This window comes from Aedes albopictus, chromosome 3, assembly GCF_035046485.1.
Source record: "Aedes albopictus strain Foshan chromosome 3, AalbF5, whole genome shotgun sequence".
Lineage (NCBI taxonomy): Eukaryota > Metazoa > Arthropoda > Insecta > Diptera > Culicidae > Aedes > Aedes albopictus.
This window is the reverse complement of record NC_085138.1, coordinates 88,069,619-88,355,237: the sequence shown is the minus strand read 5'-3', so window position 1 is coordinate 88,355,237 and position 285,619 is coordinate 88,069,619. Positions and strand designations below refer to the sequence as shown.

At 40.2% G+C, this 285,619-nt stretch overlaps 7 protein-coding genes and 1 pseudogene across 12 annotated transcripts; 3 read left to right on the top strand and 5 right to left on the bottom strand.

Moving 5' to 3' along the window:
- Nucleotides 1–758: 758 nt before the first annotated feature.
- LOC115266517 (segment polarity protein dishevelled) lies at nucleotides 759–35,488 on the bottom strand. 6 transcript variants are annotated; one of them, XM_062861227.1, is made up of 4 exons: nucleotides 34,958–35,488; nucleotides 9,039–10,103; nucleotides 7,964–8,819; nucleotides 759–6,877 (listed from the first exon to the last, which is right to left on the bottom strand). In XM_062861227.1, the coding sequence occupies exons 2-4, from the start codon at nucleotides 9,861–9,863 to the stop codon at nucleotides 6,648–6,650; spliced, it is 1,911 nt and encodes a 636-aa protein (XP_062717211.1). In that variant the 5' UTR covers nucleotides 9,864–10,103; nucleotides 34,958–35,488; the 3' UTR covers nucleotides 759–6,647. The 6 variants fall into 6 exon arrangements, with proteins under 6 accessions (XP_062717211.1, XP_029728629.2, XP_029728636.2 ...); XM_029872769.2 differs by having other exon boundaries at nucleotides 35,071–35,488; XM_029872776.2 differs by having other exon boundaries at nucleotides 7,985–8,819; nucleotides 35,071–35,488.
- A 2,790-nt stretch (nucleotides 35,489–38,278) lies between these two features.
- On the bottom strand, nucleotides 38,279–40,031 carry LOC109415812 (pancreatic lipase-related protein 2). The gene is given in 3 exon segments (XM_062857062.1): nucleotides 38,279–38,774; nucleotides 38,842–39,582; nucleotides 39,877–40,031. Coding segments are annotated over 3 exon segments (1,119 nt in total). The 5' UTR covers nucleotides 39,944–40,031; the 3' UTR covers nucleotides 38,279–38,463.
- Nucleotides 40,032–50,058: 10,027 nt separating this feature from the next.
- Nucleotides 50,059–66,409, top strand: LOC115259606 (small ribosomal subunit protein eS17-like; annotated as a pseudogene).
- Nucleotides 66,410–66,563: 154 nt separating this feature from the next.
- LOC109401336 (uncharacterized) lies at nucleotides 66,564–249,873 on the top strand. Its single transcript, XM_062856856.1, has 5 exons — nucleotides 66,564–66,692; nucleotides 67,895–68,100; nucleotides 248,278–248,473; nucleotides 248,539–249,106; nucleotides 249,165–249,873. Exons 3-5 carry the CDS (start codon nucleotides 248,300–248,302, stop codon nucleotides 249,398–249,400), a joined length of 978 nt encoding a protein of 325 aa, XP_062712840.1. The 5' UTR covers nucleotides 66,564–66,692; nucleotides 67,895–68,100; nucleotides 248,278–248,299; the 3' UTR covers nucleotides 249,401–249,873.
- A 10,705-nt stretch (nucleotides 249,874–260,578) lies between these two features.
- On the top strand, nucleotides 260,579–261,164 carry LOC115254174 (N-alpha-acetyltransferase 38, NatC auxiliary subunit). The gene is made up of 2 exons (XM_029872824.2): nucleotides 260,579–260,731; nucleotides 260,793–261,164. The coding sequence occupies exons 1-2, from the start codon at nucleotides 260,681–260,683 to the stop codon at nucleotides 261,075–261,077; spliced, it is 336 nt and encodes a 111-aa protein (XP_029728684.1). The 5' UTR covers nucleotides 260,579–260,680; the 3' UTR covers nucleotides 261,078–261,164.
- Nucleotides 261,074–261,619, bottom strand: LOC109415814 (cytochrome c oxidase assembly factor 6 homolog). Its single transcript, XM_019689746.3, has one exon. The coding sequence runs from the start codon at nucleotides 261,447–261,449 to the stop codon at nucleotides 261,186–261,188; it is 264 nt and encodes an 87-aa protein (XP_019545291.2). The 5' UTR covers nucleotides 261,450–261,619; the 3' UTR covers nucleotides 261,074–261,185.
- A 3,776-nt stretch (nucleotides 261,620–265,395) lies between these two features.
- On the bottom strand, nucleotides 265,396–266,501 carry LOC134290276 (uncharacterized protein DDB_G0271670-like; the record flags this gene model as incomplete). Its single annotated transcript, XM_062857375.1, has 2 exons — nucleotides 266,482–266,501; nucleotides 265,396–266,428 (listed from the first exon to the last, which is right to left on the bottom strand). Coding segments are annotated over exons 1-2 (1,053 nt in total), but the record flags the coding sequence as incomplete, so codon positions are not given.
- A 2,709-nt stretch (nucleotides 266,502–269,210) lies between these two features.
- Nucleotides 269,211–270,667, bottom strand: LOC109429967 (uncharacterized). The gene is made up of 2 exons (XM_019705966.3): nucleotides 270,338–270,667; nucleotides 269,211–270,277 (listed from the first exon to the last, which is right to left on the bottom strand). Coding segments are annotated over exons 1-2 (945 nt in total). The 5' UTR covers nucleotides 270,339–270,667; the 3' UTR covers nucleotides 269,211–269,333.
- Between the last annotated feature and the right edge of the window lie 14,952 nt (nucleotides 270,668–285,619).

The window sequence follows — 285,619 nt, the reverse complement described above, 5'->3', positions numbered from 1 at the left end:
CTGTAGCGCATCCTGCAGCGGAATGAAGCAGCACAAATTTAATTAGTCTTCTCTGGATCATATGATCAAATCCCAATTTCTACTTAACAAGCAAAGAAGTTTATAACAAGCTGGAGAAGGAGCTGAAGTAGGCAATAACGTGACACCGGGGACGCTGAGAGAGCAAGAAGAAACAAGCGTATATCTATTTTTGTTTTGTTTTGCTCGACGACGAGACGTTACGCTTTTTTGACATTTTGAAACAACGTTACTGAAGGGGTAGCACTAAGACAGCCCGTGATTTTGCCAAACCCTACTGTTGAGCAGCACTTAAGGCGTATATACGGCTAACTAGCATTAAAAGCGTTGTCGTATAGACTACTATAATGCTGAAGGAGTGCTATTTTAAATACTTGTTGGTTACTTGGGTATTTTTTCAAGCCGAAGCCGAAATGGAAAAAAAGTTCAAGTTACAGCAGCTGGAAGTTCAGTACAGAACTGCTGCTGATCAGCGAAGACCTCTGGAAGTTCGTCTCCAAGCCACGGTCGGAGGAAGTAGCTGCGACGGAAAATGCTTCGGGGAATGCTGCTGCCGTCCCAAGTAACCACAAGTTCCGCTTCCCATGACAAAATGCACTTTCAAGTTCCGCGAAGTTCAGATAAAGTTCCAAACGGAACTTTCTGGCTGCTTAAGAGGCTAATGATGAGCTTTGCTGGAACTTCGGTCATAGGTTCCGGCAAGGCTCATTGTTAGCCTCTTAAGCAGCCAGAAAGTTCCATTCGGAACTTTATCTGAACTTCGCGGAACTTTAAAGCTGCTTAAGATGCTATGTCGGAACTTTGTCGGAACTTTCAAGTTCATAGAAGTTCAGTTCAGTAGCATTGTGTTTCAATGAAGATTAAATTTATATCTTTTACAGAAAACAATTGTTTAAGCGAACACGAATAAAAGACAAATGTGAATTTATCAAATCAATGAATACTAGGCTTGAGCAAAAAAAAATTTCGCCCATCGGATTCGAACCGATAGTCGCTGCGTGAGAACCCTACACTCTACCACAGTACTACAGCTGCTATTGAGTGGACAGCAGATGAAGTCTGACTTGAATCGTTTTTCTGTCGGCAGCTAGTTTTGCACATTTGTACAGTAGTGAAGTTAGCTTGACTTTGTCAAGTGTCTTCAGCAGCGCAGCGGTAAGTCGGAAGGCTATCACGCAGGAGGATCCAGTTCAAATCTACATAGCAGCGACATGTGTGAAAATATAATTATTAGAAGCAATTTCCAGATGTGAATCACAAACCCACCAACAGGGTTGTGATTCTGACAAACACATTTTTTGTTTCTGCATGAATTTTGCCAAAGTTCAGTCAGAAGCTGCTTAGAAGGCTATGCAGCGTGCTTATGTGAACTTGCAAGTTCCAAAATTACTTAAAAATGAAGCTGCTTAGAAGGCTAATGAGCGACCTCGAACAAGCTGCTTAGCTTATAAAGTACCCTTTTATCTGAACTTTTGGTTACTTGGGGTTGATGTTCGGGATTTCGGACACCAGCGTGCGCGAACGACAATCGGTCTTTCGAGGGAGAGCAACCAATATAACCTCATCGAACAGTCAAAAACGGTACGTGTAAAGCACAGGCAGACAGGCTGAAGAACCTTTTCGAGAAGCCGACGCCGACATCTAAGGTATCGTATCTCCGGAGTTCGTTTGCCAAACGGTACTAGGTGAAGAGGACATGGAGAAGCACGTGAACGTAATGGAGGAAGTTTTCGAGCGTCTCTCCGTGATAGGGCTGAAGCTGGATGAACAGTTGCTGGTGACGCAGGGGCTAAGTAGTCTCTCGAAAACTTTCAACACCCTAACGACCGCGTTTGAGAGTTGGGCGGACGACAAGTTGACACTGGATCTCGTTAAAACCAAGCTAAACGACGAAGTGGCGATGCAAGGAAGTTTCGGTAAACACGTTCTAAAGGCTTGATCCGGAAAGAAGGTCATTGTTTATCACTACTGCAAGCCAGAGATCAAGAATCGGACACCAAGAGTGACCAGAGAAACCGGAATCATCCATTTTAAGCCTGTGCCAAACGTGCTGGTAGTTTGGTGCGTGCCTTTTGTCATTGACTTTCATGGCGTTGTGGACGTTCTTGATACAATGCAGCGCACCGGTCGGAACCACCACGGCTGCCACCTGCTTACCTTGTGAGAAGCTGTGAAATTTCGTAATGGGGGTGACCGAAGATCATTCGCTATGACAACGGTGGTGAGATCAAGAACAGGTCCCTGGAGAAGTTTCTTAAAGTTTTTCACTGCACGCTCCACAGCAGAACGGAATAGCAAATCACAGAACTATCGACGAAGTATAGGGCAGAGGCCTTAAACACAGCGAACTACCTTCAAAACCGACTACCGACTAGGTCACACCATACGAAGCGTGGTGTGGATCCCGAAGCAGAACCAAACGAAGTTGGATGCAGCCTCACAGAAGATGATTTTCGTGGGATGTTCGTCTCAGCAGAAAGCATACCGATTCCTAGATTAGGTGTATCGGGTGCACGTCCTCTCAACGGACCGAGAGGACCATCTTCAACGAGAACGCTAATACGTGTGTCAAGCCGATCGAACAAGGGAGTGCTGCAATTTCGATTCCGTGAAAACAGTACCCTGGTGAATCAGCAAACATTGGAACCACAATCGCTACCAAAAGCGGGAGCAGTGGAAGGTCGCGATGGATGAAGAGTATGCAGCTCAGCAAAGAAACTTCTTTGGAACATTGTACGATTACCGTCCAATTGGAAACCGATAGACGAGCATGAAAATGTGACAAGGTACAAGCCCCTACTCGTCGCGAAGGGATGCAGTCAAACATTTGGTACTGACTACGACGAGGCCTACGCGCCGGCTGCGAAACACACTACACTAGTTTCTGGATAGATTATTATTACTTCAACAGAATTATTGTCCCAATGATGGTTTGTATTAAAGAATAACAACGAAGTTGGGTCAAATAACAGTAAAAAATGATACGTAGAACAAAACAACTACAATATTGTTGTATTTACAATTCATTACACCATCTTAGAGGTGAGCTCTTCAATAAAATTACGACGGATGATTTGCCTGGGAAGACGGAAGTCAAAACCTGGCGCAACTCTGTTAAAACACAGAGAACAGACATCTAAGCTAGACAAAATATCTCTCGAAAGCTGTGTAAGGAATCATTTTTTTTTTGCGTTTAGAACCCTTGCGTCACCTAAGCAGCATATTGCTACAGTCAGTGCTGAATAAGCATATTTAAATATGTTTGATATTCACCACTGGCAGCAGGGTGGGAACTTTGCGATAGCAGAGCAGCGCCATCACCATGTTGCCACTTGTGTTCAGGGATGGGAACACTCTCTTTCAAAGAATCATACTCACTTGCTATTTACTCAGCTCAGAAGCGTGCAACCAAGAAACAATGTATGGACGACTTTTGCCTTGTAGTTTTGTCTAAAACTTTGCCGAATAGAGTAGGGGTCGCACACGAATCCCAAAGTCGTGACACAGCTGTGAAAGCGACTCTCCACGAGGTGAGTGTCACCTCGTGGAGAGTTGCCTTCTCAGATCCCGAACGACTTAGTTATGCGTGTGCGACTCCTACTTTATTCGGCAAACTTTTAGACAAAACCACAAGGCAAAAGTCGTTCATACATCGTTTGTTGATTGCACGCTTCTGAGCAGAGAAAACTTCAAGTGAGTGTAACTCTTTGCATGTGAGTGTTCCCATCCTTGCTTGTGTTGCCATTCCAAATAACGGTTGAATTCCTTAGCTTTGGAACTGGACTTGGATGTCTGTTCTCTGTGGTTAAAACAACGTTGCATGCCAATCATTGCATTGTTTTGCCCAAAAAGAACTCGTCGGAGCGGCAATCGTAACATGGCATTAGTCCGTAATCTTCTGCTGCCAGCACTAATGTCGATCAGTGCAAGAATAGCAGGACAATCTATTCTCCCTTGCAGCAAATCCGCGACTATAATCGCTCTATCAACATCTCTACGTGTTTGTAGCGTTTCGAGGTGTATCAATCGACATCTACTATGATAGCTCGGCAATCGGTGAGCGTCACGCCAGGGAAGCCTACGAAGTGCGAAACGGATGACGTGACGCTGAACCGATTCAATCCTTTCTATGCCGTTCTGATAGTATGGAAGCCAGACAGTGGAACAATATTCTAGAGTTGAACGAACAAGCAAGCAATAGAGTGACTTGAGGCAGAAGACGTCGGCAAAGTCCTTGGCAATACGGAAGATGAATCCCAGAGTCCTAGAAGCCTTCGCGTTAACATACGACAAATGGTGTTTGAAAGTCAGCTGAACGTCCAGAATTACACCTAAGTCTTTCACATGGTCAGCTCGTTGAAGTTCTGTCCCGTGTAACTGGTTGTTAAACATGATTGGCTGTTTTCTCCGAGAGAACGAAATACGGGGCCTTTTTCAGGGTTAACTACCATACGATTCAAACTGAACCAGTGCGGGAAGGCATTCAAACCAGCTTGAAGCATCGTAGCATCACAGATATAACGAATGCACAGGAACATTTTCAAATCGTCTGCGAAGCTTAATCGTGGACCTTTGATAACGTAGTTGACATCGTTGAAATACAGCAGGAATATTAGAGGACCCAGATGACTTCCTTGAGGTATTCCAGATGTAGCCTTGGAAGTATCCGAGAAATGTCCATCAAGTTCAACTGTCAGAAAGCGTTCTGTGAGGTAGGAGTAGAGCCAGCGTAGTGTTTGGCCGGCGATCCTCAGTTTAGCGATCGTCACAACATGATTAATCTAGTCAAATGAAGTTTCAAATCCGTGTAGACCACATCTGTTTGGGCTTGTTCCGCCGTAATATGAGATGTAATGTTCACGAGATTGATGGTAGTGGATCTACCCGAGATGTAATCATGTTGATTTTCACTAATGTACGGCTTGCAATGAGACATCGGCGGTTCCATAACAATGAGTTCGAATAGTTTCGAGATGGCGCAGAGAGATGATATTCCTCGGTAATTACTGACATCCTTTCGATCGCCTTTTTTGTGAACGGGGAACACGATTGCTTTCTTCCAGACTGACGGAAAAAAATCGCTAGTTAGGGACAAAGATAACAGTTCACCCTTAAGTAATGGTCACGGAGAAACAGCGTTCGGCGAGAGATTTGTCAATTGCAGCTCGTCGGAGATGCAAGTAAAGCTTGAAGATGTCATGACGGTATATTTGCATGACAAGGCGTTGCAACGTTTCGGAGAGTATTTACATGCGGATGCGGCAGCCGCCCGGGTATAAATCCGGGAATCCAGAAGCTGTGTGTCATTTGAGGAGGGGCTTGTATGGCCTGAAGCAAACCGAAGGGTCCGGAACTGGACCACTGCCTATGTCTTGAAAGGGCTGGGGTACGAAGCTACGGAAGCTGACAGCAGCCTTTTCGTGAAGGCTATCCTATTTTACGTAGATGACATGTTGATCGCCACCAAAGACGACACGGAGTGCCGGAGTGCACGGAAGCACCAGGAAAGAAAATTTAAGATTACTTGTCTGGGTAATGTAAAGCAGTACTTCGTCGTTTAGGTCGAGCGACAAGAGGACGGAGGATTTCTGCTTCGTCAAGAAAGCTACATAACGAAGGTTTTGGCTACATTCGAGATGGAGCAAGCAAAACCATCACAGATTCCGAGGGATGCTGGCTGCAAAAGGAGGAGAAGGTTATGGCCACCACCGAGAAACACGAGAGTCTCTATGTCGCCGCACACGTCCAGATTCAGCTATCACGACGTCCATCCTCAAACGTAAGGTCAGCAGGGCAATGGAGAGCGAGCCGAGCGCTGCTATACTTGAAGGAAACTGCTGGACTGAAGCTGCAGCTAGGATGAGCTGCTGGTCATCTCACTCGAGGGCTACGCTGACGCCGATTGGGCTGGTTGTCACATCGACCGGAAGTCAGATTCCGGTCTCTTGTTAAAGCAGGAGTGCATAACTTTGCCGTTAACCGAAGCGGATTATGTCGCACTCGTCGGAGCAAGCAAGACGCTATTCTGGCTACTGAAGCTGATGCGAGGGCTAGGCTAAGACATCAGTTACCCAGTGATTTTCCAGGAGGACAACCAGAGCTGCATCATTCTGCTGAACTCCTGAAAAACCAGACGGACAAAGCATATCGACTCACACAAAAAGATGTCGTAGAATTTCTGAATGAGGTCATATATAACATTTTCTGGGAATCCGACTGATACGTAGAAGTGTAGTCCAAGTGAGTCAAACTATCTTCGACCAGTGATCAAAAACCCTTGTGATTTTGAGACAAACCTATAAATTTTGGCTACTTACGATTGGGTATTCGGTAAACATTTTGCCGATATTGAAACGTGTTAAGCGGCGCCACCAGCTTTACAGTTTCCTAGAACCTTGCTGTCTCATTTGCAGGAGCATTGTCTGCCTGCCTTTATGCAATAAGATACCAACGTGAGATCACACTAACAGGCCTTGTTGTTGAGCCATATACTGTCAACAAGCCTCCTCCTAGGACGCCGCAGTTCAACTAGGTACCAATCTCTGCCGTCATTCAGTTTCCCCCTTCCTGCGCCACTGGTACCAGCCAAGTTTACCAAAGAAGAGGTAACCAAAGCCTCACCATCTACCCTACTTACTGCCACTGTTGTGATATATCTGTTGCTGTTGCTGTTGGTCCTTCCGAAGTGTCCTCGTCGGTTGGAAGTACAAGCTCTCCTCGTAGCCTTCGTCGTCGTTGGCGCTGCCACCGGTCAGCTGATGGACCAGCTTACCGCCACCACTGCCACATCGGATGCCACCACCACCCCCGACGATGATGCCGCCACCGCTGCCGCTGCCACCACTGCCGGTTTTAAACTCTGCCTTGGTGGGAATCGACGGCCGCGGAATGATCAGAAAGTCATCATCAGAGGAATCGATAGTTGTTGGCCATGCCATGACCATGGTTGGTTGTTGGTTGTTGGCCGGGTGCGGTGCGTGATGATCGCGTGTGGTGATGTTTGGTGATGATTCGATGATGATGATGGTGACGATAGGTAGTAAGTATGTGGTTTCGTTTGATATTGCGTTTTGTTGCGGTTGTTGTTTTGTGTGTTGTTTGTGAGTTTTAGAATTAATCGAAAGAGAATTAAAATTAAAGCAACTCATAAATAGCTCAAAACTGAAAGTAAACAAAGAAATATAAAAATTCGGTGTAAATGAAGGATGTGAGTGTGGGTCAGTGAGCAATAGTTAGAAAACAGAAGGGTCTGATTATCGCTTGATTGACAAAAAAGTGGGAAAAATTTGGTCTGCCTTGGAGGAACTGATTTACATGTAAAACATCTATCCCATCTATCTAATAGTTAACATCATTCCCAGGAAACCGTCAATGATCGACCTGAAGATCGTGTCTAATCAACTAGTTCCAAGTTTAGATCATTGAATAAACACTGATACTGCCAAAAGTGATTACATTTCTATCAGTCTCTATAGTTCAGCGAAACTTCCGAAACTGACTTCACAACGTCGATTAAGATATGGTAATGCAGATCGGTAATCTTATGAAAGGATCATTTAAAAACCTACACCGAAAAAGGGAGATATAGTTGGTAAAAACTTCTTTAATAAAAAAATAAGCAATTAATATACCACTATACCAAGGATAGCCAGCCAACAGACCCTTCTGTTAGAATGATTAATTAAAATACTAACTTAAAGCTAAGACTAATCTAATGTGAATGAATAATGATTGCAGGACAGAAAAGAAGGTAAGATGGAAGCAAGTTCATCTAGTCTAGCAGATAGACCATCGATCACTTGATCGATGGTCCACCTAAAACTATTCCACCACCAAAAAGGTATTTCGTCTCCCACCAAGCATGAGAGAAGCTCAAATCCACCACCGCCAGCCAGCCCCCGGAAGGAAGGAGGAAGGAAGCGCGAATGAATTCAAAACAATGTACCTGACATATCTTGCTCATTACCGCGGTTCGATGATCCGGAAGATTTGTTGGACGCGTTGGCGATCGTCATCTGGTTGGTCTGCTGGATGACGGCCGCGATGTCGCTTTGCGATGCTGACGTGTCCTTACTGGTCAGGATGTCCGAACTGCTCGACCCGGACGAGGGATGCCGTTCGCCGGTGCATCCGTACTGAATCGGCTGGTAGCCATGGGAGGGGTTGTAGTTGCCGGAATAGGTCATGTAGATCGGTGGGTTCGGCAACGGGGCAATATCGCTCAGCATACTCTCCGTATCGTCCAGCGACATGTTGGAGATGTCCTGCCGGATTCCGTTACCGACGACGTAATAGCACTGCTCGGAGAAGGTTAGCTTGTTGACGGTGTGTTTGATGTAGCCTCGCCTCAGCATTAGCGAAACGTACTTCCGGGCCTCCCGCCGATCCCCGATGCCGTCCACGTTCTCCAGAATCCAATTGACCACATCGGCACCGATGAACGCATTGGGGATGGTAATTTTCAGCCACATCCGATCGCGGATTTCCAGTCCGCTGTCGGGTTTGGTCATTGCACGTACGATGTCCTTCATGTCCATGTCCACGTGGAGCCGCTCCAGTACGGACTCGGGCAGTTCGGTGTTGATGGTGTCCTGGGAGCGGAGGGCGGCCGTGTGTGCGACCCACGCTCCGGGATCGATCGGCCGGACCGGTTCCGTGCGGGGGATTGTGAAGTATCCTTTCGGGTTCGGATCCCAACATTTGGCAACAACTAGTTTGATTGGACCGGGTTTTTGGACAACTTCCCGAAGAACACGAACCGCCTCATCGTTGGTCATGTTTTCGAAGTTGACGTCGTTTACCTGCGTAGGAAAAGGAAAATCGATAAAAAAAAATCAAGCTTGTTGTACACAGTGTGAGCGTGGTGTCGCTGAGGGCGGTCGTAGACGCGAATGCTTGAGGGATAATAACTGAGGAAGTGCTCTAGAAACACTAAGCTAGTAAGCAGTTTGTCTCCACCTGCTTTACCAACCCAACTAGCCCAACTATCCGAAAAGTAATGTATCAAACCCTCAACCTACCTGTAATATCATATCACCGGGCTCGATGCGGCCGTCCAGTGCCACCGCGCCGCCCTTCATTATACTGCCGACGTAGATTCCGCCGTCGCCGCCCCGGTTCGACTGGCCCACGATCGATATCCCGAGGAAGTTCACCGTGTCCATGTTGATCTGCACCGTGATGATGTTCAGCGACATGGTCGAATCGGTGATGGAACTGTAGGAGGAGGTCCGGGACATCGAGGGCGCCCGTTTTTTACGCCGCTGGGGCTTTTTACGCACCTGTAACCGCTGGACGCTGCTGCACTCGGTCATATCTCTATCTAGGGTGATTTCGCTCTCCGTCTCGAAGAGACTGGTCGAGTCCAGATCGCTGGACACGACCGAGGCCGATTGGTACGTCAGGGGGTTCATCGGGATGGTCATCATGTTGTTCATTGGCTTGTTCATGGTTCGCAGCTGGGCCAACGTTGGCCTGCCGTCGATCATCTCCGTGGGCTGCAGCTCTGAACAGTCTGACTGGTTGGATCCATCGGCCGTCACCAGCCAGGACACGACCTTCCCGTTGAAACATGGCAATATTGTGGAATCGTCGGCTATCTCCTCCTTCACCACGCCAAAGTCGGCGTCCATCGATTTGAAGAAGTATTTGTAGTTGATGTTCTGCTTGTTCAGAACCATTTTGAAGTCCTTCAGCGTGACTTGACTCGAGGGCAGTGGAATCTTGACCAGGTAGGGTGTCGTCTCGTCGTCAATGTGGTAGATGACTTTGGTTTCGCCGAGACTTCCGGTACCACTACCACCGCCACCACTCCCGGACGAGTTCTTGTCATCCATTGCGTACATCGTAGCGACGGTGATGTGCAAAGAACTCCCGAACTCACAATCTTTTCCCCCCAACAAACTTGTGCTTAGACTTTTGATTGGTATTCACACTTTCCAAACACAACACTAGATGTCACTGGATCGCACACAGTTTTTTAAACCTTCATTTTACACTTCTTCATCAATTTCCTATCACTAATTCAAACTACTTCCCCGTTTCTGCGTCCGCCTCTGCTGAACAACTCGGTGATGTGGAAGAACCTAAAACGACACACAGGAAAAAATAAAACATGATGTTAGTACACAAACAAGACTCCTCTAGGCAAAATATAAATTTCGCGTTATGTTTACATCGCGCTTCGTTCGGCCTTCACCTAACGGATCGCATCACATTCGTTCAGCTCGCGCTCGCGTTCGCACTCGTTCTTCTTTCTCCACGATGCGATAGATAGACAGACCAACCGACCGACGGACAGCGCCGCATGCATGGATCTGTGCGTGGCACAGATAATAGCAAAACGCGGTGGAGAACTCGACAACGGGCAGAGCCAACCAGCAGCAGGCAGCGGGTTGGAGTCTATCAGCAACAACAGCAACCGCGCAGCGTTGACTTTGCTTGGGTGCTGTTGAAAAATTACAGCTTTTTGAACTTTATTAGGATGATTTTTAGCGCAGATGGCTCACCATGCAGGTCACCATGGATAGTTCATCCATAAACTAAGTAGACTCAAATTTGACAATCTCAGACCCCCCTCGTAGACTCATATTGGGTACAGACACACAGAAAGCGCTCAGCCGAGTTGTCTGTGTTGCATATGAGACATGAGACATGTCCAGTGAAAGAGGATACCTTCAATACTGAGTGGAAGGCGTGTATGGCCAGTCCGCAAACAGGATCAACCCGCTGGTCTCTCAGCGAGCTCAATTCGGTTAATAGTCCGATATCCTTTTATCTTGCGTAGGCAAACGTGTTGTTCATCAGGGAAGCCTAAGTTTCCAACTGTTAGCGAAAGATCTAGGTAATTCATCTTTTGATGTCATTAAGGGGGACTTTCGCTGGTATAACTCGTTATGACCTGTCCTATCGAGTTGTGTTGGGCGAGGCAAACCGAAGAATTGCCAGAATCCATGGATGCACGCAGGAGACTCGACCTGAAGAGCCGAAGCTGCGCTAGCTGAATCAGTGAGTATGATCATTATTGGCTGATTTTCGGGAATGGTAATCGGCGGCAGCTTCGGCCGAGAAGTTGGAGCACAACTGGCACATCATGCTAAGGATGTGAGACAGCGATGCTAACGTCTCGATTCGACAGTGAACCGTCTGTGTACCCGTGGAGATGATTTGGGTATTTGTTTCGAAGCCAGTGGAGTACAGATGTATGCAGTATAACTAAAGTCGATTAATCGTGCTATCAAATCTTAGTGTTCTTGAATGCCAACTTCTGTCTTCATAACATTGGGGGATTTTGGCCACTGCGGAGAGATCTACGCGTTAACTACTGTGCGGAGTATTCTGCACCCCTCTGAAATGAGGAAGATTCCTTCACTTCCTGAGCCTTTCTCGGATTGTTTATAGATGGGTGCGTATACATTTTTTTTCCTTCTAAACCATAGGGGGAAAATCTGCTCATCAAACACCCTAACAGGAAGGTTAGGGTAGTGTGAGGTTAAGGTCGTCTTCTACAACAGTAGTAAAAGCCAGGACTACTCTCTTCTCGACTCACTAAAACACATTCCTATGGTCGCCAAACCCTTCATCTCTCCGGAACCACCAAAAAGGCATTGCTTCAGAGAGGGGCTAGTGCACATCCCACCCTCACGGTTAGCTGCGTAGCCTGCAGCAACGAACATCGATGACTCGCTTTGGAGAGTCCATCACGGTAGCATGCTGGCGCTTAGCCAGTTTCCCGAGTGGTCCTCACCACTTCTTTTGTCCTCGGAAGGCGGACAGGGCCGACCCCGCCCGCGCCCAACTGCTTGGCAGACATCAAGAACTGATGCCCACGTGCAACCAGATCTGACCTGCTGAAGGCAAGGATATCACTTCCCTCCATGCCGTATCAGCTGCACCAGAAGGTTGCTGACAGCAGGGTCTCCACCTGCCCCGACCCTTGTCGGGGACCCCTTTCCAACCACGGGCTCGGATCCTACCCAGTAGACCGATGCCACGACAGCGCCACTACCGGGACTTCCTCTCCGCGGCCACTTAATCGCTGTAAGGGTCAGTCTCGACCGCAGGGCACCGGTATGACCTACGAAGCCGACTTCGAACCCCTGGACCACCTCTTGTACTGCATCTGAACTAGCCATTCTTCGAGTCCACGCACCTGTAGCTTCTCTGTAGCTCCCAGACGATATGGGTGATAGCCGTTGAAACGGCGTTCCAACCAAACTCATCCCTACACATCCTCTGGACCAAATTGTCCGGAATTGTGTCCTACCCGCATATGGCAAGCATGCGATCACGCATTGTGCGAAAACGCGGGCACACGAACAAAACGTGTTCCGCCGTTTCCTCTAAACCATTGCACACTGGGCATTCGGGAGAATCCGCATGCCCGAAACGGTGTAGATACTGTCGGAAGCAACCATTACCTGTAAGGACCTGTGTGAGGTGGAATGTAACTTCCCCATGGCGCCTATTAATCCAACTATCTTCCCTCGGTATCAACCTATGGGTTCACCTTCCTTTGGTGGAACTGCCCCACGCGCGCTACCATTTGACCATAGAGGCCATCCTGGCAGTCCTGCGTATGCCTCTTGTGCCGCGCATTTCGAAGCACTCCATGTCCTCACTGATAAGAATGCTGATAGGCACCATACCAGTAATGACGCAGAGAGCGTCGTGTGACACGGTACGGTACGCGCTCGCAATCCTCAGGCACATAAGCCTGTAAGTACTTTCCAGCTTCCGTCGGTAGCATTTAGTACTTAGCGCGGTGCCCCACGCCGGGCCGCCATACCTAAGTATGGACGTAGCAACACTAGCCAGAAGCTTGCGCTTACTGGCGTACACCGCAGAGCTATTGGACATCATCCGGGACAGTGCCGCAATAGCTGTGGAGGCTTTTTTACAGGCATAATCGACGTGGCTACCGAAGGTAACCTTATCGTCAATCATCACGCCCAAGTGTTTGACGGAGCGCTTTGACAGGATAGTGCATTGACCTACACTGATCTCCGCTTGTTGCTCTGACTTCCGTTGGAGAGTCTACACCTCGTCGTACATGACATTCCATAACACCGGACCCAGGATGGAAACTTGCGGGACTCCTGAGGTTATGTAAAAGCACTTCCGACCCACCCCAGGTGCAAGAGCGCATCGGCAATAGCAGACCAGCTGGCGCTATTAAACGCATTTCTAACATCCAGAGTCACTACCGCACAGAAACGAATTCCCCTCCTCTGCGTGTATGGGATGGCAATATGTCTGCTTCAGAGCACGCAGAGTCTGCCGGAGTAGACGGTAGCAGACCTGATATGATTCCTACGTAGTTATCGTACACGGATATGAGGATATGATGGAGTACCTCTGTTCCAATGCCGGTCAACTCTAGTCCGTAGGTCAGACGACTGTCGATTATAGTGCGGGCTACTCGGAAACCAACGGCCCGATTGGTCGATGGCGTCGTGAGATTGTACGCACCAGGTTTAGCCGAATACAGTGACCCCACAATTTATGAATCGGCAAAAATGACCACAGTTTATGGATCACTCCATTTGATCAACATGGTGATTCATAATTAGTGTACAAAAATTAAGGTGATTCATCGGTGTGGGGTCACTGTACGTCAACTCCTTAACGGAAGCGGAAATGTTGCTCGAATGTACGCCATTTATCGATCGAAACTTGATTTCGTTAGTATCTTCGCCTTGGATCGCTTATGGAGTGTCCATTTCCCGGGCATTTACCTTGTCCCGGGATTCGTGATAAAAATTGTCGCATATCCCGGGAAATCCCGGGATCCCGGGATTTTTATGAAATACAGATTTCAGATTTTAAACCAGCTTTAGATTCTACTATAGTTGATCTAACGAGAATAAGTGATCATTCATTAACAAAATAGACAAAACTTGAGTACCGTCTACCCCCGTTGGTTTGACCTCATCTAATCTGAACACTTTTTAATTTGACCCCCTCTAATCTGCACATCGTTCAAACTAAAAATGGTTCAAACGTCATTCTGCTCATGGAACGGGGTGAAACGGAATGCAGAATCAAAACAAAACAGTAAAAACGGTTCCCATCAGTGTGTTTTTCGATGTCCACAGGGTTACTAGAAGTTCAAGTTAAAAAACGAACCCCGTTGGTTTGCATGAGGTGTCGTTCAAACCAACGGGGGTAGACGGTAACTAAATAAATAATAGACAACAAGTTGACCCATAATTGTTACACAGCCAATTTTGGCCCATTAATGTAGTTTTCATTATTCATCAACTTTTTAGTAATTTTCATCACTTAAAGTGAGTTTTACAAGCAGATTTTTATATAAAACAATAAAAAGGAGTTTCAATGATAAGAATGTAAAATAAAGTTAGTGTTGTTTCTGTATGAAAATCGATTATGAAAAGATTGCTTCTTGAGTAGGTACCTAACCCATAATTGTGCTATGAGTGTAACTTAATGAATCAATTTTGAAAAAATGAACTATCCCACCCATATTCGAAAGCTCGAAAATCGTTACCATCATCTTATATAAGAATAGTAGTTTGATTGATTGATTTGTCTTTATTAGAGAGACTTTCAGCCCTTGGCTAAGAATAGTAGTTTGAGCATGACGCTGAGGAAGGTGATTCAGTCCCAAAACAAAAATTTTTGGTCCTTTTTATACAGTAATCAAAAACATTCAATATTGAGGAAAATGAAAAATTTGATGAAAAATTAACCTAAAAATAAATGACGGGAGCGAAAATTTTCACTCTCATCAACAAGCGCGGCACACTACGAAAGTGATCCTTCTTAACCCTCGAACAGTCGCGTCTTCAGCCACCCTCAGCGACACCACGCTCACGCTGTGTACCACAAATGTGTTTTTTTTTCATGGTGCGTGTACTCAGTACACGACGCGACCGTAGTCCGTAACTGGGAATGATGAAATATACGATTTATTAAAAGAAGGTTTTCAATTCCCTAAAAGTTTGCCTACCTTAAGGCGTTATTAGTTTAGACGGTTTTAATACTACAGTGACAAAAAAGCACATAATTTGTATGACTTTGGACAGCATAGTCGAAATCAGGGATATCGATTTAGTACACCCAGCGAATAAACTAACGAAATTCATCAAAACACCTTATGAACTTTTGTTATATCTAAATATTATGGAAGCCATAAGAATAGTAATCCGGGGTCAAATTGATCACCTTAAAACAACTTTTGCGGATAGCATCAGTGACAATTCAAATATTTCACAATTCAAAGAATTTCTGTAAAACCAGTACCTAGTGGATCTCCATGGAACCATGTGACAGAATTTTGTTCAACAATTTAAACTTTAAGTTAAATAGCTCTAAAAATCAAAAAAATTGAAATGCCACTTTGGGGCGAAATTGATCAGTATACAATTAAGCATCGGTTGGAAAGGAAAATATCCTTCTTCGCTTAATTTTGCTCTTCTAAAACCGAATAACGCGTTTAAAATCTTACAACTAATTAATTTAATACTTAAATGCAAAATTAAATTTTGAAATTTACCCTTTAACGCCTAAAGGTAGGCAATTTAATTTGAAGTAAGTGATTTCTATCACAATAAATGACTATTTCATCATAAAACAAACTTTTTTTTAATTATTTAATGTTCTGATTAGCTACATAACTTCCCAACCAAGGCTCCACAAAAATGTTAAAACATAGAATTTACGAAAAGTCCTATTGGCAATCGATTGTTTAGTAGCAATGATCACAGCCAAATGAGAAATACATTGCAAATTCCTAAAAAAAATAAGGCAAAACAAACTTTTTTCTAAAAAAATAAAAGTTTACACTCATCTCTAGACATCTACGAACCAGATGACGTAAAAAGTTTAAGATCATTACGACGCTTAAGAGTTCCTAGTATGAAATTATAATGTAGTACCCGAATGATCAATTTCATTCCGCTGATCAATTTGACCCCAGTTTACGGTACCTCATGAAAATTCATTGTGTTGATTATGACAAACTTCATAAAATAAGACTTATGAAAAGTGTAAAAAACTTAAAATGAAGCATACTGGAAATGATCCATGAACATTTCATGAGGTCGGTCAAGCCAATCAATGTTACCCCGCTAATCAAAAAATCTGTTGGCAACTGGGTTCATATGAGAGGGAACAAAACGCAGACAACAAGCGTTTGTTGGACGATGATCAACTTTTTTGCCATGGTAAATTGGAATCATTTTTATGCTGGTCATTACCGCAAGCCGTCTTTCAGTTAGTTTTCACAACAAAACTAATTTCAGTGTAAAGGGTTAGTTGTGAATTGGGTCAATTATAAAATTGACAGTATTTATCTGTTGAATTGAAGCGAAACTCAGTCTGCACAAATTTAGTGGCGATGTATATATTTAAAATGATCCTGCAGAATAGTCCATTTCACGAGCCGTTTTTATGAATGAAATTTTGGCAGGAGATAGCGTCCAAACCCGTGAAAATCGATATCAACATCAACATTGTTGTCACTTCGTAAAATGGCTCATAGTAATTTCAACCGCAAGCCGTTATTCCGTGTAGGAAAACAAAACTATTTCTGAGTAAGTTCAACCCAGTGACTGAGTAGAAATTTTCCTCGGTAGGTGATAATTAGAACCTGACAAATGTACATTTATTCGTTAAATGGTAGGTAAGTTAATCGCCAAGATGTATGCAACACACGAACCATTAAATATATTAATATGTTCGAGACGTTTATAGATTACGTCACATTGAAATTTTCCATTTTAAATCACTTTTCTCCCTCTACGTCAACATTTTAACATTTTCATCTCCAAAATGTGTGCATGGATTATTACACTTTGTGAGTACCTCTTAAAGCGTGTCGTGATTCACGATTGTTCCCTTGCCTTAGCGAAGCACACGCTTAAAAATGTTACATTAATATGTGTACTATACGTAACGTGTAAACTTGCCAAAAATTTTACTCAGTTTCTGAGTTGGTCTCACTCAGAAATCGAAAAATCCTTTGTTTTCTTGCACAGTTTCCATTAATGGTGGGACAACTCATTGGCAACGGGTTGTCCCACTTTCAGCTGAAACGAGTAAGAAAAATAATCGATTTTTCGATTTCTGAGTAAAATTATCTCAGCCACTGAGTAGATCTTTTTCTTGGTGTACTAACTAGAACCAGGTAAGCGGTAAGTTAGTCGCCGAGATGTATGCAGCACACGACCCATTAAATGTACTAATGTGTTTGGGACGTTCTCAAATTACGTTACATAAAAATTGTCCTTTTTCAACCCCTTTTTCCCTTGCAATCAAACTTTTTGCATTGTATCTCCAAAACATGTATCGGGATTATCACATTTTGCACATACTGACGTGATTTATGATCGCTCCCTTACCTGTTACAACGCACACGCTTAAAAAATGCTACATCAAAAGGTGTACAATAATTCACTACTTTTCGAGCTCAAAATAGATCTTCAAAACCACTCCGTTGAATATGCAACTTAAATTTACTACATCTACTGTTGGGCTACAGTAGAAAATGGTTTTCGCTACAACTTTGTCAATCTAAAACAATCAAGTTAAATTCACAGCTCAGATGAATTATTTTAGGGTCCTCGATAAGCGTTCGTGTCTAGACTTGGATAATGGGAACGTGGGAATGAGAAGCATTTATTTTGTGGTACCTTACAAACTTTTTCAAATATCTCTGGAATGGCTTGAAATATCCAAACCAAATTCAATAGCGTTCAACTACAACCTATTCCCTATCAAATAAAACATGTTGCGGCTCAATCGATTGACATTTACTAGGAAAAACATAAGCTCATTTCTTTACTTAGCATTATTAGCACACCTATACACACATGCGGACGGACATTTGCTCAGTTCGTCGAGCTGTGTCGATTGATATAATGAGACGTGATAATCTGAGCTTTCAATCAAAAAATGATATTTGGAATGAAATGATAGCCTTTCGGTACAACTTTGTTGTACGAGAAAGGCAGAAATACCAAAAAACGCAAAAACAAGTAGGGCTTTCATACCTTACTAGGTTGTTTGTTTTTAAGATTTTGGCACATTTTTGTGGTAATTTGTTTATTCGTGTGTAACATGTACTAATTAGAACCCGGTAAGCGGTAAGTTAATCGCCGAGATGTATGCAGCACAAGACCCAGGAAATATACTAATATGTTTGGGACGTCCTCAAATTACGTTACTAAAAATTGTCTATTTTCAACCCCCTCTTTTTGCAGTCAAACTTTTTGCATTGTTTCTCTAAAACATGTGTCGGAATTATCACATTTTGCAGATATCCCCCAAAATGTCACGTAATTTATGGTCGCTCCTTTACCTTACCTTACAACGCACACGCTTAAAAAATGCTACATCAAAAGGTGTACAATTCACTACTTTTCGAGCTTGAAATATAACTTCAAAACCACTCCGTTGAATATGCAACTTAAATTTACTACATCTACTGTTCGGCTATAGCAGAAAATGGTTTTTGTTACAACTTTGTCAATCAAAAATAATATGAGTTAAATTCACAACTCAGGTAAATTATTTTAGGGTGTCCAAGAAGCGTTCGTGTCTAGGCTTCGAAAATGGGAACGTGGGAATTAAAAATATTTATTTGTGGAAGTTCGCAAAGCTTTTTAAATATCTTTGAAATGGCTTGAAATATCCAAACCAAATTCAATAGCGTTCAACTACAACCTATTGCCTATCGAATGAAACTTGTTGCGGCACAATCAATTGACATTTACTAGGAAAAACTTAGGCTCATTTCTTTGATCTATTATTAGCACACACATACACACACACATACACACACACATACACACACACATACACACACACATACGGACGGACATTTGCTCAGTTCGTCGAGCTGTGTCGATTGATATATAAGAGTTGATAATCTGAGCTTTCTATCAAAAATTGATTTTTGGAGTGAAATGATAGCCTTTCGGTACAACTTTGTTGTACGAGAAAGGCAAAAATGGTGAACAACAGATCACGTTCACAAAAGATAGTCGCACTCATTTAAACTCCACATTTTCCTCAAATCATGGTAGAAATATATATAACTTTCCTTAAAATTTCGGCTTCCTTGTACCGTTTTTCGCCATAGTGTACCAATTATGGCTAATCCCATAAGGAATGCATGCAAATAGTGCGAAAAGGAACCGAAGTTAAAAAATGTACCCATAACTGGTACAGGTTTCCTATCATTGGCACACGCTGTAATAAATAAATACTAAAAAAAGTTTTGGCTCTGTTTCTATATTTTTCCTGTAAAGTATGGAAACTAAGCTATCTTTTAATATATTGTTGACTTTCGTTGGTCTTCTCGTTATTTTTGTACAAATAGTTTTCCTTAGGTAGTGACATAATTAATACAGGCACCCTATCAAATCTCATACGGTCGATAAACTAGATAAATGTTGGAATTCCTAGCTTGTTAGTAAAAAAAACTTAGAACTGAAGGAATTTCGGTAGGAGCTTCTGAAGAAAACACCGGTGGAATTTCAGGAAAAAAAAACATTTGGGTGAATATCAGAAAGAAACCCTGGAGGAATTTCATTAAATCCAGAATGATTTTCTGAAGAAATTTCAATTGTTGGGGTAACTCCTGCAGAGACTTCTGTAGAAACTTGTAGGAGAAAATCTTAAAGAAATCCTAAAAGGAACTCTTGATGAAATTCCAGGGGTTAGAAACTGTTTTAGCCGGGTATCCAAATAAAATCTTCTATAATCCTAATAAAAACTTCACATCCAAATTACCTAGAGGATTCCTGAAAGAAATCCCTTGAAAATCCAAAGTATTTCTGGAGGATTTCGAAGAAATCACATCGAAAATAAAATCATCCGTCTAGAACTTTCCGGAGAAATATCGAAAGAAAGTTATGAAAGAATATCTAACTTCTAATTGAAATCCCGAAAGGATCCTTGAGGAATCTCTGAACTCTGGTGGAACTCCTGGAAAATTCCCGGAAGAATTCTTGATTAATTTTCTAGAACAACTCCAGAATTAAAAAAAAAACTGCGAAAACTCCAGAAGAAACTCTTGCAAGCTAGCATGCCAAAAGATTTAAAGGGAAAGGTAGACGGTTTTAACAACGTAATTATTTGTTTTATTATGAGTCTTATGTGATCAAAATTTCCTTTACAAAAGCGTAGTTTGTGAACGGCCATCACTGACTGGACCATAATCACAACATGTTCCACGAGTTGCCTGCAAACGCGGAACGGATTGCGGTCGCCTACAGCAGCTAACTTAACAACGACAGACAACGACGACCTTAATGTTTCGAACCAGCGAGGCTGATGGAGCTCACCTACTAGCATAGGCACATTTGCATACGCAGAGCATCATACTTATTTACTCATACCTCCACTAGTACCTGCTCGTAATCAACCAGCAGTGCGGTGGGTGATAAGGAAAAAGGTGCATCGAGAGACTTCAGTTTGCATCCGATACTGCTTCAGCTTTTGATGTGGTGCATCTTTTCGCAAAGAAAATTGGGACGGTCTCGGCAAGGGGTCTTAAATTTACGACCAGGGAGACGAAATGGGACTTTTATGCAAAGCTAGGAGGAGACCGCTAATTGAAATTTGAGCTGCTTAGGAGTGCTGTCGGTTCAAACCTGAATCTGGATGATCTACATGATTATATTACTTCAGTAATCGCTTGAGTGTTTTTTTTTTTTCAAAAATTGCGTAAGACATCAAGTATTTCAACGAAGTTTCCATAAGATTCCACAAACAAAAATCATAAGGGAATTTCAAGGAGTTTCTTACAATATCCTGGAGTTATCCTACAGGAATTCCACTCAAGAATTCTATCATGAACTGCTCAACTTTCAAAAAATTGCTATGCAAAATCTAATGCAATGTTCAAGAAGCATCCAACAGCATAGGGAACGTCCATAAATTACGTCACGCTTTGAGGGGGGAGGGGGGGTTCAGCAAAGTGTGACGACTCATACAAAAATTTCAGAGGTCCCATACAAAAAGTGTGACACAGGGGGGAGGGGGGGGTTGAAAATGATCGATTTTTGCGTGACGTAATTTATGGACGTTCCCATAGCTACAGATATGCATCACAGCTGGAACGATACAAACCGTGAAATTGCACACACGTACACCTAGACCTACTTTCTTCACGCTCCGAGATGCTGTGCCGGGTCTGTCTGCTTGCTGCATGCAGGCAGATATCGTAGCGTAGCACGCATGCTAGAAGCATCACATCTATCGACAGGCAATCGAACTTTACAACTTCTCGGGAAGTTTCCTCAATAAAAAAAAAGAAAGAAACAGAAGAGACAGACAAAATTGATCGTCGTCGTCCGTCGAAACCGAGCGACGATCGACCATCGGAACCATCGGAACACCCACACATGCGTGTGTGCATAGATCAGCAGGGATGGTAGAGCTGCGGAGCGCATACAAAGTATGTAGTACGACGGCTGTCGGCAGTAATAATAACAATGCAGACTACCAATGCAAAAGCAGGAGCTGCAACAACAGCAAACATCATCGGCCCAACAGGGAAGGTTGACTTCGAGATGCGGCATAAAAAATTCTAAACGAACATTTGAAAAGGGTCTATCTACTTTTTGTAAACAAACATGTTTTTGCCTCTGTAGGGCCCATCTGCATAGCTTGAAGAACACTCTTTCTGATAAGGGTGTTGATGTGCGTGGGTGGATACAGATAGGCCCTACACAGAGACAAAAACATGTTTGTTTACGCAAAGTAGATAGGCCCTTTTCAAATGTGCGTCTAGAATTGTATCAAACCTGAGCAGAATGAGAAGGAAATGTATGACGAGACGAGAGAAAGAGCGTAGTATAATTGTTCTTTTCACGCGTCTGAAATCGAGAGGTCCGATCCGGTCGAAGATTATTGAACCTATGTGAAAGGACAGTTCGCTGAACCAGTTTTAGATTGGCACTAGAACTGGGACAGTAATTTATGAATGGATAAATCTTTTGGAAGATTTGTACTGTTTCACAAAACAGTTTAACCCAAGTTATAATGATGATTAACCTGGGCTTGTTAGGGGAATATCTGTAAATAAAAGAAAATCGGGTTAAGTACGGTTCCTTTGAATTCCACTAAGAATTTGCATCCTTTGACAGATACGTATTTCGACCTCAACTGTAAGGTCGTCTTCAGTGTCTTGTACTTGACTCGACTTTATTTCCAAGTTATAAGTTCCTTAACTTAGTCGACTTCTAATACAAGAAGCGTTCAACATAGCTCTGGTCCTCATAAGTTCCTACCTCATGTTCCCACGAATCAATCGATGACAAAGGCCACCAGAATTGATTCACGGAATTATTCAAAACATACTGCAGGAATTCCTAAATATTCTTGCGTGATTAATTACAGTTTTCCTAGGGATCCCTCCAGAGATTCAGACAAAAAGTCGTACAGAGACTTCTTCAAACAAAACTACCAAGAATTCCTCCACAAATTTCCCCAGAAATTACACTGGAATTGAGTCCAAGGATCCCTCTAGAATGGGCTGCAAAATGGTGAGTCCAACATAGCTCTGATCCTCACAAGTTCCTACCTCATGCTTCCACGGGTCAAGCGATGACAAAGACCGCCAGCTAAGAGTTGTGTGCTTAGCTGGTAGTGCAGCCTGGGCACTGTTGTCCTTCTGAGTTCAGCTAGAATGAGGAGTTACGTACCGAGCGTCTGTTCATTAAGGAGGTGTGCCTCAAACAGCGTTTGTTCTGGCATCCAGCGGCTGAGTATGAGATTCTCCTCCACCAGAAGCTATAACTAAGGTGGCAGCTCAACCACGGTGGGTAGGAGACCTTAGGCTAACAAGCTACTGTTTCCGAAACCCATAAAAAACGTTACAGAAACCGAAAATGAAAGATTACGAACTGATTCAACGGCAACAACTTTTAGCGTGGAACAACGAACAAGAATTGAAACTTGGAACGTATTAACACAGGCCCAGCAGGGTAAACTGATACAACTAGCCAATGAGGCATGCCGTATGAAGCTTGCAATCCTAGGACTGAGCGTAGTGCGTTGGCCGAACTTTGGAGAACACAGATTGGCGTCGGGTCCAATTCTGCTATACTCTGGCCTACGAGGTGAACACGCTCCTCGCCACCGTGGAGCTGGTTTCCTTCTTAGGGCTCACGCACACGCAGCGCTCACGAAGTGTAAACCTATTGATGAGAGGATAATTCAGGCCAAACATGTCTAAGGTATCGGCCAGAGTGGACGCGTCACGCGGCTCGACGCGGGTTTTCGTATTCAGGCGTCCCTGCTCAACAAGCTAGGGAACCTGTAATAATTGGTTGCGATCACATTTTATGGATAACTCGCTTCCATTGCTGCTCCAAGAGAGTTTCATTATGGTTTTGTTATTACAACGCCCTTCATTGTGGTATACCATAGCTACTGCTTTGAAAGAAGCTTGTCCTCTGCGGTCTGTGCGGACCGAAAGAGGTATTCCTGAATGGAGCTTGGACCTGTTCAAGTTCTAAATGTCTTCGGATAAACCAGTCTTTTGTATAGCTACGAATCTTTAGCTTCTACCCCGAGGATTGTAGCTATAGAATCGATTTAGTGGGCACTAAAAAGCTCTGCTTACTTCAAATCTCCTGGAGAAAATGGGGCTTTGTCCTATTTTTCTCCAGAAGGATTTGGGTTTTTCAAACATGTTTTGAACTCTTGTAGTTTTCTATTGGGTATTTTCATGGCGTGAAATTACTCTGTAGTTTAATCCCGAAAGGGTGCGTGCGTGTCAAATCGTATGGGAAATCCGCGCGTCGCGTGACGCGTCCACTCTGGCCGTACCCTAAAGGTCCTATCTACAGAAGAGAGGCTCTCTTTGGTTTCTCTCTCTTTCGTTAATATCTCAGCTGTTTATTTGAATTATGATTGTCTCCTTGCATATAACGATGGTTAAAACCATCGTCTTTTGATTTGCACTGCAAAAGTAGTTGAAAAGTGTACCATTACATTGCAATAATTGAAAGAGAAAGCGAACAAAGAGAGCCTCTCAAATGCAGATAGAACCTATTGAAATGTTTGGCCTGAATTGTAGCCAGATTCAGAACACGGGTTCGAAACCTTACTATGATCCAATGTTACGTGCCAACCGAATGGCAAGACAAAGAGAACTTTTAAAGTCAACTGAATGCTGTCGTGGACAAGATTCCGAAAGGTGATATCAAGATCTTCATGGGCGATCCGACAACTCGGACTATGAGCACGTCATGGTCTCGGAGAAATGAGCGAAAACGGAGAGCTGTTCGCAGAGTTTTGTGGCAACAATGATATGGTGATCGAGCAGTGCACAAAGTCACATGGGTTTCCCGCGATGGCTCAAATCGACAACATCTGCAGCATACGAAAATGGAGACGGAGCCTTCTTGCGTCCGATCATCATCTCTGAATCGGCGAGATCCGACTGCGTATTGGTACGGTCCATCATCGTCAGGAGGAGAAAATCTGGCGCCGGTTCAACGCAGACTGGAACACGCTGCGGTGAAAATGTCCTTCGTCGAGGAGTTGGAGAACCGTTCTGTGAATATCCCAGAAGGTGAAAGCATAGAAGATCAATGGAGCGCCATCAAGACCGCCTTCATCGCCACCGGCGAGAATAATTTGGGTGAGCTACGCACCCGAAGAAAGCAGTTATCACAGGGAAGATAGAGGAGCGAAGGAAATAAAGCGATAAAGCGAGCGAAAACACGAGGAACCAAAGTCGTAGCGCTATTCTGCTCTTGAGAAGGAAGTGAAACGCTCATGTCGACGGGAGACAGGTTTCCTGTCGGAGATCTTTCCAGCAAGGATCGGTATATTCGCCTCACTCCATTCATATTCACTCCTCTTTGCTGAAGCGAATCGAGAAAGATGCAGCCAACGGATAGTCATGATCAAACATGCAACCCCATCACCAGTGGGAAGCGATGCGCAAATTGTTTGGCATGGATATTCGTCGCCGTTCGTCGCAGTTTGGATCGCACGCGAATGAATGAATGGCGAATGGTGAAGAATGCTGGTGAGCGATCGAAGCGGCTATTATCATAACTAGAAGAGAATTTTTGCATGTAATGCATACATTTTTAGTGTATTATTGTTGAAATGCAAGATTAACAAAGAAAATAATAAACATTTTTGGAAACATCAAAAATTCCTGTGCACAATATCACTCACGAATCGCATCACCGCTCGATCGCTTGCGATGCGAATGTGGACGAATGAATAATTTCGAAGTGTGGCTTCCCACCGTTCGCCGGAATTTGCTGTCGTCGCTGACAAGCAAGCACACAAACTAAAGCGACAACCGTTCGCTGCTGACTGTCTTCGCATGTGGAAGAAGATGAAAAGTGGAAATCAGAAACCCTGCTTTCCAGTTTTTTTTTCAAAGTTCTTCCAGGATTTTTTTTATGGTAGTTTCGGGATAAATTTCTAACCATTTCTCTTGTGATTTTTGCAGAAGTTCTTCCAGAGACAGTTTTTAGATATTTCTAGTGGATTTTCTTGCGGGTTTTCGCACGTATTTTCTCCCGGGATTCTTTTTAGAGGTTTTCAGAGTTTCTCCTTAAAATTCCGAAAAATTTTCCCCTGGGATTAGTCCCAGAATATGTGGTTATTTTCGAAAAACTTGACCGGGATTCCTTCAGATATTTCTCCTGGAATTTCTTACAACAAATCTTGTAAGTTAGGAAACATTCCGAGGTAAACTCTTAAAAAAAATCTTGCAAGAACTCCGGGAGCAATTTTTAAAGAAATCTTAAAAAGGAGCATCCAGAATCTTGGGATAATTTCAGGGTAGAGATTCCGAGAATAATCCCGAGAAAATCTGTAAGAAAATAATCATAGGTGGATCACAGCAAAAAATTAGATAATCAACTATAAGGAAAAGCCTTGAAAAATTAGAAATCCCAGAAAAGTCTACAGAAAATTTTAGGGGAAAGCCCAGAATAAGTTCAGAAAAACTCTGAGAGACATCTGAGAATAAACACCAGAAGGAATCTTCTGAGAGAAGTCCCGGGATAAACCGCGAGAGAAATCTCAAAAGAAATCCCGCGAGAACCTTTGGAAAATATACCAGCTGAAAGTTCTGTAGAAACCCAAGGAAAAGCTCAAGAAAAAAGCTTTCTCATATTTCTTGAAGAAATCACAAGGAACTTCGAAAGAAATCCCAGAAGGAATTCCTGCAAAACATTAGTGAAAAACTCCTTAAAATATGTGTAGAATTAGCGTTCAAATTAAAATACACGTTAATATAAACAAAAAAAAAAACTCCTTAAAACCCGTGGAGGATCTTTAGTAGAAATCCCGGGTATATCTTCTTCAAGAGGAATCCCGAGAGAAACTTTAACAGTAATTCCGGGAAAACATCTGCGATGTATCCTGAGAGAAACTCTTGTGGAGATTTCGGGATAAATCCTGGTAGAAACCCACGGGAACTCTGGGAGCAATACTGGGAAAACCTCTAGAGATATTCTGTATGATCCCCGTAAAAATTCTAGAAGCAATCGATAGGAATTCCGGAATCCTGGAAGATTCTCGTGGAAAGAAATATTAGAATTTTAGAAAGTTGCTGGTAGGAATCCGGAAGAATCTACGGGAGGAATTCAAAAAAGAATACTAACATGAATGGCGTGAAAAATACCGAAGGAATCATGTAAAAAACTTGGAGGAATTTCAACAGGTATTTCCAAAGAAATTCCAGAAAGAAAACCCTGACAGAATTCCTGGAAAAATCGTTTATAGCCGTTTTTTTCTAGAAGGATACACTAATACTACATAATTAAACATTTTTTATTGATATCCACAATGTAGTAAACTCTGTGGACTCTATTTCTACGTAGATCTACAAGTAATAAAACTCGCAACTTTTTTCATACGACCCAATATTTTTATTTTATTTTTTGTCGGTGCAAAATTTCCCTGAGTATTCACGATATTCCCTGAGTATTGAAGGTTTTTCCCTGTTAAATAAAATTCCCTGAGGATACCCGGTTTTCCAGGTTTTTCCAAGTAGTAGACACCCTGCTTCCGAAGGTAATGAGAAGCAGTGCCAAGCGTGGATCTTCGAACCGACGTACGCAGTATTCGACGTACTCGGACAGGCGAAATGAACCCCGAGCTCAAGCGACAAAACTTGCAAGGGCTACTGTTCTTTATCGTAATCGACAAGATGCTGATAGGTGCGCCAAGTGTTTCCTTTGCAAACTGCTCTGTTGTTCAGCAAAGTGCTCCTGTAGCATCTATGCCGATGAAAAAAAAAATAGATTTTTTTTGCCCGGCGTGACGCCGAATGAATTTTCGGTGGCGGCGGCGGCGGCATGAAAGGGCGTGGTCATAATTTTTAAATTTTTGTTTATTCCGTTAATCAATATCAGTGTTTTATTTTTTAGTAACTCATCATTTTTAAGATGCAATGACATGTTTATAGTTACGGTTTAGTTATTTTTTTTGAAATTTTTTTGAAATTATTATTATGGTGAATTATCAATCAGCTGCCCAAAATATTATCCAGAATGACCTTCTAAAGGAATTCATGAAGGAAATTCTAGGGGAATTCCCGAATAAGCTTGTTCGGAAGGCAGAAGAACCTTTAGAGCGTTTTGATCGTCGAAGCTTAAAGCTAAAAAAGTACCATTTATTAGAAATGTATAATTCATCATATGTGAATAAACTTACGATAGTCTTCTCGTGTGTATAATTTAAGCTGTAGTTCCAGAACAATCCCCAGAAATAGTTGACAAGGTGTTCTCAGACCCTTTTTACCTACAGATGACTACAGGATAACTCTTATAGAATATGCTGTAAAGTTCTGTGTATATTAGACTGGGTCAACAAAGTCAATTTTTTGGAACAAAGCTTTTTCGATTCATTTTAGCGTCCAAAACAACTGTGCATAATTTGGGAGCGATTGGTTGCGTCCCCGTATTCCGCATTGCGATTTAAATTTGTATGGAATTTAGTATGGGAAAACGTTCTTTTTTGCATTTTTCTCCTAAATCGTATTTTTTTGTCTAAAACGATCTAACTAATGACTTTGAAGTATAGCCTAGGATATGCCGAAAAACTTCGCCGAAGACCGCAAAGTGATCCGACACTTGTGAAAAAAGTTATAACGCACAGATTGCCCGGTGGTGCTTATCATTTAACATGTAAAGGAATAACATCAATAATAAAATCTCAGGTTTTGGCCTAAGTTACCAAGCGAATAACTTTTTTCACAAGCGTCGAATCACTTTGCGGTCTTCGGCAAAGTTTTTCGGCATATCCTAGGCTATACTTTAACGTCATTGGTTAAACGGTATTGAACAAAAGTATTCAGCTTATAAGCACAGACAAACAGACGTAACTCTTAGAGAAAATTCATCAAAAGCTTTTGCCCGGTGTCATTTTCATGAGCACACTGCCACCTGTCGGTAGAACCGCGCGCGACACTGTCGGCCATGATGGATTTCGATTTGACGTTTTGCTGACACGCACACTACTACACAAATTGCCTGTAATTTTCGTTTGCATCGTTCAGCAACGTGTACACAGACAAACGTCAAAGCGATCGAACACTAGCGCATCTGGTGGAACGATCGCGCAAATCAAATGAAATTTGAATTGATCGTTAAATGCATGGTCCAAGCTGTTTTGAAGAGTGTTACGTCTGTTTGTCTGTGTTATAAGTAAAATGCAAAAACGTACGTTTTTTCATACTAACTTCCATACAAATTTCAATCACAATGCGTAATACGGGGACGCAATCAATTGCTCCCAAATTTTGCACAGTTGTTTTTAACGCAAAAAGGAATCAAAAAAGGTTTATTCCGGATTGATGCGGTCAAATTTAAATTTTCTCCACACAACGTTGACCCACTCTAGTGTATATATATCTGTTAAGCTAAATTCAGTGATATAAATTATAGCGGAGCTTACATTTAGCGGCTAACAATCCAAACTAAGAAATACAATAAGGGATCAAATATCAATTATAACGCACTACCGATGTTTTGCATTCGTATCGATATCGCTAGTCATCCACTTGACATGAACTGCCAATCGGACCTGCCACAATCGCATTGACATCTTGTTTGACATCAACGGCGTGTTCACACTCCTGCATTGGAGCAGTGCTGCCGGAACAAAGCTCTTTAAGGAATTTCCGGAGCAACTCGTACAGGCATTCCTCTAGGTACATCTACAGGAATTCTCGGATGAACTTCTAAACGAATTTCCAAAAGAACATCTGAAAGAATTCCCTGGTGAACTCTTAGAGGAACATTTGGGGAAACTCCTGGAAGAATTCCGAAAGCAAATCTTAGAAGAACTCTTAGAGGAATTTCCGGAAGAATTCTTAGTGGAACTCATAGAAGAATTCTCGGAGGAAATTCTGGGCATTCCTTCTGAAACTCCCCGAAATATTTTAGAGCATTTAGTGAAGTAATTGCCAGAGGAACTTTCGGAGGAACTTTCCGAGGAACTCGTAGAGAAATTGCCGAAGAAATTCGAAAAGGAACGCAAGGAGGAACTCGTAGAGAAATTACCAGAGGTATTCATAGATGAGTTCTCGGATGAACTCTTAATGGATTTCCCGGAAGAATTTCTTGAGGAATTCTCAGCCGGATTTCCAGAGCAACTCCCGATGGAACTCCTACAAGAATTCCCATAAAATTCGTGAAGAAATTCCCGGAAGAACTCAGATACTTCTAGAGAAATTCCAGGGAGAACTCCTAGAGAAACGTTTGGGGAAACTCCTGAATTTATTTCCGGAACTTTAGAGGAATTTCCGGAAGAACTTCTAGAGGAACTTCCGGGGAAATTCTTAAAGGACTCCTTGGAGGAAACTCCTGGCATACTTATATAGCAACTCGTAGTGAAATTGCCTGGGGAACTTTTTCCCGGTGAAACTCGTAAAGGCGTTTCCGAAGATATTCGAATTCCCGGAAGAACTTTTAGAGAAAGTACGGTGAAACTCTTAGTGTAATTCTTGGAACAAAATGGTAAGGAATCTCGGAAGGGAAGGAATACCTGGAAGAATTTCTAGACGAAATCCTAGAGAAATTCCCACAGGTTCAGAGAAACTTCTGGAATAATTTTCAGAAGAACTCTTGAAGAAACTCCGGGAAGAACAGCTACAGAACTCGCCGAAAGAACTCTTAGAAAAATTCCCGAAAGAACTCCTAGATGAATTATTGGAGGAAACTTCAGGTATTTCTAGTGCAATTTCTATGATTTCTTAAAGGAATTCCCGTAGAAATTCGTTGAGGAATTCCCGTAGAAATTCGTTAAGGAATTCCCGGATGAACTCGTTGAAGAACTCGTTGAGGAATTCTCAGAGGTGCTCCTAGAGGAATTGCTGGATGATTTCCTGAAGGAATTCCCAGGAAAAACTTCTAGACTTCTAGATGAATTCCTGAAGGATCTCCTAAAAGAATACCCGGAGTTACTCTTAGAGGAATTTCTAGAGGAAGTACTACAAAAAGTCTCAGTGAGACTTCTGTAGCAATGCCCGAAGAAACTCCTACAGGAAGTCTCGGAGGAAACCCTCAGATTTCCCGAAGGACCTTCTAGAGTTCCCGGAGGAACTCTTAGCGGGATGGTTGGCGAAACTGCTGGAAGAATCCTCAAAAGAGTTGCTGGAGAAATTTCGTCTCTTCTGGAGATGAACACGACAAAAACACTTTTTCAGAATCACCAGCATTTTCTTCAAACTTCGGAATCCCTACATTATTTTTCCAGCCATCAGTTATCTTCAGGAACCCCCGGTATCTTTGTAAACTCATTTTAATTCGAAGGACAAACTCTTTCACTTTTTTAGAACTGTTATAAAACAGGACCAAAAAATGGACCATCGCTGAAAATGACCTTACAAATGCTATGTATGCAGATGACTCCAATGAATTGCTTGACAAATTAAATATATAAATCAAGAAAAAATATAATTTATCAATGCGTTCAAAAACTTACAAAAGATCAGCGTAGAAAATTGGAGTTCGGCGGCGTAAGCGGCGGCGCGCCGAAAAATAATCGGCGGCGGCGGCGTGAAACGAAAATCGGCGGCGGCGCCGGCGTTGCGCGGTGGCGCACACCTCTAAAATTTAGATTCAACTCAAATTGGTTTTTAAATTTATTTGAAAACTGTATTTGAAAATTACTATTTTTTTAATATTCAAGGTTCTTTTGCTAGATTTGAGCCAAAAAAAAATCTACAGGTACTTTTGCTAGAAAAAGTTACGATCTAGGGGAAAGTTGATCACTTTTCCTATATTCTTTCGAATACAATCAGGTAAAATGCACACGACTTCAAACAAATAATTGTAAAACATGTACTGAGTGGACCTGTTTCAAGTTCCTTGAACGAATTTTTTACAAGTTACTGTTGCATTTTGTAAAAAAAAATGCTCAAATGGCAAAATTTGAAAACTTTCAATCCGGAGTGAAGTTGATCAACCAAAGACATAACAGTCTAAGATTGGAAAATTATTGTACAAACTAAGCTTGATGATGCTGAATCTGCATAAATTTTTAAAATTCTGAGTAGTGGTGTATTCTGTATGTTAAATATAAAATAATGGAAGTTACAGAATGACCCACATTAAACGAGTAAAGGTAGACTGTTTCTTAAAAAATCATCGTATATTCCCAAAAATATGCTATTTTCACATAACACCTATTAGTTAACATCAGTTTTAACTGATTGTTATGTTCAATACCATGAATAGATAAAAGTTGTGAGTCATCTTATATACAAGGCATCGATGGGAGGCGATTTTTTTGAAAGACAGTCTTTTCACTGAGTTTTAATACACATACAAAAAAGTCGATAATTTTATGTAAAATCTGTCACAGTTGACATAACAACCACAGACAAACAGACGTAACACTTGCGAAATTTCCATCGACCACGCTTTCAACGATCATTTTAAATTTTCATAGTTGTGGCTTTCACAACCAGAGGCGCGCGCATCGTTTATCTATGCGATTGACGTTTCACACTAGCGCCTTCTGTTGACGATATTGCACAACACAGTGATTCGTGCAACTTTTCCACCAGGTGATGGTAGTGTGAACTGGGCGATGGATTTTCATGAAAATCGTTCAAGGTGTTACGTCTGTTTGTCTGTGTAACAACCATTAAAAAATCTTCAAATATATTTACAGAAATGATTGACGTAAAAGTTCTTCCACTGAAACAAAACTGTGGCGTCCTTAGCGGTTAAAAGACGTGGATCCCATAGTGATCAACTTCACCCCGCTGATCAACTACTCCCCGCTGATCAACTACTCCCCAGATTAAGGTATTCTAACTGAAGTTTCTCCAATGGTTTTATTTAGATTTCCTCAAGAGATATTTTCAGTGAATACTCTCAAATTGCATCCTGGCATGCCTCTCGAATTTTCTTTAGGAATGGGGCACGCTCGGTGTAGTACTAGATTTGCAGTAATGAGCTAAATTTTAGTATGGTGAGAAGGCCAATTCTCCGTTTCTGCAATGAAATGGTGCAAAAAGTGTAGGTATTATGATTCCTTGCCTAATTTGATGCTGTTTGAGCAAAACTTATAACTATGGTGTTTATGTTGTAAGAAATGGAGAAAACAACAACACTGTTGCCCAAATTTTTGCTCAAACAGCATTAAATTAGGCAAGCAATCATAATATCCACTCTTTTTGAACCATTTTATTGCAGAAACGGAGAATTGACCTTCTCACCGTACTAAAATTCAGCTCATAACTACAAATCTAGTACTTCACCGATCTGTCCTATTACTGCTGCGGTCTCTACTGCGATACCTCCTGAAATTTCTGCGGGGAATGATATTGAATTACATAATACAAAGAGTTGAGCCATGGAGTTCCTTAAGGTTCTGCCATCCAAATATTCCATTTTAAGTCACAGAGAATTAGAGCTGTCAAGGAATTCCTTTCGAGGAGCCACTCCAGGCATTCATATAAGAGCCCCAAGAGCCGCTTCAGGAAGTCATTCCGGAGCTATCTAAGTGGTTCCTCCAAGGATTCTTACCGGAACCCCTCCAGTGATTTTTCAGAGTCCATTAAGAGGTTCATCCCGAAGTACCTTGTACGGTTGAAATCCCTAGCGGAGCCCTCCAAGCATTCCATTGTAAATTCCTTCCGAATTCTACAGAAATTCCTGTCGTAAGCTCTCTAAAGAATTCCTTTCAGGAGTTCCTCACGGTGGTCCCCCAGAAACTCCAGGAAGTTATCTCCCTTCGATTTCTCCAAAAAATTGTTTCGGAGAAGTTCTCCTTGAGTCCCTCAAAGAAATCTCAGAGCCCTTCATGGATTCCTTGCAAGGTCCTTCCAGGAAATTCCCTTCTTCCTTCGATTTCCTTCAGGGATATCATCTCACACGCCCCACCAGATATCCATTTCATAGTCCTCCCAGAGATTCCTCAAGAAGTCGATCTAGATTTTTCCTCCCAATCCCAAAGTTCCTCTAGAAGTTTGCCTCGATGTTTCTATATGTAATCCTCCCGGAGCCCATTAGCCTTGACCATTCAAATCATATCGAACTGGATAATGACGTTGTTTTTTTAGCTCAATGGGCTCTGATATTAAAAGTAAGCTTGATGATCCTGCCGATCGATCCTCGGCGGCAGGTCTTACCATCGACGTTAACAAGACTAATTCGTTAGATGTAAACATAGAAGGAACTAAGTAAAGGGGCCATTAGACTGTTTGTCGTTATGACAAATATTTGCCATTGTAGTCCGACATTTATCCAAGGTTGCTATGATTCAGGCTGTGTTGGTCATTTGTTGGGCTTGTTTGACCAAACATGTCACGTCTAATGGGACCTTAAATTTTGTCAATAGGACAGATCGGTGAAGTACTAGATTTGTAGTAATGAGCTGAATTTTAGTATGGTGAGAAGGTCAATTCTCCGTTTCTGCAATAAAATGGTGCAAAAAGCGTGGGTATTATGATTCCTTGCCTAATTTAATGCTGTTTGAGCAAAACTTTGGGCAACAGTGTTGTTATTTTCTCCATTTCTTGCAACATAAACAACATAGTTATCCAAAGTTTTGCTCAAACAGCATCAAATTAGGCAAGGAATCATAATACCTACGCTTTTTGCACCATTTCATTGCAGAAACGGAGAAATGACCTTCTCACCATACTAAAATTTAGCTCATAACTACAAATCTAGTACTACACCGAACGCGCCCCATTAACGGAGTTATTATGCAGTGATGTGACCACAATTACTGTATCGGAAAATATAATAAACCAAATATATAAAATCCCCCTAATATATAATTGAACATACATTAAAAATGTTCTAAACCTTGAATTTGTCGATGCTGTGCTGTATATCATGTCTGCAGTCAAAAAAACATGCGTAATGAGTTATTTAATATATTCCTATCATAGTAATTACATTTACGTACAGACGTGAGTATGGTTAATTATTTTTATCTCTTTTTACGGTACTTGCTTTTCCCGAATGATTTGGAAGTCAACATTATAGATTGTGATAAACATATCTTTTTCCAGAAGTAGACACATTAGATTATAGCAATGTTAACATATAAAATTCCCAACCTTCCGGAGATGATTTTTCTTCTACACCTTTTGTGAGATTCGGAAGACGACTTTTCACGGCTCCATGGCAAACACACCCAAACGACACTGTGCCATGGTGGATGCATATTCCTGCTATTCATATGAAACCAACACTTTCAGCGTTCCTCCGCTCCCGATTGCTGCTGCTGCAGACCACTTCTAGATCATACCGTGAGACACGATGATTGTCAATCCGTAATCGTTTCTTGCCCGTAGTTTCTTTCAAAACCGAGTAGTTCACCAAAGTATTCTGCCATCCCCGTCTAGAATTCCGCCGGAAATTTCCGAGATTTTTGGAGTTCAAACCTCCTTCGGAATAATACACTTTGTACAATCAAACACGCACACGAACACATTCACAGAGCAGGGCATTCTCACTCGTAAATCTCGCTGTGAGGACAGCAAAACAAGCAACAGCAACAACTCCACTAGCTATCTGGCTGGCCATGTATACATCCAATCCGTCCGTCGTCCCAATCATCCATACACACCTTTCGAGAACAACGAAGGAAGACGGCGACGACTGCTGCTGCTGCGTGACGTCAGGCTGGAACATTTTTCTCACTCCGCACTGTTTCTTCACTTTTCTCGCTCGTCTACGACTGAGCTGCTGCATCCATTATTGCGGTGGAGTCGCCGAAAGGAAAATGCATTTCCCGGCGCCGGGAGCCCTCCACGGCCGGTCGAAACCTATCGCATTCGGTGGCCGACGAGTTGGAGCACTTTTTGGCACTAATTTTTCGCGGAAATTCACTGATTAAATGGGCGATTTTTGCGACACAAACGGGACACCGATTTTCACTTCAGTTTCTTCACGGGTTTACTGCTACCTACTGCTGCGCTCGGTCTCACGGACGACGGCGACGGGTTTCGGGTTGGTTCGTTTCGTTCGGGTTCGCTTCGCTCGGGCGACTGGCTGGAGTTTTTTTTTTCTTTTTTGACGTTTTCTTTTGGATTTTCGCCGCGCGCGCAGGGTTGCTCCACTGTCGAGAAGCGAAATTACGACAGGGGTGTCATGCTGGAAGTGTTGAAAACCCGTCGCGAGATGGTGCTGTTCTGTACACTGAGAACTAAACTATTGCCGTTTTTCTTTTTGATCCAGTTCCAACCTGGGTTGGAACTGGATGAGATCACAGTTTGAACCCCAACCCGATTTCGGTTTCGCTTGTACTAAAGTTAGTTTGACGTTGTTTGTTTACACATTTTCCGCCAATCCAGTTCCAACCCAGGTTAAAAAAGAAAAACGGCATATGTCAATGGCGCAGTGGCAAATTTCCAAGCTAGTGTACTTTTTTCACTTGTTTTTATTAACATTTGGTGTGTGACTCAATTGAACAGCTCTTGCTATGCCTCCGAAGGGTGATCTTCCGGATATCAGGCCGGGATTCCTCCAGGAGTTCCTTCCGGGATTCCTCCAGGAGTTCCTTCCGGGATTCCTCCAGGAGTTCCTTCCGGGATTCCTCCAGGAGTTCCTTCTGGGATTCCTCCAGGAGTTCCTTCCGGGATTCCTCCAGGAGTTCCTTCCGGGATTCCTCCAGGAGTTCCTTCCGGGATTCCTCCAGGAGTTCCTTCCGGGATTCCTCCAGGAGTTCCTTCCGGGATTCCTTCAGGAGTTCCTTCCGGGATTCCTCCAGGAGTTCCTTCCGGGATTCCTCCAGGAGTTCCTTCCGGGATTCCTCCATTAGTTCCTTCCGGGATTCCTCCAAGAGTTCCTTCCGGGATTCCTCCAGGAGTTCCTTCCGGGATTCCTCCAGGAGTTCCTTCCGGGATTCCTCCAGGAGTTCCTTCCGGGATTCCTCCAGGAGTTCCTTCCGGGATTCCTCCAGGAGTTCCTTCCGGGATTCCTCCAGGAGTTCCTTCCGGGATTCCTCCAGGAGTTCCTTCCGGGATTCCTCCAGGAGTTCCTTCCGGGATTCCTCCAGGAGTTCCTTCCGGGATTCCTCCAGGAGTTCCTTCCGGGATTCCTCCAGGAGTTCCTTCCGGGATTCCTCCAGGAGTTCCTTCCGGGATTCCTCCAGGAGTTCCTTCCGGGATTCCTCCAGGAGTTCCTTCCGGGATTCCTCCAGGAGTTCCTTCCGGGATTCCTCCAGGAGTTCCTTCCGGGATTCCTCCAGGAGTTCCTTCCGGGATTCCTCCAGGAGTTCCTTCCGGGATTCCTCCAGGAGTTCCTTCCGGGATTCCTCCAGGAGTTCCTTCCGGGATTCCTCCAGGAGTTCCTTCCGGGGTTCCTCCAGGAGTTCCTTCCAGGATTCCTCCAGGAGTTCCTTCCGGGATTCCTCCAGGAGTTCCTTCCGGGATTCCTCCAGGAGTTCAACACTCTTCTTCAATAACAATATTGACTGTCAAACGATAAACTTGTACAATTGACACGCCACCATCTCTCGAGTAGTGGATGGTCTGAGTATAGGCCAATCCAGATGACCCCCAATTGTAGAGGCGCTTGGTGAGAAAAGGAGCTAATCGTTTGTTTACATAAAAAAGTCAATTTTTTGTCGTCAAATTTTACTCATTTTTTGCTCTAGAAGTTGCTATTTTTTTTTGCAATGGCTTCCATTATCATCATTCTTGATGCCCATGCCGACAGATACGGTATTGGCCAGCTAACAAAAATTCCGGAAGATCTCCCGCCGGAGGCATAGCAAGAGCTCCTCAAATTAATCACATAAATTGTTCGTAAGTACCTACCGGATCTTAGCGCACCTGAAAGAGAATTAAATTTTCTTTCCAGAAAGTGCTCGTTTGTTTCTCTACGATGCGGAATTCGATATGAAAAAGTGAAAAAAGTGCACTTTGCCTATGCTGCGCCATGTGAAATTTTGGAGGAGTCACGTTTTTCATAGGGTTCTCATTACTGCCACCAGATGCGGAGGGATCGTTAGCTTCCGTTGGATTTACCTATACATTCTTCGCGGGGTTGTTTACGGTAAAACAACACCTCGAAAAAGGTACCAATGCCCTCCATCAGTCGAAAGATTGTGTCGCGTCGATCGTTGCACGCCAGTTATTTTGCGGTGGGGTTATGACGTTTAGGGACGAATACCTATGCCAGCAAATCTACCTCGCTCCAACACTCCAAAATCCTTCCCTTAAGGTTTGATGCTATACCTTAGCGTTCAACGTTCAACGCTACCTATATTCCAACACTCCTCCTTAGCGTCACAACCTTCGAAACACAATCACCTCCTCCTGGCTGAAAGCTCCTCCTCACTACTTGCCCTTGGCAAATGCCCTAACGCCGACGCTTGCACAAGCTCTGCCAATATTCCGAGCTTCAACCAGGCACGTCTATACTTGAGCTACTCCTCTTTATTGTCCTTCAGATCACTCCTTCTGTCGCCAACCTTTGGTCTACATAATATCTCCTCGTCCGCCGAGCTTCATCCGATGATCCAACTCCACAATACTTCCATCGAACTCCTTTCGGTGACCAGCCAGCTGGCATCCAGTTGACCCGTCCGTATCGCCTTTCGTTCCCATGAATCCTGTCCCTTCCGTGACAGCAAATCCATCCGCCCAAGAATTCCGTTCTGCGACTTCGCGCCTAATGCGACCGATCCTTCTCAAGGTCGATGCGTGCTGTGGAACTCGGTGCTGGACCCATAACCTGTTGTAATTCCAGCAAGCACAAAGGACGTTTTCACGAAATTCTACCGAATACTCGTCCCGAGATTGCGTGATACGAAAAAAACATGTATCTGCTGCGATTCAACGGACATCTATTTACAAGAAATACATAGTACGGATTTAAAATAATAACAAACATACACATTCATCAGCATAAATGCACATGTGATAAATGCCTCATCGCTCATCTGTGCAAATACACAATACACTTAGATGGCTACTTCACTCTGACAGTTATGTTGATCTCATTCAGCGGGTTATCACTGCTCAATTATTCCATATACTACCGGGGGGCTGCCGTTTGCAAACCGACTCCTCCAAACTCGCTTGCCATAATCGTCTCGCTGCAGTTTCCCTTCCGCATAGGGTGACGTTGCTTTCGTACGAACCGTTAAAATTCCCCTCTCTGTCTGCACGATGGGGTCCCCTCCCATTTTGAGTTTCGCCTTCGGACTCCGACAGCCCGCCTCACTGACCATATCCAAGCTGGAACACAACGTTGACCAGAACCCCAGCTTGGACTCGATGGACTCCGCGTAGAGCTCCCAAGCGCGTCCATGTGCGCAGGATGCTGGAAAAGGGATACGGAGACAGCTGTACAACCTTATCAACGCGGTGAACTAGTTTTGAGTACTTACCTCCGAACCACCACATTGAGCATCCAGGTTGCTGAACTCCTCCATTCGGGTAGAAGTCCGTGTGTCCAATTGGTGCATACATACCCAGCCTTTTTCCATTGGTATGTATCACCTCAACGTAGTTTGCATCAGTAATCGCCAGCCGCTCGTCGGGCTTGTTTATGTCGAAGGCCGGCTTTGCTGGATCCAATGCAACGATAGTTCCCACTTTACCGGAAGTTACCTTCTTACCCGCCAACCCGGACAAGTGCGCCCCCAAACTGTGACCCACCAAATACAGATCCTGAAGATCCATTCCACCAGCGGTGTGCAGGAAATCGATGAAATCGGCCAATATTTGCGAAGCCGGATCAATTCTCCAGCGTGCCGTCCAATAATCCAAAAGCCACTTTCCACTGGGCCAACTCATCGTGATCACGTTGTACTGTTGAGGCTGTTTGACCAGCTTTTGCCGAGTAGCTTCGCAGAATTGTGACAGGTGGCAGTTGCAAAACCCGTGAACGATTATTCACGTTGGATTTGAACTGTTGAAGCTGGAGTCCCGGAGCGACCGAATATCTCCAGTGGTCAGTACTGTACTGCCATTTTGGTCAGAACCGGTCAACAGATAGAATGTGACATTTAATGAGGATTCCTGGAGATTGGGCAGGTCGTGCGGTACTGATCCTCGCAACTCATGCCTAACCATGAGTTGATGGTAATAAGAGTCACAACCGATAAGGTTGCCGTCGATATTGTCGTCTAGAAAATACACATGGTTGAAAAAAATATATAAAAGAATAGATGTGTTAATATGTACCTGCTAAACGTATTTCGACTGTATGGTTGATACTCGAAGAGATGGCTTTCCAGTCTTGACAAAAATAAAAATACTGCTATTTTATCTTGTCCGACGTTTCGGTCCGTTTGGGACCTTCTTCTGGGACTGTACGAAATCTGTAAAAATCGAGTCCCAGAAGAAGGTCCCAAACGGACCGAAACGTCGGACAAGATAAAATAGCAGTATTTTTATTTTTGTCAAGACTTAATATGTACCTGCACCTGCATTGAATGCCACCACTAGGTATGGCAGGGATATCAAAAGGCAGTACACTGACCACATTGGAGAAGTACTCGATCTGCGTTCGGCAACGGGGTTTCGCTTTCTGATTTGCGCGAATCATGGTGCGAATGGCCTTTGCGCAAGGCTCCAATCAACGATTATGTTTCGCAAAAAAAAAAATCACATGGGGGATCCCCGGAAGATAACTGCTGCTGCAAGCTCAGAATAAGAATCGAGAGACTGCTTTTTTGAAAAAAAAAAAAAAAAAAAATTGTGCCATCTTACGCTTTAACGATGATAACGATGCGATGGTTTGGTTTTGGCTCTGCCTATGAACGTGTTGAGTAGGGTTTCGAACTACTTGGGCACCGCGTCAATTTCCGGCCCATCACAGCAAAACAAATCAATATATCACTTGCCACATATTTTTTTAAACGCACTCCCGCAACATTTCCGTAACGGGATTCACAGTGAATCAGCTACAGTTTCAGTCTGAAGCCGCACAAGTGCTCAAAACAACTATTACACGCAGAAGAGTGCACTTCGTCAGCACAAAGATGGGTGCCGAAGTGATTTCCCATTTGATTTTGCTGGATGTTCGGCACTAATGCCGAGAATTGGTGCTGGACTAGGTACAGCAGAAAATCTTCACAGCAATCACTGTTAACAACAAGTTCACGCAATAAGGTATCTGATTCAGATGAAAGAAGTGGTTGAAAACGGTCGTTTTGTTGAGAATTTACCTGTAGTGCCGGAAATGGGGTCAAAGACCCTACAGTTTGGAAATGGTCACTAAACAATGATTCACATTTTCACTTCATTCCAGATAACACGTCACATACTGTCTGTACCAGCAGATTATAAAAATCGAATGTACATCGGGTTTCTTTCCATCAAACATCAGTATTCAAGCTATATTTTCATGTGCAGAAGGTTTCAAAATATTCTATTGGTGAAATTTTTTTCATATATTTTGTATGGGAGGGAAATTCACCGATAATGGGAATTTCATGCAAATTTGTATGAAAAACAGCTAAAAAAATGAAAAAAAATCAAAATTTTCACGATGAAATATTATAAAAGTTTCCCCATATGATAATGTAGCATGAATTCTGATATTCTGTGGAAAGAAACTCGATGTACATACATTCGATTTTTATAATCGGCTGGTTCAAACATAGCGTGCACCAACTTCAACAGAACTTGATATATGGTGACCGTGACAGGGCTCGAATCTGCATTCTAGGGTAGCTTCTTGTGTCGAACAAAAAAAAAACATCCTAAGCTGATGAGCTTTCCCGAATAGTAGCACTACAATCATTGCCATAACTAGAGAGGCTCCCAAGCTTTTTTCTACAAATATAAACTTATTCTACACACATCAGCGTGGTGCTGGTAGCGTTGGCCAATTTCTGGAAGATAAGGGATATTTCTTCACTCGTGAGTTGTTTCTTCTGGAGCTTATATTTTTTGCTAATATCTGTAAAACTATCGTAACAACCCAGACATTTCTTCAAGTTTTACTACAAAATTTACTGCAGTAGAACATAATGGAAACCCGTCCGAAGATTGTTAGAAAATGCGTTCAATGACTAGGATTGGAGTTTTTTCAATAATTAACCATCCAATTTGTCTATGCTTATTAGCAACCTTGGGATAGCCTGGATATTGTAGAATTTATTGGAGGTATTTCCAAAGAACTTTCAAATGATGGAATTTTTGGAAAAATCCTGAAATTCACCTGAAGGAATTTCTGGACCAATAACTGGAATGTATTCAGAAAGAAATGTCTAGAGGGATTGCAGATCAAGTTCCTAAAGGAACTTATGGTGTATTTTCTAGAGAAATTTCTTAGGAAACCCTGAGAGAGTTCCGAAAAAAAATTCTCTGGTCGAATTCGTGAAGCATTTCTTGAAGAAATGTCTTAATTTGCTTCTAGCATGTAAGTACTTGTATGTTTGACTGTAAAAGAGTAACTGGATATATTCCTGAAAGAATCACAGGAAGAATTTAAAAAAAAAACTCCTTTGCAGAAGCTTCAGGGGTATTCTTGAAGGAATTCATGGATAAATCTGTGGATGAATTCCTTAAAGATTCCTCGGAGATAATTGTGAAAGAATTCCTGGGTGACTTCTTGGGGAATTTCCCGACTCTTGTGTCCCTCTTAAATAACTACAATACAAATCGATGTTTGAATTCCTCTAGAAATTCTTCAAGTTATTCAAAAAATCTATAGGTAATTCTGGAAGAAACTCTTGGGGTCCCTGGAAAAAATGATGGACGGATTTCTGAACTTTTTGTCCGGATTCCTGAATATATTTTTGAAAAGATCCCAAGAGAAATTTTTAAAGGAATCACTACAGGAAATCTCGCTGCAATCCCTGAAAGAACTTCCGGAGCAATCCCTGAAGGAATTCCTGGAGAATTCCCTAGAGGAATTCCTACAGGTATGCCTGAAGTAAACCCTGTAGAAATCCCTGAAGGAAATTCAGAAAGTATACCTAGAAGGGATTTCTGGAGGAATCTTTAGAGCAACTATGGGAAAATCCCTGGAGAAATTTCTGAAAAAAAAATCGCTTGAGAAATCCCTGGAGAAATTCATAGACAAATTTCTGAAGAAACCCTTGAAGGAATTTGTGGGAGAATTTCTGGAGGAATCCCTACAAGAATTCCTGGAGGAATTTCTGAACGAATTTCTGGCGGAATCCTGGGAGAAATTCCTGGCGGAATTGCCAAAGAAATTCCTGGAGGAATTTCTAAAAGTATACCTGGGGGAATAGGAAAGATTGGTGAAAAATTAGAGTTTTAGTAATGAGCTGAATTTTAGTATGGTGAGAAGGACAATTCTCCATTTCTGCAATAAAATTGTGCAAAAAGCGTGGGTATTATGTTTCCTTGCCTAATTTGATGCTGTTTGAGCAAAACTGGGCAACAGTGTTTTTGTTTTCTCCATTTCTTGCAACATGAACAACATAGTTATCCAAAGTTTTGCTCAACCAGCATCAAATTAGGCAAGGAATCATAATACCCACGCTTTTTGGACCATTTCATTGCAGAAACGGAGAATTGAACTTCTCACCATACTAAAATTTAGCTCATTACTACAAATCTAGTACTACACCGAACGTGCCCCATTCCTGGAGAAATCGTTAGAGGAATTTCTGAAGGAATAATTGGAGGATTTCCTGGAGGCATCCCTGGAGAAATTCCTGGTGGAATCTCTAGAGGAATCCTGAAAGGGACCTCTGGATGAATTCCCGGAGCAATCACTAGTTAATTTCTCAAAGAAATCCATGGATAAATCTGTGCAGGAATTTCTAAAGGAATTCCTGAGGAAAAACCTGGAGGAATCCCTAGAGAAATTCCAGGAAAAAATCCTGGAGGATTTCCTGCAGAAACTCCTGGATGAATTTCTGGAGCAAACTCTGGAAGAAATCCTGAAGAATTCCCTAGATGAATCCTTGGAGAAATTTCTGAGTTGCTGTAGGAATTTCTAAAGGAATTCCTGGAGCAATTCCTGGATCAATTTCTGGGAGAAATTCCTGGAGAAATTCCTGAACAAATACCTAGGGTAATTCCTAGAGGTATGCTTGGTGGAATTCCTGAAGGAGTCCTTGGAGAAACGCCTGGATGGAGTCCTGGAGGAATGCCTAGAGAAATACCTTGTATAGTTTTTGGATAAATACCGGGAGGAATTACTAAGGTAATTCCTGGTGGAGTTCTTTAAGGTATTCTTAGAGGAATTCCTGAATGAAATCCTGGAGAAATGCCTGGATGAATTCCTATAGAAATCTCTGGAGGAACTTTAGAAGGAATACCTGGAGCTATTCCTAATTGATCGTCCATAAATGACGTAACATTTTAGGGAAAGGGAGGTGTCTGAGATTGTGTGACGAGCCATGGATTAGGTATGGGAAAATATGTCACGAGGGGCAGCGGGTAGTAAAAAATCGTCCAAAAATGCTATATCATTTATGGACGCTCCCTAAAATAATTCCTGGAAGAATTCCTAGAGCAATTCCTAGAGGATTCCCTAAAGGAATGCCTGAAGGAATGTCTGGAGGAATCCCTGGAGACATGCCTGTAAGAATTCCTGGAGGAATCTCCAGAAAGTTCCTTGAAATATTTCTAGAGGAATTCCTGTAGGAGTCCCTGCATAATTTCCATGAGGAATCCCTGGAGAAATCCCTAAAGAAATCCCTGGAGGAATTCCTGGAGAATTTTCTTGAAGAATCATTGAATGACTTTCAGGAAGAATCCCTGGAGGAATTTCTGGAGAAAACCCTGAAAGAATTCCTGGAGGAACCCCTGGTGAAATCTCTAGAGGAATTCCTTGAGGCATCTCTAGAGAAATCCCTGATGGAATGCCTGGAAAAATCCCAAGCGGAATTCCTGCAGGTTTGCCTGGAGTCAATCCTGTAGGAATTTCTGAAGGGATTTCAGAAAGCATACCTGGAGGAATCCTTGGATGAATTGCTGGAGGAATTTCTAGAGGAATCCTTGGAGAAATTTCTGAATTCCTGGAGGAATCTGTGAAATAATCCCTAGAGCAATATCTGGAGGAATCCCTGGAGAGGAAATTCCTGGATGAATTCCTGGAGGAAGCCCTGGACGCATTCGCAGGAATATCTGGAAAAATTCCTGAACGAATTTCTGAACGACTACCTGGAGAACTTCTTGGAGAAATTCCTGGAGGAATCCCTTATGATATAGTTGGGGTAATTCCTGGAGGTATTCTTGGTGAAATTTCTGGAGGGATTTCTGGAGAAATGACTGGATGAAATTCTGGAAGAATGCCTGGAATCTGGATGAATCTCTAGAGGAATTCCTTTAAAAATCCCTGGGGGAACTCAAGGAGGAATGCCTGGAGGTATTCCCAAAAGAGTTTCTAAAGGAATTCATAGAGGAATACCTAGAGGATTCCCTAGAGGAATTCCTGAAGGAGTGCATGCCTGGAGACAACTCTCCACGAGGTGAATGTAAATTAGACTCACCTCGAGGGGAGACGCTTTGACAACTCTGTCATGACTTTGGTATGCGTATGCGACTACTACTCTATTCGGAAAAGTTTTAGACAAAACCACAATGCAAAAGTCGTCCATACATCGTTTCTTGATTGCACGCTTCTGAGCTGAGAAAATAGCAAGTGAGTGTAACTCTTTGCAAGTGAGTGTTCCCATCCTTGCTGAATAGTCAAGAACATAAGTTGAACTAAGTCTGTATTGGGGCTGAAGAAGGGATGTGAACTCTTTTCAAGTGATTGTTCCCATCCCTGCTACAGACACAACAATTATTGCTCTTGTTGTCGAGGATTTGTATACAATTGTGTATGTGTGTGTAGGTGCTACGGTGAGTGACTATAAATCTGGAGGTCCGAGTTCTATTCCCAGTTTTCTCACAGATTAATTTATACGTTCCTAAACATCTCTTCTGGAAATAGATGCAGCTAATGATAAAAATTAGACTTACGAAAGTGTTTTTATTTTATTTTTACTCAATTAATAAATTCAATTGATTACTGATTAGGTGCATATTAAGCCTTAAATCAGCCTTCCAATGATCCTCAAATCAGCTAAAGGTTGAATAAAATCACCAAAACTAGATGTTTAGGAGCTGCATAAAGGATTGTACCTCTTGTGCTCAGCTTTAGGTCAAATCGAGGCTGATTTAAAATAGTTGGAGAAACGTTTGTACAGCATCAAATTATTACCTGGAGGCGACCATGCCGCTTAAATCGTGATTTGTCGTGATTCCACTCACACATTCTTATTGAAACATAATATCATCGATTTACAGTTCACAGAGAGGAGAGGAAATATGTATCTCTGCTTCCGACTTTGAGACACGTGACGCAGCCTATTTTGTTATGTTATTAGCATTGAGCATATCGCCGCAACTTAACCGGTTCATAACCGATCGGTAAACTTCGGGCCAACATTCTTGCTCTCTCGCGCAACAGAGCATATGCGATCCGCGATCTCGCGCTTGGCATTTGCTCTGCTTATGCTGCGACTCCACGCGAAGTGGTGCTTTCTTTTGGCGGGCAAATCAAGCCGAACTGATAGAAGTCGACAACGACGATGACGAAGTACCTAGTCGCTTGAGTGCTAGGAGCTAATAATTCTCTCACAAGCAGCACTAGGTAGCAGGTCATGGACCAATGATCGCGGCTACGTGACGATCGGTTAGGTCCCGTTGATCTACCACCAGAGCACCAGCTTGACCAATGCAATGTGTCCGCCCCATTCAAATTCGTTCGATCAACATTGTACGCTGCGTATACAAAACGGGACCAGCTAACGGCTAAAATATAAACGACTCATAAGAAAGTGATCATTCTTCATAAATAATTCCAAAAGTCTCAGTGAAGAAACAGGGGTGCAAGCAGTAATAAATAACAAAAGTTCCATAAACAAATAAAAAAATGCATAAATAAATCAAATGTTTCCATAAATAATTGATTTTTGAGCAATTAAAAACGTCAAAAATGCAATGAATAATTCAACTGTTGCAATAAAAAAAGCCAATTTTCCCACCAAAAAACTTCGAATTTTCCATAAATAAATTCGATTTTTCCATAATAAATTAGAAAGTTCACAATAAAAAAATATCGAAAAAGCAATAAATAATTCAAAAAGTGCAATGAACAAAAATATAAATAATCAATAAATGTCAAAAAACGAGCAATAAACGTAAATGCATTTTGAGCCAAAAAATTATGCAGATCATGCGGCGAAGCCGCATAGAGGATTGAGGAACTGAGGCGGCAGAAGGCCGCCGAAGTTTCCGATATCCGATGCACCGCAACTGCATCGATTCGGTTCTAGGCAAACCACAGATCCAAGAATTTGCCCGGTATAATGTAAACATAGATGTTATCCCTTTTTTAGGTCCGACGAGCGATAGCGAGTTCGGACAGCAAGCAATTGCTCGGTAAATTGCAATCATAGTTTCAGTCATGTAAGTGCGATTCAGCATTTCACTGTCTCATACTTTCCTGCATTTGTTTTTCATGGGTAATTTCGTCATTTTTTATTGCATTTTTTTGATTTTTTTATTGCTTTTTCGATATTTTTATTGTGAACTTTCTAATTTATTATGGAAAAATTGGATTTATTTATGGAAAATTCGAAGTTATTTGGGGGGAAAAATGGCTTTTTTTATTGCAACAGTTGATTTATTCATTGCATTTTTGACGTTTTTAATTGCTCAAAAATCAATTATTTATGGAAACTTTTGATTTATTTATGCATTTTTTTATTTGTTTATGGAACTTTTGTTATTTATTACTGCTTGCACCCCTATTTCTTCACTGGGACTTTTCAAATTATTTATGAGAAAATTTGTATTTATTATGGAACGTTAAATTGTCTGCCCCAGCTAACTGTCAATGGTTGACGGCAATTTACTTACCGGTTGGATGGTCGGGAAAATTAGAACTGAGTTGCAAATTGGTTGATCGCGTTTTTAATAAATGGAAGTATATTCGCGATTTCTGAAGCGAAAGTGATCCGAGGTTTAGGTTTGATCATCTGCGTCGCGTTCTATAAAGTGCAATAAATTATTCCAAGATTTCCATTTTGCTTTGGTTATAGTTTTGATCACCGCCAAGAAGAAACTAGATCATTCCATATACGAATGTCAACCCACGAGATCTAGGCGCTACATATTCGATGAATGGAACACCCGTACAGCATGCCGCTCCGGTCCAACTCAATTCAGGTTCAAGTCGATTGGGCACGAAAGGTGGTACTATGACAACAAATTGCGCCAATTCAGTAAGAGTGAGTGTGGGATGTCTTCCATCGCCGAACCATAGACAGTGCGAAGCGAACAAACCAGTTAGGATTGCTTGGGCTGCTGCGGGCAGGTACAACTCGTAAATGGATTATGGGGAATGTAGGTCAACAACGCTTTGCTTGACAGCGTAAGGTAGGTCAAAGAACTTGGAATGAGTGGTGTATGCTCCTTTGGGATGTGACTAGTTTTAGATATTTGAGTGGGAACATTCGACTTTCACTGTTTGGAAGTGACAAATGAAATGGAATTTCGATGTCGTATGTCGTCGGAGCTCGAAGGCTTGTTAGGCGTTGGAACCTGTTATTTACGGCATTATGGAGGATTTGCAGTGGGTATATGGTAAAGAGCTCGATAGTTTCCAACACAGCGAACAGACATCCAGGCTTGAACAAATTTCATTCAGACAGCTGTGTAAGGATTTGAATCTTAAAGATCCAGTACACAAGGTCAAATATTTGTCCAAAAACTAACCAATGCTCAAACATCTTGTTTGGCTCGATCGAATTTTCATTAGGCAGCATCATTTGATTACGTAACGCTAAAATCGTCATTTTTTGACCCGCCTGTTGTGACCGGACGTGTACAACGTTTTCTCCAAAGCCATAGTGTTTGCGTCTTCTCTTCATAAGGTTCGTTCAAAGACTGAAATGCTTCTTTAAGGCTCAAGCATCCGTCATCATTTTTCGGAAAACGAAAAGCAGTTTTTTCACTATAAATCAAAACAAAGACCATGAAAATATATTCACTGTATTCCATTCCTCTTGTGGAATGCAGTGAATACATTTTCATGGCAAAATCTTCTGTTTTGAACGAGAAAACTGCTTTCAAATTATTGATGATGGCAATGATTTCAATGACGAATGGTTCAACGTTAAAAGAATGACAATTGCTCTTAAAGCAAGGACTACTATGTTAATTATTTTCCACAATGTGTCTGACCAGATCTGATTGCTCTATCCTTCTCAACATTACTTCCCTCTCCTACTCTAATTGATTAGTATATGTTACAAATCAATCATTTTTGTCGTAACTTGATTTATCACGGTACATAATTTGAATCGTACAAACGTTTAATTTGCGCTTTATATTCCTTTTAAACATTTTTAGTTGTTCTTCCTGATATTTACACAGCAATCATGCATCCCATTGATTTCCTAGGTATACGATTGATTGTCATATTTTTTTTTTATCTTTCCAATTGTACAAATTTTCAGACTGAAAAAATCCTCAACGCTCAACTTACTTCAAATCAATGCATTTTTTTTTGCAGTGCCTATTTTTAAAATACCATGCGCTCTACATTTGATATATGACTTTCGAAGGACCGCAATTACAGATTAAAACTAAATTAATACTTTACGATGTCATTTCATACGAGTTCTTTTTTTATCCAACATTTTTTCTTGAAAACTAATAAAATCAACCAAACCAAAGTGGAACTTTGTATTCACGCAGAGAATCAATAAGTTTTGTTTAATAATAATATTCGGCTCTACATCCAGAATGTTGAAAATTGGAACATACGATTTGAGAATCAACACCAGTAGTAAATCTTTCGTTGATCATTCAACGCAACGCAGATTCTTTCGTGAAGGACTTTTTAAAAATGGTGTTGATTGCTCCAACTGATAATGAAAATTCTATTTTTTGGAAATTCCCTATCTGTCTCACTGTTTCCTATACTTTAATGTACGTCAAACGCTCTCAAAAGCTGTATATGCATGCATATACTGTCAGCATCTTGGTTAGTATAGTACAGTACAATTGCGTTAGCTTCAAATGCTTATTTCAACAACTTCAACAACTGTTGATTTCCAAGACTGTATTTCATACACGCAAAGCTTTAATCATAAACTTATAACCTATGCTATAACTGTTCTTCTTGCATCCTATCTTTGACATTATCAGAATTCAAAAATCATTAAAACATACGAGAAAAAAAATCTCATCAAAGTAAGCTATGACTTTTGCTATTCTCAAATGCCAAAATATTTCTGCAATTTGTTCATTGAATGCCTCCCTTTAAATCGGGATTATGAGAAAATTGACTACCAAGGATCCTGCTTTTCAACTTTCAGAAGATCAATCACGGAGGTATTCCTAGTTTGACTTCAACACGTAACAATTGAGTCGTATTCATTCAGCCATAGTATAGTGAAAAAGAAATCAAATAATGCCGGGAAAGTAAATACCATGAAAGCCTCTACTCGTATACTACTTTTCATTCTTTATATTTACTGTTCAATAAAATCTGAACTTCATCTTTAGGTGTTATCTTAATATGAATTTATGGAAGGCACAAAGTTTCACGAGCTACACTCATATTCATAGCTATCTCATCAACCCTTTTTCCTCACGTTTTCGTAGTGACTACAGCAGCGAAACTTGAACCAAAATGAGTCGCGTTCGTACAAAAACCGTCAAGAAGGCCTCTAAGGTCATTATTGAGAAGTACTACACCCTGCTGACGATGGATTTCCACACAAACAAGCGCATCGTCGAGGAAGTGGCCATCATTCCCACTAATCCCTTGCGCAACAAGATCGCTGGTTTCGTGACACACCTGATGAAGCGTCTGCGCCACTCGCAGGTCCGTGGTATATCCATCAAGCTGCAGGAAGAGGAACGTTAGCACAGAGATAACTACGTACCGGAGGTGTCCGCTCTGGAGCAGGACATCATCGAAGTGGATCCGGAGACCAAGAAGATGTTGAAGAAGCTGAACTTCAACAAAATCGTTGTCCAGGTGACCAACCCGTCGGCGCAGGGCTACAGCCATCGCAACCAAGTTTGCTGCAAGTCAAGATCGCTGGGATGTTGTTATAGAATTTTTGCAATTTCTCATCGTAATAGGCTGTTTTACCTTACGCAAATCTGTTAGGAAAAGGCCTACTTTCCCACACCAAATTAGCAGTGCTGTAATGGTTCATTACAGCACTGATTTGCGTTGCGTAATGAACCATTACAGCACTGTTTTATGTTTGGATCAATTTCGTGTTCTTTTTTGAACGCATTTTTGAAAAATTGTGACAACTGCACAGTATAACCTATTATGATCAGACTTTCTTAAACATGACTATGAACATCAGTGTGCCGTTCGATGAATAAGTTTTGTTAAAAACTACCCTTATGAAATTGCAAAAAACGTTGTACGCAACTTGGTGCAGAACTCGATTTTTACAGCACTCGTCGTAATTATCCAACTCGGCAAGCCTCGTTGGATAAATGTACAACTCGTGCTGTAAAAATCTTCATTCTGCACCTTGTTGCGTAAACTACTATTCCCACATCCACGCGAGAGAGTGTATCATCGTATTTTAAGCGAAAGAATATGATGCTTTGGAAGTTAGGGAAAGAAAAACCTTGTTCGGTCATTAAATATGCATCACATGAATCATTGATCGAATTTTTATATTACCACCAGCATTACAACTGTGGCTTCATTACCTTCTCATTGCTAGTTAAACTATTCTACTCCATAGTACAGAACAGTTACCCATTTTTTCATTTCCTCATTTGAGAAATACTTTCATGGATCAATCATGTCTCGTCTATTTGTTTGTTTGAATGGAGCAAATTTCAATAAACTAAAAGATCCAGCATATACTGAATTTGGAATATCGACATTAATGAAAGTAATCTTCACTCTATGCAAGATGTATTATAGTTTGTTACGTTTTTCTCAAAAACTCAGTCACTTGATTATTTTGACAACACCATCAGTGATCATTCAATCACTATCGGAGTGTATGTAGTCTATCCCCCCTCCGTAAAGTTTTTTTGTATGAAAATCCTAAAATTTGTGTATGGACTGTAACGCTCGGCCATACTCCCCCCTCCCCCTAGAGCGTTACGTAATTTGTGGACGGCGCCTAAGTGTCAAACAGATTTCTGATGTTCAGTTTGTCAAATATTTGACCCTGTGTACTTGAGGCCTTACTTGAGTAAGGATGCAAACCATTAGACAATGAAAACACTAGCGCCGCCAAGCACCATATTGCCACAGTCAGTGGTGAATTGAAACGTTCCAAGTGGTGAATTACATTAGTATGAGAAACTAATCGATGCCAAGATGTTGCCACTTCCTTACACAAAATTCAGATTGGTGTTATAGCCACATCCAACAGACATTCAACTGTTCTCTGTAGGTAGAACTTCAGTGTTTCTTGAGAATAGCTCAACAGTTGCATTCCCTTACATTCCGCTTCTTCCAGTTATACTTTATTTTCTCTCGGAAGAGGTTGCCCGGCTGTCCACTTCGGCTTTTAAAGTTACACGTTCTGCCGGGTCCAATGCTGCAGCATGACCACCCACGCTGCGTCTTTCTGCAGTAAAACCGCTCAACATTTCTTGTCGAATCCAGTGTTTCTTCGACTCCGTTTCACTGCATTGAGTGTTATGAAACAGTTTAAGTTTACTAAGCTGACTTTAAAGTCGCGTCATGGATTTGGCAACAAAGTTGAAGAATCAGCGCTTGATCCTCAAACTGCACATTCATTCGGCGATCGGCCAACAACCGATCAACTCTGCATATTGTTCATCAGGATAGATGATCGGATAGAGGAGCGAAGGAACGCCAAAGCCACGATAGTGCGAGCGAAAACACGAGGAGCCAAAGCCGTAGCCTGTCGCTATTCGGCGCCTGTGAAAAACATATCTGGGCAACTCTTGACCGACCCGGCTGACCAGCTGGAACGCTGTTTCGAGCACTTTGCAAACCTTTTTGAATTGTCTACCACGCCACCAACACCTGAGCATTATCCGCCAAGGGTTTGACGTATTACCCGTGTCAACACCAAAGCTCCATGATTGCAGGCGATAGAAACAGCCATCCGATGCATCGAACAGAGCTCCGGGGGTCGATCGCACATCAGCCGAATAGCGCTGACGGACTATGACTATGACCAGTCGGCGTGTGTTGAATCGGTTCCCGACGTTCTCCTCCTGTCGATGGGTCCTAGCAATGCGCAGTCGGATCTCGTCGATTTGGAGATGATAGTCAGACGCAATGTCGGCGCTACGTTTGTTCCGCACATCAAGAAGGCTCCGTCTCCATTTCCGGCTGATGCAGATGTTGTGGATTTGATTTTCCGTGACGCCATCACAGGAAACCTACACACTTAAAACAGAATGCCGAGATCGGCTGTGCGAATCTCGATTAAAGTTCATTTGCTGAAATCTCGGTTAAACGCTTGACGTTTAATGTTTGATGCTAGCGGTACCCATAGGTGCTGCTACCCGAGCAGAAGGGCATACCTTACAAATACCATGCGAAGAGCAACATGTGATCTAATACCTAAAATTGTTATTGCTGCGTTATTATACGAAATTTTATGAGAACATCACAATAACTGTTGGAGGCATTTGAGGAGAGATTGGTATTGATGCGGTATTTGTTGGTTTAGCATAGAAAATAACCGAAGAACAAGATTTGCTATTACATCATAAAGTCATCGTACAAAAGAAACATTCAATAACAAGAAATGTTATTAGTTTGTTATTTAATAACTTTGAGATAACAAATACAGCACTTGAAATTTTAGGTATGCATTCATTATTGAAATAATAAGACTTGTTATTTTCTAGGTGTTATTTATACTAAACTTTGGTATTCGTTTTTGTTATTTTGCCTCTTATTACCACCTTATAGAGGGCATATCAAGATATGGTAGTATTTAAGATAAATACCTTGATATGTTATTCACTTGTAGCTTCTGCTCGGGTATAAATAAACTTGACTTTTTGCTGATATCTCAGTTAATTTGCGATTGCCGAGTGCTCGGCTGTGTGAATCTCGGCAAAAGAATGGAAATTACTCGAGCTCAACTGAGTGTGTACGCACTGATGCACTGATCGATGAAGAAAGAGCGATCCCCCGAGCAAAGGCGGATAACTAAGTGATATCACTTTGATAATAAACTCTGTCATCGGTATTATCATCTTGTTATTTTTGTTATCATCTTTTCCAATTGATGATAATCAGATGATAACAAATTTAGTTATCAATAATTTTGGTCTATCACGATAACATACAAATACTAAATAATAACAAAATATGTTATCAGTTTCAACCTCACATTTCAAAGCTTTCCCAGAACTGAGGGCCTGGCGGACCTCGAATCTAAAAATAGATTCCGCTTTCCATTCTCAATGTGACTGCAGTACGAAAGCGTAGCCTTCAACCACTCTCCCTCTCACTGAGTCCCGTTGGTATAGTGGCTATCGGCTGCGACCGATAATCACTCGATCAGGGTTCGAGACCCACTGGGCGCAATAGTTGAAAACATGGGTAATAGTTATGAGAAACTTTTTTCAACTGCTAAACTTGTCGGTAAAGTAGATTTTTACTATTTTCGTCGATAAAATAGCTCGGAATGATAACTCAGTGATAACAAAACCTGTTATCAATCAGCTGTATTTTTTCACGTTGATAACTAAATGTAATATCGAATAAAATATTGTATAACACAATTAGTTATCAACTTGAACTCAATGATAACTTAACTTCTTATCATTTTGGTATTCGTGGACTAAATTTGAGTTATCATTTTTGTTATGTTGGCTCTTAATTCAACCTAAATGATATCAAACTCAATTATCAAACGAATGATAACCAGGTAACAGAACTTGTTATCATTTTGTTATCCGCCTTTGCTCGGGCCTCCAATCACCATGTCATTGTTGCCACAAAACTATACAAACAGCTCGCTGTTTTCGCTCATTTCTCCGAGACCATGGCGTGCTCATAGTCCGAGTTGTTAGTTGTCGGAACCAACCTTCGCGTTGAACTCGCCAAGGATCTTGATATCACCTTTTGGAATCTTGTCCACGACAGCATTCAGTTGGCTGTAAAAGTTCTCTTTGTCTTGCAATTCGACAGCATCGGTTGGCGCGTAACATTGGATCATGATATAGTTTCGAACCCGTGTTTTGAATCTGACTACAATTATCCTCTCATTAGTAGGTTCCCACTTCATAAGCGCAGCGTTGGCGTGAGCGCTGAGCAGGAAACCAACTCCACGGTGGCGAGGAGCGTGTTCACATCGTTGGCCAGAATATAGCAGAACTTGACCCGACGCCATTCTGTGTCCTCCAAAGTTCGGCCAACGGACTTCGCTCAGTCCTAGGATCTCAAGCTTCATACGGCATGCCTCGTGGCTAGTAGTGCCAAGGGTTGTGCTAGTTGTGGGCTAGGGTAAATACATTCCAAGGTGCAATTCTTGTCCGTTGTTTCGCGCTAAAAGTCGTTGCCGTTGAATCAGTTCGTAATCCTTCATTTTCGGTTTCAGTAACGATTTTTTTTGGGTTTCGGAAACAGTTGATTGTTGGCCTAAGGTCTCCTATCCACAGTGGTGGGGCTGCCACCTTAGGTATAGCTTCCGGTGGAGAAGCATTCCATGCTCAGCAGCTGGATGCCGGAACAGACGCTGTTTGAGCCGCACCTCCTTGGTAAACAGACGCTCGGGTCATACCTCCTCAATCTAGCTAAAGTCAGAAGGACAACAATGCCCAGGCTGCACTACCAGCTAAGCATACAACTCTCAGCTGGCGGTCTTTGTCATCGCTTGACCCGTGGAAGCATGAGGTAGGAATTTGTGAGAACCAAAGCTATGTTGGACGCTCTTCTTTTCGACTCACCGTTTTGCAGCCCAGTCACGGTCGCCATATGATAATTTTTGTTATTGTTGATGCTGTCTGGAATGAAGTACATGTTAAGAAAGGCTATCCAAGTACGTAAGCAAAATTTTCACGATTTTTAGAAAGCGTTACCCCCACTTCCCTGGTTACTTTTTATGGTAAAAAAACACATATTTTTTATAAAACACGTAAGATTTTCCGAAACGCACAAATCTAGAATCTGTTTGAGTGTGCTAGCAGAGTTCATAAAACATGGAGAAGGCAAATTTGTGTACTCTAGATACGAAGCCAATAATCTATCTGTTTCTATTTTATAGTTCCCAAAACATGAAAGATCTGATAACTCTCATCTAGGGGTGGTCTGAGGGTTAGGGGCTGAAAACCTTTCGTCCAGCGCACGTAGTCCTAGATATGTTACCGCGCTCCCTTCGGTGCTTGCAACGTCGCCATTAAGGTGCTCATCGTAATGCTGCCGCTACCTCCTGTTACTACAAATTATTGTTCCAAAAGGTTCAACAATTTTATCAAAACACCTTGAAACACTTTTTTTTTGCATAACTCTGCTACAGCATAACGAAATCGTTCCAATTTTCATTATTGAGTAACTGACCTGATTATGTGTCGAACCCATGCAGATTTGTTTGGGTTCTTAACTCATGCGCGGAGAAAAACCCACTGCGAACTTTTTCCCCGCATTTTACTCTACATTAGACTGTCCCAAAAAAAATCGATGTTCGAAAAGTCAAGGTGCTCAACCCTTAAATGAAAGATATGCATATTTGAAGCATTTTTGTAGAACATTTCGATTTTCTAAAAAATCATTTAGAGGTTCCGCTAGGGCGATTTTTGAAAAATGGCCTTTTTTCATGAAAAGTCTCAAAAAAATCATTTTTTCGTAATATTTTTTCAACTTCTGAATTTTTTCAATATTTTTGTATTTTTCTATGGACCTCTAGGCATTCTTGAAGGGGATAAGTTTTTGAAATATTTTATTTATATTGACGGCAGAACCGTTTTTGAGCTGATAAAAGCACTATTTTTTGAGAATTTTTCATCTAAATTTGAGAAAAAAATACATGCACGATTTTTTATTTTCAATTTTGAAAGTTTGATCTGATAGTACTATTTGTATGCGTCATTTCTCTAAAAAAAGATTTAAAATATCTTGTCTAGAAGCTGAGATATCAGGATTTTAGTAAATGAACAATATTTTAAATTTTTGCAAAACTTTGTATACTTGGAATATTGTAAGGTTTTTGTGACACTCCAATGTATGTATATTAAAAGAAGTTAAAAAAAAGCTTTTCTTGTTGTATGGTCAAGCTAGTTTAAACATGGATCTTTTATTCTGGGCTGGTTGGCAGTAGATTCATGAAGAGCTTTTATCTGAATAACTACAAATATGATGGGTATCGTGGTTACTGGTAGCAACGCATTTAGTTCGAGATTACGTCGTGGATTTCCCGACTACTACGCTCATTTTTTTCTGAAATAGGAACGACCATGCAGAGATTATATAACATTGATAAAATAAAAAAAAAACATAGTTAGGACATGATTTTTACTGAAGACTTGAACTTGAAATGTAATGGACAATTTGGTATGAAACTCGGCAACGGGGGTGCATAATTAATCGGACAAACGCCGATTGTCATACAAAATTGCCAAATTTGAGATGGTTTAACTATATTTCCTTTGATGAATTAAACTCAAATTTTGATACGAAACCGACACGATGAAGAATTTTACGTATAAGAAATAGAAAACATTTCTGATCACATGTGTGGGCGTAAGTGCAAAACTGATCGAACAGCAACACACGTGTAAATCAAAAGACTGCTGTTGTCCGATCACTTTGACACATTTTGGTTGTCCTATCGTGCCTAAGCTTGTGATCAGACACGATTTTTATTTCGTATGTGCAAAATTCTGCATATTTGCAATTTCGTGTCAAAATTTTAGCTCAATTCATCAAAGGAATAAACGTTTAGCAATCATAAGATCGCGTATTTCCACAAAAGCCTATTATTGTCTATTATTTTCTAAGTTTTTTAAAATCATTCCTGACTTAACTTATTTTTTTATTGATTTCATCACTTTTATGTTATCTCTGCATGGAATGGTTTTTGCTACTTCAGAAAGGGGTATTATTGTCGAGAATTCCACGACGTAATATCGAACTAAATGCGTTGCTACCCGTCATTGTTGTAGTTATTCAAATAAAAGCTCTTCATGAATCTACTACCAATCACCCCAGAATAAAAGATCCATGTTTAAACTAGCTTGACCATCCAACAAGAAAAGCCTAATTTTTAAGCCTAACTACCCAAGTAACACAATTTGTTATATAATAGTTTAAAATTCACGTTTTAGACTCAAGCAGATGTATTTTGGTTGTATTTTTAACTTGATATCAAGCACTTATAATCTCAAAACAGCGCAAAAAATGGCGGCTTATAAAACATCTTTATAGTTATATAAGATGTATCCTAATACATATATAAAACTAATAATGACGTTCCAACTTAACGCTCATATATTGACAAGGTATTATCATGTCAACTTTTAGTAACAGATGCTTTCAAAACGCATATATAGTACAACCAAATTTTACATTGCAATATAGTTATTTTAATGACATCCAGCTAGCAGAAAACATTTATAGAACATACAACATGCATAAAGATTAAAACTGTTTTTTTGCCAATCATATGACTTGTAGAAAACATGTATAATACAGGTCAATAAAACTCCGCACTAAATGTTTGGCGTAGCAGCAGACACAAAAGCGAAATGAAAAAAAAAAAAGATATAATAAATAAAAAAAATAATTTACTTTACCAGATTATTCATTCCGATGAAGGGTTTGATGGTGATGAAGTCAATGTTCCAATACGATAATTTGCGAATAACAAATGATAGAATGACTGACACTTAGTTATGATGATGCTCACCTGCGGTTCAAGATTTGTGGTGAATGTTATGATTTTACTTGCCTATTTTTCATGCGCCATTGACCTAGACGAAATAGTATATCATGATCAATCCAATTTACGAGATTTTTTTTAGATCCACATGAATATCAATATGGCTGACTCTTCTTGAAGCTTACAGTGTCGTTCTAAAGATTTAGGACCACATTATGTTTCAATTGTGGTTAAAATTTAGTCTCTTGTTCATTACTAAATATGAATTAAGTAAGATTTGAATATTATAATCTTAACAAAATACAAATTTCTTCTGAATGAGTAACAAAGTTTAAAAAATGTACATTTATTTTTTTCCCGTAATAATACTTGTGCTTACATTTTGAGCAGGTACTGTCAGCTAGATATTTTTTCCGAGTGGATTTAGAAATAAGTGGAAATTAGGTTGAAAGAACGTAGTGAAAACGACTGTAAAATAAAACGTGGAAATACTTGTAATAAAGTTTTCGACACGTTTTTTCAACATCTTTTAGACATGTTCACACATTAGCTGTGAAGATGTGTTGCGACATACAATAAAACAACGTTAAAATAACTCAATTATAACTTGTTTCTTGGCCAGACTCAATCTGTCAAAACATCAAATCAAAACAATTATTCTAGTTTGTTTTGCAAATGGCCCCGTGGCTCGTAAATGTTTCCCGCTCGCAAATGTTAAAAGTCCCGCGTTCCACAAGAATACAAGTTCCCTGTGGCCAACCCTGCGAAAAGAATAAATCGTCGTTGAATGATTCACGAATTCGTTACTCTGAAATTAATCAGCAGCTGGGCGTGATGGATTGTGATGCACCACATCGGTCAGCTGAAGCAAGACTCCGAACTACACCCGATGGGTTGATTTAGTTTAGTATCTATTCAACAGTGCCTGCAAAATTCTTAGGTAGCATGACGATTTGCGCCGAATAGCACTGGATTGAAAGATTCAGCGAATTTGCTGTGGCACTGAAGAAGAAGTGGCGCTGTGGTAAGTGTGTGTTTTGTTGCGGATGCTTGATGATATGATGATGATGAGATCCAGCACATCAATATTGTTGAAAAGCGGCTCAATTTGTTGATTTTTCCGAGAGCTGAAGTGGGTAAAAAGCATTTCGTCCCATGGACATCAAGTGACACTCGGACATTATCGGGGCCAGTTTCTTGACGTATACTAATGTGAAAACGTTAACAGAAGATAGCAAAGTTGTTGCGTTTGCCTGTAGTGTATTTGATGCTCTAATAACGTTATACAACAGTAGAGTAATGCGGGGCAAAAGTTCGCACCTAACAGATTTCACAAAATAACTTTTAAATGAAAAGAAAATAATATCGTTTTTTTCGTTAAACGGGTCCTTATCATGTTGCCCTCAAAACGTAGTACTAGATTTTTTCGCATTCTTTTCGAAGTTTTAGTAATACAACTTTTAATACAAGTACTCCAATGCGAACTTTTGCCCCATAGTGGGGGCAAAAGTTCGCATTATGCGGGGTAAAAGTTCGCACTTTGTACAGGGTAGTTTATTGATGTCATGTTCATTTATTTCAGGTTAATTCATGTTCGTCCTTTCACTCTAGCCATGAAATCTGTTTCTTTCTGTTCTTAGCATTACGGCCCAACTGGAATACGACCTGGTGTTCAGCTTTTGTATACAGTGTGTTTTATGAAGACTTCCACAACTATTAACTAGAAGCTGTCCTTTCCAGCTTTACTGAAGTTGTCAAAATACATTGTGGGGTAATCATAGAGACACGTGTTACACAAAATACATGAAAAAAAAATCAAATATGCTGCAAAACTATTGAACGAGACCGTAATCGAGACTTATCGCCGTATCAGTATGGTGATGAACTATAACTGCTAATTTCCAAACTAAGCTATGAAAGGCCCCGGTAAAGTAGATGAACATAACATGACCTTCAGAAACATACGAAAAGACACGACGAGGATGACGAAGAAAATGTTTTAAAATGTTTTTTAGCCATTTTTCATTTCTTGATTTAAATGGGTGAACATAATGTTTGCCTTACAATCGATCTTCTTACAAAACTAAGTTCAAACCCTCTGCCGGAACGATTTCAGGGTACATACTACACATATTATACATATATAGTAGTTTCTATACGAAACCATCATTGCTTCAAAGATTCTGTAATTTTATTGATGTACTACATTCAGAAATCTAGTGCGAACTTTTGCCCCACAGCTACTGCGAACTTTTGCCCCATCGTCAAGGTTTTAACAATGTCCCTTTCTACAAGAAGCACTAGTAATTTATTGTTTATTCCAGTGCACCTCTCGAACTACTATGGAATAACGATTCTCCGACATCAAGAGGTTATTAGATTCTTCTTCTTTCTGTTGCTGCAAATTCTTATTTCAAAAAGTCCAAAAATTCTATCAAAACACCTAGAAAGACATTTTTTCGCATATCTCTGCCACACCATAACGAAATCATTTCAATTTTTGTTGACGAGTAACTGGCCTGATTATGTGTCGACCCCATACAAATTTGTTTGGGTTGTTAACTCGTGTTCAGAAAAAAACCCACTGCGAACTTTTGCCCCGTGCGAACTTTTGCCCCGCATTACTCTACAAATAACACATTTCGTACCTGGTGAAATCATTGATAGTATTTTAAGGTTATTCATCGTCCAGCCTAAATAGAGCATTATTATAGCTCAAGATGCTTTTCCATCCACTTATGTAACATTTATAAAACAACTTTTTATCTTTCAATTTTTTAAGATGTTTTCTGTGTTACTTGGGTACTTTTCATATACGTACATTGGAGTGTCACAAGGACCTTACAATATTCCAAATATACAAAGTTTTGCAAAAATTTGAAATATTGTCCATTTACTAAAATCCTAATATCTCAGCTTCTAGACAAGATATTTTAAATCTTTTTTTAGAGAAATGATGCATACAAATAGTACTATCAGATCAAACTTTCAAAATTGAAAATAAAAAATCATGCATGTATTTTTTTCTCAAATTTAGATGAAAAATTTTTAAAAAATAGTCCTTTTATCAGCACAAAAACGGTTCTGTCGTCAATATAAATACAATATTTCAAAAACTTATCCCCTTCAAGAATGCCTAGAGGTTCATAGAAAAATACAAAAATATTGAAAAAATTCAGAAGTTGAAAAAATATTACGAAAAAATGATTTTTTTGAGACTTTTCATGAAAAAAGGCCATTTTTCAAAAATCGCCCTAGCGGAACCTCTAAATAATTTTTTAGAAAATCGAAATGTTCTACAAAAATGCTTCAAATATGCATATCTTTCATTTAAGGGTTGAGCACCTTGACTTTTCGAACATCGATTTTTTTTGGGACAGCCTACTCTACATGTCAATGGTTGTTCCTCCGTGATTGATCTGATCTGATATGAATTGCACTGAGATCCAACTGAATTAGGTGTTGGTTGGGACACTCCACTTATTCTCAAAGTGCAATTTAGGCAATTCATACATTTTGATCAATACCTTGCAGTCACAGTCCTTGCAGTCACAGTCCGGTTCTTTTCTAGCGATGATGGTTATAAACTTATGAGCCCCAGTAACACACTTGTCTCATAAGAGTCACGGCAGTGTAAGTTTTTGTTGGACAGAAGTCACTGCGATTTACATCTAGTTCGAATGAGTGTAATCAGTTTTGTAGTTGTGATAAGCAAAATAGGGTGGAATTAAGAGGTTCAAAACTGATTACACTCATTCGAAAAGATTATTATGCTTAGAGGGTTCGAAAAGCCGGTACAATATCACATCTAGTGTCACAAGCAAGAAGGAGGAAAGGGACGGGCCACGAATTGAACCCAGGACCTTCAGCATACGAATCAAAACCGATTGTCACTAAACCACCAAGCCTGTCATAAGTTGAATGAAGTGCTTTTTAATGATAATTATGAATATGGGTCATTCCATATGAAGTGACCGAGAAAATGTGAAAAGATGCAATCGACCATCACGGATTTGAACCAAATTTGGTTGAAACATTTGTTCAGATGGACAAAGAAAAAATCCAAATTTTGGTGCCGATCGGATCACCCCTCGGCCCGTGGCAACACCCCTCGTTTTAGCCGATATGAAAATTATCTTCTCTTTCTTTTATTTTTATCATTGAAACGATTGCACATACACATTTTCGACCTTCGGCTTTTTTAAAGTAAATCGTTCAGGGAATCCAGAAAAAAATATTTTTTGGTACAGTGTTGCCAGATATCATATTTTTCAATTTTAAAACTAAAAATTGATTTTTCTCAAAATACGTATATTTCGATTTTTTAAATTTTGATTCCATCGTGTTTATCAGACGTTTTTCGATCGAAATAGCTTAACTCCCCAAGGTAATATGCGTCGTTCCTGAGATATAGCGTTTTTAAGAAAAAATATTCATTTTTTCATATAAAGTATCAGATAAAATCAGGTGCAGTTTATAAATTTCGCAAAAAAACATTGTTCGATGCCATATAAAGACGTTTTGTGTTGATCTGAACAATATCAAGTATAATAAGGATTAAAAATGTGACAGTGTTGCCAGTTCATCAATTATGAATCTATCGTAATGGACTAGCACAACCTGTTGAACTTAAAAAATGTATCGATTGAGATAATCAATTCTAAACAAATTTCATATATTTTAACATTATCTGAACGGAAGTGCTGCCAAATATGTAATATTTATTGTAGAAATCTTAATTTTACTAGAACTTTGGTATGAAATCTAATTAACAAGCCAAAAGTATTTTTAATTTAGTTTTAGTGCATTTGGCAACATCGACGTAAAATATATTCAGGAAATCATTTGATGAGTATATTTATAACCAACAGTGCTGAAAATATCATTTCGCTACATTCATTGACCCACAGCTAATTTCTGAAGCTGAACCTGAAAATATGAAATATGATTAAATATGAAGTATGACATCCTTTGGAATTAGATAATATTAGATACTACGCATCGTCGCGCAACTGGTAGCTCAGACTTCAGTGTTTTTAATTTATATTCGAAGGTTCAATTCCTTATAAAAATTTTTACGGCAGTGTTGCCAAGTATGCTAGTATTTCGCGGAAACGCAAACAATAGGTGCGGGGATGCTTAGTATTGCGTTTACTCTTACTGTGAATTCATCACCCCTATGAGGGGATCGCAGAATAATAGCTCATGTCCTTTATTGTCCCGGGCAGAGAAGTGAAGAACAGTGTTGAGTATTGTGTTGTCTATTGATGTGATAGCATATGGTATGAGTTTTTGTATGTTCTTCGTGGCGAAGAATGAACTAAAATTTCTGAGTGAAATGGATTAGTGGCGTTTGCTCCTTAGAGGGGCGTAACTACTTTTCTTAGGTTTTTTTGCATGGAAAAGAGATCGATTGTACGCGAAGGTTAATTCCGATAAATCATAAATTGCTTAAAACTATCAAATTCGATTTGGTAAAACGAAATATTTTGCATGAGTCGTTAGTTTAGATGTTCAAAATTGCGCATTTTTTCCTATAAATTGAGGTATAGCCCAAAATTGTGACGTGCTGGAGCAAATCTGAGCACGGATTCGGATTCAGCGGCCCAAAATCTGTCAGAGACACATAAGTTTGCTTTTGAGACAGACCAAAAGTTGGTTTTTGTTACGCTGTGTTATAAGTGACTCCCAGATCGACAATGTATAGTATCATATTAAGGATCGGTATATTCGCCTCACTCCATTCATATTCACTCCTCTTTGCTGAATCGAATCGAGAAAGATGCAGCAAACGGATTGTCGTGATAAAGCACGCAACCCCATCACCAGTGGGAAGCCATGCGCAAGTTGCTTGACATGGATATTCGTTGCCGTTCGTCGCAGTCTTGATCGCAAGCGAATGAATGAATGGCGAATGGTAAAGAATGCTTGTGGGTGATCGAAGTGGCTGATGTCGTCGCTGACAAGCAAACACACAAACTAAAGCTACAATCGTTCGCTGCGATTAACCATGGAGTAGCAATCATGAATTGTGTTGCCATCTATGCTCATAATCATGCAGTGTTGCCAAATGTGTTCGATATGTTTGGTGTTATCTATTTAAGAAAGCTTTCGTGCAAATTAGATGTTTACAATAAAAATGACGTGTGTGGCAACACTTCCATCTACAACATCGTTGAAATGAATAAAATGACAATTGAAATGAATTTCACAATAGATATATTTTATATAAACAATTTTTTTTTATTGCTTACTATCAAACTACCAATAACTGTCAATTATTGGGTTATTTTGTCAGATAGGACCATAAACAAGAAAACACAGATAAACAGACGTAACATTGGAAAAATTTCCATCGCCCACGGTTTTAACGATTTTTTGAAACCTGCAAAGTTGTAGCTTTCACAACCAGGTGCGCGTATCGTTTTTCTAAGCATTTTCCGTTTCACACTAATGCCTTCTGTTGACGATATTGCACAATGCAGTGTATCGTGAAACATTTCCACCAGGTGATGGTAGTGTGAACTGGGCGATGGATTTTCACGAAAATTATTCTAGGTGTTACGTCTGTTTGTCTGTGAAGAAAAGGCCAACAACAAAGTCGTGTGAGAAGATGTGTATTGTTTTTATCTTGCAACACACGTGATGCGATTTTTCAGAATAACCTGTACATTACCAAACACTTGAAGGTTAGGTTCCATGGTATAATAAAAAAGGTAAACTGGCAACACTGTCACAATTTTTTAAATCCTTCTTATACTCGATATTGTTCAAATCAGCACAAAGCGTCTTTATTTGGCATCGAACAATGTGTTTTTTACCAAATTTATAAACTGCACCTTATTTTATATGATACTTTATATGAAAAAAATGAATATTTTTTCTTAAAAACGCTATACATATCTCAGGAACGACGCAAATTACCTTGGGGAGTTAAGCTTTTTCGATCGAAAAACGTCTGATAAACACGATGGAATCAAAATTTAAAAAATCAAAATATACGTATTTTGAGATAAATTGATTTTTAGTTTTAAAATTGAAAAATATGATATCTGTCAACACTGTATCAAAAAAATAATATTTTTTCTGGATTCCCTGAACAATTTCCTTTAAAAAAGCCGAAGGTCGAAAATGTGTATGTGCAATCGTTTCAATGATAAAAATAAAAGAAAGAGAAGATAATTTCCATATCGGCCAAAACGAGGGGTGTTGCCACGGGCCGAGGGGTGATCCGATCGGCACCAAAATTTGGATTTTTTCTTTTTCCACCTAAACAAATGTTTCAGCCAAATTTGGTTCAAATCCGTGATGGTCGATTGCATACCCATACATACAAGATTTCATTACATCTGTTTTACTAAAACTAATAACTGTAACTGAAAACAGCTGTATAATGTAATTTATTTAAGATATGCATGTGGAGCGGACCTGGTGTGGTGCTTAGAACCCTTGACTAACATGCCGAGGACCTGGGATCGAATCCCACTCCCGACATAATCACAAAATGTGGGTTCTTCCTTCGGAAGGGAAGTAAAACGTGGGTCCCGAGATGAACTAGCCTAGGGTTAAAATACAGACAAAAAAAATAAAATAAATTAAATATGCATAATAATTTATAAGAATCGCAATCTTAGCAGTTAATAAATAAATCAGTTAATTAACTATCATTTTTCTTGAGAACCATTCAAAAAGTCCCAGCTAGTTGATGTCGTACGTACTGTAACGGAGTCGGCGGCTATGACATTTCAGGCCAAACATGTCTAAAGGTCTGCAGAAGAGAGGCTTTCTTTGGTGTCCCTCTCGTTCGTTAATATCTCAGCTGTTATTTGTATTATGATTGTCTCCGTGCATTGAACGATGGTCAAAACAATCGTCTTTTGATTTGTAGTACAAAAATAGTTGATAAGTGTACCATTACATTGCAATAATTGAAAGAGAAAGTAAACAAAGAGAGCCTCTCAAATGCAGATAGGACATATTGAAATGTTTGGCCTAAATTTTAAATTGCTTTGAAATCTTCCTAAAACTTTTCAAGCATCCCTAACGAACACCGCGCATGAATGCACTTTTCCCCATCTAGATATTTAGTGTGCATTCCAATGACCACCACATGATCTCAGCAGAATCGATCAACTGCATCATCATCATCACCGCTCACTAATATCACTCGGAGCCAATATCATAAAATTCAAATGTTAACAATGCTCGCTCGCGCGCGAGAGGCGAGCAAAGCCAAACCATCCACGAACAGCGCACGATCATCGCGTGCTCGCGCTGGTGGTCGCGATAGTTTGTTTTTGCTTACCCCAACGAAGTGCCCCGGCTTCGTCAGTAGATCTCCAACATTCGTGGCGATCAGTTCGGACCCGGTTCTATACGTGTCGTGAAGTCGTTGTCGGCCGCGTTTAGAGCGCTTGTATCGCTCCTGGCGATTTGAAACTGGTGTGAGCATAGCTGAGCTGTGGACCGAGTTGGGCCAAGGGCGGGGTCTTCCTGGTTTGGTGGGACGTGCGGCCGAGGGACCCAGGTTGACAGTGTATTGGTGCATGACGACGAGACGCAGCATAATCGAGTATCATAAATGGATGGATGGATGGATGGAGGAGACGGATTGTTTGGGCTTTGTTGGGTCTTTCGGTCCTAGCATTGTGACCTTCCGTCCTCGTTGGGGGATGGTGGAGTGACGGAACGAGGATCATGGAAACTGGTTTCTAACGAAAGCTGGCTTTGAGGCTTTGGTAGATGGTTTTGGAGTGCTTGTTGATAATTTTTCGAAGAATTTACTGAGAATTTTTTTATCTGAACTATGTTAAACTTCATTAGGATTTCAGAATTCACCAAGAAATTTCTAACAGGTTTAGCTAAATGGTTTTGAATACTATGGGATTACTTCAGATAATTTGAAATATCTGATTTACTGATCAAATAAATTTAGCAAGCAACTGTGTTGAAGTCTGTTGATATATTGAACAATAGTTTCAAGCTTAAATAATGATGAATTCAAACGAAGTTTGACTAGTATCAAAACTTTTACCTAAACCCATTGGAATTTCTGAAGCGTTCAGATCCTGTTTACCTCTGTCCGTCCGTCCTCGAGCTGTCCAAACGTCTCACGTGTGCTCCTACTCTATACGCTTCGAAGTTGCGAAATGCAGTGATGCGGTAAAGGTGGAAAATATGTAACTCGTGGAAAGCTTCACCCGGTGCGCGGTGGCTCAAGGGGCGCATGCAGCGAAGAAACGTGAAAATGATATATGTTTTGTGCGATCATAAATGAATTGTATAAATAATAAAAATGCGGTGCGTTTTACTCTCCGACCAAAACAAGGCAAAAACGTGTAACGAACCGTGTGCACCACGTGTGTGTACGTGTGCGATGTGTGTGTGGATTATGTGTGTGCGGTGTGCCGTGGAGCATAGATCACTCCTTTTCGTTCGGCTCTGGTGGTGCATTACCGGGTGCATTTGCAATTTCGGAGAGATTGAAACGCACGTGATGTACGATACTGGGGTGGTAACGATCAATGGGCGTGTATCGAAGAAAGAAGACTAGTGATGGATCGGCATTACTGTCCATTTGGAACAGATTTCCGTGGGCCACAGAATAATTGTCATAAATTTCCATTCATAACCTACACTTACACAGGTGGTGAAAGAATAACAGTGAAGTTGCAATTGTTTAGGTGCTTGTGAATAGAGGGTGAATTAGGGGTTGAAAACATATTTGCACAGTGTATGAACAGCAGCGAAATTGTTTGCGCGGGAAGGAGCTTTGGAGCTGAACAACACCGTAAATAAGCCGTGAGCAATAGTAACCGACTGAAGGATTACGGTGAATTGCTAATTGAAAAGGTAAGTTCAATGTTTCCTTTTATATTGATGACTGTGCGAACAGCAATAACTCAAAACTGATTACTTCTTCAAACAGAGTTATTTATAGCTAGTCACTTAGCTTTCTGTTTCGAATGATTTATCAGTCAATATTACTTTGTTACTGTTATTGCTTCGAACTTTTCAAAGTTAACCATTTGCTATAGTTAGACACCATGCTTCGTTATTTGAAAAAAAAACACCTAGTTTTATTTTATAAAATAAACCCATGTATAATTTAGCAGTACACCAAACGTTGCACCTATAGAGAATGCATGGTTTAATGTAGTTTAACATTTTGCCAAGCAAAATTACATTATCTTGTAAATGTACACTACCGTGATAGAATTTTACAAAACTGGTGATGGTTTTCTTGACAAAATATACACATTTATGTAAACAACTCACAGATTGAATGAAACGTGTAAATTTCTGCGACATATGATGCACATCATTGGACCATGGAATTTCACATATGTTTACATGGTAGGGTAGAAGCTTCAGTTTTGGCCAGTCCGGAGTTTTGGCAAGAGCTTTAAAATTGACTGATGTAGTGGTATTTTTTCTGAATAAGCTTAGGGTGGTTCAAGAAAAACCGGTTTTCTGGCGTTAACTTTTTCTGTTTGAATTTTTCATCAAAGTCGCCCAAAAACACTTGTAAAGCATTTGAAGATGCGTCGTTTCGTGCGCTGAGATGGTCGTTATCACTTTTGGTTCAAAAGTTACAGGCGTTTTTCTTAAAAATTCATAGTTTTTTAAAAAGGTGTTATGACGGGTTGGGGCAAACATAAAAAATATCTTTTGCCCGCATTCAAAAGAAGAAATGTTGTTATAAAACATATAAAAAAAAAAAATGGATTGGTATTATTTTTGTAACTCAAGTGAAAAAAAACTTGAAAAGTGCCTATTTATTCTAGAAAATCATTAAAATCTTTTGAACGGAATAATGTTTTTGGAGCTCTAAAAGTGGTTCTTAGGCGACTTTGACGAGAAATTTGAAACAAAAAAAAAAGCAATAAAACGACTTGTTCTACACAGATCGAAAAAGAGTGTAAAATTCTGCCACATATGATGCACATAATTGGAGCGCGGGATATCACAGAAGTTTACATGCCATATGATGTAAATGTCATAAAATGTCATGTAAACTTCCATTATATGTCATGTAATTCAGTATGACTCTGAGAGTTTACATGACATATAACACAAATTTACATGATATTTCGTGTAAACCATCATAACACTAAGTTTACATGACTAAAATTAAGTTTACATGACGTGTAAATTTCATTATTTTTATCTGTGTAGCGTCACCCTATGAAAACTATGGGAAAATGGTCCAAATTTGGTCAAAACAGTTTAAACGCTTTATCTTTTTTGTTTCAAATTTCTCATCAAAGTTGTCTAAGAATTATTTTTAGAGCGTACATTTTCGTGCGCTGTGAATATTGCTACTTCATTCCGTTCAAAAGATATTCATGATTTTCTAGAAAAAATAGGCACTTTTCAAGTATTTTTCCCTTGAGTTACAAAAGTTACACCCCTCTAATTTTTTGATATATTTTATATCAGGTATCAGGTATCAGAAGGCCGGCTCCAGAGGCACGTTATCCTCCATTTGGGACATTTGTGCCATCGCCAAAATAACAGCCTATTTCATCATCTACCTGAGGGAAAAGGAAGGAAAAAGGATTTGGATGGGGATAGGGACAGGTAGGGAAATAGGAAAAATACCCTGGAAGAGGGTACTAACGCACAAGCGTACCACAATGGGTTCAAACAGCGCCCTGAAAAGGGCACTGTAATAACGCATCAAGCGAAAGAGAGCCTATAGCTCTTTACCACAGCGGGTTAAGAACAACAGAATATCCTGAAGATTCAGGTTTCTGAAGTCAGTTTCACTTAATAAGTGTTTACCGAATACTCGGAAACGCAGTTGCGCGAAAACTGGACAGTTACATATCAAATGATACGAAGTTCCATAATCGGATTCACAGCTATCACAGGCAAATGAATCAGCTTGCTGAATATTCGCCATGTGATAGCTGAGTCGGCAGTGGCCAGTCAATGCTTTGACCAGCATGCTGCAATTCAGCTTAGACAGATTTGTAAGATACTTTGCCACCCTTGGAGATGGCTCAGTACAATACACTTTGGTTTGACGACATGACTCCAAACTATTCCAGTATTGTCTGTATTGAATGGCAGCCCAGGTGTGAATCTGAAGCTTTACCCAACACTTCGATATCGGAATAGCTGGCTCAGGACCAATGAGGTCATGTGATGCTCCAGTGCGAGGTAACTCATCAGCCAATTCATTTCCAGCGATGGAAGAATGGCCAGGTACCCATACAAGGTGAACAGCGTTTGCCGAATTCAGCTCCTCGATTTGAGTTCGACAAGCGATAACTACCTTTGACCTAGAGTTGACCGAAGCAAGTGCTTTAATAGCAGCCTGGCTATCTGAACAGAAGTATATTATTTTGCCCATTACGTGCTGCTGAAGTGCTGATTGCACTCCGCACATAAGAGCAAAGATTTCGGCCTGAAAAACGGTGCAGTGTCTACCAAGTGAGTAAGACTGATACAGCCTTAGCTCACGAGAATAAACACCAGCACCTGCTCGACCTTCGAGAAGGCAGCCATCAGTGTAACATACGATGCCGTCTGAAATACTTCTTTCCAGATAACCAGATGTCCACTCTTCCCAAGAAGGGAATTTCGTGGAAAATGTCCTATATGGAAAATTACAAGCAATTGTAAGATCACTTGGAGCAAGGACAATTTTGTCCCAATTCACCAAAAGTGAAAACAACGAGGTGTGTGTTGATGTGCGGTTCACAGGAGTTTCCTCCAGTAGACCGAGTACCCATAGACGGTAAGTGCAAGAAAGTGCTTCTTGTTTGAGATGAATGTGTAGTGGGGCAACGTCAAAGAGAACTTTTAGCGCTGCCGTGGAAGTTGAAAAAAACGCTCCAGACATCGCCATTAGGCAAATCCTTTGGAGATGGCCTAATTTAGATTGGACCGTTCTCACTTTGCCCTTTTGCCACCACACAAGACATCCATAAGCCAATATCGGCCGAACCACAGTTGTGTAAATCCATTTGATATTCTCAATTCAAGTCTCAAGTCTCCATTCTGAACTCAATGTGAGGTGTCCAGGAAAGCTTGGAATTAAGAATGACTCCAACGTACTTTACCTGTTCAGTCACATCGATTTCAGAATCAAAGAGACGCAAAGGTCGAACACCATTACGGTTTCGTCTTTCCGTAAAAAGAACAATAGATGTTTTACTCGGATTAACCAAAAGGCCATATTGGCGACACCAACCCTCAACTACCTGAAGGGCGCTTTGCATCAGGTCGAAAAGGGTGCTGATGCACATACCGACTAACAGTGTTAGGTAGTCGTCGGCAAAACCATAAGTAGGAAAACCGCTATTATTGAGTTGCCTCAATAGCGTATCTGCTACGAGATTCCACAAAAGCGGTGATAAGACTCCCTCTTGGGGGCATCCACAAACACTCAATTTCCTGATTCCTGCTAGACGCAATGTCGAGAAGAGATATCGGTTTGGTGAATCCAATATGGCATCGAAAGGCACGTTGTCAAAGGCACCCTCAATATCTAAGAAAACACCCAGACAAGACTGCTTTTGGGCGAATGCTTTTTCGATATCGTAAACAACCTTGGGTAAAAGAGTCACAGTGGACTTACCAGATCGGTAGGCATGTTGGTTCACATCAAGAGGCACGTTGGCCAGATGAACATCACGGATGTGATGATCCACAATGCGTTCTACGCATTTCCGAAGAAAAGAGGTCAAACTCATAGGTCTGAAACTCTTTGCTTCTTCATACGACGCACGACCCACTTTCGGAATAAACTTTACAGTAATATCCCGCCAGGATTTGGGAATATACCCTGTAGCAAAACTGCAAACAAGTAGTTTTTTCAAAACATGTTTGAAATAATCAAATCCCTTCTGAAGCAAAATAGGATAAATCCCATCTGCCCCAGGAGATTTGAAAGGAGCAAAGCTATTAAGAGCCCACTCAATCGATTCTATAGTTACAATACTCCGAGCCGAAGCTAAAGAATCATAACTACAAGAAAAGACATCAGGATCATCCGAAGATGTAATATCCACACATTCAGGGAAGTGTGTGCTGAATAAGCATTCCAGAACTTCCTCATCAGAGGAAGTCAGATCGCCATTTGGCAAACGAAGTTCGTTCACCCGGAAATCCTTAGATTTCGCAAGGATTTTGTTTAACCGACTGACTTCACTCAAGCTGGAAACATTTGTACAAAGGTTTTTCCAGCCGGATCGTTCAGCAGACCGGAGAGCTTTCCTGTAGGCCTTGCGAGCCGACCTGAAAGCCTCCGAACCAGCCGAACGTCGTCTGTTCCAACTCTTTCTACATTGTTTCCTGAGTTTCGCCAGATCAGAGTTCCACCAAGGGGTTCCTCTTGTGATCTTCACAGACCGTAGAGGGCATGCTTCTTCAAAAGCTTCCATGATGAAGGTCGTTGTAGTATCAACGGCATCATCTAAATCACTTGGAGTGTCAATGGATGGTGAATATCCATGAAATTTGGCTGCAACCAAATCAGTATAAAGATCCCAGTTTGTTGACCGAGGATTCCTGAAACGCAATGTTTGCGAAGTAAAAGATATAAAAAAAGATATAGCGATGGTCAGATAAAGATTCTTCATCTGACATATGCCAATTGGTCAGCTCGTGACTAATTCTGCTAGAGCAAAGCGTTATATCTAACACTTCCTCTCTAGCAGATACCATGAAGGTTGGGCGGTTGCCTATGTTAAGTAATGCAAGATCTGTACTACTTAAGTACTCCATCAAACTGGAGCCTCTCAAGTTAATGTCTGAGCTGCCCCAGATGATATGGTGAGCATTAGCATCACTGCCAACAATTAGCGGAAGGCCTTTTGGAAATTCAGTATACGATGACTTGTTTGAAAGCATCCGTAGGGGATAGTTCATCATGCGGTAAATAAACCGAACAATATACGTATTTCCTGTTGAGGTTTCCAACAGATACATCAATTGTGATAGCACATACATCTCTGGTGGTTAGTTCAGAGATGAGTATAGCAACTATTGCGTTGTTGACAAGCACACAGGCTCGAGGCATGACACGCGAGTTTGCCATTTCATGTTTACTGAAAGTAGCAAAAACCGGGTTCACAAGGTTTCCTAGATAGAAATTTCCCTTACGAAAGTAAGGTTCTTGTACCAAGGCCACTTGGGCTGTACCATTTTGCATAAGTCTGCAAAGATTGATCGTTGCTGTTCTTTTATGCTGAAGATTGATCTGAGCTATCCTAATCGTAGCCACTACCCAAACTAGGTAAGATTAAACTCTTCGCAACAACAGCACAACAAAGAACAGCAACAATAAAACCTAATCGGTATCGATTGGAAAACGCCAAAGGCGAGGATACACAGAATATACTGTGTAAATCGCATAATGCGAAACCATATAGGTGAAAATTTAAACAACATCTTCATAATCCTGCCCTTATTTAGCCTCAAGTGAGACTAAAGAAGGGCAGCTGATTATCTCGGAGAAACACAAGGTCCACTGCACTATTGCTCCGGTTAGCGCAGTAAGGGCAACATACTGTGGAGGGCGCCCTGGTACTCCACAGGCTCTGTTAGCGGTTAGGTTTTTATTAGACCCCCCTAGCTATTCATTCCTAGGCACGGTAAGTATAAAGCCGCATCACACCATGAATTAGGGGTCACCTGTTGGTGGATTCTTACCACCGGAACAGGCGGTCCGTAGTGTTATTCATAGCCAATTGAGACAATCGCTACCGACACTACACAGCTATCTAGGTTGATCGAGAAAAGAAGTTAATATTGATGATCAACTTCATACGGACTCGAACAGCCGCCACAGTTTTGATATTGTAACATTGAGTTCACTGTAACAAAATGTCCTTCATCTTATTCAACACAACTCTCGATCGGATTGTCAAACTACAGGCTGCAGTATGAAGCTGCTAAATAATTTTCTACCAAATTCCATAATCCAATCATTTGCACCACATAAAATGAAATTTATTCGTTAAATCAGATTCACGTATGATTGTAGGTTTAACCAAAAAATGATAATTTTTTCAGTCGTTTAGAAATTGTTGTAAAACTTCGCCTACATTATTTTTTTATGTTTGTTTTAGAGTGTTCAAATAAATTTTTATGTTTTTGAAAAAGTGTGGGGATTTTTATAAAAGTCGCCCTCATTCACGTTCACATATTTTACCCGTTGATTAAGTGTTCCACTTTAGGGGAATAGGGAAATAAATGTTCTTCATTTCTCAAATTTGTGTAATTCTTAAAAAAAATCATAGAGAAACTTTTGTATAAAGTACTAGAGCGATTTATGAGCGATTTTCTGGAGTAACAGGGCAATCTCTGAATAAAACGTTGGGTAAAGTTCATGCTCGTCTCCAGTCAACACACGATCGCATATGATGTTGAATAGGATGCAAAAGTGGAGGCGCTATGCGTACACTTACACGCGGTTAAATGGAAGCAGGTACGTATATGGCATCCACTTTAGCATCCTATTGAACATCATTTACGACTTTGTGTTAGCTGGGTCTTAAATTTACGAGAATCTGATAAAATGGTTTGTTCTTTAAAATCGGATTTAAGACAGACATCAAAAAAGATCTTTGTGATAGTTATAAGTTCTTCTTCTTCTTTATGGCTCTACGTCCCCACTGGGGCTTGGCCTGCATCACTTCAACTTAGTGTTCTTCGAGCACTTCCACAGTTATTAATTGAAGGGCTGTCTTTGCCTGCCATTGCATGAATTTGTTTATTGTGAGGCAAGTACAATGATACACTATACCCAGGGAGTCGAGAAAATTTTCCCGACCGGAACGGGAATCGAACCCGCCGTCTCCGGATTGGCGATCTATAGCCTTAACCACTAGGCTATCAGAAGGCCGGCTCCAGAGGCACGTTATCCTCCATTTGGGACATTTGTGCCATCAAGCACAAACCAACCACTAGGTTAACCACTAGGCTAACTGGAGACCCAAAAAAGTATGTGAGTGTCTTCAGTTTTGTCGATTACACATGTGGATCTTTGCCTAACTAGATCACGATTGACGCAAATAAATCACGCATTTCCAAGTTTTGAACCTACATAACCGCCAAAAACATCACTCAGTATTTCCCATATTTAGCGTCCAATTAGATAATTTAGCAAATCGGACTAAAAAACTCTCGCTGTACCTTAATTGGAAAATTAAGCACTTTTCCTCCCTCAGTTGTCCAACTAGCTAGACCCCCGACGGCACGCAACATTTGCCTCTCTATAGCTAAGTACGCCCCATCCAATTAGGCATAAGCGTCGCATCGTCGTCGTAGTCATAGCATCGATGCCGCTGCCGCCATGTGCCTTACCACCTCGTCCCGTTGGGGGGTTCAAAAAAGGAAATCGATTTTTAATTACGTCCCTTGGTCACCACGGTGCCATTACTGGACGCCACAACAGCCAGCCAGCGGTGCCGTCGCCACCGTCGGCATCCAACTGAAAGTGTACGCGCACGTGGTTCCTAATTAAGACTCATGCTTGCGCTCGCGCGCGCGTACCGTCGCGACTTGTTACATTATTACCTACCCCTGCCCTAGGTCGCTTGGCACGATGACGGCACGGCGACGGCGACAGTCGGACTCGGACAATTCAAAATACAAAACATTGCGCAGTTTTCGCTTTCGTTGCATTTTTGCGCACATGCGCCAGCGGTTTTTTTGTTGTTGTCTTATTGTTTGTATAAGAAATTGAAAAGGTGTACAATCTCACCGAAACACTGGTTAAAATATGTTGAATATTCACATTAGTATAAATGAATCATTTTTGTATGAGCGTAGCGAGACCTACTTAGTACTTACCCTACTTAAGGCCTGAGTGTCCTCTGTTGTACGTAGGGCTCGTCTCCATTTTATTCGATCCATGGCTCGATCCGCAGATCGTACCCCACTTGGTCGACCCACCTAGCTCGCTGCGCACCACGTCTTCTTGACCGGTACAACACTCTCGAGAACCATTTTAGTCGGGTTGCTATCCGACATCCTGATGACGTGACCCGTCCACCGTTCTCTTGGTTCTTTCAGCAGCTGATGCAGCTAGTGGTTCATTCGCCTTCTCCAAGTCCCGTCTTCCATCTGCACTCCGCCGTAGATGGTACGCAGCACCTTCCGTTCGAAAACTCCAAGAGCAAGTTGGTCCTCTGCACGTAGGGTCCATGTTTTGTGCCTATAGAGAACTAGCGGTCAAATGAGCGTTTCGTAGATAGTTAACTTCGTGTTACGGCGAACTTTATTCGATCGTAGAGTTCTGCGTTGTCCAAAGTAAGCTCGATTTCCTGCCACAATGCGCCTCTGAATTTCTCTGCTGGTGTCGTTGTCGGCGGTCACCAGTGAGCTCAAGTACACGAATTCTTCAACCGCCTCGATTTCATCACCGTCGATATGAATTTGGGGTGGCGGGCGCGGTGATTCCTCCCTGGAGCCCTTTGCCATCATATACTTTGTCTTTGACACATTAATGACGAATCCGATTCGCCTGGCTTCACTCTTTAGTCGGATGTACGTTTCCGCCATCGTCTCAAATTTACGAGCAATAATATCAATATTATCAACGAAACCAAGCAGCTGAACGGACTTCGTGAAAATAGTTCCACTCGTGTTTATGCCCGCTCTCATTATTACACCCTCTAAAGCAATGTTGAACAACAAGCATGAAAGATCATCACCTTGCCCTAACCCTCTGCGAGATTCGAAGGGACTCAAGAGTGTCCCTGATACTCGAACTACCCACATCACTCGATCCATCATCGACTTGATCAATCATATCAGTTTATCCGGGAATCCGTATTCGTGCATAATCTGCCATAGCTGTTCTCGATCGATTGTATCATACGCCGATTTGAAATCGATGAACAAGGGATGTGTGGGCACGTTGTATTCGCGGCATTTCTGCAACAGCTGGCGGATGGCGAACATCTGGTCTATTGTAGCGCGTTCACCCATAAATCCAGCCTGATATTGCCCCACGAACTCTCTTGCAATCGGTGATAGACGGCGGCATAAAAATTTGAGAGAGTATCTTGTAGGCAGCGCTCAGTAGTGTGATCGCGCGGTAGTTCCCGCAATTTAACTTGTCGTCCTTTTTGTAGATAGGACACACGATACCTTCCATCCATTCCTCCGGTAATACTTCCTCCTCCCAAATCTTGGTAATGATCCAGTGTAGTGCTCTCGCCAGTGCTTCTCCTCCGTATTTTAGAAGCTTGATTGGTGGTTGAACTGCTCCAGCGGCACTGTTGTTTTTCAACCGGCCAACCTCCTCCTTAATCTCTTGGAGGTCAGGGGCCGGAAGTCTTTCGTCCTGTGCACATACTCCTAGATCTGTTACCACGCCACCTTCGGTACTTGCAACGTCGCTATTGAGGTGCTCATCGTAATGCTGCCGCCACCTCTCGACACCTCACGCTCGCTCGTGAGAATATTCCCGTGATTATCTCGGCACATGTCGGCTTGTGGTACAAAGCCTCTGCGCGAGCGGTTCAGCTTCTCGTAAAACTTTCATGTATCCTTAGCTTTTCCATCGCTTCGCGATCTCGTTCTTCCTGCTGGCGCTTCTTCATCCGGAAGACTGAGTTCTGCCTATTCCGCGCCTGTTTGTAACGTGCTTCATTCGATTATATCATACGCCGATTTAAAATCGATGAACAAGTGATGTGTGGGCACGTTGTATTCGCGGCATTTCTGCAACACCTGGCAGATGGCGAACATTTGGTCCGTTGTGGCGCGTTCACCCATGAATCCAGCCTGATATTGTCCCACGAGCACTCTTGCAATCGTGCAATAATAGACGGCGGCTTAAAAGTTGAGAGAGTATCTTGTAGGCAGCGCTGAGTAGTGTAACCGTGCGGTAGTTCCCGCAATTTAACTTGTCGCCTTTTTTGTAGATAGGACACACCATACCTTCCGTCCTTTCCTTCGGTAATACTTCCTCTTCCTAAACCTGGGTAATTACCCAGAGTAGTGCTCTCACCATTGCTTCTCCTCCGTATTTTAGAAGCTCGCTTGGTAGTTGATCTGCTCCAGCGGCTTTGTTGTTTTCAACCGGCCAACCTCCTTCTCCATCTCTTGGAGATTGGGCGCTGGAAATCTTTCGTCCTGCGCACGTACACTCCTAGATCTGTTACCACGCCGCCTTTGATGCTTGCACCGTCGGGAATTGCAGAATCAATATGTCTTCTGAAACCGCTAGAATATTTATTGAATCCTTTTGCAATTTTCCCTCAGAAATTAACTTTTAGGAAATTCTCAATTGTAGGGACTCAACAATAAGTATGTAACTCAACCTGTATTCAAAGTTAGTGGTTGATTCATTGGTTTCATATGATGATGGTGATTGTCTACCCATCATACGTGCAAAAATTACCTATAGCTGCAGAGTCATACCAGAAGGGAATGATCTACAAGCTGGTTCGTTGTAGCAGAGTTAGCTAAATACACTGGAAACCTTCGGAATACAACATGATGGTTGTTATCTCGAGACAAACGCTTGGCCACCCCACGATCATTTGTCCGGGAACCAGTTCATTTTGTTTCCTTATGCTAGCCCTATTGACATTCTCAAGTATATGTCATGTTCCGAAAATGATAGGAGACAACAAGGAACGAGCTCACCGGACATTGCTATTCATCTACCTGCCTCCTGTTAGGTGAGAATATGCTGTTAATCAATTTTCTTATTTGGGGGATTTGGCTTTCTCAGCCTAGGAAATGCAAACGATTAAATTGGCATTGTCCGACGTTTCGGACTACTTTATTTGGCTCTTTTCAAGGGTAAAGCTGTCTTTATTTTTTTGTTATATTTTATCACTAGTGCCACAGTTTCTTTTGGAGCAACGTCCTTTCCAAATTAGCATAATGATTCACCAAAACTCTATATGTGTTCTTCTTCTTCTTTATGGCTCTACGTTCCCACTGGAACTTGGCCTGCCTCACTTCAACTTAGTGTTCTTTGAGCACTTCCACAGTTATTAATTGAAGGGCTTCCTTTGCCTGCCATTGCATGAATTTGTATATTGTGTGGAAAGTACAATGATACACTATGCCCAGGGAGTCGAGAAAATTTTCCCGACCGGAACGGGAATCGAACCCGCCGTCTCCGGATTGGCCTTAACCACTAGGCTAACTGGAGACCCATATGTGTAGAAATGCTATAAGAAGCTCCAAAAGAAACTGTGGCACTAGCGATAAAACATCACAAAAAAACTATAGACTGCTTCACCCTTGAACAAGGCCAAATGAATTAAGCCGAAATGACGGGCAGCCCAGCTAACAAACGCATGCCATAAATAAGCATGCATGCTGAATTGTTGCTTTATAATAGTACTGATAGCAGAATCAAAATAATGCTGTACACATTACTGTACAAATGAGTTTTCAATTGAAAAAGTAGCCAATTTTCAACCATTCGTATCGGTATTAACAATAATAATTTAAAACACTTTTCAGTATTTTATTCGATTTGGAGTAATTCCTTAACAAATTAGTTTAACAAGACCTTAATGATTCTGCTTTTTATTCAGTTAATGTACGAGTCAGCACACTAGTCAGAACATGTATTTGTATTATGTGTTTTTCCCAAGTCGCTTTTGTTTCACCGTACTTCGACTCAGAGTACAGGATGAAAAACACGCGTTTCTTACTGAACAGTAGCTGAACTAATATGTTGAAGAGTTGTTAACCAAAATGTTCTGTGGTTCTCTTCTAATTTACCACTGCTGGATAGAAGTCGAAGACTCTAAGAATTATCATTATTAAACCACAAGATGTTTATGTTTTGGGCATTCTTTTTAAATTATTTTACAAATTAGGCCGAAGGGTCTCTTCATGATTTTTTTTCCACAGGCTGAGCTCATAAATATATGATAAAAAAAAATTGCGAAAAATTCAGAGTCGCCTATTTTCCCGGAAAATTCAGGTGGAAATTCTTTGTTTTCCCCTGACACTACTTACTTTGAAAAATCATAACTCAAGAACGAAGCATCATAGAAACAAAGGAAATGGAAGCAAATTTTCTCAGAAATCCAAAAAAATATGAACTGGAAAAAGTGTTCCACAGTTGAGAAAATTCATAAAGAAAAGCCGGAAAAACAATGCCCGAAGTCATGGAAAATTTCCAAAAAAAAAATTTTTGAGAAGGTTATTTCATAAGCTTTAATTACTGAAATTTTTGGAATGCACTTTTTTTCGTTTTTAAGTTATGACCAGTTTTGTTGGAAAATGTCCAAATGTATCATATAAGCCTTTTCTTTAAAAATTATAACTCAAGAACGAAGCATCGTAGAAACAAAGCTTTTTAATGAAAATGAAACCAAATTTTCTCAGGATTAAAAATAAAAATATGAAGTGGAAAAAGTTTTCCATAAAATTTTCCACCGTTGAGAAAATTCAAAAAGAAAAGCCGGAAAAACTATGTCCGAACTCGCGAAAAATTTTCACTTTTTTTCTTGAGTTATGGTCAATTTTGTGAAAAATAACCATATACGCATATATTATATGTTCATATTTCACATAATTGTATTAGTTCGTTTTTGTATTAGTTTTTAATTTGTTTATATTCGAGATCCCTTAAAAGGAACTTGTTTTCACTGGGATTTCTTTTTTGTTTTTGTTACTTTACCCCGTTCAGTAGTTTTTTGAATTAGATTGTTTCTAAGCATACACATATAGTACTTGTGTTTTGTTTTCTCGTTTTGCTGTCCAGTTCTAAAAAAAAATTGGCCGTAACTCAAGAACGAAAACAAGTACATTCCAGAAATTTCAGCCATCAAAGCTTATAAAACTACCTTCTCAAAAATATTTTGAAAATTTCCCGCGAGTTCAGGCATAGTTTTTCCAGCTTTTCTTTAATAATTTTCTCAACAGTGCAATTTTTTGTGGAAAACTTTTGACTTTTTATATTTTTTTTTTATTTTCGAAAAAATTTGCTTTCATTTTCTAAAAAAAGCTTTGTTTCTATGATGTTTCGTTCTTGAGTTATAATTTTTCATAGAAAAGGCTTATATGACCCATTTGGACATTTTTCAACAAAATTGGCCATAAAACGAAAAAAAATTTCAGCGATTATAGCCTGTGGAATAAGTGGGGCCCATATAGCCGAGGCGGTAAACGCACGGGTATTCCGCATGACCATGCTGAGGGTGATGGGTTCGATTCCTGGTCGGTCCAGGATCTTTTCGTAAAGGAAATTTCCTTGACTTCCTTGGGCATAGAGTATCTTCGTGCCTGCCACACGATATACACATGCAAAATGGTCATTGGCAGAGGAAGCTCTCAGTTAATAACTGTTGAAGTGTTCATAGAACACTAAGCTGAGAAGCAGACTTTGTCCCAGTGAGGACGTTACGCCAAGAAGAGAGAGAGAAAGAGAGAGAGAGAGCCTGTGGAATAACCTTCTCAAAAAACAATTTTTTTTTACGAGTTCGGGCATTGTTTTTCCGGCTTTTCTTAACGAATTTTCTCAACTGTGGAAAATTTTGTGAAAAACTTTTTCCAGTTCATATTTTTTTTTGGATTTCTGAGAAAATTTGCTTTTATTTTCTGAAAAAAAAAACTTTGTTTCTGTAATGCTTCGTTCTTGAGTTATGATTTTTCAAAGTAAGTTTCCGGGAAAATAGGCAACCCTGAATTTTTCTCATTTTTTTGTTCATATGTCTATGAGCCCTGCCTGTGGATTACACACTTCGATTAGCGCTGCCAAAGAGAGGTCAAAACCGAACTCTGGTGCCGCTAGTAGAATTCCCACAAGGAACTCTTGAAGGAGTTTAAGAAGGAACTCCTAGAGAAGAGTTCAAGGGGGAGCTTCTGGAGGATTCCAAGAAATAACTCTTGGTAGATTTCTACACGGAACACCAGAAGGGTTTTAAGAATGAAGTTTTGGAGGATTTTCAGAAGAAACTGCTGAATGATTTGCAGAAGGAGCTCCTAGAGGTTCCCAAGGAGGTTCCCAAAAGCAACTCCTGGAGGTATCCCAGAAGCAACTCTTGGAAGAAATTTTAAAGACGGAAAAATTTACAGTCGAGAAAAACCTTTTGAAAATATTCAAAATCGAAGATCCAGAAGTTACTCCTGCTGCAAAAATATCAAAAAGAACTAAACTAGGTTCATCAACATCTGCTTTATGATTTCTGATTTCTGATTTTCGATTTCTGATTTCTGATTTCTGATTTTCGATTTTTGATTTCTGATTTCTGATTTCTGATTTCTGATTTCTGATTTCTGATTTCTGATTTCTGATTTCTGATTTCTGATTTCTGATTTCTGATTTCTGATTTCTGATTTCTGATTTCTGATTTCTGATTTCTGATTTCTGATTTCTGATTTCTGATTTCTGATTTCTGATTTCTGATTTCTGATTTCTGATTTCTGATTTCTGATTTCTGATTTCCGATTTCTAATTTCTGATTTGAGCGATTCCAAGCAACAGCATCAAAATTTAGGACTTTTTTTAATTCATGATTTTCTATTGAGCTGAAACTTTGCACAGTTTTTCAGTTCCATCTAAATCACCATTTTTCGATATCATATCTTCATGTTGAGTCACGACTAACTTTTCAAAAGGGTGTATATGAAAATGGTTGAAAAATATTCAAAAAGCTGCACAGCAAAAACGGTTCGTTCGATTGTTATGATTTTTTCAGCAAAGTTAGATAACTAAATGGTGATTATTAAAAAAATATACACTGTAAAAAAAATATTTTTTTTGCATTAAAAAATATAATTTTTGTCACAAAAACTTAAATATCTCAAAACCCTATCTTTTTACCAACGTCATTTTTTTAGGGAAAATGGTCCGTTATATTAGCTATCTACCATAAAAATTTGGTGATGGTAAACTAATAAACAAAAAAGTTATGACATTTCAAACATTTCACAATTTTTTACATTTAGTAGAAAAAAATTTTTTTACCGTGTAAATTATTTCGAGAATCACAGTTTGGTGCTGTTTTTTTTTGTTATGGGTCTTGCGGGAGTTAAACAAGTTGTTTTTACGATATTCAATATTTGTGTATTCATTTGTATTATGTATATTATATGTATAAATATTATATGTATTTATATTATATGTATGTATATACATGTAATATATATACATATAATATATACAGGGTGACTGGTAATTCGTGTTACACCCGAAAGGAGGTGAAAGTAGACCATATTTGCAGCAAAAAATTGTTCTACAGGTAGGTCCGGAAATCACTGCTAAGTGAGTTATTCAAAAATTAGTGTTATTAAATTACCCCATCTTTAAACATCTCTAACTCAGAAACTATGAACCGTATAATCAATCTTAGCGCATGGATAGAAAGCTTAAAGCTTTGTCTTTTAATGCTCTTTGGACAGGTAATTGATAAAAGTCATTTAAGTGCAGAAATTTTGACTTTTATGTAAAAAGTGCCTAAAAATGTACCCCCTTTTCACCTTTTTTGATAGTTTACTCGTGAAAAACGTGATAAATGTGAGAAATGTTCTTCTACAAAACATTCATTTTTTGATACGCTACCAAACTGTCCTTTGGTGCAACATTGTATCTTTCATAGTTTTGTCACAATCTTGAATTCAAAATTTTGTGAAATAAATCAATGTTTTTATTGCAATACTGTCTGGCAACCCTACACGTTTGCTTGCTGTTGGTCGTCGTGCGCATGGCAACGAAGTCCAGCGTCTCGGCGGCGGTCATCGTTTGACAGAGCCAACAGTGAACGGCAAATTGCGCGCAATGTTTATGAATCAATCTCAAGGCATCCTTTTCTTTGGGTGAAGATTCAATTCGCCTAGATGCCATACACCCAATCCCACTCACTGGTGGAATTTAGCGAGATCATACCGCTGGGTGGCACCGTTTTAAAGGATATTCAAACCTACGGGCCGAGACTGGGTCCGGGCCGGGGCCGCGGCCGAGACTCGATAGGGCTTTTGTCGCTTCGTTCTCACTGCACACAATGCTCACCGGGCTATAGCGCCTGCGCACCAGCAATTTATGTTGAGCGAACGCACGCACAGTATGAAGCGGTTGTCATTTATTTTTGTTTTTTTTTCTGCGCACTTTCTCCAGTGTACATCAACATTCATCCAGAACTTTCTTTTGTAATTTCTACAGGAATCTGGGATTCCTCCAGCTTTTTTTATGATTTCCCTTGGAGTGCTTTCTGGGACTCTCCCGTAGTTCTTTCTGGAAAACCTCTAATGAGATTCTTCTAGGAGTCCTTCCTGGTATTTCTCCAGCTACTCCGTCTGGGTTTTTGTCCTTGAGTTCTACTAAAATTTCTTCTGGGATACTTTCAAGAACTGGTTTTGAATTTTTCTCCAAAAATTCCTCCAGGAGTAGCTTCCCACAGTTTATTTATTTTCAGTTCAACGGGAAGCCCTCCTGAAGTTCCTGAGAGTGAGTCCAGGAGCTCCCCAGGCATTGCTCCAGGGCACCCCCAAAAAATACCAAGGGAATTTCATTAGAATTAGCCCAAGAATTCCTCCAGCATTTGTCGTAGAATCACCCTAGGATTTTACTGGGAATTTCTCCATTATAACTCTGGAAATTAATGCAGGAGTTCTCCAGCAATAATGCAGGCTTCTCTTCAGGATTTTTTCCCGAAAATTATTGAAGGACTCAAGGGATTTCCCCAGAAATTCCTGCATTAATACCACCAGGACTTCCTCAAGGGATTCCTCCAAAAAATCCTCCACGATGTCAACTAAAAATTCTTCCAGTAGTTCTTCCAGGAATAACTCCAGAAATTCATCTCGAAATTCCTACAGGAATTTCTCTTCAGGAATTGTGGAAGGGATTTCATCAGGAATTCTTCCAGGGATTTCACAAGACAATTTTTCAATAAATTGCTCCAAGACTTTCTTTTAAAATTCCTGCAAGGATTTATCTAGGAATTGCTCTGACGATTCCTCTAGAATTTTTTCCACGGTGTCCTCCAAGAATTCTTCCAGTTATTCCTCCATGAGTTCCTGCAGGAATTCATCCCGAAATTCTACCAGGAAATGCTGCAGGGATTCCTCCAGGAATCCCACCATAAATTCCTCCTGTTCTCCCAGGAAATCATCAAGAAATTCATCCCAAGAAATTCCTTTAGAAATTCCTTTAGAAATTCCTTCAGTGATTCCTCCAGGAATTCCTTCAGTAATTCCTCACAGAATTCCTCTAGGAATTTCTACAGGGATTTCTTCAAAAATTTCTCCACAAAGTACTCCAGGCATTTCTCCAAGAATTACTTCATGAATTTCTCCATAAATTATTCCAGGAATTCCTCCAGAAATTACTTCAGGTACTACTCCAGGAGTTCCTCCAAGAATTCCACCGGAAATTCCTTAAGGAATACCTCCAGAAATTCCATCAGGTATTTTTCCAGGAAGTCTTCTTGAAAATACTCCTGGCATAACTCCAAGAATTTCTCAGTGAGTTACTCCAGGTATTCCTACAGGATTCTTACAGATGTTTATCCAGGAACTACTGCAAGATGTCCTTCAATTTTTTTTTCCAGGAATTCCTCCAGTGATTCCTTCATAAATTTCTCCAGTAAATGCTCCAGAAAATTCTTTAGAGATTCCTTCAGAATTCCTTCCTGTATTTCCTCCAGGAAATCGTCCAGAAATTTCGCCAGTGATTCCTTTAATAAATCTTCTATGGATTCCTCCAGAAGTTCGTACAGAATATCTTCCAGAAATTCCTCCAGACATTCCTCCAAAAAACATTCCAGGAATTCCTCTAAGAATTTCGCCAGTGATTTCTTTCGTCCAGAAATTTCGCCAGTGATTCCTTTAATAAATCTTCTAGGGATTCCCCCAGGAATTCCTACAGAATATCCACCAGAAATTCCTCCAGGCATTCCTCCAGGAATTCCTACAGAAAATACTCCAGGAATTCCTCCAGGAATTTCACCAGGAATTCATCCACGACCTTTTCTAGAAATTCCTCCAGGAATTCCTCCGAAAATTCCTCCAAGAATTCTTTCAGGAATTTTTCCATAAAATCTTCCAGGATATACTCCATGAATCACTCCAAGAATTACTTCAGGAATAACTCGAGGAATTCCTCCAAAAAATCCTCCAAGAATTCCTTCAGGAATTCTTCCATAAAGTCTTCCAGGAAATACTCCATTAATTACTCCAAGAATTGCTTCAGGAATAACTCTAGGAATTCCTCCACGAATTGCTTCAGAAATGACTTCAGGGATTCCTACGGGAATTCTTTCAGGAACTACTTCAGGCTGTCCTCAAAAAATTCCTCCAGGAATTCTACAAGGAAATACTTACGGGATTCCTCCAAGAATTACTCCAGGAAAGCCGTCAAGAATTTCTCCCGGAAACAATCCAAGAATTCCCATAATTTCTCTTTGAATTACTCCAGGAATTCGTCAAAAAATTACTTCTGGATTTTTTCCAGAAATTTCTCCCAGAATTCCTTTTAGAAATACCTCAAGGAAATGCTTCAAGAATTTCTTCAGAAAATCCTTAAAGAACTCCTCCAGAAGTGCATCCAGCCAATCTTTTAGGAATTCCTTCCCGATTTTTTTCAGGAACTTCTCCAGATATTGCTTAGGAATATCTCCAGGGATTCGTCTTGAAGAACTATTCCAGAACGTACTCCAGGATTTCCTCAAGAAATGTCTCTAGAACGTCCTTCAAGAATTCCTTCGGTTAACTTTCCAGGAATTCCTCCCGGAATTATCTCAAGTACAGTATTCCTTAAAGAGTTACTACAGGGATTCCAGGAATAGCTCCAGAAACTCCGTTAGAATTTACTCCAAGAATTCCTCCAGGAATCACTCCAGTAATTCCTCAAGGTAGGATGTCATCCAGGAATTTCTGTAGGAATTCTTGGAGAAAATTTTGAACGGATTCTTGATTGAAATCTTGAAAGAATTCCTGGGGGAGGTCCCGTAGCAGTTTCTGGAATAATTTCTGGAGGATATTCAGGGAGAATTCTGAAGTGATTTTTGGGGAAGATCCTGTAGGAATTTCTGCAGGATTTCCTGGGGGAAATCCTAGAAAAGTTTATTTAGGAATTCCTCCCAGACTTCCACCAAGAATTGCTTCAAGAATCCCTCTATGAATTTCTCCAAAAATCCCTCGAACAGTTCTTCCTGGGATTTTTGAAGAAATTTATTCAGGAATTACTTTACAAACTCCTCCAGGAATTCCTACACAAATCCCTCCAGTAATTCCTTCAAAAATTCCTCCAAGAATTTCTCCATGAATTCCACTAGGAAATCCTCCAAAAATAACTTGTGAGATAGCTCCAGGGATTCCTCCTTGAATTCCTCCAGGTATTCCTCCAGCGACTCTTTCAAAAACTGCTTCAAGGCTTACTACAGGTATTTCTCTGAGGATTCCTAACGAAATTTCTCAAAGGAAATCCCCCAGGAATTCTTCCAAGACTCCCTCCAGGTATTTCTTCAAAAATTCCTCCAGGGATTATTTTAAGACTTCCTCCAAGGATTCCACCAGGGATTCTTTCAGGGAGTAATTCCTGAAAGAAACTCCGAAGGAAATCCTGGGATGAATTCTTAGATAAATTTCCGGATGACATCCTACCTAGAGGAATTACTGGAGTGATTCCTGGAGGAATTCTTGGAGTAAGTTCTAACGGAGTTTCTGAAGCTATTCCTGAAAAAAAAAATATGAAGCGCTTCCCAGAGAAATCTCTGGAGTAGCTCTTTAAAGAATTGCTGGAGGAATCCCTAGACGATTTATTGAACGAATCACTGGCGAAATTCTTAGAGGAATTGCTGGGGAATTCCTGGAGGAATTTCTAGACGATTTCCTGGAGGAAATTCAGAAAGGAATTCTGGAGGAATCTCTAAAGACCTTGAGGAATTACTGGAGTGATTCCTGGAGGAATCCTTGGAGTAAATTCTAACGGAGTTTCTGGAGCTATTCCTGGAATCCCTGTAGTAACTCCTTGAGTAACTCTTTAAGGAATACTGTACCTGAGATAATTCCGGGAGGAATTCCTGGAAAGTTAACCGAAGGAATTCTTGAAGGAAGTTTTAGAGACATTTCTTGAGGAAATCCTGGAGTAATTCCTGGAGTACGTTCTGGAATAGTTCTATAAGACGAATTCCTGGAGGTATTCCTAAGCAATATCTGGAGAAGTTCCTGAAAAAAATCGTGAAGGAATTCCTAAAAGATTGGCTGAGGGCACTTCTAAAGGAGTTCTTTAAGGATTTTCTGAAGAAATTCTTGAAGCATTTCCTTGAGGTATTTCTAAAAGGAATTCTGGGAGGAATTTCTGGAAAAATTCCAGAAGTAATTTTTTGACGAATTCCTGGAGTAATTCAAAGAGAAATTATGGGAATTCTTGGATTGTTTCCGGGAGGAATTCTTGACGGCTTTCCTGGAGTAATTCTTGGAGGAATCCCGTAAGTATTTCCTTGTAGAATTCCTGGAGGATTTTTTTGAGGACAGTCTGAAATAGTTCCTTAAAGAATTCCCGTAGGAATCCCTGAAGTCATTTCTGAAGCAATTCGTGGAGGAATTCCTAGAGTTATTCCTGAAGCAATTCTTGGAGTAATTAATGGAGTATTTCCTGGAAGACTTTATGGAAGAATTCCTGAAGGAATTCTTGGAGGATTTTTTGGAGGAATTCCTCGAGTTATTCCTGAAGTAATTCTTGCAGTGATTCATGGAGTATATCCTGGAAGACTTTATGGAAAAATTCCTGAAAGAATTCTTGGAGGAATTTTCGGAGGAATTCCTGGAGGAATTTCTAGAAAAGGTCGTGGATGAATTCCTGGTGAAATTCCTGGAGGAATTCCTGGAGTATTTTCTGTAGGAATTCCTGGAGGAATGCCTGGAGGAATTTCTGGTGGATATTCTGTAGGAATTCCTGGGGGAATCCCTAGAAGATTTATTAAAGGAATCACTGGCGAAATTCTTAGAGGAATTCCTGGAATGTTTTCTGGAGGAATGTCTGGAGGAATTTCTGGAGGATATTCTGTACGAACTTCTGGAGGAATCCATAGAAGATTTATTAAAGGAATCACTGGCGAAATTTCTGGACGATTTCCTGGAGGAAATACAGGAAGGAATTCTGAAGGAATCTCTAAAGAATTTTCTGGAGCATTTACTGGAGAAATTTATGAAGGAATCACTGGAGGAATTCCTGGAAAAAAAAATTGAAGGACATCTTGCAGTAGTTCCTGGATAAACATCTGTAAGAATCCTGTAGGAATACCTGGAGTAACTCACTGAGAAATTCTTGGAGTTATGCCAGGAGTATTTTCAAGAAGACTTCCTGGAAAAATACCTGATGGAATTTCTGGAGGTATTCCTTAAGGAATTTCCGGTGGAATTCTTGGAGGAACTCCTGGAGTAGTACCTGAAGTAATTTCTGGAGGAATTCCTGGAATAATTTATGGAGAAATTCATGAAGTAATTCTTGGAGAAATGCCTGGAGTAGTTTCTGGAGAAATTTTTGAAGAAATCCCTGTAGAAATTCCTAGAGGAATTCTGTGAGGAATCACTGAAGGAATTCCTGGAGGAATCACTGAAGGAATTTCTAAAGGAATTTCTAAAGGAATTTCTTGGGATGAATTTCTTGATGATTTCCTGGGAGAAATTCTGGAAGGAATTCTAGAGGAATCCTTGGAGGAACCTCTAGAGAATCTCCTGCAGCAATTACAGGAGGAATTTATGGTGGGATTCCTGGAGGAATCCCTGCAGCATTTCCTGGTAGAATTTCGGGATGAATTCCTGCAGGAACTCATGGAGGAATAACTGGAAGAATTCTTGGAGGACACCGTGGAAAAAATTCTAGAGGAATCGTCAGAGCAATTCCTAGATAAATCCTTGCAGGAATTTTAAAAGAAAGTCTTGGAGCAATTTATTGAAAAATTGTCTTGTGAAATCCCTGGAAGAATTCCTGATGAAATCCCTTCCACAATTCCTGAAGAGAAATTCCTGTAGGAATTTCGAGATGAATTTCTGGAGTTATTCCTGGAAGAACTACTGGAAGAATTTTTAGTTGACATCGTGGAGGATTTTTTGGAGGAATCCCTTGAGGAAGTCCTGGTGGTATTAATGCAGGAATTTCTGGGGAAATCCCTTGAGTCCTTCAATAATTTTCGGGAAAAAATCCTGAAGAGAAGCCTGCATTATTGCTGGAGAACTCCTGCATTAATTTCCAGAGTTATAATGGAGAAATTCCCAGTAAAATCCTAGGGTGATTCTACGACAAATGCTGGAGGAATTCTTGGGCTAATTCTAATGAAATTCCCTTGGTATTTTTTGGGGGTGCCCTGGAGCAATGCCTGGGGAGCTCCTGGACTCACTCTCAGGAACTTCAGGAGGGCTTCCCGTTGAACTGAAAATAAATAAACTGTGGGAAGCTACTCCTGGAGGAATTTCTGGAGAAAAATTCTAAACCAGTTCTTGAAAGTATCCCAGAAGAAATTTTAGTAGAACTCAAGGACAAAAACCCAGACGGAGTAGCTGGAGAAATACCAGGAAGGACTCCTAGAAGAATCTCATTAGAGGTTTTCCAGAAAGAACTACGGGAGAGTCCCAGAAAGCACTCCAAGGGAAATCATAAAAAAAGCTGGAGGAATCCCAGATTCCTGTAGAAATTACAAAAGAAAGTTCTGGATGAATGTTGATGTACACTGGAGAAAGTGCGCAGAAAAAAAAACAAAAATAAATGACAACCGCTTCATACTGTGCGTGCGTTCGCTCAACATAAATTGCTGGTGCGCAGGCGCTATAGCCCGGTGAGCATTGTGTGCAGTGAGAACGAAGCGACAAAAGCCCTATCGAGTCTCGGCCGCGGCCCCGGCCCGGACCCAGTCTCGGCCCGTAGGTTTGAATATCCTTTAAAACGGTGCCACCCAGCGGTATGATCTCGCTAAATTCCACCAGTGAGTGGGATTGGGTGTATGGCATCTAGGCGAATTGAATCTTCACCCAAAGAAAAGGATGCCTTGAGATTGATTCATAAACATTGCGCGCAATTTGCCGTTCACTGTTGGCTCTGTCAAACGATGACCGCCGCCGAGACGCTGGACTTCGTTGCCATGCGCACGACGACCAACAGCAAGCAAACGTGTAGGGTTGCCAGACAGTATTGCAATAAAAACATTGATTTATTTCGCAAAATTTTGAATTCAAGATTGTGACAAAACTATGAAAGATACAATGTTGCACCAAAGGACAGTTTGGTAGCGTATCAAAAAATGAATGTTTTGTAGAAGAACATTTCTCACATTTATCACGTTTTTCACGAGTAAACTATCAAAAAAGGTGAAAAGGGGGTACATTTTTAGGCACTTTTTACATAAAAGTCAAAATTTCTGCACTTAAATGACTTTTTATCAATTACCTGTCCAAAGAGCATTAAAAGACAAAGCTTTAAGCTTTCTATCCATGCGCTAAGATTGATTATACGGTTCATAGTTTCTGAGTTAGAGATGTTTAAAGATGGGGTAATTTAATAACACTAATTTTTGAATAACTCACTTAGCAGTGATTTCCGGACCTACCTGTAGAACAATTTTTTGCTGCAAATATGGTCTACTTTCACCTCCTTTCGGGTGTAACACGAATTACCAGTCACCCTGTATACATATAATATTTATACATATAAATGAATTCTCAAATTACACAACAATAATCATAGATTTGACACAATAGGGGTAAGAGAGGGCTAAGAGTTTTGGGTTTGGATTTTATTATGGGTTATGAGATCATGAAAACAGTTTTACTTATTTTTTATTTGATTTTATTTATTTTTTTACAATATCGAACACTTTGGCATTATTGTCAGAACAGTTTGAGTATAGTTTTGCTTTAATTTTATTTTCTGACAATGGAATGAAACAATGGAATTTTTGGGTTCCTTGGATCGTTTTCGCGTTATTATATTGATCGCTGAGCTCTGAAGCCTTTATTTCGTACTCTTCCGTAGTAGTAAAACAAAATGATAATTTGATTAAATCTTCTTCTTTTCTACGATTCGCCCATTCAAAAAGTTCTTTCGCAGTTTTAATTGGATGCTCACGTTCTTTGGCTAAACTTGCTCTTGTGGCCATGCGCTTTATTGTTCCTCCAATAGCATCACAAGGACCTTTGCCATGTGACGTAGCAAAAAAATGCCATTCTGCATCAATTCCGTACATTGATTTAAATTGACATAGGCTCGAAAAATTCTTACGGTTTTTGTACTGCGACGCTGCTCCATCAGACATAAAATATATCTTTTTGACTTCTTTATGTTTATCAACGCGTAAAAAGTTAATCATTTTGGCAATGAACAAGTTTACGGATATTGAATCGTGCCTTAAATCTTCGGAAATTACAATGAAACTAAAGTGTTCAATTTGCGAACTTCCATTAAAATAAATAACGAATGGATGAATTGTAGCTTGTTGCACGTTCCAGTGATGGGACTGAACTTCATCTTGCAATACAAAACTGTAATTTTCAGAAAAATCACAAATGACTAAAAATTCACCATTTTGTAACGTATTTTTCGTATTTTTTAAAAAGCTGGATTGCTCTGTTTTAATGAAATCGTGAGGGATTAAACTTTCTAATTTCAAGCAAAAATATGACACAAACTCATCTACAGGTTTTACAATTGTTTCTAGGTCACACCTATCCGTGGTTACCCATTGCTCAAATGATAACTGATCAATATATTTTTCTTCAAACTCACCGAATAAAGTATTTTCCAATAATGAAGAATCTGGACAATCCGAACAAGATCGTAGATAGCAATTTGATGTTGTATTTTCACACAAAAGACTACCAGTTAACATTTTAATATCCTTTGTTAAATTTATTCTTTTCAAACTATGTAAAATAAGGTTAATATTCTCATGGGTTGTGCACACACAAACATTATGTGTTCCTGAATTGGAAAGAAGCTTGCATTGCCTTGGCCGAAGGCTTGCATATGAGGAAAAACCTACTTTAATATTATTGTGAATTTCCTTGAAGCGTGTGTAAGCTTCTTTCAATGTCGTCATCATTAATCGTTTTTGGATTGCTTGACGCTTTCCATCTTGTTTTACTGATACATAATCTTTCTGGCCAGGCATAGCTCGACTTACTTCATCATCTTCAAAATATTGAACTACTATTTCTTTTGCCTCGTCTGTTAACGCATTACTAGACCTAGTATTTTTGGTTGAAAGACAGTTATTCTTAAATAGTTTTGCCTCTTTTACTGTATATATATTGGTTTCGAACTCATCAATGGCATCTTGAATAGACCACGAACTTGGCAGCATCGACAAAATCAATAATTTTTCTTTCCTTGTCGTGGCTGGATTCGAGAACCTTTCCTTCATATTCATAATTACCTCATCGTAGTCTGTATTTTCCACATCCTCAGGTCCTAATTTGAAGAGGTTTCTACGTACAGCTTCGTTTATTTCACGGTATTTTTTCTCTGGATAATAAACGTAGTCCATCTTCGTCCATTTAATCGGAGTCACTTTTATCCCAGCTATGCCCTCGTTAAAGCGTTCGATGTTTACCTTTTGAATACACTCATCTTCCGATTGATTTGTTGAAACAGATGTCGCTGATGGTACGGTGGCAAGGCTCTCTGCACTTGGAACTTCTAGTAATTCCTCAGTTGTTGTCGTTTTCGAACTTCCTGCGCCCTGCTCTTCCGATGATATACAGATTGCTCGTTTGTCAACGTTTAGACGGCAGGACGTGCAAATGCGTAAATTTGTATTCAATGTGGACATTGGAGCATAACCTGTCGCTTTCAGTTTATCTATGGTGCTTTCGGTGAGATTTCGTAACTCTTTTGAGCACTTTTTTTCTGCAAACGGCCTACAACAGTTGAGAAAGCGACTACTCATGTTGTTCGTTAGATTTTAATAAACAAAATCACTTTCAAGTTTTTACTGACTAGTTTGGTGTCGTTTACTTGACTGAAAAAAACTTTTACTTTACAATCCTTAATAACCATAGCGGTAGTAATTTTTTGCTTTTTCGTGAGCATTGTCATGGTACCTATCATGCATTTGTTGTTGTTGAAGTTACTCGCTTCCTCCCGATATTTATGATTCTATTCTCTGATAGGTAAATTTTTGCAGGTAAACTAGACGTCTAGAGCATTGTCGTGGTATGCACCTATTATGTATTTGTTGGTGTTGCAGTTACTCGCTTTCTCTCCATCATAAAATCTATTATCTAAGAGGTAAGTTTTTTGCAGGTAAACTAGACGCATTCGTCTATATAAAACTTTTGTTTTGCAGCTTTTATCTTAAAAATAATATTACTTATGTTTCTTATTATCAACAGGTTTTAACCCTATTAACAGAATTTTTCGCCAGTCACGTTCAATAAAAATAATGACACTATCAATACTTTTGATCACTACACTGGATCGCGTCTAAGTTTCTAATAGATGCTATAATAGTTATGAATAATTAAATAAAAATATCATGAAAATAACTTGTTTAATTCATGCGGTAGCCTTAACAATAAAATCAGCATCATAATGCGATTCTCTGAATAATGTACACGGTAAAAAAACATATTTTTTTTACTAAATGTAAAAATTGTGAAATGTTTGAAATATCATAACTTTTTTGTTTATTAGTTTACCATCACCAAATTTTTATGGTAGATAGCTAATATAATGGACCGTTTTCCCTGAAAAAATCACGTTGGTAAAAAGATAGGGTTTTGAGATATTTGAGTTTGTGTGACAAAAATGATATTTTTTTAATGCAAAAAAAAATTTTTTTACAGTGTATATTTTCTTAGCAATCCCCATTAAGTTATCTAACTTTGCTGAAAAAATCATAACAATCGAACGAACCGTTTTTGCTGTGCAGCTTTTTGAATATTTTTCAACCATTTTCACATACACCCTTTTGAAAAGTTAGACGTGACTCTATATGAAGATTTGATATCGAAAAATGACGTTTTAGATGAAATTGAAAAACTGTGCAAAGTTTCAGATATTTTTGAAATGGTCGCTCAGGATCGACTTGCGTGCCTCCGTGGAATCCCTCATTTCTGATTTCTGATTTCTGATTTCTGATTTCTGATTTCTGATTTCTAATTTATGATTTCTGATTTCTAATTTCTGATTTCTGATTTCTGATTTCTGGGTCTTCTAGGTTATTCTGACAAGGAACTCTGAAAGAATTTTCAGGGGCTTTCCTTGAAAAAAATCTTATCAAATTCCAAAAGATAACCAAGCAGATATCCACGAGTCAATCTGGAGAAAACCTAGAAGGATCTTCTGATCCCAAGTGATCGCACAGAAAAATTCATTGAGATTTCCTAAAACTATCCGAACACAAGGAATTTTTCTTGGGACAAGAATACCCTTCTGAGATTTCTCTAGGTTATCTCGTACAATTCCGCTTGGTTATCTTTTGGAATTTGATCAAATTTTTAGGATTTAGTGAAAATTAACAACAAGAAGAGCATTCTTGTCGATACGGGGATTAATAAAACTATTCACACCACTTGGGCATATGGTTCGTTTACTTGCCTTACCATGTTTGAACAACGCCATCAGCAATTTTTGGTTAATGTCTCTCCGATGTGGCGTGGCTCTGCCTCTAGGTACACAGAGCTAGTACATTTCTTCAATGAGAGAAAACGATGACGGACGACCACAACGCATCGGTGAGTAACTTGACGGGCGGTGCGGTGTTGTGGCGGGTGGTTAGGCACTTACCCGAATAATTGTTTCACTGTGGCAGCAGTTTTGGCTTCAATTTTACCCCGAATGTTTGTAAACAGCTCTGTGCGCGTGAACGGTGAAGACTAGGAGGCTTTCGCTAAACGAATAACAAATTTAATGATCGAGATTTAATAATGTGCTCCGCCAGAAGACGGGAAGCAGAAAATTGCTTCCGAAAAAGGTTTTGGTGTGCTCGCAAGTCGTAATGCGTTTTTGGTACGGTTTGTCGGCTATTGAAACGATGGAATGAAGGGGTTTGTTTTTGTTTGAGGGTGAGCTTAAGTGCTATGTGTTGTAGCTTTCATGTGTTAGATCACTTTGAAGTTGTAACTGTACAATATTTGTTGAGTAATTTTAATTAGATATAAAGGAACATGGCTAGGGCAATACCCACAGTGACGCAGATGTTATAGAGTTATGTATGGAATTGCAGTCGACTGCACGAGGAGGACCTTCATAAGCATTCGGGGAATTCAACCGTCAGGTGCTTTGGATCGTCTTTCATGATGTGCAGGAATATGATGTATATGGCTTAGCGAATCATAAAATTACTGAACTCTATTCAGAAAGATAGACATAATAGTAAGCAAGGCACTTTGGGAGATAGCCTGAAGACAATGTTCTGATTTGACTGGCGTTACAAGGTGTGGAGAGCATCCATTTATCCATATTAACGATAATTTATTATCAAACTTTCATTACACCCATCAAAAGATCAATGGATTGCGCAAACCAAAGCGATAGATCTTCCCTTTCCTTTTATTTGCTTGTCAGGCAGCACCGCTCTGCAGACCGTGTAATCCGCGTAATAAATTGGCTCGATTATTTGAATAAGAAAAGTTGTTGCCACACACACACTCGTTCTCCTTAGATGGTTTCAACATCAACAACATCTCTGCAAAAGCGAAAAGCCAAAGCGAGTAGAAAATGGACTTCGTTACGCCTACCATCCTCCTCCTACATTGATGTTGGAGGCTTGCGGAGAGACTAGACTAGACCATAGGGAGAAAGATATGGAGCTAAGATCGAAAGTGATGGAATGGAACCGTGCAACCGTGACACGATGAGCTATAGCTTACATGTGCATTTCTTGCGAAATGGATACCATAAGGAGTGTTCAAGTTTTCTTCTTGGAAAAACACAATCATGCTTAACGATGAATTCGATGCAGGCAGCTGTGGGCATCAGGGTAGGAGTACTTTTCCTTTCTTTCTGGCTAAACGCTTGGGGTTCCTGTCTTGCATGACGTTTGAATCTTTCAAATCAAACACCTTCTGAGCTGACTAAAATCGTTTTCTTAACCCTCGAGTGATCCGGCTGTTGTATTTTGTTAAAAAATCTTGCTTTTTGTACTCAGCATTAGCGTGGTGCTGGCAGTGGTGGCCAACCGCGCGAGTTACGGTATCTAGAATTACACCCAGATTTTTATAAATTTATTTGTCACATTTATCCGATTTCTCCCAGATTTTTGCCCAAGATTGTCAGAAGTTCTTTCTACCAAAATGTTTCAGAAGTTTTTAAAGGGTTTTCTGCAGGAGATCATCCCAATATTTCTTCCAGAGGTTTTCGCGGTTTCCTGAATCTCTGGATTTTCAGGATCTCTCACGAGATTTCTTCCGGAGCTCCTCATTCAATTTCTCCAAGAAATCATATAAAAATGAATCGTTTTGGGATTTCTACAGGAGTTACTGTTAATACTTCTCAAGGAATTCTTCCCGTGATTTCTTTCTGAGATGTTTCCAGACTTTTCCTCGTAGTTCTATCCAAGCTTGCTGACTGTAATCGTCCTCAGAATTTCTCTCAGAGATTTTTCCAGGATTATTTCTAGTTACTCTCCAAAAATTGGCCCGGGATTCTTTAAGGTGTCCCTTTAGGAACATTTCTAATAAATACTTCAGGAGTTCTTGCCCGGATTTTCCTCGAGTTTTTCTCAAAATACAGTGGAACCTCTTTTTTTTTTTTGCTCTTTATGAAGAGGTTTCCAGGAGATTTAGACCCCCGAAACCCCTTGAGATCCCATGAACCTTCTCAGAGAGCCCTGAAACCGCCCTGAATAACCTCCATCCTGAGACCAGTGTGTAACCTCCATGAGCTCCCTCGAGATTCCCTGAAATGCCCATGAGAATCCCTGAGCTCCCTAGGACAGCTAGACACTTCTTTTGAAATACTCCTGAAATCTCCATGTAACCCTCCTTAATCCTTCTGTGATCCCCCAAAACACCACTGAGACCCTGAAATTCCCCTGAGGCTCCTGAGATTCCCGGAGATGCTTCTGAGGCCTCCTAAAACCTGCTGAAACTCCCCCGAGATATACCCCGAGACTCCTCGGAATGCCTCTGAATTCACCCGAACCCATGTAAAATCCTCTCTGTGACCCATTTTTGCTTCCCCTTAAAACTCCCTTGATGACGGCCTTTCCATCCTTATAAATTCCGGAGACCAACTTATGTTCTCTTCTATAAACTTTTCAGAACAGGACATAAAAAAGATGCACGAATTAATTCTGCATTTTAAAAACCCACATAACCTTTAAGTGTACCTCCTGGAACTTTTAAGTGTACCTCCTGGAATAGCCCACAAAATTCCGTGTAAGAAATTTACGCCAGAAACTCCGAGAAGTGCCATTGCAGGAATAACGAGAAGAACTTCAGAAGATATCATGCGAAAATTTGATTCATAGGAAATCTTTAGGCAGAAGAAATATAAAGGGAAACTCGACACGATCTCTGGAAACCTTAGAGTGAAATTTCTGGAGGTACTACGAGAGAAATCTGACGTGAGAATTGAGCATGAGCATGAGCATGATTGACCGCCCGCGGTTGCTCCTCTGTTATTGCAAGGACAACTGCATTTACACAAAGAACCAACAGATGATGCTTGGGATTAGCTTTCTCTTCATTGTGTAAATGCTGGAATCCCAATACTTTTCAATAAGCAATACCAGCGCCGGCCGCGTCCGAATGCAGGTCAATTGAGGATGGGGAAGGAAGTGATGACGTGATTCTCGCTTAGGCCAATAACCGAGGAATTCTCTGCGTTACTACGAGAAATCACTAGGAGTTTGGACAGGGTAAATGGAGATGTGTTAAGGAATTCGTCGTAGTAAACGAATGTAATGTTTTGATTTTTGATGTTAAACACCGACGCACCCGTAGTTTGCGTTTCCGCCCGAGACAATGCTGAACGCCATCGATTCACAAGTATTTACAAAATTACACGTGATAAATAAATCAGAAAGACCTTACCGTATGGTTCGCCGTCTATCTTTTACCATTTATTCATTTGGACTAAAATATTACAAATGTCGACACCGAAGATGACGAACCATTCAAACTTTTGTGTACATGCAAAAAATGATAGAAACATATTTATCATCAACTAAATGTGCTTTTGGAACTAGCGCCGACACATGACGTGACGAACTTTTCAATATTTGTTAGATAAATACACAAAAAACCAGAGCAGAATTTTATACATCCTTTAGCATTAATTATTGTGATAAAATGGAACGAGCTCACCAATAAACATCCTTCGAAGTCTCCAGTGCGTATGTGCTGCAGCATCTTCCACTAACTGGCCACGAAATCACACTGAACCGCTACAACAACACACTGGTACGACGATGTGCACATTCAAATTGTCGACGACGACGCGGCCGATCCGAATGAAAAAAAAGCGGCACTTCCACTTTGCCTCCAAAACACACTAAACCGCCCCGTACGAAGATGAGCACGCACGCAGAACGACGACGCGATGCAACGACAAATCAAGACGGACTGAAATGTCATCCCAGAGAAATCTGACGTGAGAATTCAAGATAAACCAGGAAAAACCTTCGGCAGAAATCCTTGGAAGAAGTTCTGCAGAAGTGTCGCTAAAATCTCGGAAGAAACTGTTGTAAAGCTTTTTTTACGAAAACCACAAAGGTCTTCGGAAGGAATCTACCGAGAATCTGTGAATTGCTCTTGAAGGAACCCCGCGAAAAAATCCCGCAGAAACTCTACTAGGAACTCTTGTTAAAATCCAAGGAAGCAGAAGACTCTCAGAAGTCTCGGAAAAAATACCGAAAAATCCCGAATCTCTGGTAGCAAATCCGGGGAAAACCCCTGGATGGAATCTTGAGAGAAACTACTGGACAAATCTGAAAAAAAAAATCGACTAAACTGCGTAAGAATTTGAAGAAGAAATTGCGCTAGAGATCCAAGGAGAAATCCCGGAAGGAATTGAAGAAAGGATGCTGGATGGAATTTCGCCACAAGTTCTCTGCCGAATTTCGGAAAGAATTCTGGATAGATTTCCAAGCATTTCTCAAAAAATAACTGGAAGAATTTCTGAAAGAAACTTCGAGAAACGATATCCGAAAGAATCCATGGAGAAATTCCTGATGAAGAATATAGAAAGTTCTCTAGAAATATCCTTGGAAAAAAATCTGGAGGATTCTCTAGAGATACTTGTGAATGAATCTCTGGATAAATTTTAAAGAAGGTGTTGGAGAAATTTGTAAAGTAAATGCATGCAAGCTTTTCTGAAATAATTTCTGATTTTTTTTAAGGAATCCGTGGACATTTTTTTTTATTTATCCCTGGATTTTCTAAAGGAATTTCTATAAGATTTTGTAAAAAGGTTAACAAGCATTGGAAGATTTTGTGAAAGAATCTCCGGTGGAATTTCTGAAAAAATCTCTGGAAACAAAATCCGAATGAAGTTTCGAAAAACTTTTTGAAATGAACCCTGGAGGAATTTCTGAAGAAATCTCTGATGGAAATTATTTAAGAATCCACTGATGATGCAATACTTGGAGAACATTTTTTGGTTGAATCTTTAGACTAGTTTTTTTTTAAGTTATTCTTGCAAAATTATTAGAAATTCCCTCTGGAGAAATTATTGAAGATATTCATCAAAAGGTTTCCATAGGAATATTCGGAGGAATTGCTAAAAACATTTGTGGCGAATTCCTGAAAAAAAAAATGTATTTGCGAAGCAATCCATGCAAGATTCTCTAGAAAAAAAAACGCTGTGATATTTCTCCATGGAGGGATTTCTTTGACAACCCCTGAAGAAAACTTTCAAATGAATCTTTAGAAATTTTCTTTAGAAATCCGTGAAGGAATTTCTGCAACAGTATCTTGAGAAGTCCATGAAAGGATTACGGATTTTTTTTTAAAACCTCCTCTAAATCCAATTCAAGCTAATTTTAATGGATTTTAAAAGCAATCCGTAGAGGACCTTCTAAATAAATATCAAGACGAACTTCTGAGTCGATTCCCGGACGAATAAAAAAAACTTGATAAATTTCTGCAAAAATCAAAACCATTCATGCAAGCTTTTGTGAGAAATGTTTGTGAAATTTCTAGAGGAGTTTCCGCATGAATTTTTGCTAGATTTTTCAGAAGAATTCATGGGGAAATTTTTGGAGAATTCCTGAGAAAATTTCTAAAGCAATCTCTTAACAAAATTTCCAAATGAATCCTTGGAAGATCTCTTGACAAAATCCGTTATTTAAATCCTAGAACAATTTCAGCAGGAATTCCTGGAGAAATCCATGTAGGTGTTTCCGAAATAATTACTGGAGGAATTTCGGAGGGAATTCCTGGGCAAATGGCTGAAGAACATCAAAGCGAGATTCTCAAAAAAAAAATCTGTGAGAAATTTCTCCATTGAGGAATTATTCTCTGCATGAATTTCGGAAGCAATCCTTGAAGAAAGTTTCGAAATGAATCTTTTGAAAATTTATTGAAAGAATCGACGAAAGAATTCCTGTGGGAATTTCTGAAGGAATCTTTGAAGAAACCTTTGAAGCAATCTCCACATACATATCTATTGGAATTTCATTGAGAATCCCTGGAGAAATTTCTTAAGCAAATTGTGTAAGATATTAGGAAGGTAATCCTTGGAAGATTTTCTAATGGAATCTCTTGGAGATTTTTGAAAAAGAACATCTGGAACAACTCATGGAATATTTTGTAAAATAATCTCTCAAGAAATATATGATGGACCTTCAGAGAAATTCCTAGAGAAATCCTATTTTAACAAATGAATCCCTGATTGATTTTTAAAAGAATCGTTAAAAGTATCCGAGAAAGATTTTCTGATACAATTCTTGAAGAGTATTTTTGGTGGAAATTTAAGAGTATTTTTTTGTTGAAAACCCTTGGAATTCCTATCTGTAGGAATTTCAAAAGATATCAAACTAGAAGAATGCTTCGAGGAATTGCTGGAGGAGTCCCTGGACGACTTTCTGGAGAATTTAATTGAGGTTTATGAAACAATACAAGTAAGATTTTCGAAAACAAATCTATGCGAATTTTCTCCATGGATGATTTTTTAAAGCAACTTCCGGATTGATTTTGAAAATTCTCAAAATTCACAGCAGAATTTCCAAGGGAACATTGGAGCATTGGAGGGCTGGAACAATTTCTGAAAAAAATCTGAAATTTCTAAAGGTCCTTCTTGCAGAAAATTTCCGTATGAATCTCTGGAAGATTTTTTGAAAGATTTTCCTGGGAAAATTTCTAGCGAAATCCTTGAAGATTTTTCTGATGTCATCACGAAAGATTTCTGCAAAGATATATTTAGGAATTCCAGTAGGAATCCCTGTAGAAATTTCTCAAGCAACCCGTGAAACATTTTCTGAAATTAATCCCTGAAAGATTTTCTAAGAAAAGACCCTTTAGGATTATGTGATATAGAGGAACTCCTGAAACAACCTACGAACGATTTTGTTAAAGAATATTTCAAGAAATTTCTGAAAGACCCCCAGATAAATCCGATAAAAATCCCACATAAATCGGGCGTTCGATTTGAAAAGGTCGTAAGTAAGTTTGCTGTGATTCCTATGCAGATTCAACCTATTTAAATCAAACACCAGAAATGATCATTTGAAATAATCCCTAGAGAAACTGCCGAAGGAAATTCTTTAAAGATTTTAGGAAAGTCGTCCCTGGAAGATTTTCTAATGGAATCACTGGGAGATTTCTGAAAAAAATAACATCTGGAACAACTCATGGAATGTTTTGTAAAATAATCTCTCAAGAAATATACGATGGACCTTCAGATAAATTCCCAGAGAAATCTTATTTTTAACGAATGAATCCCTGATAGTTTTATAAAACAATCGTTTTAAGAATCCGAGCAAGATTTTCCAAAACAATTCTTGAAGAAATTTTTTGGTGAAAACTTTAGACTATTTTTTGAAGAAAACCCTTGGAATTCCTATCTGTAGGAATTTCAAAAGATATCAAACTGAAAGAATACTTCGAGGAATTTCTGGAGGAATCCCTGGACGACTTTCTGAAGAAATTAGTGGAGGTATTTCTGAAACAGTACAAGTAAGATTTTTCTTAAACAAATCTATGCAAATTTTCTCCATGGAGGAGCAATCACTGCAGAAAACTTCCAAATTGATATTTGAAATCCTCAAAATTCACAGCAGAATTTCCAAGGGAACATTCTGAAGCAATGTGTGCAGAAATTTCTAAATAAATATGCATATAGACGAACTCCGTAGTCCAGTTCCGGAAAGTTTTTTTTTATCTGTATTAACGAGATTTTTAGCCCTAGGCTAGTTCATCTCGGGTCCCACGCTTTACTTCCCTTCCGAAGGAAGAACCCACGTTTTGTGAGTTTGTCGGGAGTGGGATTTGATCCCAGGTCCTCGGCGTGAAAGTCAAGTGTTCTAACCATCACACCAGGACCGCTCCACGGCTTTGGAAAGTTTTCAAAAATAATCCCCGGAACAATTTCTGAAAAAAATCTGGAATTTCTGAAGGTACTTCTTGCAGAAAATTTCCATATGAATCTTTGGAAGATTTTTTTAAAAGATTTCTCGTAGGAATTCCTGGGGAAATTTCTAGAGAAATCCTTGAGAATTTTTTGATGTTATCCCTGAAGATTTTTGCAAAGACATCTTTAGGGATTTCAGTAGAAATCCCTGTAGATATTTTCCCAAGCAATCCGTGAAACATTGTCTGAAATTAATCCCTGAAAGATTTTCTAAGAAAAGACCCTTTAAAATTATGGGTTATATGAGAACTCCTGAAATAACCTACGAACGATTTTGTTAAAGAATATTTCAAAAAATTTCTGAAGGACCCCAAGATAAATCTGATAAAAACCTCATATAAATCGGGCGTTCGATTTGAAAAGGTCATAAGTAAGTTTGCTGTGATTCCTATGCAGATTCAACCTATTCAAATTGAACACCAGAAATGATCATTTGAAATAATCCATAGAGAAACTGCTGAAGGAATCCTGAAGAAAATTCTAAAAAAAAAACTATGGAAAGTTTTCGATTAGAATACGTTTAGAATATTCCTGGAGAATTTTTGGAATGAATAAATTCCTGGGGCCCATATAGCCGAGGCGGTAAACGCACGGGTATTCAGCATGACCATGCTGAGGGTGACGGGTTCGATTCCCGGTCGGTCCAGGATCTTTTCGTAAAGGAAATTTCCTTGACTTCCTTGGGCATAGAGTATCTTCGTGCCTGCCACACGATATACACATGCAAAATGGTCATTGGCAGAGGAAGCTCTCAGTTAATAACTGTGGAAGTGCTCATAGAACACTAAGCTGAGAAGCAGGCTTTGTCCCAGTGAGGACGTTACGCCAAGAAGAAGAGAGAAATTCCTGGAAATCTTCTTAAAAGCCTCTCTGCAGGAATCTGAAGGAATATTTCGAGAAATTTCTGTTGGAATTCGTGGGTGAGTTTTGAAGAAGTTCATGGAGGTATTTCTGAAGCAATCCTTTTAAGATTTTCTAATAAAATCTTTGAGAAATATCTTCATGGAGGAATTTTTGAAGCTATCCCTCAAGCACACTCCCAAAACAATAGGATATTTCTGTAAATATTTCGTAAAGAATTTTTTTTGAAAATATTTGGAGTAACCCGTGGATGAATTTCTGATGTTATTTTTGGGTTTTTTTACAGCAATTTGAGGAGTAATTTCCAAATGAATATGTTGACGAACTGCTTAGACCAGCTTTGGAAAGATTTTAAAACTAATCACTGGAGGAGAACCTGAAAAAATCAAGGAGAATTTTTTGGAAAATTTTCTGTAGATCCCCCGGAAGGATTTCTGAAGAAATGTGATGCATTTTCAAGAGGTATTCACTGAGATATTTCTGAACAAATATCTAGACAAAATTATTCTGGAATTTCTGAAGGAATCCCTTAAAGAATTTTGAAAGCACTCCTTGCAGAAAATTTCCGTGTGAATCTTTGGAAGATTTTTTGAAATTTTCCCGGTGAAATCTTTCAAGATTTTTTGATGCTATCACTAAAGATTTCTACAAAGATATCTTTAGAAATTTCAGTAGAAATCCCTTTAGAAATTTCTCAAGCAATCCGTGAAACATTTTCTGAAGATTTTCTAAAAGAATCCCCCAAAGATAATAGGGGGATTCACTTAACAGCGTAAATTGATTAAACTGATTTAACGTCGCAATCACTAAGGCAATCTTTGATTGTTTCATTCGCAAAATTATGAAACATTTCAAATAAGCAGAAAATCATGGCTTGCGCAGCAATTTAATCTGTTTAGTGAATACCCTTGATGTGATAAAGGGGAACTTCTAAAACAACCCATTAACGATCTTGTAGAAGAATCTAAATAACCCCAAGAGGAATTTCTGAAGAAATCTCTGGTGAAAATTTCCGAATAAATACATTAATTTGGCCTTCGTTTGGAATAGGTCGTAAGTTTGCTGTGATTCCTATGCAGTTTCAACCTATTCAAATCGGACACCAGAAATGAGCATATGAAATAATCCTTGGAGAAATTGCTGAAGGAATCCATGAAAGAATTAAAACATAAATCGATGGAAAGTTTTCCATTAGAATACGTTTAGAAAATTTTTGGAGAAACTTTTAGAATGAATAAATTCTTGGAAAACTTCTTAACAGTCTCTCTGGAGGAATCTGAAATAATATTTCGAGGAATTTCTGATGGAATTATTGGGTGAATTTCTTAAGAAATTTACGCAGGTATTTTTGTAGCAATCCATTCTTTAAGAAAGCAATTCTGGAAGAAAACTTTCAATCGAAATTTTAGAACGCTTTTGAAAATATTCCCTGAAGGAATTCTCGTGAGAATTTCTGGAAAATTCAACGGCACAAATATTTGAAGAAGAAATCAGAATTTGTGGAATCTCTGTGGGAAACTCTGCCGGAATTTAAAGAAGAATCCTTGCCGAAAATATCCGCATGAAATTTTGGAAGATTTTTTGAAAGAATCCCTGAACGAATTCATGCGCAATTTTCAGGAGAAATCCTTGAAGAAATATCTTAAGTGGTCTCTGGATGATTTCCTAAAAGAAAACCTGCAAAAAAGAAAATCTTCATGATTATCCCTAGAAACTTAGAAAGAATCTTATAAAAAAAATTCTAAAGCAAACCCTGGAGAAACAAATGAAATAATCATTGGAAGATTTCTTGAAAAAACCCTTCAAAGAAATTACTAAGAGAATTTTAAGAGAAATCACTAGAGAAACTTCTGGAAGAATGTCTGGAGGAATTTCTGGTATTATTTTTGGAAGATTCTCTGAAAAATTACCCTTGAAAATTTCTAAAAACATCACTGAAAGATTTTCTGAAGAAACACCTATAGAATTTTCCGAATAAATATCTTGACGAATTTCTGAAAAAATTTTTGGTAATATTTCTGAAGACATTCATAGAGACACTCCATGCTAGAATTCATAAAAGATTTTTTTAAGTTTCTGAGGAATCACAAGTTGAAATTTCGGAAAAAATCTGTGGAGGAATTTCTAAAACAATCCTAGAATAAAGTTTCCATATTTAGAATATTTTTTGAAAAAAAAAACGGAGGAACTCTTTGTGGAATTTCTGAAAAAGCTTTTGGAAGACTTTCTTTTGCAATCTATGGAAAATAAACTGAAGGAATCCCTGGAAGAAGTTTCACTAATAGAGATGTTTTGCACATACGGAGACGCAAACTGTTGTGCCTAATATCTTCTTTTTCTTCCTGATGTAACATCCCAGCTGGGACGAAGTCACGGCCTCATAAAAATAATTCGCTCTCACTTATAGTTAGTGAGCACAAACAGGAGTGTGTTGTGAATTGGCATCTAAGCCGAAAGAGAGATGAGTTTGGTGAAATATTTAGGAGTGTTCACGGTGCGGCTTTCTATTCCGCAGAATCATTACTAGTTCTGTGGCTTAGTTGACTAAAGTGCTGGTCTAGCAAATACGGAGTCGTGGGTTCGAATCCCACCAAAACACGATTTTTTTCACAAATTTCATGTCTAAATTTGTCAATTAGCAACATTTCGTGCCATCTAATTACAAGTATTTCCAGTATGTTTCAGACATACCTGCGTATCTGGTAAAATTCCAGTAAAATGGGCAATATGTGACATTGTACAAAGCTTGCATTTCAGCTTGCTGTTCTATGAGCACTTCAACGACTGTCAACTGAGAGCTACTTCTGCCAATCATCATTTTGCATGTGTATATCGTGTGGCACAGAGATGCTGTTATGCCTAAGAAAATCAAGGAAATTTCCTGGGCCTAATATCCTTTTGGCCTAAAGACTTTCGGCAAAATGGCCGGATATTTTCTCAACCCACTCAATGCTTGAAAAAGTAGGTATAACGAACACCATTAGAAAAATGACCTATTACAGCAACCACCCAGCAACTTCATTAATTCACGAACCCACTGAATCGATATGGATGACTCCACAGCTCCATTAAAAAATCAATTTTCACTTTGACCGCAGCAACAGGCCGAACCTCCTCCTTCTGATCTCCATCCACCGCAAGCAATCGCTCGATCAAGTCAATCAGCTGACGGCGCTGATGACTCCGCGATGCACCGACCCGCTTGTTGTGGCAAGGGTGAGAGGTGCGGAGAATGACCCAGATCGATTCACCTCGCGGCGGCGGCGTTTGCTCGATAAACTTTACATAAATGGTTCCATTTCGGAGGAAATCACATAATCAAGTCTAAAGCTAAACCAAATATGCAATATAACTTGCAGCTCTCACTTTTCGATAGCAGACGTTGGAGAGTGAAACTGAAATGGCGAGAAATGGTGCAATATAACTGCAACTCATCACGAGAAAAATTCTTCATGCGGAAAATCTGAATACATGAATAATCAGATTTGGGATCACATTTTTTTTTTTGGTATCAGAGCAAACGAAGCATTTTTGACTGTCGTTTGTTGAATATTTGATTCAAAAGAAATTATTAAAAAAAAAGAGATGAACCCAAAAATTCAAAGAAGATTTTTGCGACATTCGAAAATTATTCCCTAGTAAGATATATTTCAACATCATTATTGGACTCGCGCTGCCTACCAGCGATCATGTGAAGCACATGTTTTGCTGGTGTTGATTGTGAGACTGGTATGGTGAGCTGGTGTCGATTCCCCAAATTTTACAAAGAATATTTTTTTTAAATCTGGCATGGATTGTTTTAGAAGTTTCTCCATGAATTTCTTGGAAATTGCAGCAGAGATTCTATCAGAAATTTGTTAAGATATTCATTCAGGCAATTCTAGAGAATGTAGTAAATCTTTCAATGATTCTTTTAGAAGCTTTCCTGTGTATTTTCCAGAGGATCTTAGAAATTCCTCTATTCTTTTGGACATTCTTCCAGCGATTTCTTTCGAAATTTCCCTTGGAAATCTTCGCAGATTTTTTCAAGAAGTCTTCTAAAGATTCATTGGGGAATTTTCTTCAAAGAATACTTCATTAATTTCTCCAAGGGATTTCCCACCTAAAATTTCCCTATAAATTCGTTCGCTGATTTTTTTTTCAAAACGATTTATATGATGATTTTTTTTATATTCATTTTGAAATACCTTCAGAGATTTCTTCCGGAATTCGCCAGATATTTCACAGAGATTTTTTTTTACTAAATCTTCTATGGATTGATTTGGAAATTGTTCCAGAAATATTTTTGAAGTTTGTCTAGATATTAATTCAGAAATGTCTAAGCGGATCCCTTTAGAAAATCGATCACAGATTCCTTCAGAAATTCTTTCGAGGGATTTTCAGAAAATTAACTAAAAAATCTTCCATGATTTTTTTAGAAGTTTTTTCTGGTATTATTTTTTAAATTCTTTCCGAAACTGGCCTAAAACATTCGTCTAGATATTTATTCGTGCATATATTGCTTTATAAAAAAATCCCTCAAATATTCCTTCAGAAATTCTGCCATTGGATTTTAGGAATATTAAAAACAAATTTTTAATCCGAAATTTATCCACGGATTTCTCCAGTTTTCTCTCAGAAAATCCTACATGCAATATTAACTCTCTTGAGATGTTAGGTTTTTCGCACCACGAAAGAGTAGTGCACATTCAGCGTGGTTATCTGGGTCATATTCACCCCAGCATCCTACTAGGGTTAAAAAATGCAATGATAAATTGAGAAGTTTGCTTTAGAGATTGCTTTATTACTCCTCCATGGCAAAATCTCACACACTTTTTTTTCGACAGTCTTGAAGGGATTGCTTCAGAAAAATAATCTCCATGAATCACTTTACAAATTCGCCCAGGAATTTAGATACTTCTCGAAGCATTCCTTCAGAATTTAGATGGATATCTTCTGAAAGACCTCCAGATAATCTCACAGAAAATTTTCCAAGCATTCCTTCAAAAAATCTAAAGATTCCACTAGAAATTTTTACAAAGTATTCAATTGGAAAAAGCTTTGAGGATTCTTTGTGAATTTTGGAATTTCTTTCAGTAATTCCTCAAGGGATTTTTTACAAGATCTTTCTTGGATTTATTAATAAGTTTTCTCAAGAGATTTCTTCGAAAATTATTTAGAAATTATATTCAACAAAATCATCCATGGGTTACTTTAAAAGTTTCTCTTGTTCGAAAAATCTCCTAAGGATTCCTTTAGAAAATTTCCCAAGCATTACTTTTAGTATATCTTCCAAGGATTGCGGCTCTTCCAAAGATTCATGCTTAAAAGCAATTTCTTCAGAAATTCCTGCATAAATTTCAATTGATATTCGTATTGTACCTAGTTCAAAAATATCTCACTGGAGTGTTAAAAAAAAATCCGTTAGAGACAATGTTTTCTCCATCGAACAAAATCTCAAAGTAAATTCTCCACCTAACAGCTACTAGTTCCATTTGTCAGCAAATCAGCTTCACGGTCACTGCACATAATGGGAAACGGCGTTGTTTTTCTCCACACGCCATTGAGAGTTTCGTAAAATTTCTGCATGTAATTTTATTCCATGGTGTTTTAAACATCTATAAAGACACTCTCTTCATACAGTATTTTGCTATTCTGCCGGACTCTATAGACACTAATATCTGGCTTCTGACAACGTTCTTCTCTGACCCTTCTAGACCCAATCGTCTTTGAACAGCATCTATCCCTTCCCACGCTGCTATGCTCACTGATTCGTGAATAGATTCCCACAAATTGCTGAGTTTTTCGTCCACGTTGATTCCCCTGATCGACTCATCAAGCTTCTGGTGGTAGGTACGTATTCGCCTCACTTATTCAGACGGACGCTGCATTTTTTAGTTCGCCACGGTTAATGACCGTGCTCCAATCTTACTGACAACGAGATAGCAGTCAGAGTCGATGTTTGGTCCTCTGAAGGTCCAATGACATCCGAGAAGTATCAACCGTCTAGTGTCGCATTTTGGGATGCATCCAGGTGTGCTTATGGTTGGCTTTTCGTGCAAAGTAGTTGATGCTAATAGCTAATAGTTCATGCTTCTAGCTGCAGCAAAAATCTCTATTCTCCAACCGTGGCGGAAAGGCCCTCCTTCCCAAGCAGAAAAAATAGCTGTTGAATACCAAACTCAGGTATGAAAAACCAAATACCTATAACCTGAATGAGGTAAGGAGAAGCCCAGCATGAGAGGTAAAATACCAAAAATAATAACTGGTGTGTGGCTCATAACACGTGAAAATGATATCAGGTATGGCAATACCTAAATAATAATCGAAGATTTTTCCCATAATTGAATAAAACTTCAAGTAGTCCTTAACAACAAACCAATTACTCGTTGAGGTATTTTATTAACACCTACAAAATACCAAAATAAGTTATTTTCAATACCTGGTAACCGACTAATACCTTGTCTTGGTATGATACCTGCATGATGCAGTTACGTGCCAGTTATTCCTGCTCGGGTTATCAATGATTGGAATGAAAAAGTTCTATCTACCGATCTGAGCGTTGGCGTTCCCGATAAAAAATTTCACGCCATACTTTGAACACCCTCCCTTGGTTTTCTCGATTAATTTTCGTGGAACGCGTCTAGATCTGCATCTAGAGAACTGCACTTCTTGTATCGTAGCTACGCTCACTCTTACCGTCTGTAGTCCAAGAGTCAAAAGCTTCTCTCGTATATATTAATTTGCGATTCTGACATTCTTTGTACCGAATTTCCAATCGTTGTTCTTAATACATTGTTGGGTCGATTGCCGAAGGCATCTTTTATTTTTTTCTTCTTTTCTTAATTTTGGTGGTAATTCTAATGTTCAGCATGCTACTTCACTGAGGTCGCGCTACCTATTTTAAAAGACACGGACATGTTCAATGCTTCCAGTGAGCTAATGGCTCTTTGAAGGAAGCACGACACTAGACAACGGACTAGCATGCAACGCCCAGTGGCACAGTCGAAAACTTTTCCTGACAGTTGCGGCGGGAATCGAACCCACGCTCCTCAGCACGATGCGACTCAATGCTTAGTGACACTAGCCGCACGACCACGGAGCCACACACTAGTGGAGCTGCCGCCTTACATAGGTATATTCAGCTGTTGGATACCATAACAGACGCTACTGTACTCAGGGCCGGATTTACAAATGTGGGGGCCCGGGGCCACAGTGTTGTGGGGGCCCTTTATATAGAGGATGTATGTTTGCCCATTAATATAGAAAAAAAAATGAAAAAATAATCATCTCTCTTACAAACATTTATTAACCCTCTAATACCCAAATTTTTGATTTTGATCTAAATATCATTTTTCGTCATCTAAAATCGATTTAAGCATGTTTTGGAAGATGATTCTTTTTAATTCTCGATTTTGTAAATTTCGGTTTTTGATTTTTCTAATTTTTTATTTTTGAACGTCCCCTCACTTTTATATTTTTCCTGGGAACCTATTCGGGATACGGATTTTTTGAGACGAAAACATTTTGAGATTTTATGACTATTGTTGAAATATTAATATTTTATTTTTTTTCTATTGAAAGTTTTATTTTCCGTGTAATTTTAAGGAAAATAATTTTAGAATGTATTTGTCTCCCTTAAACTGTTTTACTATGATAGAATGATTTGGGAAAATTTCAAATATGTTATTTGTAGCGATCCAATACAAAATAATCAATGACTTATAAAAGGTGACTAAAACATCAATTTTTCAATGATTTTAAAAAAATGTAAATACGTTTTAAAAGACACCAAAAACTATTGTGAGATGTACAGAACAGTCCTAAACATTAGCCAAAAATATAAAAGTTTTGATTGTCCACGAAATAGAAATTACAAAATTGCTCAAACTATACCCCGTCTAAAGGCGGGATTGAGTATTAGAGCGATAATGAAGGTATTGATGCCTTTGTGGAAGAATTTCAATCTAAAGCATTATAATTATATCATTTATTATTTGTTGTTATTTTTTATTTATAAACAGCTAGGAACAATAATGAAAGTCTCCAAATTTGAAATTCTTGCGTCGAAGAAATTTATGTAAAGTAAATAATGCTTTTCACGAGCTTTTTAGCTGAAGAAGAAATTTCTAATAAAATTTGTAACGCAATCGGGGGTGTCGTTTTTGTGAAATTCAAAGAGAGTTTCTAGGGTATCTCTGCTGCAATCTTTAGAGAAATTGATGGTTGATTACCATGAAAAATGAACATTTAACAAGAACTTGTTATAACGCGACTCCTACTAGAGATTCGGGTGACCTCCCAAAGGAATTTTTCACAAAACGGAAACTGATTCAAAGAAGAAATTCTAATAGAAAATGTCGTAGAAATTTAAGCGGGAAACCATGATAAGCTCCGTTTGAAATTTTTGACTTGAAAATTAAGAATGTCCCATTAAGTTTCTTAAAAATCTTTAACAAAAACCGGACAAATTTTAAGCCGTTTTCTCCACAAATTTCTCCTGCAATATTCTTAAAAAAAGCTATGCATTTTATTAGGAGTTCGCCATGGATTAATCTTTATTTCAGTTAGCAAATTTGTCAATTCAAGAAATTCCTTTTGAAACTTTTCAAAATAATCTGCATTAAATTCTTGTTAGAATTTTTTCTAGAAATGTTTCAACAGCTCTTATGTTTTCAGATTTGAGATGTCGGAAACTGTCTAACTGAATCTAAACTCAAGAGTACTTAAAAATACTATTAAAAATCATTTAATTCTTCCAAAACTCTGGATTTTTTTTCCACAGTGTTTCCAAAAACTTTGGACAAATAATAGAAAACAAATTCAGCAGGAAATTTTTGACTCTTCAATTTATAGAGTTTCCTCTAGAATTCAGTCGAAGATTTTCTATAGGATTTCCTGTAATTTATCTTGAGCAATCGTACACATAAATAGCTCCACAAAACTTAATAATTGCAGGCTTTCTCAAAAGAATCACAACACGTACATCTTGCTACGAAGAAGTTCTTATGACAAAATTCAAATGAAGAGAAGTTTCTTGCACTACTTTTTTATTCACATATTTTTCGTGAAGTGCAATTTTGTGGGGGCCCCCAAAATGTGGGGGCCCGGGGCCCTGGCCTCCCTGGCCCCTCCCTAAATCCGGCACTGACTGTACTGTACGTACTGCCTATATCTAGCTGAAATTAGGAAACATGAGGCAACTTGTAAGGACCAGAATTATATTGCCACATTTGCACCTATTTAGACTCGGCCCAAATTCAATATCACAGTCAAATTACGCACACGATTTCACAGCGGCTAACGTACACAAGTTTGCTTGCGTTCATGACAGGGTCGTGTACTGCACAACGAAACGTGTAAAAGCGAAACGAAATAAGTTTGATAAGTATGAAATGTAGCTGGGAAATGATAATTCAGTGGATTTAAAACTATCAAAAAAGTTATAACAATCATAAGAAACCCAATATTTGACGTTCCTTCGTGATTTTTGACTCGCCATATTGCTCCAATAATGCTAAATTTATGAAACGCTACTTACAAACTGTGATACAGCACCTCACAAACTGAAGAAAGAAAGAACTTCAAAAAAAAATATTCTGCTCAGAACCGGGTAGAGGCTAACAACTTCATGGATAAGCACGAAAAAATTGCTACAAGCGGTGGAAGACGACCTGGGAACCCTAACCATTCGGGTTAACGGGTTAAGCATCGCCAAAGAACGATCGGTGCCGTTTCGTGCTGGGGTGAAGCTACGATAAATATTCTGTATAGTTTCAGAAAAAAAATCGTGGCGTGCCGTAGAATATTCAAAAGAAATGACCACGTGGTTTATGGACAGCCCCAAATTTGAGACCCTGAAACCAGTGTTGGGAATAATCACTCGCAATAAATATACTCACTTGCTTGTATCTCACTTAAGAAACGGTGTTTGAAGGACATTTACACTGTAGTTTCATTTAAAATTTTGCCGAATAAAGTAAAAGTTTCACACGCATACCAATGTCGTGAGAGATCTGTGAGTACGAGGTCAGTATACATTAATATAATCTATCCTTGCCACGTGTGCACAGCTTTCTCACGACTTTGGTATGCATGTGTTCGGCAAACTTTTGGATTAAACTACAATGTAATAGTCTTTCAAACACCGTTTTTTTATAGCATGCTTCTGAACTGAGATAGCAGCAAGTAAGTATGTTTCTTTGCAAGTAAGTATTTCCAACACTGCCTAGGACTGAGTCCGAAAACTCGAACTATGAGCACATGTGTAATGGGACGTCATAGTTTTGGAGCGAGTACAGAGAGCTGTTTGCAGAGTTTTATGGCAACTATAACATGATGATTGGGGGCTATTGGGAGATCGCTCTTTCCTCATCGACCAGTGCACAAAGTGACATGGCGTCACGGAAGATCAAATCGACCACATCTGCATCGGCCTAAAATCAAGATAAAGCCTTCTTGATGTGCGGAACAAACGTAGCGCCGACAATCATCTCCTAATCGGCGAGATCCGGTTGCGCATTGCTAGGATCCATCGACAGAAGGAGACGATCGGGCGCCGGTTCAACACACGCCGACTGGAAGATGCTGCAGTAAAAGGAGCCGTGTGCCGGATATTCCAGAGGGTGGAAGCGTAGACGATCATTTGGGTGAGCTACACATACAAAGAAAGCAGTGGATCATAGATGACACCTGGAGGAAGTTAGAGGAGCGATGGAACGCCAACACCTCGTTAGAGCGGGCGAAAACACGAGGAGCCAAAGCCGTAGCCCGTCGCCGCTTCGCTCTCAAGAAGGAAGTGAAGCGCTCATGTAGGCGGGACAAAAGAGCGTGAAAGACGCATCTGGACGGCTATTGACCGACCCGGCTGACCAGCTGAAACGCTGGTTCGAGCACTTTGGCAACTGTTGAATAAAATTGACCAGGGAGTTAGGGGGTCGATCGCATATCAGCCGAGATGCTCAAAGCATCTGCACAACAGCTGCATCAATTATTCTGCAAAGTATGGGAAATCGCGATATTTCCGGTCGACTGGATGCAAGGCGTCTTAGTAAAGGTGCCCAAAAAAGTTGAACTAACTGTTTGCGATTAATGGCGGGGTATCATGTTGCTGTGCATCGTTCTCAAAGTCCTCTACAAAGTGATCCTTAACCGTATACATGAGAAGATTGACGCAACTCTCCGACGGCGACGTCAGCAAGCAGAATTCTGAGCCGAACGATTATGTGTGAACCGTATTGTCACAAGGATGTATATATACATATACAAACGCCGCGCCGCTACTGTTCCATATCGTACCTAATCGACGAGATGTGGTAGGTGCGATTGATCGTGAACCAAATCGTGGATTGCTGTGGTAGCCCATTACCATGGAGCACCTAAATGACTTCGAATTGGCTGATGACGGTGCCCTCCTAGGCTAGGAGTCCTAGCTCGACGGCGCTCTGATATGCAGAGTAGTATGCTCTATGATCTTTCCGATCGCTTCTCAGTAGCAGGTCTTACCATCAACGTCAACAAGACCAAATCGTTGGATGTAAGCGCGGTCAACCCTTCCAGCTTAACGATATCTGGATAAGCAGTGGAGAATGTTGAAATCATCCAATATCTTGGTAGCCAAATGGCGACCGATGGCAGCACCAAGGTCCAAGATTGACATAGGTGCACGAATCAAGAAGGCGAGGGCTGGTTTTGCGAGGTTAATAAATGTGTGGAAAATCAGGTCGACGAATCAAAATCCAAATTTCCAACTCAAAGGTGAAATCTGGTGAAACCTGGTGTGTATCAGTGGAGAACACTCGACTGCTCCAGATTTTTATTAATTTGACTTGTCAGAAGGTCAAGACGATGATGGCGCGCAATCGCCCAGGATGGTGATCTTTCAGTTTGGCCCTACACAACCATGGGTGATCAGGACTGAAAGTAGTAGGTAAGCAAGCAAGGATCAAAGAAATTGAATTTGAGTCAAACTTTGGCGCGACGCTGTCCTTGTATGAGTGATAGCTGTGCTCCCCAAACCTTACCCTTTCCACTCACATGGCCTCAAATTCGGCACGTCCCACTCGTAAAATGTCGAATTTTAGAAAACAATGTCCCACAAACGACATTGCCACTTTCCGCGTGTATAAATTCAAATTTCTCAGGTAAGACGTGACCGCAAACAGCCAGCCAGCCAGCCAGCGGCGCAACCCAAAGACGCAGCGCGCAACCAATTTGCATATCCCCTGCGTCGCTGCGCTGCTGATGTTGATTTGGGATGGGATGATGACAAGACTGCACCGGGGGCAAAATGAACTTTTACGGCCTGCGGTAACAATCTGGGACACAAACCGAATGTGTTCGCGCGTCAGTAAATAAACAATCTCGTCATCCCCGACGACTGTTGTTGACTTAAGCTTGAGGGAATTTAGCTGGCCCCAGGCGCTGCTTTCTCGCTAACACTCCCGATCTAACCGTGCAAGCTGCTAGGTATGGCTATGGAGATTGCTGAACGGTAAAACAAGCGTCCGCGGTCAGTACGAATCAGCAACAAGTGCGGCACGGTGTAGTTAGCACATGATGACTTCAGAGGAAACGTCGATTTGAGGCGCATTTTGTTCGTTCGAATGTGTGTCGCCGTCGCAGCCGCCACGATTGAATGATCTTTGTCACTATGAGCGCAATAACAGTTTAGCTACCAGCTACCAGCCAACAGTGTGCGAAGGGGATCGAGGATTGGCTGTCAGGTTCGATCTGAAGGTGTAGAAGAGAGTCGATGTCGTTGTCGTAAAAGGGAAACTGTGTCAATGGCCTCTGTGGTTGTGGGTATTCCGAGCGACTTGGTAGGTAGGTCGATATCGGATTACAAACTGCCTACAGATGATTCCGATTCGAAGCGAATGCAACTTGGACATTGGCGGCCTGTTTGATGTCCGTTCCCATTAATTCAACAGATACAGTCACTATGTAGGGTGCCTGTACCAGTTATCGCACTACCTAAGAAAAACTATTTCTACAAAAATAAGAAGAAGACCGACGAATGTAAACAATAAGTCAAATGATTGATTTGTTTCAATACTTTAATGGAAAAATATAGAAATGGAGCCAAAACTACTTTTAGTATTTATTACGGCGTGTGCCAATGACAGGAACCCTGTACCAGTTATGGACACATTTGTTAATTTGGGTTCCACTTCGCACTATTTACATGCATTCCTTATGGGAGTTGCCATAACTGGTACACTATGGCGAAATAGGGTGCAAGGAGGCCGAAAAGTTAAGGAAAATTATTTATTTCTACCATAATTTGAGCAAATTGTGAAGTTTGAATGATTGCAATCATCTTTTGTGATCGTGATCTGTTGTTCACGATTTTTTTCTTGTTGATTTGTATCTTTAAAGGTTGAAAATCAACTATGGCGAATTTGCGGTACTATAGCCATAACTGGTACACTGAGCCTATTACGTTTTCAATTATTCAGGTGGGTTTAGGTTTATCTTGCGTTGAGAAATATTGATGTGTTTATTCTAAGCCTACACTCCATGTTAAACACGATACATATTGTGAATATACCAGTTGAATTCTGAAATCACAAAATTTTTAACAGCTACGCCGAGTGCACACTACCTACTTTCACAAATAATTTAAATTGACGAGCATTCTCCGGTTGGTTTCACCAAATTCCACCAATGCTGTCCGCTTTGTCGAACGCAAAACCCGCCATCCAAATAAGCAACAAAAAATCGAAACAAAAAAACTTCTTTCACGACAACGCTGCCGGCCATGGATCGGCGAGAAGATACGCGTACACTGCTGCGGCACTGGTGCTGGTGGATGTCCTTCACCGGTGAGAAACTTATTTCTTAAATGCTTCTCAATCCGAGAATAATGCTGCAATGAGTCGGATCAATTGCTGTCTGCGATCGCCACGCGTTGTATTTCGATGGAACTTGCATATCCACAGAGACGACCTTTCCTCCTGCCCTGCAGCATAACAAGTTTTATTTATGTCTTCTGGTCGTGGTCGTCTTCGTCTCGTGCAGCCAGCAGCGCCATGCACGTAAAATAATTGCAGTCACGCCAAAGGAAACGGGTGACAGGTCCCAAACCGAAAGGTAGGTGAACCGCTTTTTGCTCTTAAATACTTATTCAAAAGGTTCCAACCGCTCAACTGGAGAAAACAAAAACTTGATCCGTCACGAAGTGTGGCGGTGGACAACAGACTACCAAAAGTAATGTGGTCGAATTAAAAAAAAATGTACTACTTCTATGGATTCGACGGTGCCATGGAGGTCGTGGTTTAAGACGCGTGGAGATTGCGATACTTTATTTGACTGACAGGCTGACATACTGCAGGCTAGTGGAACGACAGGTTGAACAAAATGCGTAGGTGTAAAAGATTAGCAAGTTGCATGCCTCATTTTCATTGGAGCTTGAGACTGCTATATGCAAAATTGAGGGGACCGCGTATTACAATATTTGTTTAATATTATATTTTGTAATATTCTGAAAGTTGTTCATTTTTGATCATTGTTGTGTGCAATGTGCATGAATGTCAGAGCGGGACAGGTATCAGTAGGTCGGCTCCAGAGGCACGTTCTCCTCCATTTGGGAAATTTGTGCCATCGCCATGAACACGAGCCTATTCATCATTTACCTGACGAAGAAGGGAAGGAAAAAGGATAGGACAGGAGAAAGGACAGGTAAGGGATACACGCAAAAGCGTAACACAATGGGTTCACATAGCATCCTGAAAAGGACACTGTAATAACGCATAAGCGTACCACATTGGGTTCAAACAGCGCTCTGAGAAGGCCACTGTGATAACGCATAAAGCGTAAGAAGAGCCTATAGCTCTTTACCACAGCGGGTCAAGAACAACAGAACGTCCTGAAGATTCAGGTTTCTGAAATCAGTTTCACTAATCAAGTGTTTACCGAATACTTGGAAAAGAGACAAATGCCCCCTCTGGGTAAAGTCTCTCAAAACAAAAAAAAAAAAAAAATACTCGGAAACGCATTACATGGAAATGAATCAGCTTGCTGAATATTCGCCATGTGATAGCTGAGTCGGCAGTGGCCAGTCAATGCTTTGACCAGCATGCTGCAATTCTGCTTTGACAGATTTGGTAGATACTTCGCCACCCGTAGAGATGGCTCAGTATAATACAATTTTGTTTGACGACATGACTCCAAACTATTCCAGTATTGTTTGTGTTGAGTGGCAGCCCAGGTGTCAATCTGAAGCTTTACACAACACTTGAATACCGACTCACTTGAATAGCTGACTCAGGACCATTGAAGTCTTGTAATGCTCCAGTGTGAGCTAACTCATCAGCCAATTAATTTCCAGCGATGGAAGAATGGTCAGGTACCCATACAAGGTGAACAGCGTTTGTTGAATTCAGCTCCTCGATTTGAGTTCGACAAGCGATAACTATCTTCGATCTGGAGTTGGCCGAAGCAAGTGCTTTAATAGCAGCCTGGCTATCTGCCTAGCTTTGCCGATTACGTGCTGCTGAAGTACTGATTGCACTCCGCACATAAGAGCAAAGATTTCGGCCTGAAAAACGGTGTAGTGCCTACCAAGTGAATAAGACTGATGCAGCCTTAGCTCACGAGAGTGAAAACCAGTACCTGCTCGACCATCGAGAAGGGAGCCATCAGTGTAACATACGATGCCGTCTGCAATACTTCTCTCCAGATAATCAGATGTCCGCTCATCCCGAGAAGGGAATTTCGTGGAAAATGTCCTATATGGAAAATTACAAGCAATTGTAAGTTCACTTGAAGCAAGGACCACTTTTTCTCAATTCACCAATAATGGAAACAAAGTTATGTGTGTTGATCTGCGGTTCACAGGAGTTTCCTCTAGTAATCCGAGTGCCGATAGCCAGTAAGTGCAAGAAAGTGCTTCTTGTTTGAGATGAATGCGAAGTGGGACAACGTCATAGAGAACTTCGAGCGTTGCCGTTGGAGTTGAAAAGAACGCTTCAGACATCGCCATCAAGCTTATCCTTTGCAGATGTCCTAATTTTGATTATATCGTTCTCACTTCGCCCTTTTGCCACCCCATAAGACATCCAAAGGCCAACATTGGCCAAACAACTGTTGTGTAAATCCATTTCATATACTTAAGCTTTGGACCCCAAGTTTTTCCAAAGGTTCACCGGCATTGCCCTAATACCAAACAAGCTTTCTTGATTCTGAACTCAATGTTAGGTGTCCACGAAAGCTTGGAATCAAGAATAACTCCAACGTACTTTACCTAATCAGTCACATTGCTTTCAGAATCAAAGAGACGCAAAGGTCGAACGCCATTACAGTTTCGCCTTTCCACGAAAAGAACATTAGATGTTTTACTCGAATTTACCGGAAGGCCATATTGGCGACACCACTGAAGAGCGCTTTGTATCAGGTCGAATAGGGTGCTGATGCACATACCGACTAACAGTTGTAGGTAGTCGTCGGCAACAGCATATGTAGGAAGCCCGCTATTATTGAGTTGATTCAATAGAGTGTCTGCTAAGAGATTCCACAAATGCGGTGATAAGACTCCCCCTTGGGGGCATCCACAAACACTCAATTTCCTAATCGCTGCGTGACGCAATGTCGAGAAGAGATGTCGGTTTTTGAGCATTTGGTGAATCCAATTGGAAACCATTGGAGATATACCATGACCATGTGCGGCTTCCAATACGGCATCGAAAGGCATGTTGTAAAAGGCACCCTCGATATCTAAGAAAACACCCAAACAAGATTGCTTTTGAGCGAATGCCTTCTCGATATCGTAAACAACTTTGTGTAAACGAGTCACAGTGAACTTTCCAGATTGGTAAGCATGTTGGTTCACATGAAGAGGCACATTGGCCAGATAAACATCGCGGATGTGATGATCAACAATGCGTTCTAAGCATTTCAGAAGAAAAGAGGTCAAACTTATAGGTCTGAAATTCTTTGCACGACCCACTTTCGGAATAAGCTTTACAGTAATATTCCGCCAAGATTTGAGAATATACCCTGTAGCAAAACTGCAAACAAGTAGTTGTTTCAAAACATGTTTGAAATGGTCAAATCCCTTCTGAAGCAAAATAGGAGAAATCCCATCTGCCTCAGGAGATTTGAAAGAGGCAAAGCTATTTAGTGCCCATTCAATCGATTCTAAAGCTATGATTCTCCGAGCCGAAGCTAAAGAATCATAATTACAAGAAAAGACGTCAGGTTCATCCGAAGATGTAATACCCACACATTCGGGGAAGTGTTTACTGAATAAACATTCCAAAACTTCCTCATCAGAGGAAGTGAAATCACCATTTGGCAAACGAAGTTCGTTCACTTGAAAATCCTTAGATTTTGCTAGGATTTTGTTCAATCGACTGACTTCACTCAGACTGGTAACATTTGTACAAAGGTTTTTTCAGCCGGATCGTTCAGTAGACCGAAAAGCTTTCTGGTTCACAGACCACAGAGGGCAAGCTTCTTCAAACGCTTTCATGATGAAGGCCGTTGAAATTTAGCCGCAACCAAATCCGTTAAGAGATCCCAGTTGGTTGATCGGCGATTCCAGAAACACAATGTTTGCGAAGTAACATTCACGTGTTCAAAAAAGATGTTGCGATAGTCAGATAAAGATTCTTCATCTGATAGCTCGTGACCAATTCTACTGGAGTAAAGCGATATATCTAACACTTCCACTCTAGCAGATACCATGAAGGTTAATGTCTGAGCTGCCCCAGATGATATGGCGAGCATTAGCATCCCTGCCAACAATCAGCGGATGGCCTTATGAAGTACAGTATGCGATGACTTGTTTGAAAGCATACGTAGGGGATGGTTCATCATGTGGTAAATAAACAGAACAATAGACGTTCATATTTTCTGTTGGGGTTCAGAACAGATACATCAATTGTAACAGCACATACATCTCTGATGGTTAATTCAGAGACGAGTGTATCAACTTTATTGACAAGCATACATGTTCGAGGCATGACACGCAAGTTTGCCATTTTACTTTTGCTGAAAATAGCAATCACCGTTTGTGGGTTCACAAGGTTTCTTAGATGGGAATTTCCCTTATGAACCAGTTTTGCTGTACTATTTTGCATATGTCATCTTATATTAATCGTTACTGTTCTTTTATGTTGAAGATTGATGTGAGCCATCCTAACCGTAGCCACTATCTAAGCTAGGTAAGATTAAACTCTTTACAATCCCAGCAAAAAAAAAGAACAGCAGCAATATTACCAGATCGGTATTGATTGGAAAACGCCAAAAGCGAGGATACACAGAATACACTGTGTAAATTGCATAATACGAAACCATGTTGATCTGGTCTAGTCTAGAATCGACTTCTTCTGTCATGTTTACAATAAAGCTATAGAACGGGTAATTGCGTACCTACCGCTTAGCACAGTATGCAGTATTAATGTGAAAAGTAAATACGTTGGGAGTGACTTTGTTAGGACAGTTAAAGTCCCTCTGTAGGTGCTCTTCTTCCTGGGATGAAACTAAGGAATTTAACCTTTAGGTCCAGATTCGAAAGCCTAGGCTTAAGCGCGATTACTCGCTACATTAATACTGGACCCGTATAATGAGAAACCTTAGGGGAAGTCAGGGTAATTTGGCTAATGGGGCAATTTGAGCACCTCATCACCTAAAATCTAATATGTTTAACAAACCGACCTTACAGCTCTATTACTGGTCTGATATGGAAGCCATTGAAACGTTAGAACGAAATAGTTTAAGCCCACAGCAAATTAGAAAAATAAAATTGAAAAACGTTGGCCAAATTACCTCGAAGAGAGCTGAACAAAAACACCACATAAGACTCCTGTTGTTCAAATACATAAGATAGCTTTAAAATTAGTTTATTTTCTGTATATATCAAGTTGACACACTACAATTCAATGTCTATCGGTGCATATTGAGTTTGTGTTACATTAGGCGAAAAAAAAACTTCATTAAAAATAGGGTGCTCAAATTACACCGACGGTTTAAGGACAAGGTATTTGGAGTACATAGGATTTGGATGAAAATGCATCACGTTAATTGTTCAGTGGTTGTCAACAGCGTGATGCATTTTAATCCAAATCCGTTCAACGGTTCTAAAAAACGGTGCTCTAGAAATTTTGAGCAATGTACTCCAAATATCTTGTCATTAAAACCGACGAAAAAATCAAACTTTTTTCAAAAATCTTTTTTTATTTTTGGCATATAAACACGAATTGACGTTGATAGTTTCATGTATCTTGCGTAGTATTATCAGAATCATTATGATCATACGATAGGGGAGACTGAGGAGACTTGATCCCTGGGGAGACTTGTTCCCCCCATATTTGCTCGGAATCAAAAACATTTTTCTTCTAGCATATTTTTTCCAAAACTACTCCTGGCCAAACGACTATGTTTCGGCTACAAGTGATTTCGATTGTACATTGCATTATTTTTTAACGGCTGATGGTTTGTTTTCAGTCCTTCAGAAATCTTTTAGGCGATTCCGAAAAATCTCAATAACTTTGTGAAAATTAAACCAAATCATGTCAAAATTTCACAGCACATAGTTTAAATAGAATACTTTCAAACTTATTTATCCAAATATGGCTGTTGTTAACATATTTTAATTAATTCAGCTCAGTATACACAATAGTGACATGGGGAGACTTGATCCCTCGAGGATTACACACACATTATACTTGTGCAAAATAAAATTCCATTTGGAAACCTCTATTTACTTGGAATTCTAGTCTATTCAACGATAAAATGTGTCAGATAATTATAACTTTAGTACCAACCAAGAAAAGGGGGATCAAGTCTCCCCATTTTGAAAATACGGCATATCCTTAAAAATTTAAGGAAATCTTACAATTTGAAACACTCCAAATTCATCGAAAATACAAGAAAACTCGAAAAGAAAATGAATAGGAAGACTCTGGAATAATTTTCCCTTTAAATAAACCATGTGCTCAATGGGGGATCGAGTGTCACCCATTTTTGAAAAATACATCATAATACATGCCTCCATAAAAACACAGTTTTGAAAACTTTAACAATAATTTAAAGGTCTTCTGTTGTGTATTAACCTGCAATAGATGTTTACTTGCCATTTTGTACGGAAATCGGATCTAGTTTTGTGTTTTTTTCTTAACGTTTCAGGTAAATTAAGAAAATGGGATCAAGTCTCCCCTAAACGAGAGTTTTTTCGTTGCTTTCTGCATGTTCAAACGACTTTTGCTTAGGGTGGCCAAACTACCCCTATTTACCCTTAATGTGAACATTTAAACAAATCAATGGCATCTTCATAATCCCACCGTTACTCAGCCTAAAGTTGGAGACTAAAGCAGGACAACTGATTGTCTCGGAGAAACACCAGGGCCACTGCACTGATCTATTGCTCCGGTTAGCGCACTCCGCACCGACACCACACAGCTAGCTAGGCTGCTCGGGAAAATAAGCTAATATTAATGATCGGGTCAGAACAAGCCGTGAATGTATTTATGAAAAAAATACATTAGTAGAATTTCTTGAAAAAAAAAAAAACAAATGAATATTCAAAAGGATGTTCTGGCTATATAACTTAGCAACTTGACATTTCTTTTTTCAAAATTTTCTAACAATATATAAACGTATCCAATACACTAGAAGTTCTTGTCAGGAATTCCAATTTACGCTAAAACGGGTGGAGCGTGAAATGAGTGTGAGCGTACAATTTTGAGAGTGCTATTTGGTTTTGAACCTTTAGTTTGACTTATTTAGTTACAAGCCATAATTTAGCAGTTTTTCAAATACCAGTAGTTCCCAACCTACGCTCATGGCGAAGCTGTGAGGATGAAAAAGATTCTTTGGATTCGGCATCTCAGGGTACAGATGGTTTCCCATTTGGGATCACCCCAGACAACCAGGAATCGCATAAGGATGTAAAATTTTTCAATTTGTTTCACATTTAGAGCAAAACTGCCCGAGCAGAAGAGAATAACAACAGCATAACAAAATGCGTTATTTTGGCAAAATAACTGCATAATGGAATTAGTTATTTTTATGTTATTAACATAACATATTGAGTTATAAACTTGTCTGTCATAAGCGGCAAAATAACAAGTCACATAACAAAAATTTGTTCCTGGAAAATCAATTTAATAACATGTTTTGTTAGTGTTAATAACAACTTAATAACATTGAATTTGAGAAATATTTCAATAAAAATTTTGATATTAAAGTGTTCTTGATAACATTCCGAAAGCAATATTAGTTATGATATCAAACAATCGCACATGATGTTGAATAGGATGCTAAAGTAGAGGCGATATGCGTACGCTTTAGCCGTGGTTAAATGAAAGCATGTACGCATATGGCCTCCACATTAGCATTCTTTTCTACATCACACTCAGCGAAAAAAAACTTGCGAAATTCATCGAAATACCTTATGAAAATTTGCTATAACTAATTCTTATGGATGACATCAGAAAACCTTATGAAAATTGACCGAGCTTGCTATGGCAAATTTCATAAGATAGACTTACGAAAAGAACAAAAAAAATCTTAAAATGATGCAGACTGGATTCGATCCATGAACGTCGGGATCGCCGATCCCGTGTTTTATCCATACGGCTACCGACGCTTGAGAATACTATGTTGCTTAACATGAATAAAAGCTAAGCTGTGAGACGAATTCACGTCATAGAGTGACCTTATGAAATTCATCCAAATGATTATGAATTATTTAAAGGCAGTTTCATAAGTTGGGCCTTATGGAAATCTTAAGGTTATTTGGCTGAGTGCATATATGACTTCGTGTTGGCTGAGAATGCTATACATATTTAAACCAGCATGTGAGAATGGCGGAACAATCATTGCGAACTTTAGTTTCTCTCTTCCCTTATAGGCGTATTTTCAACTATTCATGCAATCTTTTACCAGAAATAGGTAGATCCGACTTAATCATCTGGAACGACAGGGAAAACATGTGAAAATACAAAATAAATCTGAAAAATCACATTCAAAACCATCTTCAATTTTGGATTCAGCTGTCTGTATTAGCTTCGTTCAAACAAGTTTACTCAATAAGTTTGACATTTTTATCATTGAAATTCTCATGTCAAAGGCGGAATCTGGAACGTCCCTTTCAAACCCCACCTTCAATATCGTCTGCTATGTTCTCGTTTTGATGTATGTAGGGTGCTGCGCCACTTGGGTAGTGGCTGATATTTTGGGAACATTTCAGCTACAACTCAGTCAATTTCAAACCTCGCGGTGCCCAGCATGGACTTGGTTTTGTACACATTACAGCTCCTCAATGTCACGTAATATACCACACCTCTTATCAAATGTGATATCGTAAGCATAACTCGAGAAATACTGTAAATAACGTTGTTTAATGACGTAGGATTTATTTCAAAACTTGTTTTAGTTTTGATAGTATTTGTACACTTTCAATAATACAATAATAACCAAACTTGTTCCACAACAAAATGTAATATTGAAATGTTATTTAATGGCTGTATACCAATAGCTTGGTCATAACAAAATAAGATTGTCCAACAAAACATGTTATGGAAACGTAATGCCTTGATAATACAATAATAACAAAACGAGATATAAAAACAGGTTTTGTAATTTCGTAGTTATTAATTTGATATTCCCCTCTGCTCGGGTGATACGTTTTGCAATATACATACATGGCCAATGCGAGGAATAATTTTTTTCACCCATTTTTGTCGGTGAACTGAAAATATAGATGTTTATGAAACCACCCGGACCAAAGTGCAAGCACAAAACGCTTTCAATGATCGACAAAATAAAGATTGCTGGTGTTTTGCATTTGTTTCGAAGTAATTGTACATTATTGTTTTTGTTTTAAGAAATATGAAATAGAAGTTCTTTTCGTTTATCGGTAAAGTTTAAGAAACCAAAAACTCATTAGCTCGCCCCTCGGAATTACAGATTGGTTGTCATTTTCAGTTTGACATTGAATTATGACATCCAGGTACTTTTTAGTTGGCTGACAGCTCAACTAACGGGGGCCCAACTGAAAAGCCACCCAACTATTAAACCCCCAACCAGCGGGTCATGACTGTATTGGGAACCTCTGAGATTTGCACACCGGCATTGCCCTCATTGTTCTGTTTATGAGAAATTACCAAACCACGAGAACCCAGATTTTCAAACCTTTGAGACTTACAACAATGTAATAAGTACTCAGAGACGCACAGTTGGGCATTTTTTTATTATCGTACAAATTGGGCCGAAGGGTCTCAGATTTTCATGAAAATTTTTCCACAGGCTGGGCTCATGAATATATGAACAAAAAAAATTGAGAAAAATTCAGGGTCGCCTATTTTCCCGGAAAACTCAGGTGGAAATTATTTGTTCCCCTGATACTACTTACTTTGAAAAATCATAACTCAAGAACGAAGCATCATAGAAACAAAGTTTATTTTAGGAACTAAATGCAAATTTTGTCATAAATCCAAAAAAATATGAACTAGAAAAAGTTATGCACACAATTTTCCACAGTTGAGAAAATTTGTAAAGAAAAGCCGGAAAACAATACCCCAACTCGTGGAAAATTTTCAAAAAAATAGTTTTGAGAAGGTTATTTGATAAGCTTGAATCGCTGAAATTTTTGGAATGCACTTTTTTCGTTTTTGAATAATGGCCAATTTTGTTGAAAAAATGTATCGTATAGGTACTTTCGATAAAAATTTGCTTTCGTTTTCTAAAAAAACTTTGTTTCTTCGATGCTTCGTTCTTGAGTTATGATTTTTCAAAGAAAAGGCTTATATGACACATTTAGACATTTTTCAACAAAATTGGCCATAACACAAAAACGAAAAAAAAGTGTATTCCAAAAATTTCAGCGATTAAAACTTATGGAATAACCTTCTCAAAAATATTTTGTTGATTTTTTTTACGAGTTCGGGCATTGTTTTACCAACTTTTCTTTACGAATTTTTTCAACTGTGTAAAATTTTGTGGAAAACCTATCATATTTTGTTTTTGATTCCTGAGAAAATTTGCTTTCATTACAAAAAACTTTGTTTCTATGATGCTTCGTTCTTGAGTTATGATTTTTTAAAGTAAGTAGTGTCAGGGGAAAACAAAGAATTTCCACCTGAGTTTTCCGGGAAAATAGGCGACCCTGAATATTTCTCAATTTTTTTTTGGTTCATATGTCCATGAGCCCTGCCTGTGGAAAAAGTTTCATGAAAATCTGGGACCCTTTGGCCCAATCCCGTAAAGGCTCAGTTCTAACCCAGGACTTTCGGTTTTTGTAACATCAGCATGGCTTGTGACCCCAGCTTTGGAACCACTACTGAGTTTTGCAACGCCACTATATTGTAATAAATGTTTCTTGAGACGCAGAATCTGAAAACCTTTTTCACTTTGATTTAACACTTTCGGTTCTTGAGAAATTAGCTTGGCCGGCGGCATCTGCTTGTAAACCTCTGATCTGTGCAACACCACGATATTGTAATACATGTAAGGTACTTGCTTCTTGAGACGCAGTATCCGAAACAAACTCTTCTTCTTCTAGAACTTTCTGATCTTAAGAACATCACATGGCCCATCACCCAAGATTGGGATCCAGTAAATTTTGCAAGACTGCTAGTGACAGTACTCCTTCAGACGGACAATTTGAGAAACAACTTCAAATTTCCATCATATCACATGTAAGTTGCTCGAATTTCCAGAACCCCAATTTACGCCCAAGGAGCGTGATGTGGGAGCGCTATTTGAGAAGCGCTTAAGAGGGGGGGAGGATGTATTGGTTGGCGTTGAATTGAGCTCCAGTGCCCTGAAGAGTTCCATAACGTGCTTCTTCTGAGATTCCTCCCAGAATTCCACATTTGATTCCTAATTTTTATTTTCGGATAGGGTGCGGGCACCGGTTTTGGCCAGTCTAAGGGAAATCATGTTTATAAAAATAACCAATAATATTATGAAAACAACCAATGCGTCAAATAAAAGGTTTCAATCTATATTTTGAAGGAAAAATGCAGAAATCAAGCCAATACTTGATTTTTGTATTAAAAGTGGCACTGGCCAAAGTAGAAGCTCTGCCGCAGTTTTGGCCATATTCTTAAGTTTGGTTTCTATTTTGGCCAATCACGTGTATTTCTTATGGGGGTAGCCAAATTAGAAGCACCCTGGCCAAAATAGATATATGGAAGCAGATTTTTTAAGGAAATATATTTTTTTCTTCCAGTTTTTAATGAAAATGTGTGGTTTTCACAGCTGTAATCATCATATTGCATTAGGATCTACCAGTAAAAATTAAATTTACGCCGGTTTAGATCGCAACAGGCTCAATACCGCACTATGACCAAAACTCCGGACTGGCCAAAACTGAAGCTTCTACCCTATTCCTTAAGGTATTTTTTCTAGGTTGTCCTTATAGATTTCTTCAGATAATCTCTTGAGATTACTCAAAGAATTCTTTCTAAGACTACTAAGAGGCCTCCAAGCGTATTCCTGAGATTCCTCTAGGTAATATTTTGCGATGTCCTGCTTTCTTCGAAATTTCTCCACAATTTTCTCCTGGAATTTGTTTAGGTATTCCTTGGAATTTCTTTAGAAGTTCGTTTTTTATTTCTTAAGATGTTTCTTCCCGGGTTTTCGCAGAAAATACTGTTGAAATATTCCGAAAAATCCACCAAAAATTTCAACTTGAAGCTCCGGAAGGTATCCCACCATTAGTTTCTTTTAAGATTTCTTCACGGATTTTTTAGGAGTTTTTGTATAATTATCTGAAGGAATCTCATTTTTTTAAATCTCTTGGAATTTCTGCATTTACGTTTTGCCAAAAAGGATTATGAGATTCTTCCAAGAATGTGTCCAGATTTTTTCTGAATATTTCCCTAGGTTCGCCCAGTAGCATCTTCTGAAATTCCTCTCGGAATTCCTCTGAGGTTTTCTACATTAGTTCCTACAGAAAATCTCTCAAGATTTTTTTCGGAAATTCCTCCAGATATCCTTGCTGAGATTCTTCCAGGTGTTGTATGCAGTTGTTAACAAAAAGTTAGCCTTTAAGCTTCTTAGCATCTGGACTGATATGACTAAATTTCTATTTCCAGCCACTAGCTCCCCGCAGAAAAAAAATCAAATTAGTTTCGTGTGTCCAAATTTACAATTCAAATATATCAAGCAGTTTGGCTAGATATTTGCTGATGTATTTGAATAAAATTTTCATTCAACCATTTAACACCTAGTTTCTCTGTCTTCCCCATCGGACCTCCGCCAGCAACCCGGCCCCGTCAACTTGCCTACCTTTTCCACTCATTGGCATCCAAATGGCCGTCCGTCGCCGCCGCCACGCCGCCATCCATCGTCATTCAGATGATATTGGGAAACCTGTTTGACGACATTTTTGCTCGTGCGGCCCCCACTTGCAGCTGCGCATCACTTGCCCGGTTGACTTTTAGTTTTTCATCTCCATCCACCTTGTTGATTGTCCACCACACAGCTCCACAGGAATCCCGCGCAGCACCGACCCGACGACGGGCATCTGAGCTTCTGATCTGATCGAGCAGTAGCAGATGCAGCATCACATGAGCGAAAACTTTTGGCATTTTGTTGTGGTCCCAAGGGGAACGTGGTTGTCCGTTGTTGATTAATTGGCATCAAACTTATACCTTCCGTGTGGTGTCTCGGTGCTCGGTGGTGGTTCACATGACCACAAGCTTGCTCAAATCGAATGGAATTGATCCATCCGCATGACGGCGTGGAGTTTGCGCAAGATCATATTTCCCATGGAAGTGATTTTTCAGCTGAGCACGTTGATAGAAGGGCTCTTGGACAGCTAAGACCAAAAACCAATTTAAATCAATTGCGTTGGGATCGATGATCTGGCAGATTTGTTCGATTAGCAGAAGAACAACGTAACCATAAACCGTTGAACCGTTTCGCCGCCATTACGTGAACAAAGTCCGCAAAGCAAATAAAAACACGAGTATCAATTAGATCTACAACTCGCCCGATTGCTTTTGCTGGTGCACCCGCGCTGCCCTAGATCTAGATCATTTTGCAACAGTTCGACTTCTTTGTGGTACCAATCGTGGTTTGTTTCGTTGTAGGTATCCACCCCGGCCGCCTCGGTCCACGAAGGTCCAAACAGTGAACAAAGCGAAGCCAATGACTTCGTGACAACTGAAGTGCAACACGCTGACGCCGCCGTCGCTGTCGATGGTCGTCGCTGGAGGTACCCACCAACCTATGCCCACGAGAAAGCATCAATCAGTTACTAAAACGTCGCCAAACGCCACATAAGCGACGATGGCGACGGTTTTGCCATTTGGGGCGAATGCATTCATTGCTGGTTATTTTCTATGGGCTATTGAATAATGCATGCAATCAACTTGTAAGGGATTTTTCTTTGCTTGCATGGTTTCAGTGGGTCATCGCTCTTTCTACCTCCTCGCAGTTAGATTGATGTGCTTGGGAGACGTGTCCGGTACGGTATGGTATGATGCATTTGAAAGCTTGAAGCGTGACAGTATGACATTCCTTTGGACGGTGCGGTTCATTCGAATCGAACAATGAGTGTATTTTAAGAAAGAAATAATGATAAATGGTCTCTGGACCCTAATCATAAAAATACATAATCATAAAAATACAAAAAAGCGTTTTCTTATGGAGCCTCGTAGCCGTGCGGTTAGGGTCACCAAGCTTATAATCGCACCATGCTATGGGGTGAGGGTTCGATTCCCGCTTCGGGCGTTGAAACTTTTCGTGAGAATAGTTTCTTCCCCGTTTCCACTGGTGCATGCTCCGTTGTCCGTTGTCTAATGTTAAGTTTAAAACAGTCTGTACAGCCGAAAGCTGAAGACGTTGTCCGTGTCTTTTTATGTAAAATCTAATATAAACTTCAATTCGCAAACCACAGTCAAAACCAATTAGGCTCAACTTTTGCATAGTTATGTGTGATCTTGATTGGAACCTGAAAACAGCAGATATATATTTTATCAATGATTGTGCTATATCAAACCTTCTATTACCTAATCGTATTTCGAGACAACGGGGAAGTTTGAGTAGGGCGGGTGATTAAGAAAATTCAATATGATATCATGGGAGGTTTATTTGGGGCTATCAGGGAAGTTTTGGTTTTACAGATATTCACGAGGATATCACAGGGTTTTGGGGTCTTCAGTTAGTCCGGAGACGGCGGGTTCGATTCCCGTTCCGGTCAGGAAAATTTTCTCGACTCCTTGGGCATAGTGTTTCACTGTACTTGCCTCACAATATACAAATTCATGCAATGGCAGGCAAAGGAAGCCCTTCAATTAATAACTGTGGAAGTGCTCGAAGAACACTAAATTGAAGAGAGGCAGGCCAAGTCCCAGTGGGGACATAGAAGAAGATCACAGGATTTTTTTTTTCTTTTTCCTTCTAAACCATAGGGGGATAAATCTGCTCAACAGACACCCTAACAGGAAGGTTAGGGTAGTGTGGGGTTAAGGTCGTCTTCTACAACACTAGTAAAAGCCAGGACTACTCTCTCCTCGACCCACTAAAACACATTCCTATGGTCGCCAAACCCTACGTCTCCCCGGAACCACCAAGAAGGTATTGCTTCAGCGAGGGGCTCGTGCATATCGCACCCTCATGGTTGGCTGCCGTAGGCTAGCAGCAACGAACATCGATGACTCGCTCTGGAGAGTCCATCACGGTAACATGCTGGCGCTTAGCCAGTTTCCCGAGTGGTCCTCGCCACTCCCATTGTCCTCGGAAGGCGGGCAGGGTCAACCCCGCCCGCGCCCAACTGCTTGGCAGACATCAAGAACTGATGCCTACGTGCAACCCGATCTGACCTGCCCGTAAGGAAGGGTATCACTACCCTTCAGGCCCTATCAGATGCACCCGAAGGTTGCAGACAGCAGGGTCTCACCTACCCCGACCCTTGCCGGGGACCCCCTTCCAACCGCGGGCTCAGATCCAACCCAGTAAACTGACGCCACGATAGCACCGCTACCGGGACTTCCTCTCCGCGGCCACATAATCGCTGTAAGGGTCGATCTCGACCGCAGGGCACCGGTATGACCTACGAAGCCGACTTCGAACCCCTGGACCACCTCTTGCACTGAATCTGGACTAGGCTATTCTCCGAGTCCACGCGCCACCTCCTCTGTACCTCCCAGACGATATGGGTGATAGCCGTTGAAACGGCATTCCAGTAATCTCATCCCTACACATTCTCTGGACCAAGTTGTCCGGAGTTGTGTCCTCCCCGCATGTGGCAAGCATGCGGTCACGCATTGTGCGAAAACGCGGGCACACGAACAAAACGTGTTCCGTCGTTTCCTCTAAACCATTGCACACTGGGCACTCGGGAGAATCCGCATGCCCGAAACGGTGTAGATACTGTCGGAAGCAACCATTACCTGTAAGGACCTGTGTCAGGTGGAATGTGACTTCCCCATGGCGCCTATTAATCCAACTATCTACCCTCGGTATCAACCTATAAGTCTACCTTCCTTTGGTGGAACTGTCCCACGCGCGCTGCCATTTGACCATAGAGGCCATCGTGGCAGTCCTGCGTATGCCTCTTGTGCCGCGCATTTCGAAGCACTCCATGTCCTCACTGATAAGAATGCTGATGGGCACCATACTTGTAATGACGCAGAGAGCGTCGTGTGACACGGTACGGTACGCGCTCGCAACCCTCTGACATATAAGCCTGTAAGTACTTTCCAGCTTCCGTCGGTAGCGTTCAGTACTTAGCGCGGTACCCCACGCCGGGCCGCCATACCTAAGTATGGACGTAGCAACACTAGCAAGAAGCTTGCGCTTACTGGCGTACACCGCAGAGCTATTGGACATCATCCGGGACAGTGCCGCAATAGCTGTGGAGGCTCTTTTACAGGCATAATCGACGTGGCTACCGAAGGTAAGCTTATCGTCGATCATCACGCCCAAGTGTTTGACGGAGCGCTTTGACAGGATAGTACAGTCTCCTACACTGATCTCCGTCTGCTGCTCCGACTTCAGGTTGTTAACAACCGTCACCTCTGTCTTGTGGTGAGCCAGCTCCAGTTTCCTGGACCGCATCCACGCCTCCACAAGCTTGATCGAGTGGTTGGTAGTCAACTTTACCTCCTCGATTGTTTCACCGTAGACTTCGAGCGTTATATCGTCGGCAAATGCGACAATCACCACTCCCACTGGGTACTCTAACATCAACACCCCGTTGTACATGACATTCCATAACACCGTTCCCAGGATGGAACCTTGCGGGACTCCTGAGGTTATGTGAAAGCACTTCCGACCCACCTCCGTGTCGTAAACTAGTACGCGATTCTGAAAGTAGGTTCCGAGAATCTTGTACAAGTACTCCGGTATCCCCAGACGCAAGAGCGCATCGGCAATAGCAGCCCAGCTGGCGCTATTAAATGCATTCCTTACATCCAGAGTCACTACCCCGCAGAAGCGAATTCCCCTCCTCTTAGGCTCGAGTGCTTCCTCTACAGTTTTTGTAACCGACAAGATAGCGTCTACGGTGGACCTCCCCTTCCGGAAGCCATTTACGCCCTCAGTGAACCTCAACATTCTATTAAGGATGATCTTTTCGAGCACCTTCCCCGCCGTGTCAATCAAGCATATTGGTCTATATGCCGACGGATCTCCGGGTGGTTTCCCCGCCTTTGGCAACAGTACCAGGCTCTGCCTCTTCCAAGCTTCTGGGAAAACTCACTCGTCCAGGCATTTCTGCATAGCAGACCTGAACATCTCGGGTTCCACATCGGTGACCCTTTCCTCATCGCCAGCCCCAGTCCCCGGCTGTCCTACGAAAGGAGGCCAAGGACTAGGATCATGACGCGGAAAAAGTCCTCCAATGATCCCCTCCAACATCTCTGGAGATTGCTCTGTAGGAGCACACCTCTCGTCTTGGCCATAACGATCCTGTAGGCGTCACCCCACGGGTTCGTATTGGCACTCTGACAGAGACCCTCAAAGCAGGCCTTTTTGCTTGCTCTTATCTCGGTCTTGAGCGCGGCTTTTGCAGCGGCGAGCACCACCCGCCGTTCGTTTCGCTCTACCTCTGATCGTGCTCGCTGCATCCGCCGCCTAGCCCGTAGGCAGGCGCGGCGCAGGTCCGCAATCGCGTCGGTCCACCAGTAAGCTGGTGGCCTCCCATTTCTAGGGTGGACTCGCCTAGGCATGGTCGCATCACACGCACGTGAGAGCACCGCTACCAGCTCGTCGCCGTCTAAACCAATTAAGTTTCGCTCACGGCGGAGCGCCTCCCTTAATACCTCTTCGTCGAAGTATGATGTTTTCCACCTACGAGGGCTTGGCCTTGGCCTAGCCGCCTCTTCTTCTATCCGCTGTATGCTGTTGTTGTAGTCGATACTGTAGCGAACCGCCAGGTGGTCGCTGTGAGTGTAGCCATCATCTACTCTAAAGTTCGAACTACTTGTTAGGCCAGGACTACAAAAGGTCACGTCAATAATTGACTCCGCTCCGTTTCGACTATAGGTACTCTTGGTACCGACGTTAGCCAAGTCGACATTTAAGATGGCCAGTGTTTCTAGCAGGATCTGACCCCGCTGGTTCGTGAAACGGCTTCCCCATTCCACAGCCCAGGCATTAAAGTCACCCGCTATTACCACCGGCCTTCGCCCTGTTAGCACGGACGTTATGCGGTCCAGCATTTGCGTGAACTGCTTGATCGGCCACCGCGGAGGCGCATAACAGCTACAGAAGAAGACCCCGTTTACTTTGGCGACCACAAAGCCCTCATAGGTAGTAGACACCAACTCCTGAACGGGGTATTTACCCGTCGTCCATATAGTCGCCATTTTCCTGGTCCCATCCGAGACCCAGTTGCCGTTGCCGGCGGGTACTCGGTATGAGTCCGAAATGATGGCGATATCCGTCTCCCACTCAGAAACCGCCTGACAAAGCAGTTGCTGAGCCGCATCACAGTGGTTCAGGTTCAGCTGCGTTACCTGCACTGTGATTTGTTGTTCACTGCGGCTTTCTTAGAGGCCGGGCACCCTGTACCACCCGTCGGATGTCTATTGTTCGCGGATTTCCCGGTACAGATCATGCAGATGGGCGGGCTCGTGCAGCTTTGGGCCTTATGACCTTCAGCGCCGCATCGCCTACACAGTTTGCGCCTGTCGGGGCCTTTGCAGTCCCACGACTTGTGTCCTGGTTCCAGACACCTGAAGCAAACCTCTGGTGGCTCGTGGAATGTCAGGTGACATACACACCAGCCCACCTTTATATTCCCAACTTGAACGGACTTTTTAACATCCGCCACAGGTAGCTGAACCAAAGCTATCTGTGTCCCTGCTGGCCCCTTCCGTAGCCTGACGGCTGCGGCGGCCACCTGCACATCGCACTGTTGCCGCAGTGCTGTGACGAGCTCCCCCACTTCGGTGACCTCGTCTAGGTCTTTGACCTTAGAGACGCCTCATGTGTTAGAGCCCTCACCTCTAAACCCCCACCAAGGGCCTCTTCCTTCCAGTGATCCTTCTCGCGCTTCAACTCCAGGATCATCTCGCCCGTACGAGTACGTCTAATACTGCGTACGTCAGCTCCAAGGCCCTCAAGCTTGGCGTCACTTCGCATCGCCTTCAAGACGTCCGAGTACTTGGAATGTTCCGTCTTGATGACGAGCGCGTCGCCTTTCTCGCGCTTGGCACGTACCCTCCTGCGCCTTTTCTTGGCGTCCTGCACTTCTACCAGCGGATTCGTCTTCTTCTTCCGCAATACCTTCGTCCAAGGAGGGTCCTCCGGCCCTCCCCTTGGTTCGCCATAGTCTGTGGCTGCTGAGGGCCCACCAACGATCGCAATCCCTTGTTCTCATCGTTCCGGGACGGGCCAGCCTTTTCAGGCCCACCCTTCCCAGCTTTCTGGGAACCTTGGCTGGGGTCCAACTTTCCGGCATTGTTGCCTATCTCCGGCGTAATTATGCGCCTGGCTTTGCGGGCGCCGCTAGACAGCTCCTCACCTGACTACTGCCTCGCCCGCTTCTGCGAGTGCTTGTCCCGTTTGTCGCGAGCAGTCGCATCCACTTTCCTCGGACTACCTGCGATGGAGAAGGCCTCCGTTTGAGTAAACTTTGGCACTTTCTCCATTGCAGTTTCCGCTGCTGCAGCAGTCAGCAACGCGAGCACCGCGTGCTCCTGCTTGGTCAGGTCCGTACTGGACGCAAGGTCGATGATTTTGCCAATTTGCTGCTCAGTCACCTCTATTGCGGACCGTCCTTTGTTTTCTTGGCTGGTGGAGCCACGCTTCGTCCATTATCTCCACCGGCTGGCTTGCCGGGAATTGGACTGGAGCTTCCACGCTTGAGCTGCGTACGCAGCTCTCTGCGCCTGACTCCGCATTTCTCCTTGTCGGAGACCTCATCAGCCTTTAAATCAGCAGTTAAAGATCGAGGTGTTATGCGACGAGCCGGCCTCAACAGCCGGGGTACGATCGTAACGAAATCCGGTCAATTTGACTGTTTTGCGGATGATATAGATATTATTCCTAGAACATTTGGAACGGTGGCGAACTGTACACCCACCTGAAACGTGAAACAGCAAAGATCGGACTGGTAGTGAATGCGACTAAGACAAAGTACATGCTGGTAGGTGGGACTAAACCTTGGCAGCGATGTTACGATAGACGGGGATATTTTTGAGGTGGTAGAAGAATTCGTCTATCGCGGTTCATTGCTAAGGGCTGATAATAACGTGAGCCATGAAATACGAAGGCGCATCATCAGTGGAAGTTGTGCCTACTACGAGCTCCAGAAGAAACTGCGGTCAAAAAAGATTCACCCCCGCACCAAATGTACCATGTACAAGACGTTAATGAGGGATTCCACGGAGGCACGCAAGTCGATCCTGAGCGACCATTTCAAAAATATCTGAACTTTGTACAGTTTTTCAATTTCATCTAAAACGTCGTTTTTCGATATCAAATCTTCATATAGAGTCACGTCTAACTTTTCAAAAGGGTGTATGTGAAAATGGTTGAAAAATATTCAAAAAGCTGCACAGCAAAAACGGTTCGTTCGATTGTTATGATTTTTTCAGCAAAGTTAGATAACTTAATGGGGATTGCTAAGAAAATATACACTGTAAAAAAAATTTTTTTTTTTGCATTAAAAAAATATCATTTTTGTCACACAAACTCAAATATCTCAAAACCCTATCTTTTTACCAACGTGATTTTTTCAGGGAAAACGGTCCATTATATTAGCTATCTACCATAAAAATTTGGTGATGGTAAACTAATAAACAAAAAAGTTATGATATTTCAAACATTTCACAATTTTTACATGTAGTAAAAAAAATATGTTTTTTTTACCGTGTACATTATTCAGAGAATCGCATTATGATGCTGATTTTATTGTTAAGGCTACCGCATGAATTAAACAAGTTATTTTCATGATATTTTTATTTAATTATTCATAACTATTATAGCATCTATTAGAAACTTAGACGCGATCCAGTGTAGTGATCAAAAGTATTGATAGTGTCATTATTTTTATTGTACGTGACTGGCGAAAAATTCTGTTAATAGGGTTAAAACCTGTTGATAATAAGAAACATAAGTAAGGTACCCCGGGGCAAGTGAGACCTACAACTATATTTTTTATTATTTGTTAGTTTTAAGACATACATTCTTCATAGAAAACATAGGTATCACCAGGGATGCCAGATGATTTTTCCAAAAATCTGTATCAGGATTTTAGAAAATCTGTATTTGTCTGTATTTAGAAACCATGACTGAAAGCCAAAAAACACCAAGTTTCCGTAAATCCTGTCAGACCTCGTTAGAAATCTGTGGGTTCAACATGTAAACAACATGTTTGTGTCCCGAATTTTGCATGAACCTTTTCTATTTGTAGTAAGTTTTCACTAAACGGTGTAAATAGCAGAACGTTATGGTTTTGAATAGTAAAATAAATATGTCTATTCTTTATAATTCTGAACTTTTACGTCACCGGATTTCTGGGAAAATTTCTCCAGGGATTCTTCCAAGAATTTTCCCTGGGACTTTCCTGGGAGTTTCTCAAAAATTATCCTGAAACTGATTCACGGGTTCCCGCAGAAATTCTTTTCGAAAATCCTCATGGGATTCTTTAAAGGATTAAAGAGAAAATTCCTTCAAATAAGCTATGCTTGTATTTCCTAATATTTTTTTCAATATTTTTGAGGAAATTCCTCCAAATTTTTTTCAGGAGTTTTTCTATAGCATTTCTCCGAAAATTTATCAATGAATTTCTCCAGGGGTTTCTCCATGATTTTCTTCTCACAAATATTTTTCTTTAACAAACATTCAAAGATTCTATCAGAAATTTAGAAACTTTCTGTTTGTATGAAGAATTAGCATAAGTTAAAATACACAAAAATAGAGAGATTATAAAAAATAATCTTCAAGAACCGTTCCAGAAATTTTTGCTTGAATTTCTATCTAAAGGATTACTCCATTTTTTCAAAAATTTTCTCGGGATTTTTTTGGAAATTCCTCTAGAAATCCTCGAAAGATTGTTCTGTAAAGTTCCTCCGGGATTTATCCAATAGTTCCTTGAAGTATTCCTCTAGGCATTGCTTTGGATTTGTTCAGACCTTTCTTCAGGGATTTTTTTTTTCGCTTTTTTCCAAAAGATTTTCTCAACAATTAGTTATGCAGCAATTGTTGGGAGAATCTTTTGGAACTACTAATAAGCTTTATTCAAAGATTTTTTCTAGAAATGTTTCAAAGTATATTTGTAGAGGGTTCTCCAGTTCTTGTAGGTTTCTCAAAGATTCCTTGAAAAATATATTTTTTTATTTCTTTATTGGTTCTCTAAAATATTCTTCCAAAACATCTCTTCATCAACTACACGAGTTTTTTTTTTCGATGAATCCTTCAGAAGTACCTCCAGCAGGTCTTCCAAGGATTCCTTCAGAAAATTCTCCAGGGAATCTTTAGAAACTTAATGAAGGATTTCTTAAAAAAATCCACAAATACCTATGTCTACAATGTCTGCATTTTTTTAAAGAGATTTCTTTAGAAATTCCTCCACGGATTTTCCAGGAATCACTGCAGAAATTTCTCAAGGATTCTTGCATTGATAGATTACTCCAGAAGTCTAACAAGATTTTTTTTTCATTTTTTCTAAAAAAAACATGAAGGAGTTTCTGCAGGAATCACTGAACGAATTTCTCAAAAAATCTTGGAGATCCCTGGGAAGAGTTTCCGAACAAATTCCTTTAGGATTTGTGAATAGTTTACTTGAAGAATTTCAGAATTTTTATTTTTTCAGGTATACTCCATGAAGCAACTTCTAAATTTTGAAATCTTGATGAAATCTTTGGAGATAAATATATCTTCACATACGATTTTCTAAAGAAATCTAAGCAGAAAATTCTGAAAGAAATCTAACTCTTAAGTAAAGTAAAGTTAGTGGTAAGTAAAATGAAAATCGGGTAAAGTACTGTGCCTTTGAATTCCACTAATAATTTGCATCCTTTGACAGATACGTGTTTCGACCTCAACTGTAAGGTCTTCGGTATCTCGTACTTTACTCGACTTCAGTCAAGTCCAGTCGAGTCAAGTGCGAGACACTGAAGACGACCTTACAGTTGAGGTCGAAATACGTATCTGTCAAGGGATGCAAATTCTTAGTGGAATTGAAAGGAACAGTACTTAACCCGAATTTCTTTTTTTACATCATAGAAGAAGTACCTGGAGAAACATTTCGGGAAATCCTTGGTGGAACGCATTACAAAACATTTGCAAAGATCACAGAAATAAATTCTTCAGGTATTTCTTGAAGAATTTTCGTAGAAATTCTTTGGAAATATTCCTGAATGAATTTCTCAAAGAATCCGTGGAGATATCAATGGAATTATCCGTCGACAAAAAAATTTCGATAACTTTTTAAACATATCTCCAGAAGAGTTAGTAAAGTTTTTCTTGCTGGAGTTAAGGAAGGAACCCATAGAAATCTATTCAAAAGAATTCCTGGTGAATTTAATCAAGGAATATCTTAAGAATGCCCTCTAGAAATTTCTCAAGGAATCCCTGCAAGAATTTCTTTAAAAAAAACCCTTCCCATTACCGGTGTTCCATACACTAGACGCCTCTCCGCCTTTTACCGAAATTAAAAAAAAAAAACTCCAACGCCGCTATCTCTGCGCTTCAACAAGCTAAGATGGGCAAAATTGCTAGGGCGTGATATTCACACTCAAAGGACCTGAGTTCAATTCGCGTTCGCAATTTTTTTCTTTTCATCCGCAAGGTAACGTTGAGAATGTTCAAATATGTTCATCACATATGAAGTGTTTCTTTTGCTACATTCGATGCATCATATTTTTGCAGGTTGTATTCGTACTCTGTAGTTTCCAAAAGCTCTATCGATTTTTTTCTCTTCAACACAATTTTATACTTGTTTGAAAAGGTGTGTACTGGCTATTTCTTCTCAGCTTCGATTCGATAGTATTATTTAAAAATTGTCATTATTTTCAATTTTCAACGAAAACATTATTCGTAAGTTTTCTCATTATTTTCATTCAACATATAAGAATTTAAAGCATAAAGAAAACCAGCTCTTTTGCTTAGCAAAGTTTCCAACTTTTATTTCATTTTTCATGTACTGAAGCTTAAATTTTCCAAACATCTTCATATTTCACTGAAAATTCGCGACTCTTGTAAATTGTCAAGCAAACAACAATACACATAAAAAAGAATCAGCAAAGATATAGTTTATTCGATTTTTCCTTATACTAACATAATCTTTGAAAACTTGTTAAAAAACTTCATTTTGGGCGAAGATTAAAAAGTTTCATATTACAAGATTAAGATTTCAACGTGATAAAAACATAAAAAACGCCCTTAACGTATGCTTATTACATATCTAGGACGTTTTATGTTACGTAATATTTGTTTTATTAAATTCAATTCTAAAGAAAAATTTCCTGTAATGAAATGATTGAAAATTGAAGTCAAATGTGTAAAATATAGATAATTTAATGGGTTTGTTCCCAATAATTTTTATTTATTTATTAACTCTCAATAATTTTTATTACTTTATTCTCCATCTTGCATGAATGTATGAGGAAAAAAATATGTGGAAGAAAAATCTGTATCAATATCATAAAATCTGTATTTTTTCTGTACTCTGTATCCTGTCTGTATCAACCTCTAAAAATCTGTATAATACAGAAAAATCTGTATATCTGGCATCTCTGGGTATCACACCAATGGATACTTTGAATTCAAAAATTGTTATTGTTCTCACCATAAAGAGACCATATGTGTTATTGTTGTTCATATGTAATTTTCGATTCACTAAGTGAGATTAACGTACTCTACTACATTCGTCGTTTTAAAATAGAATAACAAATAAATTAAAACTTTTTCGATTTCAGGATAATATTTGGAGTGCTTGCAAACTTTTTTAAGTGAAAAAACTGTAATTTATTGTAATTTATTTCCTTTTGTTAACTGCTCTCAGCATTTCAGCATCTGGGGCAAGTGAGACCTATGAGAGTAAACAAATAAAATTTCATAGTTTGATCTCGCTTTCTTCAGCCTAAGTCGAAATTTACACAAAAGTGAAGCAAAAATCGGTGCCTTAAGTAATCAATCGTTGAATTATACTTAACTACTTCTATTCTGATGATGAAGCCATTGTTTAAAATGGTAAAGGTTTTGATAGAATATATAATTTCGAAATCATCTATTTTTATATTTTTGTTCAAGCAAATTCTATTATTTTTTCGTTTTTCGCTGCATAATGAGCTTTTCTGAATGTTAAGGAACCGGCCATAAAGTATGAAAAAATTGGAATACGACTTATTCGAAATTCACAATTTAAAAACCTTTACTCAATGATCGTAAAATTATGTAAGGGAAAACATAACATCTGTTAATCTTGAAAAATCTTTTGGCGAGACTCATCAACTACGTACTATGAAAAGTAAGTTTGGAAATCTTTCGGCATTTAACCCTAGGGCGCTTTTTTAATAAATAAAATCAATTTGTTTTGCACGAGCTGCTATAGTTGAATCAATTTTTTTCTCAGTGATTCATTATTATATGTGTTACGTAATTTATGCACAATACCACTAAACTTTTCCAACATAAATCGCCAAACATAGTTATTCGCATAAGATATTTATAATTTCTACTACCTTACATATATGCAGCAACTATATTTAGCCATTTGTACAAAAAATCCGAATAGGTCCCACTTGCCCCGTGATACGGTGTAAATGAAGATCTGCTCCACTTTTCATTATATGCATAATATACAGAAATTAAAAATTTTGAAACAGTTTTAATGAACGTTAATAAGAAGAAATATACCAACAATGTCTTATAGAACCATTGGAATTATAAAATTATTTATGTTTAGAATTTTTTGGCTTGACAAAATCAAACTAGCATTTTTTTAGGTCCCACTTGCCCCGGGGTACCTTAATATTATTTTTAAGATAAAAGCTGCAAAACAAAAGTTTTATATAGACGAATGCGTCTAGTTTACCTGCAAAAAACTTACCTCTTAGATAATAGATTTTATGATGGAGAGAAAGCGAGTAACTCCAACACCAACAAATACATAATAGGTGCATACCACGACAATGCTCTAGACGTCTAGTTTACCTGCAAAAATTTACCTATCAGAGAATAGAATCATAAATATCGGGAGGAAGCGAGTAACTTCAACAACAACAAATGCATGATAGGTACCATGACAATGCTCACGAAAAAGCAAAAAATTACTACCGCTATGGTTATTAAGGATTGTAAAGTAAAAGTTTTCTTCAGTCAAGTAAACGACACCAAACTAGTCAGTAAAAACTTGAAAGTGATTTTGTTTATTAAAATCTAACGAACAACATGAGTAGTCGCTTTCTCAACTGTTGTAGGCCGTTTGCAGAAAAAAAGTGCTCAAAAGAGTTACGAAATCTCACCGAAAGCACCATAGATAAACTGAAAGCGACAGGTTATGCTCCAATGTCCACATTGAATACAAATTTACGCATTTGCACGTCCTGCCGTCTAAACGTTGACAAACGAGCAATCTGTATATCATCGGAAGAGCAGGGCGCAGGAAGTTCGAAAACGACAACAACTGAGGAATTACTAGAAGTTCCAAGTGCAGAGAGCCTTGCCACCGTACCATCAGCGACATCTGTTTCAACAAATCAATCGGAAGATGAGTGTATTCAAAAGGTAAACATCGAACGCTTTAACGAGGGCATAGCTGGGATAAAAGTGACTCCGATTAAATGGACGAAGATGGACTACGTTTATTATCCAGAGAAGAAATACCGTGAAATAAACGAAGCTGTACGTAGAAACCTCTTCAAATTAGGACCTGAGGATGTGGAAAATACAGACTACGATGAGGTAATTATGAATATGAAGGAAAGGTTCTCGAATCCAGCCACGACAAGGAAAGAAAAATTATTGATTTTGTCGATGCTGCCAAGTTCGTGGTCTATTCAAGATGCCATTGATGAGTTCGAAACCAATATATATACAGTAAAAGAGGCAAAACTATTTAAGAATAACTGTCTTTCAACCAAAAATACTAGGTCTAGTAATGCGTTAACAGACGAGGCAAAAGAAATAGTAGTTCAATATTTTGAAGATGATGAAGTAAGTCGAGCTATGCCTCGCCAGAAAGATTATGTATCAGTAAAACAAGATGGAAAGCGTCAAGCAATCCAAAAACGATTAATGATGACGACATTGAAAGAAGCTTACACACGCTTCAAGGAAATTCACAATAATATTAAAGTAGGTTTTTCCTCATATGCAAGCCTTCGGCCAAGGCAATGCAAGCTTCTTTCCAATTCAGGAACACATAATGTTTGTGTGTGCACAACCCATGAGAATATTAACCTTATTTTACATAGTTTGAAAAGAATAAATTTAACAAAGGATATTAAAATGTTAACTGGTAGTCTTTTGTGTGAAAATACAACATCAAATTGCTATCTACGATCTTGTTCGGATTGTCCAGATTCTTCATTATTGGAAAATACTTTATTCGGTGAGTTTGAAGAAAAATATATTGATCAGTTATCATTTGAGCAATGGGTAACCACGGATAGGTGTGACCTAGAAACAATTGTAAAACCTGTAGATGAGTTTGTGTCATATTTTTGCTTGAAATTAGAAAGTTTAATCCCTCACGATTTCATTAAAACAGAGCAATCCAGCTTTTTAAAAAATACGAAAAATACGTTACAAAATGGTGAATTTTTAGTCATTTGTGATTTTTCTGAAAATTACAGTTTTGTATTGCAAGATGAAGTTCAGTCCCATCACTGGAACGTGCAACAAGCTACAATTCATCCATTCGTTATTTATTTTAATGGAAGTTCGCAAATTGAACACTTTAGTTTCATTGTAATTTCCGAAGATTTAAGGCACGATTCAATATCCGTAAACTTGTTCATTGCCAAAATGATTAACTTTTTACGCGTTGATAAACATAAAGAAGTCAAAAAGATATATTTTATGTCTGATGGAGCAGCGTCGCAGTACAAAAACCGTAAGAATTTTTCGAGCCTATGTCAATTTAAATCAATGTACGGAATTGATGCAGAATGGCATTTTTTTGCTACGTCACATGGCAAAGGTCCTTGTGATGCTATTGGAGGAACAATAAAGCGCATGGCCACAAGAGCAAGTTTAGCCAAAGAACGTGAGCATCCAATTAAAACTGCGAAAGAACTTTTTGAATGGGCGAATCGTAGAAAAGAAGAAGATTTAACCAAATTATCATTTTGTTTTACTACTACGGAAGAGTACGAAATAAAGGCTTCAGAGCTCAGCGAGCAATATAATAACGCGAAAACGATCCAAGGAACCCAAAAATTCCATTGTTTCATTCCATTGTCAGAAAATAAAATTAAAGCAAAACTATACTCAAACTGTTCTGACAATAATGCCAAAGTGTTCGATATTGTAAAAAAATAAATAAAATCAAATAAAAAATAAGTAAAACTGTTTTCATGATCTCATAACCCATAATAAAATCCAAACCCAAAACTCTTAGCCCTCTCTTACCCCTATTGTGTCAAATCTATGATTATTGTTGTGTAATTTGAGAATTCATTTATATGTATAAATATTATATGTATATATATTATATGTATATATATTACATGTATATACATATAATATAAATACATATAATATTTATACATATAATATACATAATACAAATGAATACACAAATATTGAATATCGTAAAAACAACTTGTTTAACTCCCGCAAGACCCTTAACAAAAAAAACAGCACCAAACTGTGATTCTCGAAATAATTTACACGGTAAAAAAATTTTTTTCTACTAAATGTAAAAAATTGTGAAATGTTTGAAATGTCATAACTTTTTTGTTTATTAGTTTACCATCACCAAATTTTTATGGTAGATAGCTAATATAACGGACCATTTTCCCTAAAAAAATGACGTTGGTAAAAAGATAGGGTTTTGAGATATTTAAGTTTTTGTGACAAAAATTATATTTTTTAATGCAAAAAAAATATTTTTTTTACAGTGTATATTTTTTTAGTAATCACCATTTAGTTATCTAACTTTGCTGAAAAAATCATAACAATCGAACGAACCGTTTTTGCTGTGCAGCTTTTTGAATATTTTTCAACCATTTTCATATACACCCTTTTGAAAAGTTAGTCGTGACTCAACATGAAGATATGATATCGAAAAATGGTGATTTAGATGGAACTGAAAAACTGTGCAAAGTTTCAGCTCAATAGAAAATCATGAATTAAAAAAAGTCCTAAATTTTGATGCTGTTGCTTGGAATCGCTCTAATAAGACCGGTGGTTCTCTACGGATACGAGACATGGACGATGCTTGAGGAGGACCTGCAAGCACTCGGAGCGACGGGTGCTAAGGACGATCTTCGGCGGTGTGCAGGAGAGCGGTGTGTGGCGGAGAAGGATGAACCACGAGCTCGCTGCACTTTACGGCGAACCCAACATCCCGAAAGTGGCCAAAGCCGGAAGGATGCGATGGGCAGGGCATGTTGCAAGAATGCCGGACAACAACCCTGCAAAGTTGGTGTTTGCTAACCATCCGGTTGGTACAAGAAGGCGTGGAGCGCGTGGAGGCGTGAGAGCACGATGGGCGATCCAGGTGGAGCGTGTTGGGCGTGACCGACGTTGGAGAACTGCAGCTGCAAATCGAGTATTATGGCGGCTAATTGTTGATTCAGTATTTTCATGAATCTGATGTTAACTAAATAAATGAAATGAATGAATATTTTTATTTCATACAAACCTTTTTAAAAGTAAGGTGAAACATCTTAGATCATATTGCCTGAAAGTCAAATCAAAATCAAATCAAATCTTGTGATGGCAAAATCTCGCACAATTTTCTTATTTGTGAAACAAAAGACATACTTTATTATGTACTCACACGATGTGCTAGGGAGAACTCAATCATCTGCAAACTCTGCCCCAAGGTGACCAATAATGGGCAAAGGGTTTCCATATCTTGAAACCATACATCCATTACCAGTGTCAATTGGGTGATTTCTGCGCGTCTGGTGGTGAGGTAATTGAAGCACAACATGCTCTTGAATTCAAACGTGTGACGAGTTTTCTTTCGCAGATTTGAAATTCAGAAACCCATCGGATGTATCAGTAACTTTTCAAAAACCATTCGAACAGGAAATCCTCGTTCCACAGTGGTCAAGTGAAAACCGACCAATACTGTTGCCAACACTAGCACTAAGCTTCAATCGTATCAATTAAACACCAGCACTGCAAAGGCAAAGGAAATACGAACTGAATCGTTGCCACTGCCACGCGGTTCCACCATTCATCATCCAGTCAGTCAGTCAGTCAGTCAGTCAGTCAGTCAGTCAGTTTGCAACAGTTTGACCAAAGAAATGTAGCGTCAAAAAGGAAATCCGTTCCACACAGGTGCACATCTAACCGAGGCGAGGAGGCGTGCGTGAGCTTTCTCGTCGTCATCGTCGTCGTCGCTGTTAGTTCGTGTCTAAGCCATAACTGGTGCCTCTGTGTTTAGGATCACCACTCTGTCTGTCTATAGCTTGTATAATTACAATTCACAACTCTGTTTGCTGGCTGTTACTACAAATACCGTTCAATGTTGTTTGGAGATTTGTGTGGGAGGTGGGCATTCCTAGCCATGAGCGGTTGCAGGTAAATTGTGCTGGGGGCTTTGAATATTGGCATTTGTTGGTCAAAGAGTTAAAACTCAGTTATTGTGAACTCAACAAAAATACTTTTGTTAGGCTTTCAAGGTCTACGTGTTCAATTCGAAAACGGATTTCGCAGGACGGAAGTTGGGTTGGCTCCGAAGCTCGTATGGTAGCCCCTACAGCCGTCACTGATCAAATAAAATCGATCAGCCGTGAATGATTAATCTCGTCAAAACTTTCAAAAGGCGGAAAACTGGGACGATCATGCTCTCACTCGAAAGAAAACATGTTCTGTTCTCCATCCGGCTACTAATTAGCAGCCACTTACCAAGCTGATCTCTAGCTACTAGCTCAAGTGAAGGGAGCGCAGCCAACTGAATCCCACTTTGGCACCGCCCAAACACGTGGTTAACAAATCTGTTTCCGATCACTGCAGGCTCGGCATTTGATGGACATCACAGTTGAGTCGACGCTGAAAATGCTCAACGAAATGACGGGTTTGGATTTCTACTCATGCACCATGTCTGAGCGATTGGTTAGTCGTGGTGTGCATAATTACCATTTGTAGGTACCATTCGTTTGCTTTCCAACCTGTATCTATCTATGCGAGGATCGCCCAACCCAGCAGCACTTCCACCACTCCGTGCTTGAGCTAATAGGCCTACGTATAGGGTTATAATCAAGTGTTTACGAGTTTCCGTGACGATACACACCCCGGCATGTGACAGCTGCGTCGTGCGGCCCTTATTGTATAGGGAAGACACATTTTTGGACAAATATTTTCACGCAAGCTTGCAGTTGGTGGACTGCCTAAAAAGAGGGCATTCCGTGACTTGGTGTCGGTTCCGGCAAAATGATGTCATGCCAATTACTTTGAAGTTCGTGACCATGTAGTACTCTTCATTTACTCTTCATTTGCTCAATACAGTTATGTGCCGATTTTATTACCCCCTAGTGAATTTTGGGGTGTGTTATATCAGTGGGAAATATTATTAAATCGGGGAATATTATCATTTGTCAAATTTGAGCTTTTAGCTGTCTGTTTCTGGATTTTTGCTTTGGCTAACTAAGCCGTATGATAATTACAAAGTTTGATTGCTCTGACATTTTCTGTACAACAAACAGAAACACGTGTTTGATGAACAAATTGAGAAAGAAATCCACGTGCTCTGGTGGGAATCGAACCCACGACTCCCAATTTGCTGTAAGGGCGCTTTTTTCCTCCAAACTACGGAGCCACTTGACCATCGCCGTCCCATGAAGGCACAGAGCTGAGCTCGATTCGAGTAATGCACATGATTTGTTCCTTTTCATAATCCAAATCTCCTTCGGATGGAATTAGATGAACATCAACACGTATCTGTTGTGTGCAATGTCCATGAATATGGATGGATACCTCCTAAAACTTCTTGAAACATTTTCTTAGGAATCTACCAGGTACTTTTCTTGAATGGTTTTGAACGTTTTTCAGGATTCCTCCAAGGATCACATCTATCGTTCCTCCAGAGGTTTCACGTGGTTCATCCAGAGATCTCTCCTGAATTCTTCAGACACTTCTTCAGGGATTCCCCCAAGATTTTTTTTTAATTCTTCAAAGTTTCACCCCGAAGATTATTCAGGGGTTTTTTTTCAGAATTTGTGCAAAGGTTTCTTCTGTGGTTCTATGTGTGATTTTTCTTGATTTTTCCAAAGATTTGTCCAAAATACTTCCGGTAAACGTTCAGGTATACTTTTTCCTTTATTTTTTCGGACTTGTTCGAGGCTTTCTCCTGGCAGCCCTTCATGGGCATCACCTGAATATTTTTTAAATTTTGAATCTGGAATTTTCTACAGATATGTTTTTTTTTAAACGTAATAATATCGGAGGTGGAGTTAATCTGGGGCAGTTAAAATCGGGGCGTGCTAAAATCGGGGCGTGCTGAAATCGGGTCAACACTGTAAATCCAAAAGTAAAAAAAAAAACGATATATAATTTTTATTTTTAATTGCATTAAATCCAAACATTTTCAGAATACGGTTATATTCATGTGCACAACAAATAATATAGTTTCTATTTTTCTTTTGTTTTCAGGTAATTTCACGGACAATGAACCTCGAACTTAAGTTACACTAGTTTACAACATTTTTTACTAGGTAAGCTTTTGAACATTTTTAGTGTAGTATCATTTAGTAATGAGTCGGGCATACTTAAATGAATTCATTACGTAAATAGAATCAGTTGTTTACTTAATTAGAATTCATGCTCTTCCATTGCAGTTTACGGCGAAATGAATACAGTAATATCAAAATAAGCCATTAGATCGTCAGGCCGAAAACGCTATTAGGTCGAAAATGTCATGAGACCGAAAATGTTGATAATTGGAATACACCCAAACCTTATTTTACGTCCACTATTGGGTCAGCGAAAAAAAATTCTACTGCCAAAATAATGATCAAAATACACATTTTTATATTTTTGTTCACTTCTCCTAATCACGAAGATGTTTTAAAAAATATAAAAATGTTGAGTTTTCTCATTGTCTCAGCGGTAGAATTTTTTGTCGCTTAGGCAAGCATGGACGTAAAAAAAGGACGAGGTGTATAGCACCGGCCGATTTATCGTTTGGTCGGAAAAGGTCATTTTTGCGCAAAATATTGTTACATCAAAATGTTTATAGGATAAATACGTCTGCCCAGTGGCGTTGCCAGAAATTGTCTCTGGGAGGGGTTTTCAACTATCAATGATACCTTTTTTGGTTTGACACTTACATTTTGTAAACAGTAATGAGCAATTGTTCCACAAATTTTGGCTCTGGGGGGGGTTTAACCCTAAACCCCCCCCCCCCCCCCCCCCGTGGCTACGCCAGTGCGTCTGCCTAATGACCTCTTTGGCCTTTTAATTTTTTCAACCCAATTACCCTTTTTAGTAATGATCTTTTCGGGCTATCGACCTTTTCTGCCTAATGACCTTTTCGGCCTATAACTTTTTTAGCCCAATGACCTTTTCGGCCTCATGACTATTTCGGCCTAATGACCTGTTAAGCCTTATGACATTTTCAGAATAATGATCTTTTCGGCATTAAGAACTTTTCGGTCTAATGACGTTTTCGACATAATGAACTTTTTGGCATTATGACCTGTTCGGCCTAATGGCTCATTCAGCCTGCCTAATGACCTGTTCGGCATTATGATCTATTCTGCCTAATGACATTTTCAGCTTAATGACCTTTTCAGGCTTATGACCTATTCAGCCTAATGAACTTTGCGGCCTTATGACTTTTTCGGCCTAATGGCCTTATCAGAATAATGGCCTTTTCGACCTAATGACCTATTCGAAATAATGATCTTTTCGAGGAACAAAAGTTTTAGAAACTGTAGCCTAGCACATTTGTTTTTCTGTGAATACAGTCAAATTCCATTAAAGTTACGTTACTTAAATGGAGGGACTGCAATGGAGTTTAATGGATTCTACTTAAATGGAAGTTTGAGTGCACTTATTTTTTTTTTTAGTTTTGGTCGTTGATTTAAGTTTACGACTCACATTTAATATTGTAAACCTGTGTAATTCTTGCTCAATTTAAACGGCTGATGTAAATGCGTTATAAATACATGAGTACCACGATATTGCACCGAATTAGTTACAATAATATCAATATTTCCCTTCAAACATTTGATTGAATATTTTGTACCGCTTATGACACTAAAACTGCACAGTTCTTAAAATTAATTAAACCCTTCGGAGCTGGAGGGGTCATATGTGACCCCAACATAGTAATGGCTGTATAAATTCACCCATTCAATAAAACAGAATACTGTCTCCAGCAAAGTTGTTGCAAATTGAATCCTCTATTAGGGAAAAATGGGAATATTTGTATTTAGGCCTTCATTGATAACCTAGAACATTCTGAACACCATGAAATTTGGGAAAAAGAAATAATTGACATACCAGTTGTTCTAAAAGCTGAACTTGGGTGTGGGGGACGTTAATATGTATTCATTTAGCCTTTGTTTTATATTCTGGGATGTTCTAGGTGTTCCAAACTGTGTTATTTAGAGATACTATATGAATATTTCAGGTCAGTCAAACTACATTGGAGTTCAGAACTTTAGGTCTACACTCATAACATCAGCTATCTGACATACTGAGTAAAGTTTCATAATCAATCACGTACCAACCTGATGTCTTTGTCTATTCTATATTATTGGGACATTGAGAATCATTCAAACTATCCTGAAGTTAAGCTCTTGACAGTAATAGTAGTTATTCTCACAATGGACTGTAATCTGTAATCCCCCTGGCATATCATAAGTCATTCCAAAATAGTTTCAAGATATTCCAAATCAACAACACTACTCCGGAGACCATGGCTTCTGGTCCACACTTAGATATTAAGCAGCAGAAAAGTTTGAATGGCCCCAGCTGATCTTATGATGTCCATTGAACTTTCAGAACACTTACTAGGCATGATAGATTACAAATCGGAGCTTTTTGTAATGAAAGAAGTTACCGTTACACCCGTAGACTTTAGGATCTAAACTCAAGAACAGTTTGGATGACCTAGGATGTCCGGAAAAAATATTCAGCAGAATATTCTACCTTTTTTTTTTGCTATTCAGCACCAAAACTACAGAAATACGTAGAAAACACTCCATAATAACGCTTGAAAAAAATCGGCTTCAAAGGGTTAAAGATATTGTTGTTACGAAATTAGCTTAAATTAATCTTACCATACTTTAATTATGCATCCATGATCCAATAATGGTCAAACAATAATATAACCTTAGCTGTTAACACGACTGCCAGATGTTTTTTTCAATTTACCTAATCGAGTACATACTTCAGGGGATTCCATGGGCGTTCCAGTGATGTTCTGGGGCGTTCCAGGGGTGCTACAGAGGAGAGTTCCATGGGTTTCAGGGGCTTTCTAGGGATGTTTCCGGAAATTAAGTGGGTTTCAAGCAAGTCGGCACCAGCCTCGCTCAGAGAAAGCTTTTGTTGATCGAGCAACTGTGAGTTGCTCCTATTTACTCAAACATTTTCTGCTAGTCCAAGTAGGTAGGCAGACTTATGCCCAGCACTGGACCAGTCCTTTTCAATAGAGTTGTTGGCAGACGCGCTAACTTGGTCAAATTATTGAGGGGCAAAGCCTTGTTTTTCTGATTTTTGTATGGGAAAATCGAAAAATCGTCAAATATTGGAGGGAGGGACCATGCTTGCACACCCCCCCCCCTTAGTTGGCGCCTATGATTGTAGGTCTCGGGATTGGAACACAAATATAAGTTCTGAGTCTTAAATTGTTAATTGATCGGACTTGCGTGTAAGAAACGCAAGCACTTGACATTCTTGGCAAAGTTTACTTATTTGACAACAGTCAACTCGCGAAGAAGATGACAGCAGTTGATTGGCGCAGTATCATAACGTCTGAGGTCCCAGGACTTTATGGTGTATTTTTCCGTGGCATGACGTCCGAACATGCAGATGTGCCACAAGGTCCCTGGAAAGAAGACACATAGGGTATTCTGACGCATCGTTTTTGGACATTATATCGTAAAACGTCTTCAATACCAGGACATTTTGGTCTTGGACGTAATGATCCAACCACAGTTGATCGACTTCAATCTCTTATTGGTTTAGAGTTGCGTTTTTTCGGTGCCCGATTTGACGCAGCCTCACAGAAACATACACGATATTTAATCCTAGTTAATCACAACACTGGATGCCGCATTAGCATACTGCAGATACTCTCTTTCCCACTCCAGGTTGGGTAGGGTAAACACACTAGACTTCGCCCCCCTCAAATTCTGCGCTAATCTTCGACAATTCATACATAAAAAATGGAAATTGTATGGAGGGGGCGAAGACTAGAGCAGTGGCGTGCTTTTACCCTATTCTAACATTGATGGGGATGGGGTATTCTTTGTTACATCAACGAACCTAACCTCAAAATGACTAACAACTCTCAGGTCATTTTGACAGATGTAGCATGAGCATGAAAAGGACGGCACTAAGATCGATAAAGTAGAATATGATCCGTCTTTTTCGTGCATTGTGTGGTTTGTCAAAATGACGTGAGATGTTTCAAACATTTTCATGGCTAGCTTTGTTGGTGTAATTAAAAATACTGCAGGCGGTACGCATATTTTTCACTCCGTAAATAAATAAATCCAATGGTTGCTATGTATAGCTAACACTATGCTGAGCAAAGCGAGTTGCTCGGAGCTGTTTTAAGGGTTTTAAGGGCGTTCCATGCAGCTTCAGGAGGTTTAAAGGGCGTTCCATGGGGTTTCATGAGGTTTCTGGGAGCCTCAGGGTTGTTCCCGCAGTTTCCCACGGAGCTGTAGAGGCTTTCTACAGTGCTTCAGGGTTATGGTGGGAGGTCCCAGAGGTGTTCATGGGGTGTTCCTGGGATATAAGAGTCGCTCCATGTAGTTCAGGTGATCCCAGAAGTGTTCCAAGGTTGTTCTAAGGGATTTTAGAGGCGTTCATGGGACTTCAAGGACTTTCAGGTCACCCCAGGGGTGTTTTAACCCTTTTGTGACGAACCAGCGCAATTATGCAGTTGAGCAATAACAGGTTTGCATATTTATTTCATCTGTTAAGTATTTGTTTTCTGTGACGTAAATTGTTTTAGTAATTGAACTATTACTTATACTTGTACATGTATAAACAAACTTTTGTTTACGTTGCATGTGGGATTTGCTACAACAAGTTGAACACAACGTGGACGAATGGCATAAATTTCCCAAATGGAGGAGAACGTGCCTTCGAAGCCAACCTACTGATACCTGAAACGTAGACGAAAACCGAAAACATGAAAAAGTTTCATCTATCACACATTTTTGTTTTTGATTCATCTGAGGGGTCAAAGCTAGAAATCGAAAGATGAAGAGTGGTTCTTCCAAATGAGGGATAACATTTGTTGTTTTGCTGGGAAATCTAAGAGTGCTAGAGAGCTAAAATTGAGCAATTTATATGGAAATTTCACTTTTGTGCGCTCCGTCCCGAAAGGGCTAAGGGTGTTCTATAGGAATTTAGGGGCGTTCATGGAACTTGTAACTACCGATGGGACGCTCCACGCATCCTGTGGCATCGGCGTCCGTACGCGCAGGCGAGTTCCTCAGGGTCGGCATTGACCGGGGAAGACTGGACCACCCTATACTTACCTGCCAACTACAGGGGATGGCCAAAATGTTTGGGATAGGCAACTTTTTCTCTCCCCCAAAAATTTCAACATACTGTAACTTTTCATAGAGTGCATCAAAAAATCTCAAATTTTGACTGTTTGTCAACCTGTTATATGTGCATCATTGGTACAAATTTGGGCTCGATTGATTAATTTTTCGCGAAGTTAGAACCGTTCGGGTAAAGCACTATTATTTACACAACTAATTTTTGAACTGTCATATCTTGGAAACCAGTGAACCGAATTGAATGAATTTTTTAACGTTTATCAACGATATATTGATGCTTAATACGACGTTATAAAATGTAATATTTTCTCACGGCGAATTAAGTTATACCGGGTTGAAATTTTTACCCATATAGAGGAAAATAAGTCAAATTTACAATACCACACAAAAAATACTACAGTAGACGTTCGCTCGGTGCAAGTGGTTTAACTGCAATGCTTTTTAACTGCAAGTCCGGTAAGTGCAACAAATTTGCAGTTATCGCACCGCTATCCGTCAAAACGGTGCGCCAAGTTAGCCCAAATGAACAGTCGAATGAACTTTACGTTCATTTAACGTCAATTGATGGGTTGTTGACGTCTATCTGACGTTGCAGTTATCGAATTTTGTTCGCTAAGTAAAACGTAAACATGTTGCAGTTATCGAACGTCTACTGTAAATGTGTTCTTCCTTCAATCTAAATAGGCTCTAATATATCTGATTAGAGATAACTTGAGAACAGAAGTGGAAAATCTTTGGATATCAACACTAAAATTTATTGACATTGATGTAAAAAAATTACATTTTTTCGAGAAAAATCAAAAAGTGTCAATCCATGATAACTTTTTTCAACGTTTAAAAAGCACCTATGTTTAAATAGTTTGTGAAGCATTTACATATTGTTAGTGTACGTTCAAAATTTCATTCAATTCGGTTCACTGGTTTCCGAGATATGACAGCTCAAAAATGAGTTGTCTAAAAAATAGTGTTTTACCCGAACGGTTCTAACTTTGCGAAACATTGATCAATCGAGCCCAAATTTGTACCAATGATGCACATATAATAGGTTGACAAACAGTAAAAATTTGAGATTTTTTGATGCACTCTATGAAAAGATATAGCATGTTGAACTTTTTTGTGAGAAAAAAAAAGTTGCCTATCCCAAACATTATGGCCATCCCCTGTATATTCACCAAGCGAACAAGGGAAGGCCAGAACCCTGCTAGGGAGTTTGCTCTCTCGCTTTAAAGTTTTAAAAGATATGAGTTGAGTCTTATCTACTGTAGATATTCTATAAATTTTGTGTGTATATGTGTGGGTTAGTTTGGTGGTTACAAATTCTCATTTGGTTTCGTTGGGGCCCATGGATGGAGAGTCGGACGTACCTGATGAACCATGCGGTGTTCGTGTCATGCTGCTTCGGAACGTTGAGCGACCGGCGCTTCGCTGGCCGAAGAGGGGGGGGATCGGTACCTGGCGTCCGATATCGACGGCTGGCATTGGCGAAGCCGTAGCGTTGAGAGACCGACGCGTCCCTGGATGCTGCCTGGTTGATCGGCGCTTGCTGGCCACGGGTATCAAAGGGGTTGAATACCGACGGTGGAATCATCGGATGCCATCACACCGCCTGGCGGATGGTACCGCATGGAGATGTGTGTCGTGTTTCGTTGGGTAGAGGCCAGGGATAAGGTGCGACTCAAAACTCTTTGCGTGCCGCTCACGCTGGTACGAGACAGCACAACAAACCAGAAGGAGACGAGTACGTGCAATCGGTTGTGTGTTGCTGGCTTACTTTGCCGCGCGCTGGAGCCCCCCTGTCTCTCACGCTCTGTCGTATGCATTCTCTCGGTGCTTGTCTCCGTGCTTTGCACTTGGCTTGATACTACGCATGATTATTAAAATTTCAAATCAAACGACCCATCACTTATCAAGCCTTGACAAGCTTAACAACTTTGCCGAAAACACAAACTCTTCAATTAATTCATTAGGTGTTTTTTTTCTGTTTGCTGACAAGCACAGTCTCAAGCACCGTGCATTGCTCCCTGCACCCTAGAGCTAGTACTGCGATTAATCTCTCGCACAATTACGAAAGCTCCCACTCATATGTCTCTGTCTCTTGGCAAAACGGGAGACAAGCACTTGAGGTTGTGTGAAGCACACGCTTTTTTTCGCACAGCCGGCAATCCCTGGTAGAGGCTACGCTCCTGAACCGTCCAGGGGTTTGCTCGTTCAGGTGCCAGGAACGGTTCCACTTCCGTTTAGCGCACTCTAACTTGGGACGTATTGGTCACTTCCTGAAAGCCGGATAGAAATCACGCACTGTCTACTTATTTGCCGAGTCGAACTTGTTTTACGTGTGGTTGGCACCCGATCCCGGACTTCAATCCTCTCCCCAAAAACTCATCGTTCGATCCTCACCTCCTTTCTCTCCGAAATCCTCCTTTCCATCCTCCCCTTCCCATCGTTACTCCATTCCCTTCCTCCAGATACTCCCTGCGGATTTGGTGTTGTTACATTATAAATTTGCTCCCGTTTTCGAGGCATTTTCAGACGAGGGGCAGATAATAGGTTTAACTACATTTTTTGAATTTAACAATTCAGAGGTTCTCAACCTTTTTTTTGTTTTTTTTTTATCTTTACTCAATCTAACATTACTAACAATATTCTAAGGTTTTTATTTACATTTTTTAATACTTTTTTCTAACAATAGGTATAGGATTACTAACAAATATAAGACGTGTTTAAAAATACAAATTATCTACAAAAACAAACAACTAGCATGGCCTGACGTAACATTGCTGCCGATGTTGTGGGTAACAAAATCGAGGGGGTTTTATGGGGCAATCCAGGGGTGTTCCGAGGAGTCTAATAGAGTCTCAGGAGCGTTCCATAGGTGTTCCAAGTAGTCTCAGGAGTTCCATGGGGACTCAGGAGTTCGAAGGTCTTTCAAGGGGTTTCAGTGAATATCCTCACTACACTTAGACACTCATCTGATACATCCCTGAATCCCCCCCTTAGAAGCCCCAAGGAAACTCTTTTGAAACTTCCATGAAACTTGAAGATGACAATCTGACAAGTTTCGGCTATCGAAGTAAACCGTTCTTGAGTTAGTAAGACCTTCAGGAGTTTAAGGAAGCTTTCAGCACCATAGAATTCCAGGTTTTCGATACATTTTTTTTCTATTAGAAATCAAAATTTAGGAAAATTTAAATTCTATGGAAAGTATACGAAATGACTTGATCTAAACGTTCATTGGATATTTTTCAACTACTACAGAATTATGCAAGGAAAAAGTAATGAAAACAAAAATTTCAGTATTAATCGTTTAATATTTGTCGAATTACCCTATATGTATTATGAGCACAGAGAAACAGACGTAACACTTAGAACAAATTATATTAAAATTCATCGTCACGAAATCGAAATCGCCCAATGCTAATCATACCGTGCTTGGACAAGCCACCACTAGATGGCGGTAGTGAGAAAACGTCAAACAGGAGCAAAAACGATGCCAGCGCCATGACTGGTCAATTGAACAACTACCGAATATTTGAATCAATCGTTAAAAAGGTAATCGATGGGAAGCGAGTAGAGTGTGACGTCTGTTTCTCTGTGTTATGAGATTGGAGCGCTTAAAGAGTCAGTCCTTATGGCCTTCTTGTGATTCTTACGAGTCCAGTCTAACTGTTGTGTGCCGTTGAGTATATGAAACCGCATTTGAAACTTTGACAAAATGAAAGAAGAAACTTGTGCAGGATTATCGGAAAAAAATCCTAGGTAAGTCTTATAGAAACTATTGGTGAAAGACTAATGGAAAATACCAGAGGAAACTCCATGGAAAAGTAAATCGTAGAGAATTTTCAGAAAGATCATCTTGAACTAATGCTGGTAGTACAGAAAAAAAAACCTGGGAAATTCCTGCAGGAATTTTAAGAAAATTCCCTTGAGTATCATAGTAAAAGTTTGTAGAACCTAGAGTACATAAAAAAAATCTCGAAATTGCACAAGAAACAAGAATTCAATGAATATTCCTGGTTGGACCGAAATTTTTTGAGAGAGCCCCAGAAGGAGCTCTGTAAAAATTTCAATACTAATTCCTGGAAACAAATCAAAAAAATTTAAAAAAAAATAAATAAAAAGAATACAAGAATAAATTATTAGAGTATTCTCAGTGGGAGTAGAATCTTCTACAAGAATCATCGATGAATCAGCTATCATTCCTGCAAAAAATACAGAAGAAATTACTAAAGGAATGCCCAAGAAATTCTTGAAGAAACTTAGTGAGCATTTCCAGGTCAACGCAGCGATTCGACCTTTTTCAAAAATCAAATGAAAGCTTCTATCTCAAATTGTTTGTCATGTTATTTGTTTTGCATTATTCATCACCTAGCTTTTGAAAAGGGCACATGAAAAACAAACTTATTTCTTCTGTAAAAAATATGACTTAAAAACGGTTTGTTGGATTGAAATGATGTCTTCGAAGATGTTTGAGGATATTTGAAGGATTCAAAAAATATTTCATCTCAGATCTTTGTTAGACTCATGCAATTTCAATTTTCGAAAAATCATACCCTTCAATTTGTTTTTTTTTAACTTTTCTCTAGAAAGCTGACTTCCAGCCTCAAAATATGCCAAGTGGCCCAGAATGGTCAAATGCTTCTATTTTTTCGAATATTTATTTTTCATCGATTTATAAAACAAGCAATATGAAACAATTTTTTTGATTTTTTATATCAACATATAGATTCTACATACAAATTTCAACATTAAAATTTACTAAATACATCTAACCATACCTTAACTATAGTAAATTAAAAAAAAAAAATGTGAAAAATATTGAACCTTGTCAAATGTTTTTCAATACGGTCTAAAAACTCACATATCTGAGTAGAAATTGAACATGTTTGATAAAAACCAACAGTAAAACATTATCTCGAATAACATTTCATAAGATCCTATTCATTTTTTTAATTCACTGTTATTTAAGTTGATTAGATGAAGGACAAAAAATGTAGTTTTTTCGTTGGAATCTCTACGTAAAGTCTATTTTTGAAATAAAAAATGAATTATAAAAAAAAATAAAAGGCCGAGAAAACATAATTAGAAGCATTTGACTATTTTAAGGCTAATTGTAAAATTTTAAGGTTAGAAATCAGCTTTCTACAGAACGGCAATGCACACATGCGGGGCTTGTTGTAAGTGAAAGTGATCTCGGAATGGACGTGAGTAACCAGACATTCTGAAACGGGTCACTGGATCCCAACAGAGCTATCACCTTTCAACTCCCGGGCTAAAGATGATTTCAGTCGTGAGTGTGAAACTCAGTAAAAAAACATACAGACAACTGCAGACATCTTTCTTCCATAATACCACTGCCGGACAGTGGGAGTTGAATTGTATACACACACACACACACACACACACACACACACACACACACACACACACACACACACACACACACACACACACACACACACACACACACACACACACACACACACACACACACACACACACACACACACACACACACACACACACACACACACACACACACACACACACACACACACACACACACACACACACACACACACACACACACACACACACACACACACACACACACACACACACACACAGAAATCAGCTTTCTACAGAACAATGATATAAAAAAATCCAAGAGTATGGTTTGCAATTATATAACAACTAACATAGATCTGCGATGAATATTATTCTCAGTGTATTTATATCTAAAGGTGCTTCAAATATCCTTAACACTTAAACTACCGAGGGGGTAAAAACTCCCGCGAACTACCAAGGGTCCAAAAAAAGTCGGAAGTCCAACTTTGACAAGGCATTTCTCGGCCGTTTTTCAACCGATTTCAAAACTTTTTTTTGCGATGGAACCGGACAGGTTTCAAGATCATCTTCCATTTAAAAAAAATATAAAATAGATGCGTCTACCCAAAGTTATTAAGCAAAAGGCACTTCCTAGTTTTTTTTGAGAGCGCATTTTTTGCGCACATTGATCAATAAAACAAAATTTAAAGCGATGACATATGGTTTTTTCGACTCTAACTCATGCGTACAGCTGGAGTGAACATGTTAATGCAAAATTAGTGGTCTTTCAGTACACTGTTAATTTACCTTACTCAAAAAACTGCTAAAATACCCTATTTTTCACATAAAATAAGCAATAAATCAAAATTCAAAGCGATGACATATAGTTTTTTTGGTCTTAAATTGTTCGTAGGATTGTACTTAACATTTTTGATGAACAATGAAAATGTTCTAATTACACTCTTATTTTGTTTTACCCGGAAAACTACGAAAACTCCATACTTTTCACACAAAATAGTCAACAAAACTAAATTTAAAACGATAACATGTAGTTTTTTAGCCTGGAAATGTTCGTAGCAGTTTGGGGGACATACTTGAAAAAGAATAGTGATGTTTTCATTACACTCAAATTTTGATTCACTCAAAAATCAAAGAAAGTACCACATTTTTCACGCAAAGTGCTTAACAAAAATGATGGCTTACAATGCAAAGTAATTTTTTATCTTTAAATTATTCGTGAAAACGTACTGGACGTTCTTGATGAGTAATAGTGATGTTTTCATGACACACTTAATTTATTTTCCTCGAAAAGCTACGAAAATACCATAATTTTCATATAAAACAGTCAATAAAACAATATTTAAAGCCATAACATGTAGTTGTATGGCCTTAAATTTTCCGTGACAATGTACTGAACCTGTTTTTGATAAAATGTTGATGTTTACATTACACTAATATTTTGTTTTATAAAAAAATGTACGAAAATACCACAAAAAAGCGAATAAGCCAAAATTTAAAGCAATGATATGTAGTTTTTCAACTTTGAATATATCGTAGTAATTTAGTGGATTCATTTGAACAACCTTAGTGATGTTTTTATTACACTCATATTTTATATCAGTCAAAATACTAGGAAAACACCACATTTTGCACACAAAGTAGTCATCAAATTAAAATTGGAGTCAATGCATTATAGTTTTTTTGCCATGAAATTATTCGTAAAAAAGTACAAGACTTGTTTGATAAACAATAGTGATCTTTCAATTACACTCGTTGTTTTTTAAATTTGATTATAAAAAACAAAAACAACTCAAATAAAGAGAACTTACTATGCGCAGCATATAGTCACATGTTGATGTACCGTAAAAAAATATATTTTTACACAGATAATTATTTTTGATAGCTAAAAGCACTGAGATTTTCACTCAGGAGGAGTACTGACTCAATTTGTTATTTATAATTTTATAAAATTCTTCATGTTTTGATACAATAAATAAACCTAACATGTTTCATACGGCCTTTCCCATCATGCTGATACTCTTTGCGTTGCAATCTGTAACATTTTTTGGGATTTAATATGTTTGTCAGAGCACTATCAAAGTTTCCCCAAAATGAAAATATGATTCTCGCTCATATGAAAAAATAATATTGATCACCCAAAACAATTAAAACTGTCCAATCCTTACATTGCAATTATAACTGAGACACTAGTACTTGTTTTATAATTATTACATCGGGAAAAATACATGGAATAATACATTAGGGAAATTTGCTGGAAAACTATCAAACCTCCCCGTTTTACGGTATTGCATCAGAAACTCTTCTTTATACATTTGTTTTTCAGAAATTTCTCAAAAGGTGCAATTATATTTTATGATATCTTTCAAAATATTTTGTCGTGGATTCTTTTCAAAAATCTTTCAAAAATATTCCAGAGATTCCTTCAGGGATATTTTCAAAAACATCAAGGATTCATGCGGAATTTATTCAGGGGTTCTATTTCTCGAGGAAGTCTTTCAGAAAACTTTTGAAATGTTTCCGTGTATTATTCCTTTGGGGTTTCCTCAGACATTCCTCTAGCGATTGTTTGATAAATTTCTCCAAGGACTCATTTAGAATATTATCAATTTTTTTAAGGAATCTGGAGCATTTTCGAAGTTTTTTTCTGGCTTTCTCCAGTTCTCTCAAGTTTCCATCCTAGTTCCTATGCAACGTGTTTTTCTTTTATTTGCTCCCATTAATAGTTCCTTCCGTGGTTTTTTCGATATTTGTAGAGATTTCCGTTAATAACTTCTGGAATTTCTGCCAAAGAGTTTTCCGATATTTCTCCTGAATTTCTTCACTGTTTTTCATCCGGAGTTTCTCCCGGGATTTCTCTTAGAGATTTTCAGAGTTCTTTCATGATTTTTCTAAATATTTCCTACCAGAGCTTTTTTCCGAGATTTCCCAGTTCTTCTCAAGATTTCTTCCGAAGTTTCTCTCGCGTTCCTCATTGCATAATTTCTCACAAAAATCACGTGGATTCATTTCGACATGTCTCCGGTTATTTACAACAATAAATTTTGTAGGTTATCTCAGGCAGGAGGTTTTCCGAGAAACACTTCAGCTTCTAGAGCACAAACTCCGAGAGTAATCTCAGGTGAAACTTAAAAAAAAAACTCTCGCAAGAACCTTTATAAAATGTCTTGGATGTAACTTCTGTACAGAAGGAGAAACTCCAGAAAAAAATCATTGAAATTTCTTAAAACTTCGGGAGAAATCCCAGAAGCAATTCCTTAAGAAAACTCGTGAAAAACTCCTTTAAAATCCGGGAGGAGCCTCAGTTGAAATCCCAGCAACAGTTTCTGTAAAAACCTTAGAAATCCCGGAAAAATCTCATGGAGAAGTACCAAGAGGAATACCGGAAGAAATCGCGGAAAACCCTCAAGAGAAATTCCGAGAGAAACTCGAGAATTTTTACGACAACATCTGATGTATATTCCCGGAGAAAAGAGAATGAATTCCACGAAAATTTGTTTAGGCAAAACGCAGGAGGAAAAATCCAACGAGAGACTCTGGGAGCAAATATGGGAAAACCTCTGGAAGAAAATCTATAGGATGCTCATAAAAACCTTCAGGGGACAATATTTGGATTTCAGAAATCCTGCAATATTCTCCAGGTTTTTTTCCGGAAAGAACTGTTTGAATCTAGGGTAAAATCGTCGAAAGGAATACGAAAGAATCTCCGAGAGGAATTTGAAAAGGAATCCCAAGAAACAGGAATGAAAGAAGGCTGAAAATCTCTCTAATCAAGACACATAACCTAACCTTAACTTTGGAAACCATAACTTTTTTTTCGTTTTCACGGGATTTCCGTTTATTTGTTGGTGATTGCTACTGCATGTTCAGGAGACGCAAATGGATTCAAATAAAAACAAATAAAAAAATCCCTGATGAATTTTCGGTTTGCCTTGTATTTTTTTTTTCAGGTAGTAGATAACCTGAAACCGGTACAAAATGTCAGTTATAGAAATCTGCATGTGTTTGTTTTGAATTTTGTGTTATTGGCTATTTTGTGTGAAAAATATGGCACATATTTATGGTATGGTCATGGCTTTAAATATTGTTTTATTGACTGTTTTGTATGAAAATTATGGTATTTTTGTAGCTTTTTGAGGAAAATAAATTAAGTGTGTCATGAAAACATCACTATTACTCATCAAGAACGTCCAGTACGCTTTCACGAAAAATGTAAAGATAAAAAACTACTTTGCATTGTAAGCCATCATTTTTGTTAAGCACTTTGCGTGAAAAATGTGGTACTTTCTTTGATTTTTGAGTGAATCAAAATTTGAGTGTAATGAAAACATCACTATTCTTTTTCAAGTATGTCCCCCAAACTGCTACGAACATTTCCAGGCTAAAAAACTACATGTTATCGTTTTAAATTTAGTTTTGTTGACTATTTTGTGTGAAAAGTATGGAATTTTCGTAGTTTTCCGGGTAAAACAAAATAAGAGTGTAATTAAAACATTTTCATTGTTCATCAAAAATGTCGAGTACAATCCTACGAACAATTTAAGACCAAAAAAACTATATGTCATCGCTTTGAATTTTGATTTATTGCTTATTTTATATGAAAAATAGGGTATTTTAGCAGTTTTTTGAGTAAGGTAAATTATCAGTGTACTGAAAGACCACTAATTTTGCATTAACATGTTCACTCCAGCTGTACGCATGAGTTAGAGTCGAAAAAACCATACGTCATCGCTTTAAATTTTGTTTTATTGATCAATGTGCGCAGAAATGCGCTCTCAAAAAAAACTAGGAAGTGCCTTTTGCTTAATAACTTTGGGTAGACGCATCTATTTTATATTTTTTTAAATGGAAGATGATCTTGAAACCTGTCCGGTTCCATCGCAAAAAAAAGTTTTGAAATCGGTTGAAAAACGACCGAGAAATGCCTTGTCAAAGTTGGACTTCCGACTTTTTTTGGACCCTTGGTAGTTTAGGAGTTAAACATCTTCGAAGACATCATTTAAATCCCACGAACCGTTTTCGAATTTCCACTTCCCCAAATGATTCATGAAATCCAGCGCAAATCTCATTCAAATTATGTAATATGAAATAAATTATATAAAATATCGAGTCAAAAATGGAAATTTTCATCATATTTTGGGCTCTATGCTCTATGTAGAGAAGTAGGAGAAAATATAAATATAGAAGAGTTATTGATAGGAGGAAAGGAATTGAACTCGGGAATCAACTGTGTACAGATCAGATGCTGTAGCCACTATTGAGAGTCTGCATGAAGAAATAGCTAGTTTATAGACATTTATTCTATCCAGATCAGTCATCGTCAACTAATTTCTATGGACCACATAGGGTATTGGTTTCCTTATTAAGCATGTGGCTCCCATTTTCATCCTACAAAATTAAAGGATTGAAGCGTTGTTCGTTTTGTTTCATATATTTGTAATTTTTGTTAGAAGTGAACGCATGAATACAAAAAGAACGGAATCAATCGGTGCTGTTATCGCTTATTTTCGAATAGGATGAATATGGGAGCGTGAGATTACTGATGGCACACATACCCTATGTGAGGCAGAGATACGACAAGAATGTCCGTTACTCTTTCATCTGAACACTTGATAGCACAGTTACGAGACATAGAGCAACCGCGGTATTATCAAGCAATGTCAAAGCATTCATTCACACGTGTATGACATTGAAGTTGACAGTAAATAGCTCAACCAAGGAAAATCAACCATTTGAGTTGAGTTTGATATGAAAAAAAAAATTAACAATCTACCAACGGCCGGACAAACTCGTTAACTCAAAATGGCTTAATTCGTTCAAATTGGTACCTCCTCGGATTGCTTAAGGATAATTATTGTTTGGATTCCAGTTCTCATACCTTTGCGAAAATGAGTTGATCGTTCCCATTGCGACCACTCTACTGAATGGCTACTAGGTGGTAGCGTTAGATGTAGGAAATCAACCAACTCAAAGTAGGCAATCATATTTTTCTCAATCCATACACTGGGAGGCAATCTAAGACTCACGCAAAGACTTCCCCGTGTCTCTGACCTCTGGTGGCCGCCTGAAATTACATCATACCCTTGGTCAAATATAAATTATATCCATCTATCGTGGCTCCCCGGGGTGGAACGGTGACCGTGTGCACACGGTAAACGGACAACCACGACGACGACGGCAACGACCAAGTTGAATCGATCGAACCGGTCTTGTGTTGAACATGTACGAGCGTAGTTTTAAACTCTCCATACTATTTACCCGTCACATCCGTCTCCATATGCTGCTGTGCACCGAGCGGTTATGTTTGTGTGTAGCGCCAGGAAAAATAAATGACAAAACATGTGCCTTCGCCTTGCAGTGATATCAGGTTTGAGTTTCAGAGTGATTGCTGCTGGTGATCATGATGGGAGTCCGCGTAGTGCTTCTTCTGGTTCAAATGGAAAACAAACACGTCGATAATTATAATAACTCTATTATTGAAGAGCAGAGAACTGCACGGAATTTACAATCAACGCGACGGATCTAGGCTGAGATAGTTAAATGTTTTTGTTGAGCTTTTCTGTCCAAGCAGTTATTTTTTTGCAATAGTTTTTCTAACAGTTTTTACATTGACGCTATTGATCATTGATGACTCAATCTTCAATTTGTTTCAAAATAACGAATGGCATTGCCAAAGCAATGAAGAACTAGCACTTCCTGGCAGGTGTTGCCTTAATTGAGGTAATTATCATTACATCTTTGTCTTCACAACACTTCTACTTGATTTAAACTGTAGGTACGGCAGCATAAAGTTTGATTGAAATAAGTGGACAAATCCCGAGCAGACGGGAATACCTTCCAAATACCATGCAAAGAGCAACCTGCGCTCTAATACTAAAAATTGTAATTGCTATGTTATTCTACGAAATTTTATGAGAACATCATAATAACAATTGGAGGTATTTGAGTTTGGTATGAATGTGGTATTCATTTATTTAGCAGTAAAAATGACCAAAAAACAAGTTTTGCAAAACAAGATGTAAAACTTAGAGCTATCTAAAAATGTTCAATTTATTAGCAAGAAATGTTATTGCTTTGTTATTCAATACCCTTTGAATAACAAAAACTGGATTTAAAATTTTAGGTATGCATTCATTTTCAAGACAATAACAAGACTTGTTTTTTTCTAGGAGTTTCTCATACTACATTATGGTATTCGTTTTTGTTATTTTGCCTCTTAGTACAGCCTAATGAAGGGCATATCGAGGTATAATGGTATTTAAGATTAATACTATGATATGTTATTCAGTTTTTATTCTTTTCTGCTCGGGATGTAGCTTTGTCATCTATCTTCTCTTGGGTCTTCTATCTTCTATATTATATCTTGTATCTATTATTTTATATCTTATTGTTGATACGTTGTTGAATGCAATGGCGTGAAGTACACGGGGTCATATATTTGACAAAGAAGGAACTTAATAAACAACATTAGTTTGGCACTTATTAAAATATATAATTAATCCTGTGTACTAACAGCTAATGTTACTTTACTCTAGTACCGACCGGCTTGTTTCTTCTTTTTCTGAGCTGAACGTCCCAATCCAACTAGGAATAAGCTTGCTCTTCAACTTAATATTTTCTAAGTACTTCCACAGTTTTAACTGAGAGCTTACATTTTGCATGTGTATATCGTATCACAGGCACAATGATACTCAATGTCCAAGGAAGTCAAGAAAATATTCTTTATCAGAAGATTCTGGATCGACCGGAAATCGAACCCATCCCCCTCAGTATGGTCATGATGAATACCCACGCTTTTACAGCTGTGTCAATATGTGCCCGCTCAGCGCAGAGCATATTACACAGCGTAACAAACACAACTTTTGGTCTGTCTCAAGAGTAAAGTTATGTGTCTTTGACCAATTACGGGCCGCTTCCCAAGCAACACACATGTTATATAAAAGTTCCGACAGCGCAAGTTTTGGTTGTATTGAAATTTATTTTACGTAATTTCAACACAATGTTAGAATTACGTCAAATAAACTTCTATACAACCAAAACTTGCGCTGTCGTAACTTTATTATAACATGTGTGTTGCTTGGGTTAGTTCGAATCCGGGCTCAGATTTGCTCCAGCACGACACAATTTTGAGCTTTACCTCAATTTATAGGGTAAAATATGCGATTTTGGGCTTCTTTGACTGCAAGTCAATTAGCATGGAAATATTTTTTAGTCAATTTAAAGGTAAATTGGTCAATTAACATTTAAATTAACGACTCATGCAAAATATGTCTGTTTACCAAATTGAATTTGGTAGGTTTAAGTGATTTATGTTAGGTACGATATTTCCCTTACATATTACCCTCCAAAAGTTGCATGCAAGTTTACATAATAACATATAAGGCTTAACTCTATCAAATTTGTTTTGGTAAAACGAAATACTTTCGGCCCAAAAGCGGCCCAAAATCTGTCAGAGACGAATTGGTTTGCTCTTGAGACAAAAAAATGTTGTGAGCACCATTTTCGTCGGCCTATTGCGAAGTTCGTCCAGTTTTCCAGAATGCTAAGGTTTTCTATGTCATCCCAAACCATATAAGTCGTCCTCACTATTTGTCCAGCACGCTGAAGTTTGCGTATTTTTATCTTTTAGAATAATGCTTTGAACACTCGATACAACACGTGATTCAAGCGTCTGCGCTACACACCCCTTCAAGTTCCCCAACGAGATTTGACTACTGCATTTTGGTCTCAAAACCTCATGACTATAGTGATAGTGAGCTGTAATACACATTTTCACTTCACAGGAAACATCTTGTCACATGCATTCAAGTGATACACACACTCTTCAATAGTAACAAACACTTCTCCAAACACCTAACATCACAAAGTCTGCCTCTGTTTCTACCTGCAATCATGTGCATCAAGCATCATGTCTTGGTCGAGCGTATCGTCAAACTTCTTCTTTTCTGTGTCCCGCTTCAGAGAAGCTTAAGCATACTTCACTGCCCTATGATCGATGCCGATGAGACCGCTGTCGTCCGCAAAGCCGAGGAACTTATGCGACAATGTGATGATAGTGGCATTTCTCTGTATGACACACCTTCTAATCGTTCCATCAAGTGCACTGATAAACAGTAAATTTGGGAAAGCGTCATCCTGCTTCAATCCATCCAAGGTCACATACGAGGTAGACATTTCATCTGCGATCCAAACACTTGAAGTAGACTCTACTGATGTAGATTAGCTACTACAAGTATTGGCTAAATTAGTTTCGCTGGAATACCGTGCTCTGAAATTATCTGCAAAAACTCATTTCTATTCATCAAATCATGCGCTTCAAAAGCGATGGGCAAAAGGTAAGTCTGCAAGATATGCTCTCGAAATTGCTACGTTTCATCCAGAGTTATTCACCTAATCCACCGTTAATTGGCCTTCACAAAAACCAGCCCGGTATCTGTTGACGAGGGTCTCCTCAAGAGGCCTTTTTGAACATGATTTGCGATATTCTTGCACGCCGAATTTAGGAGTGTACCCCTTCCGTGATCGGTACACACTATTAGTATGTGCCCTTTCTTGTAGATTGGGCAATTGAGCATATTATTCCATCTATCCAGCAGTTGTGCAATTGTCTATCCTGGTCTATCCTCATATCTGGTTGAATGATTGATAAAGCTGCCCGCTTGAATGCTTAAGTAGTTCGACCGAGATCTCGTTCTTATTAGTAGTTAAAGCCCTTCTTATTCTCATTCAGTGTTAGTGGTTCCACTGCTTCATCAACTATGATAATTCTGTAGATATATCTTCGCAGTGCTCGTTTCATCTGGCTGACACCATAATTTTGTCTGTCAGCCAATAATAAACCCGGTCATTGCACACAGCAGGCATACAATCTCCGCACATCGTTCCGATCCATGCTTCCCAGCACTTCAACAATCACTCTCTCTTTGTGATGCGATGGATTCCTTTCTCTTCTGTTCTCTCCACTCTGAATCGCTCACTGTTCAGCCGGGTTCGATTTCTCGTTCGTTACTTCTTGGTACTCATCGTCAAACCACGTTACCATCGCTTAGCAGTGCCTGTCATCTCTTGCTCTATTGTTACCGCATTACCTTACTTACCGGTCAGACTAGGGCCTGAGTGTCCTCTGCTGTACGTAGGAATCGCCTCCATTCATTTTGGTCTGCTGTCCTGCACTTTGCGAAGGGTTCGAAAATCCCACTTGATCGCTGCGCACCACGTTTTCAAGTACCGGTTGGATTGCTCTCGAGAACCATTTTAATCGGGTTGCTATCCAACATCCTGATGACGTGACCCAGCCACTGTTGTTTCCACAGTTCAATGATTAAACTACCATAAACCTGTTGCTACTTCCAATCCTTTCGACCTGCTTTTGATGGTACTAGTCAGCAATCTTTTCGACTGTCCAGCGTTGGGCATTGACATGCATGGTTCTGATTTTTCTTAAGCTCGTGACGCTGGGCAATCGCGCTTGAATTTTTGCTATTACAAGATAATGATCCACGTCAATGCTTGGAACCCTGAAGGACCTCCCATTTATGACGTCAAACTGTTTGCAAGCACGTGGCCTATCTAGGACCAAGTTTGGGTTCTCAAGTGTGTTGGCTGTCACAAGTGTGTTCTGTTCATGGATCTTGATATTCTTAGGTGCGAAGAAGGTACTGCTGATGCAGACGTGCTATGTAATGAAACTCAAAATTACCCGAGTTTTTGACCTCCCAGAGAACCATACTAAATAAAAGCTGGTATTTTTTTCGGCTTTCAGTCACAGAAAAGCGTTGATTGTTTTGAATCATTGCCTACCTTTCGATTCTGTTTTTATGATCTTCATCAGGGCTCGATATGCATCAACTTGTGAAGATCGTGTTGATTGCCAAAAAAAAACAAGTTCCGGAAATCCAGTCAGTTCTCGCGTGACATACTAAATAAAATTTTGAAAAATTCTGGTGCACGGCCCATCAGTTTCAAACCAAAGTTTGTATAAGGAACTGGGGGTGTTTATGGGTTGCATATTCCTTATCGGATAATAATTTATTAAAGAAGCCCACCGGCATTTAGAATTCCTTCAGCAATTTTATTGGGCATGCCTTTGGAATTTTCATTGCGGAATCCTCCGGCAATTCCTTTGAAAAGTTGAGCAATACTTTTATAAATTCCCTTGAGAATTCTTAAGATAATTTCATCTGGAATGTATCAGCATTGTTTTTTGAAGTTGTTTCAGCAATTTCTTTTGAACTCTCTTTTATTTTTTTTAGATTGCCCGCTTCTCAAATTAACAAAAACTTTCAGGTCAGGAAATAGCTTCGGCAAATCCATTGTAAACTTCTTGGATAACTCCTATGGGAACGGTTTCAGTAACTCCACTTGGAATTTTATCGGAAATTGCTGCGTTTTTTTTTTTGCGGAAATTTCATTCGGAATTACTTCGATGAGCCTTTGCGCTTCTCTTCGCGAATTTCTACGGAAAAACAATCCTTCTGCAATTCTTTCAGCAATGTCTATGCAAATTCATTAAGCAATTATTTTTTTGGAATTCCTTCGAAATTCTTTCGAAGTATTATTTGAAAATTCCTTTGTGTATATTTGCAGCAATTTTTGGGCCAATTATTCCACAAGAGTCGAATCTTTTTTGATAATTAACTTAAGAGTTGATTCGGTATTTTTTCTCCATGTTACTCAAAGATTTCTTCAGTTGCTCCTCCGGTATTTTCATTTTTGGTCAAGCTTTGGTAACTTCTTCCGAAATGTCATAATTTCTTTCGGCATTATTATTTTGGAAATCGATTTGGTTTATTAATCTGAAAATGAGTTCGTAATTTCACCAGGAATAAAAGAATGAGTCACTCATTGTTTAATATACTTCCAAATTCATGTCGGTATCTAAAATCAATTTCAAAAAGGTTTTACTATTTCATCTTTCGACAGCTGCGTAACTGCTCATATAGTGTTTAAATTGATGTTTAAATAAGTTCCGGTCCATAAATTATAGGAATTTGGATTTCAACCCAGTTTTGTCTTTATACCACCTGAAACCCCAGGTAATTTATTGGGAAGTATCAACTTCTTTGGAAATATCCAAAAAAAAAAGAAATGAGAGTTTCTTTAGAGATTTTCTTCAGAATTCTTTTGAAAATGGATCCGGCGATTCCTGTTCAATTTCCTTCGACAGTTTCTTCTGTAATTCCATTCCAAAATCTTTCAACAGTTTCGCTTTCCCAAAAAAAAATCCGAGAAATTTTCAGAAATAGTAGGAATTTTTAAAAGGATCCGAAAAATTGTGATCGCCAGTTGGCCTAGTGGTTAAGGCTATGGATCGCCAATCCGGACACGGCGGAATCGGCCCGTTCCAGTCGGGAAAATTTTTCTGGACTCCCTGGGCATAGTGCATCATTGTACTTGCCTCAAAATATACAAATTCATGCTATGGCAGGCAAAGGAAGCCCTTCAATTAATAACTGTGGAAGTGCTCAAAGAACACTAAGTTGAAGCCAGGCAGACCAAGTCCCAGTGGGGACGTAGTCATAAAGAAGAAGAAGAAGAAGACCCGAAGAATTTGTTGAGTAATTGTTCACGGAAGTCCCAAAAGAATGGCCTGGGAAATTTCCGAATGAGTGTCCCAAAAAAAAACTTCCAGTGGACTTACTAAAGAAGTTTTAATAGAACTTTTAAATAAAATTTGAAAGGAATTACCGAAGGGTTTTCCGAAAGGAATTCTCAAACAAACTTAACGGAATTGCGAAATCAGTTTCCAAAGGAATTTTCGAAATTACAGAAGGAATTTCAATAAAATTGGTGAAGAAATTTCACATGCATTCCAAAAAATGGAATTGCCAACACAAAACTCAATGCAATAGCTGAACAAGTTTCAATTAGTCTACCGTGGCGAGCAAATGACCATCCTTTGTCTACAGGGCCATTGAATAATAACAAGTTGTATGGTAAATAAGCCATATAGGGTAATTCGTCAATTGTTAACAGACAGACTTTTTTGTTCCCGTTTGTTTTTCTGTGCATAATTTCACTCTAGTTGAAAAATATTCAGTGACTGTCTACTTGTTTCTTATTCTTCCCATTGAATTTGCATTTCCCTTGAATTCCATTTTCTAAGAGAAAATAGAACATTTGTATGGGAAGTACAAACAGAAATGTTGTGTGGTCGATATGACTTTTCTCATAGCTCTATAAATTTCAAACATATTCTTGGTATAACAGCGTCAAATGGTTATTTCACAATGATTTGATGTTTGCATCAGGCATATATTTTGTTTGAACCAACATCATCAAAGATCAAAGAATATATGTCATTACTGGAACCCTCTTGTATGCTGTCTATTCTGTCAGTAAATTTGTTCATTATGGCGGCGGCTGTTGTAAGAGACAACTTTAATTGTGTCGAATTCTTTTGAAATTTTTGGGTGTGTAGAATACAAAAGATTTAATTTTGTGTATTTTAATGAATTTCGTTTTCAGTCAACGGTAATGATATTTTATGGCTGCCATTTGAGCATGAAGAAGTTAAAGCTCTCCTACCTCCACAACGTCTAGCAAACAAAGGCATGGCAGTGCAGTGGATAACGGATTGCCTTGGACTTGGATAATTATCACAAGCCAATAAAGTACTAATATCCGTAATATTATTTAAACGATCCCCGCGTTTATATCAAATATAGTGATTATAAAAAATAAATAAAAAATCATTTGACGATGTTCAGTGTATGCTTAAACCAATCATCCGATTCAGTTAGTTCAACCCTCCAGTTGAGAGCTAAGTTAAGCATAAACATGCTTGAATCCACCATGAAAATAAATGAGCTGTCAAACCATCAACCATAAATATTGTAGATGTAAGCATAATATGGTTAAATGAACCCAAATGTTGAACGCTTTCTCAGGCTAGCTCATCCTACTGTTGGACGATTCTCGCACATTTTTGAACGTTTCATGCTTTGTTCGTGAATGATGATTGAGCTGTTTTTATTTTGGCCACTAAACCAACATAGACTCAACAGTTATCCGATGTGGCGATAATTTGTCATGCTCAGCTAGTCAGTTGAGTGACAATCCAATCAAATGACAAGGACTCGCTTCTCATTTGAAAAGAGTTCTGGTTGACTGAAATCGTTTTAAACATGACTAGAAGCAAAATGACTGAAAAGATTTGACTAGAAGTAAATATGCCGAAAAAAAAGAACGCCTTTGAAAGCCCCTGCACTTCTGGAAACCCATGGGAACGCCTTTACCCCCTGTAACGCCCCTGAAATCCCATTAAAATACTTGGATCACTTCTGAACTCCCCTGGAATGCCCCTGGAATGGCTAGGAATGCTCCTGGGAACCTCTTAACACTCTGAATCCCTCTGGAACACTCCTAGAACGCCCTTGAAACCCCTTTGAAAACTCTTGAAAACTTCTTTTAGCCCACTGGAACCCCTCTGGAACATCCTTGGAACGCCCTTGAAAACCCTTGAAATGCACGGTTGGGTAAAATGGAAAAAAATCTGGCAGTCATGCTAGGATAGGCCTATAGGATATGTCAGTATCCAACAATTGGATCAAAGGTGCATACTGATGGTGTGATAAAAAAAAAACAAAAAAAATAATGAAATAACATTGAAAGTGTGGTTTTAAACAATGTGAAAGTGTTAAGGACATTCTTCCAGTTCTTGTAACTATAGTGTGACTTTAAGATTTGCAGGCTGCATTTGAGGCTGTAGCACTAGGCTTCGCGACTCGGAATTACAGAAACGACTGGTATGACGGCGAATGTGAACAGTTGAAAAACGAGCAGAATACAGCATGGGCGAGAATGATGCAACACCGTACGAGAGCGAATGAGGCACGTTATAGAGTCTATAATATAGACAGGCGTGGGACAGGCAGAACTCAGTCTTTCGGAGGAAGAAGCGCCAACAGGATGAACGAGACCACGAAGTGAAGGAAGAGCTGTACCGCGCTAAGAACACACGGAAGTTCTACGAGAAGCTGAACCACGCGCACAGAGGCTTTGTGCCACAAGCCGACATGTGCCGAGACAACCACGGGATTCTTCTCACGAGCGAGCGTAACGTGGTTGAGTGGTGGCGGCAGCATTACGATGAGCACCTCAATGGCGACAGATCTAGGAGTACGTGTGCAGGACGAAAGATTTCCAGCCCCTAACCTCCAAGAGTTTGAGGAGGAGGTTGGCTGGTTGAAAAAAAAAACAAAGCCGCTGGAGCAGATAAACTACCAAGCGAGTTACTAAAATACGGTGGAGAAGCACTGGCGAGAGCACTACACTGGGTCATCACTAAGATTTGAGAGGAGTATTACCGAAGGAATGAATGGAAGGCATCGTGTGTACCATCTACAAAAAGGGTGATAAGTTGGATTGCAGGAACTATCGCGGAATCACACTACTGAGCACTGCCTTCGAGATACTCTCTCAAATTTTAGGCTGCCTTCTATCACCGATTGTAAGAGAGTTTGTGGGACAATATCAGGCTGGATTCATAAGTGAACCCGCTTCAACGAACCCGATGGTCACCATCAGCCAGGTGTTACAGAAATGCCGCGAATACAACGTGCCCACACATCACTTGTTCATCGATTTTAAATCAGCGTATGATAAAATCGATGGAGACCAGCTATGTCAGATCATGCACGATTACGGATTCGCGGAAAAACTGATACGATTGATCAAGGCAATGATGGACAGAGTGATATGCGTAGTTCGACTATCAGGGACACTCTCGAGTCATTTTGAATCTCGCAGAGGCCAGTAGGCGTTAGAGCTGACCTCCACAGTTACACATGGTTTGCTACTTTTCATAATCCAAATCTCCTTCGGATGTTATTAGATGAATATCTAACATATACACTGCACAATGGTCCACGAACCAGATTTACGAGAAAAGATGCATGCAGCGCCTTCAAACGATTTTCTAGATTAATAAGGTCTTCTACAAAGTTGTTCCTAAAAATAAGGCCCTCTTTTCAATATACATGAAAATAAGGGTGGTCCATATTTTCAACGAAATTGGTAACCAAACTTTTTTATTTGCAAGAATAACTGTATACATTCTTCGGGAAAATTGTAGATCTATCAATTTTGAGCAAGTTTGCTGAAGACTTTTTTTATGTAGCTTTATAATTGATTGATCTAGAGGTATTTTTCTGAAAAAGCTTAGGGTAGTTCAAGAAAAACCGGTTTTCTGGCGTTAACTGTTTCATTTTCGATTTTTCATCAAAGTCGCCCAAGAAACACTTGTAGAGCATTTGAAGACGCGTCGTTTCGTGCGCCGAGATGGTCGTTATCTCTTTTGGTTCAATAAGGCCCTCTATTGTTAGGGACAACTTTGTAGAAGACCATATTTGCCTAAAAACTCATTTGATGGCGTTGAATGCATCTTTCCTCGTCAATCTGGTTCGTGGACATGTATACCAAAGCGGAAGAGGAAATTATTTTTAATTGTAATGAGCTTCGGGCTTCGAGATAGTCGAGTGACTCCGTAGCTTGAAGGAATAGAAGCGCCCGTCCAGCAAATTGGGAGTCGTGAGTTCGAGTCTCACCGGAGTACATGGATTTCTTTTCATAATTCAAATCTCAATTTGCTCATCGAGCACATGTTTCTGTTGTGCACATAGATGTCAAAGCATTTTCAACAGTATAAATATATGTAATAACAACTAAATTGTTATGCCATATGCGTTGTTGACTGTCCCTCAGAAGCATGCGGTAGGAACTTGGACGCTCAATCCAGGTTGTCGAATCATTATTTTGCAGCCCATTTATAACTTCAATGAACATATATCATTTATTAACCCTATTTATCTTTAGTTCAAAAATAAATTGGACTGTTTCGCTCAAGCTTAAATCTTTAAATATTTGATTGAAGCTTATCATTCAGTAATAACTGTGCGATATTGTAAGCTAATGTTCAACCCACTGCGATTCAAGCATTTCTTTAAAGTATCAAAAAAAAAATGAAAGACCACCAAACCCCTCGATTTGCATTCGAAACCGACTCTAAAATTCAAAACAATCCTATCATCAAATCCACATTCTCATAATCACCGATCGCTTCGCAGCGTGCCTCGAATAAACAACCGAAACGCTTGACCATCAATGGGTATCGAACGCGTTCGACGGGGAGGTTTGCCTTGATGAAACGTGACACGCCTTCACCGAGTCCAAAATTAACCCCTTATCGGGCCTGCAAGGAGCATCGAATATGCAGCAAATCCTAATTAGAAAAGTATAGCAACCATGAATCGTTATCAATGAGTATGCACGCTTATCAATCAAATTAAATTACCCCCCTACACCGCTGTGGATTCAATCTAATCAAAACAAAAGTGGATAGAAAAGATGACCCTTTCACTTTTTACTCTCTCTAAGTCCATCTAATCGCTACTCTGATCGAAGTCCGTGGTTCTTCTTGTAGGTATTAACGACAGGCCCCACAGAGCTCAGTAACAGTTAACCAAAACCCGAGATCACAAAACCACCCCTCAATGCAGTCAGTCAGTGATTGGATGGTTGGTGGGTTGTCCGTCCAATTACTGCTTAACACAGTCATGCCACCACACACTAACTAGCTGTGGCATTCCGGTGAATGTACCTACATGAATGGTATGTATGCTGATGCTAGTTGTTGTTGGTTTGGTAGGACGACCATCAACAACAGGTTTCGGTTCCGAGTCTTGGTGGTTGGTTGCACTTGCTTCAATGTTATTGCTACTGCCGCCAGCACCGCGTGCCACTGACTGCGCTGTGATTCGAAAACAGATGTTAAATGTGACCAAACCGACATTCATGTCCCCGGCTAACGCTCCGCTGGGTATGGCGTTGTGGTGTTTGGTGTTGTACATCATTTGCCGTGTTAAGTGTATCAAACTGACAAATTGGCAAATCCAAACAGTGGAATTGTTTCGTAGCGTCTCCATTTCGAGGTTTGTGAATGCGAAAGGAGTGCATATTGGGTATTGTGCCAGTCAGTAGTGCAATGACTATTATTGCTATGTTCGTGAAAGAATTCTAGACAAACATAATTACCATAAAAGCACTGTATGTAATTAGAGAGCACCAAACCTATACAAATTGACTACATTCCTAGCTTTTGCTGGTACACTGTTGTTTTATGTTTTTCAAATTATACATGTAAATGAAGTTTTCTTTTCTTCTATTTCGTGGGAGAAAGGGACTTACTTGGGTGTGGTCAGGTAATTAACTCCTTAACGGTACACAGCAGGCAAAGTTTTATTCAATAATTGGTAATTACTGGTTTGAAAGGGAGCTGACAGTTCTGTGAAAGCAATTAGGAATAGAAACAGAAGTAGAGTATAAGAAGATGGAACGACAGTAAGGAACACGCATGTTCTTATTAGGAGCAGAGATGCCATGTATACAAAATTATCTGTGTTATACAGATTTTTGAGCATTCTTGCGGAGTTTTTTATTTTTAATTTTCCTAAAAATCATGAACATGATATAAGTAACCAGACGAAAAGAAGAGATATGGCTGCAAGGTCGAAGTAGAACTTCAACGAACAGCTGAATGTTGCGCATATGGAGTTGAAAAATACCACATCAGCACGGCAGATGAAAGGATTTATTATGTTCCAATGTCAATGGCCTATAAGAATTCCGGCTGTGTGTTTTTATTGCGAATGTCACGTGGATGGCCGAATTTAACATTATATGTAGAATAGAGAATTAAAAAGTTCCTGCTGAATATTCCCTGGCATAATTATGGGGATTGTCAAAACTAAAATGCAAGTGCAATTACATAAACTGTCAACTATACTTTATCAACATGAGGTACAGTGACCCCACACCGATGAATCATCTTAATTTTTGTACACTATTTATGAATCACCATGTTGATCAAATGGAGTGATCCATAAACTGTGGTCATTTTTGCCGATTGTGGGGTAACTGTACCACCAGGGCTTAGTAGAAGAGATCGTAGCAGGCTGTGCGCACAAGCGGCTGCGTTTTCGAAACTGTCACGCGTTTCATTTGCTTTGCATTGTACTGATTACACTAAAGGGTGATACGGTCAAAATTTGGTCACACAATTGGTTTCATAACTTGATACTGCGTACACCAAAACAGCTGATTTTTGGACCAGTAATGGTACATTATATGTAGCTTATACCATAAAATTTTCATCAAAATCGGTTTAGTATGTGCGGAGATATTGTGAATCCTGAAAACTGCAATTTTAAAATGTTGTACAAGGAGGATTAAAAAATAAGAACACATTTTTACTCTTTTATTTATAGAGCCAGAAATACTGAACCAATTTCAATGAAAATTTTTCTGTGTGTAAAGTATACATAACAAAATGTTGTGTAAAAATTTCATTCAATTTGATCCAGCCATTACAAAGTTATATTTGTTTAGGTGGTCAAATTTTGTCAAATTTTGTCAAGTCAAGCCAAATTTTGGTCACACATTTTTTTCATAACTTTAGACTGCGTACACCAAAACAGCTGATTTTTGGATCAGTAATGTCCATTATATGTAGCTTGTACCATAAAATTTTCATCAAAATCGGTCCAGTATTTGCGGAGATATTGTTGAACCCTGAGATCTGCAATTTTAATTTTTTTTTTCACAAATAAGAACACGCTTTTACTGTTTTATTTATAGAGCCAGAAATACTTAACCGATTTCAATGAAAATTTTTCTGTATGTGAAGTATGCATATCAAAATGTTGTGTAAAAATTTCATTCAGTTTGATCGAGCCGTTACAAAGTTATATTTGCTTAAGTGGCACCCGGTCAGTTTTTTTATATTCAAACTGCTACAACTTTGAAAGTATTCATACAAAATAGCTCAAAATTTTACTGCGAACGTATTTTCATAATAGTATTATACTGTAAAATTTTGATAAAAATCGGAGCAGTATTGGTTGTTCTATAATCAAAATTGTGCTTTACTGACCTTAAATTTCCGATAATTTACTATGGAGCGCCTTTGTACAAAATTTTAAAAAGGTAGGTCGATGGTTTCATCTATATATCAACCAATACTTAATTGATTTTGATGAAAATTTTATGGTATAAGCTACATATAATATAGCATTACTGGTCCAAAAATTAGCTGTTTTGGTGTACGCAGTCTAAAGTTATGAAAAAAATTGTGTGACCAAATTTTGACCGTATCACCCTTTAGTTTACAGCATTTTTGAACTCGGTATGCTGATGATCATTGATCATTTTTGGTGTAGAATCAATGAGTTCGAAAACGCGAAGGAAAAAAATACAATAGAGCGGATTTTTTTAACGACTTTCCATACAAGGTTGATGAATTGAAATCGATTTTTTTTTCTATTTTTAAGCAAAGTCGCTCATTTCACACATCTCATTCTTCTGAATTAATGCTCCGATTCAGCTGATTTTTTCACTGTAACTCGCCTACACACGATATGTTAAATAAACGTTAAGAAAGAATTTTTTTAATTGTTTTTTTTTTCTTATTAAAAAAAAAATACATTTCTTCATATATTTTCTAAAAAAAATCCACTAGGGTTGTTCAAATAAATCCACTAAACTACTATGATATATTCAAAGTTGAATAACTACATATCATTACTTTAAATTTTGGCAAATTCACTTTTTTGTGGTATTTTCGTACATTTTTTTATAAAACAAAATATTAGTGTAATGTAAACATCAACATTTTATCAAAAACAGGTCCAGTACATTGTAACGAAAAATTTAAGGCCATACAACTACATGTTATGGTTTCAAATTTTGTTTTATTGACTGTTTTGTATGAAAATTATAGTATTTTAATAGCTTTTCGAGTAAAATAAAATAGGTGTGTCATGAAAACATCACTATTACTCATTAAGAACGTTCAGTACGCTTTCACGAGCAATTTAAAGGTAAAAAAAACTACTTTGCATTGTAAGCCATTATTTTTGTTAACCACTTTGCGTGAAAAATGTGGTAGATTCGTTGATTTTTGAGTGAAACAAAATTTGAGTGTAATGAAAACATCACTATTATTCTTCAAGTATGTCCCCCAAACTACTACGAACAGTTCAAGGCTGAAAAACTACATTTTATCGTTTTAAATTTAGTTTTGTTGACTACTTTGTGTAAAAAGTATGAAATTTTCGTAGTTTTCCGGGTAAAACAAAATAAGAGTGTGTTTGGAACATTTTCATTGTTTATAAAAAATGTCGAGTACAATCCTACGAACAATTTAAGACCAAAAAAACTATATGTCATCGCTTTGAATTTTGATTTATTACTTATTTTATGTCAAAAATAGGGTATTTTAGCAGTTTTTTGAGTAAGGTAAAATATCAGTGTACTGAAAAATCACTTATTCTGCATAAAAATGTTCACTCCAGCTATACGCATGATTTAGAGTCGAAAAAACCATATGTCATCGCTTTGTTTTATTGATCAATGTGCGCAAAAAATTCGCTCTCAAAAAAAAACTAGGAAGTGCCTTTTCCTTAATAACTTTGGGTAGACACAACTATTTTATATTTTTTTTAAATGGACGATAATCTTGAAACCTGTCCGGTTCCATCGCAAAAAAATGTTTTGAAATCGGTTGAAAAACGGCCGTGAAATGCCTTGTCAAAGTTGGACTTCCGACTTTTTATGGACCCTTGGTAGTTCGCGGGAGTTTTCACCCCCTCAGTAGTTTAAGTGTTAAAAATACTTCCAGGTATTCTCCCCGTGATTCCTGCAAGGATTCCTTTAGAAAAACATCTCTTTATTACTTCACCCCACCCGGGATACCATCTTGAACGCCTTTTTGGATGGTTTGCATGGTTTCTTCCTAAAATCCTCACACCATTTCTTCACACAATTGCTCCCGAGATTTCCTTAGAGATTCTTCCTGGTATTTTCCTCTCAATTTGTTCCAGGTTTTGCCCCAGGGTTTCTTCCAAGGTTTTACTAAAGCCTCTAGCTTAAAAAAACGGATGCGCTGCTTTAGCTCTTTTTTATGAGTTGTGTGCTCTTTACATCGTGAATTGGCGCGATTGTCGGCCATTTTGAGATTCAAATAAGCTTTTCCTTAAGGTAACATTGCCTAGATAGACTTTAATTATATTCAGAGCATTTGGGGACTTAAGCTGCGAGCGATGGAAGGTTTGCCGGAAAGTGGCAGAGGGGGTATTTTAGGAGCGTTAAAGACGAGTTTAAGTTGGAACGGGAGGGAGTCTTGAAGATACCCAAGAACTTCATTAAGTATAGATCATTGGATCTACAAGGATAACTAGTGATCACTTGAAGCACTATGAATAAAGCTCGTGCATACCTACGTAGCCTCAGGCTACTAAATATGTTCGGTCAAGCAGTGATTTCTATTACTGTTTAGGGTCTTCAAAATCTCACTTGAGAATAGGTCTACAAATATATATGCGTAACTAGTGATTTCTCGCTGCAGAACGAATAAAGTATCCACTGAAACGTCTTGAAGCCCCTCAGAATACCTCTCTGAGGTTCCCGTAGACTTCCCTCAAATTCTATTAAAACCCGTTGAAGTCCCCTGAAAACTCCAGAAACGCTTCGAAAGGGCCTCGCAGACCCCGGTAGATTTTCTTTACACCAAAACCCGGAAAACCAGATGAAACCTATTGGAACGTCTTGAAATGTCTTGAAAACCTTAGAACCACAGAAAGTCTCTCTTAGGCCCCCGTAGACTTTTCTCAAATTTAATTAAAGCCTCTTGAAGCAGCCTAAAACCGCTGACAATCGCCCAGAATGGAGATCTTTTGTTGCGGCCCTCTGCACCACCATGAGTGCTCCGGACTGAAAACAAACAAACAAATAAACCAAAGAGACCTGATTTCAAGGCTCAAGGGAGACCAGAGTCCCAGCACGGGCGGCCAGATGCTAAGATTCTACCGGACTTGACTTCGCTCGCTTCTTATTTCCGCTTTAGTCAAGGGGCGATTTCGACGGGTGATGGCTGCCGTCTGTTGTGGCGGCGATTTAATCGTAGCACAGATTTTCACAGCAGATCAAAACACACAGTGTATATGGGGATCAGCTTAAACTATAAATAGATTTATTCATTAAATTCAAATTATTTCATAATATAATAAGTTCTCACAATTCACAGTGCTTCTTTCCACTCACTATTTGCGGTTAAAATCTTCTAGATTACCTTAATTTAATCAAAATATTATTGTGGATTTACCGGCTACTTGTATTCTAGCGGTCGCTTCAGTATGGCCTCCAAAGTAGCCGTTTTATAAAAAGAGTAACATAAAAATAATTTTGAACATTTTTATTGTATGCGCTATTCCTCGTTGCCACTAGCTACTCAGCGACATTCATTTTTTGACAATCAAGTTGATTTTTATATGAAAACGGCTACTTTGTAACGTCTACTTAAGTAACCGGTAGAATACAAGTAGCCGGTAAATCCACAATACTAAATTTCAGCGAGCAATTCAATTGCTCGACCGCTTATTCCATTCACCTATTGTTATCTAGTTCTGTCACTTCGCTTAGGGTAACCATCCGTAGTTACCGCGCCAACATTCCCACCCCCGTAATTCTTCGTATTCCACGAAGTGTTACTGTTAACTATCGCGGCGCGCGTATCTCACTGGTGACCCTGTTGTACTCTGCTCTGGTGTAACAATGGATGATGGAGCAACTGACATCTGTTCACACCACACTCGTATGCGTCTGGGCAAACCCTGGTGCTGTGGCGACCAAGACAGCTCCTGCACAGTTTCAGTTCTCCAACTAAGCTCCATCGATGACTGATTGCATACGACTGGAACACTGCACAATCTCTAACCTGGTGGTTTTGCCTCTTGCAAACTAAACAGCATCTCGACCGGGTATCTCCTCTTGTTTCATTTTCAAAAACCAAATCGTCATAAACCGTATTAGATTTTACTCCTACAGATGTGAGCTCACATGCTGCTTCAAAGCGCTCATTCATGAACTCGTTCAGTGTTTTTAGAGTCGCTGGGGCATGATCTCTTTTCCATCGTGCCCATTCCATTCTCATCTCTCCGGGTAGTTTTGCTTCCAGCTCTTGAAGCAACGTTGGATTCCTAAGGTGTTCTTTTTGATTCATTGCTATTAGATGGTCGTAAAGATTCCGTATTGCCATTCCATACTCTATCACCGTTTCTAAATCTTCAATGTTCGGTGGTGCAATCGTACGAATTTTGTTAATCAACGAATTGATCAAAACCGTTGGTCGTCCGTACAACATTTCAAGAGTTTTAATCACTTTCGGTACTAATTCGGGTAACATCAGGCTGCTGCGAACGTACTCTAAAGCTTTCCCTTTCAAACACCTCTGCAGCCTCACTAAATTTTCGGCGTTGCTGTAGCCACACGCTTGCGTGCTATTGTTGTATTGACTATAGAACACATGCCAATCTTCAGGATCGCCTGTAAACACGGGCAAGTCCGCCGACATCACTTGTCTAGCACAAACTTGTTGTGATGTAGGTACACAACTTCCATTTCTAGCTGATATTGAACTACGGATTGTAGCAGAATCCTCAACGGTATCCACTGGGGGTGTAGCTTGGGGTGTAGTATCCATCATATCGCTCGATGCATCGTCCAATTCGGCTGAGTCCTGGTCATCCTCATCAATCGAACCCCGCATTAATTGGGATCGCTTTAGATCAAATTGTTTTCGTGCGTACAATAAATCTACACGCTCTCGGTCCGCAATCGCCTTTAATTTGATCGAACGTTCGGTGTCCCAATCAGGGTGCAAAATTTTCATAGTCATTGACTGAAAACAGCACGCATTTGAATGATTCTGCACTGAATATTCAAAACAAACAAATTCATTTTCGCTCTGCCTCTTCACACAGTCAGTCAATTCGTAGTCATTGAATATGAAGCCGATCGAGAAACATCTTCATAATTACCTACGTTTATGGTTACGATTCCTTCCAAAAACACTCCACAACAATCAAATGGGAAAAGATCGATGTAAAGCACCGCTAAATGTAATCGAAACGATAATATTTTATCAGCAATTTAACACTTTGTGAGATGTTTACAAATATTCATTGACTTTCATTCAGTTGACCAACGAGTATCGAGCAGCTGAATATGAATATTGTTGGCGCGACAGCCTCTGATAGTCACCCTATATGAATAAAAGGAAGGTAGTAAAAGAATAGAATGTGTAGCAATTGAATTGCACACCCGAATCTAGTGAATTATAATTAGGATAAATAAATAAATATAGAAGAATAAATTGAGTGGGCAGAGGCACTATAAATTGTGAGTAAGATTTATATGATTATAATGAAATGTTGCTAAATAAAACCGTTTTTAGTTTACGCTGATCATCAGAAACGCCGTGTTTAGATCTGCTATAGAAAATAGTGCTCCGATAGAATCGCCGCCACAACAAATATGCAGGCAAGTGAATGAAAATTGCCGCACGGTGAACTTCAACTCGTCTGCTCGAAAATTTTGCGCCCTGGTCCCAATATTCTATCTGTACCGTCGATGGGGGTGACAATGGGTCTGGGGGGTGAGATTGGGTCAAAACGGAGAGACATAAAATTTGAAATTGCTCATCAACTATCGCTTATTTATATAGAAAACTTTATATTATTTCAAAGAGGAGATGTTTTTACACGTCATGATGCAGAATAAGATAATTAGCAATGATCGTTTTTTTTTGGTAAATTTGTGGCTAAACTTATATGATCAAACTACTAGTAAATCACCCTTCGCAATGTTTAACACAAGTATTTAACCATAAATTTTCTTATAAGTGTTTAGCTGTAGGTATTACCTGGTTGATGTAATGAAAAAAGTGGGCTGTCATTGCTCTTTTTATTTAAAAACTCAATATTTTCGACCCTATGTCTAAATATTAAGAATGGGGGTGAGATTGGGTCAAGCAAGTTATCGAGTGCACGTAACTTTAACTAAAAATTCAACTTGTTATCCAGTCCCCATTTGACGTTAGAGTGGTGCCATGTTCACCATATCTTCATAAAAGCACGCTTTCTTTCAAAAATATGTTGAGAAGTGTCAAACGAGTGTGTGAATACATTTAGTGCCTAAAATCATTTATAATAATACACCCATGCGCTTGAACAGCTCCTCTAATCATCAGCTAATCTTAGTGTACTGCAATATCGTAAGCTCATAAAATAGACTTAACATAATATTTGAACGACCCTCTATCTTGAGATGGAGTGATTTGCTTTAGCAATATAGAGGCCAATGATCATGTACATAAGAGTTTATAATGGAGGGTTTGATTAAACATTCCTTATGCAGTATACTAAAACTATCATGTTTTTTTTTTTACAATCAATATTTCAATGCGCCCCTCTCTCATTGTAATCTCCCCTCCTCTCATGGAGGTTGAAACTCTTAATGAGGATGATTATGATGGCTAAAAATGGTGATACAGTATACAAACGTTATTTTTTTTCAAATTCCAACGATTTTTTCGGTTGTATTAGCCTTTTTAGGTGGATTAATCATCTTTTAAGATTACCTAAGTTTTAATTCGTCATGATAACATTATGTTTTAAGTAGGTTTACTAGATATGATCAATAAAATTAACTTATATTCTTAGATAGGTGATTTCTAATACTTTGACCCATTCTCACCCCCTCTGAGGGGTGAGATTGGGTCAATTTTCAATCATTTGTAGTTTAGTAAGCAATTCATATAACGTGATACTTTCTTGCTAAACTATCATTACCACATGGAAGAGTATACATACTAAATAAAAAGTTAAAGTGATGTGAATTTTTAAGTTTGTTGTGGCGGCGATTCAATCGTAGCACAGATTTTCACAGCAGATCAAAACACACAGTGTATATGGGGATCAGCTTAAACTATAAATAGATTTATTCATTAAATTCAAATTATTTATATATTTATATATATTTTCGTCTTCGACTGGATCGCACAGACTACTTATACTTAACCTTATTAACTACAATTTGCAATATGAAACGAGACACATATCAAAGGTATAATTAAACAATGAAAAACATACTACAATAATTTATCTTATCAATAGCAGCATACATCAATTAGCACAATCTTAGCAATAAACAATTATTCATTCGTTTGTTGAGAATAACTCGGTCTCCAAGTCATTTTATGACCATTCCGGAATTCGCGACATCTTATTCCACCGGGCCAATTATCACTCTGCATAGCGGAGCATCGGAATTGCGGGTCGATGATAACTTTATATGAAATGTAATCCAGCGTAGAAATGTCAGTCCCAGAAGCAACTAAACGTCTTATTCCTAGCACTTCCTTCGATCCAATTGAATCACATACCATTTTTATCACTTCATCCTCAGATACATCATTCGCAATATTTGATACATACAACTGCAAATTTGCTTCTTTTGAGGTAGAAAGTTGTTCATTATTTGCTTTAATTTTTGTTGATGATAATAGAGAAATATCACTCACAGGCTCAAGACAATCAGGTGGATTTTCAGATACACACGGTACAGCGGTATTGTGTTCAATTTTGGAAACTAATTGGCTAATTCGATCTAGCTCACTTTTCAAACAATTGAATTCTTCCTTAGTGGCAAATTCATTCGTCTTCACTTCATTCATTTCACGAACACGGCCTTTTTGAATTAAATCCCTGCAACTATCACACATCCAAAATATATTGTCATGTAGACATGCACATCCATCATCATAGGATAGCCCAACGCACCTCGCATGGAAATATTGAAACGGTTTACAAAACAACTCACAGCACACTACTATGTCTTCTGTACGGATTTCTGCATTACATGCAGAGCATTGGTCATTCATTTTGCAATGCGGGATGGTACACCCTATAGCAATAAATTCATGCAATCACGTTCAGATGGCAGGAGCGATGCTCTTTGACGCTCGGCGTTACGGTGCAACAATCGGGGATGGCGGCTCAGCTTTTGACCGTTCGTGTTTGGTATACGATTACTTCGATATCAATAAACGGGTAGTAATTGGCGGCTTGTTGAAATGATGAAAAACCTTCTTCTTTACTGGATCCTCAAGGCAGTTTAGAAGAGACTGCTATACAATACAGCACCGGATCAGCAGAAATAACGACCGAATTTTACAAAAACAAAAGCGATCAAATTGAACACGACAGCAAGCGAAGCGTACACGTCACACCGTTTTTGAATTTCATAATATAATAAGTTCTCACAATTCACAGTGCTTCACTCTTTGGCGAGCGTTCGTTCGAGACAGTCGCAACTTTTCGTTCGTCCGGTTTGTCTCCAGTTCGGTGGCTATTTTCGTGCTAGTGTTTCCGAGTGATTAAGTTTATTAAGTAAAATCCCTAGTGGGACGCGTGCGGTTGGCTAGGCCACAATTTTTGCCGCAAAAGTTCGTTTAGTTTGAGTAAAGTTCACGTTTTCATTATATCACGTGGCGCATTGACCGATCATCGAGCACAGCAGTGCAGCACCCCCCGCATACCGCGCCGTTCGCGCGGCCGTGATCGGCTTCTTCCAGTGAGTACCCAAGCTCATCGTCGTCGACAGCAGCAGCCCACCGAGAGAAGAGCAGAGAGCGTTCAACCGCCGCACACCGCTCGCCTCCTCCCAGTGCGGGCGATCCCATCGCTTGGACCTGTCGTCGTCGAGCCTGTGGCAAAACAGAGCACAAAGCTAAGTATTCAAAGTTACCCCTCGTTGTCCCCCCCTCTCCACTGACTCTTTGATTAGATTTAATTTGGTATATAAGCAGTTTTTTTTTCTCTTTTTTTTTCCTCACTTTCCCTGTACAGTTAATTTTGTCCCTTGTTTTTTTTTGATTATTTCGTCCCCGTGATAAGTGTTAGTTTAAGATTTTTCAGTGCCCCGTGGTGGTAGTTAGCTGCCACAATGGGCGATGATGATGATGGCGGGGGTACATCGTACCGCATCAACGAAGCTTTGTTATTGGCATCGGATTGCTCGAGCCAACAAGGCGATTTAAATGCTAACCCCTTTGCCCCCCTTCACCCTGGTGCTTCACCAATGGACACCAACAGTAAATCTGTTTCGACGTCCCCCCGCCTCAAGGCCTACCCTCCCGACTTTGGCGGGCCATATGTTGTTTTCTTCCGACCCAAAGGCAAACGTTTGAACACCGTTCAAATCAGCAAGGATCTGACTAAGCGGTATTCTTCCGTTGTCTCCATTGACATGGTCGGTACAGCTAAGCTTCGGGTGACAGTAGGCGACCGAAAACACGCTAATGAGATTGTGGCCTGCGAGTTGTTTACTCTTGAGTATTTTGTCTACCTTCCGAGCGCGTCGATTGAGATTTCGGGGAAGGTCGCCGACGCATCTTTGACCTGCGAAACGATCATGCAAGGCTGTGGTCGTTTCCATAACCCTTCTCTACCTCCTGTCCAGATACTGGATTGCCGGCAACTGCATTCGGTATCCCAGGAGGGCGAGAAGAAGGTTTACACACCATCTGAAGAATTTTCTGTGACCTTCTCCGGATCTGCATTACCAGATCTGCTGGTGATTGGCAAACTTCGGCTACCTGTGAGGCTGTATGTACCGAAGGTAATGAATTGCATCAATTGCAAGCAGCTGGGCCACACCGCCCAGTACTGCAGCAATAAACCTCGCTGTGCAACATGCGGGGAGAGACATGTGGACGGTGCGTGTAAAACGCCGCCCAAGTGTATTTATTGTGGTAGCGACCGTCCACACGATCTCAATGTTTGCCCGAAGTACATACAGCGAAAACAACATCAAAAACGATCGTTGCAGCAGCGTTCAAGGCGAAGCTACGCCGAAATGCTGAGAAAAGCTGCTCCGGTCGTTGAATCACGCAACATCTACTCGTCTTTGTCTCTCGATGAGCAGGGCTCTGACTCTGAGGTCGGGGCGGGGTTCCCTTTGTTTTTAAGGGTGAAACGAGGAAACGGGTGAGGCTCCAGAGACCCACCAAAAAAACCTCGGAATCTGCCTAGCAGTGACCCCCAACCCACCGTAACAAATTCTAAGAGTGTTAAAAAAGGTAACAAACGTTCACCTCCTGGATTCAAAATCCAAGATGAACGAGACTTTCCTTCGCTCCCGGGAACATCAAAAATCCCAGATGTCCCAATTTTTTCGACTTCTCAGCCAGAGGGACAGCATTCGGAGAACCAGGAACAACCTCTTGGTGCTCCGATGTTTACGCTTTCTGGCATCGTAGACATCGTCCTTAACTTCTTTAATGCTTCTGACTCAGTGAAGAGCATTGTCAAAGCACTTCTTCCTTGTGTGTCTCCTCTTTTGAAGCAGTTGGCTTCTAAAATGCCCCTCCTTGCGACATTCGTATCTTTCGATGGCTAATTTAACCACCGAGGTCGAAGATATGATTTCTGTGCTACACTGGAACTGTCGTAGTATTGTACCAAAATTAGACTCCTTCAAATTTTTAATTAACAATTTACAATGCGATGTTTTTGCGCTATCCGAAACATGGCTGACACCCGATGTAACCTTACCTTTTTCCGATTTTAACATTATCCGTCTTGATCGGTCCGACTCGTACGGAGGGGTGCTTTTAGGGATCAAAAAGCAGCACTCATTTTACAGAGTCGATTTTCAACCGATGACAGGCATCGAAGCCGTCGCATGTGAGGTGACAATCCGAGGTAAAACCCTCAGTGTTGCCTCCATATATCTTCCACCGAGAACTGCGATATCTCGCAGGGATCTCGCCCACATCTGCTCGGTTATGCCTGAGCCACGGCTGCTCATGGGAGATTTCAACTCCCATGGTACAGGCTGGGGGGAACTGTACGATGACAGCCGTTCAACTTTGATATATGACCTCTGCGACGACTTCAACATGACAATTTTGAACACCGGAGAAGTTACGCGAGTGGCACCTCCAGCTAAAGATGGCAGTCCTAGAGACAGCCGATTAGACCTCTCAATCTGTTCGAGCTCACTATCGCTGGAGTGTACATGGAAGGTTATCCAGGATCCCCATGGTAGTGATCACCTTCCGATCGTTGTTTCTATTTCCAATGGTTCACGTCAACCTCCATCTATCGACATTTCCTACGACCTCACGAAACACATTGACTGGGGAAAGTACGCGGAAGCAATTATCGACGGTGAGCAATCGGTAGAAATTCTTCCACCGCGGGAAGAGTATCAGTTTCTATCAGAACTGATCATCAGTAGCGCGCTGCAAGCACAACGTCGGCCAGTTCCAGGTCCTTCGGCTCGCAGGAAACCCCCCAATCCGTGGTGGGATAGAGAGTGTACAGAAATCTATCGCGAGAAATCCGCTGCGTTCAAAGAGTTTCGGAAACGCGGTTCGGTTGAAAACTTTAAGCGGTACGTTTCCCTTGAAAGCAAGTTCAAGAACTTGATCAAGGCGAAGAAAAGCGGTTACTGGCGTCGCTTCGTCGAGGGTTTATCGCGCGAGACATCAATGAGAACTCTTTGGAACGTCGGGAGAAGAATGCGTAACGCGTCGTCGGTAAACGAGGATCGAGAAAGCTCTCCTCGGTGGATTCTCAAGTTCGCAAAAAAAGTTTGTCCAGATTCCGTACCCGTGGAGCGAATAATTCGGGATGTTTCCGAGGATAGGGACGACATGGATAGGCCGTTTTCGATGGTTGAATTCTCACTTGCTCTTCTTTCATGTAACAATTCCGCTCCAGGAATGGATCGAATTAAGTTCAACTTGCTTAAAAACCTCCCCGACGTCGCTAAGAGGCGCTTGTTGAACTTGTTCAATCAGTTCCTGGATAACAACATCATTCCGGATGATTGGAGGCAAGTGAGGGGGTGGAAGCTCAGGTAAAATATTATCTCCTGGGCGCCCATTAAAAACACCACCCCCGGCGAAGACTGGCGCTCGAGCCTAGCTATTTAGCACTGTAGTTGGAGGAAATGCCAATGCAGAACCCGTAGCTTCCGGGAAGGTAAGCCCAGCTCCCTGGGTTAGTGGGTTGGTGTCAGGCCCTGCGAGCCAGCCGTAAAAAAGACTAGCACCGGAAAATCAACAAGAGAAGAATGCGAACCGATACCAATGGCGACGACCACAGCGACGAAAAGGGACTTGCGATTGGAAGCTCGGTACGTGGAACTGCAGATCTCTCAACTTCATCGGGAGCACCCGCATACTCGCCGATATACTGAAGGACCGCGGGTTCGGAATCGTAGCGCTGCAGGAGGTGTGTTGGACAGGATCTATGGTGCGAACGTTTAGAGGTAATCATACCATCTACCAGAGTTGCGGCAACACATGTGAGCTGGGAACAGCTTTTATAGTGATGGGCGACATGCAGAGGCGCGTGATCGGTTGGTGGCCGATCGACGAAAGAATGTGCAGGTTGAGGATCAAGGGCCGATTCTTCAACATTAGCATAATAAACGTGCACAGCCCTCACTCCGGAAGCACTGATGATGACAAAGACGCATTTTACGCGCAGCTCGAACGCGAGTACGACCGCTGCCCAAACCACGACGTCAAGATCATCATAGGGGATCTAAACGCTCAGGTAGGCCAGGAGGAGGAATTCAGACCGACGATTGGAAAGTTCAGCGCCCACCAGCTGACGAACGAAAATGGCCTACGCCTCATCGATTTCGCCGCCTCCAAGAACATGGCCATTCGTAGCACCTTCTTCCAGCACAGCCTCCCGTATCGTTACACCTGGAGATCACCACAACAAACGGAATCGCAAATCGACCACGTTCTGATTGATGGACGGCACTTCTCCGACATTATCGACGTCAGGACCTATCGTGGCGCTAATATCGACTCCGATCACTACCTGGTGATGGTTAAACTGCGCCCAAAACTCTCCGTTATTAACAACGTACATTACCGGCGGCCGCCCCGGTACGATCTAGAGCGACTGAAGCAACCGGATGTCGCCACCGCATACGCGCAGAATCTCGAGACAGCGTTGCCGGATGAGGGTGTGCTCGATGTGGCCCCTCTAGAGGACTGCTGGAGTACAATCAAAGCAGCCATCAACAACGCAGCTGAGAGCACTATCGGGTACGTAGAACGGAGTCGACGAAACGATTGGTTCGACGAGGAGTGCAGAGCGGTTCTGGAGGAGAAGGATGCAGCGCGGGCGGTAATGCTGCAGCATGGAACCCGACAGAATGTGGAGCGATACAGACAGAAGCGGAAGCAGCAGACCCGTCTCTTCCGGGAGAAAAAGAGCCGCCTGGAAGAAGCGGAGTGCGAGGAAATGGAACTGCTGTGCCGTTCACAGGAAACACGCAAGTTCTACCAGAAGCTCAACGCATCCCGCAAAGGCTACGTGCCGCAAGCCGAAATCTGCAGGGATAAGGACGGGAGCCTCCTGACTGACAAACGTGAGGTGATCGAAAGGTGGAAGCAGCACTTCGACGAGCACCTGAATGGCGAAGAGAATGTAGGCACGGAGGACCAAGGCAGCGGAGGAAATGACTATGTTGGTGCAGCAGAGGACGGGAACGAACCAACTCCCACGCTGAGGGAAGTTAAGGATGCCATCCACCAGCTCAAAAACAACAAAGCGGCTGGTAAGGACGGTATCGCAGCGGAACTCATCAAGATGGGCCCGGAAAAGTTGGCCACCTGTCTACACCAGTTAGTAGTCAAGATCTGGGAAACCGAACAGCTACCGGAGGAGTGGAAGGAAGGGATAATCTGTCCCATCCACAAGAAAGGCGACAAGTTGATGTGTGAGAACTTTCGAGCGATCACCATTTTGAATGCCGCCTACAAAGTGCTATCCCAGATCATCTTCCGTCGTCTTTCACCTAAAGTAAATGAGTTCGTGGGAAGTTACCAAGCCGGTTTCATCGACGGCCGGTCGACAACGGACCAGATCTTCACCGTACGGCAAATCCTCCAGAAATGCCGTGAATACCAGGTCCCAACGCATCACCTGTTCATCGACTTCAAAGTGGCATACGACAGTATCGACCGCACAGAGCTATGGAAAATTATGGACGAGAACAGCTTTCCCGGGAAGCTGACTAGACTGATAAGAGCAACGATGGACGGTGTGCAGAACAGCGTAAGGATTTCGGGTGAACTATCCAGTTCATTTGAATCTCGACGGGGACTACGACAAGGTGATGGACTTTCCTGCCTACTATTCAACATCGCCCTGGAAGGTGTTATGCGACGAGCCGGGCTCAACAGCCGGGGTACGATCTTCACGAAATCCAGCCAATTTGTCTGTTTTGCGGATGACATGGATATTATTGCCAGAACATTTGGAACGGTGGCAGAACTGTACACCCGCCTGAAACGTGAAGCAGCAAAGGTCGGACTGGTGGTGAATGCGGCTAAGACAAAGTACATGCTGGTAGGTGGGACTGAGCGAGACAGGACAAGCCTTGGCAGCAATGTTACGATAGACGGGGATACTTTCGAGGTGGTAGAAGAATTCGTCTACCTCGGTTCCTTGCTAACGGCTGACAATAACGTGAGCCGTGAAATACGAAGGCGCATCATCAGTGGAAGTCGTGCCTATTATGGGCTCCAGAAGAAACTGCGGTCAAAAAAGATTCACCCCCGCACCAAATGTACCATGTACAAGACGTTAATAAGACCGGTGGTTCTCTACGGGCACGAGACGTGGACGATGCTCGAGGAGGACATGCAAGCACTCGGAGTTTTCGAGCGACGGGTGCTAAGGACGATCTTCGGCGGCGTGCAGGAGAACGGTGTGTGGCGGAGAAGGATGAACCACGAGCTCGCTGCACTTTATGGCGAACCCAGCATCCAGAAGGTAGCCAAAGCCGGAAGGATACGGTGGGCAGGGCATGTTGCAAGAATGCCGGACAACAACCCTGCAAAGCTGGTGTTTGCTAACCATCCGGTTGGTACAAGAAGGCGTGGAGCGCAGAGAGCACGATGGGCGGACCAGGTGGAGCGTGATCTGGCGAGTGTTGGGCGTGACCGACGTTGGAGAGCTGCAGCTGCAAATCGAGTATTATGGCGGCAAATTGTTGATTCAGTATTATCATGAATTTGATATTAACTAAATAAATGAAATGGAGGCAAGTGAGAGTGATAGCTATTCAAAAACCCGGGAAACCCGCGTCGGATCATAATTCGTACCGTCCAATCGCGATGTTGTCTTGTCTACGGAAGTTGTTAGAGAAGATGATTCTCTTTCGACTGGACAAATGGGTTGAATCGAATGGCATGTTGTCTGATACACAATTTGGTTTCCGCAGAGGCAAAGGAACGAACGACTGTCTTGCGTTGCTTACTTCAGAAATTCAGCTTGCCTTTGCTCAAAAGCAGCAAATGGGCTCAGTGTTTTTGGATATTAAGGGAGCTTTTGATTCAGTTTGTGTCGATGTTCTCTCCGACAAACTACACGGAAGTGGCCTTTCACCAATTTTGAACAACTTTTTGTATAATTTGCTGTTTGAGAAGCAGATGAGTTTTACTCATGGCGACTTAACAGTTTCACGAATTAGCTACATGGGTCTCCCCCAGGGTTCATGTCTAAGCCCCCTTCTTTACAATTTTTATGTTAGAGACATAGATGATTGTCTCATGGAAAATTGCACGTTAAGACAGCTTGCGGATGATTGTGTTGTTTCTATAACGGGATCATTAGCAGTCGATCTGCAAGGACCACTACAGGATACTTTGGACAATTTGTCTGCTTGGGCTCTCAAGCTGGGTATCGAATTCTCTCCGGAGAAAACTGAGATGGTTGTCTTTTCTAAAAAACACAAACCGGCAAAGTTTCCGCTCCATCTGATGGGTAAGACAATCACTCATAGCATGTCTTCTCAATATCTCGGCGTCTGGTTCGACTCCAAATGCACCTGGGGGAAGCACATTGTGTATCTGATACAGAAATGCCAAAAGCGAATCAACTTTATGCGAACTATTACCGGAACATGGTGGGGAGCACATCCAGAAGATCTGATCAGGCTGTACCAAACAACCATTCTGTCGGTTTTAGAATACGGTAGCTTCTGTTTTCAATCCGCGGCGAAAACACACTTGCTGAAGCTTCAACGGGTTCAGTACCGTTGTCTTCGGATCGCGTTAGGTTGCATGAACTCAACTCACACTATGAGTTTAGAGGTACTCGCTGGTGTACAGCCTCTGACAGACCGCTTTGCGGAGTTATCGTTCCGGTTCCTCATCCGATGCGAGGTTGTGAATCCATTGGTCATAGAAAATTTCGAAAAGCTGCTCGAACAGAACCCTCAAACTCGTTTTATGAGTGTGTCCTACTGGTACATGACGCTGGAGGTAAGCCCATCTCCGGTTAACACCAATCGTGACAACTTCTCAAACTTCGACAGTTACTCTGTGGATTTTGATCTGTCCACGAAGGATGAGATCACCGGAATACCAGAATCTTTTCGTTCCATAGGTATTCCACAAATTTTTGCAAGTAAGTTCGGGCATGTTAGCGGGGACAGACAGTTCTTCACAGACGGTTCGAAAACCGATGATTCGAGTGGTTTCGGTGTCTACAACGAATTTCATAGCGCCACCTACATGCTTCAAAAGCCATGTTCGGTATACATTGCTGAGCTAGCGGCTATATACTACACCTTAGAGTACATTCGCACTCTTCCACCTGAGCACTACTTCATTTTTACCGACAGTCTAAGCTCTCTGGAGGCTGTTCGGTCAATGAAACCGATGAAGCACTCAGCGTACTTCCTGAATGGAATACGCCAAGTCTTGAGTGCTTTGTCCAAACGCTCATACATCATCACCATAGCTTGGGTCCCTTCACATTGCTCAATTCCGGGCAATGAGAAAGCGGACTCTCTGGCTAAGGTGGGCGCTAGCGGAGGCGATATTTACGAGCGTCAAATCGCCTTCGACGAATTTTTTGCATTGGCCCGTCAGGAGACCTTGATCAGCTGGCAACACAAATGGAGAGATGGAGAGATGGGTAGATGGTTGCACTCCATCATTCCACAGGTGTCGAAGAAGCCATGGTTCAAAGGGTTGGATTTAGGCCGCGATTTCATTCGTGTAATGTGTCGGCTGATGTCCAACCACTATTTGTTGAATGCACATACCTTCCGTATTGGGCTCTCAGAAAGCAATCTCTGTGTCTGTGGCGTGGCTTACCAGGATATCGAACATGTCGTTTGGGGATGCAATGAATATCGTGAGGTCAGATCTGAGCTGCATGAAATTCTCCGGGTCCGAGGAAAACAACAGAAACCCGTTAGAGAAGTGTTGGCAGGACTTGATTTGGAATACATGAACCTGATTTACCAGTTTTTGAAACGTGTTGATGTCAGAGTTTGATGTAGTACGTTCCTTGTTTTCGTTGTCCGCCTTTTGGTTTTGTTGTTCGCCCCTGTCTGTCGTCACCCCCCTTCCGTTTGTCCTCTTCTTGTCGTCTTCTACCGATAAAGTCCTTTCTTTTTGGTTCCGTTACAGATATGGACAATTTGTCCCATCAATGTTTTAGTATAAGTTAGCAAATAATTTAGTTTTAAACCCATAAATCCCTCCTTCCCAATTTTATTTTTTTTTTCTCAATCCTTAACCTCGAAACAGCCGCGAGTACTTCGGCTTCCCAAACTAACATAGCTTAAGGCAGTAATAAATTGTAAAATGTAAAATCATTGTAAAAAAAACAAAAGATTTCGGCTCAGTTATGCTCATGTGGCGCCCGAGCCTTCCAAATAAACGAATAAGTAAAAAAAAAAAAAATCACAGTGCTTCTTTCCACTCACTATTTGCGGTTAAAATCTTCTAGATTACCTCAATTTAATCAAAATATTACTAAATTTCAGCGAGCAATTCAATTGCTCGACCGCTTATTCCATTCACCTATTGTTATCTAGTTCTGTCACTTCGCTTAGGGTAACCATCTGTAGTTACCGCGCCAACACCGTCCTACAGCGATTAACTTGTGGATTTTTGCGATACGTTTGCAAATTGATTGATCACCCGTAGATGCATCTCCACTATCGCCAGACCAGCTACACTCACGCAATGAAGCAATGAGATCTCTACTGGGTACTTGCAAACATCTTCAGTGTGTGAGCATTGTTGATCTTCTATTTTTAGGCCGAAATGGCAGCCATGTGAATTTTGTTCTTTCTGTTGGGTGAATACGGGTTAATTTCACGCCTGATATCAGCAAGGAGAAATGAAGATAAGTGGAATGAGGCGAATATGCGGATTATTGCCAGTATTCCTTCAGAAATTTTACCGGGATACCTTCAGGTATTCCTTCTAGTCTAGTCTAGTCTAGTCTAGTCTACATATACACAGCCATTCATTGAAGGAATCCTGGAAAATGGTAGAATCGACTACTTCTACCATTTTTCTTGTCATTATTAATGACAATGTGCAGCGTTATTGATATTACGATAAAGCTATTGAGGGGGACATCTCGTACCAACCACTCAGCTTTTTAGTAAGAAAAGTACGTGGAATCGATGGGGGTGACGATGCTAAGAAGGTTACCTTCAGGTATTCCTTCTGATGTTAAACTAAGATTTCTTTTCTGAATTTCTTCGAGGGATTCTTAGTATCGCTGGGATTCTCTTGGAACGTCTTCAGAAATTTTTGTGGATTCCTTCAGGGATTCCTTCTTGGCATCGTTCCAGGGATTCTTCCAAGGTTTTCTTCAAGCATTCACTCAGTGTTAGTGTTCAGTGTTAGAAGCGCCGGACTACCGATAAGGAGTCGTGAGTTCGAATTCCACCAAAACAAGTGGCCTTTTTTTTCGCAAATTTATCTCTCAGTTTTAACCTTGGAAATGTTCATATCGTAAGATATGAAAAATACTTCAAGTTTTTACGTTCATTCTGTAATTTTTTCAGGCATCCTTCAGGGATTCCTCCCAGGATTCTGTCGGTTATTCCTTGAAATATTCATCTCTAGAATCCTATCAGGTCTGCTTCGGATATACCTCTAAAATTAACAGGCTGAACTTCTGCGTAGTGAACCATAATGCCATCTGACATATTATTTTCCATTATTTTTGAAACGTTCACTCTTCTACTGTTCTCATGTGTCTCTGAATGTACTGATTTCAATAGGGTTGTGCTGTTATAGAGTTTAAATGTTGTGGGTATGTACTGAAGAAATATTTTGGAACTACATCATGGCCTCCCAATTATCCAAAAAATGTGTTTATTTTTGTATAGAAATTGATTATTGCTGACAAATTTATTTGTATCCTAATTGTGCTATTCCTTAGTAGTTACTCAGTTGATTCATTTTTTTTTCTTCTCCCATTTCAGGTATGATCACAGCTGTTAATTAGATGAATTTTCTTTGCAAATTTTGGTATTATTAGAAAAAGGTAAGTACTCAACAAGGTACTCAACTGACAAAGACAGCTGAATAACAGCCCACTCGACATTTCTGAAATCAAGCTTAAGTACGGTTCATTCCTCTGTTGTATGGCAATAATGTTTACTGGATGGTTTATCCTCACACTAGGTAAAATACTTGATTACTAACTGAAATTCCGAAAGCATCTCTTTTTTTGGTTTTGTTTCATTGAGTCATCAGCAATCAACACACTCAGTTAAGGACCTTTTTATTCCTCAAATGGCTGGCTTTTCGGCCAGGTTGAAATGAAAGCAGAAATAGCTCTATATCATCCGACGTTTCGACTCTAGGTTTAGGCTTTCTTTGGTAAAGTTATAGGGGTCCCGAGCAGAGTCTAACATCAAAATGATAGCAAATCGAAAACTCGATCTGTATTCAGCAACCAATTGATATCACATTTTGATATCCGTTTGTCTGGATTTCAAATTTAGATTTCGTATTGCTGTCACTTCAAACTATTAAAAAATTAAGTTATTTCAAAACTTCTAGGCAACCTTGTATAATAATTTAGGTTTTCATATCAATAGAAATCGATTTTTTTTTAATTTTTTCGTACTGATAGCAAAAACAGTTATCAATTTGCTATCACTGATAGCAGGAATTGTTTTCAAACTGCTGCTCTCATTTTTGGTATTTTAATCGTTCAAAACGACGGCCAAAACGACAACAACCTGAGTTGTCATAATTTGGAATATCACTACAGCAAAAGTTGTTTTCAATTTGCTGTCAGACTTTGCTCAAAGCATGAAAAATAACAAATGGCTTAGCACATAAGGGAGGCATGTCAACTGTATAGATAATCACAATATGAGCTCTCCGAGTATCACACATACCTTCATGACTACTGAGTTTAGATAAATCATACATAGTGGTTTCGCAGTACGGTGTCACGAACATTAATAAAAATCTACTGGTTGAAAATATGCCCATTTGATTTTGCTGGGAACAGCTGATCTTTGTTTACTATTTTCAACCAGTAACTCAGGTGGTGTTCGTGTATTGCAGCGTGTATGTACACGCAACACTACTAAAAGCAGAAACCACATAACCAAATTTATGTCGTTTTCGTTTATTCCTAGAGCGAACCTAGTTTCGCTCTGGATCCGCCCAAACTGCTGTCAAAACGTTCGGTTATTCAACCGAGTCGGACCTGGTTCCGCCCCAGATCCGACCCAAACAGAGTGAGGTTCGCTCTGCCGATGTTTTCCGATCCAACCCGTCCATCTGTCAAATTGGATATAAACAAACCAACAAAACATATCATGAAAATCAAAATTGCTATCATTTTGAGCAAACAGAAGGTTTTAAACTTTCATTGATGGTATTTGCATTATTAAATTGATGCACCACATAGCGTTTCAGCATTGAATTGTGAGCTGAAAAGAGTAATTCAATGAAAATGCGCTACTGACAGTTTGATTCATTTTCATAATGTTTACATGTTGACTCGACTCGTTTCGGATCTGGATCCGTTTTCGTTCGTTTATTGCGAGTCAGGGGTCAGCTCTAACCCAGGTTCAAATCCGAAAACGACATTAGTCAGGCTAAGGTTGCTGAAATCAAAATTGCCTGGGTTATGCTGCTAGGGTGCGAATGCAATGAATTTACGTCTCATATAATATTCCTGAGACAAACTGCATTCGCCATTCGCAAACTCAGTCTGCCTCCCGCTCCCATATTAATTACTATCAAAATTCAGCAGCTCGGACCAGTTTCAAATATCACCCTTGCCTTGCACAGGTTGCGACATTCAATTACAAGTCACGAAACCAAAACAAGAAACGCGTTTCACTTTTGATTATCATTATAATCATATATACCTACTGACGGACATACGAACATTTTACTGCCCAGTCAATAGTCCGGTTTGCCAAGTATTTCCTTCACCAATTGATGACGGTACATGTGGGTCCGATTGATTATAGTATCAAGTAACCCTCGTATAGTGAGCAGAGCATTATTAGTACTGACAATTCGCACTGGTCAGCAATCGCAGTTCGCGCTACTGTCTTAGCTGTCGACCAGCATTATTATCGTCAGTAGCACACAAGTTATGGTGGTCAAGTTTCGTAATCATTAATATGAAGCGACGACGAACCCTTTGCCTGTCACCCCCCAGTTCCACAGCGTGGCGTTGACTACATCTGTCGTCGTCGTCGGTCGAGGTGTGTTCCTCAACAAACCTTCGAGGTGATCGTAGGTAGGTATAAAAAAATCTGAAAGGCTTAACATATGGCATCCACATAAAATGAAGCCATGAAATGGAAGGCGCGCTAATAGCTCGGAACAACTAAATAGCTGGCAGTTCGCAGTCAGCTAGTCAGTGGTGGTGCTGGCTGGTGACGGCGGCGCATTCATCAAAAATCATTAACATTAGATTGTTCGCTTGGGCACGTTACAGTGCACAGTGGAGCACCTACCTAAAGGATCGACGCGGCGGCGTGCTTAGAAATTCAGTTCCGTCAGCGGTTGTGAGTGACTGCTCGCTCATGTGCGTGAGGCCATGTAGGTGAAGTAGATTTCGAGTGGTGCTTCAACAAGGAGATTATGCTTTTGTTGTTGTTCGAGTTATGTCGGATCATGGAATATGAATCGAATAATTGTCGAACACCAACGATCTAAAATAGGCCAATTTATTCTACACAGTTCCCTAAATAGAAGTTGATTGGGGTGCGATGTAGAAAAGGATTAGCATTCTTGGCACGTTTCACAACCGATTCAATGAAGGTTATCTGCATAAAACTCTCGTTGTCCAAAAACTTTCGATATTCTTTAACGAAGCTTAAAGAAATACCAAGTCGTAATCGATCCGCATGGACCTCAATGCAATGCAATCAACGACGAAATTAACAGCCATCGTCAAATGGGCACTTTGGCACTAAGGCACGCATGGATTTATATATAAATACAATGTCTACCCCACCTTGGTGCACGGAGGAACGATCAGATTGCCGTTTTTAAAAAAAAAAAATAAGTTTCATTAATTTTTGGTGGCTGAAGCTTCTGGAAGACCTTGACGGTCGCGATACCAAAAAAGTCTACAATAATCCAAAGTGCTGCACATGCTGTTATGGTTCAATATATTTTGTTTTGTTTATGTTTTTGAGCCTCGAACTCCACGAGCCGTGGTGGGATGGGAAGCGTTGTGTTGTGTTTCACTGTGTGTCTGAATTAAGGCATCTGCGAGCGGGGTCGTATTATGCAAATCAAAGTAACAATTTGGCCATATGAAAAGGAAAGTGACTTTTGCTTGTCGTTACAAAAACTGATGTGCGATATGCAGTTTTATTAATTCATGGATTCATTGTCATATCGAAAGGAAATTCGACCCGCATGCTAAAAATTGTTCAACGAAACAACGCCGGACGGAGAATTTTACAATAATTAAGTTTAATTAATTTTGAGTTGTGCAGCTCTGTGTAGCTTACACTTGTATTCCATAACGGAAAGACCGTGAAGGTCCACTTTACATTCAATTTGGAGCGCGAGATATAATACCCATTCGTCACCCCACATATTTGTGCATATTGACAAAAAAAGTTCACCAAATTGGTATGTATATCATCAAAACAAAGCATAAAGTTTGTATTTTCTATAGCATGATAATCTAACTTTTCGGGGCTGTTCACAAACAACCTAGACAAAATTGCCTTGACCTGGGCCCGTGGCGCAGTGGCTGCACGTTCACTTCATAAGTGGATGGTCATGGGTTCGGTCCCAGCCCTGGCACTTACAATTTTTCGTCAGTTGCCAAGGATGTTTTCGATCATCTGGCAATCATTTGACTCATTTGTCTATGACTCAGTTTAGAAGCCTAATATTAAAATGTGATGGTCGACAAATTTGTAGATTATTGTTTTTCCTACAATTATCACCAAGAACGCAATATTCTAACTCTTATATTTACGGCGTAAAAGTGTTAGTACCACCTACTCATACTAAACGATCGGATTTTTCGATCGTTTAGTATGAGTAGGTGGTACTAGCGCTCTCACGCCGTATAGATGAGATTTACGATATGGCGTCCTTGGTGATAATTGTACAAAAAACACTTTTCTACAAGTTTGCCGAACATCTCATTTCAATATTATGCCTTTGAACTGAGTTATGGATAAATGAGTTAAATGATTGCCAGGTGATCGAAAACATCCTTGTCAGTTGCTCTTCCTTCCGGAAGCGGCTGACACCTGACCCTCTTCCTAGCATATGGTCTAACGGTCTCGAAAACTTGGACATCGGCAAAACGGCAACTCATAATAGACCCCCATTCGGACTGGAAAAGGAACAAGAGCCATACATCAAACATCCTCGTACTCATCATTCTACCATGGACAGGGTAGAAAAGTGACAGCAGCACAAAAAGGCGACCAGTTCGATATAGTAGAATAAAAATAGAATACATTCAGGCGCTGTACAAAGTGTAAGAGCAGCCGCCAATTTGAATCACCCACGCAGTGCCCTAGTGGACTAAAAGAGCAGTAAATTAGGTTAAGTTATTGAAGAATAAACAAAAATTCCTTGACCAGTCGTTGCTTTCCATTTCACAGCTTCTGATGCACCAGAGTGCAATGACGTCACGATTTCGATTCCCACATCATGTACCAATGTCTAGGGAACCCAAATGCATCGTTGTTGGCTGTCTGTTTATGTTATGTCTGTTTATGTTTAGGGAACCCAATTTATGTTTAGGGAACCCAATTTATATTTAGGGAACCCAATTGATGTTGGCTGCAAACAATTCTTTAAGGGGGCAACAGGGATGCCATCTATATGATCTCATGCAAGGCCGAGGTTAGCCTCATGACAAAAAATCAGTTTTGTGCGTTTCCTAGAAACTAATACGGTACCTTGTTCTTCCTATGAAAAAAAACAAACAGAAAAGTTCGTGAATTTACTCCAATAAAGCTGTGTATTCGAGCATTTTACCTTCTTATTGTTGGTTAGCTCAATAAAACAGGTAAACTTCTGTAAGAATAAAGAGAAGGAAAGAATTTCATGCAGAAAACGTCAACAAGGCCTTAAGACTTTAAAATTTATCATATCAACCGAATTATGTAATTCGGTATCAAAATTTCTATTCTATACTACTCATTTCAGTATCATAATGGCCTACTTTTCCGTAACGGTTCATTATGCAACTGATATGAGATGCATAATGGAAAATAGTTGCATAATGTTCATTATGCATTTCATTTGAGTTACATTATGCACATTATGCAACTCAAATGAGTTGTATAATGAAAAATCATTGCATAAAATTTTATATGGAACTCGTTGCAAAACTTGATTTTTTCAACACTCTTCGTATTTATCCAGCTCGGCAAGCCTCGTTCGATAAATGTACGACTCGTGCTGGAAAAAATCATTTTTTTGCAATTTGTTACATAAATAACTATTTTACACCTTCAACCTTTGACATCAACAATACAATCGTACTAGATTGAAATTTTCTCCATACAAACAAAGGAGCGGCCAAAGCTAACAAAAAACGAATTTGATATTTTTAAACTTTATTTCACCTTATAACATGGTTAATGTATTGTACTTTTATGATTATTCATTTTTTGAATTTCACTGTAATTTTCACTGCCAAAGTGACCTAAGTCACAAAATTTAAAATTGAATCATTCTAAGAAAGTAAAATGCTCGTATGGTACATAATTTATAAGTCACAAAACTTTCTAAATTTTCACATATTGTACCTTAGAAATTCTGGTAATTTTTAATTTAAAAATGGTTCGTGTCATAACGTGTCGGGGCAATTTCGAATAATGCATCTTATTAATCAGGCTTAGTTCTCCATGAAAACGTTTGAATATTTTACTAAAATTTGCTGTTGGCTAAATTATAATTTATCTTCCCACATTTTTGACACGTTTTGAACGAACTTAACTAAATTCAAATGAAAATTGATCATTTAATTGAATTTAATTGTTCATTCACTAGTTTGTGCTTGTCAAACGATAAAACCGTCCATCTCTAATCCCATTCACGACTGTTTGCCCATTTTTCAAAATCAGACATTCATTGTTATTGAAGCGTACTTTGAATCCCGTTATCACTTTTAATTAGGTTAATAAAGGAAATTAGGTTAACTGATAGCCCTTCTACAACTTTTTTCAATCTTATCTGAACTGAACTACATACCTTTATCGTCCATTGCATCCTGATCCTTTGTGCCCTTGCGCTTCTAAACAATACCGTCAGCCTGGTTAACCTCTTTTGCTCAATCTCTTCGCTCCAATCAAGATTTGTAGCATTGCCTGTCATATGTTCGGAAGCGCCAGAATCCAAATACCATGTTTCGTTTGTTGATTCCTGTAAGACAGCGAAGCACATGTGCCGACCCGAATCCTCCACAACAGATTTGGCAGATGGCACGTTTCGTCGGGATTCATGTGATAGTGCAGACTCTTCCCGTACTTTTCTCAACATTTCGCAATTCCGCATCAAATGGTGACGACTTCCGCACGCAAAACAAAGGCGGTTTTGATCGAGCTCTGATACTTCCGTACATTCTTTGCCAACATAGCTTTTGGCTCCTCCTCATTAGCCTTGTCGCGCCTTCGTTCATGCTCCTCCGATAGCTTGGTTTTCAGAAAATTGATCCGGAACACCTCCATTCGACCTTGAATCGCTTTGACCACATTTTCGTATGAGTGCAAGCATGAGTGCACCCTTCACGTCTTCATCCAGGTGACATCCAACGTTTTCAATTCGTTCTAACAGTGTGTTCAATTCCATAAGGTGCGCTGCTGGCGCATGTCTCCTCCTTCTGCAAGCTCCATTTTAGCAAGTTTATTTATCGAGGACACTTAATCATCGAACAATCCTTGACAAAATAGTCCCGTAACATTTTCCTCGCATCTCTTGCAGTTTCAGCATCTTGGATAATCCTCAGTTGTGAATCTTCCACCAGGTAGCCAAATGTTTGCAGCGTAAGTTCGTTCTTCGCAGCCCATTCTGTCGTTCTCTATTCGTCCGGTGGAGGCGCGTCGTTAACCATTGGCCAAAGCCCCTCTCTGGTCAAAAATTGCCTGGCTCGAACCTTCCCGACTTCGAAGTTATCGTATCTTAGCCGCTGGAAACTCCATTTCGAATGATCCATCGCCGGCCACTCAAGATTCAATACACCACTCAAAACGAATCAGAACTGACAATTGTCAAACATTTTGGAGGTTAGGTTTAGTGGTGTAATAAATAATTATATAAACAAACCAACTAGTAGCTATGGTTTGCTTTGATGGATTGAGCTCAAATTTTGACACGGAGCTACAAATATGCTGAATTTACGTATGCGAAGTACATAACGGTTCCGTTAATAGGTCTGAGCGTTGAATGGCGTTCAAAATGTGCAAAAGTGATCGGACAGCGGTACCCCTTTGATTTACGTGCAAAGTTCTAATTTTTAAGAGTGTGGTCACGAGTAGGATAACTTTGCGTTTACTCAGTTTGCTCAGTTACAATGTTCGTGCAATTTCATTCCTGTTCATAAATTTAAACTCTAAACTCGCAAATGGTAGACCATACCGTATTCAATTCTGCACACCATTACTATCATTACCCTAGAATCTAATGAATGCGGCCATCTAACGGTGTGAAAGCGTTAATTTTGCTTCCATCACTGACTCCCTGTTTTAGCTAGGTACTTCCCATCTCTGGCTATAGCTTGGTATAATGATCTACCGAAAGAAACCGTTTAGCACGCATTTAAAATCTTTACTCCGATTTATCCACCACAGTAAACTGGCAAATCTCTCACCGAACAAAAGATCGTCTTCCGCACACGAGCATCCCAAAATGTTTTCATCTCTCCGCTAAGCAACATCCATCATTCATTCCTTCGAAAAATGTGCCCTCTTTTCCGTCATACGCTGCCACCTTCCAGCACCATCAGTGCCAATTCCAACCATCATCACGCAAGCAGCGCCGGTCGAAAAACATTGTCGAGTCGATGGAACGTTAAATTTTCTTAGGATTGGGAGGCGCACCTATCTGGTGCTGGATGCCGGCTCCGACGCAGCATCCAAGCGCGAGATTCTCACGATAATACATGCCACCGCACCGTAGCCGACTAAAAGCCAAACAATAAACAGAGTTCTTGAACCTCACCGCGCGTGTAGCACCCTCACGACAACAGCCATCATCATCGCATCGCTTGCTCTACTAATGAAGAAGGTCTAGGGTAAACAGGTATAATATGCCCCCCCCCCCCCCCCCTAAGCAGAAATGGCAATATATCTGAAACTGGTGCCTTATTCCATCTATTGTTCACTGCAAATCGTTGTTACTAAAGCTAGTGAAGTGTTGCGCGCGAACTTTGCCTTTGGAGGGGTGGCTATGGAAGCTTTGAAACGTTTTTCGAAAACGTTCCAATATTTGCCTTTTCAAAACAAACGGGGCAATACGCCCCATCAAAAGAAAAACGTCCAGCCCCGTGATAAAACTGTCCAAGAGGATAATTCCACCATATGCTTATCCTAGGAGGGTCTTTCAACAAGTGTTTAACTGCATAAAAGTTGCAAAGTAACACAAGCGAACAGAACTAGCTTCGTTTACAATCAAGTCAGCTCAAAAGAGGTAAAATATTACGCCAAAAGCCTCGATTTCAGACTTTTTGATATTTTTATTGCTTTTCTGTACCAATCCATTAACGGACCAGCTTGATGGCAATAATTCTTCAATATTTGAGATTTCTAATCGATCACGTATGCGAAAAGCGCTTGAATCGCTAGAAAATGAAGAGGGGCGTTTTGCCCCGGTGGGGCGCATTATACCCTTTTACCCTATATTGGGTTGCCCATTTTGCCGCTGCTCAGGTGTTGAGTTGGTTGTTGGTTGATGGAAAAGATTGACTGGGGTCTCGCGACGGCGGCGGCGGTGGCGGCACAGAATGAATGGGTGTGGTCGCTTCAAGTTGAAGATCACGATCGAGGTTGCCTTGCCTGTTGTGGAATGCGATCTACGGCTTAGCTCATCGCTGCTGGCTGCCTATATCGAGCGATTGAGTTTGGATGGGCATTAAGATATGTAAGTCATAATGGAAAATTGTATGATTAGGTGAACGAAGCATCGCTTTCCGGGGTAATTAGTATGTGTTAATAAGTATTGAATTAGCTATTAACGAGTCAAACAAACAAACTAACTTTTTAAATACAATTCAAACGAACTAAACTATTTCTCGCTAAGTAGCCATCAACAAGACCATACGGCACGGTTCTGGCCGGCAGCGCAAAGCTGCCACTCGTCAACGGAATCGTGAACGCGCACCTAGAGGCCTGACGTTTGAAAACACTTCAACTTCAAGTAATATAAGCACCTGCATCGTTAAAACTGCGAGCACTTCGTCATGGAAGAGTTTGAATATGCAATCAGGTTTAACATTAAGTGTAGCTTAGTTATACTATCTGGTCTAGTCGCTAGAAAATGTAAACATACAAGTAGAGCGTGTGTCTGCCGGCGATGGTCGACCGACTGAGCGACCGACCGGCATTCGACATTGGCACGCTTCTACTGAGTTCGTGCTTGGAACGTGCGGTGGTATACGAGAGCACGATATGGTCGGCGGGGTTATGTTGTGATACATGGTATTTGACCATTTAGAAGTAATGTACGATATGGTGTGATTCAATTAGCACCTTCCATTACCAGAACATCTTCTTGTACATTCATAGATACTTGGAAAGCGATGTGATTAGAACAGCAGTATTTTTTATAGAATGTGAAAATTTGCTGATCAGATACCCAAGGGGTGGTTCCTCGGGTTATGTGGGGATCGACCCACTTCTCTTCCTTACCTTTGCAGTACGCCCATTAGGGATGACTTCGAAAAGGCGGAGTGATATCTCTACCGCATACATACTGCGTCCGGCATAGACTATCCGGAACACCTAGGTGATGAATAGCGCACTCCGGTGTGCCCAACTGACGCTGTTAAACGCGTTCTTCGCGTCCAGCGTGACGACCGCGCAAAAACGGATTCCCCTTCGCTACTTTTGGAGCGCAATTTCGGCCGTTTTGGTTGACAGCAAAGGTTATAGCCCTAATAGCGTCCACCGGCGATTGATTCCTCAGGAAGCCGGAGACTTAACAGGTTATCCGAGTGCCCAGAGTCATCGGGTTTCTCGTTAGAGATCATCGGTTTCGACAGAATGATCTGTTCCAATAGTTTCCCGCCGGTGGTGTCCAGAAAGCAGATAGGTCTGTATGCCGACGGGTACCGCGTTTAGGCAGTAGAACCAATGTTTGCCTTTTTAAGCTCTTCGGAAATTCACCTCTGTTTTGGCACATCTGCATATCCATTGTGAATATGTCAGGGCTAGCCCCGACGGCCGTCTCGATGGCCACTGTTGGGATACCCGGGATACCGTTCGAACCCGAAGCCTTGTGCAACTTAAGCGACTTCGCAATTGCGATGAGCTCGTCGTTCGTTTCTCGCTTTGGCCGGTTTTGCCATGATCTTGTATCGTGGCGCGAGAACATCGTTTACACGATCTTCTGCAGCATCGCGGGAAAGCGTTCTGGGGGTGCTGACGCGTCCTTCGTTTTGGTCATGATTACTCTGTAGACATCACCCCAGGGGGCCGTGCTGTCTGCCTGACAAATATTTTCGAAGCACGCCCGCTTACTCGCCTTAATCTGTTAGTTCAGTGCCAGGTTAGCTAGGTTTGACCTCCTCGCGTGCCTGGACATTTCGGCACCAACATTTCAAAAGGGCGTAACTGCATTTACAACCAATGACTTCTCACAAAGCTGTGGAGCGTATCCCATCCCTCTCGAGCAATCCACTAGCACAAATAGAAAGATAAAAACCTCCTCTTTCGATTAATGGGTGTGAATTGCGTGTGATGAATGAAATACGACCCACAGCTCTGTGAGAAGGCATTGGTTGCAAAAGCAGTTACGCCCTTTTGAAATGTTGGTGCCGATTTAGGTCCGCCTGTCGTGGGACCCTTGTTCGCCGAGCAAATCAGTCACTTTGGAACCGAGTTTCACTCCGTGGCGATGTGACCCTCCAATTCGCACTTCCTGCAGAGCTTCTGCCAGATCCTTCAGAACACGAGTTCAAAACCTTATCGTGATCCAAGGTTGCGCGCCAACCGATTCTGCCCAGATGCAAGACAAAGAGAACTTTCACAGTCAACTGAATGCTGTCGTGGATAAAATTCCGAAAGGTGATATCAAGATCCTCATGGGCGACTTCAATGCGAAGGTTGATTCCGACAACTTGGACTATGAGCAAGTCATGGGACGCCATGGTCTCGAAGAAATGAGCGAGAACGTATCACTCTTTCCTCATTTACCAGTTCACTAAGTTACATGGGTTTCCCGTGATAACAATGGAGACGGAGCCTTCTTGATGTGCGTAACAAACGTATCACCGACATTGCTTCCGACCATCATCTCCTAATCGGCGAGATCCGGCTACGCATTGCTAGGATTCATCGACATGAGGAGAAAATCGGGCGCCTGTTCAACACACGCCGACTGGAAGACGCTGCGGGGAAAAGGTCCTTCGTCGAGGTGCTAGAGAGCCGTGCTGTGGATATTCCGGAAGGTGGAACCGTTGAAGATCAATGAAGTGCCATCAAGACCGCCTTCATCGCCACCGGCGAGAATATTTTGGGTGAGCTACGCACCTGGAGAAAGCAGTGGATCACAGATGATACCTGGAGGAATACAGAAGAGCGAAGGAATGCCAAAGCCGCGATAGAGCGAGCGAAAACACGAGGAGCCAAAGCCGTAGCCCGTCAGCGCTATTGGACACTCGATTAGAAAGTGAAACGCTCATGTAGACGGGACAAAAGAGCGTGGGCGGACTCCCTAGCTGACGTCTCCTCTACGATGTTTCACGTCGCCTTAGTGGGACTAAGGTGAATGCTACGATGCCCGTGAAAGACACGTCTGGACAGTTACTGACCGACCTGACTGACCAGTTGAAACGCTGGTTCGAGCACTTTGAAAACCTTTTTTAAGTGTCGGTCACGCCATCCACACCGCAGCATGATCCGCCAAGGGTTCGACGCATTACCCGTGTCAAAACCGATGCTTCATCAGTGCAGAAGATTGAAACAGCCGGCCATCCGTAGCATGAAATCGAACAGGGCCCCAGGGGTCGATCGCATATCAGCTGAGATGCTCAAAGCTGATCTCGTAGTATCCGCACAACTACTGCATCAATTATTCTGCAACATATGGGAAACCGCGACATTTCCGGCCGACTGGATGCAAGGCGTCTTAGTAAAGTTACCCAAAAAGGGTGACCCGACTGTATGCGATAATTGGCGGGGCATCATGTTACTGTGTATCGTTCTTAAAATCCTTTGCAAAGTGATCCTTAACCGGATACAGGAGAAGATTGACGCAACTCTCCGGCGGCAGCAAGCAGGATTCCGCGCCGGACGATCCTGTGTGGACCATATTGTCACGCTCCGTATCACCCTGATGCAAATCAGTGAATTCCAAGAATCTCTCTAGCTGATGTTCATTGATTACGAAAAAGCTTTCGACCGTCTCAACCACGAAAACATGTGGGAAGCCCTCAGGCGCAAGCGTGTCCCTGAGAAAATCATTGGCCTCATTGAAGCATAGTACAGGACATTTTTGTGCAGAGTACTGCATAACGGTGTTTTGTCCGATCACATCCGGGTCGTTGCTGGAGTGAGGCAAGGATGTAGCATACTATCACCGCTGCTGTTCCTCATCGTAATCGACGAGATCCTGGTAGGTGCGATTGACCGTGAACCAAATCGTGGATTGCTGTGGCAGCCCGTTACCATGGAGCAACTAAATGACTTCGAACTGGCTGATGACGTCGCTCTTCTAGCTCAACGGCGCTCTGATATGCAGAGTAAGCTCTGATGTACGCCAGTGAAACCTGATGTGTATCAGCGGAGAACACTCAACGGCTGCAGGTCTTCATCAATAGATGCATGCGGTATATAATTCGTGCATGGTGGCCTTACAATTGGATCTCCAACGTGGAGCTTCATCGTCGATGTCATCAAAAGCCGATAGCGACAGAAATTTGGGAGCGAAAGTGAAGGTGGGTCGGCCACACTCTACGCCGAGGCGGGAAAGAAGTCTGCAAGCAAGCGTTGGATTGGAACCCAGCAGGACATCGCAGCAGAGGCAGGCCCAGAGGCTTATGGCGGCGCAGCCTCAATAAGGAAATAAAGGAAGCCGACATAAATTTGACCTGGCCACAGATCAAGGCGATGGCTGGCAATCGCCCAGGATGGAGGTCTTCTAGTTCGGCCCTCTGCACCATCATGGGTGCTCAGGACTAAAAGTAATTAAGTTTATATTTTGGACGAAACGAAGAGGAGTTGCAGACGCACATGAATATACATTATACGCATTGTGAAATTATCGATATCACTATACTTAGTTGGTTTAAGAACTCCTAAAAGAATGTCATAAAGACGGTTATAAATTCTAATGCAATCAATTTATCATTATTCAAAATACTTGATTACCAAGTTCCACTCGTGTCAACAAGTGTTTTCTTCTTTGTTCTATCATTATCCTGCGACAACAAGTCAAGTTGCAACTCCTCTTTTCACAGAAACAAGTTTAACAACTTTGCAGACAAGCGACCTTTCCGCATTATTATGCGCATTATATCTCCTCACAATAAAATTGATAACCGAATCGATTGATGGTTGTTCATTATGTATTTTGGATGTTCACACCCGCGAAAAAAAACATTCTCTGTTTCTTTTTACCTATTTATTTCCGCCTCCTGCCTTGCTGACCAAATTTGCTACTTCCTGATGATCTCAATTCAGCCAGTCAGTGGTTGGGTTTGTTTTTCTACATGTCTTCATTTCTGCTCGATTCACACCTTTCACTTTTCCTGTGCAAACATTTTCCACGCCTGGTCGCCCGGCACTCACATTCGTCGTCGTCGTTATCGTCGTAAAGATTCGTCAATTCGATACGTGCGTTGTGGATACAGCAGAGGTCCATATAAAATTACGATTGCATAATAATCATGCGCCTTGCTTTTGGCTGTGTTTTCTTTCGTCGAACTGGACAAGCCGCGCGAACCGACTCGCGCGGTCGCGGTGTGCCGAACGATTGGCAAGATTTAGTTTTAATTCGTAAATTAATTGCGATTACAAGCACATCCATCCGCCGCAGCCAGCAGCGGTCTTAACGAAGAGAAGATGTCTGAAAAAAAGCGGAAAAGATACACAGCCGCGCTGTAATAAAACAACAAGCACTTCATCAAAGCTTCGGTGGTTACCTAGGTATTCCGCATTGGTGGCTGCTTGAAGTTTTTTTAAAACCCGGAGATCAATGTCCCGATTACCCAATCCGAAAGATCGAATACATCGATAGATCTCTAATGCGACCAGTAGGTTGGTAGGTCCACGACTGGCTCGATGAACATGTAATCAATTAGTGTTTATGCCGATTTTGGATTTTACTTAAGTTTACTTAAGATTTGATCACGATAAAATTGTGACATCTGCATCAGTGGCGTAGCAAGGCGGCTGCGGAGGGTGCGATCCGCACCGGGTCCCCGAATTCAGGGGCCGCAAGGTTTCTAACACTAGTTTGAATAAAGTTCTTTAAATAGCGAAAGTTTCCTATAAGTATAAGTTCAATACTTGCAGATCTGCTGATAGGTATATAGGGGTCCCTTTGTGATTATCAATAGTTTTTGGAATGGGGCACAAAGAGGGAAGAGGGATAATTTGAAGTCCTAGTATTAACAATTGCAAATGTGCACACTTTATTTAAATAGTTTAGTTTAATTTAGATTAGTTTGATAATTACTTTTTGTACCTAAAGGGGCCTCAAAATACAAGATAAAATGTGCTAGAAATCAAAATTGAATTTTACGAAATTTAGTACCGATATGGAAGTAAAATGCATAAGGACCAAACATAGCTGTTGACTTTAGCTTAAGGTAGCAGTTGAAATTCAGGGGCCCCATTTATGAAAATTAAGATCTGAACACATGTCACGTCAAAACCGTGAAGGGAATTTCTTCCGGCAAGGTATTTAACTGTTCTTCGGGGATCTTCTTCTTCTTCTGCTCCTTCTTCTTCTTCTTCTTCTTCTTCTTCTTTATGGCTCTACGTCTCCACTGGGACTTGGCCTGCCTCGCTTCAACTTAGTGTTCTTTTTTTTTTAGCATTTCCACAGTTATTAATTGAAGGGCTTCCTTTGCCTGCCATTGCATGAATTTGTATATTGTGAGACAAGTACAATGATACACTATGCCCAGGGAGTCGAGAAAATTTTCCCGACTGGAACAGGAATCGAACCCGCCGTCTCCGGATTGGCGATCCATAGCCTTAATCACTACACTATCTGGAGACCCCGTTCCTCGGGGATATCTTTTACGATTTATCTAGCAGTTACTTAAAAAACATCTGCGAAATATCATCTAAGATTAACTTCAGAACATTTTTCAGGGAATGCTTCAGAAACTCTTCTAAGCATTGATTTAGGAATAGTTACAATGATTCCTTCAAGAACTCCTCCAAACATTTCTTCAGGAACTTCTCAAGAAATCCTTCAGGAATTCCTCAACGGATTTTTCAAGGGATTTCTTCAAGCACTTGTTAAGGATTACCTCTTCGGATTCCTTCATAAAGTCCTTCAACGACTTTGTCATGAAATCCTTCAATGGATTATTCAGATGAACCTTAACCTTTCAGGACGCGCGCCATCAAGCAGCTGAAATAGCACCGCGCTCGCGCTGTATACGAGGAGCGAGGTTTTTTTTTTGATAGTTTTGTACTTTTTGCAACGGCGCGCGTTCTGAAGGGTTAAGGAATTTCTCCAATGCAGGAGTTCCTCATGGAAAATATCTTTTATGAATTTGTGAGATGCTTGAAGCCATTGATTTTCAAAAGGAGCTTTGGGGAAATTTCCGAAGGAATTCTTGTTGAAATGCTTGCTGGAATTTTTGGAGAAATTTCTAAGGGAATCTTTGAATAATAAAGTTGAATTCCAAGATGTTTTCGGAAATAAGCATTGGTTTGCAATATTTGACATATTTGATGACCTTCTTGATGGATTACTACAGTATGTACTATGAAGTAGTACTAGAAGTACTAGGAGTACTTTGAGGATTTACGGTAATGATTCCTGAAGAAATTTTGAAAGCAAAGGGATTTTGGAAGAACTAATGATGAAATGCCTAGATTATTTCTCAAAGAAATCAATGGCGAAAACCCCAAAGAATTACTTTCGATTTTTTTGGAGGAATTAAAAAAATAGCTTCAAAAGAATTCCTATATATTTACTTGGGGGAATTTCTGTAGGACCTTCTGAGGAAATTTAAACAGGAATCCTTTGAAGATGAATGTGTTTAGGGTTATCAGAAGGAAAACTTTGAGAATTTTTTGAACGAATCTTTGTAACGTTTGAACTATTTTACAAGCCCCGACAGTTCTGTGCAGAAAATTTGACTAAAAACGTTAATAGCGATTGTAAGTAAGATTTAATCATTTTAAAGTACATAAAACTATACAATAAACCTTCCAGAACCCCAGAGGAAGATCAAAAATGTGGTCGAAACGTTGGGTAAAATCTAATAGTATCGTTGTCGGCTGTTCTGGTCCGTATGAAGTTGATCATCAATATTAACTTATTTTTCCGATCAGCCGAGATAGCTGTGTAGTGTCGGTAACGGTTGTCTCAATTGGCTAAGAATAACACTACGGACCACCTGTTCCAGGGGTAAAAGTCCACTAAACAGGGAACCCCAATCCAAGGTGTCAGGCGACCCGTGCTGATGGATGAATGGTTGAGGGGGCTTAAAATATGCTCGATCTTTAACGGAGCCCGTAATGTAGGTAGATCGCATTTTTGTGTTGCGTTACGGTTAAAGATCTACCAAACCGAACCCTAGTGACATCCGGTTTGTCAAGTTGGGGTAATGTGTTTTGGTAATAAGGATTCATGGTACAAAGTCCTTGTTACTGGCGACAGTTTCTGAAATTGCATTTATTCTGCCTTGCTGATAGTTAAAGAATCGGACTTTGCCCACCCGAGACTACACTTGATGTTAGGAAAACAAACATGCTTTACGTATCTAGTTGCGTACTAACCTATCAAGGACTGTTAAGTTCTGGTAATTCAAGGACGCACGTGTATTCTTATTGCAGAACATATTCTCTAATTTGACAGAGTTTTGTAACTAGCCTAAGGCCCCGGGTTTTTCTATGTTGTCCTGGGACTAAACTAGAAGCAAGACATGGATGGGGCTAGAGTTCCGATGCATGGATAAATATCAGTGCCACCGTTTTGTTTTTCTCAGAATTCAAATAGATTGTGTTTGATTAGGGGTGCTCTTTCATTGGGATTTAAATCTCTATGATAACGGGACCTTTTTATTGCAATCGATTTCTTGCACCTCTGAGATAACAAAACAGGAACTGTACAGAAATCGATGCTTCATTGCCTCTCAATGGCAATGGAGTAGTACGACATGCACTAAATACTAAGGATACGGGTAATGCCACAAAAGATCTAAATACTGGTCGCAGTGGGTCACCCGAACAGAAAAAAAAATAGTATCGTTTGATTTCCTCGTGACTGCTTAGCCGTTTCCGTGGCATAACTATCCCATTCAGTCCTCCCAATCCATTCACTTTGTAACGTAGCTTTAAAAAATCCATGACGGTGTCCATAAAGTACGTCACGCTTAGAGGGGTGAGGGGGGTTCTGAAAAGTGTGACAAGCAATGTATTAAGTATAGAAAAACCCCGTACGAAGGGGGGAGGAGGGTCAAAAATCCTCATTTTTAGCGTGACGTACTAAATGGATGCCCCCTGATGAAATATATTATATCTTCATTGGAGTTTTGACGAATTGAGAAAAAAAAACTTGACAAAAACGCTTAAGGAATCTTTACACGACTTGGTATAGCAAATATTGAAGGAATTTTTGAAGAAATCCCTGCAGGTATAACTAAAGAAATGCTTGAACAAATTCGTAAAAAAATCTTAAAGAAACTTTTTGTAGAATCCTTGGGAATATTTTATTGCTAAAGAAATTGCTTGTAAGAGCTCCCGAAGCAATCGCTGCAACAACTTTCCAAGGAAATGTTAGAGGTATTGATAAAGAAGTCCTTGAAGTAATTCCTTTTTATGAATATTTGGAAATCCCTTCAGCAATTACTCTAAAAATTGCCTTCGGAAATTTTTTTGAAAATTCTTTAAGCATTTTTTTTTCTGAATTCATTCTGCATAATTCTTAGAAAATTTCTTTGCCAATTCTTCTGGAAACTGTCTCAGCTGTTGTCGAAAATTGAGTTCGCTATTCCTTTGACAAAAAATTCATTTATTTTTAGGAACTCCGTTAGAAGTCTGATTGTGAATTCCTGCTGCAATTCTTTTAAGAAATGGTTTGGCAATTCTTTGGAAATTTCTACAATCAATTCTCGGCAATGCTTCAACAATTGCTTTGCGAACTTCTTCAGATATGTATTTCTACGGAAATTTCTATAAAAAATGCCACTCTGCGACTTTTTGCTGTTTTTTAACAATTCGTCTGAAAATCCTCGGGGTAATTATCTTAATAACTTCATCACTCTTCTGGATACTTTTTTGACAATTCCTATAGAAATTGATTGGTAAATTAATTTGGCATTTGCTTTGGAAATTCATTTGGCGAATTTCCTGACAATATTTTTTGTGGAGTTTATTCGGAAAATTCTTTGGAAATCTTTTTTATGGATTTTTTATTGGATTTTATCTGAAAATTCCTATAAGATTATTTTTTAGTGATTTCTTGGATTTTTTTTTGAAAACTTTTTCGGCAAGTCCTTTGGAATTAGATGCGGTCTTTAGGAAATTTCTCGGCAATAATATTTGGAATTTATTAAGGTTATTAATTTTCAGAATACCTACAGTATTACTTTCCGAAATTCTTTGGGCAACTGCTTTAGATATTTATCAGGCAACAGAGGCGAATAAACCAGATGGTTTAAAACCTCTATAATAAAAAAAATATATCAGGCAACTCCTGCAGGCTTTCAGCAACTTCAATGAAAATTTCATTGGCAGTCCCTTTGCTAATATACCTGAAAATTATTATTGTAATATTTTCTTTTAGCAATTCATTCAATTGGTACTTTGGAAATTCCTTGGTCAATTCGTTTGTAAATGTAAGTAGAGGTTTTTTTGAAAACGATAATTCCTAGGAAAATTCCTTTGGTAATTTCTCTGAAAATTTCTTTTGATAATTTGTTACGGAATTTCGTCTGTTATTACTTTTGAAGTTGTATGAAATACACTCTCGCAAATAAAAAAAAATAAAAATAAAAAAAGTTACTCTTGTGAAAGGTAACATTCTCCATTCGTAAATTCAGGCCATCGAAACCTTCTCGGAAAACAAACGAGTTGAATTTCTATGGATACCGAGACCCTGTGCCATATCCGGAAACAATAAAGCCGATCAAGCAGCAAAGAGCGGTAGAACAGGATTGGCTACTTTTTTTTTATCTGTATTAACGAGATTTTTAGCCCTAGGCTAGTTCATCTCGGGACCCACGCTTTACTTCCCTTCCGAAGGAAGAACTCACATTTTTTTTGTGAGTTTGTCGGGAGTGGGATTCGATCCCAGGTCCTCGGCGTGATAGTCAAGTGTTCTAACCATCACACCAGGTCCGCTCCACTGATTGGCTATTGAATTTGAAGTTCCTGCAAATAATGCGATATTGTAGGCAAAACACAAAACAACAAATATAGTGCAATCAAGATGGAGTGAAAATACAATAGATGGATAAGCTATCATTAAAAGAAATGTAGAAAAATAGAGAAATAGAATTAAATAAACTGAGCAACGAATTCTCTCTATGTGTAGGATTGGTCACAAGCGTTTAACAAAATGCTACTTGTTTAACAAAAAAAGAACCCGATATTTGCGAACCGTGTAAAAGTGTGATCGATGTTAGGCATATTTTATTTTAGTGTTGAAAATTCGATGATATTAGAAGAAGATTTGCGATTAGTTCTAATAAAAGAGTTGCGCTGAGCAATGAGCGAAAGGGAAAAAACAAAATTATAAAATACTTAAAAGACTCTGGATTATATAGTCTACTTTAAGTTTGAAAAAAGAGGTGAATGATTTATTTTAACTAAAATAAATAAAAAAAAGAAGAATTTACAACGGAACAACCAAAAAAATCTCAAAAAAACCTAGGGATTTTAAAAAAATGAGGTGATTACCAAACGATTTCCAAAAAAAACACAAAGCTATTCTTAAAACCGTTTTAAGAGTTTCATGGAGGAATTTGTGTGGTAATTCTTGAAAGAATTCTTAAATTTTTTACATATTTGAATTTCTAAATCCTTCTGAATGGCTTATTGGAGGAATTTCTTCAGCATTTCTAAAAAAAAAAACACTCTAAGCATCTGGAGGAATTCCTATAAAATTTTTTGTAAGAATCTTCGAAAAAATCTTACAGAAGTAACCCAAGTAACATTTTTAGTCAAATATACTGGAAGAGGTTCTTAGAACCAGGGTTCCTGATTCCCGCATTTCATCTTCTTCCACATTCGAAGACAGTTAGCAGCGAACGGTTGCCGCTTGTGTGTATGCTTGTCAGCGACGACAGCAAACTCCGGCGAACGGTGCGACGTCACACTTGCAAATTACTCATTCGTCCACATTCGCATCACAAGCGATCGAGTGCTGATGCGATTCGTGAGTGATACTATTGATATTGTGCATACTAACTTTTGATGTTTTCGAATTATTTTCTTTTCTAATCTGGCATTTCCACAACAATACACTAAAAATGTATGCATTACATACAGAAGTTCTCTTTCAGATATGATAATAGTCGCTTCGATCGCTCACCAGCATTCGTCATAAAAGGTATAAGGTTTTCTTTCGGTTCTCAAATCCTCTTAAAGAATAATTGGTTATCAAAATGTTACTTGGGAATTATATGAATAAATGAAGAAATTCTTGCATGAAAGAGTTCCCGAAAGATTTCTTGTACAAAATCATTTGTAAAATACCTGGGAAAATAAGTTTAAGAATGAATGAATGAAAGCAATATAGGAAATTCTAAGTGAATACCTACTTGAATAAATTCTGAACGTATCTTTGGAGAAGCCACAAGAGAATGTGTTGGATAAACTACTAAAGAAACCTTTGGAAAAAAAATCTGAAGCAAGTTTGGAAGGAATTTCTAATGGCATCCGATTGATGAAACCTTGCAGGAGTTTCTAAAGAGAGTATTGAAGAAATTCTGAAAGACAATTTGACAATTTTTGAGTGATTTTTTTGAAGAAATAGTTAAGAAATTTTTGGAAAAATTGCCGTAGTAATTCTTGAAGCGATTCCTGAAGAATTCCCGGCGTATATCCTTTATGAAAACTTAGCCTTGTATTAATCACTTAAAAGACGTTTCTATGCTCTTCCTGAAGAAAGTCTTGAGAGGAATCCATGGAAAAACTTCTGAAGAAATTGTTTGATTCGATAAGATAGGGTATCTGTTCTTTTACCATTTAAGCATATAAGCTCCAAATTTTATGCTTCTTCAAACCAAGGGATAAAGCTCTTTTTGTTTTGTTTCTTATTATTGTATATTTATTAGAAGTGAGCACGAATGATAATAAAAACTACGTACCGTAAACTGGGGTGTAGTTGATCAGTGGGGTGAACCTGATCACTCAATTACCCACGGATATCGACTTTCAAGAATGTTATCATTCCATTTTCATGTTATGTTATTGGATTGCGGATGCCTAAAATACAATTGGCTTCTATAATGGTGTTGAGAAAATTCGATATTCTGAATCTGCATGCCAAACTGAGCCGAAATCCAAATTTTCATGAATTTTGGTGCCAGGGAACCTATTTAAAAATCAACTTGAAGTTTGTATGGGAGCGATTTGTCGAATCACCCCTTGTCGCAGTTTGTACTGGGCGGAGCTGTCAAACAGTTGTCCAGCTGTCAAAAGGTGATTTCAAAAAATCTCTTTGAAATTGATTTTAGATACCAAAATGAAGTTCTAAAAATCTGAAAAAAATCATAGTGGCTCAGAAAAAGGTGCTCTTTCGTAAAAAATCAAAAAATCAATACACTTTTCAAAATTTAAAAACCCAATTGCTGCTTCCTTGAAAGTCAATATTCGCGAGTAATTAAGTGATGAGGTTCATCCCACTGATCAACTACACCCCAGTTTACGGTAATCAATCGGTGGCGTATTCGCTTTGTTTTCGAATAGGATGAATTTAGGATTATAAGATTTCTTATTTAGGGCATGTTGCTGACCGACCCTACTAGGAATTCTTAGAGATTTTTCTAAACGTTTTTTTTTTAGGAATTTTTAGAGGAATTGACTAAGATGCTTGATGGAAACTCAGAATGATTTTTCAGAAGCAATTTTTAGAAGAGTTTACAGATGAATGCTAGCAAAAATACCTGAAGGAATCCTCAGGAAAACTCCTAGAATTAATAGATATTAAAACATGCGTTGGAGGAATTCCAGAAGGATTTTTCGAAACAATTTCTACAGAAGTTCCTATAGGAACTTCTGTAGGTATTCATGAAGATTTTTTTTTATTATTATCCAATGGGTTCTAGAATGCAATAATTTTTGAAGGAATCCGTGGGGGAATTTCTGAAGAAATTCTTGGAAAAAAAATCTTAAGTAATCTTCAAAAGAGCGCCAAAATGAGTGATGAACGGATGAGTGGAAATGCCAAGATAAATCTCTCGAGGGAATACATAATTGAAAAAATCCCTAAAGAATCTATGGAAAATTACTTAATTTCAGTGGATAAATCATCAAAGGAATATTTGGAGGATCTCCTGAAAGAAACCATGCAGGAATGTTTGAAGTAATTCTAGAAGGACTGTAATTTCTTGGAAAAATATCTTTTTCCAAAAGAATTTTTGTAGATTTTTTTTTCTGGAATTTCTTAAAAAATCTATGGATGATCTTTTAGATCAATCTTCAGAGATATTATTGACAGAAGCCCTTCCTGAACAACAAAACTCGATGAAGCCTTTGAAACAATCGTAGGAATCCCTGAAGAAATTCATAAAAGAATACCGGGAATAATGTTTAACCTTTCGTCAGTCCTTTGAGGAATTTCTGAAGGAATTCTTGGAAAAAAAAATCTCAAAAAATCATCAAAAGCACGTAAAATGAGTGATGAATGCTTGAGGAAATGGATAAATGCTTGTAGAAATCTGTGAAAGAGTTATAGAAAGTAACTATTCAATTAAAAAATTCCTAAAAATATCTATGGAGAATTCCTCAATTTCTGTGAAAAATCACCAAAGGAATATTTGGAGGATCTCCTGAAAGAAACCATGTTTGAAAAATATTTGAAGTAATTCTAGAAGGCCTGTGTGAAGAATTAGCCTAAGTTAAAATTCACGAATAAAAAAGAAATTAAAAAAAAATCTAGAAGGCCCTCTCTTCCTCTGGCGGAATTCCGATGTAATTTCTTGGAAAATATATATTTCCACAAGAATCATTAGAGATTTTTAGTAGTATTTCTTTCCTTGAATTTCTTAAAAAATCTATAGATGATCTTCCAGATCAATCATCAGAGATATTATTGATAGAAGCCCTTCTAGAACAAATGTTTCGAAAAAAAAAAACTCGATGAAGCCTTTTAAAGAATCTTACAAACAATCCCCTGGAACTCCGGGATATATCCTTGCAGAAATGCCTGAAGAAATCCTTAAAAGAATACCGTAAATAATTTTTACCGAGAATCCTTTGTTTTTCGTAGGATTAAAATGGTTTATGCTTAATATGGTAGCCAATACCATACATCGTACAATTTATAATTTGTTTTGGACGAACGTGACGAGGGTTCCTCGCTTACTAACCGTTCAAATCTCTCAGTACACACGTGGTGTGCATTATGCACGCTTCATTGTTGGCACAACTGCATCTCTTGATCTCCCATCATCGATGCAAGTGCAATTCAATACTCGCTAATTGGAGGTCGGATGACCGGAAGATGCACCTACGGACGGAATGTGTGTGCATAGCTGCAGAAGAAAACGAAACCATGTTTGCCAAAAAATCGTAATCAAAACAAAAGAGCGAAAAAAAAAGTTACGAAATAGGTAGGTATGCAATAAGAGGAAATTGATTCATTAGCGATGAAAACATAACCGATCGCGGCGTGTGAGTAGATGAGTATTACCGCGTATGCACGCAGAACTCGATGTACACAGCGCAACGAGTAACTTTCACGCAGCGACCGAAAAGACAAAAGAATTTTCACGCAGATTTGTGTAACACTGGATCAACACAAAAAATGTGCTGATCCGGTGTTACACAAATCTGCGTGAAAATTCTTTTGTCTTTTCGGTCGCTGCGTGAAAGTTACTCGTGTGCTGTGTTGTTTCATTTAAGGGTGTGCATACAAACTGTGTGTGGAGTATCGATGAGATGAAGAAGCGGAGATACACATATAAGTGGTGCTTCCTAAATGTTGTGGTATATATGGATAAATTGCAGCAATAATAAAGTATAGCAAAAACCACTTATCAAATATGTCTCTCTCTCTCTCTTCTTGGCGTAACGTCCTCACTGGGACAAAGCCTGCTTCTCAGCTTAGTGTTCTATGAGCACTTCCACAGTTTTTAACTGAGAGCTTCCTCTGCCAATGACCATTTTGCATGTGTATATCGTGTGGCAGGCACGAAGATACTCTATGCCCAAGGAAGTCAAGGAAATTTCCTTTACGAAAAGATCCTGGACCGACCGGGAATCGAACCCGTCACCCTCAGCATGGTCATGCTGAATACCCGTGCGTTTACCGCCTCGGCTATATGGGCCCCAGTTATCAAATATGTACAACGCTGTAATTATAAATCATTGGTTTTGGATAGATGATCAATGATCGGTTAAGTAATTATGTAATTAAATGTTATTATGAACACTGAAAGTATGTCAAGTAGGCTAGCTATGAGTTTTTATCATATATTTTTCATAATTCTTACACCCACTGAAATTTTGCCGGATTTTCTTTAGGTTGCCGAATTTATCTTATCATGAAGTACAGAATATCATGATCAGGAAGACAAAAACATTACTAGAAATGATTCTCGATCGGATCTAAAATCGATCCCATCATCTTCGATTTGGTAACCTCACAATTCGGTCACTATAACGATATTCGTGATAAAATTGATATTAAGTTCCTTTGCTTTGCTTAATACAACGGAAGGCACTTCAAAGAGATAATCGATTCCATCTTGATTACCATATTGCGCAGTTCAGCTCAGAACAATAGCCTTCCCGTGCTGCCGATTCACTGTGCATATGAGATCATCTCCTAACAAACAAGTTCATATGATGCCAATCGTTCGAACTTGATTCACGATCGATTAGCACTGTACCCGGTCTAAAATCGAATTCAAAAGTCGCAGTTTTATGCACTTCAGAGTCACCCCAAACTGGGCGTTCTTCGAAAGCGCCCAAGCCCAAGCAAGCGTGAATAACCAACAAACCTTCAAAATTCGACGATCGCGCGCCGAAGCGTAACAACAGACAAAAGTGAAGAAAACGACGAAGACACTCCCCCATCGTCATCATCATCATCGATGATGACGGCACTCGGCAGGCAACAGAGTGTGCGCGATAATAATTACCCATAGTGCTATCGAATTATTAACCTAGGTAACCTTGAAAACAGGCGACGACGACGACTAAGGCGGCATTCTACCAAATTATCGGTGGTCGTAAAAATTGGTCAACCAGAACAAATAAACGAAGGAAGCCCGACAACATGGTGGCGTGCCATGGCTCAACGACTTGGAAAACGATATTACAGTCGAGTCTCTTACTAAACGAATTCCTATTAAACGGACTCCTATTAAACGAACTCCTACTAGACAGGGGTGAGCGTTATAGGAGACTAAGAGCTTATGGGATTTCGGCATTTTGGGGGTATGGCCTATTATCTCGGGTGTGCTAAGAGTTAACGCAATACTTTCTTCGGCAAAGTTTTAGGGCTTGATAAGATCTACCATTTAGAACTTTGGTTCATATGATTAGTTGGCAATTTGGCCGCTAGAGGGACCATCAACAATTTGATGCTAAATTGCACTACGGGAACCATATCAGGTTGTCAAGCAAACGTTACGATATACGACAGCTCAAGACCCTGATAATTTGGAAGGATAGTGTCTTCGGGAAAGTTGTTGGGTACGCCAATAACTTACTGACGATGAGTTGCGAAGTTCGAAATTCCTCCACTGGACGGCGCTAGTGAGCAAGTAAAATTTCAAAACCTCATATCTCCGAATCCCGATAACTTAGGAAGATGGTGTCTTCGGCAAAGTTGATCAGTATGACATGAAATTACATAAAAATTAACACTTGTTTCGCAATTCTGCCACTAGGCGGCGCTAGTGAACATGCAAATTTTAGAAATCTCATAGCTCAGAATCCTGATAACTTAGAAAGTTGGTGTCTTCGGCAAAGTTGATCAGTATAACATAAACTTACATAAAAATAAACACTTGTTTTGCAATTCTGCCACTAGGCGGCGTTTACCGAGTTTTTTCGTCTTTTTTCGATTTTTTTGGCGGTTTTTCGGCTTGGCAAAACTAGTGTCGCTCCCCCCGATAACTTAGAAGTTGGTGTCTTCGGAAAAGTTGATCAGAATGACATGAACTTACATAAAAATAAACACTTGTTTCAAAATTCTGCCACTAGGAGGCGCTAGTAAACTTGCAAATTTTAGAAATCTCAAAGCTCAGAATCCTGATAACTTAGGAAGTTGGTGTCTTCGGCAAAGTTGATCAGTATGACATAAACTTACATAAAAATAAACACTTGGTTAGAAATTCTGCCACTAGGAGGCGCTAGTGAACTTTCAAATTTTAAAAATCTCATAGCTCAGAATCTTGATAATTTAGGAAGTTGGTGTTTTCGGCAAAGTTGGTCAGTATGACATAAACTTACATAAAAATAAACACTTGTATCGCAATTCTGCCACTAGGCGGCGTTAACCGGTTTTTTACGTCTTTTTTCGATTTTTTTGGCTTTTTTTCGGCTCAGCAAAACTAGTGTCGGTCCCCCCGATAACTTAGAAAGATGGTGTCTTTGGCAAAGTTGATCAGAATGACATAAACTTACATAAAAATAAACAATTGTTTCGCAATTCTGCCACTAGGCGGCGCTAGTGAACATGCAAATTTTAGAAATCTCATAGCTCAGAATCCTGATAACTTAGAAAGCTGGTGTCTTTGGAAAAGTTTACCAGAGTGACATAAACTTACATAAAAATAAACACATGTTTCGCAATTCTGCCACTAGGCGGCGCTAGTGAACATGCAAAGCCGAAAAACCGCCAAAAAAGTCGAAAAAAGACGAAAAAACCCGGTAAACGCCGCCTAGTGGCAGAATTGCGAAACAAATATTTATTTTTATGTAAGTTTATGTCATACTGATCAAATTTGCCGAAAACACCAATTTCCTAAGTTATCAGAATTCTGAGCTATGAGATTTCTAAAAATTGCAAGTTCACTAGCGCCTCCTAGTGGCAGAATTTTGAAACAAGTGTTTATTTTTATGTAAGTTTATGTCATACTGATCAACTTTGCCGAAGACACCAACTTTCTAAGTTATCAGGATTCTGAGCTATGAGATTTCTAAAATTTGCATGTTTATTAGCGCCGCCTGGTGGCAAAATTGCGAAACAAGGGTTTATTTTTATGTAATTTCATGTCATACTGAACAACTTTGCCGAAGACACCATCTTCCTAAGTTATCGGGATTCTGAGATATGAGGTTTTTTAAATTTTACATGCTCACAAGCGCCGTCCAGTGAAGAAATTTCGAACTTCACTAATCATCGTCAGTAAGTTATTGGCGTACCCAACAACTTTCCCGAAGACACTATCCTTCCAAATTATCAGGGTCTTGAGCTGTCGCATATCGTAACGTTTGCTTGACAACCTAATATGGTTCCCGTAGTGCAATTTAGCATCAAATTGTTGATGGTATCTCTAGCGGCCAAATTGCCAACTAATCATATGAACCAAAGTTCTAAATGGTAGATCTTATCAAGCCCTAAAACTTTGCCGAAGAAAGTATTGCGTTAACTCTTAACACACCCGAGATAATAGGCCACACCCCCAAAATGCCGAAATCCCATAAGCTCTTAGTCTCCTATTAAGCGGATTCCTATTGCGCCCCCCGACCAGTGATCTTATAAGAGTCTCGACTGTATATCACGAATGATCTAGATCAGGGGTGCTCAGTCCGATTGTATGAGGGAGCACTTTTAAGGATTCTTTTGGTCGGATGACTTGATCGCAAGTTTTGGTACATAGAACGATAGGGTACCGAGCCACTTGGGCAGTGGCTGGTATTTTGGACAGTTTTTCTTTATAACTCAGTCAACTCCAAAACTAATTGACTTGCAATTTTGTACACGGCTACATACATTCTATACGTATCTCACTGCCTTGCTATTACAGAAAATTGCCCAGAATGGAAATCACTTCCACTTCCCTAGTTGGATCAAAAATCCTTTTCTGGTGTTTTTTATTCTTAATCACTTAACCTTATTTACAGCTCTTTTGTCCACTAGGGCACTACGTGAGCGATTCCAATTGGCAGCTGTAGTTACACTTTGTGCAGCGCCTAAATGTATTCTATTCTAATTCTACTATATCGAACTGGTGCCTTTGTGCTGCTGTCACTTTTCTAACCTGTCCACGGTAGAATGATGAGCACGATGATGTTGATGTGGTGCTGCTGTTCCTTTTCCAGTTCAATTGGGGGTCGTCCATTATGAGTTGCGGTTCGCCGATATCCAAATTCCGGGTCCCTTAGAACTATATTCTCCGAAGAGGGTCAGGTGTCAGTTGCTCTCGGGGGGAAGAGCAACTGACGTAAAAATGCAAGTGCCTGGAATGGGATCGAATCCATGACCATCCGCTTATGAAGCGAACCTGTAGACCACTGCACCACGGGCCCAGACTTTCTGGTCATTTAAGTTACTTAAATTACCTTTTCAAATTAGTTTCTAGTTCCTTTCAGTTAGGCCAAGATGCTTCGCGACAAAAGGTATTGCTCCTGGGCATTTCAAATGGGACCAAAGAATTTACAGGAAGTTCTAAGAGATTCCAATAAAAAGATGTTTCAATGGGCGTTTCGGTGGGTTGTTTAAGGAAATTTCTGAAGCATGTTAAGGACGTTTCGACAGATGTCGTTGGAGTTTCAATGGGATTCCGTGGATTTTAGAGGCATTCCAATAGTATTAGAGGGGTTTTAGGGGTGTTTCAAGGTGTAAAGGCAACTCAAGATATTTCAGGCGGAAATATATGCAATATTAGAATGCATGTTATTATGCTTTAGGAGAAAGTATAGATTTGCAAAAAACATAGGTATTTTCTCTTGCAGTCAGGCTGCACATAAGTTGCTTAACACGTCTAACTCAAAGCTTGTGTGGAAGGGAAGAATGCATTCTAGCTCTGAAACACATGCAAACGAGTCTACCTGTATTGGATCCCAGGACATGCGAGGGAAACGAGACGAGAATGCTGATGAGCTAGACAGAAATGAATCTAATGAAAGCTTCATTGGTCCTGAGCCCTTCTATGGGATCTCAGACTGCTCTGTAAAAAAGAAACTAAACAAGTATATGGTCAGTCAAATCACATCAAACAGGAATGCACTTTCCCATATGAGCCAATCCAAAAGACTCGTAACGATCGAACCACAAGAAAGCCTCACGTTTATTAGGTCTCAACAAAAGGGATCTCAACTTCTACCCCGGTCTAAAACCTAAAAACTGCCCCTGCAGATCCATCTACAGAATATCGGAGCAATTCAAGCCTCAATACTCCATTGCACGGTGACGTCATCAAGAAATCGATCTCTTTCTCTCCTACGGGTAATTAAAAAACAACATGACCAACACCTGTCAAATTTGAAAGGTACTGGTTCTGTTGTTTCCAAACTCTCTGAAAGAGAGAAAGAGATAGAATTCCACCGTGAGGTGGTCTATTTGTCACTTCTGTGACGAGGAGACAGAAACATAAGAACATATTCTTTGCTAATGTAGTATACTCACTCATCGTAGGTTCGAAGTTCTCGAAAAAACCTTCTAAGAGCCTGCTCACATATGGAGCTTATCCCGAAATGACGTGGTTGGCTTGAAAAGACTAGTCTCGGGGGAATCACATACTGTAACTCAGAATCTCAACTCATCAATAATAGGTGGTCTTGAGTTCAGCCGATGCCAAGCTATCTCAGTGGTAAACATGTTACTGAGATAACTTGCGTACCTCACAGCAAAAGGGTATATCAAAATAGTCCTAAAATCTGAACGCAATGATCTTCAGAGGCATTTCACATATAGACTGTTTCAGAAATTATAAATACACTTTGTTTATTCAATTAAATGAACTGTTCTAATGATTTTTACCAACTTCTTTCAGGGTATAGCATATTGTACTCCATATTTTTGCATTTCCTTTCAATTGTCTTGATATTTTAAAGAACAGTCGAGTTCTCTAACAAATTACTTAATTTTTCAAATTTGAATTTGCACAAAGGTGTTTTTTAATGATTTCAACATTATTCATCACTAAATACCAAAAATTATCTAAATTTTTATCACATTCGCTTTCTCAACAAGTTGTCTAAGGAATGCCTTGATCAAAATTTGGGAAAAATCGATAAAGGCATTTCCACAACATTTTTTCGGAGATCAAGTTTATCATTTTTTTAAGGTTTTCTACAGAACATAAGAACTACCACACAGTTTCTTAGCTTTCCTGAACGTATTTAATCTAAACAAACTTATTTTTTCAGCTTATTCGGTCCTTCAGATGGCAAAGCTTGGCATACTATAAAAACGAATGCAGTAAGCAGTAATTAAGAAATTCGTTTGCTTAACGTTTGTTGCTACTGGTGTTGTTGAGAAATTTGAAACAATTTTTTTTGTTTTGAGAAGGCCCGTAATGGTGGTTCTTGATCAAATATTCCAGTAAAAATTACTCTAACGAATCGAGAAATATCTTTTATTATCGAAACAACAATTTTTATTGTGTTTGGAAATTGAATATTTTATCTGTGAGATCTTTTTCTTTTCTACTATGCTTCATTTTTTGAGCACTTTGTGCAACTTTAAATTTTGATCATCTAGTTTACAGAGCCCTATTTTTTTACTTTTACCAGAAACATCAACAAAATTGGTATTATTTGTTTTGTGAGCATGTTTACTATAAGAGCTAGAAGAAACTTTTTGGGATATTGTGCTCAAATTGAAATGGCAGGTTATCGTTAGTGTATTTATAATTTCTGAAACAGTCTATAATTTCAGGGGTTGAACTTTTCAGGGCTTTCTGAGAGGTTTTCATGGACTTTTCAAATGGTTTCATTTCAGGGATGTATTAAGAGGTTTACAATACAGATGTATTTCAGGGAAACTTTATGAAGCCTTCTGGAGCCTTCGTTCCAAGGGATTGCAAGGGCACTTTAAATTGGTTACGGGAATTTTAAAAGCAATTCAATGGGATTATGGAGGTTTCGGAGGCGTCTCAAGGCATTTCAGGGGCGTTTGAAAGGGGTTTCAAGGGTTTTTCTGAAGGAATCTCAGATGTTTAAGGGCGTTTATTGGCATTTTAAAGCGATTATAGGGACTTCAGTGCCATTTCAATAGTGTGGAGCGCCCCATGGAACCCTCTGAGATCCATCGAAGCGTCCCTGATACTCTCAGGAACTCTCTGAGGCCTCATTGTACCTCTTCAAATGCTCTGGAACATCTCTGATACCTACAATATCACTCATTTCTAAAATCTGTATCCCATACAAAATTCGGGAGAAAAATCTGTCCCATTCGAAGTATGTAATAGTAACCTCCCTAGCAGCGCTGGTATTGGTCGTGACCATCCCATGACGATGATCAAGTCGGCCTTGTCATCATCACAATATAAAACAAGTTTTCACGCCTCAAACGCCTCTGAGTGCCCAAAGTGCCTAAAGATCTCCTGGCATCCTCCTGATACGTTCCTTAGACCTTCATGTATCCCTCTGAAACCATTTTTGACCCCTTGAAATGCCATTGAGACCTCCTGCAACGCCCCTAATACCCCCTAAAATGCCTATAAAACCCCCTGGAACCGCTCAGAAACCCCCAGAGGCTTCCTGAAACACCACTAAGCCCTTCTGAAACCCCCTCCTGAGAGCCCCAGAAACGCCCATTAAGGGCCTTTGAAATCTCCTGGAGTCCCTTGGAATTCCCTGAGAACACCTGAGTCGGATTTGAGACCCCTTGAAATGTTTCTAAGGTCTCCTCAAAATTCCCTCCCCCTCTCCCTGAAAAGGGTTGAGTAACAAAACGTCGAATGCCAAAACGTTGAATGCCGAAATGTCAAAAAGAGTTTTCACTGTGTCCATGGTAGAAGAATATTATTAGACAACCTGAGCAGGAACGAATAACTGACACATAACGCAGCATACCAAAGACAAGGTATTGGTCAGTTATCCCGAGCAGGAGAAAATAGCTGAAGAATACCAAACTCAGGTATGGATAACCGAATACCTACAACCTGTATGAGGTATTGAGTAGCCCTGCATAAGAGATAAAATAACTAAAATAATAACTGGTGTGTATTCTGTGCATAACACGTGAATAATGACATCAGGTATGGCAATACCTAAATAATAATCGACAATATGTCTATATAAATACAGTGCCGATTCGTTCGTTGGGAGCTCGCTAGATGGGTTGTCTCGATGGTTGGATGTTCGCTGATTGGGGCATAACCCCACTAAAAAGCACTGTCAATGTGTCAAAACGAGTTTGACGTGTGACCGCTGTTGCATTACTCCTTCTATATACAGAACGTTTGTGCAAGTATGTGAGTGTATCGTGACGTATTTTTTGTCACTTGCGTGTGTCTACACAGATAAAAATAATGAGGTTTACACGTCATGTAAACTTCAGTTTAGTCATGTAAACTTAGTGTTTTGATGGTTTACATGATATATCATGTATATTTGTGTTATATGTCATGTAAACACACAGAGTCATGCTGAATTACATGACATAAAATGGAAGTTTACATGACATTTTATGACTTTTACATGATATGTCATGTAAACTTCTGTGATATCTCACGCTCCAATCATGTGCATCATATGTCACAGAATTTTACACTCTTTTTTTGATCTGTGTAGAGCATTTTGATCAGTTGTCAGTTGCCCCAACGAACGCAACGAACGAACACGATTTGCTGATCGGGCCACAATATCAAAATAAGTTATTTTCAATACCAGGCTAACCGACCAACACCTCATTTTGGTATGATACCTGACTTTGGTGTGCTGTAGTTATGTGTAAGTTATCCGTCCCTGCTCTGCTCGGGATCCTGGCATTGAAAATAACTTACATTGGTATTTGGTAGTTATTGATAAAATACCTCAACGAGTTATTGGTTTGATGTTAAGGACTGCTTGAGGTATTATTCAATTATGGAAAACTCAATATTTGTATGGAAAAATCGCCAATTAATATTTAGGTATTACCATGTAACATAAGTGGAACTCTGGCTCTGAAAGTTGAAGCTTTTTTGATTGCGTGTACTCTCGTCTCTTGATTCGATGACATTGATAGAGCCGCTTCTGTAAAAACCGCGTGACGAATTAAGGGCACTGAAATGTCAAATGCGTTATACAATTATAAAGGGTGTATTTTTTTCTTCATTCTGACTATGAAGCTCCACTTATGTTATGTGGCATTACAATACCTGATGTCATTATTAACGTGTGATGCGTAGGATACACACTAGTTATTATTTTTGGTATTTTACCTCTTATGCAGAGCTTCTTAATTCAGGTTGTAGGTATTCGGTTTTCCATACTTGATTTTGGTATTATTAAGTTATTTTCTTCTGCTCGGGATGTCACCCACAAAATGACAGCTAAGGGTCTAATCTTTCATTTGACGCTATGAGTGAAATCAGGTTTGGAAAACGTCAGCGTCACCACGAGTTGTCACGTGATTTTTACAGAAGTGCTTCTCTCAATGTCATCGAATCGGGAGACGATGACCAGGAGAGCCTAACAATATTCGCTCATTTTTCGGTCATGGCGGAGCGTGACATGGTTGTAAACATGACAATTACTAGACATCGATGGATTTTGTTATTGTTTGAATTCTTTAAATCATAACTATATGTCCTATCTATCTATTAAATACAACGACTAGTCTAAATGTGCTTTGATCGAGTGAAAATTTCAATTTTAGAACAATATGAAAGTTTTTTTTTGTCATTACGCTTGATAATTGCGACATGACATGACGAAGTGCGTGAGTGCTCGTTTCATTTTGTGATGATGAAAAGGTCTACTTGATCATCGTCATGGGGTGCTCCCGACCAATAGCAGCACTGGAGTGAAATTTTCTGTCCGGAGTTACTTCCCCATATAAGTTTTGGGTGTTTCTGGGTATTTCTCGGAAATTTGTTCTTTCCCTAGTTTTAGGAACGTTTTCCGAATTTTAATAATTTTTGTCCAAAGCCAACAGCATTGATGTCAAATAACCAAATAACCAAACCACAAAACATTGAAGAATATTATGCCGTTGAAGAATATCCAATTTAATAAGTACATGAGGGTGTAACAGAACGTATTCTATTAAAAATTCTACTTTTTAAGGTGTTTTGAATTACAAATTAGATTGGCCGATAAAAGTCCGAAGTTTACGTACTTCTAGTCATATCCCGTTATACATTTGTAAGGTAGTTGCTGAATATTTCAGAATAATGTTAAACCCTAGTAGGATGTTGAGGTCAATATGACCCAAATAGGCTTGCTGAACGTTCATTACGCCATCGTGGTGCGCCTAGCGTAACATCTAAGGAGGGTTAAAAGCGTCGTACGCAAATCATCCATCGAATGCGACCGAGAGCATTCGATCTGAATACCACTGATCTGAAACTTATCTTCGAAACTGGAGGGTGAACAGCGCGTGTTGTGTTGGCCAACAAACGGGGTGCCGGATGAAGGCAATGTGTGATCCCCATGCAATCAACATCGATAATGAGCAATTATCCAGCGGCAGCAGCCAGTGTTCAGGTCGGGTAGATGAAGGATCTGTCAGAGTGGTAGCAAAGCTTGGCGGCTGTGACTATACGTTGCTTTTAGCTGGTAGTAGTAGGTAAACGTTTTTGTTGTAGTCAATTTACCACATTCCGTAACACTCGCTAACAACTTCGGCGCATTCAAGATCAGGTCGCACATGATGATCCAGAGCAACAACGAGCACTGATCGTGATGTGTTTGTTAGCGTATCAGGTTCTATAGAATCAACATTGGCGTATTTAGGATTTTTTCCTAGGAGGTGCCTAGGGGGTGCCAGCTTCAGTGGCTTCCAGGTTTTTTTTTTGTAAAAGAAAATATCGATCCATGATCGTAAGGACCAGGCCAGGTGTCGAGAGTTCGTTAAATGAAAGGTTTGTCAAGTCCCAGGCAATTTTTCTGGCGCATTAAACGTCTCTATTGACAGTCGCCCCAGGATGTGTACGGTCTGCTGTGCTATGCTATGCTATCTCCCAGTAATTCTAATCTGCAATTTTTTAGTAGTCTTTCAGGCATTGTTTTGTTATTGTCAACCATTCTATTGATATTTGCTTTTTGAAATTCTCCAAATTACTTTTCAGGCAATTCCTTTGGGAATTCTTTCAGTGAAGACTTTGGTAATTCATTCGACAATGACTCTGTGAACTTCCCCACAATTTTTCTGGAAATTCTTCGGCAAGTCATTCTACTTTTTTGGGATTTTCGTCGATTTTCTGGACTTTCATTATCGGTTTTCTTTTACCGATTCTTGGGGATTTTTTTCATGAATCGCTTCTATAATTTTATTGAAAACTAGCTGTCCCCGGTAAACTTTGTCTTACCTACTGCGTTTTTTTTACGTTTTTATTTCCTAGCCAAGTACAAGTCCCCGTTCGAAATGTATTAAAACCAGATTTTCCAAAACACTACATTTTTCCATGTCTTTTGCCTCATAAACCTTCCTTGGGTTAAAACTAACAGAACAAAACTCAGTCAACCCAAATCGGACCATCCGTTCGCAAGTTATGCGCGGTCCCACGTATGCCACTGCATTTTTTGTATATTCAGATTCCTCAGACAATTTCTTCTAGATTTCTTCAGTAATTATGTAAAGAATTCCTACAGTAGATGATTTCGGAATACCTTCGGCAATTTTGATATTACTTGCATTGAAAATTTATTTAGGAATTTCATCAGTAATTACTTTGGAAATTTTGGAAACTTCGATTATTACTTTGGGAACTTCTTCGGTAATTCTTTTGGAAATTGATTTGGCAAATTTCTTAGAAATTTCCTTCATGAATTTATTTGAAACAAAATGGCGTTTTTTTTTTAATTCTGTCACGGTGATTCTACGGAAATTACTTTTGGAGTTTTTTCTAAATTTTCTTCAGAAATCCCTTCGATATCTTCGGAAAATTCTTTGAGAATTTATCCGAAAATTTTTTTGTGAATGTTTGTGTAAATTTGTATAGAATATATGTCGGCAATTTATTTTGAGATTGGATTTGGCCAATTTCTTTAGAAAGGCTTAATGTTCTCTTCAGGAATTTATATGAAAATTCTTATATGAATTCTTTTGGCAAATACTTTGAATGTTTTAAGATAATTTTGATGTTTTTTTTCCAACAATTCCTTCGGGAATTTGTCAGGAAGCTTTTCGTGAATTTCATAGGATTTTCTTTGAGCAAGCTTAGTTGAGAATTTGTGAATTTTCAATTTAGCAATTTTCGAAAGAATTACAAAAATAATCACGATAAAATTGCCTGAGAAATTTGCAAAATAACTGAAAAAGAAATTGCTGAAATAATTTCAGAGGAATTGCCATTGAAATTAAAAAAAAAAATATCCAAAGAATTTGCTGATTAAATTCCATTGAAACTATCTAATAAAATAAAAAAAAAAACAACCATGCCGAATCAATCCTCAAAGAATTGGCCACACTACGGTCTAGCGAATACGGAGTCGTGGGTTTGAATCCCACCAGAACTCGTTTTTTTGTTTCGAAAATTCATCTCTCAATTTGTCAGTGAGCAAGATTCTGTGCCTTCTAATTAATTACAAGGTTTTTCCGTACAATCCTATAGGATTTCACTAGAGATTTCCCTAGTAATACCTTCTAGGATTTCTCTGGAAATCTCAACTATTCCCGAAATTCGTTTAGGGAAGCCTCTAGAGATTTGTATCAGGATTTTTCAGCTGAAATTCCTTGAAAAAGGCCAAGAGGAATTCCAGGAGTAATACCATGATTAATTTCTAGAGTAAACCATGAATAAAAACTAGAGGTATTAAATGAGTCTTCGAAAAATGCCTGGAAGAATCAAAGGCATCTCTGGAAGTATCCTAGGAAAACTGCCTAGAAGAATCCTAGCAAGAATGTCAGGAGAAATCCCTAGAGGGATTCCTGAAGGTATCACAGTAAGAATTTCTGGAGGAGATCTAAGTGTCATTCCTGAAACATTAGAAGCAGCTGGAATCGCTTTTGTAATCCCAGGAGGAGTTCCTGGATGAAAGTCAAGAGAAGTTCCTGGAGGAATCCAATAAAAAATATTTGGAGAAATCTTAGGAAAAAAATCCTTTAGTATTACCAGGAGCAAACATCGAAGGTGCTTCTGCAAGGCTCCTAGAAAGATTGCTTTGAATAATCCCATAAAGTTTTTAAAGGAATCCCTGGAGAAATTCTTAGAGGAATTCCTAGAAGAATTCCGGGAGGTATAACAGTAAGAATTTCTGGAGCAGTCTGAGGAGGAATTGCTGGAATAACCACAGCAGGAATAGCTTGAGAAATCCAGCTGAAATTTCTGGAGAAAGGCCAAGAGGAGCTCCACGAGGAATTCCATGAGAAATTTATGAGTGAGTCCTTGGATAAACTATATCGGATAAAAATTCCTAGAAGAATCACAGGAGAGATTCTGAAGGAATCATTGGAAAAATCTCAGGAAGTATTCTTAGATGGACTCCGCGGTGCATCATGGTAGAAATCTTAGGAGGAATTGCTGGAGGAAACTATATAGTATTCCATGGATTTTTCCTTTGGATTCCTCCTGGCATTCCTGATGGGGTTTCTCTATTAATTCCTGTATATACAGGAATTAAAAGAGAAACCCCATCAGGAATGCCAGGAAGAATCCAAAGGAAAAATCCATGGAATACCTAGAGAAGTTCCTGCAAGGACCGGTTTCTGGAAGAATCTATGGGGCAGGCCCTGAATGAATCGCAGGAGGATTTTCTGAAGAAATTCCAGGACGATTCTCCGGAAGAATTGCAGTCATAATGCTAGGATAAATTCGTGTAGGAATCACTACAAGAATTTCTGTACGTATCATGGTAAGAATTTCTGAAGGAATTGCTGGAAGAACCGCAGGAGGCGTTGTTTGAGGTATTTTTGGAGGAAGGCCAAACGGCCATGAGGAATTTCTGGAGGAATCTTTGGATAAAATCTCTGGAAGATCTCCTGGATTAGACCTTGGAGAAATCCCTGGTAGAATAACTAAAGAAATTTCTGCAAGAATTCCAGGATGATTGCCTGGAAAGATCCCTGCAAAAAAGACAGGAGTAAGCTCTAAAAGAAACCGTAGCATAATTTCTGAAGTACCACAGTTTGAATTTCTGGAGGAAGAATAGCTGGAAGAACCGCAGGAATTGCTTGAGGAATCCCTGCTGGAATATCTGAAGGAACCCCTAGAATTCCGGGAGGTATCATAGAAGTAATTTCTGGAGAAATCCTGGAATCAGGAATACCGGGGGTATCCTTAGAGAAGTTGCTCTAATATATGCCTAGAGGAATACCTACAGTTCTCTTTGAAAGAATCGGTAGAAGTATACTGGAGGAATCCCTGATGGAATTGCAGGAGTAATATCTGGAGAAATATCAGTAAGATATCTCGAATGTGTTGCAACAAGTAAGCATGCCAGGAGTAATCCCTAGAAGTATTTCTGAATAATTCCTAATGGGAATTGCTTAAAGACTTCCAGCTGGAATTTATGAACGAAGGCTAATACAAGTTCTTGGAGAAAGCCCCTGCGGCATTTCTGGAAGTACCTCTGGAGGAAGTCCTGGTTAAATCCTTGAAAAAATCTCTGGAATAATCGCCGAAGGGATTTTAGGGAAAAATCCAGGTAGATTTTCCGGAATAATTGCCGGAAGAACTTCCCTAGTAGAATTCCTGAAGGTACCACAGTGAGAGTTTATGGAAGAGTTCTAAGAGATTCGCAGCATGAGTTGCTTGAGGAATCCTAGCCACAATTCCCGGAAGAAGGCCAATAAAAGCAGGAGAAATTTCATGAGAAATTTTTGGAAGAATCTCTGAATTAAATCTGAATAAAATAAAGGAATTGCCTGATAAACTTCTGAAAGAATCCCAGGAAGATTGTCTAGAATAATCCCACCAGGAATTCCTGAAGGAATCCCAACAGAAAATTTTAGAGGAATCCCTAGAAGAATTCCGAGAAGTATCATAGTAAGAATTTCCAAAGAAATCCTAGGAGAAATTGCTGGATCAATCTTTGCAGAAATTTCTAGTATGTACCCTCAGTGTACCAGTAGTACCCGCTCGTGTTCCAATAGCCGCTCACGAGCGTAGAAATTAAGTTTACCTACAAACATGCAATGTTTTTATCACGGATATTTAAAATATGCCTGCCGAATTATATTTTTACGGAAAGGATTGCACATATTTATGCCAATAAATATCAGTTTCATGACGATGAGCGGCTATTGGAACACGAGCGGTTACTGGTACATTGACGGTACAACCCCATCAGGACGGACTTTCTGGAAAATCCTAAGGGAAGTTTATTGAAGAAATATCGGGAAGAATCCATTATGAAAGCCTACAGAAATTACTGTATGAAGATAGAAATATTGCTGGAGAAATCTGTTGATTGTTCTTACCGATATTTAAAACCCCAAAACGTACAACAGATATATAAGTAATTACGGGTGTGCTTAAATTTTATTCGAATGTGCCATTAATAAATATTGGAATTATTGTGTGAACTTTTAAATTATAGGTAACTATCAAGGAAAAATTCTAGAGGGTGCCAAATTTGTTCTAGGAGGTGCCAGGCACCCCTGGAACCCCCCCTAGCTACGCCAATGAGAATCAAATGTGATGTTCGTATCTAAGTTTTTCTTTTTATTTACATTATAAATAAGTCTAGAATACGAATACGTTCACAGTCAAGGTTGCAACTACTGTTCGGTGACATTCACCGCCACTACAAAAACGGTTCTCTTTGTTTCGCCCATGATGATGCCCAGAGCTATGTGATCGTAATTAATAAGCTTCGAGACTCAACAACAGTCAACAACTATCAATCATAAATTACAGATGATCGCTTCGCTGCCGGTGGCGATCCTCAGTTCTCTACGGAACGGAACTCAATCACAAAAGTCACCGTCCCCGCGTCCCATTATCGGAATCGGAAAATCGGAATACAATAGCCTCATTACAAATGCCATCGGTGCACCTACGAATACGGTCGGCTTGTCATTAAATCATTTAAGCAACGATTGTTTCTAAATTTTGAGACAGTTCTCGATAAACGCGTTGCATAATAAAATCCGTGGCCTCGAAGCAATTATCACACTTTTATATAGCGCATGTATTCTACCCTGGATAATTACTCCACATTCCACCGCCGCCGTTCCGGGCCGGATACCGGGTTCACACCATCGATCGCGGAGCGATTCTGCGCCCATTGTTTTCCATCTACCGTCGCGTCGTTGTTGAACGTTTTGCTCTCGTGATTTTCCTCCCGTATTGTAATGTTTCCGCTCATGCTAAATGATCATAAACGGAGTCGTCATCAGCATGTGAATCATGTGAAGCTTTACAGCAAAGGGTGCCGCCGGCGAACCTATCAAATGAATGTTTGTATGAAAAATGTTTAATTAACAGCTGGAAGTTTAATGGGGATTGTTTTTACAGTCATTTTTATTGTTGGGTGTGACTACCTTTGGTGTAATTACATCGATATAAGAAGAAGATAATGATAAGAGATAATCAACATTAGAACGCCAGAACACTGATACCTGATACCATCGTGCTCTCTGAGCTTCAGGCCTTTTTATGCTAAACCGGATTAACGCGAACACCAACTTTGGTTGTCCGGCATTATTGCAACATGCCATGCCCACCGTATCCTTCCGGCTTTGGCCACCTTCTGGATGCTGGACTCTACGGCACAAGTACAGCGAGCTCGTGGTTCATCCTTCTCCACCACACTGTGTGTTCTCCTGCACACCGCCGAAGATCGTCCTTAACATGCGTTGCTCGAAAAGTTCGAGTGCTTGCAGATCATCCTTGAGTTTGATCCATATCACGTATCCGTAGAGGACCACCGGTCTTGTTAGCGTTCTGTACAAGGTGCATTTGGTGCGTGGGTGAATCTTTTTAGACCGCAGCTTCTCTGGAGCCCGTAGTAGGCCCGACTTCCGCTGATGAGGCGCCTTCGAATTTCACGCCTCACGTTGTTGTCAGCCGTCAGTAAGGATCCGAGGTAGACGAATTCCTCCACCACCTCGAAAGTATCCCCGTTCATCGTAACATTACGGATCCTGTCGTGTTCGGTTCCGCCTATCAGCATGTACTTTGTGTTTGGGGCATTCACCACCAGTCCGGCTTTTGCTGCTTCGCGTTTCAGGCGGGTGTACAGCTCTGTCACCGTTCCAAATGTTCTGACGATAATGTCCATGTCGCAAAGCACACAAATTGACCGGATTTCGTGAAAATCGTGCCTTGGCTGTTGAGCCCTGATCGTCGCATAACACCTTCCAAGGCCTACTGTTGAACAGAAGGCATGAGAGTCCGTCGCCTTGTCACGGTCCCCGACGAGATTCGAATGAACTGGATAGTTCATCCGAAACCCTTACGCTGTTCTGCACACAGCCCATCGTTGCTTTAATCCGTCTAGTCAGCTTCCCAGGAAAGCCGTTTTCGTCCATGATTCTCCATAGCTCTGCGCAGTCGATACTGTCGTATGCCGCTTTGAAGTCGATGAACAGATGATGCGTTGGGACCTGGTATTCACGGCATTTCTGGAGGATTTGCCGTACGGTAAAGATCTGGTCCGTCGTCGACCGGCCGTCGACGAATCCGGCTTGATAACTTCCCACGAACTCATTCGTTTTAGGTGACAGACGACGGAAGATGATCTGGGATAGCAGTTTGTAGGCAGCATTCAAAATAGTGATCGCCCTGAAGTTGTCACATTCCAAATGGTTGCCTTTCTTGTGAATGGAGCAGATTACCCCTTCCTTCCACTCCTCCGGTAGCTGTTCCGTTTCCCAGATCCTGACTATCAGCCGATGCAGACAGGTGGCCAACTTTTCTGGCCCATCTTGATGAGTTCAGCTGCGATACCATCCTTACCAGCTGCTTTGTTGGTTTTGAGCTGGTGAATGGCATCCTTAACTTCCCTCAGCGTGGGAGTTGGTTCATTTCCGTCCTTCGCTGCACTGGCATCGTCGTTTCCTCCGTTGCCGTGGTCTCCCGTGCCAACGTTCTCTACGCCTTTCAGGTGATGATCGAAGTGCTGCTTCCACCTTTCGATCACCTCACGTCCGTCCGTCAAGAGGGCTCCGTCCTTCTCCCTACATATTTCGGCTCGCGGCACTAAGCTGTTGCGAGATGCATTGAGCTTCTGGTACAACTTCCACGTTTCTTGGGAACAGCATAGCAGTTTCATTTTTTCGCACTCCGCTTCTTCCAGGTGGTGCTTTTTCACCCGAAAGAAACGGGTCTGCTGTTTCCGCTTTAGTTTTGTAACGTTTCATGTTCTGTCGGGTCCCTTGCTGCATTACCTCCTGCGCTGCGTTTTTCTCTTGCAAAACCGTTCTGCACTCTTCGTCGAATCATTCGTTCCGTTGATTCCGTTCCACGATGGTGCTCTCGGCTGCGTCGTTGATGGCTGCTTTCACTGTACTCCAGCAGTCCTCTAGAAGGGGCCTCGTCGAGCTCGCCCTCGTCTGGCAACGCGGCTTCGAGATCCTGCGCGTATGCTGAGGCGACATCCGGTTGTTTCAGTCGCTCTAGGTTGTACCGTGGCGGTCACTGGTACCGTACATTGTTGATGACGGAGAGTTTTGGGCGCAGTTTGACCATCACCATATAGTGGTCGGAGTCGATGTTGGCGCCACGATAGGTCCTAACGTCGATAATGTCGGAGAAGTGCCGTCTGCCAATGCTGTGGTGATCTCCAGGTGTAACGATAAGGGAGGCTGTGTTGCAAAAAAGTGCTACGTATGGCCATATTTTTGGAGGCGGCGAAATCAATGAGTCGTAGGCCGTTTTCGTTCGTCTGCTGGTGGGCGCTGAACTTACCAATCGTCGGTCTGAATTCCTCCTCCTGGCCTACCTGAGCGTTTAAATCTCCTATGATGATCTTGACGTCGTGGCTTGGGCAGCGATCGTACGCACGTTCGAGCTGCACGTAAATTGCGTCCTTGTCATCATCAGTGCTTCCGGAGTGTGGGCTGTGCAGGTTTATTATGCAGAAGTTGAAGAATCGGCCCTTGATCCTTAACCTGCACATTCTTTCATCGATCGGCCACCAACCAATCACGCGCCTCTGCATATCACCCATCACGATGAAAGCTGTTCCCAGCTCGCGTGTGTTGCCGCAGCTCTCGTAGATGGTATGATTACCTCTAAACGTTCGCACCATGGATCCTGTCCAACACACCTCCTGCAGCGCTACGATGCCGAACCCGCGGTCCTTCAGTAGATGGGTGAGTATGCGGGTGCTCCCAATGAAGTTGAGAGATCGTTAGTTCCACGTATCGAGTTTCCAATCGCAAGTTCTTTTTGTTCGCTGGGGTCGTTGCCGTTGGTCTCGGTTCGTATTATTCTGTTGCTGATTTTCCGTTACAATGGTTTTTTACGGCTGGCTCGTAGGGCCTGACACCAACCCCCTACTTTCCGGAGGACCATAGTGCACAGTTGAGCTTAGAGTCCTTCCCTGGCACTCGGACGTAGATCAGCCGCCCCTAACATGGGGATCAGACGCTGTTGTGAGCCGCTCCTCCTGGAGAACAGACGCTCAGGTTTGCCGAAGCAAACCCCCAATCGATAGGTTCTGACGTCGATAATATGATAGAAGTGCCGTCATCATTCAGAACGTGGTCCAGGTTTAACGACAAGGTGGGCTGTGTTGGAAATAAGTGAATCGTAAGCCGTTCGCATTCATCGGGGGACCTGCCCCCTCCAGAATAATCCTTGCCAGAAAAAAAGCGAGATTTAGGAGGATTGGAGCAGTTTTGCAGTATAAAATTTTATATCAACATGGCCATGCCCCCCCCTAGACCTGTGATTGAGTTACGCTTATGGTTGCCATAGCTCTAGTAAATGGTTTAATTACTTCTAAACGTTCGCACCGTTGATCCAGTCCAACACATCACCTAGGCGCTGTCCATAAACTACGTAGACTTGTTTTTGGGCATCTCAGACCCCCTCCCCCTCGTAGACCTTTGCCAATACTAAATTTTCGAAATTTGTATGGATCGTAGACTATGGGCATAACCCCCCGTCCACCCTAAGAGTCTACGTAGTGTATGAACAGACCTTGACAAATATGCGGGTGCTCCCGATGAAATTGAAAGAGATCTGCAGTACCACGTACCGGACTGAGTAAAGTCGCACTTATCACTACCGTCCAAATACTCCGCCAGCTAAGCACCCAGTAACCAGGGAGCCGAAAAACGGCCTAGTGTACCACCCGTTCCGGATGCGACCGTGGCTAAGACCAGCTGCTTGGGACCTCGAAGATCGTGTCTGGAACATTTGGTTACTGCCGGGTCAGAAGGGTTTTGAATGGATTTCCAGAAGTTTTAGGGGGTTTGGAGGGTTTTGTGGTAATTTTGGAGGGGTTTTAAGCCGTTTCAATGTTTTTCAGGGGGTTCTAGAGTGGTTTCCGGGAGTTTAAGAGAGTTTCGGGAGGCTTTCAAGTGACTTTAGGGATGTCTTAGAAGAGCCTCAAGACTTTGTAAGGTATTTGCGCGGGATTCAGAGTATCGATGAGGTTTTATAAGACTTTCCCGTCAAGACGTTTAAGGGGGCTTCAGGTAGTTTAAAAAAAATCAAGGGATTTCAGAAGTGGATTCTAGGAGTTCCAAAACAGGGACCGCCTAATGTGTTGTTTTATGACTTGATTACGGCATGGCGGCCCCAGGAGGTCCCTTTGCGAATCCACAGGAATCCCATGATTCTTTCGCGGCTTCTCCACAGTTATTTTTCTCAAGACTCCGCCAGGGGTATCTTGAGGGATACCCAGGGACTTCTTGGTGAGATTCTTCCGGGGATTTCTTTAGGATCCCTCAGGAGTTTCTTCTGAGATTCCTAAAGAGGTTCTGCCAAGAGCTCTTACCAGGATTCCTCCAGGAACTACTAACGGGATTCTGCCAGAGTTTATTTTTCGTGGTTAGCTTGGAGAATACCCTCTGAGATTATTTTAGCAATTCTTGTTTTTTTTTTTAAATTCGTTCCGATTTTCTCTAGTAATTTATCCCCGAGATCCAGGATTCCCATGAAGCTATATCTGAGACTCTTTTTGGGGCTCGTTCTGAAGTTCCTTCTGAGGTCCTTTCAGGAGTTTCTTCTGGGATTACCAATAGGTTCTATCTTAGAAACTCTTTTCAGGATTTTTTCTGAGATTTCTTCTTGAAGTTTCTTACGAGATTTCTCATGGAGTTCCGAGAATCCTCCAGGAATTTCATCCACGATTCTCCTAATAGCTTCTGATGCAAATCAGAAACTGCATGTAAAATTTCTCCTGTAGGATTTCTATTACAAACATCTGGAAGAGTTCCAGAATGAACTTCCAGAAGAATTCCAAATGGATCTGCAAGAATCCAGAAAAGAGTTCCTAGATGAATTCTGGAAAGAGTTCCTAAAGAAATCCTAGAAGCAGTTTCTGAAAGAATTCCCGAAGAACTCCAGAAGAAGAAATCCAGGAAGAAGATTCTGAAGAAATCTATAATGAAGTTCCTGAAGAAATTCCAGAAGCAATTGCTGACAGAACTCCAGAAAAAAATTCCGAAAGCATGCCTGATGGAGCTCCCGAAGGTATCCTGGAAGGAGTTCCCGAAAAAAACTTGGAGATTCCTGGGAAAATTCCGGAAAAGGTTCTTGGTGGATTCCCGGAAGGAGCTCCAGGAAAAACCCCGAAGAAGTTGTTGGAGGAATAATGTAGGATTTCTGGAAGGATCTCATATAGATTACCTGAAGAAATACCAGAAGGAACTCCGGGAAGAATCTCGCATTGAATTCCTGGAAGGAATCCTTGAAATAATTTTCTATTTCAGTTTCCGAAGGAATCTCGAAACGAATTCCTGAAGAAATCCCCGAGAGAACTCCTGGAGGAATCCTGCAAGAAATCCTGGGTAAAATTGCTGGAATTTCCAGGAATACCTTCTGAAAGTAAAAAAAAAACTACTGAAGGCGTTCCAAAAGAAACATTAAGGAGAATCTAGGAATTCGGAGGATGAAGAATTCGAGAAATTCCTGACGTAATCTTAGAAGGTATTTCTTAAGGACAAACGTCTTGAAATCCCAGCACAATATTGCACCAGAACTGCAGATGCAAAAATCTCAAGAAAAAAACTTTTAACGATAGTATAGTTTTTATTTTGTTGTTGCTCACTTGTAATTAGTTCAAAATAAGAAAAGTGCGCTGGTTTGGATTTAAATGAGATTTGTACGCTCAAAATCGTAAGTAGGTATAAAAGTCTGCCAATAACGTGGTGGCCATCTTGGGATTCTAACGAGTATAGGGAGTACTTTTTGAAGAAATCACAGCCGGGATCTCTTATGGCATCTAAGAAGAAATTCTTTGAAGGATTTTTCAGAAGAAACTTCTTGCTTTCGCGCTTAAGACGTTCTACCAGGATCTCATTCTTCCCATCAGCCATATCGTTTGTACAGTTCGTTAAGAACCTTCTTAAGCTCATCCACTGTTGGAGGTTCCAGTGCTTGACCGTCATCAACTGCTATTCCTGTCCCGGGGTACACCTTCATTACTACTATTCAACATATCTTCAAAGTGCTCTTGGCCACCACTATTTATTCTTTCTTTGCTGATCTTAGAACATGGCGAGCACTTGCGCAGTTTTCTGCTATTCACCATTGGCAATTGCATAAAACCTCCGCATATCATTCCGATCCATGCTTTCCTGTGCTTGAGAAACTACACTCTTTTCGTGCTGCCGTTTATTGCTGTGGTGGATTCGTTGCTCTCTAGCTCCTTTAAATCTCTACCGCTTCCTGTTGAGTCACATTCGGCTCCTGGTGGCATTCTTCTCATCTCCTAGTCAAACAAAGCATTACGTTAACGTCACCGAACGGTACGTTTCGCCTCTTGTGCTGTTGTTGCCACTACAAGACAACTCTCAATAACTTTTGAAATTGCCAGAACCGTTGATTTCTTCTATCCTCTGGTTTAGCTTTTGACGGTATTGTACGGCAGCAACTCCGATTGATAAGCGATGGCTGTTGAAACGCATGGTTCTGATAGTTCTTGAACTCGTGAACTTGGATAACCGTGTCTGCTGGATACCTGAAGTCAAAAAGATGAACTCTATCATATCTCAATTCTAAGATTTTCGGAAAGTTTTGTTTAAATAGCTGTTATCATATTGACCCGAGTAAGCATCAGATAGGAGCTTGTGAGGAGGCTCGTACTACGTCCATTTACAGACTGACGATATGCTGATAATATTTAATTTAAAAGCATTGTAACTAGGTATTTTGTTCAAATCCATTCTAAAAGTATGCATTTTCGCTTTCTCTTCCGCAGGTTCACCCGCTGGAGGCCCAGCATGGAGGCCCAGACGGCACTGGTGCTAACGATCCAGCTGATAGCGCTGTTCTCGATTGCCGGCGCACTGCTCCTGTACCTGCTGTGTAAGGTTCGTGCAACCCGCGACGATGGTCACGGTCCGCAGAGGGGCTCAATTCTGGTGACATGCGCGGACACCGCCCTCGGACTGCAGGTTTGTTGTAGTTTATTCTTGTCTATTAAGATCTCAGGTCACTAAGCCCAATCAACTGTTTCCAGATCTGCACCTTTTTCGCCAGCAAGGGCCACCGGGTGTTTGCGGGCATGAAAGACCCCGTGGAATCCTTGCCGGCCAAGCTGCTGAAAGGCTGGATGAAAATGCGCGAGAACTCGGACACACCCGTTGCCGGATCGGTCGTTCCGTTGCGTATGGACGTCACCCGTGAGGACATCCTACGGGAGGCTGCCGAAGCCATGGGAATCCACCTGAATGCCGGAGAACGGGGTATCCTGGCCGTGATCAACACCGCAGGTTCGGTGTATCGTGGACGAATCGATTCGCAGGACTCGCTCCAGTGGGAGAACATGTTCAAGAACAACGTGATGGGATGTCTGCGCACTGCTCGGGCATTTATTGGACTGCTGCGCCCCACCCGTGGTCGCCTGATCCTTCTGGGCTCGGGAAATGAGGATGATGGATTGACTGTATTCACCGCAACCCGCAATGCCGTTCAGGGCTGTGCCGATGCACTGCGCAAGGAACTGAGACCGTACGGAGTCAATGTGGTGACGTTGGACTCGCGAGGTGTCCCTGCCGAAGCCCTGTTCAAGGCACCGATACCTTATAGTAAGTCTTATAGTTAATTCTATTTTACAATATCTTAACCCGCTCTTTTTTTTTTAAGCCATCTCCGACGAGGAAGGCGTCCCCACTCAGTACAGCGCCGAAGTGCTGACCAGTTCCTCCCTGGGGGTTATCGAGCGGGCCCTCTACGATAGCCGACCTAGCGAAACCTACTGCCTGTCGGTGCCGAACCCGAAGTTCCAAGTGAAACTTCCCTGTCGATCGTCGTTCAAAATAACCGGAGTGGGCAGCGGCAACGGTTGCAAGCAAGAACCGAAGCAGATACAGAACGTTTGAGTCCTCCGTTTCGCGCTTCACCCAAGTCCCCTACACGTAACAAACCTCTCACGTTGCTCACGTTCTGTATCGTTGCGCCTGTCGGTGGTCGCTTCTGCCCGTTTCGGACGCAGAGTCGCATGAGTCGAAAACCAGAGCCAGAGATTTCAAATTGTGCCTTTTTTTTATATATTTCTCGTTGTTTTCCTAAAACGATGAATCAGAGTACGGAAACTGGACGCTTATTTTTTGAGCGGAAAGTTTTCTATTATTAAACAAAAGAATATGTCGAAGAACAAATTGCGGAATACAACGAACAACTTCAACACTCGTTTTTCGTCCAGTGTGTGTCTGTACGCTCTTTCGGTGAGTGTTAACGCAAAGTTGGAGGGACGGCTTCTTGTAAAGTTTTGTTTTTAGTCTTACTGATTATCTTTTATGTATAATAAAAATGTCGGAAATAAAACGAATACGATTTCTACTTAATAAATAAATATATTACATGTGAGGGTGCAATTTGTTTTCATCCGAATCTCCGAATAGGACAGCGAAATGTGTAATTCACCCGCTTGGAAGAGTACTCCCATTTATGACTTGCTGGTAAGATTTTGAGCAAAATGAGAATTTTGAGATTCCAAAGAAAGTTTGGGGCGTTCCGAGGGGAATGTTGACAGACATTTTGAAAGGCTTTTCGATGGAGTTTGGGGGGGGGGACCTCCAAAAGAATTGCAGTTGGAAAGCGTTGGGCAATTTTGAATAGATGTTCGCAACATCGATGTTTTTGTTCCGAATTATCAATTTTTTACATACGATTTTTCTCTCGATTCAAAAATAAAAAAAATCTTTTTTGATCATTCAAAGAAGTACATAAAATCGAGGTAAAATGTACATGAAATTATAGTTCATAAAAGCAAGGGTCCACTAAATCAAGGTATACCTGTTTATCTTGGGTTTCTTGGGCAATCCCTGCCAGGAGTCTATGTTGATCTTTCTCAGGTTTCTGGAGGAATCCTTCTTATGGACTAGAGAGTCCCTTTCAAGGTTCTACCGTATGCTTCTCAGCATTCCGAACAGTTTTTTTTTGAGAATCCCTCTCACGATTCTACATGAATTTCTCTTAATAATGTGCAAGATCCCCTCTTAGGATGTCTTATAATACTGCAGGAGAATTTCTCTCAGGATTCTGGAAGAATCCACCAGGGAGCTTCAGGGATATCCGTCTAAGCATTCTGGGAGAATCCCGAGGAAAAACTTCTCTCAGGATTCTTAGGCAATCCATGTTGGTAGAACCACGCGAGACACACGCATACTACTACACACATCTCCTGTAAATTTCGTTTGTATCATTCAGGAACGTGTACACTAGCAAACGTCAAAGCGATCGAACTCTAGCACCTCTGGTGGAAGGATCGCGGAAATCAAACGGAATTTAAATTCATCTTTAAATCTATGTGCCAAGACCTTTCAAAGAGTGTTACGTCTGTTTGTCTGTGATTCTAGGGAATCTTTCTCTAGATTCTAAGGGAATTCATTTCAGGGTTTTTGAGGTATTTCAGGATGATAAGTTATTCTGGATGATCTGGGTTGATCTCTCTAAGGATTTTGGAAGACCCTTAGTTAGGATCCCACTCAGAATTCTGAGGAAAGTTTTCTTAGCATTCTCAGGAATTCCTCTCAGAATTCTCGGAGAATCATACTCAGCATTCTCAGATTTGTGGCGAAATCCCTCTCTGAATGCTGGGGGAATCCCACACAGGATTCTAGTGTTATCCTTCCCAGGATTCTGCGTAAGGTCCTTTTGTGATTCTGGGGGAATATCATTAAGTACTCTTCCTAAGATTCTCTGAAAATTCGGCTTTCTGGGGTAATGCCACCAGGATTCTTGGAAAACTTCTCTAAAGATCAGCGAAGAGAATTGTCAAACAGAAGAGACACAAAACAAGCAACAAAGAAGGCGCAGCGATTACTCTTTATCCTAACTGGTAACAGATAATGACATGATCTCAAGAATTTTTGTTGCAGACAAAACGAAAGCTGAATTTGTTGCGTACTTTTCAACTCGTGAATTATCAATTATTACCAACCCAAAATCGAAACTTTTTGATGACACATCTTTAGCAGCGTTGCAGTTTTTACCGACTCGAAATTACCGCTCAAAAATCGCTACGCAAGATTTAAAATTCTCTAAACTCGTGCTGCATGATCTTTATCCTATTCTATCCAAGTTGGGACAAACCTATGTCGCATTGGATAGAATGTCGCAACAAATTCAGGTTGCGACATTATCGTTATTGTTGCGCGATGGTTGAATTTGGATTTACTGCTCAAGATTCTGGGGAATTTGTCTCATGATCCAGGAGAAACCCTTGAGATTCTGGGTCTATATTTTTCAAGATTCTAGGGCACTTTCTTTCAGAATTATTAATCATTGAAGAATCTCTCACGAGATTCTGGGCAGAGTTCTCAAGAGAAATTGGGATTTTGAAGAATCCCTCGAATAGATTTTGTGATTCCTCTTAGGGTTCGGAAGAAATCCTTCTCAGCATTTTACGAGAATTCCAGTAGAATTCTATTTTCCGTATTCTGGAGCAGTTGCTCCCTGAAATCCCTTTCAGGATTCTGGGAGAATCCCTCTTAGTAATCAGGGAAAATCCCTGACTTGATTATAGGAAGATTTTGTTGAGATACTGGTTTAATAATATAAAGTATTCTAGAGGAATCACTCTCAGAGTTCAGGAACAATCCCTTTCAGGAGTTTAAGGGAGTCCTTTCAAAGATTCTGGGCAATGTCTTTCAGAAATTTGCGGAAATTTTTCTGTTTGATGTGGGCATACCTCTCAGAATCCCAGAGAATACTTCTCAGGATGCTGCAGAAGTCCATTCTAGAAGTTTTCGTAATCCCTTCCAGGGAGAATCCTCATCGGATTTTCGGAAAATCCCACTTAGGTTTTTAGATATATTTCTTTCAAGAATCTGGAAGGACCCCTCTTATGATCTATCTCAGGATTCTGGAGGAATCACTCGTAGAATTCTAGAGAATACTTTTCGGGATTATGGCAGACTTATTTGCAGCATTCTAAAGGGTTTCACCCAGAATTTGAGGGGAATTCTGGGAGAATACTTAAAAGGATTCTGGAGGAATTCTCCTCAAGTTTCTGGGGGAATTCTATCTTCCAGTACTCTGTGAGAGTATATCTCAGGATTCTTTGGAAAATTCGCCCAGTATCTTGAGGGAACCTTTCTCAGAACTCTGGAATCCTTCTTAGGGTTCTAAGCTATGCTTTTAAGGATTCTGGGTCATTTCTTCTAAGTTTCTTGGGGAATTCATCTTAGAATTCCGAAAGTATTTTATTTTGTTTTGCGATAATCTCTCTCACATTTCTAGATGAATTTATCTCAAGAATGTGAAAAAAAAGCTCTGATAATTCCTCTCATGATGTTGGGAGAATTCATCTTAGGAATCTAGGATAATCCTATTTACGAATCTGGAACATTTTGAGAGAATTCCAAGGGAAAGCTTCTCTTAGGATTCTGAGACTATCTATCACAGGATTCTGGGAGAATTCCTCTCGGGACTCTGAGGCAATCTGTCTCATAGATATGGAGTAATCGCTCTCAGGATTCTAGAAAAATCCCTCATAGAATTCAGAGTGAATTCCTTCCAAGATATCGGAGGAGTCTTATTTTCTGTCGCTCAGGATTCTGGTGTTATCATTTTCAGCATTCTGAAGAAATCTCTCTTATAATTCTAGAGGAACTCCTTTCAGAATTCTGGAGGAGTCTCTTTAAATATTCTGGAGGAATTTCTCGCAGCAGTCTGCGGGAATTTATTTCAGTACTATATGGGAATACTTTTAGGGAATACATATAGCCGAGGCGGTAAACGCACGGGTATTCAGCATGACCATGCTGAGGGTGACGGGTTCGATTCCCGGTCGGTCCAGGATCTTTTCGTAAAAGGAAATTTCCTTGACTTCCTTGGGCATAGAGTATCTTCGTGCCTGCGAAATGGTCATTGGCAGAGGAAGCTCTCAGTTAATAACTGTGGAAGTGCTCAAAGAACACTACTGAGAAGCAGGCTTTGTCTGAATGAGGACGTTACGCCAAGAAGAAGAAGAAGATATGGGAATACTTCTCAGAGTTCTGGGAATATTTCTTTCAATTCAAAAAAAAAATTATATTTAATTTTTTTTTTCAGAAGCATTTTTTTTTTAAATTCTATTCGTTTTCGAATCGCAGTCGCGAAGTGTTCTTATATTTTAATTTTGAATTTATTTAGACAAATAATTCAACAAACAAATTATTTCATAGTTTGAAACCGACTCGTGAGAGGTTTCATAGACATCCTTAGTTTATTTGGAATGTGCGCCTACCTAATTTCAAAAAATCTCTCCGATATATGATTTCTCAAGTGGAAAGTGATCTACTAGTCGAAATAAGTCAGCTGTACAAAAATGAGCAATTTCGGTTGATATTTAGGGGTGGCGCAAAGGGTTCAAGTGAAATTTTTGCTAGAACAAACTTTCAAAAATCATTTCAATTTTAATTTTCAAACTTATTTTTTCTAGACTAAATCGGTGATTCTAGAACCCAATTGGGCCAAATTTGTGCTCAAAATTGCGATATTAAAAAGACGCAGACACCGTCTTCAGCCAGAGGCTGCACAGACTGAATTGAAACTTAAACACTAGACAAGGGACACACGGAGCATGCACCAGTGGATACGGAGTAGAAACTATTCTCACGAAACGTTCCATCGCCCGGAGCGGGAATCGAACCCTCACCCCATAGCATGGTGCGATTAGAAGCTTGGTGACCCTAACCGCACGGCTACGAGGCTCCACTGGTTTCCGAGATATTTGAGAAAAATGTCATATTTTGGTACCAAACCCAAAAAATACTGAAAAACGACATTTTTTTTCAAATATCTCAGAAACCAATAGAGATATCGCAATTTTGAGCACAAATTCGGCCCAATAGGGTTCTAGAATCACCGATTTAGTCTTGAAAAAATAAGTTTGAAAATTAAATTTGACATGATTTTTGAAAGTTTGTTCTAGCAAAAATTTCACTTGAACCCTTTGCGCCACCCCTAAATATCAACCGAAATCGCTAATTTTTGTACAGCTGACTTATTTCGACTAGTAGATCATTTTCCACTTGGGAAATCATATATCGGAGAGATTTTTTGAAATTAGCCCCACCCTAGCCTACCATGTAGGCAACCGTTAAGTAAGTGCTCGAATCAGGGGTGTTAATAGTTAAATACGGAGAATATTATATGTGTGAAAAGGAGGAGCTAGTAAATCAATCTGGTAAGCAAAAGAAAATTTTAGAAAGAGATTTTCAAGATAATGGAAACAGGAAATTAAAGGAAAATTGAGGAGAATATAGGGGTCTAGGGTCTATCGGAGCGAAAGCTCGATCTTTCCCATACAGACTGCCGAACAGTAAAGTTGGAAGAAATTTTAAAGTGAAAGATTACCAGTGAATTTGAACCCTAATTGAAAATCGTAAAAAGTAATATAAAAGGAAAGTAAATACAAGTGAAATGAAATTAATTCCTATTTTAAAGCTATTTTCACAGTGGATTTGGTCCTAAAAGTAAATTAAAAGCCGTGAGTTGCGCGGTGTGAAGCTAGTAGAAAAAGTAAGAAATCATCATAGAACATGTGTATCGTAATTTAATGAGGTTTTTTCAAAGCTAGGAAAGTGAATGTGAGTCAAGCAAAACGGAAAAAGATTATAAGGGGCTGTTCATAAACCACGTAGACCTTTAGGGGGGAAGGGGGGTCTGGCCAAAGTCTACGCTCCATACAAATTTCAAAATTTTTGTATGGACAAAAGTCTACGAGGGGGGAGGGGGGGGTCTGAGATGGCCAAATTTTGGTCTACGTGGTTTATGAACAGACCCTAAAGAAACCGAAGAAAATCACGTGAGGTAAATTTTGGGAAAATGTGTTTGTGGTGCTATTGGGTGCTAATTGGTTTTTATTCCAGTCACCGACAGTGACCGCGTGCCCAGTTTGGGGCTATAGGGCTACATCGCCGTAGTGCTAGATTCGTATAGTGGTGGTTTAGTGGAGGTCCGATAATCGCGACACAGAAGCCAATCAGTGTACGTGTGCTACCGATCAGACTGCGGGCGATCCCCTGCATAGGTTCTTCGCCTCGTGGCTGCGCGCCACTAAGAGCCTGTTCAGTGTACGTGGTCATCGAATGAAGGATTCGGCCTCGTTGGCACCACCCGTCCCACGTGTGGTTGCAGAATTCAGCGAGTGATCTGTAGGGGGAAAGTTTCCCACTGTCAGTGCGTATCGCCCAGACTCACGCCCTGGGAGGAAAATCCATGGTACTCGAGCAGTCCTGATTGCACCCCACTCCCACCCCACCGAAACGTCGGCCGCAGGAGCCGAGTGTCATCATCGGAGCACGTGTAGGGCGCCAAGCACGAATCGTACCCTCGATTCGCCGTCGTCTCGTCGTCGTCCTCTCTCCGGCCCACGGCACGACGCCCCAAGATCGTCTGATCGTGTCAAAAGTTTTGGCGAACACCTCCACGATCTCGCCGCCACCGTCGCCCTCGCCGTCGCTCTCGTCGTCGCCGTAGCCGGCGCTCCATCTTCTTCTCTGCGGTCTACGATTGCCGAGCAGCTTCCGACGTCGGCTCCTACCGTCGACCCTACGCTGGTGTTGAAGGTAACCAATAGACGAAACTGTAAGTACCCATAACCGTTTTACCGCACCAACACCAACAGAATAAGAGAGCACAAACTATGTGAACAACCACGAATAGCATGCGAATTACTCACAAAAAAAAAAACGTACAGAAAACACAGATAAAACAGAGTGACGTAGTGGAGCGGATCTGGTGGGATGGTTAGAACACTTGACTATCACGCCGAGGACCTGGGATCGAATCCCACTCCCGACAAACTCGCAAAATGTGAGTTCTTCCTTCGGAAGGGAAGTAAAGCGTGGGTCCCGAGATGAACTAGCCTAAGGCTAAAAATCTTGTTAATACAGATAAAAAAAAAGAGTGACGTCACACTTAGGGAAGAGAGTTCAAAAAAGTTAGTTTGCAGTCAGACTGCCAAGAAGTAGGATGTATGAGGGGGACATTTGCGAAAGAATGCAATGCTAAATTCTGGGAAGATGGCTTTTAAACGGAACTTATAAATAGATTTTAATGAACAAATTTAAATAAATATTTCTACTTTTAATGGTTTCAATAAACTGCTAGTAAAATTATGAATTATCTTAAGAAAAACAAATTTAAATTTTCGTAAATTAATTATTTTGGGAGACGAATACCTGCTTGGGAAGGAAATTTGGGGAAGTTGTTTGGTTTGTTACTTGAAGGTGGATTTTTGTGAAGGGTTGGGGAACACGAGCTAGCAGGGCAAACCGATCTGGAATTCTGGCAGACGACAACGGTCGTCTGGCGCAAAAGCCAGAATTTAGAGGCCCTTCAAGGATCCTCCTTACAAGTTTTGTAATATTGTATCAATTCTGCTGATCCGATTCGAATCGATTCACAAAAATCGATATCTCAGCCAGATTTACCAGATTTGGGCATTCACAAGGGTTTCAGGGTGTACCAGGAGGTCTAAGGGGCGTTTAATCTTGGTCGTGTATTGGGGATTCAGGGGGAATCATGGGAGCAATTCAGAAGGTCTTAGAGGCGTTTTAGGGAGTTCAGTTTGGAACATTAATTTCCGAAGCAGGTTGTAGGGGCGTATCCGGGGGCATTTCAAGTGAAGATATGAGGAAGCCACATCTCGAATTTTCAACGCTCCGGAAATGCCTTGAAACGCCCCTGATACCTCCATATTCTCATTTAAATGCCCTTGAAATCTCCGTAATCCAGTTGAAATGCTCCTGTAGCTCTAAAATATTCCAGAAACCGTCTTTATAACACCCTGCCTGTAATGCCTCGAAACGCCCCCGAAGCCTCCGTAATCTTATTGAAATCGCCCTTCAAATCATCATAATTAAGTTATAATTAAATTAAATAAATCAATTTTAAAAACCTAAGCCCCTTGCAACACCCCTTAAACTCTCTGAAATGCTTTGAAACGTCTCTAAAATTGGGAGTTCTAATAGTACTCCCATGTTCACGTAAAAACGTCAATGAAACCAGACGGAACGCCCTTAATATGCTTCTAAAATTCTCTGAAACGCCCCTGAAGACCCTAGGAACCCGTAGAATTCGTTGGTCTTTCTGTGAACTTCCTGGCCCCTTGGTTCCATCTCAAATGCCCCTGTTCACGCGAAATAGATTCGCTCATTACAGCCCTGAATTAGTTATGCACAAATTCCATTCTCTTTATGCCCGTTTTAATTTATGGTCCTCGCCAATTCTTTATTACACCTAAACCTAACCTCAAAAATGATTGACAGTTCTCAGGTGATTTGACAGTTGTAACATGAGCAAAAAGAGGACAGTGATAAGGTCGGTTTCTTTTGTGTGATCTATCAAGTGACCTGAGAAATGTCCAAACACTATGGAGGTTGTGTTTCGTGGTGTAATAAAGAATAGCATAAAACAGGTTCCAGTGTAATGAAATTTACATTTCCTTCTTTCAAAAACCTTTTAACACAGAGAACAGACGTCCAAGTCCAAGCTCATGAAGTGCAGTTGTGTAAAGAATTGCAAAGGTTGTTTTAAAATAACTGGCAATGTCGCCATTACGCGGCACTGTCACATTTCGAATCGCGGTGCAAATTCACCGATGTTTTATCTTTTGGCGCTAGTGTGAAAAAACTGTTGTGTAATATTACATCTGAACTGCTGCAACCCGATCAATCCGTCGGTTGCATGAATATTACACAGGACTTCTAGTATACAAATTCATCATGCCACACTTAATTTGCAGAGGCTCCCGAGATGTTCAGGTCTGCTATGCAGAAATGCCTGGACGAGGGAGTTTTCCCAGAAGCTTGGAAGAGGCAGAGCCTGGTACTATTGCCAAAGGCGGGGAAACCACCCGGAGACCCGTCGGCATATAGACCAATATGCTTGATTGACACGGCGGGGGAAGGTGCTCGAAAAGATCATCCTCAATAGAATGTTGCGGTTCACCGAGGGCGAAAATGGTCTTTCGAGTAACCAGTACGGCTTCCGGAAGGGGAGGTCCACCGTAGACGCTATCTTGTCGGTTACAAAAACCGCCGAGAAAGCACTCGAGCCTAAGAGGAGGGGAATTCGCTTTTGCGCGGTAGTGACTCTGGATGTAAGGAATGCGTTTAATAGCGCCAGCTGGTCTGCTATTGCCGATGCGCTCTTGCGTCTGGGGATACCGGAGTACCTGTACAAGATTCTCGGAAGTTACTTTCAGAATCGTGTACTAGTCTACGACACGAAGGTGGGTCGGAAGTGCTTTCACATAACCTCAGGAGTCCCGCAAGGTTCCATCCTGGGTCCGGTGTTATGGAATGTCATGTACGACGAGGTGTTGAGGTTAGAGTATCGAGTGGGAGTGGTGATTGTCGGATTTGCCGACGACATTACGCTCGAAGTCTACGGTGAAACGATCGAGGAGGTAAAGTTGACTACCAACCACTCGATCAAGGTTGTGGAGGCGTGGATGCGGTCCAGGAAACTGGAGCTGGCTCACCACAAGACAGAGGTGACGGTTGTTAACAACCTGAAGTCGGAGCAGCAGACGGAGATCAGTGTAGGAGACTGTACTATCCTGTCAAAGCGCTCCGTCAAACACTTGGGCGTGATGATCGACGATAAGCTTACCTTCGGTAGCCACGTCGATTATGCCTGTAAAAGAGCCTCCACAGCTATTGCGGCACTGTCCCGGATGATGTCCAATAGCTCTGCGGTGTACGCCAGTAAGCGCAAGCTTCTGGCTAGTGTTGCTACGTCCATACTTAGGTATGGCGGCCCGGCGTGGGGCACCGTACTAAATGCTACCGACGGAAGCTGGAAAGTACTTACAGGCTTATGTGCCTGAGGGTTGCGAGCGCGTACCGTACCGTGTCACACGACGCTCTCTGCGTCATTACTGGTATGGTGCCTATCAGCATTCTTATCAGTGAGGACATGGAGTGCTTCGAATTGCGCGGCACAAGAGGCATACGCAAGACTGTCAGGATGGCCTCTATGGTCAAATGGCAGCGCGCGTGGGACAGTTCCACCAAAGGAAGGTGGACCCATAGGTTGATACCGAGGATAGATAGTTGGATTAATAGGTGCCATGGGGAAGTTACATTCCACCTGACACAGGTCATGGTTGCTTCCGACAGTATCTACACCGTTTCGGGCATGCGGATTCTCCCGAATGCCCAGTGTGCAATGGTTTAGAGGAAACGGCGGAACACGTTTTGTTCGTGTGCTCGCGTTTTCGCACAATGCGTGACCGCATGCTTGTCACATGCGGAGAGGACACAACTCCGGACAACTTGCTCCAGAGGATGTGTAGGGATGAGTTTGGCTGGAACGCCGTTTCAACGGCTATTACCCACATCGTCTGGGAGCTACAGAGGAGGTGGCGCGTGGACTCGGAGAATGGCTAGTCCAGATGCAGTACAAGAGGTGGTCCAGGGGTTCGGAGTCGGCTTCGTAGGTCATACCGGTGCCCTGCGGTCGAGATCGACCCTTACAGCGATTAAGTGGCCGCGGAGAGGAAGTCCCGGTAGCGGTGCTGTCGTGGCGTCGGTCTACTGGGTTGGATCCAAGTCCGCGGTTGGAAAGGAGAGAGTAGTCCTGGATTTTACTTTTGTTGTAGAAGACGGCCTGTCAGACCTACACTACCCTAACCTTCTGTTAGGGTGTCTGTTGAGCAGATTATCCCCCTATGGTTTAGAAGGAAAAAAAAAACACTTAATTTGCATTTTCCGACGGAAGAAAAGCAGAAACGACACAATAAGGTTCCTGTTTAAGTTTTATTATTTTTTGTGTGGTTATTTTTGGATATCTTTTCAAAAATAGCATTTGCCGCTTTGCATCTGATAGTTCCACCAGGTTCCACCCGGACCAAAATGTTTGGGTACGCTGACGTTGTTTGGCAGCTGTCAAAATGCTCCCGGGTTCGTACAGTCCTTTACAACGTTTGAAACGGTAAAATTAAATGAGTGTACTCCACTGAACGCTTTGATGCGCAGTGGCGCTACTGATGATGTTAGTTTCCTTTACCCACCACTCACGTTTCGACCGGCGCTGTTGTGCAATATTTGACAGCCGATCTGACGGCCGAGGCTCGCTTCGTCGGATTCTGGGGGTAAAAATGTTTTGAAAATCTAAAAAATTTAAATTTAGTTTTATTATAAAGCTCGAACGTCGAAAAAATGAGTAGTGACGAAAAGGATAGTAGCGATGAGCTTTGGGAGAAATTTCAGGTAATTCCTTATCGAAATGTATCTCACACGTGAATGTACAACAGCAGCGCTAAAATTTTAGGAGCAAAGATCCATCCAAAAAGCGGAAGCAGACCAGGAAACTAATCCCAGTCGGAAAATGCTCAAATCCTGGCTGAACAACACCTTCCGGATAAAAATGACCGACGGACGGATACTGATAGGAATGTTTGTCTGCACGGATGCCGATGCAAATGTGATTTTGGGGATGACCAGCGAATTTACGGAAAACGGCGGAGAAGAACGGGTTCTGGGACTGGTGATGATTCCCGGCAGGTACATCGTGTCAATCGAAATCGATGAAGCCAACCCGGTCAATGCGAATTAGAATTAGGAAATTGATTTATTTATTCAAACAAACTGTACACTATCGGTTGGGACTCAATAAAAATCACTCGTTTAATGTATCTTAACATATTAACATGACTAAGCAGTGCTATTTGGGAGTTTTGCCATCCAGCGGTTCATATCCTTTGGCCATTTTCAGCTTGAACTGTTCGAAGGTTCGCTTCCGGTCGAAATGCTTCACCCACTGGGAGGGACACCGTTTCTCGTAAAGCTTTCGCAAGGCCACGCACTGCTGGGGTTCCGGTTCGCCCGAGGTGCAACTGTGGTGGGGGGCGTGTTTGTCCAGGCAGGCCCAGTATTCGTCTCGGGCCGCCCAGCAAACCGCTCGGGCTTCCTTGTCGGGGTAGGACATCGTGCACGGATCTGGGGTTTTCTGTCAAGATAGGGAAGATTTTTTCCCGTTCCAGGTTTTGTTCGACACAAAATCAACCACTTCGCGAGCGACGACGGAACAAACTTATGTCATCAATGCTTGCGGTTTGTTTACTTCTGGCGATTTTCGCAACAGTCGGCTGTCAAATCACATGGTGGGATGATGGTTGATCCATTCAAAGGTGTGGTGCTGGGATTTCTTCCATCAGAAAGTGGGATGTTGAAGTTCGAGTTCCGGCCACTTAACGATAAGCTGGCGCTGCGGGAAAAGTTACAGTAATCCCTCCATATATCCGTACATTTGAAAATCGGAATTTTTGACACGCAAAAATCGACTTTTCTCCTAAGATTCATTTTAATATCATAAATCAGTTGTTATTTATCGAAATCACACTGCTTTCACAGTTTGGTGCTTTGGTTCTTGTTTTGCTTACAAATAATTTTTAGCGAGGTATTGTATGGTAAACTAGCTGTACCCGGCAAACTTTGTCTTGCCTACTGCGTTTTTTGACGTTTCAAGTTTCTAGCCAAGACCAAATCCTCAATCAAAATGTATGGATGATCGATTTTCAAAAATCTCAATATTTCTATATGTTTTTCGGTTCATAAACCTTCCTTGGGTGAAAACTAACAGAACAAAATAAAGATGAACCAAATCGGACGTTCCGTTCGCGAGTTATGCGCGGTCCCACGTATGCCACTGCATTTTTATATATATAGATTAGTATGGCCGCCCTTGCTTAAAAATCTGTATTTCATATACAACGAAATATGTAAGGATATTCAAAAATATTTATACATAATATAGATAAATCTGTTTATATGGCATCCCTGCATGCTAGTCCACTGTATAGTGTCGTGCTTTCTGCAAAAAGCGAAAAAGCTCACTGGGTGCATTTAACGTGTCCGTGTGTGTTTTTTTTTTATTAATCAAGGGATTGCTTCAGGAGTTTCTCTAGGAATTCCTTCAGATTTTTTCCAGGGATTCCACCAGGACTTACTTCAGAGATTCCTCCAGGAATTAATTCAAGAATTCCTCCAGGGATTCCTCCAGGAGTTTCTCCAGAAATTTCTCCAGGAATTCCTTTAGAAATGCTTCCGAATTTTTCCAGGGATTTTTCAGAGAATTGCTCCATGAATTACATCAGGGATGCCTCCAGGGATTCCCCTAGGAGATTCCTCCAAGGATTTCCAAAGATTCATCCAGGAATGGCTTCAGAGATTCCTCCATGAATAACTACATTGATTTTTCCACAAATTACTCCAGTGATTCCTTCGAGGATTTCACCACAAATTTCTCCAGGAATTCCTCCAATGATTCTTCCAGCAATTCCTCAAGGCATTCCTTCAGGAATTTCTCAAGGATTGCTTGATGATGATGATGATGATGATGATGATGATGATGATGATGATGATGATGATGATGATGATGATGATGATGATGATGATGATGATGATGATGATGATGATGATGATGATGATGATGATGATGATGATGATGATGATGATGATGATGATGATGATGATGATGATGATGATGATGATGATGATGATGATGATGATGATGATGATGATGATGATGATGATGATGATGATGATGATGATGATGATGATGATGATGATGATGATGATGATGATGATGATGATGATGATGATGATGATGATGATGATGATGATGATGATGATGATGATGATGATGATGATGATGATGATGATGATGATGATGATGATGATGATGATGATGATGATGATGATGATGATGATGATGATGATGATGATGATGATGATGATGATGATGATGATGATGATGATGATGATGATGATGATGATGATGATGATGATGATGATGATGATGATGATGATGATGATGATGATGATGATGATGATGATGATGATGATGATGATGATGATGATGATGATGATGATGATGATGATGATGATGATGATGATGATGATGATGATGATGATGATGATGATGATGATGATGATGATGATGATGATGATGATGATGATGATGATGATGATGATGATGATGATGATGATGATGATGATGATGATGATGATGATGATGATGATGATGATGATGATGATGATGATGATGATGATGATGATGATGATGATGATGATGATGATGATGATGATGATGATGATGATGATGATGATGATGATGATGATGATGATGATGATGATGATGATGATGATGATGATGATGATGATGATGATGATGATGATGATGATGATGATGATGATGATGATGATGATGATGATGATGATGATGATGATGATGATGATGATGATGATGATGATGATGATGATGATGATGATGATGATGATGATGATGATGATGATGATGATGATGATGATGATGATGATGATGATGATGATGATGATGATGATGATGATGATGATGATGATGATGATGATGATGATGATGATGATGATGATGATGATGATGATGATGATGATGATGATGATGATGATGATGATGATGATGATGATGATGATGATGATGATGATGATGATGATGATGATGATGATGATGATGATGATGATGATGATGATGATGATGATGATGATGATGATGATGATGATGATGATGATGATGATGATGATGATGATGATGATGATGATGATGATGATGATGATGATGATGATGATGATGATGATGATGATGATGATGATGATGATGATGATGATGATGATGATGATGATGATGATGATGATGATGATGATGATGATGATGATGATGATGATGATGATGATGATGATGATGATGATGATGATGATGATGATGATGATGATGATGATGATGATGATGATGATGATGATGATGATGATGATGATGATGATGATGATGATGATGATGATGATGATGATGATGATGATGATGATGATGATGATGATGATGATGATGATGATGATGATGATGATGATGATGATGATGATGATGATGATGATGATGATGATGATGATGATGATGATGATGATGATGATGATGATGATGATGATGATGATGATGATGATGATGATGATGATGATGATGATGATGATGATGATGATGATGATGATGATGATGATGATGATGATGATGATGATGATGATGATGATGATGATGATGATGATGATGATGATGATGATGATGATGATGATGATGATGATGATGATGATGATGATGATGATGATGATGATGATGATGATGATGATGATGATGATGATGATGATGATGATGATGATGATGATGATGATGATGATGATGATGATGATGATGATGATGATGATGATGATGATGATGATGATGATGATGATGATGATGATGATGATGATGATGATGATGATGATGATGATGATGATGATGATGATGATGATGATGATGATGATGATGATGATGATGATGATGATGATGATGATGATGATGATGATGATGATGATGATGATGATGATGATGATGATGATGATGATGATGATGATGATGATGATGATGATGATGATGATGATGATGATGATGATGATGATGATGATGATGATGATGATGATGATGATGATGATGATGATGATGATGATGATGATGATGATGATGATGATGATGATGATGATGATGATGATGATGATGATGATGATGATGATGATGATGATGATGATGATGATGATGATGATGATGATGATGATGATGATGATGATGATGATGATGATGATGATGATGATGATGATGATGATGATGATGATGATGATGATGATGATGATGATGATGATGATGATGATGATGATGATGATGATGATGATGATGATGATGATGATGATGATGATGATGATGATGATGATGATGATGATGATGATGATGATGATGATGATGATGATGATGATGATGATGATGATGATGATGATGATGATGATGATGATGATGATGATGATGATGATGATGATGATGATGATGATGATGATGATGATGATGATGATGATGATGATGATGATGATGATGATGATGATGATGATGATGATGATGATGATGATGATGATGATGATGATGATGATGATGATGATGATGATGATGATGATGATGATGATGATGATGATGATGATGATGATGATGATGATGATGATGATGATGATGATGATGATGATGATGATGATGATGATGATGATGATGATGATGATGATGATGATGATGATGATGATGATGATGATGATGATGATGATGATGATGATGATGATGATGATGATGATGATGATGATGATGATGATGATGATGATGATGATGATGATGATGATGATGATGATGATGATGATGATGATGATGATGATGATGATGATGATGATGATGATGATGATGATGATGATGATGATGATGATGATGATGATGATGATGATGATGATGATGATGATGATGATGATGATGATGATGATGATGATGATGATGATGATGATGATGATGATGATGATGATGATGATGATGATGATGATGATGATGATGATGATGATGATGATGATGATGATGATGATGATGATGATGATGATGATGATGATGATGATGATGATGATGATGATGATGATGATGATGATGATGATGATGATGATGATGATGATGATGATGATGATGATGATGATGATGATGATGATGATGATGATGATGATGATGATGATGATGATGATGATGATGATGATGATGATGATGATGATGATGATGATGATGATGATGATGATGATGATGATGATGATGATGATGATGATGATGATGATGATGATGATGATGATGATGATGATGATGATGATGATGATGATGATGATGATGATGATGATGATGATGATGATGATGATGATGATGATGATGATGATGATGATGATGATGATGATGATGATGATGATGATGATGATGATGATGATGATGATGATGATGATGATGATGATGATGATGATGATGATGATGATGATGATGATGATGATGATGATGAGGGATAGGAGTTACTGGGCTAATGATCTTAATGGAATCTGAATTACGCAAAATATCCAGTCTTTACCAAGACTGTGCATCATACATTTTACAATTTTTACAAATATTCCACTAATTTTCATCCAGTAGTGACATAGCTTGCAAGCATCTTTCCCAATTTTTCACGTTAGATTCCGTTGACTTTTCGTATAGCTAACCAACCAGCAAACAGCAACAACAATGTCGAACCACTTCCCAATTACCGTCCGGTAAGTCAATGTCACAGAAAAACAATGAGTTCATTTGCACATGGTTGAGCAAACAGATTGTTCCCCAGGTAACCATTAAGCACTGTTATAAGCCAGACAAGAACCGTATATCAGCTTTTGATTGCTTACAAGCTGTATATGATATTTTCAAAAGCTTATAAGCACTGTGGGATTTAAGCTGTAACACAAGCTCTATATGGGCATATAACGCTGTGTTACAGGGCTATTAGGCTCAGTGCTCGCAAGCCGAGTTACATTACCACTAATGCCTATTTAATGCCTAATATAGAATGACATTTCGCAAAATTTAGATTTTCTCATCAAAAATATCCACAATGGATGGCAGCAAGAAATGGCAAAAATTTCTCAAAAGTGGAAGTTACAGAAGGAAATTAGTTAAATATCAGCGATTAGTGTTGGATAATGAGCCATCAACTAGTAGTTTTGTGCCCGAAGCAACCGAGGAAGCAACAGTGGAAAGCGAAGGGACTCTACCACAAGCTTGTAATGTTTCCGCTGAGGCTGCGGGAGAAGATTGCGTTTCTGAAGAATTCTCCGTCGGGCAGGATGCTCAAGCGGTCCTGGAAGTGTCGATTCATTACAGCCCTTCTGGATCGTCAGATTCTGAGCAGGATGACAACACCGGTGATACTGAAACCTTGGCCTCGTTCCTCCAAAACTGGAGTCTGAACCACAACATTCCACAAACTGCATTGAAACCGTTGCTTAATCGGCTCTCCACCATAGATCGATCCCTTCCCACAGATCCACGAAGACTATTAGGAACTCCTCGCAAAGAATCCCAGCTGATCCAAATTGGAGGCGGTCAATATTGGCACCAAGGATTAGGTAAAATCGCTCTTTCTTTTTGCATTACACACAACTAAATTGACCGTTTTGAATTCTACAGGTGAATGTCTACTTCGAGCGTTCTGGGATCTTGGACAACCTCGCACCATCTCTCTAAATGTAAACATTGATGGATTGCCACTTTACAAAAATGGCACTGATCAAGTATGGCCGATTTTGTTTAACATATTCGAACAGCCAGACATGAAGCCAATGATCATTGGCATTTTTCATGGTAAAAGTAAGCCAACATCTGTCGAAGACTTTCTAAAGCTATTTGCGGACGAAGCTGTGCCGATTTTGCAATCTGGCGTCCTGATCAATGGATATCTCCTAACGGTTAAAATAAGAGCATTCATTTGCGATTCCCCAGCAAGGGCCTTCATCAAAGGTGGGTATTCATTTACATTAATATACAGATGTTTGGTTATATCAATGTACCATTACAGGAACGGTGAATTTCAATTCGTTTCATGGATGCTTGAAATGTACTATTGTTGGCGAACGTTCAAATGATCTACATGTCAATGTTTATCCTGTAACAGAAGCCCCAAAAAGGACAGACGAAGGATTTCGTAGTCGATTGTATGGAGAACATCATCAGGTATACAAATTTCGAGAAAATGGTAAAATTAAAAGGGTATTCGTTGAATCACCCCTACTTCGTTTGCCAATCAATATGGTCGAAGATATAATAGTGTCAGATTCCTTACATTTATTACATTTGGGAATTACTAAAAAGCTTCTCACACTCTATAAAGAAGGCCACAAATACCATGCTAAGTGGTCTAGAACCACTATCGACAGTATTGACAACATATTGAATTCCATTCAGTTACCTTCAGAAATACATCGCAAAGTGCGAGGACTGCGCTTCCTTTGTCACTGGAAGGCATCAGAATGTGCCTCGTTTCTGAACTACATCGGAATAGCCCTTCTTAAACGATTCGTCGATAAAAAACAATTTGAAAACTTCATTAATTTATTCTATGCGGTCACTATTTGTTCCAGCGAACACTATCACAAATACTTACCAGTTGCTCAAAACCTTTTCGAAGCATTCATTGAAAATTATAACAAACATTTCCATTGCATTTCGAGTAACACACATAATCTGGTTCACATTGTAGATGAAGTAAGAAGATTTGGAACATTGTCGACACTATCATCATACCCGTTTGAGAATTTTTTGTATCAAATTAAGAAAATGGTACGATCCGGACGCTTACCATTGAATCAAATTATAAACAGGATATCTGAAAAAAATCAACACCACAATAGCCCGGTTGACCAGTCATACCCTATTTTAAAACAACCTTCTCCAAGCAATAGTGCCAATTTCATGAACTGCATGCTGTATGATGGATTCACATTGACTAATAAGTTTAAAGACAAATGGTTTCTCTCAAGTGATAAAAGAGTTGTTGCTATGAACTATGCAAATGAAAGTGGTATTATGGGATCAGAACTTGAAAATTTTGAAAGTTACATCAAAAGTCCATTTCCATCAGATGTTTTTTATGTCTATAGAACAACCTCAAACACCAGTTTTAGCTCGAGCAGAGAATATTCATTTCAAAGCATTTTTTGTAAATTTGTTGTTATAGAGATTCATGAAGAAACTATCTTTGTACCATTGCACCACACTCTTCCAGACGAATAAGATAAACTATACAAATAAAAAACTTTATGCGTTATGTGTATTTTTAAATATAAATAAAAAAAAATCTCTGGTCAATTCATTGTTCGGTTTTATTTAAAAAAATCATCACTGAAAAATAGACAGCAAAAAAAAAAACAATCAAATGTATTGTTCAACGCACTAATTTTCGCTTTTCACCAGTTGGAGTGGAACATCTTCTTCGTCCGCATTATTTTCCAGAAACTCCACCTGCCACGACGTGTTTCCGGAAGTTTCTGCTGGTGATCCGTCGTCGTAATCTTGTTCTCTCTCTTCGATTTTATGATTCTCAATAACAATATCTCCACTCTCATCTCCGTCCGGATCATCTTCCGTTGATTCCTCCCGATCCTCTCCAGTTGCCAATCGCTTCCGCTTCCGAGATACTGGTTTCCTTGTTCCGCTCACTTCCGCGAACCGTTGACTAGCATTTTTCAAGCAGCGATGCAGAAAAGATTTGCATTCGTCGATAGTATATGTTGGGTCCGAATAAAGCACCGTCTGATAGAACAAGTCAATTGATCTATCATACTTCATGAAAGCGATTTTCTGCCTCTTGCTTGGTTCATTACCTGAAGAACGGCTGGCGCCTGTCCATGAACACTTCATGAGGAAATCCCGAGAAAAAAAGTGGTCGATTATTCGGAGACTCACTGTTGCACCTTGGCCAGTATATCGGTGATGACCGTGAATATGTCCAATCGAAGCAACTGTCGCTTTCACGAAAGCTTCATCTCGGCAGCGATCCTCCAAAGCTTCAAAATCGACTAAGCTTTTCACTGGTTGAAAATTCACCTTAGAAAGTTTTACGCTGAACCGATCACTGGAACTTCCTTGCTGCTGGTATTGGTTTGCACCCAGCGCATCCACCTTAGTATTTAGGTGCGACAACATCAACAGACATTTGTTCATTTTGACGTTGAGATTGTCGTTCGCCTCCGCAGACTCGTTTGGTTCTGTTTGCGTCGATGCATCCTGCTTTCCCAGTGGAACCGCCGGAGAATCATCCTTAACGTGTTTTAGTTGAATGGCCCGCATCAATGCTGCTGCTGTAGGCTTTTTCTGTGTTGTTTTTTTAGCGGACACTACGATGAAATAATAAAAATTATGAGAAAAAAAAACTAATCGAATTGAAGATTACTTACTGGTGCGTCTACCCTTTTGCTTTAAGAACGCCTTTCAGATGATAATTTGACCAGGTGAGAGGATGGATCAGTCGGAAAACGCACTACTCAGCAACTTTCTACGAGCAGTTATTCACTGTTCGAACCCGGGGATCGATCGACTTGGCAAAACAAAGAACAATCGTCGAAAGCAAGGCAAATCGCGAAAGAAAATATGCACCTGTGATGATCTACAGCTGCGATACAGTTGACGTGAAGGAGAAAGAAATAATAACAAAACAATTTTTTGCTCCTTTGATGTTGAAGAAGGAAGAGGAACATAATACAAATAATTTGTTTTCCCTTTTTTGCTTGCGGTAAAAATGTTTTGACATTTCGTCCATGGGGGTGTGGTATCCTGATGTGAGTGTGTGAGAGTGACGAGCCAGTCTACGATAGGATCGGCAATGAGATGGAGGTCGATAGTGTGCGGCTCTAGTTAAAAAGGCAATTGATAGTAGTGTAGAATACCGGTGCAGTAAAAGACGTAGGATTTGAAATATAGAATATCACATTGGCGATCCTGCCATGATGTTCATAGTAGTTATGTGGTGTAAATTGTGGTAATTGCAGATTAAGAAAGTGAAAAAAAAAACTTGAGACAAGCTCGAAAAGTTGCTGTGTTGTGAGAAAAGTGAGTGCCGCGGAGGGTAGTATGTGTAAGTATAGAGGACAAGAGTTCATCGAGCATGGTTGCCAGAAATGATTCCATTAATAGTAATGGTATGACTTGCGCAGAGTTTTAGCTCATTGCCAAGTATTCTACTAGTTGCGTCGGGTTTAGCCCATGGCCAACATAGGTATTGCGCCGAGTTAAGCTCATGGCCAATACAGTAGAAACTGTGGAAAGGTAATGCTTGAGTAGAGTTTCAGCTCATTGCCAAGCATTTGAATTGTTGCGTCGGGTAAAGCCCATGGCCAACAAGCGTAATGAGTCGAGTAGTTTATGATCAATGCAATATAAAAGTCAAGCATTTAGAACTGTTGCGTCGGGTAAAGCCCATGGCCAACAAAAATGCTTATTTTGCGTCGAGTATAGCTCAAGGCCAAAACAGTGAATGAAAGTATAAAAATCCGAAGTATGGCCCATATCCATCGCGGATGAATCCCATAGCCAACAGAGGAATTAAATCAAATGTAGTTCAAGAAAAAAAAGAAAAACAAAACTGGAGGATTCAATGAAAACATACAAGAAAAAAAAATCAATTACTAAATGAGAATTCCGAAAATGAAGCATAGGGTGTTTTCTGGCAGCACTTTACATGCACTCACGGTCACGTGGTGGTGGTACAGAATCAATTGAGTTGTCCAAAAAAATGTCTCACGAAACCTACTGCAAGCCTATCCATATACGTGAGAACAAAAGATGTTTACAAAGTTCTTACAGATAGATTAACACGGGAAATCTGAACACAAACCACTACCACACAGGAATTTGGATTGGTCAATTTCGATATTTGTTTGATGGTATTTGTTGCAGCAGGAATGACGCTGACCCAGCGATGGCGCGTTGCCGTGTGGTGATAGTAGCTAGGCCCTGTGCGGGGAGGCACAGCGGAGTGGTGGATGTTGTTTTCTTTTCTCGCCAGTTCGTGGTTTTGTCTGTGTCTGTATAGGCCTTTTCAGTTGACAGGTCTGTGTATGCCACTGTTTACAACTGCCGAGCAAAGGCGCAAACACTGAACTGTCATTTTCATAGAAGAACTGTCAAAGACCTGAAAAATCAGCTGATTTTTGACGTCAAATGAAAAGGCCCATTCCTCCGTTGGGCTGGACTGTCGGTGGGTGTTGCCTGGGGCGGTGAAGGAGCGCGTCATTTGCTTCGTTTGTGTCTGCTTGTCGGCATGCGAGGCTTGCGATTGCGATGTCGATGTGTGAATGTTTTTGAACGCATTCCATGTGCACTCTCGCTTCGGTCGCTTCGTGTTTTGCTGTGCGCGGTATGCCGTTAACTGTTGCTGGAGGGACAACGGGAGGAATGCAGAGTCAGTGAGTGCGTGTGGTAGCTGTGTGACAGTTCTATACATGCAGCGAGGATAAGTTCATGAAACGTGTTCGAAGACAGCCGATTTTGTTTTTTTTTCTGTTTTATTTCTTTTGATTCATTAGGGTGAAAGGTGCAGCATTGATCTATCGCCGTAGGTGCAGACTGGGTAGATGAATGGGAAGTTTTTTTTTTTTTAGTAGGTACATTTGTTAGTAGACATTTGGTAAAGATTATGTACACAAGCCATACCATCAATGCATTTTTGGCTATAATCCAGCTGAGTGATTCTTCATTAACGTCGTAGTATCAAATATAAGTTGCGACTTTAACGGTCGACTGTTGCCTGTATTCCGAAACATTTGGTAGTATTGTGAAAATAAACAGATTTCATTCAAAACATTCCTAATGCGGTGGTTGGTAATGTATAAATATAATAAAAAAAATAAGTCAATTTATACTCACGGCAATTGCACGGTAGAAATGCAAAAAGTTTTAGACTTTCTTTGAGGTGATATGTGTGGTTGATTATCCGGAATTTCTTCATTTATTTGGTTTACTTTATATTGGAAACCTTCGGCTAATTAAAAATGTAAAAGTGTACTTCAGATAAGAAGTTTCCGTTTCACATGACTAAAATTAAGTTGGTTGCGTCGATTCAATATTTTTCAAGTTGTTCTAAGATGATTAAAACAATAATGTTATGCACTACATACCGTATTACCCCGCTAATACGACACCGACTGTTGTCGAATAACCGGGGTAAACTTTTGATTCGACAAACTGGTCACCCTACACCACCATGCTCATTGAAATTAGGCAACTCTATTTTTGTTTTTGTTTTGATTTCCGGGTTTGTTATGAAACATAATTTCAACAGATATTGCGGTGGCTCGAATGAAAAGCTCGTTGTTTCTACGATTGTTAGCATCCTCAGTTCATTCCGGATGGTCTCCAGGCGGTTTGGGTGCCGAATAGCACCAATTCAGAACTTCCGGAATTAGCGGCTGCAAGAGGAGCTGCTGCGGGTGCGAGTATAAGCGCAATATCAAATTGTTTTTGATTTACAGTGTACATCGCTGTGACACTTGAACACTTTTTAATTCGACATCTGTCGAATAAGCGGGGTACGAATTAAAAAGTGTCGTATTAAAACGTGTCGAACCAGCGGGGTAAGACGGTAGTCCATATTACATTCAAACTCATCGTTTTTAATGATAGTCGATGGATAATTGAACTGGTAGAATGGGGTCTCTGTTTTGCTTGTGTGATGAACAATTGTGTTTCCTATTTTTGGTTGGGAGGAGCAGTAGTGAGAAGTATAGTTTTCAACTTTCCAAAACTGGAGAAGAAACGGAAAACATAATTTCCATAATAAGGTTTTGGCAGTGGGTTTTCTGAAGTGTGAATACGACACCCAATTGGCGTATTGTACTTCATAGGCTTATTAGTAAACAAACTAAATAAAATGTTGCAGATAACTCCAAAGCAGTCATAGGATATGTGCATCATCACCAGCTGTAATAAGTAGTATAGTATTTGAACATTTCTGCAAGGGGAGGATGTGGTATCCTGATGTGAGTGTGTGAGAGTGACGAGCCAGTCTACGATAGGATCGGCAATGAGATGGAGGTCGATAGTGTGCGGCTCTAGTTAAAAAGGCAATTGATAGTAGTGTAGAATACCGGTGCAGTAAAAGACGTAGGATTTGAAATATAGAATATCACAGGGGGTAGTTCGAAAATGTTCTAAAGTAGGGGCAAGCCGTATATCGGCCGAATAATTCGCCAAAAATGGCTTTTATGCAGCACTTGAGCAGAATATAGTTCCTATAGGCTTTGTAACAGCGGTTCTATATTCAACTATAGAGCTTATTTAGTGCCAGTTTTACGGCTTAATGGTTACTTGGGTCGTCTTCGACAGATGCACTGCACAGCAGCAACACCCTTCTCCCCGGGGCCTGGGGGTGCACAGATAACAACAACTTCGACAGTTATATCACAGACAAACAGACATATTACTTAGAAGAAAATTGCTTCAAAAACATCGTTTGGCATCTCACTAGCACCCTCTATAATGCTCAATCCGAAGCATTCATTTGCAGGTGTGGTTTCCCTCGGCTCGATGTAACAATTTTGCAGGTGACGACTCCCCCGTGCCGTCATCCATTCATAAAACATGAATGAAGGTTCATGATTGAGTCATTTTATGTAAACATTGATCGGCGTCGCGTTCATTTCTCTCCAAAATTGAGAGGTGATCTAGGCACAGCAGCGCCACCATGACACATGCGAGCACAGTCCGAACCACACTATATTTTCAAAATGACCGTTAAATCGTGCGATGATTTCGATTTGAGTAGTATGTCTGTTTGTCTGTGGTTATATCAAGCTACCATGCCTACCGGTGGCGGTGTGCAGCTGAGAGGAAAGCTTTTTACTCTTGACTGCACCAGGAGGACTAAATGTAAAATGGCTCTTTGGAGCAGGTACCCGATTACATACTAAAATAGATCTCTACGAAATCAATTTAATTCATATTTCAAACAAATTGAACTCAAATATGAACAATACAGTTTTGCTAAATTTTGATAAATTTGTTATTTTCAATCTTTTATATCAAAATGATTTATTGTGCCATGCAGATTACACAGCAAAAGTAAGTGCAGGATATTTTCTATGTTGAGGTGAGAACGTCGTCTACTGCGACGAAATGAGATCCAATGAACGGAACGGAGAGAACGTGATTATGCAATCGCTCGCCCATTGCACACCGCATATTTATATTACAGCGTCTTTTTTATTGGCAGCAGCTAGGTTTTCAATGCATTAACGTAAAAATGATTTAGCGTAGTGTTTTTCAAGACACTGAATCTTCCATAAGATAAGAGCATAGAGTGCATTTTATCCCTTCCTCCCCTACCTAGACTCAGCAGCAGCTAGCCTACAGACCGGAAGAGGCAAATTAGATTTAAACTTCAGCTTTGAAATGTAAACTATTTGCCCTCAATTTGCTTCGCTTTTTCCTCGCCTCGGCAAAGCAGCTAAATAGAAACAGCGAATACTCTCCTACTAATTATGCAAATCAATCGGGGGAGCATTTCTGCTGTTGCTTCTTTTTGCAATGCCTATGTTGTGTAGCGTTCTGTATCTACTATGTTGTTTTGTTCTGCTACCTACTGGCTACATCAGAGCAGCTTATCCAGCGAGGCGGAAGGAAAGTGTTTTTCTCGGTTTCCAGTCACCCCATCGCCGCACCGCGCCGACTTGACTCTAGTCACTAGCCGTTCTGTGACTGGGTGTGAATGAAATTGACTTTCCCACATTTAGATCACAATCGCATTGCGACCGACCGGTCGATCTCAGTTCAAGTGAGGGAAATACCCAGTATTAGAAAAGTCAAGTGATGAGTCAACTTGGAAGAGCTGATGCTGAATAGGTTTAGTGCCCCGCTGGTAATTAGTACCAATAGAGAACGTAAATGATCGGATTCATTCACCAGGGTGATAAAAAAAGTGCACGAAATTGATGGGTTTAGTTTAGTTGGAGAGCAGTTGAAAGCTGGAAACAGCTTTCAATCACTTCCGCATCGCATTCTGCACCGGTGTATCATGATGGAATAGCGATATTTTACAAGGCTTCTGGACTTCGTTGATAATTTCTTCATCAGAGCCAGCATGAGGTCATCTGACCGGTTTTCAAGTGTGGTGGTCAGTGGGTCGAACGAGCTTGGTAGACTACGGAATACAAGGATTACTTAGAGATCGTCGTCGATTAACAAATCTTCAAATCCGACCCGGTGGTTCTTGATGTCGTCTTCTTCCTGAAACTTGAGATCGCAAATCCGCTTCAACAGCTGCACTTTCGATGTCAACGATTTCTATTTGTTTTTCTTTTGCAGGTTTTCCCACACATCCTTGGCGGTGCGTGTTGCTCGATTGTGACCGTGTTGAGTCCTAGACCGCAGCAGTCCGATGGTCGCACGTGCTTTCTTGTCACCCTCGTCCCAGGCAGCCAGATCCGCCCCATCAGCAACCTCATCCGGCTTTATTCCGGGCTCAACGTATTTCCACACACCTTCTCGCACCAGCAGGAACTCCACTCCAAGCTTCCAGGTTTTATAACTTCCGTTGGTTAGTTGGCGATTCCAGTTCTTTCCATCTTGCACGTCCTTAGCGGGCCCGAAACCTAAATGGCCTAAATGACCGAAGATCGGTTTTCTACTCTTCAAAAACAAAACAGCATAACTTGACAAGAGACAAACTAGGAATAAATTTTATTTAAACAAAACATTAATCCACATTAATACAGAGATGGCATTTCACCGTAGCGATTCACTGCGGCGTCAGTTTATCGACCACACTGGGGATAGGAACATTTTTCACCACACTAAGCCAGCTTCTCTTGTTTTGGGTGGTGGGTAGACCAAGCGCTAGTGCGTGCTCTTGCTCGTTCGCCTTGGATCGAGTGTGGCTCACTCTTTCGCGCGCATCGCTCTCCGGCGCTCTCCCGTGTTTTCACCCAGCAGTCACCGAATCATCACCATGGTGTCACCGGGGCGAGAACTCTCCGGTGTTTCACCGCAGCGCGCACTCTGGCGCAAATACCTCACTGGAGCGCGCGCCCGGGTGATTTTTTACACTTTCACCGGAGAGAATTTAAAATCGCTCTCGCCGCACTGTTGTGTGGCCTTAGTGCTCAGGGAGCTAAGAGATTTATTTCTACCCATCAAGCTTGCGCGCATCCGATTCGCAGTGGTGGATCCACACATAAGAGACGGGCTCCTGTTGAGATACACAGCGTGAGTGGTGTATTTTCTATTTCTCTTTCCTACACTGAGGATATGGACATCTCTGCATTAATATATGGTTGCTTTGATTCTTTCTCGCCATCTAGATCATCTCCGCCAACAACATGATTGGGAAGATGTAGTAGAACGCTCGTAAAAATGATAGATGTAACATTTGAATCTTTCCTTATCATGTGAAACCTGTGAATCCACGAGATGTTGCAAGGTAACTTTCCTTTAGCAACACTCCAGGCAAGCCCATTAAATTGTAAACCCCTCAGCCTCAGCTAATCGCTTATTAATTTTGATAACTTTGACGGTTTCTATTCTAGCCATTCTAGCAAACAATCACTTGCCACATTGTTTACCTTCCACAAATCCGCAGCCATTGCCATCCATCGTCTACTTTACACCGAAACCGCAAGATATGTACCGCGGACTGTTGACCAGCAACGGCCCCGGTCGGTGTCGCTTGTTCAAGACAGGCCAGACAACATTTCAGCGTGACATGATGGGAAGCTTTGTGTAAAACCTGAGTGTCGCGGACTGACTCAATATGCTCTCTCATCGGGAGCCAAACATTGAAGATGGAGGTTATGTTAAACCTTGTTGAACCTGTGTGATTGATTGAAGAGTATTGTTATCTAGGTGTTGCGGATATAATCAAAACTGTTGTCACGATACCTCCATTTGCCGCTGCCAAGCCGTTGGAAAGCGAGGAGAAGGATAAACATTGTTTTGAGCCTATTTTAGCTAATTTTATAACAACTATCCATCAAAATTCCCATCGCGAATGGAAATTAATAAACTTTGAACACGAGAACAAAATCGGAATAATGGTGGATTGATCATGTTTACCATTTCCGAACAGCGTCGCGACGGCGTGTTTGACAACCGCGCTGAGAGAGGTGGTTGCAAGAAAATTGAACGCTCGTGCGTGATTACAAGCTGTGTGCCGGGAGTGTGTAGGTGTGTGTTAGCTAGCTTGAAAAATAAAACCGTTTCTATTCGCACAACCTAGTGTAAAACCATGGATTTGACCGCCGTACAATGGTCCAAGTTTGAGAAAAGCTGGCAGAAACTCAATTTTTCAACATCTCTTCAACGGGTTTCAGTATTTCGATCATTCATATACAATATTGTGGATTTACCTACTTGTATTCTACCGGTCGCTTCAGTATGGCCTCCAAAGTAGCCGTTTTATAAAAAAGGTAATTTAAAAATGATTTTAAACATTTTTATTGTATGCGCTATTCCTCGTTGCCACTATGTAGCTACTCAGCGATATTCATTTTTTGCCAATAAAGTTCATTTTTATATGAAAACGGCTACTTTGCAACGGCTACTTAAGTAACCGGTAGAATACAACTAGCCGGTAAATCCACAATATCAAAAGCGTTGACTGACTTTTAAACAAATTGGAAATCATGATTTTGTATCTTTTTACAGCGCTAGCTGCTGATAGAAAAGTTGCTGATTTTTTGAGCAAGCAAATTCAACCACTACAAAAATTTAAAAATATAAGTAATTCAATGGCTTCCAGAAGTTTATTCGTAAGTTTTTGTGTATATTAGGCACCTGCAATGGAAAAAGAGATACATAACACTTTTGGCTTCAAAATTGTTGACATAGTAGGCAATCGCCCCTGCCCTGAGGGGTTAGTTACACCCTTGACCACCATAGTTGTTATATTTTCCTAACAGTCAGTTCTTGACTAGACTCCGACCAATGTACAATGAAACATATTGCCCATTTTACTGGCATCCCAAGTAACCAAAAGTTCAGATAAAAGGGTTCTTTATAAGCTAAGCAGCTTGCTCGAGATCGCTCATTAGCCTTCTAAGCAGCTTCATTTTTAAGTAATTTTGGAACTTGAAAGTTCACATAAGCACGCTGGATAGCCTTCTAAGCAGCTTCTGACAGAACTTTGTCAAAATTCATGCAGAAACAAAAATGTGTTTTTCAGAATCACACCCTGTTTGGGTGGGGGGGGGGGGGGGGGGGTGAGTGAGGGGTTTGTGATTCACGTCTGGAAATTGCTACTGATAATTATATTCTCACATATGTCGCTGCTATGTAGATTTTGAACTGGATCCTCCTGCGTGATAGCCTGCCGACTTACCGCTGCGCTGCTGAAGACACTTGACAAAGTCAAGCTAACTTCACTACTGTACAAATGTGCAAAACTAGCTGCCGACAGAAAATCGATTCAAGTCAGACTTTACCTGCTGTCCACTCAATCGCAGCTGTAGTACTGTGGTAGAGCGTAGGGCTCTCACGCAGCGACTGTCGGTTCGAATCCGAAGGGCGGCATTATTTTTTTTTCTTAAGCCTAGTATTCATTGATTTGATAAATTAATATTTGTCTTTTAGTCGTGTACGCTTAAACAGTTGTTTTCTGTAAAAGAAATAAATTTAATCATCATTGAAACACAATGCTACTGAACTGAACTTCTATGAACTTGAAAGTTCCGACAAAGTTCCGACATAGCATCTTAAGCAGCTTTAAAGTTCCGCGAAGTTCAGATAAAGTTCCGAATGGAACTTTCTGGCTGCTTAAGAGGCTAACAATTAGCCTTGCCAGAACTTGTGACCGAAGTTCCAACAAGGCTCATCGTTAGCCTCTTAAGCAGCCAGAAAGTTCCGTTCAGAACTTTATCTGAACTTCGCGGAACTTGAAAGTGCATTTTGTCATGGGAAGCGGAACTTTTGGTTACTTGGGATATTACCAGGTTTGCTGGTATGTCTGAAACATACTGGAAAAACTTGTAATTAGAAGGCACGAAATGTTGCTAATTGACAAATTGAGAGATGAAATTTGTGAAAAAAATCGCGTTCTGGTGGGATTCGAACCCTAGACTCCGTATTCGCTAGACCGGCGCTTTAACCAACTAAGCCACAGAACAGGTAATGGTTCTGCGGAATAGAAAGCCAAACTGACTCCGAAGCCGCACCGTGAACACTCCTATTTCACAAACTCATCTCTCTTTTCAGCTTAGATGCCAATCCACAACACACTCCTGTTTGTGCCCACTAACGACAAGTGCGAGCGAATTATTTATATGAAGCCGAGACTTACTCTCGCACTCCGCATACCTAGCCACCAGGCAGTTTGTTTTGCTGGTGTCTAATTAGTATGCGTCGAGAGCTCGGCACGGTCGGACGCTCGGACGACTAAACTGCGCCATGTGACGCAAGCAAGGGTACAAGTGTACCGCAGAACCATTACCTGTTCTGTGGCTTAGTTGGTTAAAGCGCCGGTCTAGCGAATACGGAGTCGTGGGTTCGAATCCCACCAGAACGCGATTTTTTTCACAAATTTCATCTCTCAATTTGTCAATTAGCAACATTTCGTGCCTTCTAATTACAAGTTTTTCCAGTCCAACCAATGTGGTCGTAAATAAAGTTGCTCACGAAACTTCTGTGTCCGTGTCAATCCGAAGCACCCATCTCAACAAAAATTAACATTATTAGTAGGAGAAATTCTCATACATTCAACTTCAAAGTGTCTTACAAATCGCTCCCAGCTACACCCGGACAGATATTCGGTTCAAACGCTCGTCCAAGTATGCAGAATTGATTAAAGAAAATTGCAGCTGCCAAGAGCTGCTAAAACATTAGCGCCATAATAATATGTGTATAGCCAAATTGTATGAAAAACAGCAATTTTGTTAGGAATTCGTTCGAAGAAATCATCAAAAAATGAAAATGCCATTAATATGAAATGGAGAGCTCAATAATGTTTCAGTATATTTATTAAGGCTAAAACTAGCAGACTAATATGATTTGGCAATTTTTGCCACGTATTTTCAAATCTGGACCACTGTGAGCCGACTGTTACCTGACCGCGGCCGGTATCCTTATAGCTAGTAATTAAATCTCAGCTGTTGCTCAAGGATTCATGGGGAACGAATCTGGTGTGCTGGTTTCCCGACACATTCACAAACTTTGAATGAGAAGTAAAGCGTGGGTCTCGACATGTATTAGCCTAGGGCTAAAAATATCAATAATACAGATAAAAAAGTGATTCATCATATCTGAAACAAAACACGGTTTAATAATGTCATTCTCGGTCTATCCAGGATTTTTAAGAATTGGTAATTTTCTAGTCTTGCTTGGCTCCTGTGAAACAGACAAGATCCTAGTTGATGCGAAACGCCAAACAGCACAGATGGGGTTACAGCGCAACACATCGAACTGTATTAACGGACGCAGTCCGTCATCAGCAGTAGAGAAAGCAACAGCTACAGTCTACTATCCATTTTGATCAAAGTCGTTCGACAAGTTGAATGCTCTGGCTCATCCTTTGCCTTTTAAAGTTGATGCCTGCGGGCTACAAACGGTAAAGTTAACTCTTTCAAATCGGTTCTCAATCAAGACTGTTCAGAATATGACGAGTCTCGATACGCAAAGCGGTGATTTAATCAGATTATCAATTTGTAACTTTCCCGAAAGTTGAAGAAAGCAAACGGAGTTGGTTGTGTGAAGAGATGAAGCGAGGAAAATTATGACCGATAAACTTTAATTTGTTGGATGTTGTTTTGATCTAAATGGCAATTAAAATTGATACGTTGAATGAATTGCCTCGTAAACAGTACAGTGCCCTTTGAGGGAGGTATCAGTATGGTAAGAGCGGATTAGAAACGTCCACTGGCACGTAGGCCAACACAGGCGGGCCCTTTGTGCCAAATCTCCTAAAAAAACATCATTTACCCGAAAACTTCTGTAGAGATTATGCTTAACTTTAAAAAACATCAAATAATGAGAAAGTAGGCGTTGGAATTGCTACTATAGGGCACTGCATGAAATCCTCTCCTTCTCCCTCACTCTTACAGAAATTTTGTAAACAACAAGGCCAAGAAACGTCAAAAGCCCATACAAAATCAAAACAATGCAGTGCCCTTTACATATGGATTACTGCACGAATTTATACTAGCCTGCTTACTCTCACACGAAATTTGATTATCAATTCTTTAATGAAACACGAAAATATAACGGAATACACATAAATACGACAAAAACAACGATACACGCAATTGTATTCGGAGTGCACATTTCTGTGAAGTTCAGAATGAAAGAACAAATAATGTAGTTATAGACTTCAGTTTTTTTCTTATTTCAGATTCATTTCATTTTATCAAAAAAAAAGCTCAGAAGGAAAAGAGAAAAAAATATCCTGAAGAGAAAGAAATAATGCCCTTCATTTTTTTTTGTTGGAGTATTTGAAGACAGTCAACTTGCCAAAAGCATAGAATACATTTTACTCATTTTCTTCCAGCAAGTTAAGTACTTCAACATCCAATCCGAAAATGAACAATCTCTTCCCTTCCCAGGGTTTGACAGCCTTAAACAAATGCCAACGTTTAATACCCAAATGGGGATTCAAATTATCCAAGCGAGAAACGACTAGCTGTGCCGGAGTACGCTCATCGGTCATCCATGGAATCGATACGCAGACACGTTGAAGTGGAGATGTCGGGAACCATTCCACAATATCGAGACTTCCTCTGTCCGTGATGTATTTGATGTGTTTTTCAAGCCATGTGCTAGACTCAGAGCTTGTGCACTCGAACCAAATTCTGCCAGATGCGACACCACGGCCATTGAAACTCGGGACAAAATTGGTGCTTAAGGTCCTATCCACACGAGGACAGAGCTTGGCCAAAAGCTCATCCAAATCCTCCGTAATCAATTCACGGGTACGACTCACAAGTGCAATCTTGTTGTTTTTGGAAGCATCAGTCTGACGAAGTTGTTTTTTCGTAGATTCGTCCTCTGGAAGAATATCGTCTCCAGACGATCGTCTTCTTGTGGAGTTGACATCATCTGATTGATTTCCTATGGGCGCAACTGTCTTGTTAGACGCAATAGACGGAAAAGTTGCGGATCCACCTCCGACATCCATTTCAATGGAGCCAATCTCCGAATCATGCAATTTGGCGCCATTTTGGAGACCGCTTGGGCATTCAGGATAATTAATTATGTCAATATTGTCTAATTAGAAGTATACAAAACACTATTTAAAAGGAAAACTCACCGTGAGTTAGACTTTGATTCCTACGAGCAGAATACTTGATTATTAGGAGCAGAAAAAATGAGCAGATGTAATGAATCACTAAACTGCGAAGCGAATCACGACTGGTCAATAGAAACAATAGAAACCAAAGAAATAAAGTGATCAACTAGGTTGTGTGAATAGAAGCGGTTTTATTTTTCAAGCTAGCTAACACACACCTACACACTCCCGGCACACAGCTTGTAATCACGCACGAGCGTTCAATTTTCTTGCAACCACCTCTCTCAGCGCGGTTGTCAAACACGCCGTCGCGACGCTGTTCGGAAATGGTAAACATGATCAATCCACCATTATTCCGATTTTGTTCTCGTGTTCAAAGTTTATTAATTTCCATTCGCGATGGGAATTTTGATGGATAGTTGTTACAAAATTAGCTAAAATAGGCTCAAAACAATGTTTATCCTTCTCCTCGCTTTCCAACGGCTTGGCAGCGGCAAATGGAGGTATCGTGACAACAGTTTTGATTATATCCGCAACACCTAGATAACAATACTCTTCAATCAATCACACAGGTTCAACAAGGTTTAACATAACCTCCATCTTCAATGTTTGGCTCCCGATGTTTGGCTCCCGATGAGAGAGCATATTGAGTCAGTCCGCGACACTCAGGTGAACAATGGCCTTGACCAGAATCTCTCTGAACAATGCATGCTTACATATGAGTAATTCTCGCTGAGACATGTCCACTATTTACACCTTGTCTTTAAAAATGCTTAAGGTGGCGATTTTCTGAAAGCCCTCGCCAAAAAAGTAAGGAAAATGAATTTGATTACTCAAATTGATGGACCCCCCGTTAGTTAGAGTCGCAACCATTTTTGCAGACCCCTCGATTTCGGTCAAATGGTGGCTCATTTAAACCGTTATAACTCGAGAGTTTCTCCAAAAACCACCTCAAAATGAAATGTTGTTGAAAAGAGGAAAGATAGAGCTATTATTTACCTTTAAAAAAATGGGGTCGGCCATATTGATTTTGGCCGCCATCTTGGATTTTTATACCAAAATCTTTTAGCATAATGATGGCAACCACCGATTTTCAAAAATTTTGCATCAATTGAAAGCTGAGACATTTATGCATAACATATCAAAAAATTAGAGATGTCTTTTTCTCCTATCAAAAGTTATCTCCAATTTTGTAAATCAAACCACGTTTTCTCCATACATTTCCATGGTGGCTAGAGTGTCCTTCCCGGGACATCCCGGGACAAGAATTCCCGGGATTTAAGTGATTTCGGGATTTCCCGAATCCCGGGATATCATTTCAGAAATCCCGGGAATCCCGGGATGAAGACAATTTCTCGCGCTTAGTATCATACGGGCGTATCTACAATGATCGATTTCTTTTAATCGATTTTCTCTTTGTTTAATAACTTAGCCGGGAAATCATTTTTGGTTGTTTTTATTGTTTTAGATGCTAGCTCTAGTGGTCCTTCGCCGAAACACACCGATAGATCATCCGAACATTGAGCGTATTTCCCGGGATAATCCAAATAGAAAATCGATGAAGAGAAATCGATCAATGCAGTTACGCCCGTATGATACTAAACGCGAGATTTGTAGATAAAACTGCCAAATATCAAGGCAAAAACTTTATCTGGCCATTTTCACTTTCGAAATATGAGCGGTTTTCTCACACACCACCAACGGGCTTTGGACACTAGGTCATACTTGAAAAAAAAATCAATCATTAATGATAAACTTGGTATCATGTTATGCATTTCATTCATCCTTTTCTATTTATTGGTTTATTCAGTAGCAGCAAGAACAAACTGGACATAGCCCACATACCATATTACATTGTAACTTTGGAAATCTGAGGCCAAACTTTTACTATATTATGCAAATAATTTGAATTTTTCAGAAGAGAATTAATGAATCTCAATAACAAGTACAAAAGTTTTAAAATTATGGAAAACCGCAATTGCAAAAAGAGTCCAACCTTTTGTATTGAAATATTCGGAAACTAAGAGTTCAAAAGGTACTCTAAAGTTATATTGAAGTGCGATTTTTACGATACATATCAACAATACAAACATCTTCGGTAGCAATATAATACAGATTATGATAATTATTTCTCTTAAACTATTAGTTATCGGTAGAAAATTACTTGCAATAAATTAACTACTAAATAGTTGAAAACAGACTGTTCTTGGCGAACATAACGTTGATACTTTTATATGTATTTCGTTATTGACATTTGTACATCAAGTAGTAGTGCAGTACATTGTATAGACATTTTATAATACTTCTTGTGATGGATACTGGATACAGAAATAACCATAACTTAAAAAATAAATATTTCAACTGCACAAAAGCTAAACAAATAAATTTTCTGGGTTTTATTGAAATTTTTAAAAATCCCGGGATCCCGGGATTTCCCGGGATTAGCTAAGTATTTTATCCCGAATCCCGGGACACG

What these genes read in the sequence shown, in the direction of transcription:
- LOC115266517 (XM_062861227.1), bottom strand. Translation starts at nt 9,863, where the DNA reads ATGTACGCAATGGATGACAAGAACTCGTCCGGGAGTGGTGGCGGTGGT. An exon ending in CCGGTGATATGATATTACAG is followed by an intron (nt 8,820 to 9,038) that starts GTAGGTTGAGGG and finishes TTTCCTACGCAG; the next exon opens with GTAAACGACGTCAACTTCGA. An exon ending in TAATGAGCAAGATATGTCAG is followed by an intron (nt 6,878 to 7,963) that starts GTACATTGTTTT and finishes CCACCAAGGCAG; the next exon opens with AGTTTAAAACCGGCAGTGGT.
- LOC109401336 (XM_062856856.1), top strand. Translation starts at nt 248,300, where the DNA reads ATGGAGGCCCAGACGGCACTGGTGCTAACGATCCAGCTGATAGCGCTG. An exon ending in ACACCGCCCTCGGACTGCAG is followed by an intron (nt 248,474 to 248,538) that starts GTTTGTTGTAGT and finishes AACTGTTTCCAG; the next exon opens with ATCTGCACCTTTTTCGCCAG. An exon ending in CAAGGCACCGATACCTTATA is followed by an intron (nt 249,107 to 249,164) that starts GTAAGTCTTATA and finishes TTTTTTTTTAAG; the next exon opens with CCATCTCCGACGAGGAAGGC.
- LOC115254174 (XM_029872824.2), top strand. Translation starts at nt 260,681, where the DNA reads ATGAGTAGTGACGAAAAGGATAGTAGCGATGAGCTTTGGGAGAAATTT. An exon ending in AGCTTTGGGAGAAATTTCAG is followed by an intron (nt 260,732 to 260,792) that starts GTAATTCCTTAT and finishes CTAAAATTTTAG; the next exon opens with GAGCAAAGATCCATCCAAAA.
- LOC109415814 (XM_019689746.3), bottom strand. Translation starts at nt 261,449, where the DNA reads ATGTCCTACCCCGACAAGGAAGCCCGAGCGGTTTGCTGGGCGGCCCGA.